Source organism: Protopterus annectens, chromosome 8.part0 (assembly GCF_019279795.1).
Source record: "Protopterus annectens isolate FY-2018-M chromosome 8.part0, PAN1.0, whole genome shotgun sequence".
Classification (NCBI taxonomy): domain Eukaryota; kingdom Metazoa; phylum Chordata; order Ceratodontiformes; family Protopteridae; genus Protopterus; species Protopterus annectens.
In genome coordinates this window covers 1,158,286,393-1,158,574,750 of record NC_056741.1, presented here as the reverse complement: position 1 = coordinate 1,158,574,750, position 288,358 = coordinate 1,158,286,393, and the positions used below count along the sequence as shown (strand labels likewise).

At 41.0% G+C, this 288,358-nt stretch overlaps 1 long non-coding RNA gene across 1 annotated transcript; it reads left to right on the top strand.

Annotated features, from left to right (window-relative positions):
• Positions 1-88,673: 88,673 nt before the first annotated feature.
• Positions 88,674-227,258, top strand: LOC122809283. Its single transcript, XR_006365887.1, has 3 exons — positions 88,674-88,842; positions 144,593-144,658; positions 227,154-227,258. It is a non-coding gene; the product is annotated as an uncharacterized LOC122809283 (long non-coding RNA).
• The last annotated feature ends 61,100 nt before the right edge of the window (positions 227,259-288,358 follow it).

Sequence of the window (288,358 nt, the reverse complement as noted above, 5' to 3'; positions counted from 1 at the left end):
ACCAAGACCAGACTAGTTGCTCAAGAGGAGAAGGTCAACACCTGGAACTCACTACATAGAACACACAGCCCTCCAAAACACCAGCCATCGCAAACCACACATAGAAACACAAACCATATACCCACCTTCACGGAGACTGTCAATAAAAATTTACCCAAACAACCGAGACCCCCAAGACAGAAACACAGTTGACCACCACAACACAACACCAACCCCAGAACACATAGCTCACCACCACAACCTCAACCTCAACCTAAGCCCTTAAGGCAAAACACTTTGCCCAGTGTACTAATCATAGGAGACTCAATTGTGAGGCACACTGATGCCCCACTCACTAGGTTGAACAAGGAGAAGGTGACAGTCAGTTGTCTATCAGGTGCCAGGATCCGCCACATAACACATGCACTCAGATCACTCCACAAGAAGTACAAATATGACTCAGTCATTGTCCATGTGGATGTGAATGACCTGAGATGTACCTCTCTGGACTACATGGTAAGAGATGTGCTGGAACTCTTGGATTATGTGGCCCAGGCAGGTATGACCCTAGCCCTGAGCAGTGTTCTACTGTAACCCAGAATTATACCACAGTATGATCAGAAAATGATTCACTTCAACAATTGTCTAAGTTTCTGATATCATTCTAAGGGGATCCAGTATCTGTCTGCCTGGGACGACATGATAGACAGACCTCGATGCTTTGCCAGAGATGACTTGCATTTGTCACCCCTGGGATTCTGGGTACTGGCTAAGGCTCTTGCCACCCCTAGAGTGCTTTTTTAGGCAGTGTTTCAAAGACCAAAATTCCACCGTAACAGCTATAAATAAATCCAATCTAAGGGTCATGCTGCTCAATGTTAAAAGTCTAAATCTCAAGATGCACTCGCTCGAAGCTCTCCTCAAAGTGGAGAATGTCGACGTTTGTGCTGTAATGGAGAGCTGGTTTAAAGAGGCAGAAAGAACCCCTGTGCTCCCAGGCTACAACTCATTCCATACCTTTTGGCACCAGAATACGGCTAGGAGCTCCAAAGGCGGTGGTGTCTCCATATTCTTAAAGGATACGCACACCTCTAGACTGGTAGCTCAGCATAATGCATCCAAGATACTTCAGGTACAACTAACACTGGGTAAGACGGGGATACAAGTCATAGCTTGCTACAGAACCACAAACATGTCCCTAGACTCTCACTCCAGGTTCCTAAGCACCCTGGAATCTATCAAGGTCCAACCCAATACTCTCATACTGGGTGACATCAACTACCCTACCATCAACTGGGAAAACTATTCAAGTACCAATATACAGGCCCAACGCTTTCTGGAATTTATCAATTCCAGTGCTCATTCTGACCCCACTAGAGGAAGCAACATCCTCAGCCTGGTTATTACCAACATGGGAGACCATTGCTTCACACCTCTAGTCAATTCCTCCCTGGTTAAATCTGACCACAAACTGATCACCATGGAAATCTCCATCTCACCAACACCCCCCGCTAAGGTGACCACCCTGAAAATCTTCTCTAAAGCCAACTTTGGGCTCCTAAAACAGAGTTGGCTGATGGGTATGTGTGTGTGTGTGTGTGTGTGTGTGTGTGTGTGTGTGTGTGTGTGTGTGTGTGTGTGTGTGTGTAGATATATATATATATATATATATATATATATATATATATATATATATATATATATATATGGGTCTAGGACTATTCACTGAAAGCACATTTCACTGAAACACATTTGACTGTGCACAAATCCTGAAAGCTCAATTCACTGAAAACACAACTCACTGAAACACATTTCACTGAAAGTTATATATGGCCTTTTCCCCACTGTAGTGCGACCCTGGGGTTAGTATATATAGTAAGGGGGGTGTGGAGGGCACCGCTCCACACATTGGGGGGTGTGGGGGGTATAGCCCCCCACATAGTTTGGATATATATTATGTTCAGAAAAGAGTAACTTATTGGAATTGTAAGTATCCATTTATATAGTTCAAAATATTTAAAATAGGTGGGGGGGGGGCTATGCCCCCCACACCACCCAATGTGGGGGGTGGTGCCCCCCACACACACCATTACTATATATACTAACTCCAGGGTCGCACTACAGTGGGGAAAAGGCCATTTTTTACTTTCAGTGAAACGTGTTTCAGTGAATTGTGTTTTCAGTGAATTCAGCTTTCAACGAATTGTGCACAGTCAAATGTGTTTCAGTGAAGTGTGCTCTCAGTGAATAGTCCTAGACCCAGATATATATATATATATATATATATATATATATATATATATATATAGGGATCGGTACTGATCCCTGAAGGAACTTTTCACCGAAGCACAAACAGGCGGGCATGCTTCCACGGAAGTGCCTTTTACCGGAAAAGCACTTTCGCGGAATAATGCCTGCAGCTAGAGGGAGTTGCGGGGGAATGACTGTTGCGGAGATTGTACTACTGTGCGGATAAGAGAATATTCCCTTTTTCTCACTGTAGTGTAATCTCGGAGTGAGAATATTAAAGTAGGGGATATGGGGGGCACAACCCCCACATGGGGAGTGCAGGGGGGCTTGCCCCCTGCATAAAAGCAGATTTGTTTTTTTTTTTTTGTAATGCACTTTAACAAAAGCGCTTTTTTGGTGAAAGTGCTTTCATTAAAGTGTGTTCGGTGATTGTGGATTCGGACTATTGAACTTTCGTTCAATAAGCCTAGATCCATATAAAGATATATATAGATATAGATATATAGACACACACACACATTTTATGGTTACAATTAGGAAGAGTGAATGCTCACTTGAGAGAATGCTTTTTCGTGCTGTAAAAAAAAATTGAATGCTTATATGAGCAAAATGTTCCTTCTAATGGAGTTTCTGCCAACAGTCTTTTGAATGGGATCGCAGTAATAACTGTTCACTCTAAATGATTGATGTTTAGAGGTTCGCTCATATGCTCGCTGTTTCATGAGTAATTCGTGTGTGTGTGTGTGTGTATATATATTATGCATGTACGTAGATGTGGTTGTGTGTGTTTAAGAAATGCAGCACAGAGACCCAAGGAAATGTAGCAATCCCATTTTAATAATAAATATTTTGCATGCTTACGTCCATACACCTCCAGCAGGACTTCATCAGACAACTACATTGTCATTTATACAGTGTAATTTTCAAATTATTATTCAACTAATCAATAACTAAAAACAAAGACATTCAATTATAGTAAAAACACATGTATTGCACAGCATTACTAAAAACTCATGAAATTGACATACAATAAATCATAACCATAGTTGCAAACCTTTACTTTAAGAGTCTTGATTTCAAAACAGGTTTAATAGTAACCATTTAATTTAACCCTGGAAACTTATTGGTAGTCAAATTCAGTTGCCAATAAACTGTATACACAATACACAAACACAATAGTCCGAATCCACAATCACCGAACACACTTTAACGAACATTCCCACAAGAGGAGAAAATATACTAGACCTGATCATCACAAACATGGGGACAAAATGCTCCACACTGGAAGTATATCCCTCATTGGTGAGATCAGACCATAAATTAATCTCACTGGAGATCCACACCCCGCCCCCAACCCCAGCAAAAAAGACCACAGTGAAGAACTTCTCAAAAGCAAACTTCACACTTCTTAAGACTGGAGTGGTATCCTTCAAGGCCCCCGAGCCAGTGGAAACCACAACCCACGCTGCTGAAACCCTTACAAATGCCTTCTATGAGCACCTCCAGGAATGTATGGATCAAGCAATCCCTAATAAAATCAAGACCCTTTCCACCAAAGGCAGGCGCCCGGTCTGGTGGACCCCAGCCATAAACAAACTCTACAACAAGAGGAGAAAGCTACTACATGACAGAGCAAAATCCCTAAAAGGGAAGGGATCTCTGATCACTACTAGCAAAAAACTACGATCACTCATAAAATCATCCAAGGCCAACTTTGAGAGAAAAATCGCTAATGACACAAAAGACAATCATAAGGCCTTCTTTAGCTATGTTAGAAACCTGGGTGGAAACTCCCAGATATGCTCAGAATTAGTCCAAAATGATACAAAAATCACTGAACCCACAGACATTGCCAACATACTGGCAGACAGGTTCAGTGCAAATTTCTCCCCTCCCCCCCCAAAGGAGAAATATCTATCCCAGCAGAGTGTAGCCTTCCAAACATCTCAGATGCCCAGGTGAGAGCTGCTCTCTCTAAAGCAAAAACACAGCATCAATGGGACGGACGGTGTCCCCGGCTGTGTGCTACACGAACTCAGTGAGGAACTAAACCCACACATAAGGCTGCTGTTTAATCTTAGCCTTACTACAGGATACGTACCCAAAGAATGGCGTACGGCAACTATGGTCCCACTCCACAAAGGCGGTGCTTCTACGGACCCTGGAAATTACCGCCCCATAAGCTTGACGAGCCTTGTCTGCAAAGCTATGGAGAGGATCATAATGGAACTCATAAATAAAGACATTGGGGACCTACAGACACTGGATCCTACCCAATTTGGCTTTGTCAAGGGCAGATCCTGCCTCTTGAACTTGGTCGACTTTTCAAAACAGTCACTAAGGCCATTGATGAGGGTAAGGCAGTTCACACAGCCTACCTTGACCTAGCAAAAGCGTTCGACACAATACCCCACTCGGGCATCACAGAAAAGCTCACCAACTTAGATGTAAACCCATATGTCACAAGATGGGTTGCAAACTGGCTCAAGGACAGAACCCACAGGGTTAGAGTTGCTGGTGCCATGTCAGACTCTAAGCGGTCACTGGCGGTGTCCCACAGGGCTCAGTCCTGGGCCTCCTCTTGTTCGGCATTTATTTTTCTGAAGTGCAGGCAAACATAGGGGGATTGTGGCTGACAAAATTTGCAGATGACTGCAAAATGGGCACCATAATTGACACTCCATCAGACACAGACATCCGCCAGAGAGGTCTCATAGAAATGGATAACTGGTGCCAGAGCCATGGCCTTAAGCTAAATGCCAAAAAATGTATAGTCATACCCTTTGGGAAAAACAAGGTAACCCCTAATTACCACATAGGTGGTAATCCATTAAACACGGAAGACGTTATCAGGGACCTGGGGACCCAAGTTGACAGTAACCTCTCTTTTGACACTCACATTGCCAAAGTGGTTAGGAAGACCTTCTACATTGCCCACCTGATCATGAAGGGATTCACATCCAGATCAGGAGAGGTCATTGTACCCCTGTACTCTTCACTTATCAGACCAATGATTGCATAACGCCCCATTCGGAATGTACCTTACCCGACACCTGCAGCAGTTGGAAAGACCCCAAAAGTTCCTCACCAAAAGGATAAAGGGGCTCAAACATATGTCATACGCTGCCTGATTGAAGAAACTCTAGCTCTATTCAGTCGCATACCGTCTGCTCAGAGGTGATCTGTGCCTGACATACAAGGCCATGTCCAACCCGGAATTAATGGACATGCTCCACCTCAAAAAATCCAAATCCACCAGAGCCACGAGAGCAAGAGACTTAAACCTCAACACGGATATAAATAGGACGTGCTGGAGGGACAGATTCATCACCCAGAGACTCCCTACACTATGGAACAGAATCCCAGTCCATGTGAGGCAGAGCCCCTCACTGACTCTGTTCAAGAGAAATCTTGACGAGTGGATGGGAGATCGTAGGTTTACCCCGGGAATCATCTCTGTGTCACTGCTGGACAGAGGCACAGCAAATTAATGGGTATAGTATTCTCATCCTAAGGGGTGGTGAAAGCCACACACACTCTGGCTAGGCTTATAAATGCCATAGGGCAGATAGCCTAGTATGAACCTATGAACCTATGATTTCTTATTCTACAGTAATTCTAAGTTCCCTCCTCTTTCACTTGAAACTGAAGTTTATTTTGTTCTTGTAAATAAACCTTAATTCTGAAACTGTGGGGCTGGTGTAAAAAATGTTATTTTTGAAAATACTAGAAAGATGAAAGATGTCACATTTGGCCAAGGCATTGGGGAACTTCCCTTACTCTTTTCAGAAGATGTAGTCAGAGGGCTCTTCACTGGAAGAGAGTGTTATAGAGGTGGTTTAAAAGACAAGATTTTTATTTGTATTATTAATAAGGAGGAACTATCAGATTATTTTGCTGTTGCCTAATCAATGTTAGCGAACAAGAAGGAAGTGAAGGAATGGAGTTACATGTTTCGAGCAACATGCTGCAGGACTTGGTCATTAATGCTGATGAGCATCGAGCGTTGGTGTATTCCAAAGAAAAAAGTTATATGCTGCAGTAGTGGCTTGAAAGCCAAGTTGATGTTAAAAAACTGGATTTGACTGTTAAATGAAAAATGTTAAAATTGAATCAAAGGAGGGTCAGTTGGACAGATATTATGTTTGGGACAATGTGAGACTACCACTTGATTTAAAGTCAGGAGATATAAGAGCCTTTATATGTATTGGTTCAGAGTCATGTTATGAGTTGAGAATTTTTGAGAAATCATTTTATGCTCAACTCCTGAGAGACTTGCTTGGCTACAAACATCTGCATTACAAGTTGAAGCTAAGTGAAACTTGCAGTAGTGAATTTTAGTCTTCTGTTAAGTACAAATTTGCAGTTTTAAAAGTACTGTATTTTCATTTTTTCTGTTTCCTAATTGTGTTTCTGAACAGTGTGCTGTGTGTCTCTTTGCAGTTATTTTGCTATAAGAGTGGGTGGTATTATCACTTCTTTGTTATCTGATATTTAATAGCCTAGAGGGATTCCTCTGTAGTTTAAGTGCTAGCCACAAGGTTTGAGAAATCATTTTATGCTCAACTCCTGAGAGACTTGCTTGGCTACAAACATCTGCATTACAAGCTGAAGATAAGTGAAACTTGCAGTAGTGAATTTTAGTCCTCTGTTAAGTACAAACTTTCAGTTTTAAAAGTACTGTATTTAAATTTTTTCTGTTTCCTAATTGTGTGTTTCTGAACAGTGTGCTGTGTGTCTCTCTGCAGGTTGGTGGCTCTGGAATTGCCCGCCTTTCCTCTGAGTCTGTATTAGAACACTCCTCCTGGGTCCATCTCATTTGCTCACTTAACCAAGTACAGTTAGATCTTATTCTGAGTCTAGTGTTCACTCTACTTATTACAGAGAGAAGATTTGAAAAGGCCAGCCCACTTAAGTTCTTCCTTCCTCTCTTCTTGCACTTAAAAAAAATGTTTGCACTTTATTCATTTGCTTTTATTGTATTTGTGTTTCCTCCTACTTTATTTTGCTTTTCTTAAAAGTACTCAATTTTATTTATTCTGCTGTATTTATTACTGCTTGGTCATAGCCTGATTAAATTGTAAGTGTTATTCTAAGTCTTTTGGTTTAAGCACTTGGGCTTCATACAGACTGTTTTACATTAAGAAGGTTTGTGGTCTGCACTCTTGTGGGAGGAGAGGCTGGATTCTGCCCTTCTGATTGGGGATTTTCTGGTTACAGGCTTATTGTAACTGCTTATTTGAACTGTTTCTTTCTGAAATGTGTGCGCCTTGTTGCTGTAGCATAGACCAGATGCAGGCCTGCTGAATCTAGCTTTGTTTGTATAACTTGAGCACTGATCCAGGCCATCGTTTTCTGGAGAAGGTTCCCCGGCACCCTAGTAAGCAGTGGTGTGCAGTTAGAACTTGTCTGATTGAAGACTGCTGGGACAGGGCTCAGTTTTAAGTTTTTTTTTCTGGTTAATTGGCTAACTTGTTTAAGTCAGTTTGTTTTCTATTGTTTTATATATATATATATATATATATGAATACATATATATATATATATATATATATATATATATATGTATATATATATATATATATATATATATATATATATATATATTGCACTTTATGCATCTGCTTTTACTGTTTTTATGTTTCTTCCTACTTTATTACTGGGGGCATTGACTACAACTCTGATCTGCGATATATAACAATAAGTATCCTTTTCTGTGCTTTTAAACTGTTTTTTTGAGTGTATCTGCTTTATTTTCTGAACGGAAAAAAAAAAAAAAAAAAATATATATATATATATATATATATATATATATATATATATATATAGATATATATATATAGATATATATATATATACTTGCTTCCCGCCTTTCTAAGCTAGTATAGTCCACTTTTCAGGTTAGTGCTGAATTCAGGGCTGTGTTACAAATCTCTGTGTTTGCCCATACCTTACTTGGATAGAAGGAAGTTTCTCTTTCACCTGTAAGAGAAGGGAGCTTTGAGCAGCCTATCTGTCCCTGGAGGAGTGGTTTTAGCCCAGAAATTAGTAGTTTATTGGCCATTTTGGGATAATTTCTATCTCTTTCTTTTCCCTGCTATAAATACCGTATTTGCTCGGTTTTGCTCGCCGGTCAGCGTCGGTTAGCTAGGGTAAAACTATACCCGGCTCCACAAAGTCTCCTCTTCAATTTTTCCCTTGGAACTAGACAAACTTTCAACTTAAGCACTCAAGCCATTCATTTCTCAGCCCAGCACTTGCTCAAAACTTATAGCATGCACTTATAAACCCTAGCACTAGACCCTACTGTACTGTACAGAAAGACAAGGCTCTCTATTCAACCTTACCAGCCATCCAGTAAAACAGTTCACTGTACCTATCCAGGCATGTCCAAAGGGCAGTTTCAGGTGTACTCTCCAGTCCAACTGGTGAATCTGGGCATTTTGAGGCAATGTTACAACTGCCTCATGTACACAGACAACCCCCTCCTCCTACTACCAAACACTAATACATGAGATGCAGTTATACAGCCAAACTAGAGGCTAAGCTCTCTCAACCCAAGACTGGATCAGACAGTCAAGAGGAGAAGGGAAATACTTGCATCACACCACCAGTCTCACATAGACTTATTAAATCAGCACCGGCAAAAAACACACATAAATACATGAAAACATACTTGGAAGCTCTAAATAAAAATCTGCAAAACCAACAGAGACATCCAAAGCAAACATCCAAGCAACTACCACCCCCAACACAAACCATGAAACACATACTTCACAAAACCAGTGTGCCATGCGGTCACAGCCCTTAAGGCAAAATAACATACCCAACATACTAGTAATAGGTGACTCTGTAGTCAGGCACACTGACGTCCCACTCACTAGGCTGAATAAGGAGACAGTTACTGTTAGCTGCCTGAACATAAGCACTCAGGTCACTCCAGAACAAGTACAAATATGACTCTGTCATTGTCCATGTTGGTGTGAATGACCTGAGCCATACCTCCCTGGACTACATGAAGAGAGACATGAAAGAGCTCTCTGATCACGTAGCCCAGGTCAGTATGACCCTGACCCTGAGTAGCATCCTGCCTCACCAAGAATGATACCATGGTATAAAGAAAAATTCTCGATTTCAACAATTGGCTAAGTTTCTGGTGTCATTCAAAGGGGATCCAGTGTCTCTCCACATGGGATGACATGCTTGACAAGCCACGCTGTTTTGCTAAAGATGGCTTGCACCTGTCACCTTTAGGCTTTTGAATACTGGCCAAGGCTCTTGCCACCCCCATAGTGCCTTTTTTAGGCAAATCTCAAAAGACAAACCCACCACCATAAATAGCACAAGTAACAAAAAACTGAGGGTAATGCTACTCGATGCCAGAAGTCTAAACCTCAAAATGCATGCACTCGAGGCACTCCTCAGTATGGAGAAAATCAATATATGTCCAGTAACAGAAACCTGGTTTCAGGCTCCAGAGAGCAGCCCAGCATTACCAGGCTACAACTCATACCATACATTTCGGCCACAGAACTCAAACCGAAATACAAAAGGCGGGGGCGTATCCATATTCATCAAGGATACCCACACCTCCAGGTTAGTGGCACAGCACGATGCTTCAGAGATCATCCATGTGCAACTAACAATGGGCAAAACTGTAATTCAAATTGTAGCTTGCTACAGATCACCCACCATGTCCCAGGACTCCCATTCCGTGTTTCTGGAAACATTGGGAAACATAAAGGTCCTACCAAACACCCTAATATTGGGTGATTTCAATTACCCAAACATTAACTGGGAGAACTACTCAAGTAGTAACTCCCTTGCTCAACTTTTCCTAGAATTTATAAACTCAAATGCCCTGGTTCAACTGGTCAACACTCCCCACCAACATGGGCGACCGGTGTTCCACACTAGAGGTCAACCCCTTGCTAGTTAGATCTGACCATAAACAAATCACTTTGGATATCCATATTCCGCCCCCACCCTCAGACAAGAAAACCACAGTGAAAAACTTTTCAAAAGCAAACTTCACATTAATTAAGACCGAGGTGGAAAGTTTCAAAGCCCCCATGCTGAAGGATAACACTGTCCAAGCTGCAAAATCCTTTACTAATGCATTCTACAGGCAGCTACAAGAATGCATGGATCATGCCATCCCAAGCAAAACCAAGACTCACTTCTCCAAGAAAAAGAAACCAGTCTGGTGGACTCCTGCCATAAACAAGCTATACAATAGAAGGAGGAAACTAGTACAGAAAAGAGTAAAATCCCAAGAAGGGAACACATCCCTGATCAGTATCAGCAAAAAACTGTGATCCCTCATAAAATCATCCAAGGTGAGCTTTGAAAGAAAAATTGCCAATGACTCCAAAGATAACCACAAGACATTCTTTAGCTATGTCAAGAATCTAAGTGGCAATGCTCAGATCTACTCGGAGTTAGTGCAGAATGGCACAAAATACACTGAACCGACCAATATCGCCAACATCCTGGCAGACAGGTTCAGCGCAAACTTCACCCCCCCTCTCACCCCCAAAAGGACCCATAACCATACTAGAAGAATGTAGAGTCCCTGAAATCACAGACACTCAGGTTAAAACAGCCCTCTCCAAAGCCAAAAACACAGCATCAATGGGACCGGACGGTGTCCCAGGTTGGGTCCTACACAAGCTCAAAGACGAACTAACCCTTCACCTAAACACACTGTTCAGACTCAGCCTCTCCACAGGCTACAGACCCATAGAGTGGCGCACAGCAATGGTTATTCTGCGCCACAAAGGTGGAGCCACAACAGACCCCAGGAACTATCGCCCTATAAGCCTGACTAGCTTGGCCTGCAAGGCTATGGAGCGCATCATCATGGAACTCATTAACAGAGACATTGGGTACCTCCAAAACATTGGACCCTACCCAGTTTGGCTTTGTTAAGGGCAGATCATGCCTCTTAAACCTGGTGGACTTCTTTGAGACAGTTACCAAGGCTATAGATTAGGGAAAGGTGGTATGCACAGCCTACCTAGACCTTGCTAAGGCCTTTGACACCATTCCCCATTCTGGTATTATAGACAAGCTCACCAACCTGAACAAACCCCCCTATGTCACAAGATGGGTTGCCAACTGGCTCATGGACAGAACCCACAAGGTGAGAGTTGCGGGAGCCAGGTCCGACTCTAAAACGGTTACAAGTGGCATTCCCCAGGGCTCAGTCCTAGGACCCCTCCTGTTCAGCATATACTTCTCAGAGGTACAGGCAAGCACAGGAGGACTATGGCTGACCAATGTTGCAGATGACTGCAAACTAGGGGCTATAATTGACTCTCCAGCTGACACAGACATCCTCCAACAGGGTCTCACTGAGATGGATACCTGGTGTCAAAATCATGGCCTCGAGCTAAATGCCAAAAAGTGCATAGTCACCCCCTTTGGAAACAACAAAGTACCTACAAACTACCACATAGGTGGTAGTCCCCTAAATACGGAAGACGTAATAAGGGATCTGGGGACCCAAGAAGATATTAATCTCACCTTTGATAATCACATTGCCACAGTGGTTAGAAAATCCTTCTACGTGGCCCACCTAATCACAAATGGGTTCGCATCCAGATCAAAAGAGGTCATTGTGGCCCTCTACTCATCGCTCATCAGACCCATCATAGAGTACAACGCCCCATTTTGGATGTACCTTACAAGACACTGCAACAGCTGGAAAGACCACAGAAGTACCTAACCAAGAAGATCACTGGTCTCAAACAGATGCCCTATGCAGCTCAACTGAAGAAACTCCAGTTGTACTTTGTTGTATACTGCCTACTCAGAGGTGATCTCTGCCTGACATACAAGGCCACGTCCAACCCAGAATTGATGGACATGCTCCACCTGAAGAAAACCTTATCCCCTCGAGCCACATGCTCTAGGGATCTAAACCTCACCACAACAATAAATAGGACGTGCTGGAGGGATAGATTCCTGTCCCAGAGACTTCCCATGCTTTGGAACAAGATCCCAATCTACATTAGGCAGAGCTCCTCACTAACACTCTTCAAAAGAAACCTTGACGAGTGGATGGGAAACAGAAAGTTTACCTTGGGGATCACTTCAGTGGTTCTGCTGGACAGAGGCACAGGGAACTAATCTAAGGGGGCAGCGAAAGCCAACACATTCTGGCTAGGCTTATAAATGCCTTCAGGCAGATAGCCTAGTACCAACCTATGAGGTAACTTTTAAAAGCTTTGCTTTGGCAGAAGGTTTTATGACAATGTTTACCATGGAATAACTTTGTTATGGCAGGATAATAAATGTTAAGGAGGAGAATTAAAGTGCAGTTCCGTACTGCAGATGTAAATGAAACTGATTTAGGGAATTTTGTGAGGAAGTACTGGGGATAACCTGAAAGTTGTTTTCACTGTGGGTCTGATGAGCACTTAACTGATTTGTGCCCAGAAAAGATATGTGACCAATTTAGGGAAATTGTAAAGAAATGTGTAAAACTGAATAGAAATTATGTGTGGGGAAAGATTGTTTATGGTTTGAGTATAAAAACAAGGATTCTGACTTTTTGCTATGTAGAATGAAGCTTGTAGAGTTGATATAGAAAATAAGGCAGTTAATTTAGCAGATATGCATACTAAAAGTTATGAATGGTTATTAAGTAACAAAAACAAGGAGAATAGTTCTTAGAATATGGAAGTGCATAACAGGTTTTGTGGTTTGTTGAAAAAGGAAGAAGAAGAGGATGTAAGGGGCAAAAATAATTTAATTCTACTGGTAATAGGGTGAGGAACTGTAAAAGAAAATTGTTGAGAAAGGAAAATGTTGATAACGTTATATCAATTAATGTAATAATATTAAAGAAAAAAAGGCTGAGTTGTGTTAGTGTAAAAAACACAAAACAGCCACAGTTGAAAGGTTTAAAAATATTTAATAATAAATAATAAAAACACAAGACAAATCTCTTCAATTCAACACAGTGCTAGTCAAGAGTTCAGACATCACAGGAAAATCCTTAAAATAATACTGTAGAATAGTTTGACATAAAGAGTTTAAAATTGTATTTTTATATTTATATGATTCTTATTTTAGTCATTTGATAATGTCATGTGGTATGAAGTTAATAGTATAAATAATTTAGTCCATGTAATTTTACTAGTCTAATGAAATCTTCTGTGTAAAGATGAAAGCCCTCATGTTATTAACAGTGTGATTAAATTAAGGATAACCTTTGCAACATTTTATTTATTTATTTTCCTCTACAAGCATTGAGTTTATATTTTTTCAAGTTTGTTGTTCTTGATAAAAGAGGTCTGGGCATTTTTTGAAGTTAAACTACTCAAGAAGAACTGGCCCAGGAATTGGAAGAATTAGAAAATAGAACAAGGAGGGATAATCTTCACTTTCTAGCTGTTCCTGAAAGGTTAGAAGGCAAAACTATATTAAATTTATGCAGCAAACTCTGCATTTAGAATTGAATGCCACACAATGAGATTGTAATTGATCAAGCTCATAGAATAGATGATGAGAATGTTTCCAGCAGACAGGTCACTTAACATGTTATAGTAAAATTCCAAAATTACCACTAAAAGATAGCCTCCTGACTAAACTGTGACAAAAAAGTGAAGAAAAAATGGTGACTGAGTAGAGTAAGGCATTAGTGCAAAATGACTATTCTACTCAGACCACCCAAGAAAGGAATATATTTAGGCCCATATTCAGTGTATGTAGAGAAGCAGGACTAAAGCATTGGCTATTATATCTACCAGTTTGCAAAATCATTTATCTGAATGGTACTAAAACATTTGAGGATCTAGAGTTGGTTATTCAAGATGTTACCAGCTCTCTACAGAAGAAGAATGAAATACAAGGGCTCTGAAAATGCACTTTATCAGACTAGTCTGAGACGTGGTTGATACCAGTCACACCAGTGAACATCCAGAAATGGAAAGCAGACTTAGAGAAAAGCAAAATAAAGATAAAAGGAATTGGAAACTTCATAGAGTATAAAGGAAAAGAATAGTGAGATATCAGAAGAAGAAGAAGAGATAGAAGACAAATCTCATTTTAATAAACAATTCAGGAGCTTAATAAACTCAACCAAAGCCATGTTTGAGACTAAAACAGCTACCCAAGCCAAAAGACAATCACAAGCATTTTTAGTTATGTTTGTAATCTCAAAAACACAACATGGCAATGCACTGAGCTGATTGTGAACAATGTTACCTACATTGAGGCTAAAGAAATAGCTAACCTACTGGCTGATAAATTTAGCTCTAACCCCCCCCCCCCCCGTTTGGTTCTCTAGGTATACATGAAATGCTTGACTCCAGCTATCACACAAGATCAAGTCATAAAAGTGCTATCAAAAGCTAACAATACTGCATTAATGGGTCCTAACAATATCCCTGTCTGCATCTTAAATAACATGAAGCAAAAATTAGCCAAACCTCTAACAATGCTGTTCATTCTCAGCCTCCATATAGGTTTTGTACCAATAGAGAACAACTACAGTAATTCCCCTGCATAAGGGAGGACCTTCCACAGACCCAAGCAATTATAGACCCATAAGTCTGACCAACCTCACAAGCAAAACTATGGAAAGACTAGTCATGGAACTAATCAGTCAGGACATACGGAACCTTCAAACACTGGAACTATCTCAGTTTGGATTCATCAAGGGGAAGTCATGCTTATTCAACCTGGTTGATTTTTTTAAATTGTCACCAAAGCAATGGATGGAGGCAAAATCGTACATGCTGCATGCCTTGACCCGGTCAAAGCATTTGACACAATTCTCCGCTCAGGCATAGTAGAAAAGCTAAATAAATTGGGAATAAATCCCTATGTAACCCACTGGATTGCCAATTGGCTCATATATAGGATGCAGGAAATTAAAACAGGGAACGTTACCTCCACAAAGATTCCAGTCACTAGTGGAGTCCCAAAGGTTTCTGTGATAGGACCTCTACTTTTCTTTTTTTTACTCAAAATTTTTTTTTATTTTTTCAAATACATTTGAATGAATTCCATAGTTTTTATACATAACATCTTAAATAACTATGTACACTATTTACATTAGCCTGACACTATAACAGATCTTAATGTATGCAGTTACAGAGTGTCTGATCAATTATTGTACAGTGTCAATCAATGATAAGACTTTTCCCCAAGGGTGGTTGATAAATGGCTTTGGATAAATTCTTAGTTCTTTAATTTTAATTTCCAGTAATGCAGTGGTCTTCATTAGGCTGTAGAAGTATTCCAAAGTTAGTATTGTTTGCATTCCATCTTCTTGTTATACACTTCCTTGAAATTGCAAGTATAGTCCATACTAGATACATGTTTGACCTATTCAAATGAGGACCTTCGTTCACATGTAATAATACAAGAGTTTTAGTTAAATAAAATTATTAATTTAATAAAGCTTGTAGAAAGTTATTAATACCATTCCAAAATGGCTTAATTTTAACACAATCAAATAAAATGTGGTTCTAATCTGCACTGTTGCTCACATCTCCAACATGTTCCTTTTATGGAAAAACTAATTTTACTGATTCTGTCTGGGGTTAAGAATGCTCTGTGCAAGCATTTCCAATTAAAAATTTTCCAGTATCATGTAAAGGATGTATATTTTATCGATAATAAGATATTTGTTTTAATATTTTTAGTTAACTGTATTATTTATTTATTATTTATTTATTTCCAGTTTGATGACCGTGGAGGTCCACTGGGCTCAGGGAGCCTGTTTTCAGTGAGGCCCAGGGTGAAAAGCTCCCCATTACATAGTTTAGTTATATATACAATCATAGTAAAGAAGACACAATTACAATTTCATTTCATGCTAGAGAACAGGAATAAATTCTTTGGTTATATAGTATCTAAATATTTAGGATGGCAGTGGTAACTTAATTGAGAGGGAGAATAAAGACTTAGAAGGAAAAGAGAGAAAAAAAGGAGGGATGGGTTATTTGTAATACGTACAATTATGTTATTTACAATATGTATATTTATATTAGGTTAGCACTGAGTGTCCTTTTGTTATATATTTCCAATATGAGGTTTTGGGTGTTGTTTTATAGTTTATCAATATTTTGTAAAATTTTGAAATACTTTTTCTCATGTCAAAGTCATTATATAGGATTTCAGATATGTATTTCATAAATTTATGTATTTCTTTAAATGAAGAATTGTTAATTATTCTACTTAAATCTTGCAAATATGACAGAATACTCTGTAAAGTTAGCCAGTCCTGTTGTGGAATTTTGTATGTTGTTTTTATTTCTTGCATATCTAAAACTTTTAGTTCTTTGATGCATTGGAGTCAACAAACACATCCTTTCTGTTCCCAGGAATTAATAATTTTTCTATATATTTTATGTGGAAAGTTCTTTGTGACTATAAATGGTGTTAAAAAAATCAAACCAGATTTTTAAATCTATATTTGCATTAATAATTTTCCTAAATGAGTCAATGTAATAAGTAATCATATGAGTTTTAGTAGGTTTAGTTATGTTATATTGTATACTAAGGCATATGTGCCATGGCAAATAGTTTTCATCTGTTTTTTGATTTTTTTTTTTGTAAGTCAAATTCATTTATTGATATTACAATTAGTAATTCTTTCCAATTTGCAGAGTAATTTGGACTTTTACAGTTTGAGACTGTTTTAGATATTGATGCTTTTATATATGTTTCTATATCAGGAAACTTTAATCCTCCCTGTTTCCACGGTCTGATATGATGTATTAAAGCTATTCTGTTTCTTCCATAAACATTTTATTAGGCATGGATTTATTTCTTTAAGTATATTCCTTTCTGGTAACAGTTGTATTGCCAAGGCTATATATAGGATCTTGGCCAGTAAAACCATTTTTATTAACTGTGATCTGTTTTCAGATGTTAATATTATTTTCTTCCATTTTTCCACAGAGATTTTAATTGCATTGATACTACTGCAGTTTTTTGAGACTAATTCATTATTATCCTTGCACAACTCAATTCCTAGATATTTTAAGGTAGATTCTTGTTTCCCTGTGATGTGATCCCCTTTAGTCTGCAGTTCTTTTTTTTATTTAAAAATAAAAATTTTGATTTTGATTTATTAAAATAGAGTCCTGACCTCATGTGAAATTTGTCAATTAATATATCTAATTCTTCTAATGTCTCTTTTGTATTAGATAATGTTAGTAATATGTCATCAGCAAATAGCATTACTTTAGAATAGTATTGTTCATAAACATCTATTCCTTTGATTTTTATATTGTTATGAATTGAATCTGCCAATATTTCAATAGCCAGATCAAATAGAACTGGTGACATGGGACATCCTTGTTTAGTGCCTTTTGTTATATGTATAGATTCAGAGGTAAAAAGACCTAACTTGACATATGCTAAATTATTTGTATATACGTGTATATATATATATATATATATATATATATATATATATATATATATATATATATATATTCTTTAGGAGATGAAGAAAGGATGCAGGAAATTCAAATAGCATTAGGATTTTGAATAAATAGTCCTAATTTAGGGAATTAAAGGCTTTCTCTATATCTAAGCCAATTATGAGTGTTTCTTTATTTTCTTTATCAACATAATTTATAAGAGAAATTATCCTTTTAATATTGTCATGTGTGTGTCTATGATATATAAATCCAGTTTGATCATTATTTATTGTTTTGGATAGTGGTATTTTCATTCTGTTAGTTAATATTGCCATAAATATCTTATAGTCATTATTTAATAATGATATAGGTCTATATAAGGTACAGAGGTTTGGGGATTTGTTTTCCTTTAGGATTGGTATGATTAAGGAATATCTCCAAGAGGGTGGTATTAAAGCTTGTGACTGAATTTCTAATAGAGTTTTATGGACGTGGGTTAGTATATTTGAAGGAAAAAGTTTATATATTTCCATAATTATGCCATCTATACCTGGAGCTTTATTATTTTTACCCTCTTTTATTGTATCTGTAATTTTTTTGTAGGATATGGGTGCGTGCAGATCTAGTTTTAATTTTTCTGGTATTTTTATATTAGAACATTTTTCATCTAGATTTAATTGCTCAATATGTATATTTTCTTTTTAGAAATGTTCCATATAGTGATTTCTATAGGCATCAAGAATGTCACCTATGTCCAAGACATTTTCCCCTTTCTTTTCAAGGAAGATACTTTTAATATTATTAGCTTTTGATTGTATTTTGATTCTTGTGGATAAATTACGTAGATATTTGGGAGAAGTGGCCAAGGAATTTTTAGTTTTTCTGAAGCTAAACTAGTTTTATGTGTTAGAATTTCATTGTATTTATTGTTTAATACTTCTACTTTCTTTTTCCTCTCCAAATTATTTTGATTTTTTCAGCTTTTACTGACAAAAGTTTGGTTTGTAGATCTAATAATTCAGAATTCCATCCTCTGATTTTTTTTTATACCAAGTTAGTGTTTTACCATATATGTAAGCTTTTAATGAGTTCCATATCATTATTTTATTTATCTAATAAGAACTGTAATTCAGATAATAACCATGGTTTGAACTCTTTAATTTTAGTTATGTATGCGGGCATTCTAGAGTTAAAGATTAATGGTTTGTACCTATGTTGAAGTTTTAGTATCAATGAATTGTGGTCTGAAAAGGGGCAGGGAATGATTGAGAAATTAATGATTTTACAGTGTAAGTCATGGGCAGCAAATATTTTATCTATTCTAGTTTGGGTACCAAATCTGTGATCTTGATGAGAAAACAACAAAGATTTATCTTCTTTAAATTTGAAAGTATCTACAAGATGAAATGATTCTACCCACTTGTTTAAAGCTTTTGATACAGCAGATGTATGCAGCAGTCTTTTATTTGTAGTTTCAGAAATATCAAATATACAGTTAAAATCTCCTCCTAATATTAAGTTGCCTTTATAATTATTGGAAATGAAATCCAAGTGTTTTTAACACTTCCTGTTCCAGTGCCTGGGAGCCAGTACAGATTGGCTAGGGTCCATATAAGGCCTTCTTTATCTTCGTAATTATAAATGACTTCTGGGTTAATCACATTTGTTTTCCATAAAATTTTACTACTTTTGTCTTTGTCTTATAAGTGGATTGTGCCAATATCATATATTCCTTAGGATTCCATTTGTAATTGTCATTTGTTTTGAAATGAGTTTCTTGAAGGAAGACAATTTGTGCTTTGTTCAGTTTTAGATATTTCAGTAGATTTGATCTCTTGCTAGGATTGCTCAAGCCATTGGTATTTAAAGATAATAAAGTTAAATCCATCTTAGGTTATTTAGACTGTGTATTTTTTGTTTTATTGTGACTATTAAACATTTTCCTCAGATAATTATAAAGTATATAGCTTTTAAAGGAAATTATCAGTTTTATACTTTGAGTGTTTACCAATAAAGTAATGTTTTGGTGTAATTATCTCTTGGCTAGTGGGGGCTGGTTCTTTTGTGTTCTTGTAAAAAAAAAAAAAAAAGTTTCTGTCTTTTGCACACAGTGCAGACTAGAGAAGTTGTGACTGCAGCTGAGCTACAAAATATAAGTATCATCTTGATTTTTTTGATTATTTTTACAGATTACTGTTTTTACAATTTAATATATATAAAGCACTTTGTCTATTCAGTATCTTCACAAATCCTTATCTGTTTAAAAACTTTCATTTGTCTCTAGTGCTTGCTGTCTGGTAGGCTATTGTGTAAACTGAAACATCTCCTCTGTGTAATTATCTCTTGGCTAGTGGGGGCTGGTTCTTTTGTGTTCTTGTAAAAAAAAAAAAAAAAGTTTCTGTCTTTTGCACACAGTGCAGACTAGAGAAGTTGTGACTGCAGCTGAGCTACAAAATATAAGTATCATCTTGATTTTTTTTGATTATTTTTACAGATTACTGTTTTTACAATTTAATATATATAAAGCACTTTGTCTATTCAGTATCTTCACAAATCCTTATCTGTTTAAAAACTTTCATTTGTCTCTGTAGTGCTTGCTGTCTTGTAGCCTATTTTGTCCCACCCTCCCTCCCTGTTGGTGTCTTGCTGTTATACTTGGTGGCTTTGCAGTTGCCCGCCCCTACTGTGACACACCTCCCAGTCTAGTGTCATTAGCTCATTCTGCTTAATACAGAGAGAACATTTGATAAGGCCTTCTGTTCCTCCTTTTTCCCTTTCAAAAAGTAAAACAAAACTTTTTTTTCCTCTTTCGCCTGAACCTTCTTGTGTTCTGACTGTCCTTCTCAAACATTTTGGAAATATACAGTATATTTCAGAGCATTTGTTATAACTGTATTTGCTATAACTGATTTAAGTATTTTTTCTGGTTTTGATTATTTACTGCTTAGCGACTGCATTTTAGCCTGTTTATACAGCTCTGCATTCTATTTAAACTGTTTTTGTGTTGATTAACTGTTTTGCACTTTTAAAAGTTAGTTGTTGCTTAATTTTACCTGTAGGCTAACACACTCAAGTGTGCTAGCCGCTTAAAAGCATTTATAGCATTTACTGTCTGTTTTTCCTCTGTTTTCTGCAAAAAGAAAAAAAAAAAAATCTTGTTTTCCCGCCTTACTGAACTAGAATAGTCCAGTCTTCAGAGTTTGCTGATCTCTGGGCTTTGTCTTGGTTCCTGTGCTATTCCATATCCTTATTTGGATAAAAGGAAGCGTCTTTGTTCACCAGTGGGAGTGGGGAGCACTGAGCGGCCTATTTGTCCCTAGAGGAGTGGTTTCCAGCCAGAAACTTGTAGTCTATTGGTCATTTTGGGTCAATTCCTAGCTCTTTTCAGCCCCCTGTAATAAAGCCCACTTTAGCGCGCTTTTTCGCTTGTATTCAACTCAGCACAGCTCCTCGTGGTGTACTGCAGAGTTCTACAAGCAGCAGAGAGCAAAAGAGTGACTTTTCGATTTAAGTATTTTTCTGGCTTTTGATTATTTACTGCTTAGCGACTGCTTTTTCGCCTGTTTATACAGCTCTGCATTCTATTTAAACTGTTTTTGTGTTGATTAACTGTTTTGCACTTTTAAAAAAGTTATTTGTTGCTTAATTTTACTTGTAGGCTAACACACTCAAGTGCTAGCCGTTTAAAAGCATTTATAGCATTTACTGTCTGTTTTTCTTCTGTTTTCTGCAAAAAAGAAACAAACAAAAAAAAAATCTTGTTTTCCCGCCTTACTGAACTAGAATAGTCCAGTCTTCAGAGTTTGCTGACCTCTGGGCTTTGTCTTGGTTCCTGTGCTATTCCATATTCTTATTTGGATAAAAGGAAGCGTCTTTGTTCACCAGTGGGAGTGGGGATCACTGAGCGGCCTGTTTGTCCCTAGAGGAGTGGTTCCAGCCAGAAACTTGTAGTCTATTGGCCATTTTGGGTCAATTCCTAGCTCTTTTCAGCCCCCTGTAATAAAGCCCGCTTTAGCGCGCTTTTCCGCTTGTATTCAACTCAGCACAGCTCCTCGTGGTGTCCTACAGAGTTCTACAAGCAGCAGAGAGCAAAAGAGTGACTTTTTCCTGATTTAAGTATTTTTTCTGGCTTTTTGATTATTTACTGCTTAGCGACTGCATTTTCGCCTGTTTATACAGCTCTGCATTCTATTTAAACTGTTTTTGTGTTGATTAACTGTTTTGCACTTTTAAAAAGTTATTTGTTGCTTAATTTTACCTGTAGGCTAACACACTCAAGTGCGCTAGCAGTTTAAAAGCATTTATAGCATTTACTGTCTGTTTTTCCTCTGTTTTCTGCAAAAAAATATCTTGTTTTCCCACCTTACTGAACTAGAATAGTCCAGTCTTCAGAGTTTGCTGATCTCTGGGCTTTGGCTTGGTTCCTGTGCTATTCCATATCCTTATTTGGATAAAGGGAAGCTTCTTTGTTCACCAGTGGGAGTGGGGAGCACTGAGCAGCCTATTTGTCCCTAGAGCAGTGGTTCCAGCCAGAAACTTGTAGTCTATTGGCCATTTTGGGTCAATTCCTAGGTCTTTTCAACCCCTGCTATAAAGCCCGCTTTAGCGCGCTTTGGCGTGATTTAGCGCGGAGTTGCCCATAGAGCACCATCGGGCAGCGCCGGTTAAACAAGGTTAAACTATTTCTGGTTCCGTAAAGTCTGCTCTTCAATTTTTCCCTTAGAACTTCTCTACTTGCAATCTAAACAGTCTATTCTCTATCTCAATAGCTCAGCACTTGCTCCTAAAGCATTTTTATATAGGTAAAGTACTTGTATACTAAACAAAGTACTACATTAGCCTAGAATCCCCTTGAGTACCTATTTCCCTATAGGTCCCTTCTGACTCAGTTACACAGCAAACTTTTTCACTTTCTCTAGCATGTCGAAGGGTCAGTTGCTAGCGTCCTCTCCTGTTCAGCTGGTGAATCTGGGCATCTTGAGGCAATGTTACAATTGCCTCATGTACATAGACAACCCACTCCTTCTCCCACAAAACACAAATACATGTGAGAGATGCAACTATATAGCCAAACTGGAGGCTGAGCTCTCTCAACTCAGGACTGGCAAGGACAGACAGGAGGAGAAGGAAACCACGCACACCACAAACCCAGTTTCACATAGAACTATCACAACTGCAAAACAAACACATAAACACACAAAGACATACTCGGAGGCACTGATCAAAAATCTACCAAAACTATAGAGGCCTCCAAAGCAGACACCCAAGCAACTGCCACCTCAAGACATAAGACATGCAACACATAGTTCTCAAAGTCAGTGTGCTAAACAGTCACAGCCCTTAAGGCCAAACACAATGCCAGACACAATTGTTATAGGTGACTCCATAGTCAGACACACTGACGTCCCACTCACCAGACTGAACAAGGAAAAGATCACAGTTAGCTGCCTGTCAGGCGCTAGAATCCGCCACATAACACAAGCACTCAGGTAACTCCACAGCAAGTACAAGTATGACTCAGTCATTGTCCATGCCGGTGTGAACGACCTGAGACGTACCTCCCTGGACTACATGAAAAGAGACATAGAGGAGCTCTCAGATTATGTAGCCCAGGCCGGTATGACCCTGACCCTGAGCAGTATCCTACCCTCACCAAGAATGATGCCACAATACAGAGACAAAATGATCAGCTTTAATAATTGGCTTAATTACTGGTGTCATTCTAAGGGGATCCAATGTCTGTCTGCCTGGGATGACATGCTTGACAAGCCACGCTGCTTCCAAGGGACGGCTTGCACCTGTCACCCTGGGCTTCCGGATATTGGCAAAGGCTCTTGCCACCCCATAGTGCCTTTTAGGCAAGGCTCAAATGATAAACCTACCGCCCTAGAAAACAAAAATGGAGAAAAACTAAGGGTAATACTGCTCAATGCCAGAAGTCTAAACCTCAAGATGCATGCCCTTGAAGCCCTCCTCAGTATGGAGAACATCGATGTTTGTGCTGTGACTGAAACCTGGTTCAAGGCTCCTGAGAGCACCCCAGCACTATCAGGTTATACCTCATATCATGCATTCCGGCCCCAAAATCCGGACCGAACTACAAAAGGAGGGGGAGTATCCATATTCATAAAGGATACCCACACCTCCAGGTTAGTGGCAATGCACGAAGCATCGGAGACCATCCAGGTGCAATTAACCATAGGTAAAACTGCCCTACAGTTTGTAACATGCTACAGACCACCTTCTCAAACTCAGGAAACCCACACAGCCTTCCTGAAGACACTGGAGAGTATAAATGTCTCTCCAAACACCATCATATTGGGTGACTTCAACTACCCAAACATAGACTGGGAACATTACTCAAGCCCCAACACCCTAGCCCAAAGGTTCCTTGAGTTCATAAACTCAAATGCTATGGAACAACTAGTCACCATTCCCACAAGAGGAGAAAATATACTAGACCTGATCATCACAAACATGGGGACAAAATGCTCCACACCGAAGTATATCCCTCATTGGTGAGATCAGACCATAAATTAATCTCACTGGAGATCCACATCCCCCCACCCCAGCAAAAGACCACAGTGAAGAACTTCTCAAAAGCAAACTTCACACTTCTTAAGACTGGAGTGGTATCCTTCAAGGCCCCTGAGCCAGTGGAAACCACAACCCACGCTGCTGAAACCCTTACAAATGCCTTCTACGAGCACCTCCAGGAATGTATGGATCAAGCAATCCCTAATAAAATCAAGACCTTTTCCACCAAAGGCAGGCGCCCGGTCTGGTGGACTCCAGCCATAAACAAACTCTACAACAAGAGGAGAAAGCTACTACATGACAGAGCAAAATCCCTAAATGGGAAGGCATCTCTGATCAATACTAGCAAAAACTACGATCACTCATAAAATCATCCAAGGCCAACTTTGAGAGAAAAATCGCTAATGACACAAAAGACAATCATAAAGCCTTCTTTAGCTATGTTAGAAACCTGGGTGGAAACTCCCAGATATGCTCAGAATTAGTCCAAAATGATAAAAATCACTGAACCCACAGACATTGCCAACATACTGGCAGACAGGTTCAGTGCAAATTTCTCCCTCCCTCCCCCAAAGGAGAAATATCTATCCCACCAGAGTCTAGCCTCCCAAACATCTCAGATGCCCAGGTGAGAGCTGCTCTCTCTAAAGCAAAAAACAGCATCAATGGGACCGGACGGTGTCCCCGGCTGTGTGCTACATGAACTCAATGAGGAACTAAACCCACACATAAGGCTGCTGTTTAATCTTAGCCTTACTACAGGATACGTCCAAAGAATGGCGTGACGGCAACTGTGGTCCCACTCCACAAAGGCGGTGCTTCTACGGACCCTGGAAATTACCGCCCCATAAGCTTGACGAGCCTTGTCTGCAAAGCTATGGAGAGGATCATAATGGAACTCATAAATAAAGACATTGGGGACCTACAGACACTGGATCCTACCCAATTTGGCTTTGTCAAGGGCAGATCCTGCCTCTTGAACTTGGTCGACTTTTTCAAACAGTCACTAAGGCCATTGATGAGGGTAAGGCAGTTCACACAGCCTACCTTGACCTAGCAAAAGCATTCGACACAATACCCCACTCGGGCATCATAGAAAAGCTCACCAGATTAGATGTAAACCCATATGTCACAAGATGGGTTGCAAACTGGCTCAAGGACAGAACACACAGGGTTAGAGTTGCTGGTGCCATGTCAGACTCTAAGCCGGTCACGGCGGTGTCCCACAGGGCTCAGTCCTGGGCCCCTCTTGTTCGACATTTATTTTTCTGAAGTGCAGGCAAACATAGGGGATTGTGGCTGACAAAATTTGCAGATGACTGCAAACTGGGCACCATAATTGACACTCCATCAGACACAGACATCCTCCAGAAAGGTCTCATAGAAATGGATAACTGGTGCCAGAGCCATGGCCTTAAGCTAAATGCCAAAAATGTATAGTCATACCCTTTGGGAAAAACAAGGTAACCCCTAATTACCACATAGGTGGTAATCCATTAAACACGGAAGAAGTTATCAGGGACCTGGGGACCCAAGTTGACAGTAACCTCTCTTTTGACACTCACATTGCCAAAGTGGTTAGGAAGACCTTCTACATTGCCCACCTGATCATGAAGGGATTCACATCCAGATCAGGAGAGGTCATTGTACCCCTGTACTCTTCACTTATCAGACCAATGATTGAGTACAACGCCCCATTCGGAATGTACCTTACCCGACACCTGCAGCAGTTGGATAGACCCCAAAAGTTCCTCACCAAAAGGATAAAGGGGCTCAAACATATGTCATACGATGCCCGACTGAAGAAACTCCAGCTCTATTCAGTCGCATACCATCTGCTCAGAGGTGATCTGTGCCTGACATACAAGGCCATGTCCAACCCGGAATTAATGGACATGCTCCACCTCAAAAAATCCAAATCCACCAGAGCCACGAGAGCAAGAGACTTAAACCTCAACACGGATATAAATAGGACATGCTGGAGGGACAGATTCATCACCCAGAGACTCCCTACACTATGGAACAGAATCCCAGTCCATGTGAGGCAGAGCCCCTCACTGACTCTGTTCAAGAGAAATCTTGACGAGTGGATGGGAGATCGTAGGTTTACCCCGGGAATCATCTCTGTATCACTGCTGGACAGAGGCACAGCAAACTAATGGGTATAGTATTCTCATCCTAAGGGGTGGTGAAAGCCACACACACTCTGGCTAGGCTTATAAATGCCCTAGGGCAGATAGCCTAGTATGAACCTATGAACCTATAAAAATGCTTTTGTGAAATAACAAATTTAAATTAATAAATGTTAACAAAACTAAGATCTGCACTAGCCATGGAATGAAAATCATTCCTAATCTGATGGATAAACCTAAGTTCATCAGATTATCATTCATACCTTGACAATCCAGAACATCTGAGCTCCATAAATTGAATTATCATATGGAGAATATTTGTAATAGGAATAAGCAATATTTATATTATTTTGAACAGATATAATACTATTGTAGATTAGACAGAATTCTAATACAATATAAATGTCTGACCTCTACTTTTCTGAAGTAAAAGAAATACCAAAAGTCTTTGACTAAGTCTACAGATGACTGCAAGATAGGAACAGTCACTGAATCTCAATAATTTGTCATTTTGCATGAAGGTTTGTCTCACCTAAATAATGGGTGTCAGAATCGTGGACTGAAACCAAATGCCAAAAAATGCATTATTGTATCCTTTGGGAAGTCCTCTTTCCCATAGAACTACCACATTACCAATATGCCCCTGAGAGTTGACCCAATTATTTTGGATTTGGGAACTTATGTGGACACTCACCTAACTTTTGACCAACATGTGTCCATTGTTGCAAGAAAGTAGCTCTGTATTGCACACCTAATGAAAAAGGGATTGTGTCAAGAACTAGGGATGTCATTGCCCCCTTTAATCAGCCCTCACTAGGCCAGTCATTGAACATAAAGGCATGTATTTGTCCAGACACATTCAACAACTGGAATGCCCAGAGATATGCCTTACTAAAAGGATACAAAACCTAAACATGTCCTACATGGATGGACTCAAAGTCCTGTCACTATACTTGATAACCGACAGACTGCTAAGAGATGACCTGTGTCTAGCATATAAGGCATCCTCTGACCCAATACTGATGGAGTTACTGCATGTCAACAAGTCAAATGGGATCATAAATACTCACTCTAGGGATATAACCCTCTTTGAATGGTTTGGAGGGACAGGACCAGTATATCTTGCAGAGGATACCACTGCTCTGGAACAGACTCCCCTTCCACATAAAGCAAAATTCATTTCTGTCCATATTGAAGTGTAACTTGGACCTATGGATGGGAAACAGAAAATTTAGCCCAGGACTGCACCCTGTACTACTAATGGACAGAGACAACTCCTAAATGCTTTAGCCCATGCATGTGTCCCCCTCAAATTATCTATTGCATGATCCCAGTTATTCTCAATAGGAGTAATATTATCGACTATGGGATGGGTAAGGCCAATCTTTAACCAAATGGGATAGGTTAATTTGAGCACAAAAAGGGGAACTGGCTAGGTTTAAATGGTCCTCAAGAGCAATTAGCCAAGTACTTAACTATGAACCTATGAGACACACACTAGCCCCAGCTGTGAATCCATGCTTCTAGGACAGGGTAGAAGTATGAGGAAAATTAACTAAATATTGCTAAGGAGTGAAATAACCCCCATTAGAGCTGAAAAATAACAGTCCTGGGACTTTAGTTGTATACTGTGCTCACTTATAACATATCCGAGCATTCAAAGCTTACTACAGGGATAATAAAATAAAGGCACAGATATGCCCCTTTTATCTTATAAGAAAGTAAAATATTAATTTCCTCAATATACAGTAGCCTGGCAATTAAAATGTAAAAGCAACAGTATGGTAATATTGCAAAATATACAGGTGAGGGAATTAGAAAGAACTATGTCACATTTTTAATGCAGTAATTTAAAAATCCCTCAAATAATTCTAAAGATTCAAGGGGAGATTGTTCTCTGAGGTTTCATTAAAAATATGACTTACCTGCTTAGGCTAATGTTGTTAAAGTAATGATAAAAATGTTTTAAAAGCACCCGGCATGGATGAGAGAGAGTTTGAGCCGTTTTAATGACAGAGAACTAAAAAAGGGGTAGTTTTCAGTAAAGAGGTTAGGTTTAGTAATATTGCCATGATTAAATTGGCAGAGTTTGACTTTGAATGACAGGCTTATGGTATTGAGTGAAAAGCTTTCAAGTAATGTTGTCTAGACAATAAACTGAACTGTTTCATAATGAATAGAAGTGAAGAAGACTCAAATTTCTTAAAATGGAAATGTTTCTGGATATTTAATGGGTAAGGTTAGGTAGAATTAAAGAGGGAAAAAAAGATTATCAGTGTAAATAAGCAATGTTAAACAGCTATTGTTCTATGAACTGTTTTAGCAAAAAAGGTGTAGTAGCTGAGGGAAACTGGGAGAAAATGAAAAAAAAAATTAATAATGATAAATAGTCCTTGTGTAGGGGTGAGAGAGGGAGTAGAAGTGTTTTTGTAATTTGGTGTAGAAATACTTTTTATAAATGGGCAGAAACATGACAGTATTAGTGCCAGATTTTCTATGGGTAATGTTTAAACTAGTATTTTACAATATGTTTTATGAAAAATGAATACAGGGTTTTTATACTTATAGTTTTGTTTAAGAAAAGTTATATATGTTGTTAAAAGCTTACATTTAATATAAAATATAAAGAATATTTATGGCAAGCTAAATTTAATGCTTGTCACCCAACAGGATTAAACAACAGTTACCTACCTGAAACACAAAGGGTTAAAGCACTAAACTATTTTAATCACATGACTAGGTATTATATAAATGCTTGGCAATGCTAAATGTATTCAGTCTGAAGAAGTCTTGAGGTTAGAGACGAAAGTGCTAACTGGATACTTGTTATTTTAGTGTATTTATTTTGTGACTATCAAATAAGTTCTGAGTTTTCCTATTCAGCTGTTTTTGGTTTTTCATGTTTTGGGTATAAGAGCTTCACCTTTGATTGAATTACATTTAATATAATGATAGATACATGTGCTGTTGCATGTATTGTTGAAAGGTGTTTAAAAAGACAGTTTTGGAGCATTACTTCTTTTAGATTTACATATAAGCAAAACAAAAAATTCACCTTACACAAGTACCTATTCATGACAGATCTCAGCGGGCTTTAATTACCAACAGTGGGTACAGTTGGCTTGAGTAACGCAAAAGAGAGTATATTCCTTTTACCTGTGGTCAGTGGTAATAACTGTCACTTGTTTGAGCTTATATCCAAGTAGAGCAGAGTGAGGTCATATAAACAAAACAAGATTACATACCATGTTCAATAATGGAGTTGTTAAAAAGAGGAGAATGAGACCTGGGATTTCACAGAGATTCAAAGGCCACTGAGTATCATGACCATTCATTCCTTCCCAGTATCGTCCCTCTGGCTGTACCTCCTTTCTCTCAACGGACTGTATCAGTCAGCCCTGACATAAATTTGTGGATACCCATTCATTCATCTAATTTATGTTTAAAGGAAGATACTGAGTCGCACCGTTTAATATGCAGGGGAAGTTTATTCCAAAGTTATGGGAGGTGCTGGGTCATAAACCTTTCCCTCCAGATTGTTTTATTTATATGTTGACAAAGATTTAGATCTGTTGTTCTAGTACTGCTGGAGATATTGGATTTGCAGAGAAACAGGAGGTCCAGGACAATGAAGTCTCTACTGATGTGGTATGTGAGACAGAGATTGCTACTCAAGTCTATAAGACACTGAATAAAGGGATAGAGCTTCCAGACTCTCTTTTTTGTTTTAAACAAGAAGCAGCTTTATTAAATTATCACATATGACATAGACAATCATACTTTTATACAAAAGAAAACAAACCATATTGAGATCATTTTAGTTGCAAACATACATCACAAACCATACTGACATAACTGTAGTTGCAAACATTATACATCACGCTGAGAGAAGAAAGGAGCCACTTTTGAGACTTTAAGTATTTTTCCTCTGTTTATTTGCTAAGTTTTTCTGCATAGCCGCCTATTTTGAGCATTTTCTGGCTTGTTAAATTTGATTTCTGCATTAGTAACTGTATTTAGAGCACAACCTAGAGCTATTTACTGAATTTCCTGTTTGCACTTATTTTTTAAATCGTTTTTTTCTCAAAACTTGCATTTTATCTGTCTTTGGCCTAGCACTCTTGTGTGGGGTCATTTACTGCACTGTTATAACTTGTTGATACTTGTTAACCTCTGCTATCTCTGAAAAAAAACAAAAAACAAAAAAACTCTTGCTTTTTTCCCACTTTTCTGAGATTTAAAAAAGTTCAGTTACAGGCTTGCTGTCCTTGAACTGTTTGTAAGTTTCTGTGAGGCCATTTTTTGCTTGGGATAAAGGAATGTCTCTCTGCTGATCAGTGGCAGTGAAAAACATTGAGCAGCCTGCCTGCCCCTGTGGGAGTGGTTACTGACTTGAAACTGTAGTTTTATTGGCCATTTTGGGTCAATTCCAAAACTCCTTCATCTTTCTCTCTTAAAACCTGGTTGCCTCGTGGTTTTGGCATCTTTTCAGGTTTGTTGGCTGTTGGTGAAGCACCCACCAAGAGGAGAAAATGCTGAGAGAAGAAAGGAGCCACTTTTGAGACTTTAAGTATTTTTCCTCTGTTTATTTGCAAAGTTTTTCTGCATAGCCGCCTATTTTGAGCATTTTCTGGCTTGTTAAAATTGATTTCTGCATTAGTAACTGTATTTAGAGCACAACCTAGAGCTGTTTACTGAATTTCCTGTTTGCACTTATTTTTTAAATCATTTTTTTCTCAAAACTTGCATTTTATCTGTCTTTGGCCTAGCACTCTTGTGTGGGGTCATTTACTGCACTGTTATAACTTGTTGATACTTGTTAACCTCTGCTATCTCTGAAAAAACAAAAACAAAAAAAAATCTTGCTTTTTTCCCACTTTTCTGACATTTAAAAAAGTTCAGTTACAGGCTTGCTGTTCTTGAACTGTTTGTAAGTTTCTGTGAGGCCATTTTTTGCTTGGGCTAAAGGAAAGTCTCTCTGTTGATCAGTGGCAGTGAAAAACATTGAGCAGCCTGCCTGCCCCTGTGGGAGTGGTTACTTGACTTGAAACTGTAGTTTTATTGGCCATTTTGGGTCAATTCCAAAACTCCTTCATCTTCCTCTCTTAAAACCTGGTTGCCTCGTGGTTTTGTCATCTTTTCAGGCTTGTTGGATGTTGGTGAAGCACCCACCAAGAGGAGAAAATGCTGAGAGAAGAAAGGAGCCACTTTTGAGACTTTAAGTATTTTTCCTCTGTTTATTTGCTAAGTTTTTCTGCATAGCCGTCTATTTTGAAAATTTTCTGGCTTGTTAAATTTGATTTCTGCATTAGTAACTGTATTTAGAGCACAACCTAGGGCTGTTTACTGAATTTCCTGTTTGCACTTATTTTTTAAATCGTTTTTTTTCTCAAAACTTGCATTTTATCTGTCTTTGGCCTAGCACTCTTGTGTGGGGTCATTTACTGCACTGTTATAACTTGTTGATACTTGGTAACCTCTGCTATCTCTGATAAAAACAAAAAAACAAAAAAAATCTTGCTTTTTTCCCACTTTTCTGAGATTTAAAAAAGTTCAGTTACAGGCTTGCTGTTCTTGAACTGTTTGTAAGTTTCTGTGAGGCCATTTTTTGCTTGGGATAAAGGAAAGTCTCTCTGTTGATCAGTGGCAGTGAAAAACATTGAGCAGCCTGGCTGCCCCTGTGGGAGTGGTTACTGACTTGAAACTGTAGTTTTATTGGACATTTTGGGTCAATTCCAAAACTCCTTCATCTTCCTCTCTTAAAACCTGGTTGCCTCATGGTTTTGGCATCTTTTCAGGCTTATTAGCTGTTGGTGAAGCACCCACCAAGAGGAGAAAACGCTGAGAGAAGAAAGGAGCCACTTTTGAGACTTTAAGTATTTTTCCTGTGTTTATTTGCCAAGTTTTTCTGCATAGCCACCTATTTTGAGCATTTTCTGGCTTGTTGAATTTGATTTCTGCATTAGTAACTGTATTTAGAGCACAACCTAGAGCTGTTTACTGAATTTCCTGTTTGCACTTATTTTTTAAATCGTTTTTTTCTCAAAACTTGCATTTTATCTGTCTTTGGCCTAGCACTCTTGTGTGGGGTCATTTACTGCACTGTTATAACTTATTGATACTTGTTAACCTCTGCTATCTCTGAAAAAACTAAAAAATCTTGATTTTTTTCCCACTTTTCTGAGATTTAAAAAAGTTCAGTTACAGGCTTGCTGTTCTTGAACTGTTTGTAAGTTTCTGTGAGGCCATTTTTTGCTTGGGCTAAAGGAAAGTCTCTCTGTTGATCAGCGGCAGTGAAAAATATTGAGCAGCCTGCCTGCCCCTGTGGGAGTGGTTACTGACTTGAAACTGTAGTTTTATTGGCCATTTGGGTCAATTCCAAAACTCCTTCATCTTCCTCTCTTAAAACCTGGTTGCCTCGTGGTTTTGGCATCTTTTCAGGCTTGTTGGCTGTTGGTGAAGCACCCACCAAGAGGAGAAAACGCTGAGAGAAGAAAGGAGCCACTTTTGAGACTTTAAGTATTTTCCCTCTGTTTATTTGCTAAGTTTTTCTGCATAGCCGTGTATTTTGAGCATTTTCTGGCTTGTTAAATTTGATTTCTGCATTAGTAACTGTATTTAGAGCACAACCTAGAGCTGTTTACTGAATTTCCTGTTTGCACTTATTTTTTAAATCTTTTTTTCTCAAAACTTGCATTTTATCTGTCTTTGGCCTAGCACTCTTGTATGGGGTCATTTACTGCACTGTTATAACTTGTTGATACTTGTTAACCTCTGCTATCTCTGAAAAAAAAAAAAATCTTGCTTTTTTCCCACTTTTCTGAGATTTAAAAAAGTTCAGTTACAGGCTTGCTGTTCTTGAACTGTTTGTAAGTTTCTGTGAGGCCATTTTTTGCTTGGGCTCTCTGTTGTCAGTGGCAGTGAAAAACATTGAGCAGCCTGCCTGCCCCTGTGGGAGTGGTTACTGACTTGAAACTGTAGTTTTATTGGCCATTTTGGGTCAATTCCAAAACTCCTTCATCTTCCTCTCTTAAAACCCTCTTTTGCGCGTTTTTGCGCATTTTTGTGCATAGTGCAACAGCGGGCAGCACCGCCTAATTGGGTTTAAACTATTCCTGGCTCCACAAAGTCTGATCTTCACTTTTTCCCTTAGAACTGCTCTATCTCTCAATTTAAACACCATATTCTCATTCTAAGGCCCTTCACTGGTCCAATTAAGTAATCCTACAAGTTAGCATTATTAAACCATAAGCACTACTTACTCTTATACTCTCTACGATTACCCTGTCCTCTATTGGTCCGTCTTAAATTCAGTTTCCCTATATTACTCTAGCATGTCCAAAGGTCAGTCAATGGTTTCCTCTCCAGTCCAGCTGGTGAATCTGGGAATTTTGAGGCAATGTTACAACTGTCTCATGTACACGGACAACCCTCTCCTCCTCCAAACAGGTTCAAATATATGTGAGAGATGCAACTATTTAGCCAAACTGGAGGCTGAGCTCTCTCATCTCAAAACTGGTGTAACCAGTCAGGAGGAGAAGGTAACCTCACACAACACAATTCCAGTATCACATAGTCCCACCACATCAGCGAACCAAACACATATATAAACAAAAACATACTCGGAGGCTCTAAATAAAAATCTACCTAAGCAACAGAAACCTCCAAAGCAGACATCGAAGCAAACGCTACCTCAAAACAAAACACGCACAACACATAACCGACAAAAGTCAGTGTGCCAAGCAGCCACAGCCCTTAAGGCTGAATAACACACCTGATACTCTTGTTATAGGTGACTCTATTGTCAGACACACTGACGTCCCGCTCACCAGGCTGAATAAAGAGAAGGTCACGGTGAGCTGCCTGTCGGGTGCTAGGATCCGACACATAACGCAAGCACTCAGGTCATTCCAAAGCAAACACAAATATGACTCAGTCATTGTACATGCTGGTGTGAATGACCTGAGACGTACCTCCCTGGACTACATGAAAAGAGACATAGAGGAGCTCTCTGATCATGTAGCCCAGGCTGGTATGACCCTGACCTTGAGCAGCATCTTACCCTCACCTAGAATGATGCCACAGTACAAAGACAAAATGATCGATTTTAACAATTGGCTAAAATTTTGGTGTCATTCAAAGGGGATCCAGTGTCTGTCAGCCTAGGATGACATGCTCGACAAGCCACGTTGCTTCGCTAGGGACGGCTTGCACCTGTCCCCACTGGGCTTTCGGATATTGGCAAAGGCTCTTGCCACCCCCATAGTGCCTTTTTTAGGCAAGGCTCAAAAGTCAAACCCACCCCCGTAGACAGCACAAGGAACAAGAAACTAAGGGTAATGCTGCTAAACGCCAGAAGTCTTAACCTCAAGATGCAAGCACTCAAAGCTCTCCTCAGTATGGAGAACATCGATATCTGTGCAGTGACAGAAACCTGGTTCAAGGCTCCAGAGAGCACCCCAGCACTACCAGGCTATACCTCAGATCATGCTTTTCGCCCCAAAACCCGGACCGAACCACAAAAGGAGGGGAGTTTCCATATTTATCAAGGATATCCACACCTCCAGGTTAGTGGCATTGCACGGTATCGGAGACCATCCATGTGCAACTAACAGTGGGCAAGACTGCTTTTCAGTTTATAGCATCCTACAGACCACCCTCTCAAAGTCAGGAATCCCATTCGGCCTTCCTGAAAACATTGGAGAACATGAAGATCTCTCCGAACACCATTATATTGGGCGACTTCAACTACCCAAACATTGACTGGGAGCACTACTCAAGCCCCAGCACCTTAGCCCAAAGATTCCTGGAAATTATAAACTCAAATGCTATGGAACAACTAGTCACCACTCCCACAAGAGGGGACAACATACTAGACCTGATCATTACCAACATGGGGCTCTATGCTCCACAACAGAAGTATATCCCTCATTGGTAAGATCAGACCATAAATTAATTTCACTGGATGTCCACATCCCGACCCCACCCCCAGCCCAGAAAACCACAGTGAAAAACTTCTCAAAAGCGAACTTCTCACTTCTCAAAACCGAAGTGGAATCCTTCAAGGCCCCAGGGCCAGTGGAAACTACAGCCCGAACTGCAGAATCCTATATAAATGCATTCTACAGACATCTCCAGGAATGCATGGATCATGCTATCCCAAACAAAACCAAGACCCAATCATCCAAAGGCAGGTGTCCAGTCTGGTGGACCCCTGCCATAAATAAACTGTACAACAGAAGGAGGAAGCTACTACATGATAGAGCAAAATCCGTAATAGGGAAGGCATCTCTGATCAGTACTAGCAAAAAATTACGATCCCTCATAAAATCCACCAAGGCCAGCTTCGAGAGAAAAATTGCACAAGACACCAAAGACAATCATAAGGCTTTTTTCAGTTATGTTAGAAACCTGGGATGCAACTCCCAGACTTGTTCTGAGTTGATTCTAAATGACAAAAAATACACTGAACCCACAGACATCGCCAATATCCTGGCAGACAGGTTCAGTGCAAACTTCTCCCCCCCCTCCCCCCCAAAAGAGCAAGTATCTATCCCGGCAGAGGGCTGCCTCCCAAACATCTCAGATGCTCAGGTGAAGGCTGCCCTCTCCAAAGCAAAACACTGCTTCCATGGGACCAGATGGTGTCCCAGGTTGCATCCTACATGAATTACAAGAGGAACTAATCCCTCAAATAAAACAGCTATACAATCTCAGCCTCACTACAGGATATGTGCCCACAGAATGGCGTACAGCAACAGTGGTCCCACTCCACAAAGGTGGAGCCTCTACGGACCCTGGAACTATCGCTCCATAAGCCTGACTAGCTTAGTCTGCAAGGCTATGGAGAGGATCATCATGGAGCTCATAAACAAAGACATTGGGGACCTACAGACACTAGATCCTACCCACTTCGGCTTTGTCAAGGGCAGATCCTGCCTTTTGAACCTGGTTGACTTCTTTGAAACAGTCACCAAAGCCATAGATGAAGGGAAGGTAGTCCACACAGCCTATCTGGACCTTGCAAAGGCATTTGACACAATACCCCACTCGGGCATCATAGATAAGCTATCCAGCTTAAATATAAACCCCTATGTCACAAGATGGGTCGCAAACTGGCTCAAAGACAGAATCCACAGAGTGAGAGTTGCTGGAGCCATGTCAGACTCGAAACCGGTCACAAGTGGCGTCCCACAGGGTTCTGTCCTGGGACCACTCTTGTTCAGTATATACTTTTCCGAGGTACAGGCAAACATGGAAGGACTATGGCTCACCAAGTTCACAGACGACTGCAAACTGGGCGCCATAATCAACTCTCCAGCTGACACAAACATCCTTCAAAAAGGTCTCACAGAGACAGATAACTGGTGCCAGCGCCATGGTTTAAAGCTAAATGCCAAAAAATGTATAGTCATACCCTTTGGCAAAAACAATGTGCCCACAAATTACCACATAGGCGGAAACCCATTAAGTACAGAGAAAGTTATTAGGGACCTGGGGACCCAAGTTGATAGCAATCTCTCCTTTGAAAACCACATTGCCAAAGTGGTTAGAAAGACCTTCTACATAGCCTACCTCATCACGAAGGGTTTCACATCTAGATCAAGAGAGGTAATCGTGCCCCTTTATTCATCCCTCATCAGGCCCATCATAGAATACAATGCCCCTTTTGGGATGTACCTTACCCGACACCTGCAGCAATTAGAAAGACTCCAAAAGTATCTCACCAAGAGGATCAAGGGTCTCAAAAAGATGCCATATGCTGCTTGGTTAAAAAAACTCCAGCTCTACTCAGTTGCATACCGCCTACTTCGAGGCGATCTATGCCTGACATACAAAGCTATGTCAAATCCAGAATTAATGGACATGCTCCACCTCAGTAAATCTAAATCCCTTAGAGCCACACGCTCGAGGGACTTGAACCTCAGCACAGAAATAAATAGAACTTGCTGGAGGGACAGGTTCATAAGCCAGAGGCTCCCTTCGCTCTGGAATAGAAGTCCAGTTCATGTGAGGCAGAGCACCTCACTGAATCTCTTCAAGAAGAATCTCAATAAGTGGATGGGGGATCGTAGGTTTGTCCCAGGGATTACTCCCGTGTCACTATTAGACAGAGGCACAGTAAACTAAACCTTAAAAAGGGCACAGTATACTCAAATCAAGGGGTGGCGTAAGCCATACAGAATCGGGCTAGGCTTATAATTGCCCCAGGGCAGATAGCCTAGTATGAACCTATGAACCTATAATCTATCCAGTCATTGTCAGACATTACACAGCTCATTTAAATCATGCCTTTTTTTTAATCTGTGTTCCTCCTTTGCATGTACTGTTCCCACAATTCAGATTTTTTTCCTATGTAATTTGCTCCTACCCTTTCTAAAGATCCCAATTCCTGTTGTTTTATCTCTGTTACCATATTGACTACTTATAAAAAAGTTTGTTTAGACTTTGATTTCCATTTTCTAGTAATTGCTTTTTTTGGCAGCCACCATAATTAGACTCAGCAAGGCCTTACTATAGTGAGGCAATTCCGATTCTGTATCATAGCTCAAAAACCTTTCTTGAAAAATCGGAGATTGGTTCATTGATTAACTCAGACTTGCCATTGGGGTCCTTTTATTAAATAAATGTTTTTATTGGTTGATTAATTAATTGATTATTGAATAGAATTAATATTTAAGGATATTAGAGCCTTACTGTGTCGAGGCAGTTCCAATTAAGTATCATAGCTCAAAAATAATTTCCTTAGTTACACCAATTTGCTCACCCAGTATCTCTGACAAAGCAGTCTGCAGGGAATCTTTTAAGTCTGCCAACTCATTACACTCCCATAAAGTATGTTCCACTTACCTCTTTCTTCCCCATTACACCTCCAACATTTGCTGTCTACCTGAGGAAAATTCTTTGGAGTCTACTTGGGTTATAAAAATACCTATGTAAACACTTCCAAGCAAAGATTCTACATTTTCCAGACTTTGTTGAATATTTGGGAGACGTACATATATCTCCCCACTGTTTCTTTGTGAATTGCTTATTCAATCTCTCTTCCCAATCCTTTCTAACTTCCTCTGATTTTTATAGTTATCATGCAATATGTTGTAAAGCTCTACTAGTTATTATTTTTTTAATAGCAGCTTCTGTTCTAGATTCTACTAAAAACTCTACCGGTGCTGGTCATTCACTTAGGATCCCCCTATGTCTTTCTTTTTGCCTATACTCTGATATCAATCCTTGATAGTGAAGGCAATCACTATCCTGCAGTCCAAATAAATTCTTGGCCTCTTCCCTTTCCATTACCTTTCCCCTCTCTAATTATTTGCTCCCAATACCTTGGTTCTTTTATCAGTTTTCTCCAATAAATTCCAGTCCCCTCTTGCCTATTGTCTGTATCCTTAATTGTAGTCATCCCTATCAGCAGAATCTCCTTTCTCCACTCCCGTGTTGGCTTAGTTGTTAGAATACTTTCTGCTACTTTATGAATAAAATATTATGCATGGTTGTTGTTATTCTCCTTAAGGATCTACATCCAAAATCCCAGTCTCTCCTTGTTTCTTGAACTTCCCCCTCTATTTCAACATCATCCCTTTCCACTTTGAATTTTATGTTTCTGCTTGTGCTGTGTCTAGGAGCCTTAACTGTGTAGCTCTGAAATTCCCCTTCAAATCGGGTAATCCCAAACTGCCTTGTTCAATTGGAAGAATCAGCTTATCTCACTTGATACTTGCCATCTTCTCCTCCCAGATAAAATCCTTCATCTCTTTATTAATTGCTATCCACAACTTCTCCACTGGTTGATAAAAATATACCTCACCTGCGTATAAAACTAAAGGGACTAAAACATTTTAACTGCTTGTATGTTGCTATTCGTATCCATAAAACAAAGCTTCCAGTTTCTCAGTTTTTGTATTATCTTTTGTTTAGTCTCTTCCCACATATCCTTAACTGCTATACCAGAATCATTTTAATCTATACTCCTAAGGACTTAATTTTATCATGTCCCCATAAATATGTATATTGGTGAACCAATGTGTGTGTGGGTACATAATTTACAGCTACTGCCTTTGTTTTAACTTCATTAATTTTGTATCCCAAAAAGATCTAAAACTGTGTCAAAATGTTCCACAACACTGAAATGCCCTTTTCTGGTTTTATCACGTATAAACTAATGTCATCTGCAAGTAGAGCCAGCCTTTCTTGACTACTATACCAATTACATCCTTGAATTTCTGAGTCCCTTGTTTTCCTGTCTTGTTCCTCTGCTCAAACAGAAATTATCAGAGAGGAACCCACACTCTTTAATTTTTGCCTCCGATCCCCCATATATTCTCCTAATCAACATTATAATTTTATCAGGGAATGCAAATGCTTTCATTGCCCTGCTCATAAACTTCCAGCTTACTCTGTCAAATACTTTCTTTTTATCAAGACCCACCCACCAACAGTGGTATTTTCTTTCATTCAACTTCCCTTTGGATCATCAGTGTTCTGTTAATGTAAAATGTTTGCCTCCCCTCCACATAACCACGTTGATCCATGTCTGTCAATTTGGCATCACCTTTGCCATTCTTTTAGCCATTATGGACATAAACACTTTAAAATCATGGTTTAGGATTGAAATGGGCCTCTGTGAAGCTCAATCTGATGAGTCTTTACCCTCTTTAGGTATTACAGCCACCACTGCTTTCTTTCAGGAAGTCGGTGCTTCTCCTCCTCTTAAAATACTGTTAAACAAATCCTTCCAGATCTTTATCAGCTTTTCCCTCCTAGCTTCCAAACTTCCACAGGAATAATATTTATTCTTGGGGACTTTCCTGTTGATCGGGTATACATCACCATTTTTATCTCATGTCCTCCTATCCTATTAGTAATTGAGCCTCATCTCCCTCTAACCTTGGCATTTTTAATTCTCCATAAGCATTTCCATGTGTACCTTTTTTGATCTCCATATTTCTCTGCTGTATACAGACTTTCATAAATTTTCTGAAATATTTCTACTAGCTTTATGGACCACCAGTTATCTTCCTTGTTATAGGCTGTCTAAGCTTAGCGGCAACCCTTTCTACTTTCTGTTGCCTGAGTCATTGTGCTAATAGTTTTTGTGCTCTGGCATTATTATCAAAACAGTTGCTTAACAGCAATCTTCTAAACTCATGCATATATTTCTAGGTAAGCCTTTATTTTCTGCTTAGCACTCTGCAGTTGCTCTTCTTCTTGTTCTGTGAGATTCCCCAAAGCTTCCAGCCTCTCTTGTCAGCTTTGGGATTTTTGGTCTATTGACCTTTTTGGTTCAAAACCTTTGGGGTCTTTCTAATTGTTTGATATGTTTAGTGAGATATATGCACGCACACTTGTCCATAATGTATAAAGAATTTTTAATGTAATGTAAATTCATCATTGACAAGTGTGGTATTTTAGTTTTTTTTTTGGTTTTTGAATTATACCACAGATTATCCAGAGCACTTTTTTTTCTTTGTGGTTTAGTGAGATATATCCAAAGAGGGCAATTTACTGCATAATTTATATGATCATTGCTGAGTATAAGGGAGCAATCTCTTTAAGCCTTGATGATATTCCTTTGGTAATTAGCAGGTCTAAATAAAAGTATTTCCTGACAACCATTGTCACATTATGGTAAAAAAAAAATAGAAGCTATCAGCGCAAGTACCTAAGTCGCTGACTACATTTTGATTTTGTATGGTGCTCTGTCTATACAGTATAATGAGGAAAGGGGTTAGCCACAAAAAGTAATAATAGTACACATTTTAGGATATGTACGAGGGTAGTATGACAGCGGTGAGGTCTGCGATTGGAGTGATGGATGCATTTAATGTGGAGGTGGGATTACATCAAGGATCAGCTCTGAGCCCTTTCTTATTTGCAATGGTGATGGACAGGTTGACAGACGAGATCAGACAGGAGTCCCCGTGGACTATGATGTTTGCAGATGACATTGTGATCTGTAGTGAGAGTAGGGAACAGGTGGAGGAGATCCTGGAGAGATGGAGATATGCGCTAGAGAGAAGAGGAATGAAGGTTAGGAGGACTAAGACAGAATATATATGTGTGAATGAGAGGGAGGATAGAAGAATGGTGAGGATGCAAGGAGTAGAGGTGGCGAAGGTGGATGAGTTTATATACTTGGGATCGATAGTTCAGGGTAATGGTTGAGTGTGGAAGAGAGGTGAAGAAGAGAGTACAAGCAGGATGGAGTGGGTGGATAAAACTGTCAGGAGTGATTTGTGACAGACGAGTACCAGTAAGAGTGAAAGGGAAGGTCTACAAAAGGGTAGTGAGACCAGCTATGTTATATGGGTTGGAGACAGTGGCATTGACAAAAAGGCAGGAGTTACAGCTGGACGCGGCAGAGTTAAAGGTGTTAAGATTTGCGCTGGGTGTGATGAGGGTGGACAGGATTAGGAATAAGATTATTAGAGAGTCAGCCCAGGTTGGAAGGTTTGGAGACAAAACCAGAGAGGCAAGATTATGTTGGTTTGGACATGTGCTGAGGAGGGATGCTGAGTATATTGGGAAAAAGATGCTAAGGATGAAGCTACCAGGTAACAGGAAAAGAGGAAGGCCTAAGATAAAGTTTATGGATGTGATGAGAGAGGACATGCAAGTGGTTGGTGTGTCCGAGCAAGAAGCAGAGGACAGGAAGAAATGGAAACAGATGATCTGCTGTGGCGACCCCTAACGGGAACAGCCGAAAGAAGATGATGATGATGTGTACACATTTTAGTATTTAGTTTGAAACCATATGTACACCAAGGAGTTCATTCTGGAGGGCTTGGGTGTCGTAGGGTGACTTAACAACAACCCCCGTCTTGTAGTCATCTGCAGATTTTGTTAGCCAGAGGTCTTGGTTCTCTATATGGTGTTCTGAGAAGTTAATACCAAAAAGAACAGGCCACAGCACTTAGCCCTGAGGGACATTGGTGGTCACTTTAATACTTTCTGATAAGGCACATCCAAATTACTCTGTGATTCTGTTTTTCAGCCACTTTGCTATCCATCTACCCAAATATGGATTGATTTTTATAGCATTTAGCGTTTCTATGATGCCAGCATGAAAAATGACATTGAAAGCCTTGGCTAGGTCAGGATACTGCATGACTACAATGCTTTAGCCTATGTAACCTTTATAAAGAAGTTTACTTGATTAAACAGACAGGATCTATCCTACACAAAGCCAGACTGTTGGTGGTCAAGTCTAACAAGATTCTTGATATCACATTTTATGAGGTCAGTTGTAATAGGTCACATGACTTTGCAGATGAGGCTCGTAACGCTGATAGGTCTGTAATTACCTAGGTCAGTTCTAAGGGCACCCTTACTGAGGTGTCTCACCATTGCAGTGCACCATTCATCAGGGACAAAACCAGCAGCTAAACTTTGGTTAAACAGTTTAGGAGTGTGCCTGCAAGGGCATGTTGAACACTGTTAATTAAGCAACCAGATATTTTGTCAGACTGCATGGAGGAAATATTTTTTTTTTATCTTGGTAAATGATCGTTACAGACAACTGGGGGAGTGAAGGATTCAGATATTTTGGGACTTTAAATAGAAGTTTTGAAGGTGAATCCGGTACTAAATTTGTTTGCAAGACTTTTGGCAATGTCTAATATGTCATAACAGGAGGTATGATTATAAATAAGTTTTGACCACTGTAGTTTTTTTTTTCTTTTTCTAACAATGCTAAAGAAGGATTTATATTTATTTTTGACTTCAGAGGACAGCATGCATTCATGGACTTCTTTAGGAGACCTGATAGCATTCTTCGGTTTCTGTATAATGCTTTTAATATTATCCTTGAGGAAAAGGATTTGGGAGCTATTAAATAATTTAAGGGGTTTCTGTCTTCAGTTGTAGAGTTTAAATATGATAGTGGATCACCAGTGTAGATTGTTTTTGAATTTTCTGTGATACCATCATGCATTTTTCTAAACAGGTGTATAATTCCTTAGTGAAGCTTGCTGCTGTATTAAGGTCAGGGACAGTGCAGTCATAAATGAATGTTAATATTTTGTCACAATGTAGGTTGAAATTGGTTTGTGTGTAGTCCTTAAATTCATTGGAGTTTGCTGTAGAAGCTTTTGGGACTTTAAATCAGAAAGTCACAAACCTATGGTTCACTGAGGAAGGTGATACCAGAGGAGTACTGCAAGAGGTGGTGTAAGAATCAGGTCAAGAATGCCATGTCTTATAGTAGGTTTATTTACTAACTGCTCAAGGGAATTTTTGTTCATTAAGTCTAGGAATTTTTGGGCATATCCTATATTGGAAATATAGATATCCCATTTTATTGAAGTGCTGTTAGTCACCCAAAGCAAGGGAAATTTTGTTAATATGGAAATAATTTAGAACACTGAGTAATCTCACATGGCCATCACGGGACAAAGAAGGTGTTTTAAAGGGTATCCAGTATCTGTCAGCTTGTGATGACATAGTCGACAGACCTCGATGTTTTGCCAGAGATGGTCTTCATCTGTCACCCCTGGGTTTTCAGTTACTGGCTAAGGCTCTTGCCACCCTCATAGTGCCTATTTTAGGCAGTGTCACAAGAACAAAATTCCAGACATAAACATACCCTCTAAAAACAACCTCAAGGTTATGCTGCTAAATGCTAGGAGTATAAACCAGAAACTGCATTCACTGGAAGCAATCCTCACCTAGGAAGATGCTGACATTTATGCAGACACTGAGACCTGGTTTAAGGCTGCAGAGAGCACACAAAACATTTAACCAAGACCCATCCACACAATATGTTATTCCAAAGTTAACTGTCTTCTTTTTAAAATAGGTTTAATGCTTACTGCTGTATTTAAACCTGGAAAACAATCATCTTTTAATGATCCATGAGTATTCACATGTTTCTAACTCATTATTAAGATCCCCCATTTTCTTCTTCTGTCTGATGCCAATCACTCTTACAGCAGTAAGCATTAAACCTATTTTAAAAAGAAGACAGTTAACGTTGAAATAACATCTTGTGTGGATGGGTCTTGGTTAAATGTTTTACTTATTTTATGGCTACACTGACTTTCACTAACATTTTCCCTTATTTGTGTCTTTAAACTGATGTACATAATACAACTGTGTCATTTGATTAGTTTTATGGTTTGAATTTGGTATTAAAATGAAGGCATTTGATCTCTTTTTTTACACACTGATGAAGGGTTGATCCCAAAAGCTTTGTGATTTTTTTTCCTGTTTGGAATAAACACTGCATTTTATCTCAACTTTTCCAGGCTTTGGATTTTTTTACTACTGTTTTGCATTTTGTATCCTGCCTGGTTTATCTACGTGCTGTTCTTGTTTCTTTAGTACATTGAACTTGAACCAGAGTCTGGTGTTGAGAGATGGAGATGAACAGGAAGAAGACCAGCAACACTAAAATTAATAAATAAATATGAGATTATGAAGTATCACTCACATTTTAAAAGATGGCTTTGCAAGAAAAAGTGGCTGAGAAAGACTGGACTTTTGTTGACTTTGTTAAGCTTGTGCATAGACTGTAAAACATATATTCCACTTTATGTCATTAATGTTTAGAAAGACACTAAAATGGAAAAAAGTAACTGTAGGTAAAACATTTTTGTTCTTAATAGTTTTTATATAAAGCATTTCATGATAGCAACTGCATGTTATATAGTAAACCAGACTTCTGTAGTATATAATCAGGGGTGTTTTAAGTATGGGGGTGAGTTTCTTCAGTGATTGCTGAATGTGATAATGATATCAAGTACTTTTTTTCAGTATATAGGCATTACAATGTAAAAAAAAGAAAAAAGTTGGACAAAAGCAAGTTTAAGTTAATATGCTGTAATTGTGAGCTGTTGGGCTAGGGGGTGGGCGTAAAAGTGCACTGATTGTATTATATGTAGGGCTGAGATGTTTTCTCTTATTTTTGCAGAGGTGAATGTATTAATGCTCTTAGCTTAATCTAAAAACAACTGTTTTCTATAAGCAAGTAGGCTTGAAAAATAAGACAAAATGATGAATGCCATGATAAGTGCTAAGCTTTTTGCATATACAATGATATTAGCATGTGTTTTCCTTTAGCAAATCTCCATTGGGTTAAGAAGTCTGTAGCTAAAGGCAATTGTACATTCTGTTCCTGTGTTTCCATGGACATGGGCTGCCTGCAGATGTGAGCAATTAATCTTGACAGTTCTGAGCATTGTTTTTGCAAACTTAAATGGTATAAGGGCAAGCAGTTCAGTAAAAGATAAAGTTTGAAATTACTGGAAGTGAAAATTCACCCCGGGGATCATTTCTGTGGCACTGCTTGACATGGGCACAGGAAAATAATTTTCTTGGGTGGCGAAAGTCAGGGAACCTTTTTGGCTAGGCTTGTATAGACCCCAGAACCGATAGCCTAGTACCTACCTATGAACCTATAAATAAGAGATATCAGCTTCTTTAGCAGCCTTAATACGTACATCAATGCATTTAATAGAAAAGTTTATAACTTATGTTTTATTTAAAGGTAGCCAATGCACATTTTCTTAAGACTAAAAGTTGATGTTTTCTGAAAGCATACATGCTATTTTTCACATCTGAGTGGAGAATAGAGATAAGAAAAGGACAGACAGCAATCAATGTATGTGGGAGCGCAGGCTATAACATGCACTTTAGCATGGACAACCTTAATTTTTAAGTTAGATAATTCCTGTGTGTGCAGCTGTCAATTTGGGACAATTGTTCCTATCAGGAGGGTTAAACTTCATTGTTTGGTTTGAAGATGTATATAGTTTTGTGTGCTTGTTCTAAATTAGTGGATTATGGGGGTGTTCTGAAAATGTATCTACTTTTTGTTTGAGGGTTTTAATCAAAACAAAAAGTCTTGAAAAATGTGACATAGGTTCAAATGAGATGGAAAGAAACAACTGTATAAAAGATCAATCTACCAAACATTAGTGTGTGCAAGTATCACAATTGTTGGAAATACACATTCAAAAAAGCTGTCATGTATAATAAGTGGGGTCAATAATTTCTTATCAAAATGGCTATACAGTCCATATTACTTTGAACATAAATGGCCTTACAGGTATAGTCAAAAACGCAAGAGTAGTGAATTATACTAAGAAATACAGAATGCAAATAGCAATGCTGCAGGAGACACATTTGGAAAGACATGAGCATGTGAATTTGACAAAGAAAGGATTTCAGGATGGATATTCAGTACAGCATAAGTGACAAAGGAAAAGGGGAGTAATTATACTAAATGCTAGAGGAGGAGCTCCAATAGTGACAGAAGAAGAAAAATAGATATAATGGAAGATTTTTGGTGATAAGGAGCAATGGAGAAATATTATGCTGGCATCTCTTTATGTTCCGCCAAAAACTGCCATTATGGAGTTTAAGAAAATCTTGGGAGAAATAATCAGCTTTCAGCAGGGAATATTACTTATAGATGGGGACTAATATTTGATCTGGAACAGTGAAGATGTATCTGAGGGACCTAGAAGCAAAAATATAACAAAAGAGAGTAGATTTCTGAAGAAATTTATGAAAATATTTGGTGTGCAAGATGTGAATTCAGTAGTAAGAGCTCAGAGAGAATGTATATAACCCAATTCAAGTGCAACTTGGACAATTGGATTGGAAACCGGAAATTCAGCTATGTCTCTAATGGACACAGATAACCTGTAAATGGTTCATCTCCCAGGCCCATGCTTACACTTATCAAGGGTATCAGAACTTGTCAGAGATTTGGGATGCATGGCTAGGCTTAAAAATGCCCTTGTGGTCATTAGCCTAGTAAACACCTATGAACCTATTACTCCCCAGGGCACAATAACTGGGCTTGTCTAGAAAGAAATTATATTTCACAGGAACATGTACATTTAATTAAAAGCTTCAACACATATCCAGTAACTATTTAAGATCATGTACCAATAAAAACTAGGATAAAAATAGAGGGCAATGAAGTAAAACGGAGACACTGGCGCTTTCCTACCTAACTGCTAAAAAGAGAGGAATTTAAAGAATGGGTAATGGAAATTATCTGAGAGTTATTAGGAAAGACTGAAATTTCTTCAAAAGTTATAGCTAGTGAGTAGGATACAATGAAAGTGGAGTTTAAGAATAGGATAGAAATAAAAGAAAAAAAAGAAATGTTTTGGAAGAATAGGAATTACTTAGAGGGGCTGACAAAGGCTAAATGTATTGCAGAATAAGGGGAATCTCTGAGAACAACAGGAAGTGCAACTGTAGAGTGCCAAAGAGAAAATAAGGGAGTATCTGGATAATATGCATGAGTTTAGAAAGATTGCTCATAAGCAACTGTTTTTTGATGATAACTCCAGAGCACAAAAACTTTTGGCACAATGACTTAGGCATCAGAAAGTAGAAAGGGTTGTCGCCATACAATAGGGAGCCAATAACAAGAAAAATAACCAGAGATCCTGAAGAGGTATTACAGATATTTCAGAAATTTTATGAAAATTTGTATACAGCAGGGAAATATGGAAAAACTGATTTTGATTTGTTACAACCTGGGGGGCTCAACAATGAGCTTCTTATGAAATATTTGATCGATAGGATTTTATGTAATTTTATATATTATAATTATTATAGTTGAATATTAATGCAATAGGGTGTATTTAATTTAAATTAAATTAATTTATGATAAGTATGTGTTTTTGAAGTGGGAATAATAGCAATAATACATATATATAGATCTTGTAATGTTTGTACATATAGTATATTTAGTAGCAATGGTCTTGTTTCTTTAAGAATTTTGGAAATTGAATACTTGCTTAATTGGTTTTGACATATATTTGCATGTCTGAGTGCTTTACAAACTTTTGTACCTAGAAGGTGGAGTTCAGTGTTTTGTGGTTCGTTGTTCTTTTATATAATAAAATCTGCTTCTGGGTGCCTAATGTGAGTAGAATTTAAATATGGAAGTCAAGAAAGAGCACAAATGGAAACATTTATGGAAAACTTAAGTATGCCAAGGCTAGAGGTAGATGAGGCTCAACAATTAACAGTTAAGATAGGAGGAGTTGAGATAAAAATGGTGATGTATAATCAATCTGCAAGAAAGTCTCTAGAAGTAGATCATATCCCTGTGGATGTTTGGAAGTTATAAAGAAAGAAAGTGTTAAAGATCTGGTAGATTTTCTTTAACAGTATTGTAAAAGGAGGGGAAGCACCAACATTTTGGAAGAAAACTTTGGTGGCTTTCAACTTTAAACCATGATTACAACATGATTATATCTATACTAACTAAAAGAATGGCAAGGGTGTGGCCAAAATTGACAGATTAGGATCTATGTGGTTTTGTGGAAGGGTGGCAAACATTTTACAACATTAATAGAATAACGGTGATCTAGAGGGAAGCAGACTGTAGGAAAATACCACTGCTGTTGGTGGGTCTTGATATAGAGCAAAAATTCAACAGAGTAAGTTGGGATTTTATGAGTAGGACAACGGAAGCATTTGCATTTCCTGTAAGATAAATTACGAGGATATATGAGGGCTAGGAGGCAAGAATTTAGGATGGTTCCTCTCTGCTAAGTTGTGTCTGAACAGAGGAACCTCTTTCCCCTTTATTATTTTTTTATATTTAGAGCCATTGGCAAAGAAAATAACAGACTCAGAATTCAGGGATATCGTTGGTATGGTAATCAAGAAACGTTTGCTTTATTTGCAGACAATATTATTTTGTACCTGTTAAATTCAGAAAAGGACATTTCAGTGTTGTGAAACATTTTGAGACAGTTTCAAGTCTTTTCAGGATATAAAATTAAATGAAGATAAAACAAAAGCTATAGCTGTACATTATGTACCCACGCATGAATTTGTTCAGCAATACCCACATTTATGGGGACACAATAATATGAAGTATTTAGGAGTATGGATTAAAAAGGCTTCTGTTATGGCAGCTAAGGGTGTGTGGGAAGAGACTAAACAAGAGATAATACAAAACACTGAGAAACTGGAAGCTCTTGTTTATAGATATGGATAGTAAGATACAAGCAGTGGAAATGTTTTAAATCCCTTTAGTTTTATATACAGGTTAGGCATATTTTTACCAAACAAAGGAGAAGTTATGGACAATAATTAATAAAGGATTGAAAGACTTTATCTGACAGGGCAAGAAGCCAGGGGTTAAGTAAGATAAGTTGATCCTTCCAATAGAGCAACATGGTTTGGGATTATCTAATTGGAAGGAATATTTTAGAGCTACACAATTAAGGCTCATATACACAATAGAATCAGAGAGTTATAATTTAAAGTGGAAAGGGATGATGATGAAGTGGGGGTGATTCAAGAAATAAGGAGAGAGTGGGATTTTAGATGCAGATCCTTAAGGAGAATATCAGCCATACATAATATTGTATTCATAAAGTAGCAGAAAGTATTTTAAGAACTAATCCAACATGAGAACGGAGAAAGATTTTGCCAATAAGGATGACTGCAAGTAGGTGTACACAGAATAGGCAAAAGGAATTACTGAAGAAAACTGGCAAAGGAACCAAGGTACCGGGAGCAAATACCTATAGAGGGAAAGGTAAAAGAGTTGGATGAGGACATGAAGACATTTGGCCAACAGGCTAGAGGCTGCCTTCCCTACCATGGATTGAGATCACAGTATAGGCAAAGAGAAAGGGATAGGGGAATCCTAAGTGAAAGACTTGCTCTAGTATAGATTTTACTTGGATCTAGAATAGAAGCTGCTTTAAAAAAAGATAATAGAGAATATAAAATATTGCATAATAACTATAAGAATTAATCAGAGGAGGTTAGAAAAGACCGGAAAGATAGACTTGAAAAACAATTTGCAAGAGAACAATGGGCGGACATATGTATGGCTTCCAAAAATGCAACAAAGTCCAGAGGATTTAGGATCTTTGTTTGGAATTGTTTGCATAGGGATTTTTAGACCCCAAGCAGATTTCAAATAATTTTTCCTGAGACAGACAGAAATGTTGCAGGTGTGATGGGGAAGAAAGAGGTAACTGGGAACATATGTTTTGGAACTCTAATGAGTTGATAGATTTTAAAATTCCCTACACAGCACTCTGCCAGAACTATTTGGTGAGCAAATGACTGCAACTAACGAAATGATTCTTCTGAGCTGGGACACAGATCTAAATTGCCTAAACAAAGTAAGGTCTTATTTTTTTCTGTTGCCTGCCAAAAATGCCATTACTAGAAAATTGTATTATTTATTTATTTATTTTACATTTGTTACCCGGGTTAGTCTGGCTGAACTTTTGGCTCATTTTCAGCAGAGACCCGGGGGTCTCTGCTTAAAATAGAAATTAAAGTCTAAACCAACTGTATTTGAAGTATTAAATATTATAAAAGAGATAAAAGAACTGAAAGAGGAATCTATAGAAAAGGGAAGGAGCAATTAACATAGAAATAAATGGAAATTCTGGAAACAATTCATGCAGAATAATGCTTATGAGGAGGAAGAAGAGAAGTGAGGTTTAAGAGAAGGCAGGAATTTAGCAATGTATTTAATGTTGGACTGATAGTTTCAAGGAAAAAAGATATGTGATGTATAATGCATGGAAATGTTAGTATAGTTTGTTTTCTTTCCTGTTAATGTGTGTTTGCCAATGTCTCAAGTGATAATTTAATAAAGGTGTTAAAAAGACCTGTGGAGTTCAAAAGCAAGACATGTAGAGTTCAGCCTGGGCATCCTATGCTTGACTTGAGTTCACAGGACTCCTACTCATGCCTCTCCCATGAACAGAAAACCACCTACTGCAAGGTGACTGCATCAGTAATAAAGCATGTGCCCTTTGTCAGTACAAGACTGTGACAAGGTCCTACAGAACAGGACAGCATGTACACTTTCCATAATTCTGGGAGTAACCTTTTTCTACTTCAAAAGACCTGCTTTCTCATATTTCCTGGTAGCTGCCCCATCAAGATAGATTATCTGTGCCCTCTTGCTTTCAGAGGAATGAGCCTACTATCTCAGAACAACCTCATGGAGCTCACCTCAATCTGAGAGAGACAATGGTATTTCATCTGGATTTCCCTAGGCAAGAACTTCATACAGGACAATTAGAGCAAGGATAAGAAAGGATAAGGGCAGGGGGAGGTACCTGAAACCCATGCAAAAACCAACACTGGACACGCAAGACTTTTTTATAAGATACTTTGTCTTTGCACACTCTACAAAACACCTGTCTTCCATTATATTATGGAGACTGCCTCAATGTGTCAGATTACATTGTAGAATGCTCTTAAGATCTTCAGAGACACTAAGCTAGTACCTTAGGTCATCAACATAAAACTTATCTTGGCCACATTATAGCATTTCTTTTTTAGTATTCTCTATGCATGGACTTTACAAAAAGACACTTGAGAAAGAGAAAGGATAAAACTGAAAAGAAGAAACTGAAGCATCATGCAAAAGTCAGCAATTTTGCATGGTAACCTGAGACTGTGTACAGTTCATGAAACTAACCTTGGCTCCATGCCACTGTTCAATAGAGGAGTGCATGCTGCCAATCCCTAATGCCAGCCCCATGATTCAAGATGGTATAACATTGTTGTTGCCAAGAGTGCAGAGTCTAATGCCCAAATATGAGCCATATTTCTCCATCAACAGCCCTAGGAGAACTGCATAGTCTTCTACCAGGTGCTGACTCCTGGTCCAATAGGGTCTAATAACACTATCAGAATGAGGCTGTATGACCTGAAAGGTTGCACAGTCAGCTTAATTTTTCAACATACCTACTAGGAGGAACATATATATTACCATTCCACCTGCACACACCCCTGAGTTCAAAACAGTCGAACACTAAGGGACTTCCAAGATGGCTGCACATTGAGTAACAGCTAAATTCTGGCTATCCCAGTGTGAAAACAGAAACTTAGCAGAGAAAGCCAGTGGACTTAGATTTCTGGGTAAATTTCAGTAACTTGCTAGTAAGTGCACTGCTTGGATGCCAGGAAAAAAAATACAGAGGACCTGAAGGAAAATCAACTACAAAAGGTGACAAAACACACTGACAGGGAAAAGTACTGTAGCTCTTCAGCAAAAAGCAGTGCAAGCTCCAGATGTGGCTTCCAGTAATACAGGGGAACTGTCTAAAATAAATGAAACACTGATGGATTGTATCAACACAAACAGTAAAAGGCCAGAAAAAATGGTGAAAGCTTTAAACAGATATTCAGATAAGGTGAGAAAACTGCAAAACTCAGAGGTTGAAAAGAAGAAAAGACTGGCTGAATATGAGACTGCACAAGAAATGTTTAAAAAAATAATAGAAGAAAGAGTATGTAGGGAAAACCTGTCATTTTCTGCTGTACCTGATAAGCTGGAAGGAATGGACTGTATTCATTTTATGAAAGCACAAATAAGCAACTGGACTGGCATTCCACAAAAGGAATTGTTAATTGAAAAGTTACATTGTGTGTATGCTCCAAACGTGGCTATGAGAAAATAACCTAGACCTTTAGTAGTAAAGATGCAATCTTACCAGCAGAATTGATTTATTTTATTTTACATTTGTTTACCGGAAGAGTCCGTCTGGGCAAGTTGCCCATTTTCAGCTTAGACCCAGGGAGGAAATCTCCACACAATACAAGATTAACAATACAGAGACAGACACATGCAAATGTATTTAAAAATGTACAATGCAAAATATGCATAGGAAATTATCCATAGAGAAAAGCATCAAACAGTGCAAGATTAGCAATACAGTAACTTGCACATACAAATATACTTAAAATATACATGCAAAATATACATAAGAAATTATCCATTGAAATTTGAGGAGAAAGTAGTTAGAAGGAAATAAACCCTTATCTCTCTTAAAGAATAATTGTAAGATCAAATGAAACACTTGACAAATAGACAAAACCAGTATCTGTGTGTATATATACATAATATGTGCAACTGCCTTTGTGAGGTATCTGGGGTACAGTGAGATATTTGATCTAGTGGGAGGTTATCCTGAGTCTGAACAGGTACACTTCCATGAACTGGTTAAGTAGGACCTGAGAAGGTTTTTAAACTTATGTTTATTATCTAGGATCCAGATTTCTGGAGGAAGGGTATTCCATATTTTTGCAATGGCACTAGAGTACAGGGAGTCACCTGAACAATTCCTGCTTTTGGATATTTCAACTAGTGCTTTGTTGGTGGATCTTAGAAGATGATTGTTAGTGTAGTGATTTAGTAGGCCTTGTAGAATTGGATTTTTTTCAGGGTGGTATAGGATCTGATGAGCAATTGCAAGCTGGTTATAAGTCAGTAAACTTGGTAGTTCTAGCCCGCATAGTTTGATTGTTAGACAATGGTGGGTCCTAAAAGTTGAGTCTTTAGCAAACTTTGCAATTTTGTTATAACAGCTGGTTAATTTATTTAAGCCTCCTTTGTTTAGAGAGTAGGTGGGTTTTTGTGATGGTGGCTCTATTATTATTGGTGAGGCAGTTTTTGCACCTGTGCAGGGCGCCGATTTGTTTGGACTTTTGTTATTGTCTGTGCGATATGTTTGTTGAATTTCATGTTGTTATTGAGTTGATTCTGACAAAACTGTGGCAGAAGGACAAATTACTAAAAGTGGAAAACAGCAGGGTTTTTGTGGAGAATGACTACTCATTGTACACCAGGCAGAAGAGGAGTAACTTTATCCCATTCTTCAGGGAATGTCAAGAAGCTGGCATTAAATTCAAACTGCTGTATCCAGATATCTTCAAATTAGTTTTTCCTGGAGGAACAAAACTATTTTTTTGATGAAGTACATGCTAGGGAAGAAATACAAAAGTTTGCCCAACAAAAAGTGAGCTGTGAAAGAAAAGGAGATTCTGCTGCTTTTTCTGGCAATAAAGACCACAGAGACATTGTGCCAGTGAAACATTTTCCAGTGTTTCAATGGAAAATGCTTGAAAAAGGGAAAAAAGCTCAAGAGCTGACTAGAAAAATTGAGAGTATGTTGGAAATGAAGCAGAGACAGGGTTTGGTAAAATGAGATGATCAGGAATAGAACAAGAATATCTGGAAAAACTGGACTTTCTTGGATTTTGTTAAACTTGCAGGGGACTCTAAAGCATATACCAAACTTCATGTCATTAATGTTTGGAGAATAAAATCAGTAACTTGGAAACTGTCAAATGTTGGATTACAAATCAATACTTATATTTGTAAAACATGACAGAACAAGAAAATGTGGAAATATTGGACTTTGTTAAACTTATAGGGGACTCAAAAGTATATGCCCTACTTCATGTCATTAATGCTTGGAAAAATATTTAGGAGAGGGAAAGAGGAGGGAGAAAGTTAACTGTAAGTGATACAGTTTTTTTTCTTAATAGTACTATTCAAATAGTACATGATTTTCTTTGCACATTATAAAGTTTTTTTCTGTTATTTTTAAGTGTAATGGGGGATACTAATGTAAATAGGTGCTCCTTTTTTCTTCTTGTTTCTTTTTCCCTTCTTCTCTTGTTCTTCTTGTTCGGTTTTAAGAAATGTAGGCACTGTAATGTAAAAAAAAAATCTGGTTAAAAGAGCATGACAAAAGAAAAATTAGTGTACTTTTTCTCATTCTTGCATAGGGGAATGACTGGGTTAAGGCCATTAGCTTAATATAGTAACAAGTTTTAAGAGAAAGCAAATAAATGAAGAAGAATATTGAATATTATAAGTTTTTTTCTAGTAAACAGTTTTGCATCTGGTTTTCATGTCTCTAGAAGACAATCTGACAAAAGAGAAATGGCTTGGAGAAAATGTTTTCTGAAAGCATTCAAGTGTTTCCCAGCTGAGAGAGTTATAAAGATAAGACAAAACCAGACAGCACTTAATAGAACTACAGACTATACCATGTGTCTTAGCATAGATAACCATTATTTTAGCTCGAATCTATGTGTGTGGCCATCAGTTTGGAACATTTGTTTCAATTAGGAGGATAAAACATCAATATTGGAAGATGTAAATAGTTTTGTGTGTTATTATTAAATTAATAAGTCTTAGGGGGGTATTGGGTGTGTGTGTGTATTTTTGTTTGAGGTTTTTCAATAAAACAAAAAGTTCTGTAAGATGTGGCATAGGCTCAAATGGAGATGACAAGAAACAACTGTATAAATGATTAACCTGCCAAACAGTACACACATGTAGCACAAAAGATGAAACTAGACATTTAACAAAAAACTGTTATACATAAAATGTGGGAATAATAATCTCTCAAGAATATGATTTTTTCTATATGTCTTTAAACATTAATGGCCTCACAGCTAAATGCAAAAAAGAAAGAGTAGTGAGCTATATTAAAAATGTAGAATGCAAATAGTTATGCTACAGGAGACACACTTGGAAAGAACTGAACATGTGAATTTGATAAAGAAAGGTTTTCAGGATGGTTATTCAGTGGAATACCTGGGGCAAAGGAAGAGAGGAGTACTTACATTAATAGCAAGAGGAGCTCCAATAGTAGCAGAAGAGGATAAAAAGTCAATAAAGGTAGATTTGTAGTAGTAGGGGGCTACTGGCAAAGGAGGAGGATTAAACTGGCATGTATTTGTATTCCACTGAAAACTGCTATAATGGAGTTTAAGAAAATTCTGGGAGAAATAATCATCTTTCAGAAAGGAATATTACTTATAGGTGGGGACTGGAATTTGACTTGCAATAGTGAAGATGTGTCTGGGGACCCAGAAGGGAAAATATAACAAAGAAGGGTAGATATTTAAAGAAATTTATGAAAATATTTGGCATGGAAGATATGAATTTAGTACTAGGAGTTCAGAGTGAATTTATATATTATTCCCCAAGATACAAAAACTGAGCTAGGCTTAACAGAATTTATATTTCATATGAACATGTGCATTTAATTGAAGTCTTGATACATATCCAATAACTATTTCACATCATGCACCAATAATAATTAAACTAGAAACACAGGATAATGAAATAAAAATGAGACACAAGTGTTTTCCCACTTATCTGTTGAAAAGAGAGGAATTTAATGAATGGCTAGTAGAAATTATTCAGGAACTATTAGAGAAGATAGAAATGTCATCTGAAAATGTACCTAGGGAGTGAGATAAAATTAAAGTGGAGTTTAAAAATAGGGTGGAAATAGAAGAAAGGGATATATAGTTAAGAAGTAACAAGGATTATTTAGGGGGACTAAACAAATCTTAAAGTATTACAAAATAGGGGGAATCTCACAGAACAAGAAGAGGAGCAACTGCAGAATGCTAAACAGAAAATAAGGGATTACTTTGATAATATGCAGGAGTTTAGAAAGATTGTTGTTAAGCAACTTTTTTTTGATAGCATCCCTAGAGCACAAAAACTTTTAGCATAACTACTCGGGCAACAGAAAGAAGAAAGGGCTGTCACCAAGCTTAGGGAGCCTATAACAAGGAAGATAACAAGGAATCTTGTAGAAGTATTAGAAATATTTCAGAAATTATATGAAAGTCTGTATAAAGCAGAGAAATATGGAAATGAAGAAAAGGTACAAATGAAAATGTTTATGGAATAATTAAATATGTCAAGGTTAGAGGTAAAGGGGATTCAATTACTACCAGTTAGGTTAGGAAGAGGGAAGCTAAAAATGGCAATGTATAACCAATCTACAGGAAAGTCCTCAGGAATAGATGGTATTCCTGTGAAAGTTTGGAAGCTATGATGGAAATAAATTGATAAAGAACTGGAAGGTTTTGTTTAACAGTATTTTAAGCGGAGGAGAAGTACGAACATCCTGGAAGAAAGTGGTGGTAGCAGTAATACCTAAAGAGGGTAAAAATTCATCACATCCAGCTTCATACAGGCTCATTTCAATACTAAACCATGATTATAAAGTATTTATGTGTATAGTGGCTAAAATAATTGCAAAAGTGATGCCAAAATTGATAGATATGGATTAATGTGGCTTTGTGGAGGAGAGGCAAACATTTGATATCATTAACAGAACACTGATGGTCCAGAGGGAAGTAGTATGTAAGAAAATACCACTGTTGGTGGGTCTTGATGCAGAGAAAGCATTTGATAGAGTAAGCTGGGACTTTATGAGCAGAGCAATGGAAGCATTTGCTTTCCCTGATAAAATTATGAGGTTGATTAGGAGGCTGTATGAGAGATAGTAGGCAAAAATTAAAGTGGGTGGGGTCCTCTCTGATAATCTCTGCTTGAGCAGAGGAACCAGGCAGGGGTGTTCTCTCTTTAAATAGAACTGGAAAATTCCAAGAATTTATTTGGACTGCAAGTTAGAGATTGCATTCCCTATCAGGGATTGAGAAAGTCTAAGCAAAGAGAAAGAAACTGGGGGGGGGGTCTTAACAAAAGACCAGCACTGGTAGAGTTTTTAGAAGAATCTAGAACATAAGTTGCCATTAAGAAAGGAATAATTAGTACAGCATTAAAATATTGCATGATAAATATATGAATCAATCACAGGAGTTTAGAAAGGATTGGTAAGAGAGATTGGATAAGCAATTCACAAAGAAACAATGGGGAGGATATATGTATGTCTCCCAAATATGCAACAAAGTCCAGAAAATTTAGGATCTTTGCTTGGAAGTGTTTATATAGGTATTTTTATATCTCAAGTAGACTTCAAAGAATTTTTCTTTGAGTAGACAGCAAATGTTGGGGGTGTGATGGGGAAGAAAAGATAACTGGGAACATAATTTCTGGGAGTGCAATGAGTTGGCAGACTTTAAAGATTCCCTGCAAACTGCTCTGTCGGAGATGCTGGGTGAGGAAACTGGTGTAACTAAGGAAATTATTTTTTGAACTATGATACTGAATCAGAATTGCCTAGACATAGTAAGCCCTTGCTGAGTCTAATTATGATGACTACCAAAAAAAGCACTTGCTAGAAAATGGAAATCAAAGTCTAAACCAACTTTACTAGAAGTAGAGAAGATAGTAACAGAGATAAAACAACTGGAACTGGGATCTTTAGAAAAAATTAGGAGAAAATTACATGGGAAAATGGGAATTGTGGGATCAATACATGCAGCTGAGGAACAAGGTTTAAAAGAAGGTAGGAAATGAATGAGCTATGTAATGGCTGACTGACAATGGCTGGATATAAGTGATGTACAATATTTGCAACTACTATTGTGTCGGCATTGTTTGTAATTTATGTTTGTAACTGAGAGTGTGTCGGTATGGTTTATATTCATTAATATACATGTAAGATTGTCTATGTCATACATGATAATTTAATAAAGATGTTTCTTGTTTAAAAAAAAACAGTCAAACACTACTTTCATCAAAACTATAAGATAAGAGAGGACCAGAGTCACATCTTGGCTTTGTACCACAACCTCAAAGAAGAATATCTACAGTGATGCAACTCCAGCACTTATTCTTGGATTCAAGAAAATATGACACTGAGAAAAAGATAAGGTCTTGAAGGTTCTGATTTACACACTGGTCCTATGCTAAACTCCATGGGACAGTCATGAATATAAACAGACAGTTTCCTCTACATCTCCTGGTTTCAAATGGCCAGAATCCACTGTATCCAAGGCCAAATGGCCTGTGGGACACTCACCTTGGATCACTTTCACCACTACTAGGATGATATGCTACGCATTGACTCCCACATCTAGTTTCAGGTCTAAGACACCTACTGCTGCCCAGAAGGGGAATAAAGGTGGAGGTTTTCAGTTTACATCCAGAGGAGTCTCACATCAAGGCTGGTAAAGCAGCAGGATGCACTTGAGCTTATTCATGTCCGAATAACCATCAGAAAGGTTCTGTACCATATATTAGCTAGCTATAGAACTCACTCTATGCACAGGAAAGACACAGTGCCTGTCTACAAGAAATAAAATCACCCAGTATTAAACTTAATACCATTTTCTCAGGTGATCTAAACTATCCATCTACAAACTAGGAAACCTACACCACCACTTGTGGACAAGCACAGAGATTCCTCGACTTTGTCAATACAGATGCCCAGGAACAATTAGAGTACCCACTAGGAGGAATAACATCTTGGATCTTGTACTTACTAATATGGGAGCATCTTGCACCATCTCTTGCATATCTTCATCCCTTAGTAGATTTGAACATACCTTCCCCCAAGATACCTTTAGAAATGTCTATAAAACAAGCTACCTATACATGCAAAATAATGTTTTGGAGGAAGAATGAAGTTTAAGGGATGGCAGGAACTGAATGAGCTATGTAAAGTTTGACCTACAATGACTTGATAGATTATAACTGATGTATAATGTTGGCAATTGAAAATACGTTGATAATTTAATAAAGATTTTCTTGAAAAAGAAAATACCTAGTCCTAAGTGATAAGTCCTAATCCCCACCAAACAAAGTTAACTCGAAAAAACCACAGGAAACAGCAAACTCTTGAAAAACACAAAAACAGCCACTGAGTAGTCTCTGAAACACCAAAACGAACTTTAATATAGTACAGTATATTAAAGTTTGTTTTGGTGTTTCAGAGACTACTCAGTGTCTGTTTTTGTGTTTTTCAAAACTGAGTTAACTCCACTGAATACACAAAAATGTAGACTATCACACTATATGTTCATGTAAACCGCTGCATAGGAGCAGCTATACCCTGTAGGAACAAGTGCAGGGCAAAACCCAGAAACAAACCCACATGGTAGAACCATAATATCAACAAGCTTTATAATAAAAGGAAAATCATTTTGACCAAAAAATAAGAAGAGTAGTTCTCAGAATATTAGAACCCTTGTCACTGAAATAAATAAACAAACAGCTCAGGAGCTTAATAAAATACACCAAAGCCAAGTTTGAGCTACCCAAGCCAAAGACAATCACAAGGCATTTTTAGTTATATTCATAATCTCAAAAGCACATTGCAGCAATGCACTGAGCTGATTGTGAATGATATTACCCACACTGAGGCTGAAGATATAGTGAACCTACTGGCCAATAAATTTAGCTCTTACTTTACTCACTAACACTGTTCAATCTCAGTCTCCGTACAGGTGTTGTACCAAGTGAACGGAGAATAGCTGCAGTCATTCCCCTGCATAAGGGAGGACCTTCCACAGACCCAGGTGCTTACAGGCCTTAAGTCTGACCAGCAGGGATGGAAAGACTTATGGAACTAATTAATCAGATGACAGGCAACCTTCAAACACTGGACACATCTCAGTTTGGATTTTTCTAGAGCAGTCTGGTGGATGTTTTTGAAAAGGTCACCACAGCAATGGATGAAGACAAAGCAGTATACACTGCATACCTTGACCTGGCTAAAGCTTTTGACACAATTCCTCACTAAGGCATAGTAGAAAAATCTAAATAAACTGGAAATAAACCTCTGTGTCACCCACTGGATTGCCACCTGGCTCACAGATAGGATACAGGAAATCAAAAATAGGTGAAGTTACCTCCATAAAGAGACAGTCACCAGTGGAGTCTCCCAGGGTTCTGTGCTGAGACCTCTCCTGCTTGGCATCTACTTTTCTCTAGTGAAATTGAATACTAAAAGGATCTGTAAATAGATTTGTGTTATAACTTTTTTTTCTTGTGCATCAGAAATGTAACATTTGTAGAGATTTTCTCCCCGGGCCTCCACTAAAAATGAGCTTTCTGCAGAATCTGACTTTCCTGATCAACAAAGACAAATTTAATAAACAAAATAATTCAGCTACCTTGTGATAAAATTCAAAGCCCCCCCCCCCCAAAGCTGTGGCCGTATTACACTGCTTGGTGCTCTATGTATTTCTAAGGACACCTGGACAATTATTCAGGTATGTGTGGCTTGGTGCATGAAGGTCACAGGTGGCAAGGGTGGTGTAGTGTTGGCTAAGATGTGAGATGAAAGAACTGAGGGAGGTTTCAGTGACATGGATGTCCCTAAGCAGAATAGTACCTGTCTGTGACCAGGGCTGATGTGCTGCAAATGGGCAGGGAGTGCAGTGTGTTGGGGGCTAATTCTTGGAGCTGCTACCTGAGGAAAATTTCAAAGTTCTTCCCAGTAGTTGGGTGTAATATGGAAGTTGGATGTTTAAATATTTATTTATTTTCTGACCAGAGCCTCCAGGCAGTTATGTTTGTGTTTTGGCTGGTACCAGGAGTGTCCAGTGATATGATCAGTAACACAAGTGTGCCCAGGGATAGGATCTTAGGGGTCGCTAGAGTTATGGAAGCCCCAAGAGGAAAGGGCAAATATGAGTGGAGAATTGCTGTGGCCTGTTATGGAGAACAAATTGCTTCTTGGAAGTTCAATGCCGGAAGTTTGAAAGGGTGGAAGCAGCAACCAGCGACTACAGTTGAAAAGGTGCAGCTAGGCAGGAAGAGTAGATGGTGTGAAACTGGTGCCTTGAAAGTGAAGCTGCTTCAGCAGAAATGTAAAGTTTATGCTGGTGATTGGTGTGTGGTATGACCAAAGGTCTTAGTATTACTGTCAGGGTCACTAGGTCAGTTATGCAGGTATGTGTATGGATGCTGAGGGGTGAACAGCTGTGGTCCCTTGACTCCAAGGTGGTGCAGTTCTGGCCTAGGTTGGAAGCCCTTGGGAGACCCACAGTCATGGAAGATCCAAGGGGAAGAGCTCTTGTTTTGTTGCCAGGAAAAGAGTGCCACATTTGAGCATGGAGAGTATGGCACTGATGGTGGAGGTCAGGAATCTAGATGCTCCCTGGGGTGGGAGTGGAATCCATTTCATTGTTTAAAAGATTGCAGTGCTTAATGCTACACTAAAAGAAAACTGCAGCAGTGATTGGAAAATGGTGTTTGAGTAAAATCAAATGGTTCAGGGTGTCGGTGTCATGACATGTGGTGACTTCATCTTAGGAAGATACTGAAATAGGCAGTAAGCTAGGTAGGGGTCCAGAGGATATTTTGCTACATCTGATGGAAAATTATATAGGTTTCATGCTGATTAGAGGTTTATTAGGAAGGATTACACAGAAAATTTTAAATTAATCATGGAAAACTGGCCAAGTACTAACATATGCTAGTCAGAAGTAGTACAGAGACTGAGCTGGTAGGAGGCTGCAAGATAATAATACAGTGGACAAGCTGCTGATGAGTAAGGGAAGCCTTCATATTACCCTTCCTTGCATTTAAGACTAAGTGGCCAGATGTGTAGGGGTTTAACTGTCATTGTAAGGGATGCTCGCCCTTACTTAGACCTGGAGACAGTATTATGTACGTTAGCAAATACACACTGCACAATGCTGAAACCCAAGAGCCAACAAAGATCCTATAGGATATTGACCATCTTATTGTAACATAAACCACCAATGACCACGTATTAAAAAACAAAAATAATTTAATGGAAATACAAAAACTTTCCTGGAATCCTAGGATAGTCTATTTTCAAAAAAAGAGTACTCTATTTCAGAAACATGTCCTTCCATCAATAAGTCATATAACGCCATGTCAACCTTTGAGTAAGCTATATTTAATTGGTTTCTTGATATTTCTTCATATTTTTCTGAAAAAAATATACTCTCCATCCTGTTGTTATAATCAATTATGTCCATTACCACCAACCCCCCCACCCTCCATGTCAGCAGCAAACCTTTGATGTGGAGGAAGGAATACCAGAGGACCAGCTCACCCATCTACTTGTAGGAGAAGGAATACTATCACCAATGCAGTAGTAGAGGTGCAGAAGGGAAGCTGGGCCACTAGTGAGGCAAAGGCATTCCGTATGGTGGAGGGGCAGCCATGTGATGAACAAATGTCAGCCTCACTATATACATAGGACATGATGTACCTCATCAGAGCCAAAACCTTGAGGAGCCACAATCCTTCATGTAAATAAGAAGATGAAGGCCCTAGGACACCCTAAAATTACTTATATCAATATACAGGTAGATGTGCAAGAGGAATGCTGAGACACGTGTAAAGAAGAGGCATCTTGTATCATGGAGAAGCAGCCATCTAGTGAAATAAGTCTTGCTGCACATTTGGGACATCCTGCACCTCATATCACCAAAGCATAGGCAGCCACAGTCTTCCATGTAAGTAGAGAGATGAAGATCCCAAGACACCTTGTCAAATGAATGCAAAGAGACCCCCCACTAATGCAAGGTAGATGTGTAGGAAGGGTGCTGGGTTCACAGTGAAGCAGAAGCATACCATACAATGGATAGGCAGGCATGTGGTAAATGAATGACAGCCTCAACTCATGTACAGGACATCCCATACCTCACCAGCTACAAATCCTGTGGCAATCATGCATACCTCTCAGCCTCTTAGAATAAGAAATCTGGACAAAGCCATAAATAAAAGTGGGACAAAGGCCCAGAAATAGGGACAATTTTTAGATATTGCTTTTACAAACTTGTAAAATTAATAGAACAGGTTTTGCATTACCATTAATTTTCTGATGGATATGAAATCTGAAAATCAAAGGTCTTGTCATTAATTTCTAACTTCAGTCTTTAATGATTTGCCACTAATTTGCCAGAAGACCACAGTTTTATGAAAAATGGACAAAAATATCAGGCCAAAATTTGGACATTCTGAAAAAATCTGTACAGCTGAGAAGTATGCAATCACAACTCCCTGCAAGTAAGTAGAGGCATAAATATCCTAGAGTGTCCTGCCAAACTCAGAGAGAGTCTCACCATGTACAAGAGACAGATGTTTCACCATGTCTCACCTTGAGGAAGACAGGGCAGCTCACACTAGGCTCCCACAGCACCCTAGCTGTGCATTCATGGGAGGCATCCCTCGGCAATGGGAAGGCATAATCAGGTGTAAGCCCCAGATTAACACAGGACCACAGTTAGTCATGTTCATTAACCCATGAACTTAGTGATTCACTACTCAGAGTTATGTTTTTTCTATCATCTTGTCCACATACAGAGATAGGAAGTAGGTAATGAGAACACCACCAACTGAAGTTAAGATGAGAAGTAGGTGAGGCTTCACAAATGCTGTCACAGGCACACAGCTTGAGATTACTGGCCTCAATACCATAGGATGGCATGCTCTCCTGCAGTAACCAGTGAGTCATCCTTTTGTGCAAAGACAGCAGTACACCAAAAATTGTGCATTTAAATTAAAACCTTATAGGATCCGACATGTTTTTGGATGCACCAGAAGACAGGACTTATGGGAACTGTTTGCAGTATCAGATAGGTGGCCTCACATACACAGCAAAGGAGCCTGAGCTATATTCCCTACCATTAAAGGCTCCCTCACAGTACTGCATTCTACAGATGACACCATGTTAATGCAACCTATCCATAGCTGGCCCCTCAAGCAAGTCTGTGGTAAGATGTCCTACAGCTGTGTCTCACACATACCCCACCATTAATTAAGATGAACACTCCTGCATGTCAGGGACAAGAGGGCAAGACCCTGTCAACCACTGTACATTAGGAAGCCAGAACAATGACAGTGGTTGCATGGTCCATTACAGAAGCTGTTCACACAGAGTAAGAGATACACCACCCATGGGACCACCAGAATAAGATCACAGTAATAATCCTTCCTTGAGTTCACCTTTGGAATCATTGTTATAAGTTTTTCTTCCTACAGGTAGTAAAGTTTGATCATCTTAGCACACTGCCAGTGATGTGGCCATTGTGAGGACCTCACTGAATCATTCAATCCACAGCAGTAATGGGTAGTGCATACAAAAGGACAAGACTTATTCAAAACAACAAACTGTCAACTGACACTTATCAAGAACTCATCATTTATTGGAAATAAATGTAACTCCCAGTTTCCATCAAAAACAGAATTCAGTTGTTTACAGAGATCTGTCAGAAAAAGTAGACACACATTCATCCATTCATTGTAGCATGCATGCTACCCTCAACATCTAAGCTAATTTTACATCCTATTAGTTAGAGACTACTGCAGGAGGCCACATAGTTAGCATGCAGGAGTTTTATTATTGAAGCAAACCATATAAAATCATTTCAATGGCAAATGGCCATGTAGCACCATCCACAGAAACAAGAAAGAGCTATCAACCTGTTCAGTTTTTCCATGTCTGGACCTAGTAAGGTTTCACATACTGAGTCAATTAACTCAGAAATCTCCACTCCTGGTAGTGCCCTTACATCATTTACTTTATGTTTCAGCATACAATCATCCTAAAGGCTTTGGTTTCCTATATGCTCCACGTTGGTTTCAGGGGAAAAATACCACATCATTTAGGGTCCTAATTACATCAATTCCTTATCATCTTTGATCATCAGTTGTTTGTATTTGACTAATTAAAATATTCTTAGTAAATGCATTGTTTGTTTGCCTTATGCCCATCCAAGTATTTCAAATCTATCAGCACAGTATTAATGCTGTCAGCTGCACCACTTAATCATGGTCCTAGTTTCAAAATCAACAATGGGCTCTCTGTCTTTGCAAGACTAAAAAAAAAACTATTCCCCTATCTCTTAAATGCTACCTAATCATATTGGAGCATGCATGCCCTCAAACTCTTCAGTGAAACAAACCCGCTACCTCAGGCTGAGTTCATGGATCTTCACTTGGCCTCAGTAGCACAAATCCTGTCTCATCCTGGCATCTATAGATATGGACTTCCAGCAGGAAAGCAGTGATAGACAGAACAGCAGGCTCAAGTGAAGCAGCTTAATCCAGTAAAGACAAGTATGACACCCATCAACGGTGGGCACTGTCTATACAAGACTCTCAAAAAGCACCCAGCTTCACATGTCGCCTGCATACTGCCTAGTAGTGTCAGATCATGTGTACTCATAAGCCTTTCAGGGCAACAAACTTACCACTTCAGACCAAGCTCATGAATCCCCCCTCCACAGGACAGCAAATCCTCTCTCATGTAGCTTTCCAATGATACTGACTTCCATCAAGAAAGCAGTGATGGGTGGAAGGGGCCAAGCCAAAAGGGTCGCCTCAGTGCTGTCCGCAGACCAGCATGATGCTTATCAACAAGTACACTCTGTGTCTGTAAACTTTCAAAATCACCAGTCTTTCCATCTCTCCTACAGGCTGCCTAATTATGTTAGATCATATATGCTTAAGCCCTTTAGGAGGATGAGCTACCCACTTCTGTTCAATCTCCAGAAACTGACCTCTTCTACAGGCAGATCTCCTCTGATCTAGGTTTCCAAATCTCCATTTTACACCTGTAGTTCATTATACAGGACTTCACTACATTTCAGATCAGACAGGCAAAGGCCCACCTCTTACACAACATAAAAAACAATCCATCCATTCCTGTGGGCAAGGTTCAGATGGGATATCTCCAACCTTCCATTCTCCCGGAAGCTGCCTAATCACGTTGGATCACATCAACCCTGGGAACCCTTGAGGAGCTGGACCAAACCTACCACTTCAACTGACCTCATGGAACTAGCCTCAGGTAGGCTGCTCCACTCTATTGATCTACTTTCTAATTTATAATCCTTGTACATATATGTATGCATCCTACATATGGTTTTGTACCTGTTCAAAAACTACATTTTGCAACTGTATATTGTGTAACTTTTGTAAATTTTCTTTTAACGTTATACAACATTTCAGACTGAACAGGCAGAGGTATACACTGCTGACCAAAGGGCCATGATATTACCTTCTGCACTTGTCCCCTGACCCTCCATTATCCTACAGGCTTCCTAATCACATCATACTGTGCCTACCAATGGTTTCTACAGCAGGATGAACCCTTTCCTTGCAGTGATCATATAGAACTCCCATTGTCCATAGGTGGGCAGCCAATCTCACACAGACCTCTGCACAGAGTAAATAGTCTTTGAGGGAAGGGCAGGGATTTCAAGGTGTGAGGCAGTGACAGTGTTATCCTCTTACAAAGGGCCACAACATGAACATCCATACCCTCAGCCAGACTGATCCACATGTTCCACAGCTGAATTATCTGATTTCATATATGAGCTCATAAACCAATCACCCATAGTTGAAGTATCTTTCAACATCACATTTTCCATGCCTACAAGCATGGATCCAACTCTGTGCACAGCAGAAGTTGCATGGGGAAAACTGTCCCATTCTGTTGGTTTTGTAAATGTTTCAGTTCATGTACAAGTGCAGGCAGACAGCATGGTCCCATTTTTCCTTAGAGCCAACCTAAGCTACAGGGACCCTCCACTTCAGTTACCCCTCAGAGGCTGCGATCATGCCTGCCCTTGACCCCTTCAAGGGATCAAACCCCACCACCTTATGGAACACCCCCTCAGACATAGGCAACCAGATCTGCTCTCAGATGGGGTTCCAAAGTACTAATCTTTCCATTCCAGTGCACCTAATCTTTCCAGTTCAATGCACATATCAAAGCTCTTGTCCTAAAACAGATGACACAGGCTGAGAGCAACAAAGCTCTTCAGACTTTGCAATAACAAAGTAATCAACTTTCCCAGGCACTTGAGGGATGTACACTGTATGTAACAAGAAACTACATGAAATTTATTAAAACATCAGTGTCTTGCAGACAGCCAGCCACTGAAGAAATATTAGGCATGCCAGGGGTGAGAATGCACTACAATAATTAAAGAGTTGAGCCAACACTTTCATAAAGTGCATAATGTACACTCTCTAGCCTCAGGCAGAATATTGTAGAATAATGAGGGATATGCTGATATAGCTATGTAAATACCAGATTCATTACAGCAGTGACAGTGGCAAAACAGATAGCACACGTGCCTTTGGTGCTGGAAGACCAGAAGGGTGTGAGTTTTATTTCCACTCCAGGTCATTGCATTGCTGACACTGCAGCACTGTGGGGGTGTTGCACTCCTGAATGTGTTATCCTTCAGATGAGATGTTAAACCAAGGTCCCAACTGATTGAGTTGATGGTAACTCAAGAGGATGAACAAGATCTCATGGTACTTATCGAAAATAGTAGGGGAAGTTTCAGATGCATTGGCTAAATTTCCTCTAGTAGTTTAAATACCACATTGGCTGTCCCCTGAAAATACACTAGTAGCCTAATATGACTAATACAATCAAATGATAAATAAATTAAAAAAGACATAAAATTACACAATGGTGCTGAATTTGTGTGTGTGGAGACTGGTTACAAGTCACACAAAATGGAAAAAAGACAAATGCACTGTAGCCAGTCACAAAAAAGGGTGAATTTTCTTTGGAAGTCACTCTCCATAGACTAATCACTCAAAGCCCTTCTGGGTTCATGCACTTTAAGATAGATGGATATCACAAGCAGAATCTGCTGGTCATAATGCAGGCACTATGAAATGCCACATGAAGTCCTTGATGAAATGTCAGCAGGCTAATGATCTTGGTGAGCTTCCCCCTTAAAGTCAAGGCATCCCTCACACTCTCCTCAAAGGTATGCCACTCTGAAAATCATCCTTGAACACATCAGTAACAAGATGGGGGCAGGAGACATAGTTCAGGGACTCTTTGAGGCACATATCTCCTTAAGCACCATCACGTTACAAAGTCACATTAATTACCATGAAACAAGAAAGGATAATCCGCGGATGCTGCTTACAGGGGCAGGGTCAATAGAGCCACACTATGGAAAGAAACCATCTCATACTACTCCTAGCAGTCTAAAATGAACAGAGATGGTGCCATATGCAACATATCCCTATCAGATCTACACAGCACCAAATAGATACTCATAGATGAGGATACCCAAAGCATTAATACAGCAAAGCACAAAACTGCATCAACATATGGTCCAGCAAATCTGGAATTGTTCACCAGAGTTTACAAGGTGGTCAGAGACTATGCCCAGTATGCCAGGTGGCTACTGCCAGGAATTAAACAATGTCACACTTTTAGCCCTCCACCTGTACTCATCATAGTGGGTAGAGCCAAGAATCTTCTCCTCTCCCATGGTTAGAGTAATGAATAGGCGAGCAGACAATGCTGGTGTAAGGAAATTCTTATTAACCCTGTTGAAAAATAATATCCACAGTAAGAAATGTGAGTACCACTTATACCGTTACATGTTTTTTTTTCTTTGCAACAGTATTCTTCGACAATTTTTTGAGATGCCTTATCTTGTTTTAGGTCTTTCCTCACTGCAATTCTGAGCAATTCCCAGAAACAACACTATAACTCACTTGCCACACAAGCCACAAAAGCACAGCTACCAAAGACTACAACTATCTAAAGCCAAGCAAGAAGGAAAGCTTCAGATTCAGCACATAGATGCAACACATGACCAGGACATCGTCAAAATGAAAGATGCACATCCACCATCACTGCAAGGTCCTGCTAAAAGCAAAATAACACAATATTGTCTGGAGGCAAAACAGTCATGCTACACCCTGAACACCTTATTCACTTGAGGCAGAACTTCACAGAGTACTAGCTCAGGGATGGTTTCTAGAGTGGCAAAACTTTGAGGAGGGTATAAGGGATCCTTGACTTTCAGGGGAAAACTCACAAAGATCATTAAACTGGTTCTACTCTAACCAAACAGCATCTGCAGAACACCTCACCAGAGGATGAACTAGAACAGAAGTGATAAAGACCATGCTACGTAATAATGGCATTGTCCGAAAAGTCTTCCCTTTGCACAGCCATACCACAAAAAAATCTTCCTATAACGTCATGACTGCATTAAGATTTGCAAAGATAAATACTATTTAAATCAATATCAATAAGGCAAGAGAAAGATAGTTCTCCCATGTTTTACATTAGATTAATAAAGCCAAGTGCAGTAAGATCTGTTGTGTATAATGGCACTAAAGGTAAAGTACACATTTATTTTCTGTCGCTTCTTCAAGGTTACACATGAATAGGGTTCAAGACTTGTTACAACCATGTCTGCTACACCCTGAATACCTTATTCACTTCTCATCCTCCCTCATCTCTCAGCATGCACTACTGTTCTCCTCCTGTCACACACCCTGAACATCTTAGTCACTTACTCTCCCTCATACTGCATTGCACTATTCTCCTGCCTCACATCCTGAGCACCTTACCTCACTTCTCACCATCTCTCATGCCACAGCCTGCATAGTTCTCTTCCTCCTGCCTCACACCCTGAAAATCTTACTTCTCACCCTCCTTAATTTCCCAGCCTGCACTATTCCTCTCCTCCTGTCTCATACCCTGAACACCTTACAAGTGTGTAGCCAGGCATACTCTTTGTACTCTAATGAGTACATTTTTTTGAGCATGGCTTTTTTTAGTCATATTATGTCTACAACTGTCTAAATGAATGCCCCCAAAACCAGGTGCAACATTGGTAATCTAAAAGCAATATTTTAATGGTTTTAGAGGGAAGAGTGGAAAATGTTACTTACATTTATTACGTGCTGGGGGCAGCATTTGGAGAGATGTATCCATTTTGTGAAAACAAAATTAAATTTGCTTGCTACACATCTGGCGCATTCCTCACCTCTCATGCTCCCTCATCTCCCAACATACATTGTTCTCTTCCAATATCTTACTCACCTTTCAACCTCCTGCTTCACAAATCAAATACCTTAACTGCCTCTCATCTTCCACCTTTCAACATCCTGTTTCACAAATCAGATAATTGCCTGCCATCCGCCTTCATTTCACTGAATTCACTGCTCCATTCCTTCCACTTCAGTGTTTACCTTCTTCAACCCCCTCAACCTACTCCTGTTATCCTTACTTACAACTTTGGTCTGTTTGTACTATATCCACTGCCTTTGTGCTTTCCTGTGTCTAGCAACACTTATTTCTGTTGTATTTTCACCCTCTTTTCAATGCTTAATGATTTCTAATTTTTCACAAGCTGATCATCTTCATTACAGCCCTAATAAAGTCTACTATTTTTCCCCTAACTGTTCATATCAAAACATATACTTCTATATCTGCTCAGGAAGTTTTAAGCTCCTTTGATTAAATATAAGGACACAGTATGTGATATGCAGTACTGGCTAAAGCTCAGACTCTGACTGTCAACAACCAACACCCCCCCCCCGATGACTCTGTCAAGCAGTTCATAAATATTCCTGTAGTGTTCCACCAGCCAGTGTTGTACAGTCCCAGTCAGTGTGTTCCTACCTATCAATGATGCACTACTTGCATCTCCCCAGCCCATTCACACCTAGTCAATCTGGACTACTACAGTCTCAACACTAACTGTCAATACTGTCAATCATCATCTTCCCACATTCCTCTCACAGTCACCCTTTCACTTCTTTCCTCACTTCTGTCAGCACTGCCATCAGTTTCTTTCCAGCTACAATAAACATATCTCATGTCATGAAACCAATGTGCATTGGTGCCTCCACCTGTATCAGCATTCACTATTGTCAGTGATCCCACCCCAGCTCCAATCAATATCATTCTCCAGATGCCCCTAAAGTCATCATGCCTGTCAATGTCACCATCTACACAACTCATAAAGTTAACTCTTTGTGTCACTCCAGAATCTGCAGTTTCACTCAAAATGTATTTACAGCCTGTAAATGTTGAATTTATCTACCTCTGCAACTAGTTTTCTCCTGTTAACCACAGAGTGTTGCCAGCCCCTTTCAGTGCCCTTACATACATGCCAGTGTCATCCCATGCTTCTCTTAGTATCCCCAGCTACTGCCATTGCCCATCAGTTTCTCTACAGTATAAAGTAAATGCTTTAGTAAAAGATCCCACATCATTACCACTGTTCCCTAAGCATTATCAGTATCTCCATAGCCCCTGTAGACAATGTTTGCCAGTGTCTCTATAACCAAATGTATCTATACAGCTCCTAGAAGTTTTTGCTATCTGGGTCACCTCGTAACCTGTCAGTGTTACTCTCTTCATATCTCTTCAGTTCCTGTCACTCTCACCTGTGAGTACCTCCCAATTTTGTGCCTTAGGCACCTATCCAAGGTGTTATACTCACCCTCTTATTACTATCTATACTTCTGGTGTCTGTCCTGTTAGCATTGCAGCTGCTGGTGTTGTTCCACAATTCCCATCAGTGTACTTCTCCATTACCAACTTCTCCGCCCATAGTTATTTTTGTAATTCAGCCTTTTAAAAATGGAATAAAATCACTTAAATGTTGTTACTAAGATTGTTAACCCAGTGAGGGGACTGGTTGCAATACCTGTTTAATCTCCAATTATAGAACAAGACAAGAGCTACAGCTGTGATTAGTACTATGCAACAATTACTTCTGATAATAAAAGTATCTTGAGAATTACCATAGTTTTAGCAGTAATTATAACATAAAAAATTAAGACAACATGGACATTCTGAAGATTCACAACAGTATATGCATCTCTCATTAATTTTCTGATATATGCGTTATCATATTAAAGGTCACATGGAAGTCAAACCCTGTATTAGCACTAAATGGATGTAATTAAGAAAACTCCTGAAAGTCCACAGACACATAGCTCTTTTTGGCAATTTAAATGCTCATCAGTTTACATATTGGCATGGTTCTAGTATGTGAAAGGAAGAAAGAGACCCTAGCAAAACCCATGCAATTTTTGGGGCACTTTTTGCAGCCTTGCTTAATCCTTAATGGCGGTTACCCCAGTGGCCTTATTCATCACTGAATCTATCAGCCTGTCCTTGCCCCCTCTTGACTTCTCAGATTTAGGGTTGGGGCCGATCTGGAACCAAAGGAGATCTTATCATACATCTTCTTCCAGGTGCTTATTTTCTTATAACCACCTATTACTCCCTTCCCTTGTGGTGTGTGTGGTACATCCAAGGAGTAGATGTGCAGTGGGGACATGCAGAGTACTACCTCGCCTCCGCAGTAGCTCAGTCAACTTCACCACCCTTTTTACTCTTTGGACTAGCCCCTACAACAATATTCCCAACCTCCACCATGTATTTTAGCAAGGAAAGCCAACCTGACCACCTTCCCTTCCCAGGATGGGAACATGCCCATCCCTCCATGCCAGTGCCTTAGACATCTGAGCTGCTAATCAAACACAGGTTGCCTGGGTCACAGTCAAGACTTTATCCCTATATTTCATGACATTGGCTGTCAATGTTAGTGGCATAACAGGTAGCTCACTCACCTTGGATGGAAAAGGCTATGGGTTCTACTCCCACACCAGGTAGATAGATTGCTGACCCTGCAGTGTAATATAAGAGGATAATGCACTCCTGAGTGTGTCATCTATCTGATGAGATGTTAAACGGAGGCCTCATCTGCTTAAGTTGGTGGTAGCTCATGGAGATGTAAAAGATCCCATGACACCAATCAAAAACAGTAGGAGTTGTTTATTTAACAAAAACCTTTTTAACAGTATGTACACAAATGCATAGTACTTACATTATTATTCACAAGCATAATAACATTAAATTTTACATACATTTAACTCATTCTTCACTTTATATATATTTTTTATCTGACTCCACTCTAATTTCCATAATCAAAACCTTATTTTTTTAACATTTCAGATAAGCCCCATTTGGCATTATACATTATTTCTTAGCCCTTTGATTTTAGATTACCCACATCACATTAAATATTTTCCTGTCTACTTATTCAACATGTTCTTTGTTTTTCCCAAATAAAAAACATATTTAATCATATAAATATTTATATTTTCTGCTCCCTTAATGTCATCAAAATATTATGACTCCCATAATTTTTCCATAATTTCTCAATTCTTTTATATTTCAGAAACACTGTTCTGCCATTTTGTCTTGACAACAGTAATTACATACTTTTTCACTTCTTTTTTTAAAGGGCATATTCGCCTTCACTTGCAATTTTCTTATAACAATTCTCCATAAAAATCATGACATTCAACCATCTGTTTACATCTTTCATTTTTCTCTCTTACAACTTTCATTTTCACTTGTCTAATTCTTTCCATGGATATACACAGAAACATTTTCCCATCAAATTTTATACCACACTTTCCTATTATCTTCCAAATATTCTGCATTTAATCTTCACATCATTTTTTTTCTTGGAAAGCTTTAATCTCATCATTCATATGGTCTTTTACTCTTTCATAACATTTTATCATACTCCATACTTTATTATATTTACTTTTTAATATTTTGCTTATTAGAGTCTCATGTTTAACTCCTAGCCATTTAAGCAATTTATACAAATTAATGGAAGCTGCATATATAATTGGGTTTATTAAAAACAATCCACCATTTTCTTTTTCTGCATATAATACATCTCTCTTTACAGGACTGAGATGGAATCTCCATATAAACAGAAACATAATACTAATAAACTCCTTCTCATAAATCATTGGCATATTAAACGCACTGGCTAATGCAATACAGTTCAAATGATACACTTTTTTCCTGACTGTTTTCCAAAACTTATACGCGTTTTATTTTTTTCAGATACATTTTTCCATTGCATAGCTACAGCATCTTGGTTCCCAAGTCTAATTCTTAAAACTTCTATTTCTTTCCTACTGAAAATTATGCCTTTTATTTTTCAATCATATCCCAATCCTTTACTTTCCTCTTTATTCAAACTCATTCCAACTATTTGCAAACATTTATTTAACTGACATACTACTGCTTCCATCCCACTTCCTTGTTTTGTAACAAGTATAATATCATCAGCATAAGATAACATTATGTATAAACAAGTTCCTTCTTTTGTTTTGTAATTTTTGTTGCTAGCCAGCTGATTCAGAAAACTTGTTACTATATTTATAATTAGGGTACATATTATGCTACCTCATAGGACACCCTTGTCTTATCTCTTTCTGAACATTATTTTATTTATTTACTTAACCAACCTTTAATACTTTTACTTAATTTTGTTCATAAGCAGATACAAGTACATTCTGAATTTTCTTGCTCATGAACAAGATATGTTCCACAGCATTCCATGTTGAATGGTGTCAAAAGCCTTACTTAAATCCTGTATAATTTGCAGTTCTTCCTGTCTATTTAATATCTACTAATTCTCTAACAACCATTAACAATTCTTGACTTCCTCTCCCACTAAATATTGTGTCGTGTATAATACTCAAAAAAATTTTAATTCCATTCTCTACTGTATAATTTTCATAAAGATTTTATAATCTGTGTTATTCAAAACAACTGACCTCCAATTCTTTATATCCTTTCTTTCACCTTTTTCCACACAAATTCTAATATCCCACTAGATAGTTCTTTACACTTAAAAGTCACATTAAACCACTCATTTAATACTTCTATAAATAATTTCTTCTGTTGTACAGTTATATTTTTATACATTTGGTACTTTATTCCATCAGGTCCAGCTGCTGAATCCACATTTACTTGTCCTAATATCTGATCTAATTCCTCCACCACTGGTCTCTTTTCAAATCCATATTAACTATGTCAGCAATTTTTTTTTCACTTTACCATACTTTCTTTCTTATCCTTTTCTTTAAACATTTCTTGAACATAATCTACCACTATTCTCATTATATTCTTTCAGTCTCTCTGCAGTATTCTTTTTTTTTTGTTCATCAGCTCCCTCATTTTACTATCCTCTTTTATGACTTTGTTTAAATATGGTGCAATGTCTTCTTTTTTCCTTAAAGAAAATATCTTTGTTTAAACAAAACGTTATTCATTTTATATCTTTATTTACTCCATATAGTTCCTTTTCATTGATAAAATATTTGCTATTTTTTTTTGTAAATTATCAAACGCTTCTTCACTTAAAGTATTGTACTTTTTTACTAATTTCCTCTTATTTTCCTGCCAGATGAAATTACATTGTTTATATTTTCTTTTAAATGACATCCACCATTCAGACCAATGTCTCATGTTAATATGATCTTCCCATAATTCTAACTTTCTTAATTCACCTTCTCCTTCCCATTTTTCCTTATTTAACCATTTTATATTTTAACAATGTCTGTTTTATCACTTATCTCTATGAAAATAGCTCTATGATCTGAAAAAAATATTTCTAATGTCCCCTCTTTCTTTATCTGCAAAAAGTTCCTGCTGGTATCTACATTCAGAGTCTTGAGAAGGACTGACTGCCCTCAATTTACTCTCCATTTCAAACTACTTAATATTAAAACTGTTAGCATGCTGTGAAGGTTCAACTACCTTCCGTGCAACTCTCTACACTCCTTCTCCTCAATACTTTGCTATGGACTCTCAACTGACTTTACATCTAACCTTTTCACAATTTGCTTCTCTCCGATCAACTCATTTTCCTTTCCATAGTCACTTCTCACAATATTCTCATTAGCACTACCAACTATATTTGCAGTTGCCACCATACATGCCCGGAATGGAAGAAAGAAGTGTAAAGATCAAACAGACCAACATGTCAACTCGAAAAGAGTAGGGGTCTGTTATTAAATATGTTATCTACAATATTTACATAATTTACATACCATACACTATTTACAATCTTTTACATCTGTTTCACACACACACACACACACACACACACACACACACACATATAATTTCTTTTCATAAGTATTCATTTTATGACCCCCACCCTTTTCTATAGCCAAAATCGTATCTTTTGCAGTATTTCTGTCAATATCCATTTTCCATTAAACTTTATCTCATCCAGTGTTTCATTCCATATTGTCCATGTAGTATAAAATATCTTTCTATCAATTTTCTTTGCATATTGCCTTATTTTACCTTTATAATATCCACATTCCAACATGTCAATATTTATAATTCCTTCCAAGTAATTGTCCTCACATAACTTTTCCCGTAATTGCTTTCCCTTTTAATTTAAAAAAAAAAAAGTTCTCCTGTTTCAGCTTGTCTACAATACTTGCATATTCTTTCTTCTGTTTTGTATACTGCATGTTTGCTTTCATTGAAAGATTTTTATTGATAATCTCCATAAAAAAAATCTCTACAGTCTGCATATTATTACACCATTTTGTTTTCACTTTTATTGCTTTAACTTTTTCTTCCTCAAGTTTTTCCTATGAATAAACACAATATTTGTTCATTATGTTCAAATACCATAATATCCTATTTTCTTCTATATCCCTTATCTTTACTTTCTATAATATTTTTCTTGATATTTGTTCATTTCCTTGTTCATACATTCTTTCTCTCTTTTAAATTTACTCATCATACACCAAATGTTTTGAACATTTTTCTTTCATTGTTACACTTATTACTGGTCCATTTTACTCTTATCCGTTTCAACACTTTACATAGATTTAATGATGCTGCATATACCATTGGATTTATTGCTCAACCCTTCTTCCTTAACATATAATGTTCCTCTTTTTACTGGGCTCATGAAAATACAACTGTCATTGTTTCTTTTTTACATTTTATAGGGATCTTTTGTATGACAGTTTTTAAGTTTTCCAAAATAGACATATATTTCTTAATTTCTTTATTTTTCCCATTGATGTTTTTTTCACTATTTCTTTCTCAAATGTTATACCTAATAATTTTATTTCCTTCATGTTAAACTGAATATTCACTATTTTACATTCTTCTCCTACTCATTTGCTCGTATCTCTGTTTATGCTCATGTCTACAGCCCCCAAATATTCATTTAATTACTTGATGGCTTCATTCATCCCTTCTTTGCTATTTGTCAGTAATACTATATCATCTGCTTATGAAAACATAATCGGTACTCTAATTCTTTCTATAGATTTATAGTCTGCTACCTTTAATACTGTATTTATGTTACTAGCCACTACATTCATGACTAATGCAAGCACAATGCTACTCTGAGGACATCCCTGTCTTATACAGTTCTTTATGTCTATTTCTTGACTTAATCAGCCATTCACTAACACTTTTACTTTATTCTTTTCATACACTGTGAAAAATATCTTTTGCATCCTCTCACTTATATTCTTTCATTATATCCCATAAAATTTAATAGTGTATCATGTCAAATGCTTTATTCAAGTCACCTGCCATGGCTTTGATGTTTTCCCTATTCATAATGTCATCCACAGTTTCTCTTAGTATCATTAGTAATTCTTGACTTCCTTTTCCCTTTCTACCAAATATTATATCTTTTGATATTTTGTTTAATTTATTTTCCAATCATTTTGCATTATTTACATGAAAATCTTATAATCAGTATTATTAAGTATTAAGTACTACTGGTCCCCAATTTCTTGTATCTTCTTTTTCTCCTTTTTTTCCATATGAACTTCATAACTACAGCACATATTTCTTTCTGCCCCAAACCTTTATCTAACCATTAATTTAGCACTTCCATAAAGTAATTCTTCTGCCAATCTTACATAACTCTGTACTTATGATATTCTATCCCATCTGGTCCTGTTGCTGATTCTACATTCACTAACCTTAATGTATTATTTATTTTTTCCATTGTAATTTCTATTTCTTTATTATCCTGTTAGTTTTTTTTAACTTTTCAGTTTTGTTTTCTTTTTATCTTACTTTCTTTAAATGTATTTTCTATATACTATTTTACTACATTTATTTCATGTTGACTTTTGACAGTTTCTCCTTTCTCATTTTTTATTTCTCTTTTTATCCTTTATTTTCTTTTACTTTACTGCTCAAGTAATGTATCACTTCTTCCTTTCTCCCTTGTAGAAAATGCCTTTGTTTAAACAAATGCTTTTCATTTTTTATTTATATCATACATTTCTTTCTAACAAAAATGATGTCTTGTTTCTTACTAAATCTGCAAATGCCGTACTTACTTCTTTATATTTTTTCTTTCTGTTCATTCTTTTTATGCCTTGCCATTCCAGACATTTTTATATATATCTTTGAAACGAATCCACCATAACGTCCAATTCTTGTAGAATTCTCTCATTCCCACATGATCTTTCCACAATTGTCTGATAATTTCTACACCTTCTTTATCTAACTCTTTTTCATTCACTCTCTTAATTCCTTTACCTATTTTATATATCCATTGCTTTCTTTTATCTCTAGGCATATCTGAAAATCATGTACATTTAGTCCCTTCTTTTATCTTCAAACTTTCAGAAATAATAAAATAATCTATCTCTGTTGTTAAGTACTTATTTTGTGCGTCCACTGTTTATTTTCCCAACTATATAACTTTCCACTTTTAATCATATGTAATATTATCTTAACATCACCAGCCCCTTTTTTCCTTTTTCTTAAATCAAAGTCACCCAGTAATATGGCATCCATATTTACACTAACATAATCTAAAATGTTCTTCAACATACCCTCTCTTTCTTCGTCACATGTTTAAACTGCTATAATTCAATAAACATGACCTTTCCATCTTACATATACTAGTTACTCTACTCATTATTATCAAAGTAACATCCAAAATTTTTACTAATTTCTTACATAATAGTCTTATAGCTAAACCCGTTTCTTTCCCTATATTCCAAATGATCTCACCTCCATAAGTTTTCTGTTTGTAATCTCTCTTCTTCTGTTAATATTCATGTCCTCTAATACAATCATATCCATATCAAGTGTTGCACACCATCCTAATACCCGTTTTTCCTTTTACATTTTTATACTACTCACATTTATTGCTAGAATCCTGTTTTTCATTTATTTTTCTTGTATCCATATTATATTCTCCTTCTTATTATCATTTGCCTTTCTTATCTTTTTTCATGCCTAAACAAATGAATTTTCTTTTTTTTTTTATTTTACCCTTTTCTCAGTGGATTTTTTCATTTCACTATACTCCAATTCATCTCTTTTTATTCACTTATTTCTTATATTTCCTCATTTCCTTTTTTCTTTTACTATTTATCCCTCTTCTATTTCAACATTATATATTTTTAACTGTTTATCTTGCTCTTGTTCTGTTTCTTATTCTTGTTATATCTCTTGCTCTCTAATTACTTTCTCCTTACATTCTTTTATATTTTCCTTACAATCCATCCATAAATTACCTGTTTTTTTCACACTTACAGCATTTCAATTCACATCCTTTTGCATTATGACCCACTTTCCACAAATATAACATTTCCCTTTCTCACCATTATTAATCAAATAATCATTCTTTCCTCATAAAAAAAGGTTTTTTTGTCCCTGGTATTTCACTGTACCTTTGTTCCATCTACATTTATTTTACTTGGAATGTACCATTTTTTTCTTTTTCCATTTTAATACAACACTACATTCCCAACCCACAGTCCATAAACACTATTTTTATAAATTTTAGTAATGTCCATTAAGTCTTCATACACAGGCTTTAAGTATTTTAGTTTCGCTTTTTCCATTTCAGTTCGAAATTGTAGATATATTTTATTTTTTGTTTCTCTTTTAAATACTGAAAATGCATATAAATTCTATGGGCACATTTTTTGTCTCATATTATCTCAAGAACTTTTCCATACATTGTACCAATTCAAATATAATATCACAAAATGTGCCTTTATTAATATGAATAAATGCTCTTGTGGAGAAATGTCAAAGGGTGTATACTGTCCCAGATATCATGCCTGTCTAGCCATTTTTCTTCTTTGCTGTTTATTCTTATTAAATAATTTTCTTTCTTGAATCTATCTTATTTTCTTCTGTTCTCTCTCATTTACCATATCTGCATATGACTTTTTCTCCTTCCTGTATTCTGTCCATTATATCTGCCCATGAGAACACTGTTTTACTTTCCAGATCACTCTGCACCATCAGATCCTGTAATAAAACATCCTGCAACCATCCCAACTGGAGGGTTGTAATAATATATCCATTCTGACTCTCACTTACACCCCTCAAACAACTGCTGATGAAAAACAATCTCAGAGTGATGTGAAGGTTTGACTACCTTCAACTTTTGACAGTATCCTTGTCACCTTTCTTGTTATATGTAGGCTCCTTCCCCGAAAGTTCACTTGCCTTCCTATTTTTCATACTGCCAACCAACTCCTCCTGTGAAGGCTCAGCTGCTTTCATGCAATGCACAACATCCAACTGCTCCATCTCACTCTTTCCTTCCGGGTCTTCCTTCCACCTTAGTTACTTGTCCAGTTGATACAACTCCTCATTGCTGCCCCCAACTCCTTATGCAACTGACATTATTCTGCCTGCTTTTCCGAGCCACCACTGGATCCAGAATGGAAGTAAGAAGTGCACTCGCAAAATGTGTCCCCAAGTTGTCAAAAGAGTAGGGGTCCTTTATTTAAATAAAAAATAACATTTCTTTACAAAATATTTATAAATATTCACATACATACAAATAAACAACTATACAAATCTGTTTATACATATTCAGAATTTCTTTTACAATCATGCTAAATTTTAATTCCTATTATACCCCCACTCCTTTTTCCATAACTACCATCTTCCATTTGCCATTAAATATAATTTCATTCCATATAACATAAAATAACTGTTTATCTATTCTTTTAACATATTCTTTACTTATATTCTTACATCTATATTTAATCATGTCCATACTTACCTTAACCAAATTAGATCCGAACCAGACCAAGAACAAAATGATGTATCCAAAGGCTCAACAGGAACAAAAAAATTCAAAATGACTTAAATAAAACTCTGTTTTAATGAAAAGATAAAAAATTCCACATCAAGCGCTTTCGCCTGGAGACATACCAGGCTTTTTCAAGATGAACCATGATTAAAAACTCAAGGCTTAAATACTTTCTAGCCCAAATCATGTGACTAGAATAGCAACTAATAAAATATGCAAATCAGATGTTAAAGTGCCAACAGCAATTCATTCATTCAATGAAATTATACAATGTCTAATAACCCACAAAATTGTACTAAATAATGTAAAAACAAACATGTATGACTGTTTTGTAAAGCTACAAACAAGCTTAAAAAACTTAAAAACAGTCTTAATATTACATATGATTAAAAGTGGAAAGTTATATAGTACAATTTTGTGGGTTATTAGACATTGTATAATTTCATTGAATGAATAAATTGCTGTTGGCACTTTAACATCTGATTTGCATATTTTATTAGTTGCTATTCTAGTCACATGATTTGGGCTAGAAAATATTTAAGCCTTGAGTTTTTAATCATGGTTCATCTTGAAAAAGCCTGGTATGCCTCCAGGCGAAAGCGCTTGATGTTGAATTTTTTATCTTTTCATTAAAACAGAGTTTTATTTAAGTCATTTTTAATTTTTTTGTTCCTGTTGAGCCTTTGGATACATCATTCCATACTTACCTTATCCATTTCTTTTATAGCTTCAAAAAAAATCTTATTTACATAGTTTTCCCCGTAACGTTTTAACTCTTTTACATTTCAGAAACACATACCATAGTTTCTTCTTCTTGACAATGTAAACATATTCTATCCCTTTTCTTATTTCATGGCATAATTGCTTTTACTAGTAATGTATCTATTACCAGTCTCTACAGAAATTTGATGCTCTACATTCTGATTACACCATTTGCTCCTTATTTTTATAGCTGTGATTTTTTATCTGTTACGATTTTAGCATGGTTTACATAATAATGTTTTATCATTACATTCTTATATCATACTTTTCTAACATCTTCTATACCATCAATTTTTATTTTTCACAGAAATATTTTTCTTGGTAACATTTTTTTCTTCATTTATACACTGTTTTTAACCATACCCCAAAACGTATCATACTTATATTTATACAGTTTTACTACTAATCTCTCATCTTTTTCATGTATTCACTTTAACACTTTGTACAAATTTCATGAAGCAGCCCATACCACTGGGTTAATTAACACTAAATATCCTTTTTTATTTACATACAAAACTCCTCTTCTTACTGGGTTTAATGTAGAACACTATATAAATGAAAAAAAAAAAATATCTGCAATAATTTATTTTCAAATACTGTTGGCAACATAAACACACTTGGTAAATATGCCATTTTCCTATCAGTACTGAATTTATCAAGTAAGCCTTTTTTCTGAATGATAATTTATATGTTCTCCAAAAAAGACATGCCTGCTTTATTTCTTCTACTGTTTTTCCCACTTAATTCTACTTACATCTTTATTCCGAAATTTTATACCTAACACAGAAATTTCATTCATTGTAAAATACATACACCTAATCTTTACTACATCACCTAAACCTTTACTTTACTCTTTATTTAAAGTCATCCCTATCATCTCTAGACACTCATTTGTGCAACGTATTACTTCTTTTATCCAAATTTTGTTTTTATCCAATTATATCATATGCATATGTTAACAGAATTGGAATTCTTAACCCTTCAGGTTTTATATATCCCACCTCCTTCATTTTGTAATTTACTTCACAATCACATTCACAACTAATGCAAAGAGTATCCAACTTATTGGACATCCCTGTCTTACACCACTCTTCATATGAATATCTTGGCTTAACCAGCAAGTTACAAGTATTTTTACTTTATTATTACTATATGCCGAGATAATTTCCTAGCTTTCAAACTTATATTATATTCTTTCATTATTACCCATACAATTTCATGTCCAGTTGTGTCAAATGCCTTATTAAGGTCTCCTATCATGATTTCACTTCTTCTTTTCTGTTCATAATATCATCCACAATTTCTTTAACTATTATTAATAATTCTTGACAATTCTTCCACTTTATACCATATATGCTATATTCCATATTTTCCATTTCAGTTTCAAATCTATTTTGTATTACTTTCATAAAGATCTTATAATCATTATTATTCAATACTATTGGTCTCCATTTTTTTTTAATTCTCTATCTTCCTTCTGCCATATGAATTTAAGAACTCCACTATATAATTCTTTATATATAAAACCTTTGTTTAACCACCCATTCAAAATATTTAAAAATATATATATGTTTTGCCAGTCACTTACATTTTTATACATTTCATGCCCTATTCTATCTGGGCCTACAGTCAAATTTATATTAACTTGTCCTAATACTTTATTTAGCTCATTTAAAGATATCTTCTTTTCCAACTCTTTAATCTCTTTTTCTGTTAACTTTTTTACTTTACATGTTTTTTCACTATCTTCTTTTTTCTTTAAACATTTCTTATACATAGTGTACTTCATAATCTTTTCCTGAGTTCTTTCTATTCCTCCTTTGACATTTTTATTTCTCTCATTACACTACCATCTTCATTTACTAATCTACTCAAGTAACTCAATACTTCTTTTTCCTTGTAAAAAAATATTGCTACTTATATAACAGCTCTTGTATTTTTCTTGATTTCTCTAATTCTTTTTCTTTGCCAAAGTACTTTTTATCATTATGTTCTAAATCTTGCAATACATTGTTACATGTTCTTTTATATTATTTTCTCTACTTTTCTCACATAATATTGCCATTATAATTTTTTATATATTTTTCCTTAAATATCCACAATTCAGACCAAGTTTTATGAAACATTCTCAAAGTAATATGATCTTTCCATAACTGTATTACTAATCACTTTCCTTCTTCATTTCATGCTTTCTCATTTATCATTCCTTTGCCCATTTTATAGTTTCTTTTATCTCTAGCCATATTGCAAGATGATCAAAAATCCTATTTCAACTATCTCCCCTTCTCCTATAACTAAACCTTCTGATACTATAAAATAACCTATTTCAGTTTTATACATACCCCTTTTGTAAGTCCATGATTTTTTGTCCCAAAGTTTTAACTTACCACATCTTATAACTTCTAACATTTTTCTTACATTATTACCTTTCTTTTTATATTTACCTCTTAAATCACAATTAAAGTATCTTGTTATTATAATAGTTGTATTTATCACTACATAGTCTAAAATCTGATAAAATAACCTTTCCTTTCGGTTAGTATAAGCCTATAATGTTATAAATGTATATACTTGTTTTCTTTCCATTTTAAATCTACAATGGTTAATCCTCCCATCTTTGCTAAAGTTACATCAAATACCTTCACTGTATTACTACAGAATATGGATACTCCAGAACATCTCTCATCTCCCAAATATCAGATTATCTTTCCTCCTCATAGTTTCTCTGTTTATAATCTTTCATTTGTTAAATATATTTTAATAATTATATCTACATCACATACATTACACCACTCCAAAATCCGTGTTCTTCGTACTATATTTTTAATAATGTTCATATTTATAGAAAGCACTAAAATTTTCATTTTCCTTAGATTCATGCTTTCATAAGTTTGTAGCTAATTACAAGGCTAACTTTCTTAATATACCATTTTAAACCTAACCAATTTCCTTCCCAAAAGTGAGAATCAAACACTGTACTTTTTGTCCCTGAGGGAAACACCGTAATTGTTATATCAAGCCTCAGTCTTTAGTTGTACATGTTCTTTTTCATCTTTTGTACTTATCCCTTTAAGTTTTCTTTTTCTGTCTTTTATCCTTTTACCAATAGAATTCTCTTTCCCCCTTTTACTACCTCCCAGTTATTCTTCTTAATCACTTATTTCAGAACCTTTTTCTATGTCCTCTTTATTTTTTCTCATCTAAATTTTCTTCTGTTTTTACTACTTCTAAAATGTTTTCCCTTTTCTCATTTTCCTCTTTTTCTTAGCTATTTTCATTTTTGCAATCCATCCATATATGTCCAATTCTGTTATTTATAACATTTCAACTCATATTTTTGCATCATGTTTCATTTCCCCACAAACATATAATTTTCTTTTGTCACAGTTACTTATCAAGTGTCCTCCCCCCCACACACACACACAAAAACATGTTTGGGTTGTCCCCATTATTTTACAACACTTATATTCCCCTCCACATTTATCATGCTTGGTATATGTATATTTTTCTCTGTTTTTAACCCGGTATTACAATCCTAGCCACCAGTAAATAAACTCCCTTTGTCAGAAATTTTGCAATGTCCAGTACTTCTTTATATAACACTTCCAAATGTCATTTCAAAGTCTTTCTACCTCTGTTCGAAATTGTACAGGAGTCTTCTTTTTTGTTTCCCTGTTAAATGGTTTTATCGTATAAAGATTACATGGGTTACAGTCTTTCTTTTTTTCATATTTCTCCAAGAAAATTTTACATGGAAAAATAGTCTCAAATATAGTATCACAAAATGTCTTTTTGGTAATAAGAATAAATGATCTGACCTTATGTGCTTTTACACCTAAAGGGGTTATTGAATTGTCCCACACTTCATACCTGTCCATTTCTTTGTCTTCTTTACTTTGAATCCTTACCACGTTCTTCTGTTTTTCATTTCCGTCTGCCTTCTTTTCTGCTATTCCACGTTTGCCTTCTTTTACTTTTTCTGCACATTTTATTTTCCATCTCACTGGTGTTCTTCAGAATTGTCTCTGAATCCTTCTTTTGTATTCTCTCCATAGTGTCCCCCTCCAGGAAACATCTCCTTCATTTTCTGGCTCACACTGCACCACCATTTCTTTGAGTAAATCATCCTACAACCCTCCCAACTGGAGGGTTGTAATTACACACCCATCATTTGCTGACTCGTCTCCATCAAATAGGTTTCTTTGAAACATTTCCTCAGAATCCTTCACACATTCTCCAGTCTCAATATTTGATTTTGCCTTCTTTTTTTCCCACTTCTCCATCATCTCCCTCTCTCCTCATCTGCCTCCCTGTTTCTCCAGGCTGCTCCTCCAAAATGGTTCCCACTCACAACAATGACGAACGGGAATTTCCCATATGCCCTGGCCAAATTTCCTGTAGTAATATAAAATACCTCCTCAGGTCCCCCTTGAAAAGATGCTACTAGCCTCGTGGGACTAACCTAGTCAAAGAGTAAGTAAAACAAAAAATAAAACCCATGCAATTTCAATGAATTGCAACTACTTGAGTAGCTATCAGAGTATCACCTCTAAATGGATTTTTAGCACTTCAAACATACAGTCATCAGTTTGCCTGGTCAAAAACATGGCATGTGATTTTGAAAAAAAAAAATGCCATTCTGCACTGTTCCAGAGTTTTATGCATTTATGCAGAAGGCTGTACCAACAGCATCCCTTTAATAAATACAATCAGCCCCAGACTGGGGAAAGCACAAAACAATAGAAACCTAAGAAGTCATTTTTTTAGCACAAATGCCATTTCAATCTTTTAATATCACATAATGACTCCACACACTGTGCAGTTGCTTAATAAACAGGCGTCAGCTTTGTAGTACAGAGGGATGAAGCCCTGACTGCAACCCAAAGATGTGGATTCAACTAGTAGCCAGGGCCAATCACATGGACATAGTATAAGGTTGATGCATATTACCTGTTCATGGCTCTCCAGGAGTGGGGAGGAAGTACTACAGCATACTGGTGTGCATATCTCTCAAGTGTACCTCATTACGAGGAATGTACCTCATTTGGGGTCTTAAAAAGTTCATGTTCCTCAAAGTTCCACATTGAAAGAGTCTGTGACACATTCAGTGTTAGGAATTTATTTAAGTGAAATCCATGGTAAATAGAAATTAATCATATTAATTCCTTAAAAGATCTTCTTTATAAGCAAAACCAGCATATTTTAACCGTCCTATGACCTTCCTAGTTGAAGTTGTTAGTAAGCCATTAGTATGTGTTCCACATGTTGCCCATTTGTTACACATTATGAAGGCGAGTGCTCCTCATTTTGGAGATGGACGGTTGAGACCTATGGGTGTGTGCCTAGTGTCATGGATCTTGGTTGGAGACTGTGTTGCAGTTAGGCAGCACCGGTCACACACACACACACACACACACACACACACACACACACACACAAAAACAGATAGCGAGATAACATTAAAGCGTTTCAGCATGGAGCTTAGCAAACCTCTTTATATAGCTCCCTCCACAACTCAAACTCATGACATCTTTCAGCATACTAAAGGAGGCATGATTTACAGCAGGAAAAATTCAGGCAGACTCACATGATGACAGACCTTGCTCTGGTCTTACTCCATGAAGCAGCATGATTAATACGTACTCGTTTAGCCACCAGGTCTCCCCCCACAAGAAAACCATGCATAGGCAGATTACAATGAGGCAGGTGTCATAACCATGAGAACCAGTCAATAGCCGGAAACTGCGAGGAAGTTGTTTATTTTAATAATTTATGGCAGATATGAGTTCCTTAATCTCAGTTCAGCTTTAAAATCGCACGGGAAAACTACATTTCTTTTAATGCACTCACTTTTCCACAAATTGAAAAAAAAAATTATATATATATATATATATATATATACACATACACACACACACACACACACACACACACACACGTCTTTTACAATAATTAGAGACGTTTTCTGAACACACAGTTACACACGGTAGCTTTACTACACTTTCAAGTGCAAATAATTTATTACTTAAAGAAATAGTGTATAGCAAGCCACCACTAATTAACAAAAAAAAAAAAAAAAAAAAAAAAAAACACACACACTTGTCACTCAGCTACATAAGCATCTGAATTTATACAATACAAAATCAGGTACAACTAAGTAATCCATATGTATAATTAAGCAAACATTCTTACATAATTATAATCAGCAACCAATAACTACACTTAAAAACTACATATTTTCCACACTAGAGAAGACGCAAAAAATATCCATTCTCCTACACAATAATGCAATAGCCAGGCGCGAATTAAATAGCTTCCATATTTGTTTAAATGATGTTATAGTTTACATTTATTTACAACAAAACAGTCGATAACTCATAAATAGAAAGACCTGAACTTTTTTACTAACCTACAAAACACAACCGAAAGCACAGGCATTACTAAAGATTAAATCAGGAGAGCCCACCCATTTTCTCGCACCATACTGACAGTGGTGACGTCGGTGGGGTCCTTTCAGACTTTGTAATCTAGCTATATCCGTTTGGATATGTAAGGTTAGTGTTGTCGTACATGTGTGGAGACTTATACATGTGTGCTATTGAGTGGCCATGGCAACCTGTGCAGGAGAAATAGTGTACCAGAAGGGAAGGCCTCAGGTAAGTGCGTGCAAATTAGCATGTTTTGAGCAGAAGTTTTGCATTCATCGCAGGGATCAACCAATCTTGTCAATTACTTCTAGTTGGTATTTTAGTTTCCTAGAGTAGCGATTCTTGCGAAGTGGTTGGTTGATCCGGTAGAGGAGGGTTGGAGTTCTTGAAGTGATGGTAGTTTTTGTCATGTTTGTTAACTGTGTAATTATGGCTCAGCTTTTTACTCTGTTTAGTTTCTTAAAAGTGGCAGTTTTGGGAGACTTATTAGTTACAATTTATACTGGTTTTATACTTGTAGTTCAGAAAATGCATGCCAATACACGTTTCGTTTTTTGTCAACATTTTAATAGTACAAATATTTTAAAACAGTTCTTGATTTGCCCTATTTTGGATGTAAGAGTTTGAGGGATACGAGTCCATACTTCTCAACTGTACAGATTTTCGCAGAACGTTCAGATCTTTGCCCCATATTTTTGATCCTTTTCTTAAAGTGTTTTTTTTTTTTTCTGGCAAATTATTGACGGTTGAAGTCAGAAAATAATGACAGACATTTGAGTTTCAGATTTAAGACCCTTTGGAAAATTCATGCTAACGCAAAACCTGTTATTTTATCAATGTTCTTAGTTTGTAAGAGCAATATTTAAAAAGTGTCCCTAGTTTTGGGCCTTTGACCCGCAATTATTGATGACTCCATCCAGATTTCTTGCTCTAGTAGTTTGAGAGGTATGATTGTAGCCAGGCATACCCAATGTACTTAACTAAGAACTTTTTCGTATTTATTTGAGATTGGGGTATGCCTCCTGTAAGCATATGGTGTTTTTATGGTTCTAGGCAAGTAGCTGAAAATGAGTTGTACATTTTAAATGTGTTGCTGACATTGTAGAGTGACATGTTTTTATGTTGGGGAGAGTAGAGGCAAAATTAGGAGGTTTTAAATATCAAGTGTTGGAATTTTTTTGACAGTACTGTTGATATGGGTGAACATTGATGTATACTTGCCAACCTCGGATGATTAACTAACATTTAAAAAATCATAGTAGGGGGTGCAAAAAGAGAAATATTTTTTCTTTTTCAAAACAGAATGTTTTAAATATTAGATTACATGTATGCAGTGGTAAGAAAACTTTGTATATGTGTAGTTTAGCTGTTTAATAACATTTTGTATTTTTAAACAAATCTGAAGTTAAGTAATTCGGGAAATGTAGGAGAGATGGTATTAAATCTGATGTTGGAGATTAGAGCGGTTTGCTTAAATCGTAGCAGTTGAGAAATATACATCATTGTAACTAAAACCTTAAATGTTGGAAACTTGTCATGTTAAGTATTACTGTGAAGGTAGACACTGTATTAGGACCCATTTAACAGTAGTAATTTGAAGTGCAGGAAGAACACTTAGAATGTAGGAAACCTGATTATGCTGAATACAGATTAAAGATTAAGTAGAGGAAATACTTATTTGTTATCGGCTGGGCTGAGGTGGAGTGGTGCTGCTGAATGTAGGTGATCATAATGCTTGCCTTCGTAACATATCCAGTATTTTATTTTTATTTTTTTCTCCCTGGTGGTGGTATAGGTCAAGAGGCAATGGTTTCTTGTGAAGGCAGCATAATTACTAATTATTCTACTTGAAGCATTAAGGTTAGGACTCTCCTAACTTGGCTGTCTTTCCCAGCAAATGGTGAGACCCTGGAAAATGGTTACATGAGTTAGGTGTGGTGTGGGGGTGTAGCCCCTCTCCCCAGACAGGCTTGATAGAACTTTTTGGGAAAAAGGAAAGCCTTTCAGAAAGATGAATTATGCACATATGTTAAGCTTGTTTTTCTCCAAATAACCAATGCCAGTCAAGAAGTCAGGCAGAGGTGTTAAAATGTCCTTGAAAAGCAAGGGAGTAATAGATGGCATTTTATAGTGCAGCGATGTTCAAACTACAAAATGAAAAAATAGATTAGTTGTTTTTGAGCAGTAATAGATAATCCTTGGGAAGGACTGACTAGAATGCTAGCTTCCAGACAACGAGATATTGTAAGCAGTTAGTTAGAGCTGGCTGAAAGTCTATGGATGATTCTGCACTCTTGATATGCATGATACTAGTTGGTTGGGAGATGTGCAAGTCTAATAGTTTGTAGACAGATATCATAGAATGACCATCTGCGTGAGTAGTTCTCCCATTAAAGGGATACTTCTGGTTAAAGTGTGGCTTCCCCCTATTACAGTGTTATGGTAACTATCTTTAGAGACTAGCGGGAAGTCATAGGTTTAGAGGTTTATACAAGGCTAATGACCACTAGTACCCTTATAAGCATAGCCATGCAACACGAATGTGACCCACAAATTTGATTTATACAGGGGATGATTTACTGATTGCCTCTGTCCATCAGAGACCAAGGTGCCAAACCAGAGGTGAATTTCAGATTACCCATCCATTGATCCAAGTTGCTTTTAAGTACAGTTGGGGAGGAATTCTGCTTCACATGGGTGTGGATTCTTCAGAAACATATCTGTCTCTCCATGTCCTATTTATGTTGCAAGAAATTTAGGTCTTTTGATCTAGTAGTTCTGTTGCTGTTGGTTTTTGTGGAAATGCAAAAGGTTCATCAAAACAGGGTCCAGGGATGCCTTGTACGCCATGAAAAGATTACCTGTCAGTAGTCTGTATGGTATAGAGATATGGCTTTGAGGTGATCAACTTGGGACATTTTGTTTACTCCTGTATTCTTTTTGCAAGGAACCGTTGTGGACGTTCCAGTTGCTGCATGTGTCTGGGCAGGTACATATCAAGGGGGTCATTATACTCTATGATGTGTCTGATAAGGGCTGAGTACAGTGGTACGATGATTTCTGTGGACCTAGATGCCATGTTCTTACTTATAAGATGAGCAACATAGAAGGATTTTCTTACTATCTGGAGCACATGTTGTTTGAAGGCTAGGTTATTATCTGCATGAGTTGCCAGTGAATCAACTTTTAGAGGTATTTTATTAATGACATACTTAACCAGGATATCTGACTTTACAAAAGGTACAGTAATGCATTTCTTGGCATTGGGCTTCAAGACATTGCGTTGGCACTAAGCGCATGTCTGTGTTAGATCTTCTTGAAGGGTGTTGTCATCTTGGAGTGGGGATTCAACGACTACTCCCAGTTTGCAATCATCCTTGTACTTGATCATCCAGAGGCCTTTGACATTGGCTTTGACCTCCAAGAAGTAGATGATAAAGAGGAATGGGCCCAACACAGAACCCTGAATGACTCCAGTAGAGACTGGCCTCTTTGGGGAGGTAGCCTCAATGATCCTAACCACTTGAGTCCTAGCCATGAGTCTGGTGTTTATTTAGTGTGTTATAAAGCGGGCAGCAGTACAGGTATACATACCGGATCAGTCGAGGCCCGGGTTAACAACAACCGCCACCAGTGCTATTGGCCAACAGGGTGCTGGTGAAAATTGGGCTACTGTTGGCAAAGGAGGAGAAGAAGGGGAAGCCATGCCTGAAGGCAGATAAAGGCTAGGACTGTTGTAGTGAAGGTCGGAACTTTGAATGTTGGCAGTATGACTGGTATAGGGAGAGAGCTAGCTGATATGATGGACAGAAGGAAGGTTGGTATGTTGTGTGTGCAAGAGACCAGATGGAACGGGAGCAAGGCTAGGTGTATCGGAGGCAGGTTCAAATTGTTTTGTCATGGTGTGGATGGGAGGAGAAATGGCGCAGGGGTTATCCTGAAGGAACAGTATGCTAAGAGTGTTTAGGAGGTGAAAAGAGTGTCGGATAGAGTGATGTTTATGAAGCTAGAAATTGATGGTGTAATGATGAATGTTGTTAGTGCATATGCTCCACAAGTTGGGTGTGCGATGGATGAGAAAGAAAAATTTTGGAGTGAGTTGGATGAAGTGATGATGACTGTACCCAAGGGTGAGAGAGTGGTGATTGGAGCAGATTTCAATGGGCATGTTGGTGAAGGGAACGGAGGGGATGAGGAAGTGATGGGTAGGTATGGTGTTAAGTAAAGGAATGCAGAAGGTCAGATGGTAGTGGATTTTGCAAAACGGATGGACATGGCTGTGGTGAATACATATTTTAACAAGAGGGGGGAGCATAGGGTGACATACAAGAGTGGAAGAAGATGCACACAGGTGGATTATATCTTGTGTAGAAGGGCCAGTCTGAAGGAGATTGGAGACTGTAAAGTGGTGGCAGGGGAAAGTGTAGTTAGGCAGCATAGGATGGTGGTTTGTAGGATGATATTGGTGATCAAGAAGAGGAGGAGGAGGAGTGTGAGGACAGCACCAAGGATCAAATGGTGGAAACTGAAAAAGGTTAATTGTGAGGTGGAGTTCAGGGAAGAGTTAAGACAGGCACTGAGTGGCAGTGCAGAATTACCGAATAGCTGGGTAACTACAGCAGAGCTAGTAAGGGAGATGGCTAGAAAGGTGCTTGGTGTGACATCTGGAAAGAGGAAGGAGGACAAGGAGACTTGATGGTGGAATGAGGAAGTACAGGAGATTATACAGGGAAAGAGGTTGGCGAAGAAGTGGGATTGTCAGAGAGAGGAAGAAAGTTGACAGGCGTATAAGGAGATGAGGTGCATGGCAAAGAGAGAGGTGGCGAAGGCTAAGGTGTATGAAGAGTTATATGAAAGGTAGGACCCCAAGGAGGGAGAAAAGGACATGTACAGATTTGGCTAGACAGAGGGACCGAGCTAGTAAAGATGTGCTGCAGGTAATGGTGATAAAGGATAATGAAGGAAACGTACTCACAAGCGAGGATAGTGTGTTGAGCAGATGGAAAGAGTACTTTGAGAGGCTGATGAATGAAGAGAATGAGAGGGAGAGAAGTTTGGATGATGTGCAGATAGTGAATCATGAAGTACAGTGGATTAGCAAGGAGGAAGTAAGGATAGCTATGAAGAGGATGAAGAATGGCAAGGCTGTTGGTCCAGATGACATACCTGTGGAAGCATGGAGGTGTTTAGGTGAAATGGCAGTGGAGTTTTTAACTAGATTGTTTAATGAAATCTTGGAAAGTGAGAGGATGCCTGAGGAATGGAAAAAGTAACTAGATTGTTTAATGAAATCTTGGAAAGTGAGAGGATGCCTGAGGAATGGAAAAAGTGTTTTGGTACCTATTTTTAAGAATAAGGGTGATGTGCAGAGCTGTAGTAACTACAGGGGGATTGAACTGATCAGTCACAGCATGAAGTTATGGGAAAGAGTAGTGGAAGCTAGGTTAAGAAGGGAGGTGATGATTAGTGATCAGCAGTATGGTTTCATGCCAGGAAAGAGCAGTACAGGTACGATGTTTGCTCTGAGAGTGTTGATGGAGAAGGTCAGAAAGAGATGAATTGTGTCTTTGTGGACTTATAGAAAGCATATGACAGGAGAGGAGTTTTGGTATTCTATGAGGAAGTTGGGAGTGTCAGAAAGGTATGTAGGAGTGGTACAGGATATGTACGAGGGTAGTGTTGACAGTGGTGAGGTCTGCGATGGGAGTGACAAATGCGTTTAAGGTGGAGGTGGGATTACATCAAGGATCGTCTCTGAGCCCTTTCTTATTTGCGATGGTGATGGACAGGTTGATAGACTGGATCAGACAGGAGTCCCCGTGGACTATGATATTTGCAGATGACATTGTGATCTGTAGTGAGAGTAGGGAACAGGTGGAGGAGACCCTGGAGAAGTGGAGATATGCTCTAGAGAGAAGAGGAATGAAGGTCAACAGGACTAAGACAGTATGTGTGTGAATGAGAGTGAGGCTAGAGGAATGGTGAGGATGCAAGGAGTAGAGGTGGCGAAGGTGGATGAGTTTAAATACTTGGGATCAACAGTTCAGAGTAATGGTGAGTGTGGAAGAGAGGTGAAGAAGAGAGTACAGGCAGGATGGAGTGGGTGGAGAAGTGTCGGGAGTGATTTGTGACAGAAGAGTACCAGTAAGAGTGAAAGGGAAGGTCTTCAAGAGGGGTAGTGAGACCAGCTATGTTATATGGGTTGGAGACAGTAGCATTGACAAAAAGGCAGGAGTCCGAGGTGGACGTGGCAGAGTTAAAGAGGTTAAGATTTACACTTGGTGTGACGAGGGTGGACAGGATTAGGAATAAGTATATTAGAGGGTAAGCCCAGGTTGGAAGGTTTGGAGACAAAGCCAGAGAGGCAAGATTACGTTGGTTTGGACATGTGCTGAGGAGGGATGCAGAGTATATTGGGGAAAAAGATGCTAAGGATGAAGCTGCCAGGTAACAGGAAAAGAGGAAGGCCTAAGATAAGGTTTATGGATGTGGTGAGAGAGGACATTCAGGTGATTGGTGTGACAGAGCAAGATGCAGGGGACAGGAAGAAATGGAAACAGATAATCCGCTGTGGCAACCCCTAACGGGAGCAGCCGAAAGAAGAAGATGATAAAGGGGTTTATGCCTCTTTCCATTAGTGTGTTGATCATGGCCAAGTGGGATAGTGCATCAAATACTTTATGCAGGTCTAGGTTCATACTAGGCTAATGACCACCAAGATCTTTACAAGTCTAGCCGTGCAGTCCAGCCCAGTTTTGTCCCAGAGTTCCTTGGATGTCTGTATGGTGGGGTATGTTGGTAAAGAGGAAGCTAAGGGTTAAGTGTGGGGAGGTATGTTAGTTGTGTATTAATTTACTTACCCCATGTCTCTGATGGACAGAGTTTAATGGTATAGGCCAGGGGTGAATTTGCAAATCACCATCCAATGATCAAGGTTTTTTTTGAACAGGGTCAGGGATGAACTCTGCTTCACGTAGATAGGGAACGTATTCCATAGCACGGGGATCCTTTGAGACACATATTGGTCCCTTCAGCAGGTAGTATTTATGTTGCAGACAAAGTTCAGGTCCTTGGATCTAGTGTTTCTGGTGCTGCTTGCCTTGTTGATGTGCAAGAGATCCATCAGGGTAGGATCCAATGACGCCCTCTGCTAGGCATATATTACCTGTCACTAACCTGTAGGAGATTGAATACAGAGATACCTTAAGGTGGTCTTGTCAAAAACAATTGGAAAATTTTGCTAGGACATGAGGACCTGGCAAAAGTAGTGAGAGATGGACCCCAGTTTGTAGAAAAGAAAAATGGAAACATTAAGCAACTGTTAGAATTTTCAGGGAGGAAAATTATAACACCTTGTACTAATAAGGTCTTTGGTACTTATAAATGTTTGAATTGTAGGATGTGTAGGTTTATTTCTGAGGGTCCCTTCATAGACTTATCACATTGTAACAAAACTATAAAAGTGCCAGGTAGATTTGATTGTTCCTCTACTGGGGTTATGTTGCTTTATGTACGTCATGCACAGCATTTTCTGTTGGCATGACCACCAGGAGTCTGGGTAGTAGAATTAGGGAATATGTATATGCTGTTATGAGTAATGATGAGAATAATGCACTGTAAAAACATTCTGTAAAATGTTCCAATTTAAAGAAATTAATTTTTTCTGTTTTGGATGTGGTACATATGGACTTAAGGGAAGGAGATTTTAAGAACAAAGTTGAAAAGAAAGAAATTGAGTAGCAGATTCGCCTGCCTGCTCACCTTCCTCCTAGTTTAAATGACGCTGTAAACTTCAAATGTTTGTATAGAAAATCTGTCATTAATTGTTTGATACATCAAGGGGTTAACATCAGTGTTTTCCTATTGGTTAACTGTTTAACAAATTTGGTTTAAATATGGCTGCATTATTATGTGGTTGGTTGCTTCTGATGAAGTCTTCCGATTGAATAGTGGATTAATAAATTTGGTTTACGCTAAAAGAAATGTGTCGAGCACTTGTTTCCACCAGTGTACTTTACTACAGAGTATTCATACCCTTGATTCTTCTGGTTTGGAATCTTTGAGGGTGTTTCAGCTGTTGCAGATGCCTGGTTAGGTACGTGCAAAAGGGGTCGTTGCACTTGGTGATGGGTCTGATAAGGGCTGAGTAGAATGGTACAATTACTTCCTTGGACCTGAATGCCATAGCCTTGCTTATGAGTTTGGTGACATAGAATGATTTTCTTACTATCTTGGCTACGTGTTGGTCGAGTGCCAGATTACTGTCTGCATATGTTCTCAGATCCCTAACTTTCGGGTGAGCTCTTAGGGGTGTTTTTTTATCAATTAATTAATTAGCTTGAGTGGATGTATTCCCAGAAGGCACTATAATGCATTTCTTTGCATTGAGTTTTAATAAGTAGTTTCACACTAGTCATTTGTTTATATTAGACTTTCTTATAGAATTTTGGTGTTGTGAGAGGAATCTGATAGCTCCCAATTTACAGTCATTTGCAAACTTGGTGAGCCAGAGGACTTTGACATTAGCCTTGACTTCTGAGAAGTAGATGCCAAACCGGAGCAGACCCAACAGAGAGCTCTAGGGTACTTCCCTGGTGACTGGGTCTCTTGGTGGAGGTGACCTCCCCAATCCTGACTCCTTTGGGCTTGTCTCTGAGCCATCGGGCAATCCAGTGAGTTATGTAGGGATTTATGTCTTGTTCTGAGAGTTTGTCAACAATATCGGAGTGGGGTATTGTATTGAATGCAATACCTCACTATGGTATTGTTGACAAACTCTCAGAACAGGCTAGGTCAAGATAGGGATATGCACTGTTTACCTCTCATCCATAGCCATGATGACTCTCTTGAAAATGTTTACCAGATTAATTAGGTAAGACCATTTCTTAACAAAGCCAAACTGAGATGGGTCCAGTGTCTGCAAGTTGCCATTGCCCTTGTTGATCATTTCCATAATAATTTGTTCCATTGCTTTACATATTAGACTTGTCAGACTGATGAGTCTGTAGTTCCCGGGGTCAATTGATGGTCCACCCTTATGAAAAAGGGTGACTGTTGTGGCCAGCCATTCACCTGGCATGTGCCCACTTCTGAGGCTGTAGTTGAAGATTGCCTCAAGTGGTCCTACTAGGTCATGTTTTAGGTTATTTTGGAGGTGACCGGGGATATCATCAATACCCACTGAAGCAGTGTTTTTTGGTCTTGGCAAGCACCTGCAGTACTTGTTCCCTTTTGATAGTTGGGAGAGGGATATGCTAGACGGGATTTCATAAGAGGTAGTGGTGGGAGTGGGAGGGTTAAGTTGGAGCTACATTTATTGACCATTAGATTTGTTGTCACCCTGGTCAGTGAAGTTTGTGCCATTTACCACTAGTTCTGCACACATTGAGTATTACCTTTAAGATCCCTGACATAGCTGAAGAAAACCTTTTGATTGTCCTTAGCCTGGGAGGCTATTCTGACCTTGTAATTGGCCTTGCTGGACTTTATTAGACCTCTTTGTTTCTTGTTTAGTTGAATCAGAGAGCTGTTGTCTGTTTGAGAGTTGCTGGTTTTGATTTTGGCCAAGACTTTTTTTTTCCTATTCCAGGTGCCAGAAAGTCTGCTCTTCAAATTTTCCCTTAGAACTAGCTGGTTTCTCAGTAGTAGTACTAAAATCTGAGCCCCTGTGACTAGCACTTGCTCTAGAACCTGCTGGAAAGCACTAGGAAGCCTGAAACTGATACAAGCACTCAACTCTCCTTGTCTATAATAAGGAGAAATTAATCATAGGCACTAAACAGCTTATAATTGCAAAGTACCTTGCAAAGGTAAGAGAAAACAGCTCTTAAACTTTACAAAAAGCATCTAAACAGGCATGTCCAAGGTTCAGCTTCCGGTGATTTCTCATGTCCACCTGGTGAATCTGGGCATACTGGGGCAATGCGGCAACTGCCTCATGTACACAGACAATCCTCTCCTCCTCTTCTCCTACCACCCAACACTACAACCGGCGAGAGATGCACTTACATAGCCAAACTGGAAGCAAAGCTCTCTCCGGCCAAGATTGTGCCAGACAGTCAAGAGGAGAAGGTTAACACCTGCACTACACCTCAAGCAATTCATAGCCCTTCAAAACCCACACCATCAACACCCACACATAGCAACACTAAACCCACATATGCGGAGTCCCTTAACATTAACCTGCCCAAGCAACACGACCTCCGAAGCTGAAATGCAGACAAACACCAATCATAACCAAAGTGACACATAGCTCAAAACACCAGTGTGCCACCCAACAACAGTCCCTAAGGCAAGACAATGTACCCAACACCTTAGTCATAGGTGACTCTATAGTCAGGCACACTGATGTCCCACTCACCAGGCTGAACAAGGAGAAAATTACAGTCCGCTGCCTGTCTGGTGCCAGGATCTGCCACATAACGCATGCACTCAAGTCACTCCACAACAAGTACAAATGCAACTCTGTCATTGTCCATGCTGGAGTGAATGACTTGAGACGTACCTCCCTGGACTACATGAAAAGAGACATGGAAGAGCTCTTGGATCATGTGGCCCAGGCAGGTATGACCCTAGCCCTGAGTAGCATCCTGCCTTCGCCCAGAATGATACCACAGTATAAAGACAAAATGATTGACTTCAACAATTGGTTAAGCTTCTGGTGTCATTCAAAGGGGATCCAGTATCTGTCTGCCTGGGAAGACATGATCGACAAACCACGATGCTTTGCCAGAGATGGTCTGCACCTGTCACCCCTGGGATTCAGGTTACTGGCTAAAGCTCTTGCCACCCCTATAGTGCCTTTTTTAGGCAAGGTTCAAAGGATAAAACCACCACCGTAACCGATACAAGCATGCAAAATCTGAAGGTAATGCTACTCAATGCTAGAAGTCTAAACCTCAAAATGCACTCTCTCGAGGCACTCCTAAAAATGGAGAACATCAATATCTGTACAGTAACTAAGACCTGGTTCAAGGCTCCAGAGAGCACCCCTGCAATACCAAGCTGCAACTCTTACCACACTGTTTGGCCACAAAACCAAGACCGAAACACTAAAGGTGGAGGAGTGTCCATATTCACACCTCCAGGCTAGTTGCCCAACACAATGTATCTGAAATTCTCCAGGTGCAACTAACACTAGGTAAGACTGCAATCCGAATTGTAGCTTGCTACAGATCCCCCACCATACCCCAAGATTCTCACTACACCTTTCTAAACATACTGGAAAATATTAAGATACAAGCAAACACCCTAATACTGGGTGATTTCAACTACCCTGCCATTAACTGGGAAAACTACTCGGGTACCAACTCCTTTTCCCAACGGTTCTTGGAATTCATAAATTCCAACTCCCTGGATCAACTAATCCATTGTCCCACCAGGGGCTCCAGTATCCTAGACCTGGTCATTGCCAACATGGGAGATAGATGCTACACACCAGTGGTCACCCCCTCATCGGTCAGGTCTGACCATAAGCAAATCACCCTTGACATCCACATCCCTCCCCCACCCCCCAGTAAGGAAACCTCCTTAAAAAAACTTCTCCAAAGCCAACTTCATGCTACTGAAGTCAGAAGTGACAAACTTCACGACACCCGTGCAGATGGGATCTGAAAGTTCGACTGCAGAATCCTACCCTAAGGCACTGTACGAGCACATCCACTCATGCATGAATTGTGCCATCCCAAATAGAGCCAAGATGCTCTTCTCCAAAAAAGGAAGCCAATCTGGTGGTCCCCTGCTATAAACAAACTATACAACAGAAGGAAGAAACTGTTGCAGAAAAGAGGAAAATCCAAGGATGCAAAAAAACTCCCTCACCAGTCTCAGTAAGAAGTTGAGATCCCTCATAAAATCCTCAAAAGCTAGTTACGAAAATAAAATTGCCAGATTCCAAAGACAACCACAAGGCATTCTATAGTTATGTCAATAATCTAAATGGCAATGCTCAGGTCTGCTCTGAGATACAACAGAATGGCATTAAATATACTGATCCCAAGGATATTGCCAATATCCTGGCAGATCGATTTAGTGCCAACTTCACCCCTTCTCACCCCCTAAAGGGCCCATCTCAATACCAAAAGATTGCCAAATTCTGGTAATCACTGCCACACAGGTAGAAACCACACTCTCCAAAGCTAAAAATACAGCATCCATGGGACCAGATGACATCCCAGGCTGTGTACTTCATGAACTACAAAATGAACTGGCACCTCACCTAAGTGTCATGTTTAATCATAGCCTCACCTCAGGCTTCGTGCCCACTGAGTGGCGCACAGTTACAGTTATCCCACTCCACAAGGGGCGATCCGCCTTGGATCCTGGGAACTACCGTCCCATCAGTCTGACAAGCCTGATCTGCAAGGGCATGGAAAGCATTATCATGGAACTTATAAACAAAGACATTGGCAACCTTCAAACACTGGACCCCACCCAGTTTGGGTTTGTGAAGGGCCCATCTTGTCTCCTGAATCTGATTGACTTCTTTGAATCAGTCTTCAGAGCTGTGGACGAGGGTAAGGCGGTCCACACAGCCTATCTGGACCTCACCAAGGCTTTCAACACCACCCCCCACTCTGGAATCATAGATAAACTTACTGAGCTGGGCATAAATCCCTACGTCACTCGATGGGTTGCCAACTGGCTTACTGACGGAACCCAGACTGTAAAAGTAGCTGACTCCAAATCCAGCTCCAGACAAGTGACAAGTGGAGTACTTCAGGGTTCAGTCCTGGGACCACTCTTGTTTGGCATCTACTTCTCTGAAGTACAGGCCAACACTAAGGGACTCTGGCTAACAAAGTTCACAGATGACTGCAAACTGGGAGCCATTATTGAATCCCCAAATGATGTGGATATTCTACAAAAGGGCCTTACAAAAACAGATGCCTGGTGCCAGAGCCATGGGCTCAAGCTTAATGCCAAGAAATGTATAGTTATCCCCTTTGGAAAAAAACATGTACCCATGAATTACCACATAGGTGGCAGGACACTAAACATCAAAAGTGTGATGAGAGACTTGGGGACGCAGGTGGACAGTGGTCTCACTTTCGATAACCACATCGCCACAACGGTCAGGAAATCCTTCTATGTGGCACACCACATCACTAAGGGCTTTTCATCCAGGAAAAAGGAGGTCATTGTCCCACTGTACTCATCCCTCATTAGACCCATTATAGAGTACAATGCCCCATTTGGTATGTACCTCACAAGATATCTGCAACTGCTGGAAAGGCCACAGAAATACCTCAATAAAAGAATCACAGGCCTAAAGCAGATGCCATATGCTGACTGTCTAAAAAAAACTTCAGCTATACTCTGTGACATATCGTCTACTCAGAGGTGATCTCTGCTTAACATAGGCCATGTCAAACCCTGAGCTGTTGGACATGCTCCACTTAAAGAAATCCCAATCCCTTAAAGCCATAAGCTCCAGAGATCTAAACCTTGTCATCACAATGAACAAAACATGCTGGAGGGATAGGTTCCTGACCCAGAGACTCCCCATACTCTGGAATAGACTGCCCGTACATGTCAAGCAGAGCGCCTCATTGGCCCTCTTTAAAAGGAACCTTGATGATTGGATGGGAGATAGGAAATTCACCCTGGGGATCATGTCAGTCGTCCTGCTAGACAGGGGTCCAGAGAAGTAAATATTATGGGAAGAAATATCCAGGAATTGTTATGGCTAGGCTTGTATAGGCCCTAGGGCCGATAGCCTAGGACCAACCTATAAACCTTTAGTTATGTAGCCTTGTTAAGGTAAGGATTCTACCAGTGTGGTGTGTTTTTGGTGTTAGATCTGTGCTTCTGGTAGGTATGGCAGCCTCAATGCAGCCATTTACATGTTTGTACAGGGTTTCTGTAAATAATTCTGCATAGATAGCTCTTTTCCCAGGGTGTGGGAGAGCTGTGAATTATGACAGATCTTTGCTTAATAGGATGTAGTTTGCTTTAGTGTAGTTCCTGTCATAAGTTTAGTTGGGTTTTCTGGGTTGAATTTTATTTTGAGATAGACAATTTTGTGGTCGACATCATCAATGAGGACATTGAGAACATGACACCTCCCATGCTGTTAGGTATTGGATTCCCCTGCACTGACACCACAAGCTAAGCCATTTATTAAAATCGATTGCTTTCTGTTCTCACTCTGGCATCGTCCTTGGTGAAGGTAGAATGCAGTTAATTGCAAGTCGTGTACCTGTCTGTGACACACATCCAGAGAGATCCATAATGTGTCTTTTCCTATAGCCCAGCGAGATATACCTCGGGCCATTTACACCCACATAAACTATGATAGAATCATATTGGTACCGTGGTGCAGTGACCTGAGTGCATGTGTAATACTGAGGATCATAGTTCCAGGTCAGCAACTAACAGTTATCTTCTCTTTGTTCATCCTGGTGAGAGGAGTATCTGTGTGTCATCCATTAAATTGTATTTTTGTCATAGTGAATTCTAAAGTGTTTTCTTGACTTATGGTCTTTGTTCTTGGGACAGTATGCACCACTTTCCCATCATCCCTTGCCTTTTCAGAGAAGTCCAGCAGGTTCAGTAAGTATGACTTTCCTTTGACAAAGCCAACCATGTCCTTGTTAATTTCCTTGATAATTCTTTTCATGGCTTGGCAAGTAAGACTAGTTAGTTTCTAGAATCTGCTGGAGGTCCTCCCTTATGAAGGGAGATGACTGTTGCAGTCCTGCATTCTCAAAGTCTGTATTAAGACCATAACTAAATAGGGACTCCAGGCATCCTGAAAAGTTCATATAGTAGACAGTTCAAGAGGCATCCTAGGATGTTGTCAGGGCCCATTGAGACTGTGTTCTTGGTTTAAGTGAGCACAACCAGTACATGCTCCCTAGTCATGTTTCAGGGGGTTATGTTTGAAGGTATTTCTTTTGGGGGAATAGTTGGGAGTGATGAAGGTAAAGTTGAAACTGAATTTGCCCACTAACAGGTTTGCTATATCGCCAGGCTCAGTGAATGTGGCAGCATTACCCACTAGTTCAGCACACTGCTGTGTACTGCCCTTGAGCGTTCGACAGCTGAAAAAGACCTTATGGTTGGTGATCTTTTATCTGGGAGGTTACCTTATCCTTAAAGTTAGCTTTGTTTGATCTAATTAGTCATCTTAGTTGCCTATTTAGTTTGACGAGTGACTTATCTTTATGGGGAATACCCTTCCTGATTTTTGCCGTAATTTTTTTTTTCCTTTTGTTGTATATCCTGTTTAATTTGGGATGCCACCAAGGCGGTTTGTTTCTGGGGCTAGTTTTGGTAAGTGTAGCAGCCTGTATGCAGCCATTGACATCGATGTACAGAGTTTCTGAGAGCAATTCACTGTAGGTTGCTGTGCTCTCAGGGTTTGGAGGGGCATTGAATTTTGACAAACCATCAGTTAATGAAAGGTAGTTTGCTTTGGAATAGTTCCTAACCGTTACTGATTTTACTGGGGTTACAGAGTTGATTTTGATTTTGAAGAAGACTGCTTTATAGTCTGACATCTCCAGGGAGGACAAGACATGGGGGGGTGCAGTATTCCCCCATATTTGTGAGTTTGGGGTCTGGTATGTTGGAGCCTGTAGTGGGCATTTTCACTGTTTGGTCAAGGGTGTTTGTATTTACGAAGTCCAGGATTCCTTGTGCCTGCAGATTTGAGACTATGTTGGATTCCCAGTCTCTAGAGAGGTAATTAAAGTCTCTCATGGATAGGATGTTAGTGCCTCCAGTAGGTCAAAGTGTGCATTGTGAGCTTCTTAGGACATGGAGATGACCTATAGCTGGTTAGAATATAGTACAGAATTTTGTTTATGGTGATCTGCACGTGGAGGAACTCCAGTGCGTCATCCTCTTTGACCAACATAAAAGCTTGCTTGTTATTGATGTATATTGACACCGCTCCACCTTTAGTCCTTGTCTGTGGAGCTGCTGGTCTGAAAGTGTGGAAAGCCCTGCAACCTTGTACTTCTGGGTTACTGTCTTTCGCTCTAAACTAGGGCTCAGTAACTGCACAGATGTTTATATTCTTGAGTGTGAAGAGGGCTTGGAGGGAGTGTACTTTTTTAGGTTCCTGGCATTGAGCAGTAACACATTGAGAATCAGCGAGTTGATTTTCCTCTGTCAGTAGGCTTGTCTTTTTGGCATTGCCTAAAAAGGCACTATGGGGGGGGGGGGGGTGGTGGATAAAGTTTTAGCCACTGTTTGAAATCTTGAAGGGGACAGGTGCAGACCATCTTTGGCAAAGCAATGTGGTCTGTTAACTATGGTCTCTGAAGCTGACAGATATTGGATCCCCTTAGAATGACACCAGAAAGATGGTCATTTGTTAAAATCGATTATCTTTTGCTCATATTGTGGCATCATTCTCTGTGATGGTATTATACCGCTTAGTGCTAGGCTTACTCCGGTCTGAGGTACATAGTGTGAGAGCTCCATAATGTCTCTCTTCATATAGTCCAGGGAGGTATGTTTCAGGTCATTTATACCTACATGGACTATGATGGAATCATACTAGTACCAATGGTGTAATGACTTGAGTGCTTGTGTGATTTGGCAGATCCTGGATCTAGATGAACAACTAGCTGTTACCTTCTCCTGGTTCAGCTTGGTTAGAGGGGCATCAGTATCTCTTAAAATGGCGCCTCCTATTACAAGAGTCCTGGGAAGTGTATTTGGCTTGCCTTAGGGGATTAGTATTTGGGGCTCCATTGAGTGCAACTCTATGTGTAGTATTGGATTTTTTGAGTGTCTTTGGGCATGCTGATGCACAGCTTTGACGATGGATGATCTAGACAATGTTTGTTGTTTAGGAAGATGATTTTAATCTCCTTAGCATCTTCTATGCGTGTGCTGTGTGCTATGTGATGTGGGTGCTGTGTGCAAGGTTTCAGCGACCTCGTGTGTGCTTGTATGTGAGAGAGAGTAGCGTCTGGTGTCATTGTCTAAGTACAACTTTCTCATACGGTATCTGTTTCTTTAAGGATTAAATGGTTGTCTGTAAATATGAGACAATTGCTGCATTGTGTCAAAATGCCTATGTCCACCAATCTGGCTACAGAGAAGTTAGGAAATTGCATATCCATGCTGTCCATTCCTTTGATTTATGAGCTACAGAGGGATGGTGTATTTGAGTTAGAAGTCTATTACAGGTATTTTGTTAGTGTATACTAATAAGGGTGCTTTATTTGGGATAGATTGTGCTAAACAGTACTAGATTCTACTGACTTTAATGTTTACACAATACTAAGGGTGCTTTATTAGGGCAGATTATGCTAAACAGCACTAAATTCTACTAACTTTAATGTTTACACAGTATTGAATTCTACTTAATCTATAGGTATTGCCTCTCGACACTCAAGTATCTGCTCTAAGCTTGTTGGCATGCAGGGTATTTGCTCTGTATTTACTGCTTTACAGTGTATGGTTTTCTGCACCTTTCTATGGGGAAAATTTGCTTTCTAGGATGAATTTATGGAAAACATTCTGTGTGAAGAGTACTTTTAGATAGTTTATAGAACAGACTGTAGCAATGAAAGAGGGGAGGGAGGGAATTCAGATTACCATATGGGGGACGGCCTTATAAAACCACCACAGGAACCACAACAGAGAAAGGGTGACGGGGTTGAGGAAAAGTTCAAGGAAGAAGCAGGGTATGTAGAGAAGTATCCAGTCAAATAAAAGTAACATTGGAACTCTTTCAGAAACGTTAGCATAATGTCTCAGTTGGGGTGGGGAAGATTCAAAGAAGAGGGGAACAGAAAGACGCTGAATGCAACTGTAATCAGAATATAAAATTGTAGGCTCAAAACTGGAATATCAACAACTGTAAAAGCACTGAAGCACAAATCCTGGATCAGAAAAAAAAACATATTGTCACTGTTGAATTTTGCTACATTTTTGGCACCAGACAGTGCAGAAATTTACCAGTAGCACTGCTTGTGGAAAAAGTGTAGTAATATGTTAATAAATAAGGTTAAAATCTGGCAGTAATTCACAGTTCTGCCACAACTGTGAATGAAACAACAAGTCCAAACAGTGGTTAAAATACAAATAGTTGGCTTGTCTTAAAATAGGCGTACTACAGGGACAGGGTTCTGTTTGGAATTTATTTCTCAGAAGTCCAGGCAAACTTGAATGGCCTGTGGCTAATCCAAGTTGGCTGCCGATTGCAAATTGGGAGCAATCATTGAGTCCCCAATTATTTAATATACTGCAAACAGGGATAACACAGACAAATGATTGGTGCCAAAGTCACGAATTAAAGTTAATGCAAAAAAAAAAAAAAAAAAAAAACATTATTATTTCCTTTGGGGAAAGCTAACATCCATGCTAGTTACATTGTAGACAGCACCCCCCCCCCCCATGTGTAAACCCAGTGGTACTTGATCTGGATACTCAGGTTGATAGTCTGAACTTTGACCACCACTTAGCCACAGTAGTAGGTTCATAGGTAGATACTAGGCTATTGGCCCTTGGGCCTATATAAGCCTAGCCAAAAGGTACCCTAGCTTTCGCCACCCAAGAAAATTTATTTTCCTGTGCCACTGTCGAGCAGAGCCACAGAAGTGATCCCCGGGGTGAATTTCCTGTCTCCCATCCAATCATCAAGATTTTTCTTGAGTGCTAATGAGGAGCTTTGTTTGATATAGATAGGTAGTTTGTTCCAGAGTATGGGAATTCTCTAGGACAAGAATCTATCCCTCCAGCATGTCCTGTTTATTGTTGTGACAAGGTTTAGGTCCCTAGAGCGTGTAGCTCGTAGGGATTGGGATTTCTTTAAGTGGAGTATGTCTAAAAGCTCTGGGTTTGACATAGCTTTTGTGTTAGGCAGAGATCGCCTTGGAGTAGGCGATATGCGATGGAGTAAAGCTGCAGTTTTTTGAGATGGTCTGCGTAGAGCATCTGTTTGAGGCCGGTAATCCTCTTTGTGAGGTATTTCTGCGGCCTTTCCAGTTGTTGTAGATGTCTTGTGAGGTACATACCAAAAGGGGCATTGTACTCTATAATGGGTCTAATGAGTGACGAGTAGAGGGGAACAATGACCTCTTTTTTCCTGGATGAGAAATCTTTTGTGATGAGATATGCCACGTAGAAGGATTTCCTGACTACTGTGACAATGTGATTATCAAAGGAGAGACTACTGTCCACCTGTGTCCCAAGGTCTCTTATCACACTTTCGGTGTTAAGTAGACTACCGCCTATGTGGTAGTTCATGGGTACAGAGTTTTCACCAAAAGGGATGACAATGCACTTTTTGGCATTGAGCTTGAGGCCATGTCTTTGACACCAGGCATCTGTCTCAGCGGGGCCCTTTTGTAGGATGTCCACATCATTTGGAGTTTTGATTATGGCTCCTAGTTTGCAGTCATCTGCGAACTTCGTTAGCCAAAGACCTTCTGTGTTGACCTTTACTTCAGAGAAGTAGATACTAAGCAGGAGGGGACCCAGGACTGAACCCTGTGGTACTCCACTTGTCACTCGTCTGAAGTTGGATTTGGAGTCTGCTACTTTCACAGTGTGTGGATTCTGGCAGTGAGCCAGTTGGCAAACCATCTTGTGACATAGGGATTTATACCTAGTTTAGTGAGTTTATCTATAATTCCAGAGTGGGGGGTGGTGTTGAAAGCCTTGGCGAGATCTAGATAGGCTGTGTGAACCACCTTACCCTGATCTACGGCTTTGGTGACTGCTTCAAAGAAGTCTATCAGGTTTAGGAGACATGATCTTCCTTTTACAAACCCGAACTGGGTGGGGTCCTGAGTTTGGAGATTACCAATGTCATTGTTTATAAGTTCCATGATGATACGTTCCATAGCCATGCAGACCAGGCTCGTTAGGCTAATGGGATGGTAGTTTCCGGGGTCTGTGGTGGCTCCCCTTTTGTGGAGTGGGATAACCGTCACTGTGCGCCATTCAGTGGGCACATAGCCTGAGGTGAGGCTATGATTGAACATCGTACTTAGGTGGGGTGCCAGTTTGTTCTGTAGTTCATGTAGAACACAGCCTGGGATGTTGTCAGGTCCCATGGATGCTGTGTTCTTGGCTTTGGATGGTGCGTTTTGCAGCCGTGATTACAGGAACTTTGCATTCTTCTGGTATAGAGATGGGCCCTTTAGGGGATGACAGGGAGGTAAAGTTAGCACTGATCCTATCTGCCAGGATGTTGGCAAATATCAGTTGGTTCTGTATATTTCGTGCTATTGTGCTGTAACTCGAGCAGATCTGAGTGTTGCCATTGAGATTCTTGCCATAGCTATAGAATGCTTTGTGGTTGTCTTTAGAGTCAGTGGCGATTTTGTTTTCGTAACTAGCTTTGGATGATTTTATGAGGGATCTAAGCTTTTTACTGAGGCTGACCAGGGAGTTTCTCCAATCATGGGATTTTACGGTTTTTTTTTTTTTTTTTTTTTTTTTGCAACAATTTCTTTCTTTTGTTGTAGAGTTTGTTTATGGCAGGGGACCACCAGATTGGCTTCCATTTTTTGGAGGGTAGCGTCTTAGTTCCGTTAGGGATTGCACAATCCATGCACTCGTGCAAGTGCTTAAAAAGTGCTTTTGTGTAGGTTTCAGCAGTAATACCTCTATTGTCTGTCAACATGGGTGTCGTGAAGTTTGCCACTTCTGTCTTAAGAAGCGTGAAGTTGGCTTTGGAGAAATTTTTTACTGTGGTTTCCCTAATCGGGGGTGGGGGAGGGATGTGGATGTCTAGGGTGATTAGCTTGTGGTCGGATCTGACCAACGAGGAATTGACCTCTGGTATGTGGAGCGCCGGTTGCCCATGTTGGTAATAACCAGGTCTAGGATATTGCTGCTCCTGATGGGGGTGTGGATAAGTTGATCCAAGGCATTGGAATTTATGAATTCCAGAAAACGTTGAGCACAAGAGTTGGTACATGAGTAGTTTTCCCAGTTAATGGTGGGATAGTTGAAATCGCCCATTATTAGGGTGTTAGGTTGTACCCAAACCTATCAAGAAATGAGGAGTGGGAATCTGTGGCAAGCTACAATTTAGATTGCGGTCTTGCCCAGAGTTAGTTCCACTTGGATAATCTCGGATGCATTATGCTGAACAACTAGCCTGGAGTTGTGGATATCCTTAATGAATATCGACACGCCTCCACCTTTAGTGGAGGTGGCCGAAAGGTGTGGGATGAATTATAGCCTGGTAATGCAGGGTTGCTGTCTGGAGCCTTGAACCAGGTCTCTGTCACTGCACAGATGTCAATGTTCTCCATTTTAAGGAGTGCTTCGAGTGAGTGCATTTTGAGGTTTAGACTTCTAGCATTGAGTAGCAATACCCTCAGATTCTTCTTGCTTGTACCTGTTACGGTGGTGAATTTGTCATTTGAACCTTGCCTAAAAAAGGCACTATAGAGGTGGCTAGAGCCTTAGCCAGTATCCGGAAACCCAGGGGAGACAGGTGCAGGCCATCTCTGGCAAAGCATTGTGGTTTGTCGATCATGTCATCCCAGGCAGACAGATGCTGGATCCCCTTAGAATGACACCAGAAGCTTAGCCAGTTGTTGAAGTCAATCATTTTGTCCTTGTACTGTGGTATCATTCTGTGTGATGGCAGGATGCTGCTCAGGGGTAGGGTCATACCTGCTTGGGCTATAAGATCGGACAGCTCCTCCATGTCCCTTTTCATGTAGTCCAGGGAGGTACTTCTCAGGTCATTCACACCAACATGGACAATGGCAGTTATATTTGTACTTGTTGTGGAGTGACCCGAGTGCATGTGTTATGTGGCGGATCCTGGCACCTGACAGGCAGCTGACAGTGACTTTCTCCTTGTTTAGCCTGGTGAGTGGAACATCAGTGTGCCTGACCTATAGAGTCACTTTTGACTAGAGTGTTGGGTACGTTGTTATGCCTTATGGGCTGTGGTTGAGTGGCACGCTGAGTTTGTGGGCTATGTGTCATTTAGAGGGTGGAGGTTGCTTGTGTTTCTGCTTTGGAGGTCCCTGTTGCTTGGGCAGGTTTTTACTGAGAGCCTCCGCGAATGTAGGTGTGTGTTTTGTGTTTCTGTGTTGGTGTTGTAGGTTTTAAGGGACTATGTGCTGAGTGTGGTGTGGTGCAAGTGTTTACCTTCTCCTCTTGACTGTCTAGTACAGTCTTGGGTGAAGAGAGCTTTGCTTCCAGTTTGGCTATATAAGTGCATCTCTCACAGGTTGTAGTGTTGGCTGGTAGGAGGAGAGGGTTGTCTGTGTACATGAGGCAATTGCTGCATTGCCCCAAGATGCCCAGATTCATCAGGTAGACAGGAGAAAGTAAGGAGATCCTTCAATGTGGCACGTCTTATAAGTAAAGGCATTGCATCTAGAGCTAAGGATGTTATCATTTCATTATATTCGGCCCTCATCAGATCAATAATTGAGTACAATGCTCCCTTTTGCATGTACCTTACCAGACACCTGCAACAGTTGGAGAGACCTCAGAGGTTTCTTACCAAGAAATTACAGGGTACACAAAACAAGTCTTGTGCGAAAAGACTGAAAACCCTGTCACTGTATTTTGTTGTTACTAAAGGGTGACCTGTGCCTGACTTACAGGGCAGTCTCTGACCTGACCCTAATGGAAATGCTACACATTCGTAAATCGAATTGCAGGAGCGTCTCTCGCTGTAGATATCTTAACCTAGCCTCTGAATGAATAGGTCATACTGGAGACATAGGTACCTCTCTCAGGGACTGCCGTTTCTCTGGAACAAGCTTCCAGGTCACGTGAGACAGAGCTCCTCTTACACTCTCTTTAAAAGCAACCTAGATCAATGGATGGGTGTCCACAAATTCATTCTTGGATAGAGGAAGTTAGTATTAACTACCATAGACCCTTACCTTTGTGAACTTCACTCACCTAACCACCGCCAATTGTGACAACTCTGGATAAATATGGCTATACTTGTAAGGGATCCAGGGCCATTAGCCTAGTAATCTCATATGAACTTGTAATTCTACTTGTGTAGATAAAAGTGCAGAGTAATGTAGAAACAGTCTTCCCACAATTGCAGATTAAGCTACAAGACTGATGTCCTAGAACAGACTAAAAATGCAAACAAGCCTGGAAAAAGTATCACCACACGTCACTATAAATGTAACTTAAATATTTAAGCAGAATTGAGATAAAAGCTTTCTTTTCTGTTTCCTGTTGAAAAGCTTGTTACTTATAGTTCAGGGTTTTCCACACTTCTCCAAGTATTTCATAAAAGATCCTGGGTGGAGGTAGCTCTGTGCTGGATATAGCAGGCTAACTTGAGAGAGATCCAGTCAAATAAAGCCAATATGGGAGCTCCTTCATAAACTTTACCTTAATGCCTCGGGGCTACAAAGAACAGGGAAGAGAAAGGCACTAGAATGCAACTTTAAACAGGTAAATGATGAGCAGAATATAAAACTGTAGGAACAAAACTGGAATATCAACAAATGTAGAAACATTGAAGCACAATTCTTGGAGCCGAAAAATAATACTTGCTGCTGAATTCGAGTGCTGTTTAAAGTACTTCACTATGCAGAAATTTACCACTAGCATTATTTATGCTCCCTTTCTGGCTAGCCTGCTATATTCAGCACAGAGCTCTCTCAACCCAGGACCTTTTGTGAAAGACTTGGAGAGGTGCGAGTCTCTCTTGCAGAGTATACTGCCCAAATGAGTCTTAGTTTGAGTGGCCTAATTAGTAATGGTCTCTTTTTAACTATGATACAGAGTACAACAGAGATAAAATGCATACTGTTGTCTCCTTAAAATAAACCTGTTTATACAGTGAAAATCTCACTCTGTAACGTGCATACATTTTCAAGTGTAGCAACAGACTGAGCTGTAAAATGTTTTATACAGGAGAAGATCAGCAGGCAGAAGCATTGGGCTTTACTAGCTAAGAGAGGGGTTAAAATGTTCAAAAATTAATTAGCTGTTATACTATGGAGATCTGTTGAGGTCCTCTGCTTCATTGTTTGGATAGTAGAGTGGAGACAGCTGACTACCCAAAAACAATCTATACCTCCTAACCAAGAAAGTAACTTTCTGTTGTATTTGAGAGCAATCCCACTGTATAACCAATTTAGAACTACAGTATAGCGACATTTGTAGCACTAGCCTTCTGACTCTGACATTGTCTAAACTGTTCCTGTAGTGTCAGTCAGGCTAGTTTTAATTTTCTTTGGTCATCCTTGTGCTCTTTTCTAATGTCATGTCCGTAGCTTATCGTCTGATTTCACTCCTCCCTCCTGCCACTACTGGTTGTATTGTTTGAAGTGCTCTCTCCAGTCTGGGTTTCCTTTTTATGGATCTTGCGCTGATGGTCTTTTTGTAGCCCAGTGCCATTCCTTTCATTGCATCGGTGTATATATTTCTGTATAGTGTAGGAGTGCACAAAAAAGTTAACTGCAAGATCTTTTTACTTTTAAAATTTGAACACTTTCTACTTGCTGTCATGTCTAGTGTGAGAAACGATTGGGTCAATAGAAGTACATTTTCATAAATATTTCATAAATGTAAGAATTTTCTTTATGTTCTAGAGTGACAAATATGAACATAACTGTAGATGTGAAATTGATCGATCTCGCCGTTTGTTCTTACACACGGGTTCGGAGCTGATCCTCTGCTCCGAGCCGGCCACATCACCAGCTCAGCATCTTTGAGAAAGCTCGAGGCACAGTTCTATCCCATGATCCTCCCGTGCTACCCCTCAGATCTAGTTTGCCGCTAGCAGCAGATCGCATCGTGAGAGGCTTGGGCCAGTATTTTTTCATTCTTTTTTGAAGTTGTAGTTGTTAAAAGTAGCTTAAAGTAGTTAAAAAGTAGTTTATTAGTGTGATAGTTTATTAGAGAGTGTGTTTTTTCAATAGTTAAAGTAGTTTAAAGTAGTTTAGTAATTTTTTTCCTTAGTTAAGGCCTTGTTGTAATTCTGTCAGGACTGACAGTAGGGTTTAAATTGTTAATTTCTGCCTTAAATTTTTCTTCTCTTTTTTTATATATATTAGAGATCAGAATTATTCTTACTTTTACAAGTGTTTATAGTGTGTTATTATATTTATATATATATATATATATATATATATATATATATATATATATATATATATATATATAAAGTGTGTTAGAAATTTGTATTATTAGGTTAGATAGTATTTCTGAAAAAGCCAAGTCAGGCTTTAAAAGGTGTCCGTGTGGACAAAAGATGTCCATTGCTGATAACCATTCTTCCTGCGTCTACTGCCTTGGCCCTCTCCACTTGCAGGAAGACTGTTCCATCTGTCATTCCTTCAGTGGGATGGTCATGCTAGAAAGGCACAGGAAGTTGGTGGACAGAGGGTTATTAAAACCCGAATTTCAGGAGGCCCTGGACAAGGCTGAACAAGTGTCCAAGTATTCGAAGGGGTCCAAGTCTTCAAGAGTGTCGGAGCTTAAGTCCTCAGCTCCGAGCACCTCTTTTCAGATTCGGACACTGGCTCCAAAGACCTCGGGGTCGGGCGTCGAATGCTTATCTCTGATTGAGACTCCGGTATTGGAGCCGGTATCGGAGGTACCACCGCCTTCAATCCTTCGCTTGGTGATGGCTACGGCCCCTTCGACCCGTTTTTCGAGGCTGCTTTCCGACTCCGACGTGGACCGAGTGGTACAGAAGCTAATGGAGAACTCGGCTCTGTCCAAATTAATCAAAGTTTCGTCCCAATTGGTTTCGACACTCGAGGCTCTTCCCTCCCCCGAGACAAATCCTCCTCCGAGACCTGTCGAGTCGTCGGAGCCAGAGATCGAAGAGCCGATGATTGTAGAGCCCTCGGTGCCGAAGCCTCCAGCAGCGCTCTTGGCACCGTTGACCTCGACACCTTTGGAACCAGCCGGGGGGTCTCGGAGCCGACTATCTTTCCTAGGTTCCGGGGCAGACAGTCGAACCGAACTTTCAGTTCTGACTCTCCCCCTCGGGGCCTCGGCTCAGATCAGCTCAGATCCGTCCTCAGGGTCGGAGCCCGTGGTCCCGGTTCCGGGGAAACTACCGGTTTCTTCGGGACCGATGGGATCCTCGAGCCGGGGCACCGGTGCCTTCGACATCATGAGGAAGGTCTTGTCTGAACAGACACATATGTCATCGGCATCTTCTTCTCCTCCCCCAAAAGGTCCGCGTTCTGCTTCTGTACCTTCGGCTCCTACCAAGCGTCGAGACCCAATGCCTCAGCCAGCCCCAGAGGGCACCCCTGGTTCCTCGGATGCCTCCCCAGAAGCCCCCTCTGAGGATGTACCGAGGAAAAGATTGTGCAAGAGGAGGCACATTGATTCCCCACAGGAATCTCTGACATCTGATACCGATTTGGATGAAGCAGAAGGGTCCCCACAGACCCCTCTGAAGATGTCTCCTTTGCTGACATCTTGGAAATCTTGAAACAGAGGGGAGACTGGCAGACCCTTACCCCTTCTGTAGACTAATCGGTATTGCTGAAGGCATTTGGGGCTCAACCTTCTACCTCCAGGGTGACCCCTCCCTTTGACGAACTCATGGACCTGATAGCGCAAAGGGTGTGGGAGACACCTGCTACAGTGGAACCGGTCCCCCGCAGACCTAACAAGTGTATCACGGCCACTCAAGATAAAAGCTTTCTAACTAAAGGAGTGCCACTGGATACTATGGTGGTGGCGGCAGCCACTAAAAAGGAAATGTCTGAATCATCTTCCTCTGTTCATCCTCCTAATAAGGATTCTAGGATGATGGACAGATATGGGAAGCGCATCTTTAGTTCTGCGACTTTTTTTCCATGCGATCGCTGAACTACTTTACGCACTTCACGCGTCTACAGCGAGATCTCCTCAAGGAACTGGGAGATACTCTCCAGGGCAATACAGATGCTGCTGTCTCCGAGAAAGTGACAGCACACCTTAACACCCTCAACTCCATAGTTAACTCGTCCATGAGGCTCATTTCATATGCAGCCGAAGGTTCGAGTAGGGCGGCAGCCTCAGCAATTGCTCTGAGGAGACCATCCTGGCTGTGCCTATGCTCCTTTGCGGAAGCCTTCAAGTCTTCCTTTGCTAACGCCCCTTTTGATGGTGCCTCACTGCTTGGTCCCAAAGTAAAGGACACTCTCACTAGGTGCGAGTAAGAAGGGAAGACCCTGTCTGCCGTAGGGGTCCGTTTTTCCGCCCCATCTAGACCATACCCCAAAGGGGCAAAGAGGCAGAAAAATGTGGTTCCGAAAGACTCAGGGATCCTTTCAGCCCACACAGAGTGATGCCCCCTCCAGAGGCAGAGGAGGGGTAAGAAATGGAAGGTGCCGTCCAGCTGGCAGAGGGTGTCCGCAGAATCAGGGCGACAGAGATACGTTCTCTGGGAGGCCCTTTCAGCACTCCTGAGTGCATGCCCGGCTGTCCTACTCTGGAGGCAGTCAGGGGTCATTTGGCTTTATACCTAGTGGCCTGGCTAAATCTTACATCGGATTCCTGGGTAAAAAGCGTAGTTACCAGAGGCTACACTATTCCATTTATAAAAATTCCACCTGCCCCCAAAAAGCTCCCATATGTTCCACCCAGTCTGTGAGACCAGGCAGCCGTAGAAATAAAAAGGCTGCTCGAAAACAGAGTCATCCAACCAGTCCCGGCGGACCAGAAAGGATCCGGAACTTACTCAAGATTCTTTTTAGTTCCAAAGAAAACAGGGGACTGGAGGCCAATTTTGGACCTCAGCAGACTCAACACTTTCGTGAAAAAGGAAAAGTTCCGGATGGTCACGCTACAGTCGATCCTTCCTTTCCTACAGGACTGCGACTGGATGTGCTCTATAGATCTCAAAGACGCGTACTACCATATCAAAATGGCCAGAGCATCCAGAGATCACCTGCGTTTCCGGCTGGGAGCCAGTCACTTCCAGTTTCGTGCTCTGCCCTTTGGCCTCACCTCAGCACCCAGGGTGTTCCCCAAATGCATGGCAGTAGTAGCGTCTCACCTGAGACAAATGGGATTCCGAGTGTTTCCTTACCTAGATGACTGGCTCCTGTCTGCCACCACCGAGTATCGTCTTGTGCAAGCCAGGGATTACACCATCAACCTTTGCTCCTTTCTGGGCATAAGTCAATTTTGGAAAATCTGTCTTATCGCCCTCACAGCGTATCTCATTTATAGGGGCAGAGTTGGACACTTCCCTGGCTGGAATCAATCTCCCCCCACTAACAGTATCAGCCCTCCGAAATCAAATTTCTATCCTTCTTCAGAGCAAGAGAGCCCCTGCTCAACAAGTCTTGAGACTACTAGGAATGATGGCAGCTGCTCTTATCGTAGTTCCCCTAGGCAGGATGCACATGAGGATCCTTCAATGGATGCTATTTGCTCAGTGGTCGTACCTACAGCTTCCACTATCTCACGAGATCTTAATCACGAACTCCTGCAGACGAGATCTCCTATGGTGGATGCACAGTCAGGACCTAACAGTAGGCCGACCGTTTGTGTTGCCCAGTCCTATAGCTACTGTAACCACGAACGCTTCCCTGATAGGGTGGGGGGGACTTTTTCAGGGCAGAACAGTCCAAGGTCAATGGTCCAACTTGGAGTGCAACCTGCACATCAATGTCCTAGAGCTGAGGGCAGTGTTTCTTGCATTGCAACACTTTCACAAGTTCTTGCCTCTGGGAACAGTGACAGTTCAGACGGACAACATGTCACTAGTCTGGTACGTAAACAAACAAGGAGGAACCAGGTCTTATCCATTGTGCAGAGAGGCCCTCAGGATTTGGCAATGGGCTGTGTCTACCGGACGCTTTCTGATAGCAACGCACATCCCGGGGACATCCAACGTCATTGCGGACAGGTTGAGCAGAGCCATCCTGTTGCTCCACGAGTGGTCCCCTCAAATCTCAAGTCGCAGAAAAGATTTTCCGCAGATGGGGCCAGTCTTGCTGCGACCTATTTGCATCCTCATTGAATGCCAAATGCAGAAGCTACTTTGCCCTACTACCCCCCCTGGGGGTGCCCCCAGGGACGCACTTGTGCACGATTGGCCCCCGGGTCTCCTTTATGCTTTCCCCCCTGTTCCACTAATTCCCAAATTCCTGCAGAAAGCCAAACGTCTGGAAAGGACCATAATTCTGATAGCCCCATTCTGGCCTCGACAAATCTGGTTCCCCTTCCTTCAAACTCATCAGGTGGAGGAACCGTGGATTCTGGACCCAGTGCCAGATCTGTTGACACACTCGGGAGTTCCTCACACATCTCTCAAGTCCCTCAAACTGACAGCTTGGCTGCTCCGCTTCCCATCTTAGCCAGGTCAGATTTATTGTCCCCTGCAGTACAGCACATAATTGTATCTTCCCACAAGCCGTCCACAAGGAAGCTATACAACAGCAAATGGAAACGTTTTGCGTACTGGGCCTCGCAGCAGGGTATAGACCCGTCAGGGGCTCCAGTACACAAGATATTAGAGTTTCTTTCGACACTTTTTTTCACGAAGGAGCATCGACTTCCACGATAAGGGTACAACTTGCGGCTATATCTAATTTTCATGTTGGCCAGGGAGATAGTTCCCTCATGTCTCACAGACTTTGCAAAGCCTTTATGAAAGGTACCTTTCACCTCTGTCCCCCCTTTCATAGTCCAGTGGCCCCATGGAATCTTAACCTGATGTTATCGCAGCTCATGTTGCCCCCATTCGAACCAGCCGCCACAACCCTTCTAAAATTTTTATCGTGGAAGACACTTTTTCTGGTTGCCATCACTTCCGCCCGGAGGGTTTCAGAGTTGCAAGCGTTATCTGTCCGGCCCCCATATATGATATTTCATCCAGATAGGGTAACATTGCGCACCAATCCGTCCTTCCTTCCAAAGATTTGTTCAGTCCAAAATATTAATCAATCGATTGAACTACCCACCTTCTTCAAAAATCACTCCAGTAAGTTGGAATACATGCTGCACAAATTAGACGTCCACAGGCAGCTGAGATTTTACTTAGGACGAAGGAATACAGAAAGTCAGACCAACTGTTTGTATCATATGCTGACCAAAGGAAGGGAAAGGCGGTAACAAAAGTTACTTTATCCAAATGGCTCTGACTGTATAAATTTCGTATATTCAGAATCAAAGCAACAGCTCCCCTTTAAACCCAAGGCTCATTTTACGAGGGCGATTGCTACTTCCTTAGCCCATGCCGCCCGCTTGCCATTAGATACAATTTGTGCGGCGGCAACTTGGGCGAAACCACATACTTTAATCGCTCACTACAGATTAGACAAAAACTCCAGAGACAGGGCGACGTTTGGTTCCACTGTTCTCAGGAATGTTCTCCCATGAGCCACCCAGGATAAAGGAGCTAGGGACGCTACCCGTGTGTAAGAACAAACGGCGAGATCGAACAATTTCACATAAAGAAGTTATGTTTTTACCATAACGTTCCATGTGAATTGTTCATCTCGCCTGTCTGAGACCCTAGCAGGAGCAGCAGCTGAGGGGGTCCAAAAAAAGTGGTTTCCCCAGTTAGCTACCCTGGAGTCTATTTCAAATTTGTCCATGAGGCTAATTGCATGTGCAGCCAAAGGGGCGACCAGGTCAGCAGTTTCAGGTGTTGCAGTTAGAGAACATACTTGGATGTGCCTGTGTGAGTTTGTGGAGCCATTCAAGTCTCCCTTCGTCAATGCTCCCTTTGACAGATCCTCTTTGTTTGGCCCCAAAGTTAAGGATACTCTATATGCAGGTGTGAGAAAGATGGAAAGACCCTGTCTGCAGTGGGCATATGTTTTTCTGCTCCCCAACAAGCTTATTCCAGGAATTAGAGGAGTAGGAAGATGTGGTTCAAGAATTCCCAGGGGCCTTTCTAGGACACACGAGGTACGGGCTCCCCTTGAGGCAGAGGGGAAAGTTTCAGTGGAAGATGCCATCTTAGATGCAGAGGTGGCTCGCAGAAGTAGGGTTCAGGGAGTCCTTCTCTGGCCAGTCCTATCAGCGTTCCTGAAAGGAGGCCCGATTGCTTGTCTCTGGAGGCAGTCGGGGGAAGATTTTCTTTGCACTCAACCGCCTGGTGACCAGTAACCACAAATACCTGGATGTTAAGAATTATTTCTAGAGGTTACTTTATCCATTTCATTCTTTACCCAAGAACTTGAATAAGACTCCCCAATATTCTACCCAGTCAGAGGGACCAGGCAGCCTCGGAAATACAAAAGCTGCTTGAATAAGAGAGTCATCCAAAAAGTCCCACTGGACCAGATAGGATCTGGATTTTACTCCAGGTTCTTTTTAGTGGCAAAAAAATGGGGAACTGGAGACTGATTCTGGATCTCAGCATTCTAAATAGTTTTGTTCAACAGTCTAAATTCCAGATGGTCATGGTTCAGTCACTACTTCCCTTTTTAGAGGAAAATGATTGGATGTACTCTATAGACCTTCAAGACGTGTATTGCCACATAAAAATGGACAAATGCTCAAAGGTTCCTCTGCTTCCAGCTAGGAGCCAGTCATTATCAGTTCAGTGTGCTGCCCTTTGGTCTTACCACAGCCCCCGAGTGTTCACCAAATGTATGGCAACAGTAGCAGCTCACTCAAGACTGCATGGATTCCGGGTGTTTCCATATCTAGACGACTGGCTCATCATTGCTTCCACCAGTCATCTACTGCTTCAGGGGACAGATCTCACCCTTCAAATGTTCCAGCAGCCAGGAATCACAGTCAACTTTACAAAGTCTCAGCTAACCTCCTCTCAGTTTGTGGAATTTATCGGAGCTCGTCTCAACACACTCTCGTGTGGCTTCTCTGCCTGTCCACAGACTACAGAAAATAAGATCTCAAGTTCATTCCCTCTTGGGCTCAAACAAAGTACCAGCCCGGCTAGTGTTTCAAGCATTAGGGTCCATGGCAGCGGCAATCACTCTGGTCATGCCAGCGAGATTTCAGATACTGCAATGGCTTCTTGTAAATTAGTGGTCTGTTCTAACCCATCCAGTGAACCACCCCATGCTTACAAGCTGCTGCAAAAAGAACCTGTCCTGGTGGATGGAATCCAATCAAATCCTTTTGGGCTGCCCCTCCTGTCCCTTCGCAACCCAAGGCCATAGTAACCACAGATGTCTCCCAGATGGGGTAGGGGGCATTATCTGGGAAAGACAGTCCAAGGCACTTGGTCCCCGATAGAGGCCAGTCTGCATATCAACGTTCTGGAGCTGAGGGCGTTGTTACTGGGGTTGCAAGCTTTTCACTCTGCCCTACCTCAGGGAATGATTGCAATTCAATCAGACAATAGTTTGGTACATCAGCAAGCAAAGGGGAACTAAATCCTATCCCGTGTGTCGAGAAGCCCTTTGAGTGTGGCAATGGACCATTGCCTCTGACCACTTTCTAATAGCAATGCACATCCCAGGGAGTTCAAACGTGGTAGCGGACAAACTAAGCAGATGTATTCTACTGCCGTCTCACCCTCCTTTCCCCCTTCTATGGATTCCTGGCGGAGCCACCTGTTGTCCTGGGTCTTCTGTTAGGTTTTTCCTTGGACATGGCTTCCTCATTTGGAATTAGTTTTCTACCTTTGTTCTTGTAATTTTTGCAAACTCTATATATAACAGCCGGATCAGTTCAGAGGGTTGGAACCATAACCCATCAGTCAAGAATAGATGAAGAATGACAACACAGATGGAGCAGTATGGTAAAACAACATTTTTTTTTTTTTTTTTTTTTTTGTTTTTTGTTTTTATTTGCTATGGAGTTAAAGCACTTGAGCTTGACTCAAAGCCTGTCCCTGTGCTCCACCCTTGTTCAGGTGAAAGGTAACGTTGGAGCTGAACACAACTAACTTCTTATAATGTGGATAAAGATGTAGGTGGTGTGAGTACCTTATTCAGTTGCATTACTGTAGACAAAAGCATATCCCTTTATGAGTGCTGGCCTTGTTTTAGTCCCAGGCACATGTTCTGGAAAGTTCTATATGTTGTCATTGTCAAAATATGTTTATTCATAGCACCCACCTCCCATGCTTCTTTCGGTGTCCCACAATTTGTGTGGGTTGAGCTGTGGAGTTGCAAACATAAAACCGATGTGGATTAACCTGCTGCTGACTATCCCCAGCCCATTCACTTGCATTTAGGAATGATGCGCAATTTATACAAGTCATTTTCTTGTGTGTTGTAATAGTGCCTAGTTGTAGGTTCATAGGTGTGTACTAGGCAACTAACTGCTGGGACTCTTTTAAGCTTAATCATGCATTCCAAAACTCTGACATGTTCTGGTACCCTTGATAAGTGAAAGCAGGGACCTGGGAGATGATCATTTATAGGCTGCCTCTGTCCATTAGAGGCATAGGTGCAAAATCAGGGATGAATTTCCTGTTCCCCCATCCAGTTGACTAAGTTGCACTTGAATTGGGTTAGGGAGGAGCTTTACTCCACATGGATGGGGAGCATATTCCAGTGAAGGGGGTAATCTCTATAATACATACCTGTCTCTCCAGCAGGTCCTATTTAATTCACGGGCAAGGTTTGAGTTTTTATAATGGTTAATTCTGGTGCTGTTTGTTTTGTGGATATGCAGGAGGTCCATCTGGGTTGTGTCCAACAATGCCTTGTATGCCAGGTTTAGATATCCCCTCAACAGCCTGTAGGAGACAGAATACAGTGAAAGGGCTTTGAGGTGGCCTTAATAGGATGTATTACTTACGTCCTGTATTCTTTTCGTGAGGAACCTCTGTGGATGTTCCAGTTGTTGGGTGTGCCTAGTTAGGTACATAACATAGGGGGTATTGTAATAAAGTCTGATGAATGCCATATACAGTGGAACAGTGACCTCCTTGGATCTAAATGGCATACCTTTGTTTTATAAGTTGCATAACATAAAATTATTTCCTCACTACTGTAGACAAATGATAGACAGTAATCTAGCCTTTGACTATGTGTGTCCCCAAGTCCCTGGCTACTGGGCAGACTTTTTGGTGGGGTGTTTTCAATATGATAGTATCCTTCATGAAATTATCCAGTCGTGGTAACTATTATGCATTTCTTAGCATTTAGTTTTAGTCCATGACAATGATACAACTTTTGTCTGTGTCAGCCCTTCTTGGAGAACATTAGTGTTAGTGGGAGAGTCTGTGACTGCTCCTAATTTGCAGTTGTTTGCAAATTTGGTCAGCCAGTGGCCCTTGACATTGGCCTTGACATTGGCCTTGACATTGGCCTTGACATCGGTCTTGACATCGGTCAAGTAGATGGCAAAAAGGAGCTGTCCTAGGACCAATCCTTGAGGGATGCCAGTTGTGACTGGCCTCTTTGTAGAGGTGGCTACCCAATTCTAACTTCCCTGTCCCTGTTTGTGAGCCAGATGGCTATCCACTAGGTGACGTAAGGGTTTATCCCTAACCTCTTGAGTTTGTCAACAATGACTGAGTGGGTTTTATGTTAAATGCCCTGGCCACGTCAAGGTAGGCAGTGTGAACCATTTTGCCCTTGCCCATTGGTTTGGAGACCTTCTTAAAGAAGTCCACCAGGCTGAGTAGGCATAACCTGCCCTTGATGAAACTAGTCTGGGTTGGGTCTAGTGTCTGGAGGTGTCCTGTGTCATCCGCACTTGCCGTATGAGCGGAAGCTTTGTTGCAGGCTGCTTGATTATTAATAATTTCCACGATAATTCTTTCGATGGCTTTGCATATGAGACTAGTGAGGCTTATGGGTTTGTAGATGGTCCACCTTTGTGCAGAGGAATGACTATTGCTGTTCTCCATTCGTGAGGCATGATTCCTCTTTGGAGGCTGTGTTTAAAATAATGATTCTAGAGGGCCTGATAGATCATGTTGCATGTTATTTAAAAGAGCAGTGTGGAAGAAAGATACACAGACAGTTCCAGTAGTAGTAAGAGCAACAGGCCTTATAAAAATAAGAATCTACAGTCGTATTTGGATACGTTACCGATACATGTAACTGCGTACGAATTGCAGGAGTCATTACTGAGCATATTGTAGGTTCTGTGAAGAGCACTTTTGACTAACATCAAAGATTGAAACAATACTAATTTCATGAACTTTAATCATACTTTGACTTAGGAATGGGGTATACCATCATGGTATTACAAACCGAAAAAACTTGGAGAAATAAAAAAAAATGACAGATATAGGGCATCCACAGCATATTTTGCAGGATTCCTTATTCTTGTGCACTGGCTTCACCCCCTGGTTGGTGAAACACTTGTCTATTCTTTTTCTGTTTTTTTTAATTGTTTACAGGATCTTAAAAAGCCACAGAATTCTAAAAGCTGGAAAAAAAGATGTGTACCATCTTCCTGTGAATAAATAAGTGTCTCTCTTATTTTTCTCATAAGGTTGGTTGTAGTGTCAGATATCACTTGTTTCAAGAAGTTGATATCAACAGAAAGCAATACACCAGCATATTTTGCAGGATTCCTTATTCCTGTGCACTGGCTTCACCTCCTGGTTGGTGAAACACTCGTCTGTTTTTTAATTGTTTACAGGATCTTAAAAAGCCACAGAATTCTAAAAGCTGGAAAAAAGGTGTGTACCATCTTCCTGTGAATAAATAAGTGCCTCTCTTCATATTTTTTCCCATAAGGTTGGTTTTAGTGTCAGATGTCACTTGTTTCAAGAAGTTGATATCAACAGAACGCAGTGCACCTTTTAATCAAGGGTCAGTTTCTTTGTTTGGGGGAGTGGGACTTTACTTAGAAATTTATTTGTGTGTTTATTTATTTTAAATGAGGTAAGTGAGAGTTTGCTGGTTGATGTTTGGATTACTGTTTATACAGGCCATCAGTGGCAGAGTTTAAATAATGGCTATTTTCCATTTAAAGAAATCCAGAGTTAAGATGTGCTAAAGCAGTAAAATGAGAAAATAAGCTTTTTTTGAAGGGGTGATAAACAAAATTTATCAGTTATGTTTGGAGTATAGTCAGAGAAGTTCTTTAATTCTGATGGGGTTGATGTTCACACATGTTTGTACTTGCCTTAGATGTGGTCCTGCAATCAGCATTGTCTATAAGTAGTGTGGAGTTACTGCTATGCTACATACAGTTGAGAGAGCTGCATATACAATATTAACATATTAGGGTAGGGAGGTGAGGTTTGTAAATTCAGGTCTTTCCAAGTCTTTAGGTACTTGGAGTGCCTGAAGTGTGAGTCTTGGAGTTCCATTCTTCCAGATGAAGGATTTAAAGTTTATTCAAGGCCCATATATTCTTGTGTGCTTACAGGCATTTTTAAATGAGGTCACACATGTAGTATACTTTTCTAGAGCATTTTTTCAGAATTCAGTAATGTGATGATTTTTGGGGTTTCTTATGCCTAACATACTTGTTCATTCCTTATAGCAGGTTTTAGGATCTCTTCTGCAGTGAGAACATAATGTTTCTAACTCTGTTTTATTAGTGTTGTTATTTTCTGAATTTGTCATTTTTGTTATGACATTGTGTGTCTGTTGTACAGGTATGTTTACACTAATCCTTACTGTACTGTTTGCCTGTGGTCTGGATTATAGCTGAGAAGTGTTTGTGCAGTTCACTAACCTGCAGGCTTCTATCGGACTGCGGGCCTTGTCAGCAGACACAAAAGTACAGTTTTCAATTTGTATGGTAATCTTTAAGAAGACTGTTAACTTTGCTGTTTCAAAGAACGTTTCAGGTTAATTAGTTATGTGACTTTGGACTGTGGCACATTTTTTAATTGCCATTAAAAGAAATAATACCCTGAATGTCACAGTTTGGAAATACAGATAAATAACTTGGAACATTTTGGACATGAGTAGTTCTGCTTTTTGCAGCCTCTGTCCTGTGTGTGTGTGGTATGTTGGCTATGCTTAGTCTGTTGACCATCTCCCCAGTGGCTTTTGGGGAGATGTCTGTAAAGAGGAGGGCTCCGTGACAATGACCACCACATGACTGTTTTTTAAAACCTAATTGAAAGTACTATTCCATCCCTACTACTGTCATGCATTTTATTATGAACCAACTTTTTTGTCCTGATGGCTAAACAGTATCCAGGAATGTACATATCCAGATTTGATGCTATAGATGTTTGTTGCTTTTCTCCATATCTGTTTTATAATGGGCCTGAGCTGTAGGCAATGTTGTGTGGTAGTTAGTGTAAGCTACTGTGTTCATGTCAAACAGTGGAAACAATCATTTCAAAACTCTTCCTTTAACTGTAGTTGCATGTGCACTTCCAGAAGTTATCGTGTTTCAGGTAACTAAAACTGTCCAATGGTTAATATTTTTGAAGCTGTGGAGGGTTTGCAAAGCTAGCACCCCACCACTGGGCTTTTATTTTATTACATTGGTACCCATAATGCATTGATTGATTCTTCCCTAGAAACTACTCTTTCCGGTGTGACACTGGATAGTCAGAAGATTGAAGGGATCATGTTAGTGTTGACATGATGACCTTGGATAACAATATGGAAAGCTTTGGTTATACATACAGCCATTGAGCAGGATGTGATCTTTTACCATTTTGTAGCAATTTCTGCTGTATAATTTGCAGATTGGGTAGCAATCAAAACTTTAGGCTGAGTGTTTATATCTGTAGGCCTCCGAATAATATCAGCTTCTAGGTGAAGCTTTATTAGGGTCCGTTTGTTCAACGGTATTACCTTAAGTGTGTCAGACAGGTATCTTAAAAAAAAAAAAAAAAAAAAAAAATGGTTTGTCATATGATCTCTTTCTGCCCTGAGACCTGTACTACCACAAGTTGTTTCTGAGACAAGCAGATAGATGTATGTTTTAATGCCAGGGTGTTGTCCACGGCACCAGAACTATGATCTTCCTTATCCCTTGTGACTGTCCTTTTAATGATTTAAGTATCTGAACCAGATCTAAAGTAACTTGAGAAAACAAGTGCAGAGATAACCATAGCAAGATTGGTACTAAGCGTAGACTGCTGCCCATAAATTTCTAAAAGATCATGGCACAAGTATTGCAGATCTTACAGAAAGTATACATCACAGAAGACTAGGGTTGTCACCTTTTCAAATGGCCAAAGTGGGACATTTTCAGTACAAACATCAGATTTTACAGGCCGACACATACCCACGGTCAGTACAAAGGATAGAACTTAAACTTTTTTGCCTAAATAAAAGCTTAGTCTTGTAGCATTTTAGTTGCTTATTCTAGTTCTTATAACATTTAGGTATTTTAGATACAGAATAACTGTTTTATGCAACTATTACATAAAATATAGGAAATAATTTTGTCCTACAATCTCAGGACATTTGCCATTTTTAAAATATTTTGTCAGGACACAACTGCCCAAAGAGGGACTGTCCCTCGCAAAGTGGGACAGGTGGTAACCCTACAGAAGAAGTGTCCTGATATTTTCCATTGCAGTTTTGTGTGGCACCATACTAGAGCATGTGCATTTATAGATACCGCTGCAGAGTACTAATGGATTTCCTCCAAGTAAGCTTTGAATGAGGGAACAGATGCACCATTTCCTTCAGTGTTGCTGCATGTCGCCCCCTAGTGCTGGAGCATTTCTGCTGCACTGTACTGTTTGTGACATGGATAGAGGCTGCTTTTAGCTGGTTCCCCTTGTGAAGCTCTAACTAACCACAGCATTGATAGTGGAATCCCAAATCACAAATGCCTGAAATTAAAAATGCTTCATACCTCAAAATACCTGCAGTAGCTGTGAATATACAATTGATTAATTAAAGCAGAAGTTATACAGCGGAACTAAACTCTGAAACCACACAATTTCTAAAGTGACAGTGCAGTGTATATGTATGTATTTGTAGCTGTTCTGCTGTTTTGAATCTTTTTAAGTTGGGTACTTGCGATGTTAGCTTTCTAGTGTCAGCCATCCAAATTTTTAACTTTTGGTCCTTAACTGGCAATACATTTGTTGCTGGATCTGTCCCATCGAGTTTATTCATGTTGCCTTTTTTTCCTCCTCCAGTTGTAGTTGTCTAGTCCCATAATTCTTCTCATGAGTCTGATGAGTACTCCGTTTGCATTTTTCCAGTTTTCTAAGTTGTAGAGCACTTCCCTCATTCTAGTTGATGTGCTTCCTGACTCTTTGCTTAAAGTTCTGTCCCCCCTTTTTATTTGCTGGCAGCTTCTTATGGTTCTTCTTGCATCACTGTTTTTATCATTTCTTCTTTTCCTGAGTCCACTTTCTTTACATAGGTATCTTTGCCCTGGTCCCCAAAAATGACCTGTGGTTATCTCTTTGCCAATCTCATTTCTCTCCTGCATAGTCCTAGGTTCCTTATTTATCTTTACGTTTACTTTACTTCCTACTTCTTGAATTTTCTTCTATTGCTTCCTTGTCAGTAGGCTTTTCGTATGCTCTTGGATTGTGCTCATGCTTTTTCATTGTATTTTATTTGTATGGCTTCTTCTGATCATTCATTTTAACTGTGTAGAATACTGTTTTGTGTGGTGTATATGTTACAAAGTCTGTATTACGTATGAGGAATTTGATGAAAACGACACACTCCAAGATGCATTGGAAATCAGATTCTATTCATTCAGTCCATCTGACCTGACATGTGGATCCTCAAGCGGCTTGTCACATCCGATTTGGCAGCATTAGTGCTCTAGCCTCGAGCCCCTTTAAGATTTTTCCCTCCTGTAACGTACCACTTCCTTTAGCTTATTTCAGATCTTCTCACCTTAGTGAATGGAAGTAATTTCACTTCACAGCCAAGTGCTTCACCATTATTTTTAAACCAATATTTTTCCATATTTAATTGTTATAACACCCTATGGAGTTCTTTTTGAATTGCAGCTTCTCGAGTTGGCTTTCTTTACTAATATTTATAGTATCTCTTTAGTACTAACCCCTTTCTGTTGATAGTGTTTTCTTTTGATAGTATTAGTGTATTCGGTGTAGTAGTTTAAGAATTACTTAGTTTTTAGTACACTATAGTTAGTTTTTAGTTTGATTAGTGTAGCTGTTAGTTTGTGTGTTTTTCTTCTTACATTGCTATTAGATATTGATAATTGCCTATCCAAAGTAAAAAGGTGGAAAATTAAGCTTAAAAAATACTCCCATTTGCAGGCACAAAATACCACCACAAGGCCTATACAATCTGTATGTGATATGTTTGGGTGTATACCATCTGTCAGTTAACTGTGAAATATGTATGTGGAGCTTACAGGAGAAATAAGCTTATTATAAAAGGCCTCTTGCTACTGGATCCAGAAGTGGCTAAATTGAAGAAGGCCGCTGATAAGCCTCTCAAGCACAAAGATGCAAATTCGAACAAGATGCATGCAGAATCAACTGCTTCAACCTCTGCCCCGAAGGTTCAGGGGTTCAAAGAGCACAGTGCCCACACCTGAAGTATACCCATACCAAAGACATTGGGACTGTTAGGTTCAGCTCTGTGGATGGTGTTGAAGTTGTCGCTTTTGAGAACTCTTAGTTTGATCTTCCTCATCAGGGGCTTCATCTTTATTGCTTCGGAGGTTCCCATAGTAGCTGCGACCACTTGTCCGGGGCTGTAGTGGCTGGGGCAGCCTCCTTGGATCTGGTGAAGGCTGCATATCTCATGTTGATTAAGAATGTGCAATAGTGGGCTGAACCTGTCTGCAGAGGAAAAAAGTCTGATTTAGGCTTAATGTAAAGGCAGCTGATGCTAGGTATTTACTATGCATGGACTGAAGTGAATGTGTCAGTTTTTTTTTTTTTTTGGTGTTTTAATAAAGAGTTTAAAAACAGTAGGTGACACCTACTCAGTTCCTAAGAAGAGGATATGCAAGAGGGCGCACTGGAACTCCCTGTCTTGAGTTCCCCACCTCAGATACTGTCTCTTGAGTGTCAAGAGGGTTTCTCACAGCCCCCCTTCAGAGGGCGCCTGTCTTGGTGAGACATTAGAGCTGATGTGCCAGAGGGAGTGTGGCCTGTTGACTCCCCCAAGAGATGAGGGGGTGTTGTTTGAGTCTTATGGTCAGCACCCTCCAGTGGTCCCTCCAGTCCATAAGTTGGTTGATTTAGCAGTTAGGTTACTGCCAAGATCTCCTAGCACTTGCAGAGCAGTCCCACTCAAACCTGATACGGTTCTATGCCCATTTAAGGCAAGCAGCAATGGGCAAAATCTGCAGTTTACTCCATTATTGTGGGAGCAGCGGCAGCACCAGTAGCTACCAAAATAGAGCTATCTGACAACTCTACCTCTGTCCATCCCAACAATGAGTCCAAGGTGATGGATAGATTTAAGAAGCAGATGTATGTTTGTGGCACTTTTTGCTTGGAGACCACAAAACTACGCCACTAACACAAAGAGATTTCAGAGGTGTTTGACAGAGCAGACCCTATTCACTCTGAAAGTTCCACGTATGACAAGAGTTGAATAAGAAGCTAGAAGTGTCTAATATGTAATGTGGCAGATGGAATGACTAGGCCAACCAGAACTGGCTTAGCCATGAGGCGCCTTGCATGATTGAGTCTGTGTGATTTAGTGGACAACTTCAAGGCTTCATTCACAAGTACCTCATTTGATGGGTCTTCCCTGTTTGGCCTGTCAGTTTAAAGAAAAAATATGGAAATGTGAGCAAGATGTTAAGACTCTTTTTGCAGTCAGAGTTAGGTCCCTTATAGATCATACAGGAGGAACCCAAAACTATTTAGTTCAGTCTGGTTTAAGAAGTCTAAATGTTAACAGTTTGTCTCGCTTCTAACAGGGGCGACTGTGGCAGAAGTGGTTTCTTCAGTGGATTATGGCCCAGAGGCTGAGGTGGTCCACAGAACCAGAGAAGTCTTGGGTCCTTTTAATTTAGGAGACCACAGAATCCCTGAAAGTCTGCTCGAATGCTCCACTCTGGAGACATTTGAGGATTGTCTCCCCCTCTGTCTAGCAGAGTGGCAGTCCATCTCACAAGACAGTTGGGTAAGAGGGATAATATTTAGAGGCTCTTCCATTTCACTTTTCATAACTCCTCCCCAGCCTAGCACACCTCAGCCAGACATCCCACCCAGTCAGGCAAAAGCCATGGAAAAATAGAGAGAGCTTCTCTTCTTGCCAAAAAAACATTCAGGAGGTCTTACCAGATTAGAGAAGGTCAGGATTTTATTCAAGTTCTGTTTGGTTCCAAAGAAAACTCAGGACCATACTGAGCCTTAGCCTACTAAAGTATGTACAGAAGACCTGATTCAGAATGGTCAAGATGCAGTTGATTCCGTCTTGTCTCAGTGGGAACAAATGGATATGGTCCTTGGATTTCCAAAATGCTTACCTTCACATCAAGATTGCAAAAGAGTCAAGGAGATTCGTATGCTTTTACATAGGAGCCAGTCAGTACCAGTTCAGTCTTACCATATGGCCTCACCTCAAGTGTGTGTTACCAAATTTACGGCAGTTGTAGCAGCTCGCCTATGACTCTCTAGGTACAGGAAAATCTTTATCCCAAGATGACTGACTCCTGCCTGCAAAAAACGTAAACTGCCAAAGCAGACGAGAAGATATGAATAATAAAACAACGGAGCCACGGTCCAGAGATATCTGATGTTCCTGGTACCTCGGCTACTTGCCTTATAGGGAACAATTACATCCATCAGATAGCCTTGTTGTATATTAACCACAATTATCCAATTGAACAATTATGTGCAATTTACCAAAACACATACAATTCAAAACACCCCACCAACCAATACACTGAATTCCCCATTTTTAATACATTCAATAAAATGTAAGTATATAGTAAATTATATATTAAATGCAACTACTGACAATAAAATAGCAGGACAACCTGAGCATCCCCACACCACAATTCAACATTTGAAAAAAAACATTATATACAATCACAATGTTAATGCGCATGAAAAAAATATTTTTTTCAATATTTTTTAATTATTTCAATATACTTAAATATGCTGAAATACCTAGGGATGTGTTCACCCAAAGGCGAAAATATTTATACATTCAAATCTGACTCAATTTAACCCATTGAGCCAAAGAGTCTTATAATTAATGATATAGCTGGTCTCCATTTTCAATAAAAGATGCACAAAATCCACCACTGTGTAGAATGTGGTTTGGCCAAAACACTAAAGAAAAAGCTCTGAGTTTGATCAGCATGTGCAGAATGAAAATATTGTGCGACTGGGCTATCTTTTTTGTCTGCCCAGTGTACTATATGGTAGGCATGCAACCACAACCTATAATATATATCACTTCACAGGTATTACAGTTAAAGAAATCCATGGCCATATACTTCTTACCATTGATCACAGTGCCCGTAAGATATTTGACCCGATCACAAACCCTACGTCTCCCACAGGGTTAGGTTCCCACTTCTCTAATGTCTTTTTGTGACATCCCCTCAAATTCAATAATTCTCTTAAATTGAGAAACCTACTGTGAGAAAAAAAAAATATTTTCTCTGGGAAAATCTTGCCCACACTCTCATCTTGTTTAATAATTGGCCAAAATCTAAAAAAAAAAAACTCCTTCAAAAAATTTTGAAAAAGGAGCAAACTTATTAACAAAGAACAATTTTCCCTCTTCTCCCTCACCAACATTCCTGTTTCTCTTAAGATTTTCACTAAGTTCCTGTCTCCTACGGTGAACACCTTCCCCTCTGTGGATGCCCCTTACTTTCATCTTCTGCTTTTCTTAATAGCCTAGTACCTAACTATGAACCTATCGGCCCAAGGGCCTACATAAGCCTAGCCAGCAAGGTACCATAGCTTATGCCACCCAAGAAAGTTATTTTCTTGTGCCACTGTCCAGCAGCGACACAGAAGTGATCGCCGGGGTGTATTTCCCATTTCCCATCCACCCATCAAGATTTTTCTTGGAGTGCTAATGAAGAACTTTGCTTGACATAGATGGGTAGCTTGTTCCAGAGTATAGGAAGTCTCTGGGACAGGAATCTATCCCTCCAGCATGTCCTGTTTATTGTGGTGACAAGGTTTAGGTCCCCAGAGCATGTAGCTAGGAGGGATTGGGATTTCTTTAGGTGTAGCATGTCCAACAGCTCTGGGTTTGACATAGCTTTATATGATAGGCAGAGATCACCTCGGAGTAGGCGATATGCTACGGAGTAAAGCTGGAGTTTTTTCAGGCGGTCAGTGTAGGGCATTTGTTTGAGGCCAGTTATCCTCTTTGTGAGGTACTTCTGTGGCCTTTCCAACTGCTGCAGATGTCTTGTGAGGTACATTCCAAAAGGGGCGTTGTACTCTATAATGGGTCTGAGTGACGAGTAGAAGGGAACAATGACCTCTTTTTTTTCCTGGATGAGAACCCTTTTATGATGAGGTGTGCCACGTAGAAGGACTTCCTAACTACTGTGGCGATGTGACTATCAAAGACGAGACTACTGTCCACCTGGGTCCCAAGGTCTGTTACCACGCATTGGGTGTTAAGTAGATTGCTGCCTATGTGGTAGTTCATGGGTACAGAGTTTTTACCAAAGAATATCCCCTGCTTGCTAACCTGTATGTCACTTTATCAAACTTACCTTCTAACTGCATTTTTGTCAGATGTATTATTAAAAATATGCTTGTACTCACTATACAGTAAAGAATCTATATGATATGGAGGGTGCATACTATCTGCACAAAGAAAGTTATTCACTGCCATTTCTGTGAAATAAGGCCTAAAAGAAACCTTATCATCTCCCACAAAATATTCAATATCAAGGAACTGCATTGTGAGTTTTATGTGTAAATTCTAATACACATACATTATGATGCAACTCCTCCACAAACCTGTCAAATTCACTTTTATACCACCTTTGCAGATGAAAATCAAATAATCTATGTAATGTTTGAAAATGACCACATGCTTAGAATAGAAACTACTTTTTGTAAATGTACAAATTCTCAAAAAAAAAAAAAAACACAAAAATAATTGCATAGGAGGGGGCAAAAGATGCCCCCATAGCTGTACCTTCGTTCTGCAAAAAATAAGATTTTTTTTCAAATAAAAAATAGTTATGAGTTGGAGCAAATTCCAGCACTTGTAATAAAAAAATGGTTGTTGGTCCTTCACCCATAATTCTTCTCATGGCTCCCAAACCCCACCTCTTGTTGATACTAGTGTATAACGATTTCACATCTACACTACTTACATAATATTTTCTCAAACATATTTATAGCTGTGGAAATCCTAGGGGGATTAAATGAGCTAACATGTGGAACATATGGCACATCATTTCCCACAACCAGTGACAAAACTTGCACCACTCTCACAATTCACAGCATGTTCCTCAATAATATCACAACGAATGCCACCTAACTCATTTAGAGATTCATCATCTGATGGTACAATGCAGTTAATATCCTGTGAGTTTCTATGGAAAAACACTTTAAAATGCAACTTCCTACAAAAGCGTCCTACCTCTTAAAAACAGGTCTGCCAAGCTACGAACGTGAGTGGGGACAATTTTCATTCCCTTCATTAACAAACTGTGCATATCCTCATTGATACTCAAATTGGAAAGATTAACCATGTTTAACTCTTGTGAAATGCAAACATTTTCAATCTGTGAGATGCCCCCCACATACCTGCAGTCATCATACTGTCTGATTTGTACATGTCCCAAAAACAAATGTCCCAAAGAAAAACGTGTGTTCAAATTGACAATGCTTGTTTTATTCTCTCTTGGCCTTTCCTTACCATCTCCGACCTCACCCCTTTGACTGCTGAGAACTGGAATGCTGCTTTATGCGTTCTCCATCATTTTTTGTTAAGTCCTCAAACGATACGCTCTTTCTTCCGTTGGATGCAACTTCTGCTGAAGACAGTGAAGAGTCGCGTATTGCTTTCTCAAACTTTGACAGTATTTGGGCATTTCAGTAAATCTGCAAAAGTCTAACCTTCAACCAACTCAGAGAATAAGATTTATAGGGTGCCATATGGACACCACCAGCAGACAGTATCTAGAACTTTCAATCAGCGATCCTTTCTCTGTTTCATAACCCTTTTCTTTAGCAACTTTGGTTCTGAAGGTATTAGACCTGATCATCATCAAGCCCTTTTTTCCCATTTTCCACATGGGGTCGGGGTGTCATGTTAACTGTCACCATCTCCTTTGATTCATAGGTTGATACTAGGCTATCTGCCCTAGGGCATTTATAAGCCTAGCCAGAGTGTGTTTGGCTTTCGCCACCCTTCTTAGATTAGTTGACTGTGCCTCTGTATAGTAGGTCACAGAAGATAGCCCATTTAAGGTTAGTTTACCATGTAGCAGTGACACAGAAGAGATCCCAGGGGTAAATGTACGATCTCCCATCCAAACGTCAAGATTCTTCTTGAAGAGGATCATTGAGGAGCTCTGTCTGACATGGATTGGGATTTTGTTCCAGAGTGAGGGGAGCCTCTGGGGTATGAATCTGTCCCTCCAGCATGTTCTATTTATTTCTGTGCTGAGGTTTAAGTCACAGGAGCGTGTAGTTCTGATGGATTTGGATTTCTTGAGGTGGAGCATGTCCATTAATTCTGGGTTGGACATGGCTTTATATGTCAGGCACAGATCGCCTCTGAGTAGGCGGTAAGCACCTGAGTAGAGCTGGAGTTTCTTTAGCCTAACTGCGTAGGGCATCTGAGTCCCTTGATCCTCTTGGTGAGGTACTTTTGGGGTCTTTCTAGTTGTAGCAGGTGTCGGGTAAGGTACATCCCAAATGGGGCATTGTATTCAATTATGGGCCTGATGAGTGATGAGTAGAGGGGCACAATGACCTCTCTTGATCTAGATGTGAACCCCTTCGTGATAAGGTGGGCTATATAGAATGTCTTTCTAACCACTTTGACAATGTGATTGTCAAAGGAGAGATTGCAATCTACTTGGGTCCCCAAATCCCTAATTACTTCTTCCGTACTTAATGGATTACCACCTATGTGGTAATTTGTGGGCACTTTGTTTTTCCCAAAGGGGATGACTATGCACTTTTTGGCATTTAGCTTTAGGCCATGGCTCTGGCACCAGTTATCCATCTCTATGAGACCTTTTTGGAGGATGCTTGTGTCAGCCGGCGAGTCGATTATGGCCCCCAGTTTGCAGTCATCTGCAAACTTTGTCAGCCATAGTCCTCATGTGTTAGCCTGTACCTCAGAGAAATATATACCGAACAAGAGAGGTCCCAGGACTGAGCCTTGTGGGATGCCGCTTGTAACTGGTTTAGAGTCTGACATGGCACCTGCAATTCTGACCATGTGGGTTCTATCCCTAAGCCAGTTTGCAACCCATCTTGTAACATAGGGGTTGATATTTAAGCTGGTGAGCTTATTTATGATGCCTGAGTGGGGTATTGTGTCGAAGGCTTTTGCAATGTCAAGGTAGGCTGTGTGGACTACCTTCCCTTCGTCTATGGCCTTGGTGACTGTTTCAAAGAAATTGACCAGGTTCAAGGGGCAAGATCTGCCCTTAACAAAGCCGAATTGGGTAGAATCCAGTGTTTGGAGGTTCCCAATGTCTTTGTTTGAATTCCATGATGATACGCTCCATAGCTTTGCAGACCAGGCTAGTTAGGCTTATAGGGCGATAGTTTCCGGGGTCTGTTGTGGCACCACCTTTATGGAGTGGGACCACTGTTGCTGTACGCCATTCTTTGAGTACATATCCTGTTGTAAGGCTGAGACTGAACTGTGATTTTAAGTGAGGGTTCAATTCTTCTTGGAGCTCATGTAAAACGCAGCCCGGGACACCGTCCGGTCCCATTGATGCTGTGTTTTTTGCTTTGGAGAGGGCAGCTCTCACCTGTGCATCTGTGATGTCAGGGAGGCTACACTCTGTTGGGATAGTCATTTGCTCATTTGGGGGGGAGGGGGGGGAGTTTGCACTGAACCTGTCTGCCAGGATGTTGGCAATGTCTGTGGGTTCAGTGTATTTTTTGTCATTTTGCACTAACTCAGAGCAGATCTGGGAGTTTCCACCCAGGTTTCTGACATAACTAAAGAGCCACACTCCTGCCTTCTTCGATACCTGTGTCTGTCTCAGATATTCGCTCACACAGTATTTCCTCTTCTTTGCTGGATGGTCTTGTTTCCTCATACCTTCTTCCTTTCTCTCCCAAATCATCTTCACCAGATTGTCTTCTGCTTGTCTGCACATGTGCTTGAATTACAGTAATCTGTTCTCTCTGATCTTTTCTGCAATTGGAGCTACTTTGGCTTCTGCACTTAATTTCTTCATCTGTTCCACAGTGTGCTTCCTATGATGCTTCTCAAGCACTTCCATTTCCATCACCTCTATCTTTCTTATCTGCTCCGCCTTTACTACCCAGTTTTCTGTACCATATAGTAATAATGGTCGCACCACTGTTTAGCACCCCTTACTTTTCAGCTTCTTTGACATTCTTCTGTTATACACTACACTTGACACTCTGCTAGTTGGTTGCAGCCCCTCTAATTCTAGTGTTGACCTATTCATTCATACTTCCCTTCTCCTCAACCACCACTCTCAGATACTTGAAGCTATTAACCTGTTCCACTCTTTTTTTTTCTTCTATCTCAATTCTCAGCTTCTTCTGATTTTTTTTCCCCAATATGCTGCCATTACAACTGTCTTGTCTGGACTTGGTTTCGTTCCATGTGCCTTCAGTTTTGCATTCCATTCCCCTGTCCTTTGCTGAAGTTCTTGCTTAGTCTGCCTGTAATGCCACATTGTCTGCATACAACAACTTTGTTGATCTGTCCCATTCAACCCGTTTGTAATGTAGTCCATCACCAGTATGCGCAGCAGTGGGCTCAGGGCTGAACCCTGGTGCACACCCACTCCCACTGGGAACCTCTGTGTGAGACCAAGCACTGTTTGTACTCAAGTCATTGGGTCCTTGTACATAGCTCGCACTAATTCTACCAATGTTTCTGGGACTTCGAACTGTTGCAGTACTGCCCAAATTGACTTTCTTGGGACCTTGTTGTATGCTTTCTTGAAGTCTAGGAATGCCCAGTTGGACTCTTTCCTCATCTCTAGCGTCTTCTCAACTGTCTGTCTCACTGCAAACATTGGGCCATTTGTGCAGCATCCTGAATCTGAACTGCTCATCTCCCATCTTACTTTCTTCTACTGTTATCCATTTATCAATCACTCCGTCCAGAACTTTCATGGAATGTGACTGGAGTTTGATACCTCTGTTCTGCCCACAGTTGTGGATGTCCAATTTGTTCTTGTACAGTGACACAAGTATGCTTATTCTCCAGTCATCTGAGATATGCCTTTCTCTCCACAATGCGATGAGTGCCCTTGGGAGCCATTTCTCCTCTGTCTCACCCAGCATCTTTATCATATCTGCTGTGACCTCATTGGAGCTTGCTGCTTTCGCTGACTTCATTTTTCTTAGTGCTATTCTTACTACTTCTAGGATGGCCTTCTATTCTGTCATCCTAGGGGTAGTACAGCCAGCTTCTGTGGGGTTTTCGTCATTCAGAGGTTGCTGGAAGTACTCCTTCCATCTGCCTTTGATCTATGGAGTGGTGAGCATATTGTTGCTGGCGTGCCTTCTGAAGGGTATCTGTCTTCTTTATCTTTCTTTCTTTGCCGTGCAACCTGATGTAGTTTTTGAGCCATCTACTGAATCACTTTCCAGAAGCTGGAATGGTCCCTCCGATGCCCAGTTCTTTGCTGTTGCAACTCCTTTCTTAGCTTCTTTATTAACCAACCAGTATTCCTTCCTAGCCTGATCTGTCTTTTCTTTCTCCCAGTTTTTCCTGCACTCCTCCTTTCTTTTGATGACTTCTTGGCTTTTGCATTCCAAAACTAGCTTTCCTTATGTACCTTATTTCCATACCTGGCTTGGCTTCATATCTGTTCTGTGTCCTTACACATGCTGGTTTGAGGCGCTGCCATTCTTATTTAACTCCACCTATTTCTTCCTCTTTTGGGGGTGCTAGACCCCTGAGTAATTCCTTGAACTGTTGTACTTTCTCTCCAGTCTACTTTCAGGTCTTCAGCCTGGTCTCTGTTGACCTTTCTATGACCACTGCTTGCAGTTGATTGTGGCAACCAGTGGTTTATGCTGTGAGCTGGCTGTTTCAGTGTATGACTTTGCAATCACTGATTCTTCTCCAGTGCCCTTTCATTACTAGGAGGACGTCTAACTGAGTTGCATTTTGGTCACTCTTGAAAGTGATCTTGTTACTCTCTGTCTTTCTGAACCATGTGTTGGCTATTATCAAACAATTTGCTAGACTGAAGTCTAGAATGGCTTCTCCTTCATTTTTCATATTGCCCTACCCATGTGGACCCAGACAGTCCTCGTATCCTTTTCTTTCTATCCCAGTATGTGCATCCAAGTCACCAGTTTCTCATCACCAATTCATTTTGTCCTGCTTTATCTAGTAGGTCCTGTAAATGCTGCCTGAATGCACTCTTTTCCTCACTATCACAGGCCTGCTGTGGGGCATACACTGAGATTATGAATATTGCTCAGTCATTACACTGGAGTTTACCATGATTCTGCTATTAATTCTGATGATTTCCGTCACTGCCTTCTGAAGCCACTGTCACCACAATTCCCGAACTATTTCTAGCCTGTCATCCTCCTTAGTAGTAGATTCTGGATCCCAAGTCAAGTGTCTTTGCTGCACTGCCCTTCCATCTTGTCTATTGGATATATAGGATGTACAGCCTCCTCTGTGCCATCATGTCATCCACTTCCAAGCTGCATCCTGCCAGTGAACTGATGCTTCTTGTGTATTTCCACATGAGGATTTTGCAATGGCTTCTTCAAGCGCAGTGGTCACAGCACACTCCTTTCCTCACCAAGACTACCATTATAACAGATTCATGCAGAAAACACCTGAATTGGTAGTTAGTTTCCAGGGGTACACTCTGACAAACTTTTCCTTCCTCTCCCCCAGTAGCCTCCTCCCTGGACATTATGAAGGGGGAATAGTCCAAGGTCTATAGGCAGACAAGGAGGCAAATACTGACATAATTGTCTTGGAGATGAGGGTGGTTCTCCTTCTGTTGCAGGAACTTCAGGACTGCCTTCCCCAGGGTGACATATCTATCCAAATGAACAGTATGATGGTAGTTTGGTACATTAACAAGCAATGGAGAACCAGATATTGTTCTTGTGTTGGAAAACAGTGAGGTTTTGGCAATGGGCAATAACCTTGCATTTTTTTTTGGTATTAGCACACATCCCAGGAGTACTCGCCTTATGGACAGGCTTGGTAAAGATGTGCTTGTGCCTTGCTAGTGGACTCCTAATGAAGAGATAGCCACACAGATATTCAGTCACTGGGGGCACCCTTAGCTGCATTCTGCTTGCATCCCCTTACAACACCAAATGCAACAACTTTATTTACCATGACTTCCCCCTCCATGAATGTCACCAAGGGATGCTCTGTGACAGCTTTCGCCCCCCCCCCCCAGGCTCCTGTTACGTTTACCCAGATTATTACCTAAAGCAATGAAATGCAAGGCAGCTGTCATCTCCATAGTCCTCTTTTGCCCCAGACAGATTTGGTTTCCCCTTCTAAGGCCTTATCTCAAGGAGCCTTCCTCGCTCTCGGATCCAGTCCAGGATCTGATTTCTTACTTTTCTGGGAAGTCTTACCTGAACTTACACAATTTGAGACGAACGGCTTGGTTTCTTCAGTTCCAGTAATGGTCAGTAATGATTCCCTCTCTGTGGAGGTAGTCAGAATGCTAACTGCTTTTTAAATGAATTTTACCTCTAGGGATTTTTTTGCAACAATTGGAAGAAATTTGCCTCTTGGGCTTGCCCCTCAGCACATTGCCCCCATGCGACTCCAGTCTCAGGCATTCTACATTTCCTTGCCTTTCTGTTTGACTCTGGTTCTGTTTTTTCATGTGGCTGCCATTTCTAATTTCTGTATTTGCTTTCAGGAATGCTCACTAGCTTCACACAAGCTCTGCAAAGCCTTAACGGATCCTTCTAATTTTATCCCCCGGACCCTTCTTATTTTATCCTCCCATAGGAAATCTAGTTCCTCTTGGGATTAGAATTTAGTCTTGGAAGCTGTCACTAGGTCTCCACTTGAGCCAGCTTCCACTATTCAGCTAGCATGTCTTTCCTGGAAAACATTCAATTCAGCCAAGAGCATCTTGGAACTCCATGCACTAACATCATCTCCATCTCTACTATGGAGAGATGGAGGGGTATCACTGACAACAAACCCATCCTTCTTTTTTCCCAAGGTGGTTTCTTGAACAAATATTTTGAAACCTGTTTATTTTCCAATTTTCTTCCCAGGTTATACAAGCAAAGGAAAATAATTACTTAATTTGACTGTACATAGCCAATTATGCTTCTACCTTAACAGAACCAAGTCCTTCAGAAAAGATGCACAACTATCTGTTTCCTTTGCTTCAAAAAAAAGTGAGGAATAAAGTTTCTAAAGTTTCACTAAGATGGGTATAGGACTGCATTTCCTTCATTTATATTACACACAAGACTGTTTTCTTGACAAACCAATAGCTCACTCCGTCATAAATGTTGCAACTTTTGTTGCCTTCTTCAGGACCTCTTCAGTAAATTATGTTTGTGAGGCTGCTATGTGGTCTTCATGCATACCTTCATCAAACATTATAAGTTGGACTGCTTTTCCAGGGCATCCTTTGGTGCTTCTATCCTGAAGGTTTGGTCTCCTGTCATGAGATCACTCTGGGTGTACTGTTGCTTGTTATTCTGACTTGCATGTCGCATCTGATGGACTGAATGAATAAGATACAAAAGTTATGTATTTACCTTAACAATGAATCCTTTTGTGCATGTCCATCCAATATGACAATCCTCACTACATCCCCTTTCCCTGTTTTATAAGACCTTCAGGACACTTTGGTTATAGGCAGTTTTGTTACTGTTCAGACAAGGTAATCCATACCTAGGTCTTGGGGTGTCATACTAGTTCTGATCTAACTAGGAGAAGTGATATGAAGGAGAGTTCTTAAAGGGGCACAAAGCTGGAGTACTAAATGCTGTCGAAGCAAGTGGCATGAGGACTTGCATGTCTTATTGGACAGACATGAATGAAAGGATCTGTCATTGTGTTAAGTACATAACTTTCGTATTTAGTACATAAACTTTCTAGGCATGCTTTTTACAGTAGCTGGGTAAAACAGTTACAGAAGACAAAGAATTATTCAATTTTTGTGGGTCTGGGACATGTAGTTTTATGGTGAAAATAACAGCTTATTTTCACAGGAAAATAACCAGAATTTCTGTGGGAACCTGGACAGCCATTCCTGCCCATTTGGGTGGGCAGTCTCCAACATTTTAACTAGCTTTGAGTATGCTTATATTAGGCGTACAAGAGCTAAAGGCCCCTGCATGGGAGTTGACACTCGTATGGGGAAAAATCATAATCACCTCTTCCTTTGAGTGAATGAGTCCTGTTTGTCCAGATTTTAATGAAAAGTGCTATATGGCATAATTCATATTGCTGCTGACCGCACGCCTACCTCTGATTTTGGAGAAGATTTTTGAGGCTGAATAAAGGAATGTTAAGTTCTGCTTGCACACTGTGTGCCATAATCGTGTTTTGTTCACCCCATCTAGCCGTGATGTGGATTGTTAAAGATAAAGTAGTCAAGCTGCATGTGAATCTGATATGTGCAGAAGGGACTGGCAAGCGTCTGAGAATCACATCTTGAGTTTCAAATCTCCTGCTGTCCAGACAGGGTACTGCATTGCTTGAGACTTTGGTATGGCACTGTATCTGTGCCGTCATATGCAGTGTTGGCCAGAGCGGGAATGGTTTTATTTATAATTGAGTATACCCCTTTCTGATGGGGTGGCTTACGTGGTGCATGTGGTCTTTAATTGAGGTAAGGAAGTTAGGGCTCCACCATCTGCTGTTGGAGGAGGAAAATGCAGAGGATGTTACCGCAAGGCTGTACATCTTACAGTACCAAGATTAATGTGGTAGCCCTAAAAAGTGCAGTCAGATTCTCCTGAGACCTGGTGCAACTTTTGAGGCTTTGAGTAAGCCAGGGGATACATAAATGATAGGAAGAGTGGCTCTACAGGTGTTTGAGACAGACTGTCCAGGGGTTATTCTTATCTCTAAACCGGATTACATGATGCAGTGAAAAAGCTGTGGTGAGGTCCAGTAGGTTGTGAGAGGGTTTAGCCACAAACACTGCAGACAGGTTGAATTACCCATTGGTGTAGAACAAGATGCTCACCTAAGCACTGGTGACCAGTGTTTAGCCCTTTGAAATTTTATCTGTTACACAATCAGAATGAAGAATGAAATTAGTGACTACGGCTAACTTGCATTTCATGGAGGGAGCTGGGATGCTCTTCTCAGTTTTTTCTTTTCCCACTGGAAATGTTGTTTGAGAAGTGAAGGCAGACACTCTGCAATGGTTGTAAAGCTTGGATGATGAGCTCTAGCCAGAATTGAACCAGGTTCATTGTGCAATCAACACTCTGGGGGCTGTAGAGGAAGGCTAAGGAAATGCCCTCAAACTTGTAACATAGCAGTGCTGCTCTTACCCAATCTGTGAAAACAAGTGGTGTGTTGTACTTTTGCTGTGGACAGAGTAGTGACTCAAAGAAAAGTTGGTGAGACTGTTCGTTCGATGCATTGCATTAGAGACTGTAATATGAATAGATATGAGGGGGAAGCAAGCAAGTGTTTCTGCCAGGTGCCTTTGGGCATACTAAAGGTAGTTGGGCATCTGCCTTCAGCATAGTTGAACAATTATGTTGAAAGTATGGTCTTTCAGTGTGAATAAAAACAGTTAACCCAATATTGCACCAGTTTCTCAGGGCATCTTGAGGCTGTCCTTGTCACATGACTGACTGTTGGGTTTTCTAAAACATTTCTTCTCTTAAGGAGTGGGTCCTTTATTGAAAAGGTTTGTATGTTACTAACATTAGAAGCAGATAGGGATGCATTTTGAAATTGGTGGGAGGGAAGAATAGAATTATGGTAGGAGCCTGAATAGAGGTGTTTCATCTAACTGTTTGGGAGGTAGGTAAGTGCAGGTGGGACCTAATTGGTGTAGCTCTCTGACACAGCAACTTTAGTTACTAGAAATTTGTTAATTTTCTTCTTCTGTTACCTTCATATGTTCTGTAGAAACATACTACCCAGGTATGTACAAGGGATAACTGGGATCTTTTATAGGTATAGCATAAAACACAATAACCAGACTATGCACTAGACTGTACAGCAGACTATGGATGGCTGTTGTAACTAAATAAAAAGATCAAGGCCTAACAATAGTGGTTTTTAACAACCTGTAGTAGTTCAAGAAGTTTCACAAGTTCCTTTTGTATGTTTGTATGCATATTTTATGCAGATGGTAGTATATTATAAAGATGAGTGTAGACGACCCTGTCAGCTTTTCTCTCACTTTTCCAAAGACCCTGTCAATTTTTCTCAAATTTTATCAAATTATAAAATATATTTAAATATAAATATGTAAAATGTGATTTTACTATATGCCATAGTTAATATTATTTGGTAGTGAGAATCCCCAACATGGTGTTATGATAGTTGTTGTCAGCAGACTGTGTTTCTTGGATTTGAGACTTTCGCTGCTATAATGCAGCACCATGTAAAGGCACTTGAAGTCTGTTCAGAGATTGAGGGTTGGTCACTTCTTAAAAGGAGGTTTTCTGCTTGTAGATATGCTGGCTTCCCCCTCCAGTGGCTTGTTGCAGCATTACCATTACCACTGCTCTTAACTGGCACACAGTTTGAGAACAGCTTAAGGAATTAGGGCAGCATTTAAGAATAATGATGGTAAGAAAAGGAGGAATTTTAAAATGAGCAAAATCATAGACTGTAGAGTTTTAGTCCTTGGGACCCTGATCCTTGACTCTGAAGTGTGTTCATTAATGTCATGCCCTTTTAAATAGCGTGACATTAAGTATGTGAGCACTGACATTATATACATATCAAAACTCATACCATACCCTCTGCCTCTTGAAAGGAAGTGCAGTTTGCTTGACAAAAGACAGGTGGCACCATGAAGGAAAGGTGTGTTTGTTAGGAAGACCTAACCATTTGATACATTGTTGGGGTTGGCAACAGGAATGTGTTTATAACATGTTTTGTTTGTGGAAAGTTGTATTACCTTAGGCTACAGCTTGAAACAAACCTCAGTATTGCATGCTGCATAGTCTTTTACATGTTCCTTTTTTGTATTATGCAAGGACTCGGATGTATGGGATGATGCGGTGCTAATAAAGGCTTATGACCGAGCAGTGCGCTTGTTCCAGGTAATGCCCTATATTTTTTCTCCACTATATGAGAGTGCACTTCCAGAAATCAATTCTGTGCTGCAGTTACCTTTTCAGTAAATCTGTGATAGCTATAACCAAAATGGTTGGTGACGTGATCAGAGTTTAAAATATTCTTGTACCAAAGCAAAAGGTGAAAAAAATGTAATAATGGAATTCATGATATGAGTATCTTTATTCATTTCAAAAGATGTGGTCAGGTGTCATCTGTGCCACAGAAGTGCACTTTTCCAGTAAAAGATTCACTGTGTTGAAGGTGCATATTCAGGCAGTAAGGTGGTAGTGATTTAGTCTGTTCATTCTCAGAACGTTTAGCATAGCTTTATCAACATGTTTCTTACATATGGCATGTGTTTGCACTTGCTTGTTTTTGTGCACATTTATGTGGAACATTCATTAGCCTGTCTGGTATTCTGTATTATTGCTGAATTTTCCTAATGGTATAGTGGAGCAGCTTAACAGTTGTAAATAAGGCAAAGGTCAACACATTCTCACAGCTCAGTCTCCCAGTGTTGTTAGCTTGTTTCCCATTAGTAAAACTTTAACTAGCCATGTGCATTTAGAATAGAAAGTAAGAGTTAAATAATTGCTGAACATGAGCTTGTTCTTCAGGAGACATTACAGCCTAACCAGTGGAAAATTATGTCAGGCTTAGTTTACTTTTATAGTCTGCTGTGCCACATGGTAGTAGTGAATCGGTCTTATTTTGCATTTTATTACAGTTACTTGAATCCGTACGTTTTGCATTGTATCACAGTTACTTGAATCTAGAAAATAAATACCATTCTTTTAAACAATTGTTTTTTTAAGAGCAGCTAATATTATTGTGACAACTTAGTAAAATTTATTTTTGGAAGTGTATCTTCATACAGAGGAAATTATTGAGGCTGATCAACTCAAAATTACTGTAGGTAATGCACCATATTTGTGCAGAGTGTACCTAGATTGCATGCTGAAGTACATTTCTGTTTGAAATCATCATTTGATCACTGCTGCAGTACATTTAGATATATAATTATATCCTGCACAGAATACAAAAGCCAGACAGCTTCCAAAGCTTAAAGGAACCTTTCATGCACCCAAGCAGTTGACAGCTCAAGCAGAGCTGAAGAAAATCAGTGGATTGAGCACCAAGCCCTTCAAAGCTTTCCTGCTGCCGAAGAGTGCTCTTCTTACAGGCTTTTGAGGAAATGTTGGCTAGCATTTCTCCATTGCTGCTGTGTCGTGACTTTTAGTCACCTTTTAACTGTGAAGTGTTACTTTGAACAACTTTTTAGTTTTGTGTTGTTGTCTTTCGGCTTTTCTCTGTTAGGGGTCGCCACAGAGGAACTCCGGTCCGCTAATGATTGGCAGTAGATTTTCACGAATGCCGAGGTGCCAGCTCGACATTCAACCTTCAATGGAGGCATGCCCATTTACGCATGTCTTTTGAATGCCCACCCAACTGCGGGGAGGACATGCAGACTCCACACAGAAGGCACTGCCGCACTCCAGCTGAGAATCGAATGGGAGAACTGTCATTTCTGTGTTTTTCTTCTGAAAACTTCTGTAGCAGTTTTTCCAACTCCTAAAAGTAATTTATGTTGTGCTTTGTCCAGAGTATTCAATGTTACTTGCCAAAATATAAGAAACTTTTCTTCCAATTCAGGTTCCTTTTTTCAGGAAATAGAGTAAGCCACATTCATCATAAATTACTGCGGCAGTAATTTTCTGCTATAAGGTTATATCCTGTCTAGGATATAACAGCTGGTCAGTCTTTCAAAGCCTTTGGGTTACTCCACACATGCACCCAGGCTGCTGTCAGTTCGAGCTCCTGTATGGAGAAAGCAGAAGCTTGGGCACCAAAAAGCTTTAGTACCTTCTTGCCACCCTTGAGAGCACTCCTTCAAGCTATACAGGATCAGCAGTTTGCTTTTTCTTCCATTGCTGGCTTATACATATTTTCTCATTTCCCTCCCTGCCAGTCCTGAATGTTTGTCATTTCCTCCTTTGGCATCAGATTATTTTAGGCTATGGGTTCTAAGAATTGTTCAGGAGGCTTACAAATGGCAGTGGAAAAGCCTAGCTCCTTTTCAGGAAAACCCATCCCATGCTCCATATTGTTTCGCTGTTTTTTCTCTTTAATGCTTTCTTTGGGAGGGGGTCATAGAACCAGTGCTCCCAGGTCATTGGGAGAAATGTTTTTAATCTAGAATTTTCTGGTACAGAGAAAGTTTCTTCCTTGGAGACTAGTACTAGTCCTCTTCTTTCTTTCTTTGTTCTGAAGGTTCAAAATGTTGGCTGTTACCTCTAATCCTTTCTGGGAGTTGGCTGGTAAAATTGTTTTGGAATAATGCTTAATTAATTTCCATTTTCTCAGATTTCTGAGTTTTCTGTAAGGTTTTCTGTGTCTGTGTTACAATATAAGTTGTCTACATTACCATTACCATTAGGATTATTTACTTCTTATAGGGTGTTCACTAAGTGTCCTGTTGTAGTCCAGTACAGTCCGCATGGCATTCATACTTTTTCTTATTTAGACAGCTTATTTTCACAGAACCTTTTTCCAAGTTGTCACTTATCCTGTGCTATGATTCAAGATGAACAGGTGGGGTAGTTGTTCTGTATGCTTTATTATACAGAAACCCAACGGCAAATAGCAACATAAAATATAAACGAACTGATTAAATGACAGACCATTGCATAGATGCATGCTTACATCTCAACAACTGTCTACAAAATGGCAGTCTGGCTCACACGTGCTCAGTATTTATACGTATGTGCAAGCCCATGGAAAGCGTTTTAAAGGTATACATAGATACTGATCTACATCCTCCCTGTTTAGTGAATTGCCCACAATAAAATGACATCTGAAAAAGACATGCAATTATACAGACACTGAGAAGTAAACACAGCGTTCAACAGCAATCTGGAAATGTAAAGCTAAGTATATTTTTGGCACTTTAACTGTTCATATTTCTGCACTGTCTTATTTTTGCCTGACTGAATTATTTATATATTTGCTGGCATTGTATTCTGATCTCTGCTAAAACCTTTTTTTGTCTCCTCCTCGCACCCTACTGCTGTTCTATTTTTAAAGTTGGTGGCTCTTGCAGTTGCCCGCCCCTACTGTAAATTTGATCTGGGACACTCCTCCTAGTCCCACCCCATTAGCTCATTCTACCCAATACAAAGATCATTTGGGAAGTCCAAACCCCTTAGTCTCTTACTTAACCTTGAATTTTCTTCTGTTCCTGCTCTATCCCTTTTTACTTTAAAGTTTTTTTTTTTCCAGCTGCTTATATTTTTCTAATTTGTGTTTCTTCTTATTACTCTGTTACTTCGTCTTGCTTTGCTTCTTCCTTATACTTGCTGCCTCTTCTCTAAAGTGTTCTACTGCATCTATTCTGTTGAATTTATTACTGCTTGTTTATAGCCTGTCTAAATTGTGTTATTCTTAAGTATTATTCTAAGCTCTTAGTTTTGGTTTAAGAACTTGGGATTTAGGCCCACCCCTTAGCTCTCCCTGGCCTTTCTCCCTCAGATTCTGAAAAATATGAATGGACAATTTCTTACAGTTTCTTCTACCAGTCTGGTTAATATAGGCATCCTGAGACAGTGTAGCAACTGCCTCATGTACACGGACAGCCATCTACTACTACCACCTAGGATCACAATTTGTGAGAGATGCAGTTACATTAGGAACCTAGAGTCCAAGCTCTCTCCCCCTCAAGCCAGTATATCTGGCACTGAAAAGGTTGTCAACACAATCCCTACAGCTTGAACACCACCCACACCTACACAACACACACCTACATATGCGGAGGTCCTCCACGTAAGCATACCCAAACAAAGGAAACGTTCGAGGCAAAAACACATGTGATCACCATAGCCCTCCACACCACATACAATGCATAGTCCACACACCTCTGCCTCACAACCACTAAGGCTTCACCATAAACCCAACATATTAGTCATAGGAGACGCCATTGTGAGACACACAGATGTGCCTCTCACCAGACTGGATAAGGAGAAGGTCGCAGTTAGTTGTCTGTCAGGCAGTCAAGTCTCTCAACATCAGGTACTGTAATGATTCTGTCATAGTCCATGTTGGCGTGAATGACTAGAGACTTACCTCTCTGGACTGTATGAAGAGAGACATGATTGAGCGCGCTGATTATGTGTCACAAGCAGGTATGTCCCTAGCCTTATGCAGCATTCTGCCATCACCCAGAATAATGCCTCAATACAAACAGAAAATGATTGACTTTAACAATTGCCTTGGTTTCTGGTGTTTTTCCAGGGGGATTCAGTACCTGACAGCCCGGGAAGATATGATCGACAGACCACAATGCTTTGCCAGAGATGGCCTGCATCTGTCTCACCTGGGCTTTAGGCTTTTGCCAAAGGCTCTTTCCTCCCCTATAGTGTATTTTTTTTTAAGGAAAAGTGATGAGGTTAAAACTACCAACAAAAAATGTCAACAAAACACAAATTAAAGGGCATGCTGCTAAACGCTTAGTCTAAACCTGAAACTACACTCATTGCAAGCATTCCTAACCTTGGAAAATGCTGACATCTGTGTAGTCACAGAAACCTGGTTCAAAGCTGCGGACAGCACCCCAGCCTTACTTGGTTACTCATCTTGCCATACATTCAGACCCCAAACTGAGCCAAAGAAGGTGGAGTTTCAGTATACATTAGACATGCACACCTCCAGGCTGGTCAAACAGTATGACGCACAGGAGATACTCCAGGTGCAGTTAACCATTGACAAGACACCTTTTCAAATCATAGCTAGCTACCGGCCTCCAAATCTGACTCAAGATGCCCAATCCGCCAACTTGGCCTGTTTGAATCTATCAAGATTCAACCATTTACCCTAATCTTGGGTGACTTTAACTTCCCAAACATAGACTGGAAGAACTACACATGCCATAGCACAAATGCCCAGAGATTCCTTCATTTTGTCAATGCAAATGCCTTGGAACATCTAGTCGATACCCCCACAAAGGGTTGATAATATCTTGGACTTGGTATTAACCAACATGAGTAACCACTGCAGCATCCCTATAGTATCATCCTCTCTGGTAAGATCCGACCACAAAGCGGTCACTTTCGAAGTCACCATCTCCCCAACCCCTCTCTAGCTAGTATCAGACATAAAAACTTCTCCAAAGCTGATTACAGCCTCCTGAGGGATGGTATAAACAGCTTTACAGCCCCCTCCCCCTCGGTAGGAACTGGCACCAATATCCAAAACTGCACCAAATCACTATACGAGCATTTATATAGATGCATGGAATCAGGCATACCCAACAGGACTAAATCATCCTCTGCAAGGAAGAGTAAGCCTGCCTGGTGGACGTCTGCAATAAATAAACTCCGATAATAAAAGGAAAAAATTCCTGTCAAAGACCAAGAAGGAGCAGGTGCCCAATTGGAAGCAATGTCTCCTTAGCCTGAACAAGCAAATAAGACAACTAGTGAAATCCTTCAAAGCAAAGTTTGAGTCCAAATTGGCCACACCTTCTAAAGACAGTCATAAGGCCTACTTCACATATGTCCTCAACCTCAAAGGAATCACCCAGATCTATTCAGAACTAGTGGTCAAGGACACCACATATACAACTGCCGTAGGTATAGTAAACTTGCTGGCTGACAGATTCAGTGAAAACTTTACTCCTCTGCCCCCCATCAGTAAATCAGGACATCCCCAGTACCTGCCCCCTTCCCCTTATATCTATGGAACAAGTCATCACTGCTCTCTCAAAGGCAAAAAATACCGCCTCCATGGGACCCGATAGCATCCCAGGCTGCATCCTATGTGAACTCATGCAGCATCCTATGTGAACTCATGCAGGAACTTGCAGCACCACTAGGCACCCTATTCAACCAAAGCCTGAATACTGGCTTCATCCCAACTGAGTGGAGGACAGCCACTGTTATCCTTTACACAAAGATGGAGTATCTAGCGATCTGGGAAATTAGAGACCCGTCAACCTAACTAGCCTAATCTGCAAGGCCATGGAATGGATTATCATGGACCTCATCAACAAGGATATTGGCAACCTCCAGACTCTTGATCCCACACAGTTTGGCTTCATCAAGGGGAGGTCATGTCTGCTAAATTTGGTCAACTTCTTTGAGACAGTCACCAAAGCCATGGATGAGGGAAGACTGTGCACACCGCCTACCTTGACCTGCCAAAGCCTTTGACACTATTCCCCACTCTGGCATAATAGCTAAACTCTCTCAACTAGGCATCAGTCCATATGTTACCAGATGGGTAGCAAACTGGTTCACTGATAGAACCCATGTAGTCAAAATAGAGGAAGCCACCTCAAGCAGTAGACCCGTAACAAGCAGCGTACCCCAGGGTTCGGTCTTGGGGCCTTTGTTATTTGGGATATACTTTTCTGAGGTGCAGGTCAAAACCAGTGGGCTATGGTTGACCAAGTTTGCAGATGACTGCAAGCTGGGTGCTGTCATCAATTCCCCTAGTGATGTGGACATCCTCCAAGAGGGTCTCACTCAGGCAAATGACTGGTGTCAGAAACATGGCCTCAAGCTGAATACCAAAAAATGCATCATCATACCCTGTAGGGAGAGTGATGTCCTTACAAATTTTCACATCAACAACAACATCATAAGCACTTAATCAGTTGTGAGGGATTTGGGCACCCAGGTTGATGGCAACCTGACTTTGACCACCATGTTGATTCTGTTGTACGGAAAGCCTTCTACATGGCCCACCTCATAAGTAAGAGTATCTCATCCAGGGACAAGGTCATAACATCCCTGTATTCTTCCCTTATAAGGCCCATTGTAGAGTACAGTGCCCCTTTTGGCATGTACCTTGCAAAGCACATGCAGCAGCTGGAGAGACCACAGAGGTGCCTCACCAGGAGACTCCAGGGCCTTAAACATCTACCATACACAGGCTAAAAGCCCTATCTTTCTACTCTGTTTCATACAGACTCCTCAGAGGTGACCTCTGTCTAGCATACAAGGCATTCACGGACCCCACCTTGATGGGACTGCTGCATATCCACAAGTCAAGTTCCACTCGAGTAACCTGCACGTGTGGCCTCAACCTGGTCTGTGACATCAACAAGTCTTGTTGGCAGGACAGATTTGTGTTCCAGAGACTCTCCCATCTATGGAATAGATTCCCTGTCTACATCAAGCAGAGCACCTCTTTACCCCTTTTTAAGCACAACCTGGATAACTAGATGGGAAACTGAAAATATAACCCTGGGATTTAACCCATGTCTCTGCTGGACAGGGACATTGGGTGCTGATTTGTCTAAACATGGGCTAAACTCTTGGCTAGGCTTATAAGGGCCTCAGGGCCAATAGCCTAGTAACCTCCTATGACCTTACGTCCAAGCTGCCATGTATCTGGAACATTGTCTAGAAATGCAGCCTGCTCTAGTGATATAGCAATTAGGACTAGGTTTGGCAACAAAGACAGTCATTTGTGAGCAACCTGTTTCAGGAGTTTTGGGAATCTTCTCAGGAACAGGGATATTTGCTGGAATGTCCTTTGGAACTGGAGCACCGGATAACTCGCTCACAGGCAAGATACTGCAATACAGGCTCGGTCACTAGTACTAAATAATCTGATGTTGTTAATCTTCATTCATTCCTTACTGATGGTTGTTGGTTCCGTCCTTGGAACAAGCTTGTGCCAGCCAAAAAACTCTTGAGCTAAGCCTTTATCCACTATGCCCTTCTCCCTGTTATCTCAGATCTTGTTTGCCGTAAAGCCGTCTCAAGCCAGCTCTCAGCTAAGTACTTAGCTTGTTGCTTATAAAAGTGTGTTTTTCTTGGATTGTTCACCTTATTTTCAGTCTAAACTCACTTCTTTAATATATCGTTATTTTTTTACCCACTTTTGTGTATTTTTCCTGTTTCCTTTTCCTCAAATACCTTACGGTAATCTCAAGTACCATTGTTGGTACGGCCCTTTACCTTCTGTGGTAATCCTTCAGTACCATTGCTGGTATTCCTTTCCTTCTCTCTCCCCCCACCCTTTTTTTTTTTTTTTTTTTTTTTGGTATTATTGGATTTGTATTGTGATATGATGTTTGAGAAAAACATGGTTTAAACAGTGTGACAAGTGTAGTCTCAAGATGCCCAGCAGTGATTCTTATGTTTCATGTGTATATTGTTTGGGAGTTCCCCATCTTTCTGTACAGCCTCCTTGTACTATTTGTCAGGGGTTCAGTTCCCGAACTCTTAATGAAAGAAAAAAACGAGCTGATTCTGAAGGGCCTCCTTAAGATGCCCTTCTGAGAGGCTATCTCTGCATCGGAGGGTTCACCGCCTCCCAAAAAAGAACATAAAGGGCATAAAAAGAGACCACATTTGGTTTCTTCTTCACCCTCTGGTGATAGAAAGTAGGAACCAAGACCAAAAATGCTAAAAATGACCCTTTCAGCTCCAGAGTTGAAACCAGCTTCTACGGCACCATCTTCGGTACTGTCAACAATCATTTTATTGTCATGACGATTTCTGCACCGACAACATCTACAGCACCAACCCTGCCAAAACTGCAAATGATGACTTCCACCCCGATCACGGCACTGAGCTTGCCTACAACATCGGTTCCAAGTTTGGACACCCCTGCTAGACAGGTCGATATTGGTGCCAATAGACCATACTGCACAGACCCTGTACTCCTCTTCAGTGGATCTTTTTGTTGGGCAGCAATTTAGCCCTTTCTTAGAACGGCCAGAGTCCCTGTCGGGGATTTCCACTAGATCATCCAGGAGCCTCTCGGAATTGGACGTGGTGCGTTTTGTGGACCAGCTGCTGATGGCCAGAGAAACTGCAACACTTTCCAAGATCCCATTCCCTTTTGGACTTGGAGAATCTCTTTCCACAAACTTCAGCTTATTTTCCTCCTTTGACCTCTTTGCAGGCTTCGAAGTACTCTGCACCAATGCCTTTCTCGGTTCCCACATCTTTGGTACCACTAGTGGTTCTCACTGTGGCTCCGGAGCCGACCCTTTGGCCTTTGACTCGCTCAGATCCAGGCCATCCTCAGGTTCAGGATTGGACTGCTGGCTCCTCAGCACCTGGTACGGCAACGGGCTTTCCTACGGTGCCATCTGCCACGGTTCCAGGAGCACTCTCGGTACCGAGTTCCCTTGCGGCTCCGTCCTTGGGAGCAGGGTGTGACCCTGGTTCTGAGGTTGTCCTTCTTGGGTCCGGGCTCCCATCCCTCTTCAGGCAGACTAGCTTTCCAAATGATGGAGGGGGCTCTCCATTGGCATTGGAGCCCCAGATATGTCCTTACTCTGAGCCACAGCTGACACAAGCCACTGCTTCGCCTGTCGCAGGGTGCCCCTTCTTCGGAGTCCTCTTCAGGAACTCCAGAAGAGGTACTGTGCAAGAGGAAGCACGTGGACTCACCAGAGGAGTCTCTCACTGGGGACACAGACTACAATGAAGGGAAAGGGTCGCCACGGTCGCCCCTTGATGTCTCATTCGGAGACATCCTTGAAATACTAAAGCAGAGGGATGACTGGAAGCCCACCAATCCCTCTTCTGAGAGTCCGTGTTTCTGCAGGCTTTTTGTGCTCAACCCTCTACTTCCTGGGTGACCCTGCCTGCAGATGACCTGGTTCAGCTCATCGTGCAGCGCGCCTGGAAGAGTCCTGACACCATTGAACCTATCCCATGGAGGCTGGACAAAATTTTATCGCCTCATGAGCAGCACTCTCACTGATCCAAGGGTCTTCCAGTAGACAAAATGGTGGTGGCAGCTGCCACGAAAAAGGAGCTGGCTGATGTGAGAGCCAGACTGTGCACCCCCGAAACAGGGAGTCTCGGGTGGTGGACAGGCTAGGTAATGAGTTTTTGCATCATTGACCTTTGCTGTTGGGTCTTTGAATTATCTGACACACTTCATCAGGCTTCAGAGATACTTAGTTGCCGAACTTTCCAAAACCTTAGCAGAAACGGTTTCTGACAAGGCCCATGACAAAGTGGCCTCTCAGTTAGCTACCCTGGAATCCATTTTCAACTCCTCCCTGTGTCTGATTTCTCACACAAGAAATTATAGGGTCCTTTCCGTGACACATCTGGCGAGTATACTGCCCGAGGCAGAGGGGGGGTAACTGATCCAGAGGGTGCCCCTACAGGGGTAGAGGGGGTCCACGTAACCAGGGCTCCAGAGATTCTTTCTTTGGACAACCCTATCAGCACTGCTGAGGAGCGGCCGATTGCTTTCCTCTGGAAGCAGTCGGGGAACATTTTTCCTTGCAGCTTTCTGCCTGGCTAACAATAACAATGGATCTATGGGTGCAATGAATCATAACCAGAGGATACCATGTCCCATTCAATCTTTACCCAAAGTTACCAAGTCAAACTTCCAACATTCCACCCAGTCAAAGGGAAACAGCAGCGCTAGAAATTCAAAAGCTGCTTCAAAAAGTGTCATCCAGGCCAGATAGGATCTAGATTTTACTCCAGTTTCTTTTCAGTGCCAAAGAAGACTGGACTGGATGCCAATTCTGGATCTCAGCATCCTAAACAAATTTGTCAAACAAGAAAAATTCCGGATGGTCACGGATCAGTCCATTCTCCCTTTCTTGGAGAAAGATGATTGGATGTGCTCAGTAGATCTTCAGAATGTGCATTACCACATAAAAATGGACAAGTGCTCCAGAAGATTTCTTCAATTCCGGCTAGGGGCCAATCACTTTCAATTCCATGTGCTGCCTTTTGGACTCTCTTTAGCTCCCAGAGTGTTCACCAAGTGCATGGCAGCGGTACCAGCTCACTTGAGACTTCAAGGATTCCAGGTGTTTCTGTATCTAGACGATTGACTCCTCACCGCCCACCAAGCGTCTACTGGAGATAACACTAAACTACACACTTGGACGAGCAGAATCTCTGGGAATCTCAATAAATTGGGGAAAGTGCAACCTGATTCCCTCTCAATCCTTAGAATTTATTGGGGCAGTTTTCAGCACAAATGCTTGCCTAGTTTCTCTCCCGGACCACAGACTGTACAGGATAAGATCCCAAATATGGGTGATACTCTGTCAAAATCTAGTCCCAGCTTGAACAGTTCTTCAACTCCTGGGTTCCATGGCAGCGTCAATTACCATAGTGCCCTTGGCAAGACTACACACGAGAATTCTCCATTGGCTCCTCCTAACTCAGTCGTACCCCTTACAACATCCCTTGTCCTTTCAAATACTGATAACTCAGTGATGCAAGCGGGATTTAATGTGGTGGATGAAACCAGGCGAACAACAATAGTTGCCCCTTTTACCCGCAACAGCCCAGGGCCACAGTGACCACGGATGCTTCGCTAATAGGGTGGGAGGGGAGCTTTACCAGGAGAAGACTGTCCAAGGCACTTGGTCAGACATAGAGGCCTACCTGCATATCCATGTCCTAGAATCGAGTGCGGTGCTTCTAGTGTTGCAAGCATTTCAATCCATCTTTCCGTTGGGGACAATTGCTATTCAGTCAGACAACATGTCAGTAGTCTGGTAGATCAACAAACAAGGGGGGGAACTAAGTCCTACCCGTTGTGTCGAGAAGCCATGCGAATGCGGCAGTGGGCGATTGCTTCCAACCACTTTCTTATTGCAATGCATATTCCTGGGAGTTCCAGCGTGATTGTGGACAAGCTGAGCAGATGCATCCTACTGCCTCACCAGTAGTCCCTCAATCCTATCATTGCGGTGAAGATCTTCAGCCGCTGGGGCCAGCCTTGCTGTGACCTATTCGCTTCTCCAGCAAACTACAAATGCAGCAGCTACTTCACCCTAATTTCCTCGCAGGGGGGTCCCCCGAGGGATGCTGTGATTCACGATTGGCCCACGGGACTTCTGTATGCTTTCCCTCCCTTCCCTCTGATCCCCCAATTTCTAAAGAAAGCCCTTCATCTGAGAAGCAGAGTAATCCTCATTGCTCCTTACTGGCCACGACAAGTTTGGTTTCCCTTCCTTTGGCTTCATCTAGTAGATCAACCATGGATTCTGGATCCAATTCTAGAACTGATCTTGCACCCACAAGGGTTGTCTCACCCAAACGCCTCCAGTCTCAAGCTGACAGCTTGGTTTCTCCACTTCCGGTAATCGCCAGGCAGGATAACCTTACCTCCCCAGTGCGTGATATCCTTCTGGCTTCATATAAACCATCCACCAGGAAAGTCTATCTTTGCAAGTGGAAGAGGTTCCTTATTTAGTCCCGACAAAGACAATTAGACTCTTGTTCAGCTCCTGTCAGTGTGGTTTTGGTTTATTTATCAAGTCTTCTCTGTTCAGGAGCAGCTGCCTCAACCATTCAAGTACACTTAGCTGCTATCTCAAACTTCCATTATGGTTTTCAAGACTCATCATTAATCTCCCATTGTCTCTGCAAAACTTTTCTTAAAAGATGTCTTTCATATTAGACCACCCTTCAGGGAACCCATCGAACCTTGGAATGTAACACTAGTACTACAATCTCTGACACTTCACCCTTTGAACCTGCTTCCACTTGTGACCTTAAGTTCCTGTCCTGGAAATGTTTATTTCTGATAGCTGTCACATCAGCCCGACTCATTTCAGAGCTTCAGGCTTTGTGTATTAAACGCCCTTACATGGTATTTGATAAAGACAGAGTATCACTCCGGACCAGTCCTTCCTTTCTGCCCAGGGTTATTTCAGACTTGAAAATTAACCAAGCGATTGACTTTCCAGTCTTTTCACCCAACTATTCAAAGAAGGGAGAGTACTGTCTTCATTTGCTGGATGTTCATAGACAGTTATGTTTTTACCCGGACAGAACAAAGTCAGTAAGAAAATCAGACCAGCTATTTGTGTCCTATTCATGCCCGAAATTGGGAACCCTGTCTCAAAAGTAACCTTGTCCAAATGTCTGAGAAACTATATATCCTTGATTTACCAACAAAGTAAAATTCCTCTACCAAGCAAAGTCAGAGCACATTCTACCAGGTCAGTAGCAACTTCTGTTGCTTTTCATGCAAAGGCTTCATTGAATGATATTTGTGCAGCTGCAACTTGGGCTACCCCTTATACCTTTATCGCTCATTACAAATTGGGTTTGGCCTCCAGGGGAAGAGCATCTTTTAGTTCAATGGTGCTCAGGAACATCCTTCTGTAAGGCCCTTAATCCATAAGATTAACAACATCAGATAAAGAAGTTATGTTCTTACCATAACGTTCTGTCTGTGTTGTTCATCTTCATTCATTCATTATGTCCCACCCCCCTTTCCCCTTCAGAGGCTCTTGGGGGATCGAATTGAGTCCTATTCCTGCTTTAGGGTTTCTGCTCAGAGACCGCATCTGCTTTACTTATAACGGGCAAAGTCAGTCTTTGGTAACCGGGAGAAGGGCATTGTGGGTAAAGGCTTAGCTCAAGAGTTTTTTGTCTGGCATGAGCTTGTTACAAGGCTGACCTGGTTCCAAGGACAGAACCGACACCCATCAGTAATGAATGAATGAAGATGAACAACACAGATGGAACGTTATGGTAAGAACATAACTTTTTGCCAATTCCGCCTAAATTCTACTCCTTGTGATTCCACAATGTACAGTCTTTGCTTTGGACATACACTTTTCACAACTCCAATCCGATCAAAACCTTTGGACGTCTGTATCCTCACCATCTCCCCTTCTTGTAATGGATTGAGCGGTTTACTGGACTTAACATAATAGGACTTCTGGACAAATGCCTTTTCATAAGTTGGGCTGTCACTCCTTTTGTTTTTAGCACAGGGAGCCAACAGATTGATACTAATTGGTAGTGTGGTTCTGGTTTGTCTCGACAAAAGCCTTTGTGCAGGTGAAATAAGTTGTTTATCACTAGGAATATTTCTGAGGTTCAGGAGATTCAGAAAAATATCGCTATTGTCTAGTTTCAACTTTTCTAATAACTGTTTCGCACTTTGACGTGCACATTCTGCCAGACCATTTGATTGTGGGTACTTGGGCCTCTTCGTAACATGAATAAAGTCCCACTCTTCAGCAAATCTCTTGAACTGCTGTCTTGTAAACTGTGTACCATTGTCAGAAATAACTTTGTGCAGACTACCATGGACTGCAAAATGACACTTCAACTAAGTAATGACAGTACTGGATGCTAAATTAGGAAGTAGGTCAATGTCGAACCAATTTGAATAAGCGTCTACAATACCAAGTAATGTTGATCATTCCATTCAAAAATGTCTGTAGCTACTGTCGACCAAGGTAGTTCATGAATCTGGCTTAGCTGAAGTGGTTCTTTCTGTTGATGTGGCTTAGTACTATTGGATACAGAACAAGATGAAAGTACTCTGTCCATATCCTTTGACATGGAAGGCCAAAATACTAGTCCTCTTTCCCTTCGTTTGGTAGAATCAGTTCCTGAGTGGCCACGATGCAAGATGGTAATATACTCTTGTTGCAAGGATTTTAGAACAATCATTTTTGGACCTTTCATGATGATACCATTGTCAAGCAAAACCTCATCTCTGTAAGGAAAATATGGTTACACTTCTACTGGTAAACAAGATTGCTTTGAAGGCCATCCTCTACTGATAAAGTGGTTGAGCTTCTGAAGTATTGCATCTAAGGCTGTGTGACCTCTAAGCTCATCAAGATGTGTGGAAGAAAAATTTCTCACTTCTATGACTTCAAAATCAAGGTTCTCAGTTTCATGCTGTTCAGTGGTGTTTCTGGGCGATCTGGATAATGTATCAGCAAGATGAAGAAGTTTGCCTTTTGTGTAGACAAGATTGAAATTGTACTTTTGCAATTTCAACATTATGCATTGCAATCCGGCAGGAGCTGTATGCATAGGCTTTCTCAAAGTAGTGACTAGAGGTTGGTGATCTGTTTTGATTTGAATTGGGCGGCTGTAAATATAATCATGGAACTTCGGACATGCAGACACAATTGCCAAGAGTTCTTTATCAGTCTGCACATACTGCATCTCAGTTTGGGTTAAAGTTCTGGACGCATTGGCTACTGAGCTACCGTCATGAAGAATGACTGCTCCAAGACGAAACTTCAAAGCATCACAAGAAAGAATAACTGGTTTGTGAACGTCGTAGTATATGAAAGTTGGTGGACCGGCAATTCTCTGTTTTAGGACATCAAATGCACTTTGGTTTTGTTCTAACCAGGACTAGGATACATCTTTGTGTGTCAGCTCCCTGAGCAGTGCTGAAAGTTGGTTCAAGTCTGAAATTAACTTGCATAGATAGTTAACCATGCCAAGAAAACGTTGTAAGGCTTGAACATTGTCTGGAGCTGGCATCTCAAAAATTACTGTTTGCTTGGCAGGATCTGGTCGTAAGCCTGAACTGGTAAAGAAATGACCAACATAAGCAACTTCTTGTAGCCTGAATTTGCACTAATGAGGATTCAGCTTAAGACTTCACGTGCTCTTTCCATAACTTGGTTTCTGTCATGCTCTGCTTCACCATTACCTCCTACAAGAATATCATCTGCTGTAATAGCACACTGATAACCAGAAAAAAATTGTTCCATGGCATGCTGGAAGACTTCACTGATGGAATTTATCCCAAATGGCATCCTTCAAAATCTGTATCTGCCAAAAAGAGTACTGAAAGTAGTTAGCAGTGAAGATTTTTGGTCAAGCACAATTTGCCAAAATGAACTTTTTGTATCCAGTACAGAAAAAACAGTGGCATTTGGCATAAGAGCAGTGACTTCTTCAACTGTACACATTGGCTGATGAGGTCTTTTCAGTGCTTTGTTCGAATCTCTTGGATCAGTACATATTCTGATATCATCTGAGCTTTTCTTATGAGCTACCACCATGGAAGATACCCATTCAGTAGGTTCTTCTACTGAACAAATCACACCTTGCTGCACCATTTTATCTAGCTTGGCCTTGACTCTGTTCTGCATAGCTACTAGAACTTTCCAGGTTGGTCTGACAACTGGGCTGGCTTCATGGTCTAACTTCATGGAGTACACAACTGGGAGTCTGCCTAGTTTGTCTTTGAAAAGATCAGCATAGGTAGAAAAATAGTCTGGGAAAAATTAGAACAGTGGTCTTTTAAGCTTACATGGTGGACTTCCTTATTAAATGAAAGTAGACCCATTTACAAGGTATCTCTTGTTGTTGTTGTTAGTCTTTCGGCTTTTCCCGGTAAGGGGTCGCCACAGTGGAACTCCGGTCCGCTAATGACTGGCAGTAGATTTTTTTTTTTTTTTTTTTTACGAAACGCCGAGGTGCCAGTTCGACGCCCAACCTTCAATGAAGGCACGCCCATTTACGCACACATGTCTTTCGAACGCTACCCAACCGTGGGGAGGACATGCAGACTCCACACAGAAGGCACTCCCAAGCCGAGAATCGAACGGGAGAACTTCTTGCTGTGAGGTAACAACTCTACCGCCGTACCACCGCTGCTTGATTTACAAAACTGTCTCTGAGGCCTAATACAAACTGTCTGTGAGGCCTAATAATGACTGTATGTGCCTTTTGACTACGTAAAATTGCAAGTCATAGCTGTTCCCAGCAAAGTAGCACGAAAGCACTACTGAAGCTTCATTTTGAATTTCTTCACCACCATCAAAAACGAGCTTCACACACTTTGCCAAATCAAGCTTCTCACCAGCACATACTCTAGCAAATGTTTCTGCTGACATAACATTGCACTTTAAACCTGTGCAAACTTTGAGCTTTGTGGGTTTTCCATTTATCTGAACAGTACAAAATACTTCATTCTTTGCCCATAAATCTATTGCAGTGACTGTTTCATCAAGCACAGACACACCATCAACATAAAAAGTAGGGTCACAGTTTTCTCATTGATCAACTAATCTCTTTGAGTGTTCTTTTTTAATAAAAGAATGAGCCTCTTTTGATTTACAAAAATGTTTGGAAATTATTCCACGTTTTACATCTGTGGCATTGCTGACCAAAAGCCAAGCACTTTTCTCTTTTAGACGCATGGTTGTCACCACAATTATGACATTCGACTATGAGGCTAGGTGAGGGCACATGCTTTGAGTTTGCTGACTCGCCCTTGTGCTTCACTGAGACTGTGGGTGCTCTGGAATTTGCCAGAAAGTTACGGGGTTTACCAGGGACGGTTACAGGGTTCACAGTTGCAGCCATGTGCTTAGTATGCAGCACATGGTTAAAAGAAACAGGCCTATCAACATTAGCACTAGAAGGTACTGGAAGCATGCATTTCTCATTTGTAAGCGTATTTGTGTGTTTTTCTGTAAGCTCATATATTTGACAAATCTCAGTGGCCTTATTTAAAGTTAAACCACTGTCTTAAAACAAAATCTTTCTCATAGCATCATCTTTAATACCACACACAAGTCTGTCTTTTATCATCTCATCCCTTAAATCACCAAGTCTGCATATTTTAGCTTTGTTTCTCAAGTGAGTTGTATGTGCTGCAAAAGTTTCCCCAGGCTTTTGATCCCTTGTGTAAAGTAAGTGCCTTCCCATCACAATATTATTTTGGGGGGTTACACATTTCTCTAAATTGACACTTTAAGCACTTGGGGGGGGGGGGTCTTCCTTGATTTAGCCATTATATGGTGTTTCCCCCTCCCCTGCAAACGTACTCTCTTGCACTGGCTTCTGAACCAGCTAAATTAAGCAGAATAAATGCCTTGTTATGTGCATCTTTGTCAGAAAATGCAGCTTGTATGAAAATATGGTAGTCTTGCTCAACACTTTCCGATTCTGTGCTGTATTGGTATCGCATACAAGTGGGCTAGAATTTCGAAATCCTTCAGCCATGCCTACAAAGTATGCTTAAACACACTGCAAATGTGGCCCTTGTAATTATGTACAAATATGCACAACACACCAGGTACTTGTAATATCATTCACATGCACAATAAACTCTTCGAAGTATTGTACTTTGTTAAATGTGCTTTGAAATCGCTGTATTTTGTGAAGTAAGTGTACTATAATACTGCACAAACTTGCAAACACTTCTTATACTTCAGATATCTTGAAAAGCTTCAATTAATGAGAAAAAGTAGCATATAGCAAAAAAATGCTTTTATGAGATTCAGACATTGTTTCAAACATTTTCATAACTATTTTGAATATTTTTATCAATATGTCACAGTTTTGGACATTTTGTTTAATTAGAAATTCGTTTTGAGGGTTCTGAGTGCTTCTTTTTATATTCTTTTGGTAAGAAATCATTTAAGCAAGTTTTAGTATGTGGAATTTGTTTCTGACCTGTTTTGTGAGTTGTACGTGCAGTAGGGATAATCCATTCCTCTATATTCCTCTAACATTAACTGAGTGCCTCTGGTCTTTATTCTGAATCCCAATTCTGACACCATGTCGGTCGTCCTATGTTATGATTCAAGACTAATAGGAGGAGTAGTTCGTTTATATGCTTTATCATGTAGAAATGCATCAGGATGGATAGCAGCAACATAAAATATAAATAAACTAATTAACGGGCAGACCATTGCTTACATTTCAACAGCTGTCTACAAAACTGTAGTCTGGCTCGCACATGCTCAGTATTTATACGCATGTGCAGGCCCATGGAACGCTTCTTAAAGGTATACATGCATACTGATCTGCACAAGTGTCAGGAGTAAGAAATCTGCTTATTGACCTAGGTTTCCAAATGAACAGAATTGTGTTCCTAGGATACCTTCTAGACATGGACTTGCCATGTAAAAGCCATCTTTAAATCGGTGAAAAATGGACTTGTATCTGGAGATTTTCCTGTTTATTTATTTATTTATTTCTCTTCAGTCAGTCTCAGACTTCTGCCAGAGAGTATCTTGGGATATTAGGGTTTATGGCATGAAAAAAAACTCAGTGGTTTCTAGAAAAATATTTGGATCTGGCATTCAGTCTCTGGATTTTTTTATTCCATTTTATTTTATTTTAGTTATTTTGCATGGAGAGAACTTTGCTGGGGAGTCCACTTTTCTCTGAATCCAGGTCTGTCATTCTCTCTCACATCCTCTTCTCAGTCTATTGTAATAGATGCATTGGATTTTGCATGGGTCTTTGATGCAGGGTCTTTGGTACAAGCAAGACGGGCCAAAGCATATCACTGTGAAACAGATGTTAACCATGATCCATGCTGTAGAATCTCTTCATCACCTGTGGTCTCTAGGACTTTGTAGGGGATTACAGATAACATCATAGGGTTGTGGTACATAATACAAGAGGGCACCAGGTCATACCCACTGTGCAGGCTGGCTGTGGTTGCTTGGGAGATGGCTTTAGCTTTACAGCACTGTTTAACTAACTAAGCTTTCTGCTTTTTCTGTCAGAGCAAAATGTAGTGGCTGACAACCTGAGCAGGACCAGGATAGACCCTCATGAATGGAAATTAACTGGGAGATGGGGGTGTTTTCCAGGATTTGATCTTGTTGTGGTGAACACCTGTAGTAGATCTGTTTGCTTCCTTTCAAAATGGACAACTCAATACATTCTGTTCCAGGATTCCTTGCAGGCAGGCCTGGACATTTCTTTTTTGATTCCCATGGATAGGAATGTTCCTTGATGCATTTCTACCCTTTCCAGATATCCAGAGTGATTCTGAAGAATCTGATGGAAACTCCAGAGATCATTGTGGTGATTCCCATCTGGCCCAGGCAGTAGTGGTTATCTCTCCTTATGCAGTTGGCCAGAGGAAATTACTGCAAGCTTCCTCACATATTGGATCTACTTGCACAAGACTGGAGAAGTTTGATATACCCCAGTATGAAACATTTACAAATTACTACCTAGATGATTCAATTTTGATAACTTCTTGGCACCTTGGTTTTAAGGTCATGCAGCAGGTGATAAAAGAGGCAAGATACCCTGCTACTAGGGAAATCGTATGCTTCTAATTGGAAGGGATTTACTAGTTGGTGCCACAGTAATGACTCAGGAATTCGGTACCATGAGTTGTTCTGCATTTTTGTGAGTTGCTGTCCTCTGGCCTGCCTTACTCCTTTAGCAAGGTACATCTCTCGGCCTTTTCGGAAGTCCTGCTCATGTATTCTCCTGTTTCTTCTTGGACTTTATTCACACTATTCTTGAAAGAGGTTTTGCATTTAAGACCACCTCGGAAACAGGTGGCACCTTGTTGGGATCTTAACTTTGTTCTAGCAAAAGTTAACTCTGCTTTTGAACCAGCTGTTCAGGATGTTGTATGGCTCATGACTGGGAAGACTGTTTTGCTTATTGCACAGATATGTGCAAGAGAGCATCTGAGTTTCTAGTTCTCGTGGTGGATAAAACTATTTGATATTCTGTAGAGTGAAGGTTACTTTAAGAGCAAGTCCCTCATTCACGCCAATAGTTGACTTGATTTAAAGTACTCTCAGAATCCTCTATCTAGCTGTATTCTTTCCTCAACTAAAAACCTGGGAGATGGGATTCTCCATAGTCTGCACTTGCCTAGGCAGCTGTGGTATTAGCTTGACAGAATTAAATTATTTAGGAAAGCTGAACAACTGCATATTTCCTATGATGGGACAAAGAAAGGGCAACTGGTGTCAAAGAAGACCAGTTTCCTTTTGATTGTCCTTTTATTTGTTATTCCCACCAAGTTAAAATAATTAATGTCAGGTTCAAGGCAGATGCGACTAGAGCCTTGTCTTCTTTGATGGCATATTGGAAAGGGGTGGAATGTAGAAGTTTTCTAGAGGCATCTGTGGGGTCCTCTCTACATACTGTTACAAAGCATTTCATACTGGATTCTTTTCCAGGTCCAGAACAGGCTTTTCTGAGAAAAAAAATATTCTGTAAATTTTCTTATTGCTTCTGTGTCTCAAGTCACCAAACTCTCTGAAGTGTGCTTGTGATTAAGTTGATGCTCTTTCAGAGCAGCTACTACTGGAGCTGTTATGAGAAGGTTTGCATGGTTGCATGTTCAAAATGTACCTGAGGAAATTAAAGTTGATTTTTTTTTTTAATATTTTCCTTCAGATAGAGAGGTTGTTTTTTGATCATTTGTTGCTTGCTGACATCTTGAAAGTATGACGACAAAAGGAAACTAATTTAGGAGGTTATTAAGATTTTCAGTCATATTTCTTGATGTCTGTTAAAGGTTTTACACCTTCCCCAGCACCATTTTATGAAGAGTAGCGTAGGCAGACAATGCAGTCTTCTGGCAAGCAGCCATTTAAGAACAATGGCAAGGGGGCTTCAAGAAGAGAGGAGCTCCCCAGAAAAAGGACAGTCCAACAAACCAAGACTGTCTCTAAATGGTAGCCCCTCCTTTCCAACCCTGGCAAGATTTTAAGTCCCACACCCCCCCCCTCCAAATTTGGCTCTTCATTTTTGTCTTTGGCAACATATATTCTCAGGCAAATGGGTTTTGACTGTGACACAAGAGGGATGCTGATAACAGTTGGGAGTGAGTCCTAATATCCATATTTATGGGGACATGATAAAATAAAGTACTTTGAGTATGGAATAAAAAGGATTTTGGTGTGGCAGCTAAGGATATGTGGGAAGAGACTAAACAAAATATAATACAAAAACTGAGAAATTGGAAGCTCTGTTATATGGAGAGTAAGATACAAGCAGTTAAAATGTTTAGTCCCTTTACTCTTATACACAGGTCAGGCATATTTTTATCATTCAGAGGGGAAGTAGTGGATAGCAATTAATAAAGAGCTGAAGAGCTTTATCTGGGAGGGGAAGACGGCAAGAGTCAAGTGGGATAACCTGATTCTTCCAATTGAACAAGGTGGTTTGGAATCACCCGATTTTGAAGGGGCATTTCAGAGCTACACAGTTAAGGATCCAGAAATCTGTAATTCAATGTGGAAAGGGATGATGAAATGGGGGGGTTCAAGAAACAAGGAGAGACTGGGATTTTGGATGCAGATCCTTAAGGAAAATAACAATAACTATGCAGAATATTATATTCACAAAGTAGCAGAAAGTATTCTAAGAATTAAGCCAACACTGGAATGGAGAAAGGAGATTATGCTGATTTATGGATGACAGCAATTAGGGATTTAGACAGTAGGCAAGAGAGGGGCAGAAATTTATTGGAGAAAACTGGTAAAAGAACCAAAGTATTGGGAGCAAATAATTAGAGAGGGAAAGGTAATAGCATGGGAATATGCCAAGAATTTATTTGGACTGCAGGATAGAGATTGCCTTCCCTATCAAGTATTGATATCAGAGTATAGGCAAAGAGAAAGAAATAGGGGGGTCCAGAGCAAAAGACCAGCACTGGTAGAGTTTCTAGTAGAATCTAGAACAGAATCTGCTGTTTAAAAAAGGAATAATTAGCAGACCATACAAAATATAGTATGATAACTATAAGAATCAATCGGAGAAGGTTATAAGGGATTAGGAAGAGAGGCTGGATAAGCAATTCACAAAGAGACATTGGGGGGATGTATGTATGTCTCCAGATATTCAACAAAGTCTAGAAAATTTAGGATCTTTGCTTGGAGGTGTTTACAAAGGTATTTTTACACCCCAAGTAGACTCCAAAGAATTTTTCCTTGGACAGCAAATGTTGCATTTGTGATGGGGAAGAAAGAGGTAACTGGGAACATATTTTCTGGGAGTGCAGTGAGTTGGCCAGGCTTTAAAGATTCCTTGCAGACTGATCTGTCAGAGATGTTGGGTGAGCAAATTGGTGCAACTAAGGAAGCAATTTTTTTAAACTATGATACAGAATAAGAATGGCCTAGGCATAGTAATACCTTGCTGAATCTAATTATGGTGGCTGCAAAAAAAAAAAAGCTATTAGAAAATGGAAATGAAAGTCTAAACCAACTTTACTAGAAGTAATGAATATAATAACAGAGATAAAACAACTGGAATTGGGATCTTTAGAAAAGGGTAAGAGCAAATCCTATATGAAAAAATGTGAATTGTGGTAACAATACATACAGAGGAAGAATGAGGTTTAAAAGAAGGCAGGATTTGAATGAGTTTTTGTAATGTTTGACAATGACTGGATAGATTATAAACAATATATAATGTTTGCAACTACAGTTATGTCAGTATAATTTGTGATGTATACTGTTGTCAACTAAAATGATGTTAATATGGTTTATATTTATATAAATGTACGATTGCTTATGTCTGTATGTCATATGTGATATTTTAATTTAATAAAGGTGTTTCTTGTTTAAAAAATGCTGAATACACAGAGTGAGCATTAAAAAAAAAAAAAAACGTTGGGAGTGAGTTCTTTCTTAAGGGGATTCTGTCTTATCCACCAGATCAAACAGATTAAGCTTTTTTATCCCATCTGTCATTGAGAATCTGACACCCCGGGGGGGGGGGGGAGTAATAGAAGCTGTCCCTTTTGTCTGTTAGGAAAAGGTTTTTATTCAAGAATGTTTCTGATATCAAAGAAACAAGCCTCTTGGGAGGCCAGTTTTAGAATTTTCTTTTCTAAATCAGTTTGTGAAAATTTGAGTTGAAATGTTATCTGTTCACTAACTGCAACCACTGATTTCCCCCTTTCATTTTCGTAGTAACTCTAGATTTAAAGGATGCTTATCACATTCTTTCAAATGTTTCTTAAGGTTTTCCGTATCTGGATTACTGTTTCTGTTCTTTGCATTACTGTTTGGGTTATCCAGTGCTCCAAGAGTGTTCACAAAGTGTCAGGCTCCAGTGCTAGCTTATTGCAGGCTACAGGGTATTTACATTTTTTTCCTTTAAGATGATTTGCTTATCTTTGGATAATCTTTTCCTAAGTGTCAGAAATTTCTTGCTTGGAGAATGTTCAAAAAGTCTTATTTGACTCTTTCTCAAAGATTGCTTTCCCAGGGTGTGTCTTCTAGATAGCGCAGTTGTAAGCGCTTGTCTTCCACTGGAAAAAGTAGATCTAGATCTGTTCCTGAATTTTTACACTTATCCCAAGATGTCTTCAAGGGAATTTCTTATGGTATCAGGAGAAATGGCATCAGTGATTCTCTTGATTCCTTTAGCTAGATGAGAGAGTCAGTGGTACCTAAAATCTGTGTTTCCAACATCAGCATTCCCCGACATTCCAGATTCCAGTTTTAGGATTTGAAAAAAAGGGAACTGCTTTGCTGGAGAGGCCAGTTTTATCTGAATTTAGGTCTCCCATTTTCTCTTCTGGCTCCAGCACAGTTTGTAAGTAGGGATACTGCTGACTTTGCTTGAGGAGCTGTTTTTTGTGGGGGTAAGATTGCAGAGTCTGGAACAAAAGGACAGACCAAAACACACACACATAAAAGAGATGTTAGCAGTCATGAAATGCTCTCAATTCTGTCAAATCGTGTATTGTCCCCGAGCTGTTGCAAGTGATTTTAGACAACAACACAATAATGCGGTACATAAACAACCAGGGGGATCCAGATCTTACTCTTTGTGCAGACCAGTCGGATCCAGATCTTACTCTTTGTGCAGATCAGCCATGTTAGTCTGGGAGACAGCGATTCAGTGCAACCTCACTGTATGTCTGTAGAGCAAAATATTGAGACAGAAAAGCTGAGCATGACCAGAACAGACGCTCGTGTATGGAAATTGAATCGGGGTTCTTCCAGGACTTGATCCAGCTGTCAGGAACACTTCAGGTATGTTTTTTTCACCTTCATTCACAACAAACAATAGACAAAATTCTGCTCTGGGATTCCTTGCAAACGTGTCTGCAAAACAGATGTATTTTCACGTCCTCAGGCAGGAATATTCCTGCGTGCCTTTCCACTGATATCTAGGGTTATTATAAAGATTTAGATGCACTCTCCAAAGGTTACTGTGCTGACTCCCTTCTCACCCAGGCAACAGTGGATGTTCTTTGTGTTTCACTCATGCAGTCCTGACTTGTGGGATTTCCTGCTGTGGAAGCCCTTGGCCTGCCCGACTACCAGAGTAGAAATCTCCCTCCTCCTAAGGCTGGTGGTTGCCCTTCCCTGATGTCAGTACACTTGGGTGTAAAGGGAGCCAGCCAAAGCGAAGTACCCCATTGGGGAACCCTCTTTCTTGCTTTAACTCATGTCAGATAACGTTAACAATTGTTTCCACTGTGGTAAGCAAATTCCACACAGAGACTTTCATACTTTGTATGTCACCTGTCTAGGTCTGGAATACGACATCCCTAGTTATTGTTTTTGTGCAGATTTCAATTCTAGGACTATCAGGCATAAGGCTGAAATTTTAGCTAGGCTTCTTACTTTGCAATCTTCCACGCAGTGTTTGGCGTCTGCTGGTTGTCCCAAGGATGACCTCCCTAAGCATAAGAAAGAGAAAAGAAACCATGCTTACAGCCTTGGACGACAACCAGTCACAGTCGGCCAGTCCTCCAAAGTCCGTTATTGCTGAGGAAGGCGAGGTGTTTTTGCAGCCCCCTTCTGCGACCATGGTGGTGGCGAAGGCCTCTGTCAAGACCCTTACAGAGTCCGGCATTTTCTGCTCCCTCAGCTTCTACACAGACCTTGGCTTTCAGTTAGTCGGTTGGGTCTGGAGTCGCTCAGCAGACCTCCGCTTCTGACGAGCGATCTTGTACTGGCGATGTTTCTTCAAGGCATCAGCCTGCATTGGTTTTGTCTTACAAAGAGACTAGCGTCAGGATGGTGGATGTACCTAGGCCCAAGGCTAAAATTATTTCTAAGTAGGGTTCTACCTCGGATCCTATGCCTAGGCCTACCGACTCCAACTCAGTAGGTTATCAGCAAGACCTGGTCAGGTTAGCTGAGGACCTCCTCTCCTTAGTCAGAGCTAGGCAACCCCCTTTGGAGTCTTCCCTAAGGAAAAGGAAGAGGGATCCATTCCCTGAAGTTTTCTCTGAATCAGATGAGGATTTTGACCAGGAGAGGTCTGTCTTCGAGGAGGGTACCTACCTTACTTGGTAGATTCTCCTCCAGCCTCACCTCCCAAAGATATTACTTGTGGGGGAAGTACTTCTTGCCATGAGGGAACATTTCCAGTGGGAGGTACAGGGATCCCTACAATCTAAAAAGAGAGTTGGGGAGTTCTTTGACCTCAAAGAACACAAACGTTTGGCTATTCCTGCTGGATTGGGCATGGTAGAGGATGTTTTTATGGACTCTCTACACCTAGCCCCCTCAAAAACCAGACTGGTTTTACAGGGTGCTGGCCTTTCATAAATACCTCTTCATAAACCTTTCTGCTAACCCAGAAGTTGTCAGTTCAGGTCCCAAGGGAGCAAGTGTCAGTTCTTCTAAGAATCCTGTACCTACTGACAAGGAAAACAGGGTCCTTGATAGCTTTGGGTAAAAAAAAAAAAAGTCTACACCTCTGTTACCCTAGCCATGAGAGCCCTTAACTGCCAGTTTCATATGATAAAATACCAACAAAGTGTTTTAGATGAAATAAAATGAAAGGTTTTCTCCCAGAAGCATTTCTAAAGAATTGTTGAACCTTTGCCATTCCAGCTCCCAGGTGGCTAGACACTGTTTACACTGTGGCTGTGATGCTATGGAGGCCTCTAGCAGAGCTGCTGTGTCTTGCGCTGTCATTAGAAGAAATGCTTGGCTTTGGGAGCAGACCTTGCCAGACCATATCAAATTGAAATTTCTAGATGCACCCATGGATAAGGACTTCCTTTTTGGGGCAAAGGCTGAGGCTGTGCTAAAAAAAAAAGATGGAAGGTAAAGTGAAATCTATGCAAACTGTCAAGGGTTAGTAGGAATTTTCACACTAAACACTGGCCCGTTCCCTCTCAATCAAAAGGTGGCCAGAGGAAGCCTCGGAGTGGAAGGCCTCAAAGGCAGCAGCAATCCCAAATGCCTAGGCAGTGGTCCTTGGAAATCCCCAAGCAAGGGAGTTCTAGGCCACAGGCCCCTGTCAAGAGAGCAGCAGTGACTCTTTCTTTCTTTCCCCTACCCCCCACCACATTCACCAGAACAGATAGGAGGAAGGCTGTCCTTGTTCAAAGAAAACTGGTCCCTCGTTACTTCAGACAATTGGGTTCTGGAGGTCATCTCGGACGGTTACAAGCTCACTTTCAAAGAGCCATTAAGATGCTCAGGTTATCCAAATGTTCCACAAAATCAAAGAGCATAAGCCCTTTCTCAATTTCACAACCTATGCTGACAGGGTTCAGTGGAACCAGTACCAAATCATCAAATAGGGAAAGAGTTCTACTCCAGGCTATTCCTGGTTCCCAGAAAGGAAGGCTCTTGGTGCCCTGTCCTAGACCTTTCAACCCTCAATCAGTCCCTGCTGGTACCAAAATTCAGAATGTTGACTCTTCAGAAACTTCTCCCCATAATAGCCCCTTGGGCCTAAAAGATGCTTACTTGCACATACCCATAGAGGAGTCTTGCAGAAGTTTTCTTCACTTCAGGGCATGTAGCAGTCACTTTCAATTTTCTGCACTACCCTTTGGCTTATGTACTGCTCCCAGAGGGTCTTCACAAAATGTTTAGCTCCTGTGATTACATTCTGCAGAACAAGAGGGACCCAAATTTACCCCCATGTGGACGACTGCCTCATTCAAGCCATGAATCATTCAAAGCTCCTCAAGGATCTGGCCTTCACTCAGACTCTCCTCCCCTTTTTGGGGTTCACTGTAAATCTTCGCAATTCCAACATAGACCCATCCACTAGGATAGTTTTCCTGGTGGCTTTTCTGGATTCCTCCCTTCAAAAGGCCTCCCTCCCTCCAGAAAAGGTCTCCTCCTTGACTCAATATTTCCAAAACATTATGCAGAGACAATACCTGTCAGCCAGTGAATTTGTCAGAGCATTAGGCTACATGACATCTTGTATCCTCATGATCCCTCTGGCCAGGCTACACACGACAAAGCTCCAGTGGTAATTAAAGAATCTGTGGTGCCAGCACTCACAGTCCCTATAGACAGAAATTCCACTGATCCCTTGCCTCAAGGAGATATTTGCATGGTGGACACTGACATGTGCCTGGAACCAGGGGCTCCCCTTCAGTTTCAACCCTGAAGACCAGGTTTAAACACAGATGCTTCAAAGGCAGCCTGGGGGGCTCCTATCCACTACCTCCAGTCCCAGGGCAGGTGGGGAGATCAGTTCAGACACAAGCACTTAAATTGGAAAGAACTCATGGCAGTGCAAAAGGGCCTAGTGGCTTTCAAAAATTAATGGAAACCAGGGGTCCTGCTTGTCAAAACAGACCACACACACAGTCATGTGGTACATAAACAAGGGGACACCCAGTCTTACCCTCTTTGTTGACTAGAGATGCAGATCTGGGAGACTGCTCACTCTCTGGAGTTGTACAATTCCTCCCAGGGACTCAAAATCAAAACACTCTAGGAGATCATCTCTGCAGGAACGTGAGGGATTCCCACAAGTGGCATCTGCATCTGGAAATATTTCTCAGCATAGTCCAGAACTGGGGATCCCCACAGATAGACCTCTTTGCCACCAAAGAAAATACTCAACTGAAAAGATTCTGTTCCAGGAGCAAACTACCCACATCCTGGAGGACAGATGCATTCTCCTTTCTTTGGAGCTACCTGTTCCTTTTTGCTTTCCCTCTCCTGCCTCTTTCTCCAAGGGTCCTCCGAAAAATCATGGAAGAAGACCCAAGGGTTATCCTGATAGCCCCAGACTGGCCCAGGCAGCACTGGTATCCTCTGCTGCTGAGTTTAACCAACGAAAAACCATGGCAGTTACCTCAGAAAGTGGACCTTCTGATTCAGGACAAGGGGAGGTTTGTGCATCCCCTCTTACAGGCTCTCAAACTCTCAGCCTGAATAATTCCACAAAATACTACTCTGAGCTCACCCTAAGCAGACAAGTTCAAGACTTTCTCAAAGAGGCTAGAAGACCTAGTACTCTGAAATCCTACTCAGCCAAGTGGAATATATTCTTCATTTGGTGTAAGAAGCAAGGCCGCAGTCCTAAGTCTGCCAGTATTTCTGTCATTTTAGATTACCTGGCTACCCTGGTGGACAGAGGCATATCCTTTTCTTCCATCAAGGTTAACATCAGCCCACATTCCTACTCTTCCTCCTATCTTAACCCACCTTCTGATAAAACAGTTCCTTAGGGGAGTGGTCAACCTCAGACCTCCCAGGAGATGACCCACACCTCCATGGGACTTCAGTTATGTTATAGAAAACATGACGCGACCCCACCCCTATTTGAACTGGCAGCTTCTGCTGATTTAAAATTTCTAACTGGGAAGACTGCCCTTTTACTGATTATCACCTCAGCTAGAAGGGTCTCTGAGCTACAAGCTGTCATGGCGGTGGAACCATTTCTCATATTCCACCCAGACAGAGTATCACTCAGGAATAATCCATCTTTTATGGCCAGGTTGGTCACAGACACATCCTTGAATCAAGCCATACACTTGCCCTTCTTCCCGAAGTCTCAGAACAGGGAGGAAAGAATCCTTCAGTCCTTAGATGTGCACAGACAGCTTCACTACTATCTTGACAGACATAAATCTTTCAGGAAGTCATACCACTTCTTTGTGTCCTTTGCCACTGGCTCTGAAGGGAAACCAGTCAGCTCCAAACAGATCTCCAAGTGGATCTCCCACTGTATTTCCTTTTGTTACAACCACAATGGCAAGAATCCTCCTGAAACTGTAAGGACTCACTTTCTACTAGGGCCACTTCTACCTCTGCTGCCTTCCTGAAAGGAGTGCCTACCAAAGACATTTTGGAAGCTGCTACCTGGTCATCTCTGCATACCTTTACCAAACACTACCACTTATCAGCCTTCTCTAAGTCTAGAGCAGGATTTGCCACTGTCATCCTGCAGGGCATTCTCTCTTCTCCATAATCTATCTTCCACCCTCATCTCAGCTTTGGGAATCATCCCACAAGTCAGGAGTGTAACAATGAAACACAAAGAACATAGTACAGTTGTGTACACTTACCATAAACATAACTGCTTCAGTGTATTCACTGGTTCCATCTTCTTTCCCTCCATCCTTCCTCCCTTTTTACCTACAGTAGTAGTCTGCTTCTATTTTCTGCACTATTCAGAGGATCCCTGGGTGTTTACCCTGCAAGCCCCTTTTTCTACCTTTGACCCTTGCCTTTGCTTCATCCTGGGGGCTCCTACTTTTTAAGGGGCAAGAAAAGACTGATGTAATGGCGTCGGCTGGGTCCCTTTATTTCCAATTATACTGATATCAGGGAAGGGTGTCCTCCAGCCTTAGGAGGAGGGAGATTTTTACTTTGGTAGTCGGGCTGGCCAAGGGCTTCTACAGCAGGAAATCCCACAAGTCAGAACTGCAACAGTGAATACACTTGAACATCTACATTCGTGGTAAGTGTACACAACTGTACTTTCTACCTTCTTTTGGAAATGGCCAAGGGCAATTGCCACAAGCTTCCTCACAGACTGGACCTACTCAGACAGTACAGGAACTGTTCATCTTAAAGCGTAGATAGTTTTAATGCATTTTAGGCACCTATTTTCTGAGGATGTGCAGCAGGTATTAATGGAGGACGAAAACCCTGCTACTAAGAACTAAGAAATAATATGTTACTAAATGGAAACAATTTTCTTGTTAGTACCAAGACAAAAACCAGGACCCTTTTAGGGTTAGTTTTCTCTGGTTCTACAATATTTGTTTGAGTTGTTATTTTTTGGCTTTTCTTACTCGTCTGTCATGGTTCATTTGTCTGCCTATGGATCCCTTTTGTTGCATTCCCATGTTAAAATGTGTTTGAAAGGGGTGCTGCATACCCAGCTACCTAGAAGAAAGGTGGCTTCCCCTTGAGCTCTTAACTTTATGTTGGAAAAATGAACTCTTGCAGTATTTGAACCAGCTCTTCAGGCTGACTTGAGGCTCATAACATGTAAAATGGTTGTGTTAATTGCTCTGACATCTGCAGAAAAATTGTTGGAGTTCCAAGAGCGTACTGTGGGGCAGCTTCATCTCATTTTCCAAAAAGATAGGATTTCTTTGAACTTACCCTTCTTTTGTGCCTAAAGTGGTATCCAAGTTTCCTTTGAGCCAAGCTGTCCATCTCCCTGTCTTCTTTCCAGAATCTAAAAATGAAGAAGGGATTCTTCTGTCTCTGGATATGCAGCTCAGATATTATCTTGATACAACTAAAACTTTCAGAAACTCTGATCAGTTATTTATTTCTTATGAATGTAACAAACAATTTTTGTCTTACTTTTTTGTGAAGGTAAAAAAAGGACAACTTTTGTTAAAGCAGACCGTCTCCAATTGGTAGTCCCATGATATTTCCTTTTGTTATAGCCACAACAAGTCAATTCCAGGCAGAGTCAAGGCACATTCTACCAGGGCCTTGGCTTCATCAGTGGCATTTTGAAAAGGAATGGATTCTAGAAATCTTCTGGAAGAAACAACTTGGTCATCTGTACCGTTACAAAGCACTGCAAATTTTCTAGGTCTAGAGTTGGCTGTGCTAGGACCATTCTCCAGGGGCCCGAGGACCCTCAGCCTTCCTCCTTCCAGTCATTATACAGTATGGCATTCTAGCCATATAACTAAGGCTGCTACAGCAGTGTTCAAATGGTGAACATAGTGCAGCTGTGTAAGTAAACTTACTGTAATGTTTGAATGAGTACTGCTGCAGTAGCCACTCCCTCCACCCCCTTTACTTTGTATAATCTTTGATGCCAGAGTGAGGACTTTGATTTTTATGTACCTAGAAATTACCTGTTTCAGGACTGTAGTCTCCCTTTTTGTTAGTAAGAAAACTGTGAAGGTCATGGCACTCAAACTACTGATTTTCTTTAGCTCTGTTTGAATTTTCAACAGTTTGGACTTGTGGAAGGTGACCTTAAGCTCTGGAAGCTGTCTGGCTGTAATATCTTCTGCATGATATAACCCATATAGCTAAGGCTACTGCATCAGTGATTATTGATTGTCTGCTGTTATGGTAAGTTTACTTAAACATCTGCCTGTGAAATAGTCAGAGGGCCAAATTCAATAGTGTCTACACTGTGTACATGATATGTATTCAATAAAATTCTTATCACATTTTTTGTGCTTTTTAGTCACTCAGATTACAGTAAGTGGACATGTAGTCTACACTTTGTAGTAACCTTTATGATTCCTTGTCAGTATTGAAAGCTGCAAGAATATCAGTAGGAAAGCTAAAATTAGGAAGAAGAAGGTGTGAGTTATGTCTGTGTTGTCTTTTCATTCGGAACAGTGTACACTTAATGTAGGCTTTATTGAATCTGGACCAGAAGCTTTTCATTTCTTCTATGAAAGGTTTTGTACTGATTTTTTTGTCCTGGTTTAAAGAAGGAAAACTAATAAAATACAGACTTCATTAACTTGCTATAGAAGAAGTATGGCTCACTTAGTCTGCTTATGTTTCCCAAAGGTTGCACTGATTGCCTTATTTTTATTACTTCTATTATTGAATTATTGAATTTCCTCACTGTTTTTATCTGAATAGTCTCCCCAAAAATGCAGTTTATTTCCATTAGCTAGTGTGTGAAAATGTATACTTCCTTCATCATTCTTAAGGGTATGTCCCATTGTTTCTTTATATCTTTTCTATACCTTTATGGACTTTTGACTTCCTGAATGTACTTTGAAGTTTCTGATGTTGCTGTTTACTAAAGAGTACACACATCAAGGTAGTGCATGTAAGCCAGGTTTTGTGGAGTAGGAGGAAAGAACCCTGAGTGCGACACAGACTATTAGGATTCCATTAGAGAGTAGAAAGAGAAGGGGACGTGGCCCAGTTGCATTTCCCAGGGTATGGATGTGGTTTGCAAGCAATTGAACACACTGGGAGGTGCCATTTTCTTGGTTAAAACTTCACTTGTTTCATACAGTGGGTCAGGGTTGCTTGTAAGTAATGCCCTTTGTGGAAGTACCTTCATGGACAGCCCGTTGCATATCTCCCCGATTCCTTACCACATGTGCACTGTTAGTGCTGGAAGAAAACAAAAAATCCTTCAACTACCTGTGATGTCAGTTTGAATGATAACCCGTCCCACTCAGCCCTCTTTTCATTGACATGGGACAAGTAGGCCTGTTGTTTGAGGAAGGGGCTGATGATCAACAGGAATTAATAAAGGAATTTAAATGCTGTAATCTACCACTGTGTTAATGGATCTGTGTAGCCTCTTCAGTAACTCTTTCCGTTTTTCTGTATGCATTATTTCAGTTAGAGCTTCACTTTTTGTTCTGTACAGTTGGAAGTGTGACCTCTAGGTTCCTGAAGACTTTTCCTAATAGGATTCAGTCCATCTGTTTATTTTTTATTTAATATTTATTTATTTTTGCATCTTTTTTACTTGCTTCGGTTGTCACTATCCCCAGGTTCTTTTCCAGTTTTCCACTTATACTTAATCTGCCTTCAGGTTTTTGTAGCCCACTTGGAACACCCTTGACGATTTGGTATTAACTGGCAATTTGTATTGTTGAGCCTTACTTGGTACAGTCTCTGAGCAGGTTGTCCCAATTCTCCATGTGTCTTGATATGCCTGATAGAGGCTAAAGTGCCTGGACCCCTGCACTGAACATCAGTGGCTGTGGTTTGCCTCTGAGTTAGGGTACCTCTAGCCACTGCTTTTTAAGTCCATTCTTTGAGTTATGCTTTTTACCTAACAACTTGTACCCATTCCTATCTTTTTCATCTTGCTCATCCATCTCTTGTGGGGGTGGGGATGGGGCTGGAGCTGAACACTTTGCAGAATTGAACATTTTATGACATCCGTTGGAGTTTCCCTTTCTATCTCTGTCATCACTCTCTGTTATTAACCTGGAATAGGTTTGTCTGGCATAATCGTTCTGACCTGTTTTCTCCAAGAATGTTAACAGTCTGTCTGTGTGTAGTTTTTCCACATAATCTTCCTGCTACCAAAATAAAGGATCAGCTATCTAAAATTCCCATGGGTAGCTCTGTCCCACATTATGGGCACAGTTGTTGTCTTTTTCAGTCCACTGGCACATGCCAACTTTCTGTTTGAAACATGTTTCCGGCTATATAGTTGTCAGAACCTTGGCCTGGTTTGTAAGAATTCCTCCCTACTCCTTCAACTGGAATACAGTCTAACTTTTGTTGCAGCAGCTTCTCCAAAAACAAAATCAGGCTTACAGTCTACCTTTAATAGCATTTGCAGATTCATATCCCTTTGCATACCGGATAATATAAAGTCCATCGTTCCATCAAGACCTTCTGTAAAGACTTGCAACAGTGCCACTTCAAGCAAGTACATTATAAATACTTCCACACTAGAGCAGTTACTTATCTCCCCCTCCCAATATGAGTAAGCTCAAACAGTGTATCGATGTAGCAGTAGGAAGCTCCTATAAACTTGTAATGCCAACCATCTGCATTGAGCAAACTGCTTCCTGCCCTGTACTGCAATGTCCTACAATAAGTAGTACTACTTCTCGTCTCATTCTCCTGATACCTACTCGGCACTGCTTCCACACTTCTGAAGCTAATGCTACCTTCTTGATACTAAGCTTCTGTCTGTACCTTTTTTAACCCATTAACCCCATACATTCTGTACTTACATCAAGGCTAATACATGTTGTAAATAATACAGAACATGACTTTTCATATTCATTACCATTCCCATTGCTCTAGTATTTTTTATTAATGTTCCCTTTATTTCAGTCACTTAATTTGTTCCTGTCCAGTCTCTTCTTTGCCCTTAGATTTCCATGATCCCATCCATCATTAGTACAAGACTTGTTTAGAGGATTATATAAAAAATATGTTACTCCTGATGGGTTCCTGTAGTTAGCTGAGTGGAAATGTATAAGATACAATACAGTTAACGTTTAAATGGAAGATAGCAGCAACCAATTTTCCGCTCGAGCAGGACTCCAAAACAGTAAATAATCACTTCTTGCTGATAAAACACAGGTTTATTTTCACAGATAAATCCACACATATAGTAAAACGATCTCCTGGTTAAGCGCTTTCATCTGAAGGACTCAGATTTCATCAGAACCAATAGGAACTCAATCAACACCATTTTATATGTACAAATTGGCGCCAAAAATAATATATGCATTCTTAAAGGTACAGATCAAAGCCTTTAACCTAAAAGAAACAGTATACAAAAAGAATATATACCTAGACAAGTACTTAAAGTCATATGTTGTGCTGAAGTTTGTCATTTATAACTACCTATACGTAGACAATTAAAGTGCAAAAAGTTAAAGTGCAAAAATTTTTTAAAGTGCAAAAATACAAGAGGTAAACAAGTAAAATATTACTTCATTACGGACTTATATAAATAATAGATTTTAAATATTTAATAAATATTTTGTAAATAATAAATAAATAAATAAATACTGTCCTTTCAATTAATTCTTTTTATATTAAAAATATGATGATGAATATCTAAATAATTAAAATACTTGGGAAATACTTGGGAAAATATTAATATATATAAAGAAAGTGAACAGGAATAAAAATAATGAAGAGGCTGCCTAAAATTATACCTTGTCCAGACTTAAAAAAGGCTTTATACTAATAAAGTCATTCAAACCGGGTGGGGTAGTGGCATCACAATATATTTGCCACTCGCTTTCTTTATATGCTAACCATGTTTTCCAGTTACCACCATAAGATGTTTGTTCAACCTGGTCTATGATCATAAATCTAAAAGTGTGGTCTTCGCCCTTCTCCAAAACATGTTTACTGAGGGCATTTTTTGTATCTTTTTTCTTTATTTTGTAAAGATGCTCATATATTCTTGTCTTAAATTTTCTCTCCGTCTTCCCTATGTAGTAAGCAGTACAGGAAGAACAAGAGGCAAGATATACCACCCTCTGACTATGACAATTCCCAGCGATACTCCTACATTTAGTTTTCATCAAATTATCTAATGTTACCAAACTCTCTTCATTAATATTTTGGCACTGCTTACAAGAACCACACTTTTTTGTTGGCTGTCTTTTCTTTTTTGTCCTAACATGTGCACTAACTTCCAAAAGTTTTTTCAAATTAAGTGCAGTTTTGTAGACACAAACAGGGTTCTTTTCCATGTTAGCCAAATTATTGTCAGGGATATTCAGTAATTCCCAGTGTCGTTTGACTATTTCTTTTACCAGATTGGTATATGGGCTGAACATGATAATACAAACTGTCCTGCTGATTTGGGTATTTTCCTTTGTCTTTTCTCCTAATACCTGTCCCAACAGGGGTTTGTATTTCATACCCCAATTTTCTTTAACGTATTTAGCCACATTTTGAACCATTCTTTTTGGGTATTTTCTGTCCAAGAACATTCGGGAAATAGTATCTATTTCTTTTTCCATGGTCTCTCTAGAAGAACTCATCCTCACGGCACGAATAAATTGACCTTTTAACACATTTCTAAATATGTGTTGAGGGTGGCAACTACCAAATTCAATGTAATCATTTGAGAAGGTAGACTTTCTGTAGATTTGTGAAGCAAATCCATCTGGAGTTGTACTTATAAAAGTATCTAAGTAGGCAATTCCAAATTTATCTGCCTTAAAGGTAAACTTTAAAAAATTAGTACTTTAATTGATGAAATCAATAAAGGTCCTAGTATCTTCTGAAGGACCCTTCCAGATGATAAATAAATTATCCAAGTACCGAGAATAAAGGGAAATATATTTGATATTATATGATGGGGCTTATTCTTGACCACAATTACATTCAGTACGAAGGAGAATACTTCAGGCAGACCAGGGGTGTGGCCATGGGGGCTTCTTGTGCCCCCATCTTTGTGAACCTGGTCATGCTCGAATGGGAAAATAGGTTCTTATTCCCTTGTCAATTTTTCAAATATATTTCCCTTTATTCTCGGTACTTGGATGATTTATTTATCATCTGGAAGGGTCCTTCAGAAGATATTAGGACCTTTATTGATTTCATCAATTCAAGTACTAATTTTTTAAAGTTTACCTTTAAGGCAGATAAATTTGGAATTGCCTACTTAGACACTTTTATAAGTACAACTCCAGACGGATTTGCTTCACAAATCTACAGAAAGTCTACCTTCTCAAATGATTACATTAAATTTGGTAGTTGCCACCCTCAACACGTATTTAGAAATGTGTTAAAAGGTCAATTTATTCGTGCCGTGAGGATGAGTTCTTCTAGAGAGACCATGGAAAAAGAAATAGATACTATTTCCCGAATGTTCTTGGACAGAAAATACCCAAAAAGAATGGTTCAAAATGTGGCTAAATACGTTAAAGAAAATTGGGGTATGAAATACAAACCCCTGTTGGGACAGGTATTAGGAGAAAAGACAAAGGAAAATACCCAAATCAGCAGGACAGTTTGTATTATCATGTTCAGCCCATATACCAATCTGGTAAAAGAAATAGTCAAACGACACTGGGAATTATTGAATATCCCTGACAATAATTTGGCTAACATGGAAAAGAACCCTGTTTGTGTCTACAAAACTGCACTTAATTTGAAAAAACTTTTGGAAGTTAGTGCACATGTTAGGACAAAAAAGAAAAGACAGGCAACAAAAAAGTGTGGTTCTTGTAAGCAGTGCCAAAATATTAATGAAGAGAGTTTGGTAACATTAGATAATTTGATGAAAACTAAATGTAGGAGTATCGCTGGGAATTGTCATAGTCAGAGGGTGGTATATCTTGCCTCTTGTTCTTCCTGTACTGCTTACTACATAGGGAAGACGGAGAGAAAATTTAAGACAAGAATATATGAGCATCTTTACAAAATAAAGAAAAAAGATGCAAAAAATGCCCTCAGTAAACATGTTTTGGAGAAGGGCGAAGACCACACTTTTAGATTTATGATCATAGACCAGGTTGAACAAACATCTTATGGTGGTAACTGGAAAACATGGTTAGCATATAAAGAAAGCGAGTGGCAAATATATTGTGATGCCACTACCCCACCCGGTTTGAATGACTTTATTAGTATAAAGCCTTTTTTAAGTCTGGACAAGGTATAATTTTAGGCAGCCTCTTCATTATTTTTATTCCTGTTCACTTTCTTTATATATATTAATATTTTCCCAAGTATTTCCCAAGTATTTTAATTATTTAGATATTCATCATCATATTTTTAATATAAAAAGAATTAATTGAAAGGACAGTATTTATTTATTTATTATTTACAAAATATTTATTAAATATTTAAAATCTATTATTTATATAAGTCCGTAATGAAGTAATATTTTACTTGTTTACCTCTTGTATTTTTGCACTTTAAAAAATTTTTGCACTTTAACTTTTTGCACTTTAATTGTCTACGTATAGGTAGTTATAAATGACAAACTTCAGCACAACATATGACTTTAAGTACTTGTCTAGGTATATATTCTTTTTGTATACTGTTTCTTTTAGGTTAAAGGCTTTGATCTGTACCTTTAAGAATGCATATATTATTTTTGGCGCCAATTTGTACATATAAAATGGTGTTGATTGAGTTCCTATTGGTTCTGATGAAATCTGAGTCCTTCAGATGAAAGCGCTTAACCAGGAGATCGTTTTACTATATGTGTGGATTTATCTGTGAAAATAAACCTGTGTTTTATCAGCAAGAAGTGATTATTTACTGTTTTGGAGTCCTGCTCGAGCGGAGAATTGGTTGCTGCTATCTTAACTTTTAAATGGAAATTAGCAAGCAGTTTGAAAGTGAATGAAGTTTGAAACTGTGCTAAGTGAATAATTTGTATGAATAGTTGCCTCCACAGCAGCCTTAGTACTTTAATACACTAACGAATAGACTAATGAACACCAGGGCCTTCACAGGCTTAGCCGTGCAGTCCAACTCGTGTGTCCCTGTGTATCATGGCCGTTTATTAGGAGGGGGTATGCTAGTTAGGAAGTTTCTAGAGGTTATATGGGTTGGGTTGAGAGCATGTTTGGACATTACCATCTCCGTCTATACATTAGAGACATGGGGGCCAGACCCAGAGTGAATTTCTGATTTCCCAGCCATTGGTCAAAGTTACACTTAAATAGAGTTAGGGTGGACTTTGCTTCACATGGATGGGGCTCATCTGAGACGCATGTTTGTGTCACCAACATGCCTTATTTGTTTCACAAGCAAAATTTAAATCCTTGGATCTCATGGTTCTGATGTTTATTTTGCAGATGTGCAAAAGTTCCATCAGAACTGGATCCGAGGATGTCTTGTATGCCAGGCATAGACTGCCTGTAAGTAACCTATAGGGGAGAGTGCAGAGATAGGGCTTTAAGGTGATCCCTATAGGATACTGTGTTTATACCTTGGATTCTCTGGATAAGGAACCTTTTGTGATTGTTCTATCTGTTGCATGTATCTGGTCAGGTACATGCTGGAGGGGACATTATACTTAATGATGGGTCTGATAAGGGCCAAATAAAGTGACACTATTACTTCCTTGCACCTGGATGCCATAGCCTTACTGATAAGATGGGTGATATAGAATGATTTCTTAACTGCCTTGGCAAAATGTTGGTCAAAAGCCAGATATTGCCTACATATGTTCCCAGATCCTTGACTATTGGGATAACTTATAGGGGTGTCTTATCGTTGGAATAATTAGCCTGGTTGGCAGTTTTCCCAAAAGGCACTATAATGCATTTATTGGTATTGAGTTTCAGTCCGTGACTTTGACACCAGTCAGTTGCTCCTCTTGTAAGATGTTTGTATTATGGGGGGAGATCTATACAGGTGGTACCTCGCAATTCAGCCACCTCACAACTCAACTGTTTTGCAATTCAACCACACTTTTGGCCACCCGGGCATCCTGCAATTCAACCACTGTTTCGCAATTCAACCCAGAAAGGAGGTTGAAAAGTTGTTCATTGGTTCCTGTTGTTGTTGCTGTTTTGTTGTTTATGTAGTGCAGTTGTTTCTCTTAGTGTTGCGAAGAAGTGAAGAAATGGGGCAAAAAGAGTGATACTGGTAGGAAAAATAAGTGGCTGAGCATTAAAAAGTAGAAAGAATTCATAGGTAAAATAAGATGAATAGCAGAACAGTATGGCATGCCAAGGTCTACCATCTCAACATTTTGGAAAAGTAGAGACAGCATCATGAGTGCTAAGGTATCAAAAGGAGCAACAAAATTTTTGGACAATGCAGAAAAACAATTCATGAAGATGTGGAGAAGATTCTTCTTTGGATCCAGGAGAGGCAGACGAAGGGAGATACAATAACTCAGACCATGATCTGTGAGAAAGCTAAGCTCATCTTTGAAGACCTACAAAAAATAAAAATAAAAAACTCCAGGAAGTATCTCACAGCAAACAGAGGAATTTAAAGCAAGTAGGGGATGGTTCCACAGATTTAAAAAAAGAAGTGGCATTCACAGTGTTCTGAGACAAGGAGAGACAGCTTGTCCATTAGAGACATAGGTGCCAAACGAGGGATGAATTTCCAGTTCCCCACCCAGTTGTCCAAGTTACACTTGAATTGGGTTAGGGAGGAACTCTGCTTCACATGGCTGGGAAGCCTGTTCCAGAGACTGGGTAATCTCTGGGGTACATACCTGTCTGTCCAGCAGGCCTTATTTATATTGCAGGCAAGATTTAAGTCTTTAAAACAGGTAATTCTGGTGCTGTTTGTTTTGCGGATATGTAGGAGGTCCATCAGAGTGGGGTGTGACAATGCCCTGTATGTCAGACATAGATCTCCCTTCAAAAGCCTGTAGGAGACAGAATACAGGGCTAGAGCTTTGAGGCAGTCTGCATAGGGCACTTACTTAGACCCTGTGTTCTTTTAGTGAAGAACCTCTGTGGACGTTCCAGTTGTTGGATATGCTTGTTAGGTATATACCAAAGGATGCATTGTATTCAGTGATAGGTCTGATGAATGCTGAATACAATGGAGCAGTGACTTCCTTGGACTTGGATGCCATACCTTTGTTTATAAGTTGCACAACATAGAATGAATTCCTCATTACTGCAGATAGGTGATGGTCAAAGGCTAGGTTACTATCTATGCGTGTCCCTAACTCCCTGACTACTGGGTCAACTCTAAGAGGTGTGTTTTCAATATGATAGTTACCAGGGGTGGATGATTTCCCGAAGGATACTGTTATGCATTTCTTGGCATTTAGTTTTAGTCCATGGCTCTGACACTGGTTGTTTTTCTGTGTCAACTCCTCATGGAGAACATTTGTGTCAGTGTGGGATTCAGTGACAGCTCCTAATTTTACAATCGTCTGCAAATTTAGTCAGCCGGAGACGGCTCTTTTTTTGGCATTTACCTCTCTGAAATCAAGTCCAAAGACTGATCCCTGGGGGACTCCACTTGTGACTGGCCTCTTTGTAGAGGTGGACTCCCCAGTTCTAACTTTATGGGTCTTGTATGTGAACCAGTTGGCTAGCCACTGGGTGACTTACGAGTTTGTACCTAACCTCCTGAGTTTGTCAACAATGCCCAAGTGGGGTATTGTGTCAATTGCCTTGGCCAGGTCAAGGTAGGCAATGTGAACCATTTTGCCTTCATCCATTGCTTTGGTGACCTTCTCAAAGAAGTCCACCAGCTTGAGTAGTTATGATCTTCCTTGACGAAACCAAACTGGGTTGGGTCCAGTGTCTGGAGATTTACTACATCACTATTGATAATTTCCACGATAATTCTTTCCATGGCTTTGCATGCAAGACTAGTGAAACTTATGGGTCTGTAGTTTCAAAATTCTGTAGATGGCCCACCTTTGTGCAGAGGGATGACTGTTGCTGTTCTCCATCAATGAGGCATGAAGCCTGTTTGGAAGCTATAATTAAATAGCAATTCCAGAGGCACTGGTAGGTCATGTTTCATGCTATTTTGAAGACATCCTGGAATATTGTCTGGGCCTATTGATGCAGTGTTCTTGGCCTTGGAGAGAGCATTAACGACCTATTCCCTAGTGATAGCAGGACAAGTTATATTTCATGATATTTCTTGAGGGAAGGAAGGTTGAGGGGGAGAAGGGTAAAGTTGGAGCTAAATTTATCAGCCAGTAGGTTTGCTATATGCTCTGGCTCAGTATAGGTGGCTCCATTTACAACGAGCTCTGCACACAATTGTGTATTGGCTTTGAGGCTGCAGGCAGAATCTAAAGAAAGCTAAAAAATGTCTTGTGGTTGTCCTTGGCCTGGGAGGCTACATTCACCTCAAATTTGGCTTTGGTAGACTTTTTGTTCTCTGAGATGTTTGTTTTGTTTGAGTGCTTTTATCCTGCTGGGTGCTGCACTTCCTAATTTTTGCAATGGTTTTCTTCCTTCTGTTATACAGCCTATTGATTTTGATTCCACCAGTGTGGCTTGTTTTTTGAGTTGGTTCTGTGCTTCTTCCTGGTGGGTACAACTGCCTGTATGCAGTTATTAACATGCTTATACAGGGTTTCTGTGAACAGTTCTGCATTAGGCAGCAGTCTTGTCAAGGTTTATGGGGGCTTGAAATTTTGCCAGGTTATCACTTAATGGCAGGACGTTAGCCTTAGAGTAGTTCCTGAATATTCCAGGTTTAGCTGCGGGTCCAGGTTTTAATTTTACTTTAAAGGAGACTAACTGAAAAAGAAGCTAGGATTCCAGGTCACAAGCCCATGAAAGATAGGCTAACACTTCTCCTGGCAGCAAATGCCAGTGGAGACTTCAAGCTGAAGCTTCTGTGGTTTATTACTCAGGAAAACCCAAGATGCTTTGGAAAAATTATAAAATCAAAACTACCTGTAATGTGGAAATCAAACACCAAAGCTTGGGTAGACCAGTCAGTTTCCAAGGTTTGGATTTTCAAGGAGTTTGCTCGAAGTGTGAAGAAGTACCTGACAGTGAACAGTTTATCAATGAAAGCTTTTCTGCTTCTGGACAACGCCTCTGCCCGCCCAAAAATAGTTAGAGGAAATTATTCAGATAGACTATGATTTCATCAAGGTTCAGTTCCTGCCTCCCAACACAACTTCTTTCATTCAACCTGTGGATCAACAAGTCAATGCCCATTTCAAGAAGCTGTACACAAAAGCACTCTTCTCAAGGCTTTTCAATGTGACCCATTCTTCAGATAAAACACTGAAGGAATTCTGGAAGAGTGAGTTCAACATTTTTCATGCCATATCATTCATCAAAAGTGCTTGGGATGGAGTGTCACAGAAAGCCCGTAGTGCAGCCTGGAGAACTGGTTCCTTCCTTTTCCCAGGGCGAAATTGTGGATGAAGCAGCTGAAGTGCTGCAAGACATAATTTCCACAGTAGAGAACTTGGACATAGGGGAGGTGGATGAGGCAGATGTGGAGGAACTGCTACAAGATCATGACGATGAGCTCACAGTGGAGGAATTTACAGCACTTTGTAGTGAGCAGTTCAAAGGAAACGAAAGCAACATTTCTTCTGAAGATGAGAATGCAAGGGGAAAAGGACCTATGCCAACAACTTATATTAAAGAACTTTTATCCAACTGGGAGAAGGTGCAGGCTACAGTCTTGGAGTGGCACTCCCAACACAGTTGACGTCAACAGGATGACGGACTTGTTTAACAACACAGTCATGCACCATTTCAAGACCATCCTGAAAAGAGGGAGAGACGAGTCACCCTGGACAATTTTTTTTTCTCCTACACTTGCCAAAAAACAGAGGGAACAGATAGGACAGAGTGAAGAAGATTCCCCTTCAAAAACTAAAGCCTAAGTGGACTCTGTAAATAGTGTAAATACGGTGACTCATGTTCATTTTTTGGCATGGACAATGGTGGGGCTGGGCAGAGAGATTGGGCATAAGTGTATGATGCTGACTCGCCTGAATGAATGAGCCAAGTAGGGGAGCCGCTGAGCAAAGGCCTGGAGAGGGATTAAAAACAGACACACCAGTATACACTGTATTGTGTGCTTTTATTTCTTTTGGGGTTGTGGGTAGGAAAATGTTGTAAGATGTTTTAAGTTATAATTTGTATCACATTAAAGTGAACTAAATAAAATGTTAATCAGAGACCACAGATATTCATTTCATAACTGCTATTATGATGTAATGAGCATGCATTTAGCTGGACAGGAAACATGTTGGCCCACATTCTTTATGGATTTAACATCAAATAAATTTGTATGCCATATGGGAGCCATAGGACAGAGCAGTGGTTTAGTGGTTAGTGCTGTCCGCTCCCAGAAAGAGGTTCTCAGGTTCAATTCTTGGCTGGGGTGCCTTCTGTGTGGAGTCTCCATGTCCTACCTGCATTCATGTGGGTTTCCTCCGGATGCTCTGGTTTCCTCCCACATTCCAAAGACATGCAATAGGTGGATTGGACATTCTAAATTGGCCCTAAGTATGAGTGTGTGTGTGCTGTGTGCTGTGTGCTGTGTGTGTGTGTGCTGTGTGTGTGTGTGTGTGTGTGTGTGTGTGTGTGTGTGTGTGTGTGTGGTGCACCCTCTGCAGAGGGTTAGGCATTAGGCTAGCAGCCCAGTCCCGTAAAAGTTGTACCTGCTACGGTAACCACATAGTCCACCATTCCTCCTCCATCTCTCCTCCACACTCTCTCCTCCATTTAAGAGATGTTCTACACTTCAAATCATCATGAGCTACATTTTCAAAAATTTTTAGTGTATTTTTTAATTTTGTTTGGGCCGGGAACGAATTAACCCATTTAGCATACATTTGTATGGGAAGTGGCGTCTCGCAATTTAACCATTTCACAATTCAACTGCCATTCCAGAATGGATTACATTTGAATTGTGATATACCACCTGTAATAGCTCCCAACTTGCAGTTATCTGTGAATTTGGTCAGTGAAAGGCCCTTGACATAGCCTTTGTTTCTGAGAAGTAAATGCCAAATAGGATCAGTCTCCTCATGGAGCCTTGAGGTACCCTGCTGGTGACTGGTCTCTTAGTGGAAGTGGTATCACCAGTCCTAACTTCCTGGGTCCTGTCTGTGAGCCAGCCAGCAGTCCCATGAGTTATATAGGGGTTTATGCCTAGTTTAAGTTTGTCAATGAATGCCTTAGTCAGGTCCAGGTAGGCAGTATGCACTGTTTCCCCTCATCCATTACCTTGTGACCTTCTCAAAGAAGTCCACCAGGGTTAGTAGGCATGATCTTACCCTGACCAAGTCAGACTGGATTGTGTGCAGTATCTGAAGGTTTTCTGTGTCTTTGTTGATCATTTCCATGATAATTTGTTTCATGGCTTTGCATATTAGACTAGTCAGACTAATAGGTCTGTAGTTTCTGGGGTTCCTTTGATGGTCCATTCATGTTGCAGTCCTCCATTCTCATGTTACAAAGCCTGTTTTTGAGGGTGTAGTTGAAAAGTGACTTAAGTGATCCTAATGGGTCATGTTTCCAGCTAGTTAGGAGTTATGCTGGAATATTGTCAGGGCCCATTGAGGTTGTATTTTTGGCTTTAGCTGTTAACAGTGGGGGAATATTATGCTAGTATGTATGTCATGGAGGGAGGCGGGGAGAGTGGGTAGTGAAGTTTGAGCTGAATTTTTCAGCCAGCAGATTCTCTGTCTCTTTGATCAGTGAAGGTGGCACCATTGACCACCAGTTTGGCACACTAATGTGTGCTGTCTTTGAGGTTTCAGATATGATTATAGAAGTTCTTGTGGTTGTCTTTAACCTGTGGGGCTATGCTGATCTAATAATTGGCTTTTTGGACATAATTAGTCCTCTTAGATTCCTATTTAGTTTTGTTAGAGGGCTCCCATCATTATGGGAGTTGCTCTTCCCGATTTTAGCCATGACATTTTTCCTGTTGTTATATACCCTATTAAGGTTAAGATTCCACCAGTGTGGTTGTTTTTAGTTTATTTTGGGTTTCTAGTAGGCACAGCAGTCTCTATACAGCCATTTACATGGTTGTACAGGGTCTCTATGAACATTTATGCATATGTTGTTGTGAACTCTGGGTTGGGAGGGGCGTTGAATTTTGATAAACTATCAATCATAGGATTTAGATTGCTTTGGAATAGTTCCTAACTGTTTACAGGGTTAATTTTTATTTTGAAGGAGATAGCTTTGTGGTCTGACCTCACCAATGAGTATGTGACACGGGGGTGTTAGCATTTTCCCATATCTGCGAGTACCAGTTCCAGTATGTTTGAACCTTGGGGGGGGGGGGGGGTGCCAACTATTTGGTCAAGGGTATTTGTGTAAAAAAAAAATAAATAAATAAATCCCGGAAGCATGCCTGTGAGTATGAGGCAGTGTGTTTCCCAGTGTATTGAGGGGTAGTTAGTGGGGTGGCAGCATTTTCCCATATCTGCGAGTACCAGTTCCAGTATGTTTGAACCTTGGGGGGGAGGGTGCCAACTGTTTGGTCAAGGGTATTTGTGGTAAAAATAAATAAATAAATAAATAAATAAATAAATCCTGGAAGCATTCCTGTGAGTATGAGGCAGTGTGTTTCCCAGTCTATTGAGGGGTAGTTAGTCTCCCATGAATAGGGTATTTGGTTTTATGGTGAGTTTCTCCAGTAGATCTGGGTATGAGCTGTGAGATTCTAGGGACATAGAGAGTGACCTGTAGCATGCCAGGATATGGTATGGAAATTATCTATAGTGATTTGCACTTTGGTAAATTGCATGGCATAACCCTGTTTAACCAATTTAGAGTTATGCTTATTGCTAATACAGATTGAGGCTCCTCTACATTTTGTCCCTGTCTGTGCAGCTGATGGTCTAAATGTGTGACACTGAAGTCTTGCACTGCCGGAGAACCTTCTGTGGAATTAAATCACGTGTCAGTAATAACGCAGATATATACATATTCTGTAGAGTGAGGAGAGCTTGTAGGGTGTGAAGTTTCTTGTTTAGGCTCCTAACATTGAGCAGTAACATCTTTGGGCTTCTTTCGGTTTTATGTGCTATGTCAATAGGTTTGTCTAATTGGTTGGATAAAATTTCAACCAATACTCAGCCTAAGGGAGACTGGTGCAGACTGTCCTTTGCAAAGCAACTTGATCTGTTAACCATGTCCTCCTGTGCTGAAAAATACTGAATCCCCACTCAGAAAGACACCAGAAAGTAAAACACAAAATAAAGAGCGTGGGTGCACTGGAACCTGCTTTGCAGTAGTGAAGATGTATTGGGGGGCTTAGAATGAAAATGTACCAAAAGAGGGCATATTTCTTAAGAACTATACGAGAAAACATAGTATCGATTGTGTTTTTATTAGCAGAACTGAGATGGAATTAACATATTTTCCAGGGTACAAAAACTGAGTTAGATTGGTTAAGTTGCATTTAATTGACAATTTTGAGTCTTATTCAGTAAATTATATCTGATTATACAAAGATAAAAAACAAAATAACGATGTAAAAAATGAAACACTAGTGCTTTTGTACTTAACTGTTAAAAAGAGAGGAATTTAAAGAATCGGTAGTGGATATGGTTTGAGTTATTAATGAAGATAGAAGTTACTTCAGAAGGGATAGCAAGTGAGAGAAAACTAAAATGGATTTTAAAAGCATGATGAAAATTATTTAGAGGGCATGGACCAAATGTGACAAAGGTTAAGGTACTGCAGAAGGGGTATCTCTCGGAACAAGATTAGTAAATATACTGTGTGCTAAAGGGAAAAAGGGGAGTATTTGCATAATATGCATGAATTTAGAAATGTTGCTGTAAAGCAACTGTTTTTTTGTTTTTCTCTAACTCTAGAGTGAAAAATATTTAGCACAATGACTTAGGCAAAAGAAAGTAGAAAGAGTTTTGCCCCAACTTAGGCAGTCTTTGACAAGAAACATAACCAGAGATCCTGTAGAGATATGTTGAAGATTTTCTGAAAATGTAGATAAGCAAAGGAATGGGGAAACAAAGAAAAGGCACACGTGGAAGTATTTATGGAAGAGAGAACATACCAAGGTTAGTGGAAGGTGAGGCTCAACTGTTAATACCTAAGATTGGAAGGTATGAGATGAGATAAAAACAGTGATATATAATCAGTCAGCAGGGAGGACTTCAGGAATAGATATATTCCTGTAGAAATGTGGAAGTTGGGAGGGAAGCAAGTGATGCATTTCTGGAATGTGTATACTCTGCCTTGTTGACTAGTTTTCTTGATGCATTTATTTTTGATTCATGATGTTAAGTTGTCTATCTTGCCTTCATTCTTGCTGGTTGGGTTCGGAGCCGATCCTTGGCTCCGACTCGGCCATCTTCAAAAGCTCGAGAGCTGCTTACTGGCTGGAGGCCCCCCTATATCCCATGATGCCTGGCACTAGATACCCAGATCTCATTTGCCACTTCTTCTACAAGGTTGCGTTTACTGGCTCTGGTCGTATTTTTTCACTTTATTGATATATAGAACTTTTTGTATATTATTATAGTTAGAATACTTAGTGTTCATACATAGTTGTAGTATTTCTTGGTGTTTAACTTCCCCCTTGAAAACTCGTTTTCTTCTTAGAGGGTTTTCCCCTCCCCCACCCCCGTTTTCCTTTTTAAGGTAGCCGTTTTTAGTTAGAGGCTTATCATTGTTTCCTTTTTTAAGGTAGTAACATTTTTTAATTAGAAATTGTGGTAGTTGGTAGGTCCGTTTACCTTTTCTTTTATTATAGAGTGTGTGTGTGCTGTTAGGGTGTGGTAACTTGTGCGGACTGTGTGTGGCTTTTTCTAGTTGACTTAAAATACGAGGCACAGTGCAACAGTAACCAATAAACAATAAAACACTGTGGAGAGGACAAACCGCACCAGACATTTGAGATATTGTAAACAGATTTATTCCGAAGTTAAACGTTAGACAGATCACCAAGTTTTTTGTCAAAGTAACTGTAAGACTTCATCAAACAAAAACGTGATCTAATTAACACATATATATATATATATATATATATATATATATATATATATATATATATATACTGACAAATTTTGAATTAATCAATAAAAACTGTTTAAACTATCCTCATAAATATAAATGTAAATAAGAAACAATTTCAAAAACTCATTCAACAATTTAAATACTTTAAATACATCCCTATTGTTATGTATATAATATGTAATGCATTAAAAACCGTTTGTTTATACATAATATATTTATAATGTTAAAACAACATTCAGCCAAGAAACAAGGGTGACTTATCAGTGGGACAATGCTCCCATCTAGTGGTCAAAATAGTGTATATACCTATGTTTCATCTTTTATACTGAAATCAAAGAGAAACTAAAGGTGAATAGAAATGTGTAAAAATGTAGATAAAAACATGTATATATGAAATCATACATACATATATATATATATATATATATATATATATATATATATATATATATATATATATATAAAAAGGTAAAATAAATGGATAAGTAAACATTATTTTAATATTAATATTATACATATGAATATAAATGGCACCTAAAATACCTCAATAGAAAATATGATCTATTTGTATATAATAAATATAAAACCCAAACTTTCTAAATATATAAATAAGTGTATATAATGATAATTATAAATATAAACGTGTACCATTAATTCAAAACACCTCTAAAATAATGAAATATTGTATCCCCAAATGATGGATATGTGGAGTTATTGATAAATTATTAATAAAAAATTATTAATAAAAAATAAATTAAAAATTATATTTAAAAGTATGTATATGCATATAATCATATGTAAAAATATGAATGTATATACATATGACACCTATAATGATGTAGTTACAGTTTTGCTGCCCTTAATTTCAAAACTGGGGCGAGTGAGATGTAATCATTTAAACCCTGGAATTTATTAGCCTCCAGAACAATTTGCCAATATAATTCCCGGTATTCGATGTGAGTCTCCCACAAACCACCTCTCTCGTCCTTCTGAATTTCTTCTAAGGTGAAGAATTTATACTTAGCTAGGGGGCAGGTGTTCGTGTGTTTGTATAATGCATTGCATTCTTTCTTGTTTCTAATGTCATTCAAATGTTCGTATATTTTCCTTCTTATCTTCCTCTCCGTCTTCCCTATGTATAGGTGCAAACCTGTTTTTCCTCCCTTGAATAATGTCTTCTTTAATATGATTGCAAAAGTCAAGTGGATAATCCCTATCCAAAAACATATCTACTAAAAATTCAAATTCTGTGGTAAAATCTTGGTCATTCGATGTCATCCTAGAAATCCTAACCATTTGACCCTTTACAATACTTCTTTTTTGATGTAAAGGGTGTCCACTTTTAAAATGCAGATATGAATTGGAAAAAGTTTTTTTCCTAAAAACCTTTGACTCTTAAATTTTTCTCCATCCTTTTCTATTGTCACATCGAGATAATTAATAATCCGTGCATCCATTTCATGAGTGAATTTTAAAAAAGTGGTGGTACAATTGATGTATTTGATAAACTCATTTGACCTTTCTATACTATCTTTCCAAAATATAATGATGTCATCCAAAAACCGTTTGTATAAACTCCAACATTCTTTGTATACACTATTGTAAATGAATTTATCCTCCCATGTATTTAAAACCATGTTGGCATATATGGGAGCACATCTTGCTCCCATGGCTACCCCACTTAGTTGATGGTAATACTCTCCCTGAAAAAATAATTAATTGTATTTCAAAACCATTTCCATCAAACTAACACAAGTATAAATTTCATCATCTTTTAGTTCTTGAAAAAACCTTATAGCTTCTTCAAACCATTCTATTCCTATGTCGTGTGGTATTGAGCCAAACAAATCTCCTATATCTATGGTAACAAAAATAATGTCTTGGTTAGTGGTAATACCATTCACTTTTTTTAAAAAGTCCCAAGAATCTTTCAAGTAAGATGTCCCTTTAAACATTAGGTTTTTCAATTTAATGTCAATATATCTTGCCAGAGGAGAAATCACTGAACCTTCCGCTGCTACAATGGGACGTAAGGGAGGGTCTTCCAAATTCTTGTGCACTTTGGGAATGCCGAAAATTGATGGTATTTTTGGTTTATTGTTATGCAAAAATTCAAACATACTATATTCAATAAATCCCTCCAAAAACAAATCATATAATGTTGTATAAATTCTCTTATAACCAATATTAATTTCATTTATAGAAACATTGCTATATTTTGACTCTTCTAATAGTATATTAAACATTTTACCTTCATATGTGATGGAATTCATAAATACCACCCCACCACCTTTATCTGGTTTCATTATTCTCAAATTCGAATTCTCCCTTAAACTATTAAGCAGTTTTTGTTCTTCTGATGTAAGATTAGGAGTAAATCTATTTTTTCTAATAGCTTGTCTTAGTTCGTTCTCCACAATATTCTCAAAATTTTTTATTTTGTATGTATAGGGGGGTTCCAAGTACTTTTTTTCTTTAACTCTTTAGAGTGGTCAACTTCTAATGTAACCTCACCACAAATTAATCCTAAATTTATTTTCCTCAAAAACATCTTAACATCGATTATTAATCTACTCGTATCACATTTAGTCCTAGGGGCGAAATTAAGGCCCTTAGAAAACAATTCAAAATAGGTGTCATTAATATCCAGCTCTGTGTAACTGAATATGTTAAAATTCTTAAAATTAGCACATGTACAAATAACAGTTTTGTCATGTGCATTTCCCAAATCTCTATTGATATTATCATTGTCAGTATTAAAATTGTTGCTATCCATATTGAGAAATTCTGGGTGTTCAGGATATATTATCTCCTGCCCCTCCCCCTCCCCATGTCCCTCCATCCATTCATTTGAAAATTTCCTTCTTTCTGATTTTTTATCCTTTCTGACCTCCGAAGGGGGGGTGGAGTCTAAAGGGTCAAAAGGATCCTGTTGTAAATCACCCTGTCTTTCATCATGATAGTTAATGTTTTCATGTCTATATTTATTGTTGTGTAAATATCTTTCATTCTTATAGTTAAAAATAGTTCTAGGTTTGGGATACTGAATCCCCTGTTCATATTCAAATGCATCTCTCATTATCTTTCTTTTTTTCTTTTCTACAATTTTACTACATTTCTTATCTATGTCTCTTCTTAGATCTAAATATTTCTGTTTCTCTTGTTCCACAGTAAATAAAAGGTCACTAGTTATCTTCCCATTAACAATGTCAATTTGTTTCATTAAACACATTTCATCTTCATTATTCTTAATAATGGCTCTCAGGAGCTCAAAGCCCCATCCATCAAACATGTTTAGTAACTTATCATGAAACTTTGTGCCTTCATTCACATTGTTAGGAAATTTATGAATGCGCAAGCTCTTTAGTACAATTTCTATTCACCTTTAGTTTCTCTTTGATTTCAGTATAAAAGATGAAACATAGGTATATACACTATTTTGACCACTAGATGGGAGCTTTGTCCCACTGATGAAGTCACCCGTGTTTCTTGGCTGAATGTTGTTTTAACATTATAAATATATTATGTATAAACAAACAAATGATTTTAAAAGGTTTTTAATGCATTACATATTATATACATAACAATAGGGATGTATTTAAAGTATTTAAATTGATGAATGAGTTTTTGAAATGGTTTGTTTCTTATTTACATTTATATTTATGAGGATAGTTTAAACAGTTTTTATTGATTAATTCAAAATTTGTCAGCATATATATATATGTGTGTTAATTAGATCACGTTTTTGTCTGATGAAGTCTTACAGTTACTTTGACGAAAAACGTGGTGATCTGTCTAACGTTTAACTTCGGAATAAATCTGTTTACAATATCTCGGCTGTCCGGTGCGGTTTGTCCTCTCCACAGTGTTTTATTGTTTATTTTTTTCTAGTTGCCTACTTCCCTTTGTACTCTTTCTTTGTATTTTGATATTTCCTTTACAGGAATGTCTAAAGACACAAAAGTGTGTGGATTCAAGAAGTGTGACTCATGCTGTCAGAAAATGTCACTGACAGATGGCCACACTTCTTGTGTCTATTGCTTGGGCGCCCTACACCTGCAGGACTCTTGTTCGGTGTGTCACGCCTTTAGTCCAAGAGTCCTGCAGGAGCGTAGAAATAAGCTTATCCTTGGGGGTTTGCTTAAACCTGAAAGATCACCGGCCAAGGCTCAGTCAGTGAAACCTTCCAAGCCATCGAAGCCGCCAGCTCCCAATTCGGAGCCGTCATCGGGTGTGGCTTCTGCTTCAACTTCGGTTCCGGCTGGAACTGAAGTACCTATCTCCCAGCCAACTTCGGCTCTGACTGGAGCCGAAGGACCTATCTCTCAGTTGGCCCTGACTCTGCTGTCGGAACCGTCAGGGAGTCGAAAATGCTCCAGGTCACCATCCTTAGAGTCGATACACTCGGCTCCGGGGTCGCCCTTGTTGCAGTCGGAGCGAAGTCACTGATCCCACTCTTCTCGGTCATCTAGACTATCTGACCATGATTTGGAGAGAGTGGTGAGCAGGCTTTTAAAATCGCAGGCCCTGGCTAAAATGTTATCCAGCCCCCCTCAACAGGGTTCGGCTCTACCTGTCTCTGCAGTAGTTCCTCCTTCGACTCATCCCTTGAGCTCGGAGCCGGAGCATGCTGGGGCTGGGATCGTGGGACCGTCAGCACCGATACCTAACCTTTCGGTTCCGTCGTCTGCTCCGATCTCTTTCATGGTGCCGTCCTTGGAGGGATCTGGGCGCCGGACCCACTCGTCGACTCCGAGGGGGCGAGTGGCATCGGACCCTTGTCTGACCCCGTTCTCCCTCTCTGAGCTTCAGCGCAGGTGAGTTCGGCTCCTACATCGGCTTTGGAGCCGTCTCTCTCGGTGCCGGGAAGGATTCCGATCTCTTCGGAGCCGGATCCTTCTCCGATATCGAGAAGAGGCGCCTTTGAGGTCATGAGGAGTGCGCTGGCATCTGAGTCAGCCTCACTGTCAGTCTCATCGGCTCCTCCCCCCATGGTGCCTGATCCTGCCTCTGCCCCTCCTCCAGACCCCAAGCGTGGGGAACAAGTGCTCCAGGGCACCCCATTGGGTGTATTTTCCTTTTCCAAGGCCTCCCCCGTTCATTCAGAGGAGCCCCCTCGAAAGAGGAAATGCAAGAGGAAGCATGTTGACTCCCCTGAGTCTGTCACTTCAGATACCAACTTGGAGGATTCTGAAGGGTCCCCGAGATCCCCCTCTGAGGACGTCTCCTTCTCAGACATCCGTGAGATTCTTAGGCAGAGGGGGAACTGGACTACCCTTAACCCTTCCGAGGATGAGTCGGTATTCCTGGACGCGTTTGGTTACTGACCCTCCACCTCCTGGGTGTCTCCGCCTTTCAATCCACTGATGTCTGTGGTGGCTCGAAATGCATGGTCAGCTCCAGACACAATGGAACCAACTCCCCGCGGGCCCACAAAATTTATTACTGCCCCACAAGACAAGCAATTTCTGACCAAGGGTGTTCCCGTTGATGCCATGGTGGTAGCAGCGGCCACAAAAAAGGGTTGGCTGAAACTTCTTCGTCTGTCCATCCCCCTAATAAACAATCTAGGACGATGGACAGATATGGGAAGCAGATGTTTTCCTCAGCGACCTTCTCCATGAGGTCGCTGAATTACTTGTGCCACTTTACCCATCTTCAAAGGGATCTCCTTATAGAGCTAGGAGATGCCCTTCAAAGGGATCTCCTTATAGAGCTAGGAGATGCCCTTCAAGATCCATCAGCTGCGGGGGCCCAGGCTAAGGTTGCCTCCCAGCTGGCGACTCTTAATTCGGTAGTAAACTCCTCCATGCGGCTCATCTCTTATGCAGCCGATGGTGTGAGTAGAGCCGCAGGCACAGGCGTGTCCTTGAGGAGGTATGCTTGGATGCAGTTATGTAACTTTGTGGAACCCTTCTGGGCATCTTTCACCAACACCCCCTTTGATGGTTCTGCTCTTTTTGGACCACAGGTGAAGGATACCCTTACCAGATGTGAGCAAGAAGGCAAGACTCTCTCTGCTGTGGGAGTCCGTTTTTTCACTCCTTCAAGACCATATCCCAAGGGTCAGAAGAGTGGGAAGATGTGGTTCCGGAAACCCTAGGGAGCTGTGCCTGACACATGTGGAGAGTTCCCCTCCAGGGGCAGAGGAGGGAACAACAATAGACGCCGCCCTCGGGGCAGAGGGGGCCCGCAAAATCAGGGCCAAAGAGAATCTTTCTCTGACAAGCCCTTCCAGCATCCCTGAGGTGCTGCCTGACTGTCCACCTTCGGTGGCAGTCGGGGGAAGATTATCGCTGCACCCAAAAGCCTGGCAAAGTATAACACAAGACAAATGGGTACTGTCTATCATATCAGAAGGCTACAAAATTCGCACTCCCTACATTGCCAACAAATCCCTTCCAGATGTTCCACCCAATCTAAGGGATCAAGCAGTTCAAGAAATTTCAAAACTGCTAAGAAAAAGAGCCATCCAGTCAGTCCCAGCAGACCAGCAAGGATCCGGAATTTACTCAAGGTTCTTTTTGTACCAAAAAAGACAGGGGACTGGAGACCCATTCTGGATCTCCGCAGACTAAACATCTGTTCAAAGAACGAAGTTCCGGATGGTCATACTAAAGTCCATTTTACCCTTTCTGGGTCAGGACAATTGGATGTGCTCCATAGATCTTCAGGACGCGTACTACCAGATCTGAATGGACAGATGCTCTAGAAGATTCCTCCGCTTCCGGCTGGGAGCTAGTCATTATCAGTTCAGAGCTCTGCCCTTTGGTCTCACCACAGCCCCCAGGGTGTTCATCAAATGTTTGGCAGTAGTTACCGCTCACCTGAGACGGCAAGGATTCCAGGTGTTTCCATATTTAGATGACTGGCTCCTTACTGCAACCACCAGGCATCACCTGCTGCGAGCCAGAGACTACACCATCCAAACTTGCTCCAAACTAGGCATCACAATAAATTTCGAAAAGTCTGCATTGTCGCCTTGTCAATCTATTACCTTTATAGGCTCAAACTTAAATACAAAGGACATGTCAGCGAGACTTCCAGTAGACAGAGTGTTAGACATTCGACGACATGTGCAGGTCTTATTAGGATGCAACAAAAATTCAGGCCAGATTCATCCTAAGAACATTGGGTCTCATGGCAACGGCTTTCATACTAGTCCCCCTTGCTCGTTTTCACATGAGGATTCTTCAGTGGATGCTGTTCACACAATGGTCCTTCCAGCAGCTTCCAGTGTCTCACATGATAATGATCACACAGTCATGCAAAAACCAGCTTGCTTGGTGGATGATTTTCCCATCATCACACCAGGGCAGACCATTTGTTCTTCCTCCTCCAGTGGCTACGGTGACCACGGATGCTTCCCTGATTGGGTGGGGGGGGGGCATTTTCAGGGCAGAACAGTCCAAGGCACCTGGCAGCCTCACGAGTACCATCTGCATATCAACATCTTGGAGATGAGGGCCATGCTTTTAGCGTTGCAAGCTCTTCAGAACTCTCTTCCCACTGGGACCATTGCAATTCAAACAGACAATATGTCTGTAGTATGGTACATCAACAAGCAGGGTGGAACCAGGTCCTACCCCTTATGTCGAGAAGTACTCAGACTTTGGCAGTGAGCGACCTCTTCCCAACGGTTTCTGATAGTATCGCACATCCCTGGGAAGTCCAACATTATAGCAGACAGGCTGAGCAGAGCAATTCCCATGCCTCACGAGTGGACTCTCAATCAGACAGTGGCGGACAAAATCTTCCGCAAATGGGGTCAGCCTTGCTGCGACCTTTTTGCCACCCCCTTCAACAGCAAGTGCGACAATTTCTTCTCTCTCCTCCCTCTTCCCGGACACTTCCCCAGAGACGCTCTAGTTCGCGATTGGCCTCAGGGGCTTCTTTATGCATTCCCTCTGTTTCCCCTGATTCCCAAACTAATTCAGAAAGCTACCACATTGGTATGCAGGATGATCCTCATTGCCCCTTACTGGCCTTGACAAATTTGGTTCCCGTTCCTGCATCATCACCTTCTGGAGCAGCCCTGGACCCTGAACCCACTTCCAGACCTCCTGATCCATCAATCGGGCGGGCTGCACCAATCTCTTCAGTCTCTCCAGCTCACTGCTTGGTTGCTCCACTTCCGACCTTAGCCAGGCTTCCGAACATCTCCCACTCGGTGCGTGAAATCATCTTATCTTCGCATAAGTCTACCACTAGAAAGACTTATGCTAGTGAGTGGAAACGTTTTTCCTTATGGGCAGAGACCAGGAATATAGATCCCTTTTCAGCCCCTGTGCACCATATTTTAGATTTCCTAGCGGAACTTTTTCGAGCTGGATCCTCTTCTGCCACGATTGGAGTTCAGCTAGCCGCAATTTCAAACTTTCATATGGGTCTATCTGATACAAGCATCATGTGTCCCATAAGCTTTGTAAAGCTTTTCTTAAAGGGACCACTCTACTCAGGCCCCCAGTAAGAGATCCCCCGCCTCCGTGAGATCTAAATTTGATTTTAGCTTCCCTGATACTGCCCCCTTTGAACTGCAGCTTCTTGTTCGTTGAAGTTTCTTTCTTGGAAAACTCTCTTCTTCTGGTTGCAATTACGTCGGCTAGAAGAGTTTCTGAACTTCAGGCTCTTTGTGTTCGTCCTCCTTACCTAGTTTTTCACAATGATAGAGTTTCTCTTAGGACTAACCCTTCCTTTCTTCCAAAGGTTGCTTCTGATAATAATTTGAGTCAGTCTATTGACCTGCCTGTGTTTTTTCCAAATTATTCCAACAAAGCGGAATACAAATTACATCAGTTGGACGTTCATAGACAATTACTCTTTTACTTGCATAGAACCAAGTAAATCAGAAAATCAGACCAGTTGTTCCTGTCCTATGCTGAGGGTAAACAAGGTATACCGGTGTCGAAAGTAACCTTATCTAGGTGGTTGACATCTATTATTACATTTATATATCAGTTAAGGAATAAAGAGCTTCCTGCTAAACCAAAAGGTCACTCCACTAGAGCTCTAGCTACGTCAGTGGCTTTTCAGGCAAGATTGCCAATGGAAACTATTTGTGCGGCAGCTACATGGGCCAATCCTCATACCTTCATTTCACATTATAAGCTGGACGTGGCCTCCAGGAGCAGTGCTGATTTTGGTTCCACTGTTCTGAAGAGTCTGTTCCAATGAGCCACCCAGGATTGAGGTGCTAGGGACGCTGTCCCAACCAGCAAGAATGAAGGCGAGATAGACAACTTAACATTAAGAAGTTATGTACCTACCATAACGTTCCATGTTAGTTGTCGTCTTCTCGCCTTCTTTCTTGCATCCCACCCTCCACCCCCCTATCCTAGTAGACTGAGAAGAGTTCCTTATGTTTTTATCACTGGCTGAGTCTTCTCTGGCTATTACTTCTGGCTAGCAGTCTCTCCAGTAGGATTCATGCACCCTACTACATGTTTACTGTATTATTATTATTATAATTGTTATTATTATGTCTGTAGTTAGGTTTACCAAACGAGATCTGGGTATCTAGCGCCAGGCATCATGGGATATAGGGGGGCCTCGAGCCAGTAAGCAGCTCTCGAGCTTTTGAAGATGGCCGAGTCGGAGCCGAGGATCGGCTCCGAATCCAACCAGCAAGAAAGAAGGCGAGAAGAAGACAACTAACATGGAACGTTATGGTAGGTACATAACCTCTTATTATACACCAGTCTTGTCCATTGCATCTGGTTATTCTTCCTTTTTTGATAAAAAAAAAAAAAAAAAAAAATGCCTGTAAATAATTCCTGAAGATGTTCATGGCAACTGCCTATGTTTTCTTCGACTTCACATCTTTTCCCTTTTTTGTTATGGTGTATGTTATTTTGCTTATGCTATCTTTACTTGTTAATTTATGTTTTTCTTTAACTTTGCTAGTGTGTATATGGTTATATTTTATTCAACTGTTCTAGATTGTAACATTGTTCTTGGAGCTTTTTTCCCTCTGCCTCCACTGAAAATGAGCTCTCTTGGCCCAGTGGACTTTCCCGGTAAACAAATGCCACTAAATAAAAGTTTTGTTAACAATATCTTAAATGGGGGGAGATACCAGCTTCTTGGAAGACACTGTAGTTTGCTGTATTTACCAAAGACTGTGAAGACCCTTCAGATCCAGCTTCATTAGAACTGTTTGCATTTTAAACCATGAGTATATATACTAGTTAAGAAAAGGGCAAAGAGTTTCCAAAGTTGATAGATATATGGACCATTGTGGTTCTGTGGAGGGGAGGCGGACATTTGACAACATTAATAGAACAATAATGATCTAGAGAGAAGCAGGGAATAAAAAACAATGCTGTTATTGGTGAGTCTTGATGTAGAGAAAGCACTTTATAGAATTATCTGGGATTTTTGAGTAGGACAGTGGCAACATTTGCACATTTGCATTTTCTTGATTAAAAAAAGAGGTTTAATTAGAATATATGAAGGTTTAGGCAAGATTTATGGTGAGAGGGTTCCTGTTTGACAAGCTGTGCTAGAAGAGAGGGACGAGGCAGAGACGACCTTGACTTCAATGTTATCTGTTCTATATAGATACATTGGCGAAGAAAATGAAGGGTTCACAAATTTGAGAATATAACTGGGATGTACTCGGTTTAGCTTTACTCACAGATGATATTAAATCTAGAATAGGACAGTTTACTGTCATGGAACATTTTGAGACCGTTTCATTTTGGTATATAACATAAATGAAGATAAAACAAAGGCTATAGTGGCAAACTGTGTACCTACTTATTGGTTCGGCAGTACCCAGATGTATGAGAGCATAACACAAAGTGTTTAGGTATATCAAAAAGGATTCTGTGTCCACTAAGTATCAGTGGGAAGAAACTAAACAAAAGTAAATCGAGAAACTGAATGCTCTTGATTTCAGATAAGACACATGCACTAACGTAGAAAAATCGAAAACAGAAGCGACTGCTAACCCAAAAGTCAAAAAGATATCCAAGACCAGGAAACCAACTCCGGAGATTTCTTTACACTCAATTTAATGCGAAATTAGAACAGTCACAAGCAATACCTCACAAACACATTAACGCACTTTCCAATATAAATGCGTTTTCGTCCATTGTTTGATGAAGTCCTGGATCACAAGGGACGAAAACGCAGTTATATTGGAAAGTGCGTTAATGTGTTTGTGAGGTATTGCTTGTGACTGTTCTAATTTCGCATTAAATTGAGTGTAAAGAAATCTCCGGAGTTGGTTTCCTGGTCTTGGATATCTTTTTGACTTTTGGGTTAGCAGACACATGCACTGAAAATGTTTTTAGTCTTTAGGCTTGTATGTAGGTCAGGCTTTTTTTTTTAATTCAAAAAAGGAAGGTCAGCCAGAACACAAATCAAAAATTAAATGTATCAAGAAAACCAGTCAACAAGGTAGAGTATAAAACAAAATTTAATAAAAAAGAAAAAAAAGGATAAAAGATAAGCTCTACCATGCCCACAACTAGGTACTTCTTCAAATCTAACTGTAACAATTCAAACATCACTTAAATACAAAGTATCAAACTATTGGGTTAGGGCATGTGATCTAAGAAAGGGTTTTTAAGGGATAGACTCCTAAAGTCCATTACCTGTGTCAGCTTGCAACTTCAGTATCCATCTAACATCTAAACATTCAGTCTTCGTTTTAACGTCACTCTCCCAATCCTACATTTAAACAACTCTGAAACCATAAAGTTAAAATGGTCATTGCTAGTAGTTAGAATATGCTTAGACAGGGTACTTTTGGTATCCTGCTTCCCCTCCAGTACAACTGTTTTGAGTGTGTACCTTTAACTTCTAGTGGGTGTGGCCTGAGCCTTTAAAAATGATCACCTTACAATTCAAACAAATACTCTTCGACAGAGGTCAGATATCAATACAGTTGTGTTTGCCATCATGTCTGCTTCAAGATAAAATATTCTGATACCTTGTATGTAGCATGATTTTTGGAATTATTAATGCAATATAAACAAGTAATATTTGACCATTAGAGGAGCAGTAGAAGGTAACTGCAGATACAACTGGAGGTGTCACTCGGATATAATGAGTTAATGCCATGCACACACTCCAGTATGCAATCTCTTAATGCTGCACTAGTTTGTCCACCATAATAGAAACCACATAGTGCACATGTAGCTAAGCATGCCACATTAGAAATTGTACAGTCAGCATAAAAATCAAATTTATAGACACTTTTAGTAACAGAGTGAGTATAGCTAGTACAGCTATTGGTAAACTTATGCATATTACAGGATCTGCAGGGATGTGTACCTAGCCTATAAGAAGCATTCTTACCCTAATGCAATGGTTTATAGCAAAGCATATTCTTAAGGGAACAATTATTTTTAAGTAATTACTTACTCTAATGATGTTCAATTAGTATGTCACATTATCAAGAGAAATTGGCACATTTTAACTTTTGATGATAGGTACAAGGGACTTTTAAGAGATGTTCCTGATTTTGCTTTAAAATTAATGATGTAATATTATAGTGAAATATCTTACAGAATTTGTACGTTTTCAGTTAAGCATTTCCTGAAGTGGTTTCATAATTATTTAGCCTCTTGGGTCAGACTAAATGGTCTTTAGTTTTCTCCTTTTCTCTTGCTCTGTTTCTGCTACAAGGGATAACATTTGTCTTTTTCCTGTATTATCCTGCCCTTTTGTGCTTTGCTGCTTCCCTCCTGCCTTCTTGGATTTACACGTTATTAAACAAGGGAGGATTTGCATGGAGACTGGGTTTTATATGTTGTTTCTTTTATTTTCCACAACTTCTGTATGATGTGTATTTCAACAAAAAACTGGAATATTATTGTCTAATAGGAAGGGTATTATGAATTTATTAACCCGCCCAAAAAAAAAAAAAAAGTGGCAAGTCTGCTTTTAAAAACAAGTCAAAAACATAAGTGCGCAGCCAGTCACTAGTCCAGCTTTCTTTACTGCACAAGTGTTAGGTTACCTTATTAATAAATTATATTTGATCGCACTTGAGTAGACAAGCTGTCCTATAGAGATTTTTCCACCAGGAACTTTGTAGGAAAGTTCCTTAGGGCTGATACTATTAGAAAGATTAGGACAGCAGAAGGAACAGAAGGGCCTAATAATACGTAATGGTCCCCACACCACCCCCTACCTTTGCCTTACCTTGGGGAATGGGATTCTAGAAAAGGCAGTGGTAGTTCAGGAAAAACTGCTTGGGTGGGAGTTAATGACTTTGAATCAGGGACAAGTTGTAAGTGCGGTTTTTCAAGCAGCAACAGTCTTCCTTGGAGACTGCTAAAGAGCCCTACATTTCATTAAGCCAGATAAACTCTTAGAACATTATGTAGCTTGAATACTAGCTTATAACAACTTGGTTAAGAGTAGAAATTGACTAGAGGAAGTTCAAGAATGATCCAAGGGTGTGATCGTAGAGCACTGGATCTTTATGACAGACGTAAGCTATATTTATTTAGCAGTAACACATGAGTAGGTGTGGGTATTGCAGGCTTTTACCCATGGTTGATGCGGTTTGATCTTGAGGGCGAAGCCCAAGTGATTAAATAAAGCAAGCTGTGGGTAAATCATACGATGCTGACATCCAGGAGTATGTTATTGCTATATTACAATGACATTATTAAAGAAAGAACTTGCTAAACTTTTTCAAATAATGCCTTTATATAGTAGCAATTAAGTGTTTTTCCAACGGCTTCATGATTACTGATGTACTGCACATGCATATGGTACGTGCGTCTGCAGGCTTGCACAGTACATCAGTACACTGCTAGAAAGCTGTCATACAGGAGAGTATACCGATGTTGGTTTGCCTTTGCCTTTTTTCATTTAATTAATGTAGTTATTGTTTTATCTGTTACTAAAGCGAAGCAGCATTACCTGAACAATGAGGGACAAGGTAAACATATGGGGAAAGTGAGGAACATTCTCTTAAAATCTAGACAGTTGAAAGGTAAGGTGAAAAGCGTTGCTATCTTTGGTATTTAACTGTCCAGATTTTTGCAATGCGTCCTGATTTATTTATTTATTTATTTTTAGTCATATTTTGCCCGGTCTCTCTCAAAATATTTGAAGATCGTCTTTTTAACATATCTTAATAGAAAGTCTAACCGCTCAACAATAGTTAAGCGACCAGGCTTTTTCTATTGGGATATGCTTTGTTTACAATGGGCATGCTAACTGGGGTGTGTAATCGGTGGTCATATTTGGAATACTAATGACCATTTGTTGTATAATTTCCGTTTGTAAACCAGGATACTCCAACTAAGCAGAGCCTTGAGAAAATCTCTAGTTTTTAGTTGCACAGAGATGTCTTACAATTTTGGATTTGTAATTTTATAACTTAATAACACATAGATTGTTTGAACAAGCATAATCATATAAAAGGGTTAATGTTTTGACTCAGTGTGATGGAACTTTAAAACAGTTTAGTCTGAATACAAGCATGTTTGTGAAGTAACTGAATAATTGACCTGAGCAGAAGTATGCAGCAGTAGGGTTGGATAGGATAATAACGGCAAGGAGAGCAAGGTTGTGCATAATGGTAACATAGGTATGGATGGGATGGAGAGTGCTAGTATCCTGCAACTACTGTATTTTCCAGGGAATTATAGGAAGTAGGGGAGGATGAAGTGGATGGCAATATATTATTTTTTCTGTTGGTTTGAATATGTTTTGTGAATCTGGGTATTTATTGTGGTCATATATTGATTTATCCTAGTTTTGATAAAAAAAGGAAACAAAACATTTGGTCATCCTTATGTATGTCCTTGTTTTGTCAGTGTAAAACTTGACTTTTCTGTTGATGTCCATATAGTAAAGGAGTTACCATGCTTGGTTAGTGTGAGTAAGGAAGAAAACAGGAATTTTAATATCTTTTTTAAGACCGGCCTCCATGGACTCTTTAAACATGAAACATAGATCACCTGTAAGTGAAAGTTTCTTTTTATGAGAGCAAAAAACCCAAATAAGGTTGCTTTAGGAAAAAGAGCAAGAAACCTTCCTGACGAAAAAAGAACATTTCCAGGAACAGGGACAGGCATTTCAAATCCGTAGAAGAGGCATGTTCAGATGGTGGTAAGCTAAGATTTTGCAATATGAATTGTTAGAATAAAAGTCTGTAGGTTGAACTGGATCAAGATTGGGTGCATTTTGGAAGAAAGTTATATTTTAGGAAGGTCTTTCATATTTTGGTGGAGACTAGAGAAGAAGACTGTAGCACTAAATGAAAGTTAGCAGTAGCTGAAAGATGGACTTTGATGTAAGAATAACTAAGGCCAGAGTCCGTTTTTTCAGAAAGGTTGTCCAGAACAGATACGGTCTAGATCCACATTCAGGTCCTAGCCTTTCTTTGAGCTCCTCTAGAGAAACAGTTCCATGTGTCTTTAAGCCTTCCCTGTAGAAGGCTTTTGGGAGAGAGAAAATATGTACCACTCGGCTAGAAAAAGAACACAATACCTATTGTTATTATTGTTGTTTCTCCTGTTACAACCTATTGCTACACTTTTTGTATATATAGCTATGTACTATTCCATTGATTACATTATGTTCTTCTTATCCATTGCATCCATAAGATTGATTTGCTCTTTAATATTGTTAATTTGTCTCTGTTTGTATGTATTTGTATGTCTGTTTGGGGCTTTTCCCCTCTGGTCTCCACCCAGCTGGACCAACCCGGTTAACAAATGCAAAATAAATAAATATTGCAGCTGGAGGAGGTAAGGTGCATGGGAATGAATGACTGGGTGAGGTTTGCAGTGAGATGGTGTAGAACGTTTTGGTTGTAGTTGGACATAAGGGTTTCTTCAGAAGTTATGGTCAGTGCAGGAGGAACCAAGTCTGCCAAGGCCAGAAAAAGACTGAATGGAGGGCTTTTTGGCTTTATGGAACCTGCCATTTTGAATGAATGTCGTCATCGGAAGAAATGGGAGAAATCATGTAGGTGTACAGGGGGAGCATTTTTAGATGAAAGCATCCCTGGGCTGAGCCTTGTGGCAGAGGAAGAATGAGAGCAGTAGCTCTTGCTCTTGGCATTTGTTGGAAATGCAAGAATTTCACTTTGTGGTTTCCCTAACAGATGTGAAATCTTTCAAACAACTGAACGTCTAAAGGGTAAGATCTGGTCCTTCCTAATGGTTTATGTACTGTCTCATCACCACCACCACCACCTCATTGTTGGAGTGTGTGTCAGTTAATCCCTGAAGGAATCTTGAAAGGCAGAAAGGATGAGAACTACTTTTGTTACAGAAGCACAGACACTGTTGAACATCTTTCTCTTGTAGTGCCCTCTACCCTTTATGATGAGACATGTATCAAGGCTATAGCACCATTATACCTGAACTACCCATGTGCAGGACTTTTCTGTACAATTTTTCATAAGGCACCATTACTGTGGCCACAGCTAACATGTATAGGGTTTGATGCCTGCTTCCACTGAAACTGAAATGGATGCAGTAATCTGAGAACTCATTAGAGATCTGGGCATTGTTGTGGGCAATAAAATGCCCCTCTATTACTGTACTTAAGAAAGTCTTCTACCTAGTGCAGCTAATTACTTAAGGAAAATCCAAGGGAGTTAAGTTCTCTCTATATTGCATCCATAATTATTGTAATAATTGCAGTGCCCCTTGGCGTATGTATTTGTCCAAGCACATGGTCCATTTGCAGAAAGAAATGCAGCATTTCCTAACTAAAAAGAATTTTGGCATGAAATCCCTAAACTACAGAGGGCAAAAAACTCTTATTACTATACTTCTCACCATAGAGAATTCAGTAACAGACCTCTCCCTGGCCTATAATGCTGCAGATGATGCTTGGCTACTTTACCTTCACATGTCTGTTAAACTGCAGACTGCTTTTCTAGGGACCCATATCTACACCAAAACATAAATAGTGTAATTTGGTAGGGCAGATACCACTCCCAAAAGTGCTTATTACCGGTTTAATAAATTTTCACCCCACATAAACCAAAGCTCCCTAGTTCTCTGAATCTAAACTAGATGATTGTGATTGAATGGGCAACGTAAGTTCACCTTGGATTATGTTGACAAGGGTAGTAAGTAAACTGTAGTGGCTAGGCTCTTTGTAAACACTTAATTAGTTGCCAAATATATATTAGTTTTTCCCAGTGGACTGCAAATGCATGGAAAATCCTTCCTGAGAAAATAGTGCAATTCAAGAATACATTACTGAGACATACAGGGATTCCAGCAGCATGAAGTACAGAGGAGGAATTTAGTTAACAAGAACTGCACCTTATCCATTAGCCAGAATAATAGGAATACTAGGTGGTGCCCATGAGCACCTTGCCTGACAAGGGTTTCAATTTTTTCTTCTATTAGTTTTTTTTTTTTTTTTTTGTAAAGTTCAGTACATATCAGGAAGATAAAATACAGACCTTCACATTCTCAAATGGAATTGTAGAAGAAATGATGGGAAATATTCAGAGTATTAGTTTGAAGTCAAATGGGCATGAAACTGATGTACTGATGCAGGAATGAAATTAAAACATTTCTAAACAGACAGTTTGATGCCACTGCAGTGCTGGGAGTTAAAAACACATGGTTCCAAGCAGGGTCACGTCTGAATTCACAATATGACATGATTCAAATCATCAGGCTCTGATGGGATTCAGAAAGACAAGTGGGTGCAAAAATTAGAGCTGTATCACCATTTTACTGTCATCACTACAATCTTAAGTATGTCTGTAGATGCTCATGACAGTCAACATCTGCGATGCAGTCTGAACAAGGATGACAAATTAGCCTTGTGCTTAACAAAATACTTAAAGAACACTCGTTTTTGAGAGGGTCATCAAAGGTTTATCCAGTTTGCAAAGAACAAAACCATAGCTACACTACGTAGGTATGGTACATTTGCATCCCTAAAAAGAAAATGCAGTAAGCAAAACTAGAAGAAAATAACACAATTTTTTTTTTTTTGTGTGTGTGTGTAGAACACAGTGCTCTGCGTTATTGCAGTGAGGTAGTCTCCTTTAAGATTTTAACTATTAGTCAACCCCACACACCATCTATAATACCCTAAGAAGCACTACAGGTGTTGAATTGTGTGGTAACAGAAGAGTAACAAGCACTGTACAAATAGAACTGGGTATGCACACCTATATCACAACATTAACCAGCAGAGTAGTGATCTATCGTGTTTGAACCACAAGCACATGTTATCAGAAGAAACCTTTGTCACATTAACAAAAGCATTAGCAAATTAAAAATGAAATACACTAGACCTACATGAGCAACTACAAAATGCTACAAATTTTTTTTTTAACATTTTTTATTTACCTAATAAAATGCAGATGCTGAAATTGTATCTGATGAGATTACATCCATCCCCCATCAAAGCAAAGGCATTAGGACTGCTTTGCAGGTAAGACTTTCCCAAGCTATTTAGAACCCTTCCCACCTCCGATCATGCAAATATGGTACCTCATGTCTCCAAATGATCTTTGCTATGCTTTCATTCAGACAAGGAATATGGCTCCAGGCCACAATTTTCTGGTTTTCTAAAGAAAACATTTTCAGAGAGTTTTTTTCCTATATTCTTTTTTTTCTCTAGTTGCAAGATCTTCCAAGTTTGACAGTGTTTTTCTGTGAAACATTGCCACTGGCCCTAGGCCCATTACCCAGTTCTTTTTCTTCCAGGTCTGTCCTCTAGCTTCTATAATTTGCTAAGTAAATGATAAAACACACAGCTGTCTGACACATACATTACCAGCTGTGGCTGAACCAAGAACTTTGAGGTCTTTGCTCACAGCAGGGGATTCACTAGACCAGCTTTACCTAAGGTTTTTTTTCCTTTCCTGTCCTTCTTGTCACCTATTTTAACAGGCTTATACAGGACACTGACCAAGCTCAAGGCAGACCATGTGTTACTCCTTCATGTGCTCCATCCATTTTTTGGTGAAACGATTCATTTAAAATGCCCATTTTTCCACAACCCATCTCATCAATGCCAACTTTGCTACTGCCATTGCTACAATTTTCCACGTTGTCATCATCATTCCCCATAGATTCGACCTCAGCAATGGTCCCTATTTTGGCACTATGTTTTCTGGCATCTATCTTGGTAACACCACCCAGGTAATATCCTATAGCCCTAGTTTACAGACACCAGTGACGCTAGCATCAGTGCTAGGTGCTGTGTTTCCAGCATGGATATCAGGGTTGTCTGGTTTGAGGGTTTTCAGTATCAGTCCTCCTGGTGCTTGCTTCATGGCTTTTGACATCCGTGCCCATTGCCGGGGCTAGCAAGTACCACAGAATGATATCTTTACAGTCAACCAGCTACATGGTGTAAAGGGATTGAGCCCAACTGTGACCCAGTTGAGTTTGACTAACAGCTCTGGCATTGCAGGAACTGGACTGGAGAGGATGATATGACTGAGCAGCTTGTATCAGCTCTCCATCCTTGCAGGTACTAGGGTAGTGGTGCCTGTCTGGATACAGCTCCAAAGTTGAACCACTGGTGGGGATCAAGGTCCTGCAGGTGTGCTGCTTGTAAGGGGGAAGTACCTAGACTGAATCGCACACTGACACATAGGCATGTTGCAGTGTAAATCCACCCCACTCCTTCTGGATGTTGTTGGCATAAAGGTAGCAAGGAAATGTCAAGTATGGCATACAAAGAAGAGGCTTGATTGATGCCTGTATGACATATATGAGGTCAATTTTCACTCTGCAGGAGCAAATTAGACATAAAGATCACAGTAGAATGATAACTGGCAAACTCCAAAACAGCATCTTCCTCTTTTGTGTTTCCCCTATCTAACATAAAGTAAGGCACCCCAAGTCTCAGAGGAGTTGTCTGTGGAAGACTTAGATGAGGAGGAGGAACATTTCACAGCTTTCCCCCAACCTGGATGACTCCAAACTGAGGAAGTATCTTGAGCTTATGAGTCAGTGCAATGTAGGCAGAAAAGGCTTGCAGGTCCATCCAGCAGTCTTCCTGAAGCCCCCCCCCCCCCAACCAGTGTATGTCATAAAAGATGCAACCAGGATTTTTGTGAGGAAACCAAGACATTTTGGCTGCAGTCCCAAAGACAACCAACTCTATTTTCCAACCTTCCAGTGAATTGTCTTTGGGATGAACCTCTTATGCCCATTAAAAATTTTATGAGCAGTGGCCAAAAAAGAGACTCCCACAGAACTGTATCCCATCTCTAGATAACAAATGGAGCATGCTGAGCAAATTCAGAAGTATGCATTTATGTGTTTTTGTTGCACTACTCTTTCAGGAGATAAATTACACAGTAAATATGGTACCTTTTTGGTGGGAATGTTTGTTACCTTTTCAGTGGGAATGTGCCAAAGAACTGCACCATATGCTGAAGGGATTGCCAGATGGGCCATTAAAAGATATACAAACTACTGTCCATTACTTTCTCCAGTGTGAGTAACCTGTTTGTTATTAAGCAGCTGATGGAGCTTAGAGTGACAGCTTTTACTGAGGACATCAAAGCAACATTCATGGATTTTGCTTTCTGAAGCTCACATATATTTGGAAAGGAGGTACATCAGCACTAAACAAACATACCTCTCAACTTCTTAAGAAATCTGGACAAAGCCAAAATAATGGGGGGACAAAAACCCAAAAATAGGGACAGATTTTAAATATTGCTCTTATAAACTTAGAAAGATAATAGAGTAAAAGGTTTTGTGATAGTATGCATTTTCTGAAGGATGTGAAGTCTGAAACTAAAATTGTCATTATTTATTGACTTCCATCCTCAGTGATTTGCCAGAAAACTGCAAATTCTATAAGGAACAAAGCTGAAATTTCAGGCAAAAAATCTGGACATTTTGCAAAAATCTAGACAATTGACAGGTATACTTAAATACAAAGGCAAATTCCTTGTGTGTGACACTGTACACATCCACTTTTTCCTTTAACTCTCAACATACATTATCTTTGTTATTCCATAGACTTCATTTAGTATACTAATTTTCTCTTCTACCTTTACTCTGTGCTGTCTTTTGCTACTGTCTCATGACTTCCTACACTGTAATTTACAGTTTTTCCTTTTCTTTAGTCGAATAGCCTTTTCCTCTCTCTCTCTCTCTCTCTCTCTCTCTCTCTCTCTCTCTCTCTCTCTCTCTCTACTCCCACTTATCTGTTTAACTTTCATTTCTCGCTTTTTCTTTCTTCCCCTGCTATTTTGAAATCCATTTAATTCTTTCCCTTCCATGTACCTTTTCTGACTATTACTTTGTCCTCATCTTCTAGGTATTTCTGCATGCTTATAAACTTGTTAAATATATGTTGTATATAGTTAGTTATTTCTACTGATTATGTAATGTTTTAACAATAACCCACACCCAGGTGTGGGTAATGCTGGATTTACCCACGGTTGGCATGGTTTGGTCACCAGGGTGAAACCCGAGTGGCCAAACAAAGACAACTGTGGGTAAATCCAGCATTACCCACACCCAGAAGTGGGTTATTGCTATTATACAATGACATTATTTAAGGAAAAAAAAAATACTTAGTTTTCTTAAGTAATGGCATTGTGTAATGCCTCCTTGCTGCCCTTCCACAGCTGTCCGGTATTCTGCGGCAGTTCTGATGTACTGCTCATGCATATGCTTGTGCAGTACATCAGAGCTGTTGGTGGAAGCAACGGAGAAAGCAAGATCTCCGTTGCTTTTTAGATAGTGTCTCGCTATGTTAAAGGAGTTTAACATAGCGACAGCTTTAAAAAAAGCAACGGAGATCTTTCTTTCTCCGCTGATTTTTTTTAAAGCTGTCTTGCTGTGTTAAACTCCTTTAAGATAGCGAGACACTTTCTAAAAAGTAACAGAGATCTTGCTTTCTCCGTTGCTGTAAGAAAAAAAGACTTGTACTAATGGAAAAAGTCCGGACGACCGGACCTTTTTCCATTATTATAAGTCTGATTTACAACGTGCACGCTGACCAATCAGTGTGCACGTTTTGGAATATTAATTGGGGGGGGGGTCGTTGTATAATTTCTGTTTTATACTTTGTTTACTAGTATTTTGGTTTTATATTTTATAAAAATTATTAATAACTGTGGAGCCTTTCTCCCAGGGCTTCTACTGAAAATGGGCTTTACTCAGTCAGACTATCCCAGTCAACAATGTAAAATAAATAAATAAGTAAAATAAAGCGTTGATAGCTATTGCTGTGTGACATCCTCCTTAACATAGTGTATCTTCTGTATGATGCAGAGGAGCCAGTGTCGCATGTGATTTCACCGTGGCACAGCCAAAGCTTTAACAATATGATGTTGGGATGAAACCAAACATGCTGGGTAACATTCACCAAGATAGTGAGCCCAGACACTGGAGTTCATAGGTTTATACAGCTGTCCTTCATAACCCTTCCAAAAATCTAACCCCCATAAAGTACAAGTCCTCATCTAGTCAGGATCTTGTATGCCAAGCAATCCTACATCCCTTGTCAGTACTATCCGATGGGCAGTTTCCAGTAGCACCATTCTAATATGTTATTGAATATGGATATTTTAGTAAGGGGATTATGAGTGCAGGAGAGCTTGAGCCACCCACCCCTGCAAAAAAAAAAAAGTAAAAAGTGTTAGGACTGCAGAGAGAGAGAGACACACACACCTACCCCTGCCAAAAGAAAAACAAATAATTTTTGTGTGTGGTGTTTTTGATCATTCAGGATCAATTAATTTGTATTTAGAGGTTTGGATTCCTGTTGTTTATAGCAGTGGTCCTATAACTATTTCTGCCTTCCATTCTGTTCCTCTTAACTAGTATGCGATTCCTCTGTCACTCCATTGTGTTGTGTTTAAAATCCAGTGTGTACGTTTGTGCTTTATTTTCCTTGATTTACATCTGGATGTTAGCTTTCGGACATCCATAAGCGTGTGCTGTATCTTCCTCCGTTTGGGCCTTAGCTTTCCAGATAGTCTTGCCTGTTTTCTTGTACTTCATTTAATAACTACTTTTGTTCATTTCTTCTGTCCTGAAAACTGTAATTTTCTTAATTTTCATTGTCACATCTTTTGAGATCTGTAGTGGATTAGTATAGTGGATAATTAGATAGTGGATTAGTGTAGTGGATGATGTGTAGTATAGAGTGTTTCAGCACCTCAAATCAGTCTTTATTATACTGATCCTTTAGGCCTTGATACATTTCTTATCCATCAGTTTGACATTTCTGTATACTTTGTGGTTAGAATTTCAGAACTACACCTGTACTGGTGAGCTCAGCAACTCTTCCCTAACTTATTACAGGGGAATGCTTAAAGTTAGTTACCCTAGAAGTGCTCAAAGGTGTAGTCAAGTTAGTTAGAAGTTGCCAAACTACCCTCCATTTAGACCTATTATTTCTGGAAGTCGTAGTAAAACCTTCCCTTTTGGCAAGGTAGTTGATCAGTGGTTAAAACATATTTATCCGAAGATATCACATTTAATCAAAGATTCTTGGGAATTTTTTGAGAAGTTCAAACACGAATTATGGAATATGGATTTACTTTTTGTTACAATTGATATAAAAGATTTATTTTCATGTATACCTAGGATGGAAGGTATGAATAGGTTTATTAACAGTCTGAACAAGCATAGTGGACTAGATTGGGATAAGATAGACCTCCTATCTGAATTTATGAACCTGGTTCTTGACAACAACTATATTTTTTTTGAAGGAGAGTACTACAAACAAACATCAGGGGTCGCTATGGGGGCAGCATGTGCCCCCATTTATGCAAATATGGTTCTCTTAGATTGGGAGGAGGAATACATCCTATATACACCATGGATGGAGCAAATGGCTTGTTATGTCAGGTATTTGGATGATTTATTTATTTTATGGACAGGAAAGGAGAAGAATCTGATACGATTTATAGAATATATTAATGGAACTACTTCCTATTTACAATTTACACATAATACTAGTAAGATAGGTATCAATTACTTAGATACATACATTTTTAGTGATGGAACTACTTTCCAGTCTAAGATATACAGGAAAGACACTTTCTGTAATGCCTATCTAGAATATTCAAATAATCATCCACATAAGCAGAAAAAAAGCATACTGAAAGGGCAATGTATTAGGGCAGCTAGAATGACTTCCAGAAAGGATGACCTGATTGAAGAAATGAAATTTATTGGCCAATTGTTTAGTCAAAGGGGCTATCCATCATCAATGGTTAAGGATGTCACTGAATATGTGACTAATGAATGGGGAAATAAATATCCACCCTTATTGGGGAGGGAATTTACACCACACAATCAGGTTAACAAAAAACAAATAGGAGATAATTATCATAAGGCCTATATATTACAGTATGGACAACATGTGGGAGAAATCAGAAATATTCTGGAGACTAACTGGAATATACTAACTTGTGACGAAGGGATTAGTGATAAAATAGGAGATAAACCTACCTTTGTCTACAAAACAGGGATGAATTTAAAGAGAATGATTGAGGTTAAAACTAATAATCGTTATAATGATGGGAATAAAAGTGTGACAGGGACCAAGCCATGTGGACACTGTAATCAATGCTCATTTATTTTACAGATTGACAGTTTGCATCTGGACAACAACATTAAAAGCAAAATATTTTTCAAAAAAGGAAACTGTCAGACCCAACATATAGTATATCTGGGAAAATGTATGTCTTGTCCTAGTTTTTATGTTGGGAAAACTGACAGACTGTTACGCAATAGAATATATGACCATACATACTGCATTAAGAAGAAGGACAAGAATAATGCATTATATAGGCACCTGGTAGAGAGTGAGGGCTGTAACTCATTCAAATTTGCCATTTTAGAAGTAGTTAGGAACAACCCTAGGGGGTGTGATATTAAATCTATCCTAGGGGAGAAAGAGATTCAATGGCAGATTAGACTGAATGCAGCCAGTCCACCAGGCATCAATGAGTATATTCCCACCAAACCTTTATTAAGAAATTAAATTATGGTATATGAATGAATTTATGTTGTTCGTTAGTCCTTTATGTATACATTTTATCAATCTAATATATAGGAATATATTATATTTATTAGTAAGGATTTTTATCACATTCAAATTTATGAAGGTTTTAGTATTATATTAATGAATTTTATTTAATTATATAATTATTCATCAGTTTACATGATAAAAATGAGATTGTTGTTTTGTGCTTTTAAATTTTAATGAATGCTTGATTGGTTAGGTAATTAGATAATTTGTTTTTTTGGCGGGCTTTTAGAAAGTATTTAAAGTGTAGTATTGAGTATGTAAGTTGTTCTGAAGAAATCTACGTTGAGTAGATGAAAGCGCTTAACCTATTGCTTATGTACTTCGTTCAATAAAGGATTTGGATACTGTGGATCGTGGTGTTTCATCCAGGGGAGCTGCTTTTTTGATCGTTGGTTGTTTTATTGCTGGATTCCCTGGATACATTTTTATAATATAGTACAATGTAATACAGCCTGCAATACAAACTAGAACTTTTCTCCGAGTCCAAGAAGGATGACCTTAACAACAAACTTCAGTTAACAGACTGGTCCATACTGTACCTAGAAACAGACTGTGGCAGAGCCCTACACACATATTAACTCAAAAATCTTAACAGTTCTCAGCAAGGTACACCCAACAATAAACAATAGAATTAAAGGGACTAGCTGTCCCCAAATAACTCCTCCAGTATGACCGATATTTAAACAGAGAGAGAGACCTCTTGGAAACCGTGGAAGCCGTTATACCTGCAAACTGATTATTGTAATTATAGACCAAAAGCAGTTATGTAAATTCATGATCAAAGAAACCAAAAGTAACTGTATGAGAAACAAACTGGTAGTTATATCAACCACCCCAAAGCTGTTTTGGAAACTCCTACGAAAGACGTACCCTGTGTTGACACTCCCAGAAATAGGAGCACAGGAGATTAAAATGGATAACTTCATTCACCTCTAAAAGAACTTCATCTTCAATACTAACCCTACTACCCCTGGCATAGTAATCCTCACCCAAATCTAAGCTCTGGTTTCGGACCCTTATTTTGCCTTTACTTTTAAGTTTGTCTGAAATAAAGATGTAAAGAAACCACTGAAAAAAATGTTTAAAAAAAAATCAACCCTAACTGTGGCTTCTTGCAGCCTACATTCCCTAGTCGCAACACCTGTAGAATAGCAAAGCAGTTGGCACATTTTCAGTCTCTCTGAAAGACTCCCAGAACAATATAAACATGCCCTTACCAAAAACATTTCCATTCTATCATCTCATGTCCCCTTAGTAGAATCTTTGAGAAACCGCTTCCTGAGGAAGTAATGAAACACTGTAGTAAATAAAGGCTACTTATGGACTTATGACATGCATAGATTCAGAGATTGCTGTAATGTCCTTACTAGAATTTACTCAGCAACTAGCTAAATTTATTCTAATATTAAGACATGTCAGATTGCAGGGGGAATAGTTATTTGACCTCAAAGATCTTTTGAGGGCTTAGGTCATTGTCTGTTTCTAAACAAGCTATGCAAACTAGGATTTAGATAGGATGCATTAAAAATTTGATGAAAACCCACACAATTAATAGCACTTTTGGAATGCTAAACAGAGACCAGATCTCTCCCATAGATGTTTAATCTGAAGTCATCCAAGGATCTGTACTTGGACACATTATTTTTTTCTGTGTATTGATGACATAGTTTTGATAGCAACAATAGCAATAATTTTTTGCACAGGTAGCATTGTCATGCACCTCTTGGATATGTGTCCCAGTAGTTGAGGAACAACTTCAAAAAGAAATGCATTCAGTATGCAACAATTTCATATAAAACGAACTTCAGGTAAATCATTAGTATTGATTTTCGGAACATGGCTAAGAAAAAAAACAAAAATGTTAATGTAGTGGACACAGAACCGCTGCAGTTTGTCTGTTTACCCATCCTACCAGAAACAAATTTGATGTCATAGCCACTGCAGCCCATCTTGCTTTGCACCCTTTCTCGTCAGAATTTCATTTTGTGTGATTTTTTTTTTCTGGTAGTTAACTGTCTTATCCAAGTGGTTCTGTAAATCAGTCATATTCATGCACTAGTTTTGAAACACAACAGCTGGACTTTGTGTGACAATGGAGTAGGAATTACAGATGTCACTTTTTTTGCTCCCTTTTCTCCTACGTCCTTGTCCACATACTTAGATTTGCATTTCATTTAATGCTATTTCCCAGACATATTACAGAAATAAAAGACAGTAGGGGTATTTTTTAAAATTATGTTGCTGTATCTATACTGTCTTCAAGGTCTGTGTCTCTAACTCCATGTTTTTCCAATTGTACATTATCTGATTTTGTGATTTTTTTCCCCTCTTTTTAGGCCTTTTTCTCTTATCTGTTCAGTAATCTTGGCTGGAAGCTGTAAATTTCTTTCTATCATCCTTGTGAATAATTGAAAATTTCAAAACTGTTCCCTTACAGCTTGTATAGCTTGTCTGTCCTATTTGCTTTTTAGTTTTCTGCTTACATTTATAAAGTGCACATCAGTCCTGTATTAAAATCATTAATTATCAGTAGTGCAATTTAAAAGGCACTTTTTATAAACTGGAGATGTAGAGACCTGCTTGGAATGCAGTCATTACTGCTAGTTGTAAATTAGTCCTGAACTTTAGACATTATGTTACTGCTAGTGAGCATTTTAGAATGGTGTCCCACATGGAGATGTAGATCAGTTTACGGTCACCAGATGCATTATCACTATTTATTTGTTGCTTCCTGTTATGACGCCATCTTACACTTAAACTGTTTCATGTGATAGTGTTCAATCTCGCCGTTTGTTCTTACACATGGGTTCGGAGCCGATCCTCGGCTCCGTGCCGGCCTCTTGCAAGCTCTGCATCGAGAAGAAGCTCGAGACAATCTAATACCCACAATCCCCCTCTGCCTTTACCTCAGATCTAGTTTGCCGCTGCTGCATACGCATCGTTGGGAGCTAGCTCGAGAGTTTCTAAGCTAAGATATAACTTTTTTTTGTTATATTTTATTAGGATTCTAGTCTATTGATATTTTTCAGTGTTAACTGTGTGATTGTGTTGTGGTTCCGTTAATTTATTGGTACCGTTAACTTTAATTATCGGTTAAATAATTTGTCGGGGCCTACACCCTTCATATTTTACCTAGTTAAGGAAAATTTTACCGGATTTGACAATTTCATCGGTTTTGACTAACTTTATCGGACTTGACTGTTTTTACTGGATTTGTCTTTCTTCCCTATAATGTCTGAGAAGGTAAAGTCTGGTTTCAAGCGTTGTCAGTGTGGCCAGAAAATGTCGGTCACTGACAACCATAGTTCCTGCGTCTACTGCCTTGGCCCTCTCCACTTACAAGAGGATTGCTCCATCTGTCACTCTTTTAGTGGGAGGGTCATGACAGATAGGCGCAGGAAACTAATGGACAGAGGTCTATTGAAACCTGCTTTCCAAGAGGCTCTGGATGCTTCTGACCAGGCATCGAAGTCCTCTCAGGAGTCGAAGACGTCGGAGCCTAAGTCATCGGCTCCGAGCTCTTCTTCAAAGGTTAGATCACCGGTTCCACAGACTTCGGGGCCGAGTGTTCAACTGGTATCGGTTCCTGAGCCTCGAGTCTTGGAACCGGTGATGGAGCTCCCTCCTTCGACCATATTGAGGTCGGCTCCGTCTTCGGTTCCTTCGACCCGTTCTTCCTCCAAACTTTCAGATGTCGATGTGGATCGCGTGGTGCAGAAGTTATTGGAGCATTCGGCCCTCTCCAAACTTATTTCGGTTTCCACCCAGTTGGTGTCGAAACTTGAAGGCCTCCCTGTATCTCCATCCATTCCTCCTCCGAGACCGATTCAGTCTTTGGAGCCGGAAGAGGCTGATCTACTGATTGTGGAGCCCTCTGGTCCAGAACCATCCTTTTCTCGGTCTGTTCCCCTCACCTCGACTCCGTCGGACCCGGTACCGGAGTCTCGGAGCCGACGGTCTGTTCTTGGTTCCGGGGCCGAGAGTCGAACTGACGCGTCTGTTCCGACTCTCCCCCTCGGGGCCTCGGCGCGGATCAATTCGGCTCCGTCCTCGGGGTCAATGCCTTCGGTGCCTGTGTCGGGGATTCTTCCCATTTCTTCGGAACCGGGGGATTCTTCGATGCGGGACCCGGGAGCGTTCGACCTGATGAGGAAGGTGTTGTCTACCCAGACAACCACATCAGTGGAAGCAGTTTCTCCTCCCCATAAAGGGCCTTTGTCTTCATCTGCACCCACGGCCACATCCAAGCGTCGGGCACCAGTGTCTCAGCCACCCCTGGAGGGTGCCCCCTCTTCCTCAGAGGCTTCTTCGGATGCTCCCCACGAGGAAGTCCCTAGGAAGAGATTGTGTAAGAGGAGACACTTGGATTCTCCACAGGAATCCTTGACATCTGATACTGACTTAGATGAGTCAGAGGGGTCCCCTAAGTCACCTTCAGAAGATGTCTCTTTTTCGGACATATTGGAGATCCTGAAGCAGAGAGGTGACTGGCAGTCCCTTCCCCCTTCTGAGGATGAGTCAGTTCTGCTGAAGGCATTTGGTGCTCGCCCTTCCTCCTCCTGGGTCACTCCGCCCTTCGACGAATTAATGGAACTAATTGCTCGAAGGGCGTGGGAGGCTCCTGACACAGTGGAACCTGTTCCAAGGAAACCTAACAAATACATCACAGCACCTCAGGACAAGTCCTACCTTACAAAAGGAGTTCCAGTAGACGCTATGGTGGTGGCAGCAGCCACGAAAAGGAGATGTCGGAGTCTTCGCCTGTCCATCCTCCTAATAAAGACTCTAGGACGATGGATAGATACGGGAAGCGCATTTTTAGTTCAGCGGCTTTTTCCATGCGGTCCCTGAACTATTTGACCCATTTTACACGTCTACAGAGGGATCTAGTCAAAGAGTTGGGAGATACCCTCCAGGGTGCTACAGATGCAGCTGTCTCAGAGAAAGTGACAGCGCAACTTAATACCCTAACATCGATTGTTAACTTGTCCATGAGGCTGATTTCCTACGCAGCCGAAGGTTCGAGTAGGGCAGCAGCTTCAGCGATTGCTCTTCGTAGACAATCCTGGATGCGCCTATGCTCCTTTGCGGAAGCCTTCAAGTCTTCCTTTACAAACGCCCCATTTGACGGTGCCACTCTCTTTGGCCCCAAGGTAAAGGAGACCCTTACCCGGTGTGAACAAGAGGGAAAGACTCTGTCTGCTGTCGGAGTCCGTTTTTCCACCCCAACCAGACCGTACCCCAAAGGGCAACGCGGTGGAAAAATGTGGTTTCGAAAACCCCAAGGGTCTTTTTCAGGCACACAGGGTGATGCCCCCTCTAGAGGCAGAGGAGGGGCACAGGTGGAACACGCCGCCCTGGCGGCAGAGGGTCCGCAACATCAAGGTGACAGGGAAACACTCCCTGGTAAACCTTTCCAGCACTCCTGAGAGGAGGCCCGACTGTCCTGCTCTGGAGGCAGTCGGGGGTCGCTTAGCTTTATACCCTCAGGCCTGGCAAAATATAACTACAGACAAGTGGGTAAAAAGCGTGGTTACCAGAGGTTACAACATACCCTTCCTATCCCATCCCATCCCAAAGAAAAGACTCCCAGATGTACCGCCCCATCTGCGAGAGCCAGCGGCTTTAGAAATTGCAAAGCTGCTAGAAAAAAAGAGTCATCCAGCCAGTCCCAGCGGACCAGCAAGGATTCGGGACTTACTCAAGGTTCTTTTTAGTTCCAAAGAAAACAGGGGACTGGAGGCCCATTCTAGACCTAAGCTACCTCAATACTTTCGTCAAGAAAGAAAAGTTCCGAATGGTCACGCTTCAATCGATCCTTCCATTCTTACAGAAGGACGAGTGGATGTGCTCAATAGATCTAGAGGATGCATACTACCACATCAAAATGGCCAGGGCATCCAGAGATCATTTGCGCTTCGGCTGGGAGCCAGTCACTTTCAATTTCGAGCCCTGCCCTTTGGTCTGACCTCAGCCCCAGGGTCTTCACCAAATGCATGGCAGTGGTAGCGTCTCACTTGAGACGCCAGGGATTCCAGGTGTTTCCGTATCTGGACGACTGGCTCCTTTCGGCCACCATCCGGCGTCAACTACTGCAGGCCAGAGACTTTGTTCTTCAACTGTGTGTTCACCTAGGGATCTCCGTAAACTTCGGAAAATCCTTACTTCAGCCATCACAAAATATCTTGTTCATAGGAGCAGAGTTAAACACACGTCAGTTGATTCTGAGGCTTCCCCCAGAAAGGATATTATCACTTCAGACTCACATACGTCTTCTACTCTTGTCAAGGAAATCTCCTGCAAAACTAGTACTAAAGGTGTTGGGCCTCATGTCAGCCTCCCTTATTGCAATTCCCCTGGGAAGGCTGCACATGAGAGTCCTACAATGGCTACTGTTTGCACAATGGTCGTTTCAACAACTACCTCTAACACACGAGATTCTTATAACAAAGACTTGCAAAACAGATCTAAACTGGTGGCTTCAAACGTGCAACCTTTCCAAGGGGAGGCCGTTTGTGCTACCCACGCCCACAGTTACGGTGACCATGGACGCTTCCCTGATAGGGTGGGGGGGCATCTTTCAGGGACAGACAGTCCAAGGCGAATGGACCAATTTGGAGTACAATCTGCACATCAATGTTCTAGAGTTGAGGGCAGTGTTTCTAGCGTTGCAACACTTTGCTCCCCTTCTTCCTCTAGGGACTATTGCAGTTCAGACGGACAACATGTCTGTAGTCTGGTACATAAACAAGCAAGGGGAACCAAGTCCTATCAACTATGCAGAGAGGCCATGAGAATTTGGCAGTGGGCGGAGTCCACGAGTCGCTTTCTAATAGCAACGCACATCCCGGGGTCATCCAACGTCATAGCCGACAGGCTGAGCAGAGCAATTCTGTTACCGCACGAGTGGTCTCTAAAACAGTCAGTGGCGAAAAGGATTTTTCGCACGTGGGGCCAGCCTTCCTGCGACCTGTTTGCGTCTCCAATGAATGCCAAATGCAGGAGCTACTTTGCCCTATTACCCCCTCCAGGGGAAGTCCCCAGGGACGCACTGGTTTACGATTGGCCCCCGGGACTCCTGTACGCATTTCCTCCATTTCCTCTAATATCAAAGTTTCTCCAGAAAGCCAGGAACCTACACAGGACGATAATCCTCATTGCTCCATTCTGGCCTCGTCAAATTTGGTTTCCCTTCCTGAAGATACACTGCATTCGGGGACCCTGGATTCTGGACCCAGAGCCAGATCTATTGACTCACTCATCAGGGGTTCCCCATCCCGCGCTCCGGTCACTCCATCTAGCAGCTTGGCTGCTCCAATTCCCAACTTAGCCAGGTCTGATCTTTTGTCACCAGCAGTCCAGGATATATTGGTGGCTTCATAAAGCTTCCACTACTAAAACATATACTAGCAAATGGAAGCGATTTGTATTCTGGGCAAATACACACCATGTGGATCCCTTTATAGCTCCTTTGAATAAGATATTAGAGTTCTTAACGGACTTATTTCATCAGGGTGCTTCTCCTGCTACTCTAAGAGTTCAATTGGCTGCCATTTCGAATTTCCATGTTGAAGAATGTGGAGCTCCTGTTATGGCTCACAGACTTTGTAAAGCCTTTTTAAAAGGAGTTTTTCATATTAAACCACCGGTCAGATCTCCGACGTCACCTTGGAGTCTGAATTTATTGTTATCTAAATTAATGTTGTCCCCTTTTGAACCCGCCTCTTCTTGTCCATTAAAATTTTTGTCCTGGAAAACTCTCTTTCTGGTAGCCATTACTTCCGCTAGACGAGTATCTGAACTTCAGGCTCTCTCCATCAAGCACCCTTATTTGATCTTTCACTCTGACAGAGTTTCTCTTGAACCAATTCATCCTTCCTCCCTAAAGTGTGTTCTATTAACAATATTAATCAGTCCATTGAATTACCCACTTTCTTCAAAACCACTCCAACAAACTGGAGTATATGTTACACAAATTGGATGTTCACAGACAGCTAAGATTTTATTTGGATAGAACAAAAGATCACAGAAAAACAGATCAACTCTTTGTGGCTTTTGCTGATAGCAGGAAAGGACTTGCAGTTACCAAAGAACTCTTTCTAAATGGTTAACGGATTGTATAATCTATGTCTCGATTCTTCTAATCAACCCTTTACATAAACCCAAAGGACATTCCACAAGGTCAGTGTCTACGTCTTTGGCTCATGCAGCTCGCCTACCACTGGACGCTATTTGTGCGGCTGCTACTTGGTCTAAGCCACATACATTTATTTCTCATTATAAAGTAGACAAGGTTTCTAGGGACAGGGCAACCTTTGGTTCCACTGTGCTCAAGAACGCCCTCCGTGAGTTCCTCAGGATCAAGGAGCTAGGACGCTACCCATGTGTAAGAACAAACGGCGAGATTGAACACTATCACATATAGAAGTTATGTCCTTACCATAACGTTCCATGTGGAGTGTTCATCTCGCCTTTGTTCTTACAGTCCCACCCTCCCACCCTTAGGAAGAACGTTCTTTGATGCCTGGCCAGGAGCATTCTGCTACTGTTACGACATTGTGTACATAGTTGGCATATATATATATATATATATATATATATATATGTGTCTGTTTAGATATATATATATAGTTTTCTGTAAATTCTTTCTATACATATGTGTATAAGCATGAATGTGCTATTCTGTAGATTGGTTTGCTTGCAAACTAGATCTGAGGTAAAGGCAGAGGGGGATTGTGGGTATTAGATTGTCTCGAGCTTCTTCTCGATGCAGAGCTTGCAAGAGGCCGGCACGGAGCCGAGGATCGGCTCCGAACCCATGTGTAAGAACAAAGGCGAGATGAACACTCCACATGGAACGTTATGGTAAGGACATAACTTCTATTTCTCCCCCACTGTACGTGAAAGTAAAGAATGTATTCTGGCTTATTTGTGCCCGAATGCTGTATTGCTGATCTACTTTTCCTCACTGAATTTCAGGATGCCATGCAGAAAAAGAGTGGTGAAAGTGATGAGCATTCTGCCACTTCAGAGTCCGAGTGTGAGAGCAGCAGTAGTGTGGAACCTAAGAAAGAGAGCCGAATGGTAAGTGTTTTAGATGATGCTGATTTCAAAATGTAGGTTGGGGTAACAAAGTAAATGTTACTAAATAATATCATCTGTGACAGATTATGTGTCAGCAGATGTTCTTCGTGTTTCACTGTTGCAGTCATTACATTTGGGTTACCTGCTTGCAGGTAGCCCTCAGTCAGCCTGATTAACAAAGTCTTGGGTCCTGCGTCAGTTGCTGTCCCTTATTCCATGACATCAGGTCATCAGGGGTATAAAGCATGCAGCTGATGCCATTACATCAGTCTTTCTTGCCGTGCGGTGCCCGAAGCAGAAGAAGTTCGCAAGTGCTGGTCGGCCAACTCCTGAATTTTTTGTTTTTGAGTTTCAGAACCGAAGTCCTCAACTAAAGCTAAGTACCCCGTTGGGGAAACTTTTTCTTGCTTCTTACCGATGTCAGTAAAAGTTAATAATTGCATTACTTGTGGAAAGCAAATACCTCATAAAGATTTTCATTCGTACTGTATTCCTTGCCTAGGTCCTGACCACGACGTATCTTGCTGTTGGTTTTGTGCATTATTTAATCCGCGCACTATCCTTCTTCGGTATATTTTCGCCTCTAAATATTTCGGTTCTTGGTTTAATTATCCAGAAATGTTGTTGGTTAGCCATCTGACTGCCGGGATTCCGAAAAAACGCAAAGATAAAGACAAGAGACAGGCCGCTGAGGTCCAAAACTACTGACGACACCTCTCCTAAGCCAGTCGCCAGTTCGCCGGTACTCATTGAGGAGCTTTCGCAGCCCCTGATACCCGCTACTTCTGATTCGCAGGCCTCTACTGAGACCCATTCGGAGTCCGGTATGCCTCGAGATGCTTCAACTGTGGAACCCGCGGATGTCTCTACCTTGGATGGGTCCGGAGCCGCTGTGGAGGCACCGGCTTCTGAGGTTGTATTCAGGCCTACGGACTTGCATATTAAACTGACGCCTCCTTCTTTACTTAGGCCTAAATCTCAATCCATGCCTAAAAAACAACGCCCAGGCCACATGCTCAGGCCTCTATGCCTAAAAAACAAATAATAAGAATGGCTGAAGATCTAATAACTCTAATCAGGGGTAGCCAACCCCCCCCCCCCTTCTAAGAGGCCTAGGACTGAAGTTGATTATGAATCTTCTAATCAGGATTCTGTTGTTTCTGATTCTTCTGATGATCTGGATTTGCCCTTATCTACTTATGAAGATTCTGATGCAGTGGACTCCATTCCCTCTGCTTCTTCTCCTGAGGATTTTTCTTTTGGGGAAAACTTACATACACTAAGGGCGCATTTCCACTGAGAAAGCCAGGATTTTTCTGATTCAGAAAAGAGGCTTAGGGATTTCCTTCTCCTACCTCAGCATAGGCCTTTAGCTATTCCTCCTGTACTAGACATTGTTGATGATGCTTTTTCGGAATTTAGTTTGGCCCCTGATTCCCTGCCTCCTGCTCCCAGAAAACCTGACAGATACTACTGGGTCCCCGAGTCCCACAAGTCCCTTTTTAAAAACCCTATTGCAGATCAGAGACTATTTCACAGGGGCCCAAGGACATTAAGGCTTCTACTGCTAAAAATCGTACCCCCTCTGATAGGGACTCCAGGGTGCTGAATAGATGGGGTAAGAAGGTTTACACTTCTGCAACCTTGGCCATTAGGGCTTTAAACTGCCAGTTGGCCATTAGGGCTTTAAACTGCCAGTTTCATATATTAAAGTATCAGCAACATGTTATTGGACTGCTTAAACAGAAAATGATGTTGATTCCTGACTGTGTGGAAAAATAAAGAATTACAGGATTTAATGCATTCTGCTGAACAAGTTGGAAAACATACTTTGCAGTGTGGTTTTGATTCATTAGAGGCCTCTTGAAGGGCTGCTGTTACTGGGTCTGTGCTCAGAAGACATGCTTGGCTTAAGGAGCAATCTTTGCTTGATAGTGTTAAAGCTAAATTGTTGGATGCTCCTTTAAATCAGGACCGCCTGTTTGGCAACAAGGCTGAGGAAGTTCTTAAAAAGATGGAAGATATAGCTAAATATATGCAAACTGTTAAAGATTGTTTACAAGTTCAGCCTCCTAGATTTAGTAGGCACTGGCCCTCTAAGAATTGGTTCTTTCCAGCCCCTTCTTAAGCCAAACCCAGACACAGCAAAAACCCCAGGTTTCAGTCCCAGGGGACACACAGAACTAAGCAGTGGGGGGCCTCCTCTTCCAAATCTGAGAATAATAAGACTCCCCCCTATCTGTCTCAATGACTTCCTTTTAAAATTTCCAAGCACTTATCAACTGACCGCCCCTTTGGCGGGAAAGATTGCTCTTCATGCAAAGAATTGGGAACTCATTACCCAGGACAAATGAGTTTTAAATATAGTGTCCCAGGGATACAGCTTTCACTTCTACACGTTGCCAACACCAAGCGGGTGGCTGGACCTACCCCCAAATCAGTGGGCAGAGGTCCAAAAACAAGTACTTTCTCTCTTAAGCATGGGGCTATTCAACTGGTACCAGAAGAGGAAAAGGGACAAAGTTTCTACTCGAGACTTTTCCTGGTACCCAAAAAAGACGATTCATGGCATCCTATCCTGGGCCTGTCTACTCTAAACACGTTTTTGGAGATTCCAAAATTCAAGATGCTGACTCTTCACCAATTACTTCCTATGCTAGGCAAAGATGCCTGGTTGGCAACAATATGTTTAAAAGAAGCATACCTGCACATCCCAATCAGGGAATCTTGCAGAAGATACCTACGCTTCAAAGTAGGCTACACGCACTATCAGTTCTCTGCACTGCCCTTTGGCTTATCTACTGCGCCCAGGGTATCCACAAAGTGCCTAGCTCCAGTTATTGCATTTTGCAGGCAAAGAAATATTCAAATATACCCATACCTGGAGAATTGTCTAATTCAGGCAGAAAGCCAGGACATACTTTTGAATCATCTGGTCTTTGTACAAAGGGTTCTAACTTGTCTGGGGTACACCATAAACGAAATGAAATCATACCTGGTACCCTGTCAACAAATTATATTCCTGGGAGCAAGTTTGAATACAACTTCCCAGATGGCTTACCTCACGCCACAGAAACAAATTCACTTGACAACCTACTTCAAACAAGTGGCCACAAAAACCCTTCTGTCTGCAAGACAAATATTGCAAGCTTTGGGGTTCATGGCCTCCTGCATTCTTTTAATTTCATATGCAAGACTGCATATGAGGAAACTACAGTGGTATCTAAAAAGCCTAAGGTGTCAGCATTCTCAAGACCTAGAAACAATGATTCCTATCATACCCTGCCTACGCCTAGAGTTCCTTTGGTGGGCAGAGGCACCTGCATATCAATCAGAAAGAAATGTTAGCTGTACAGAATGCTCTGACAGCCTTCAAGGACCACATTCTTCCAGGACAACTAATGGTAAAGACGGACAACACCACTGTTATGTGGTGCATAAACAAGCAGGAGGGTACACATTCTTACCCCCTCTGCAGACTAGCCATGGCATTGTGGAACACAGCCATGAGCTACCAAGTGCACCTACAAGCTCAATTCCTGCCAGGAAAATTAAATACACTGGCAGACGGACTAAGCAGAAATCTCATGGACCCACACGAGTGGAAACTGGAACCAAGGATTTTCAACATGTTGTCAAGCAAATGGGGGAGCCCAGATATAGACCTGTTTGCCTCTCCCCAGAACTACCAATTGGACAAATTTTGAACAAGGACTCCCCACAAACAAGCCTGGAAAGTGGATGCTCTTTCTTTCAGCTGGAAAAACCTTTCTGTCTATGCCTTCCCCCCTCTGCTTCTGCTCTCCAAAGTACTACTAAAAATCACACAGGACAAACTAAGGATGATTTTGATTGCTCCAGACTGGCCGTGCCAACACTGGTACCCCCCTCCTGCGCAGTGTGACACTGTTATCTCCATGGCACCTGCCTCAGACTCTTTCCCTGCCGTCTCAGCAGGAGAACCAGATTCTGCACCCTCAGCTTCTAACACTGAATGTTGCAATCCTGGCTAATTACTTAATCTCTCCTTTACCATCCCTCAGCAAACCTGTGATGGATAACATTTTAGAGGCAAGGAGGCCTAGTACTAGAAAATCTTTTGCTGCAAAATGGAAAAGATTCTGTGCCTGGAACCATTCTCAAGGGATGAGCACAGCAGCGCCCAATTTGCCTCAGATTTTACAATACTTAACTGAGATGCTTCACAAGGGCCTGTCTTTTTCCTCCATTAAAATCCACGCCTCAGCCATTTCAGCTCATTATAACACAGAACCTCCCCTTTTCTCTCATTCACTGCTCAAGCAGTTCCTCAGAGGGGCCAAAAGTTTAAGACCACCCAGGAGAGCTCCAACCCCAGCCTGGGACCTTAACTTTGTCTTGGAGAAACTCACTCTACCTCCTTTCGAGCCAGCTGCTACTGCAGACTTAAAAATTTCTTTCTTGGAAAACAGCTTTCCTTTTAGCAATCACTTCAGCTAGAAGGGTATCTGAATTACAGTCCCTTATGGCAATGGAGCCTTTCATCATCTTTCATGCAGACAGGGTGTCCCTCAGAACCAATCCATCCTTCATGCCCAAGGTGGTATCCAGTGTGGCTCTTAATCAGTCCATTCATTTCCCAACCTTCTTTCCCAATCCACAGAATAAAGGGGAATGGATACTGCATTCCTTAGATGTGCATAGAAAACTTAGATTCTACTTGGACAGGACTAAACCTCAAAGGAAATCTGAACAACAGCTGGTGGCATTTGCTGCAGGGGCTGAGGGGAAGACTATTTCAAAGCAAACCATTTCTAAATGGATAAGCCATTGCATTAATTTCTGCTATAAGCACCATGGAAAACCTATCCCCCAGGGGATCAGACCTCACTCCACCAGGGCTACATCTACCTCTACAGCCTTTCTCAGAGGCGTCCCTACCAGGGACATCCTAGGAGCTGCTACCTGGAGTTCTGAATATACTTTCACCAAGCATTATCACTTGCCAATTTTCTCTAAATCTAGAGCTGGCTTTGCCACTGCAGTCTTGCAGGGCCTTATAGCTGGCCCTAATGCCATCTAAATTCCTCCTCCCATCCTTAGCTTTGGGAATCTACCCAAATGTAATGACTGCAACAGTGAAACATGAAGAACATTGTACAGTTGTGTACACTTACCATAAATGTAGATGTTTGAGTGTATTCACTGTTGCAGTCCTGGTTACCCTCCGTCCAGCCCCCTAACATCTTTTGACTATACTTCTACTTTCCTTTACTATGCTTAAAAGCCTTTTTGGTGTATTTGCTTTTTTGTTGGAAGTATATCTTTGTACTTTTATATTTAATTGCTTCCGGTTAGGGGGGCACATGACATCTGGGGCAAGAAAAACTGATGTAATGGCATCGGCTGCATGTTTTATACCCCTGACGTCATGGAAGAAGGGACAGCAACCGATGCAGAACCCGAGACTTTGTTAATCAGGCCGACTGAGGGCTACCTGCAAGCAGATAATCCAAATGTAATGACTGCAACACGAATACACTTGAACATCTACATTTATGGTAAGTGTACACAACTGTACTTTATCATTCTACTGAATAATCAGTACTTTTCCGTTAAACCCCTACCATGTCTTCGCGCTGCTGATGCTGGTGTGGTTTGCCGATATTTTGCCGGAATCTACTCATTCATTCAGGACTGACAAATTAATATCCAATTCCCGAAGGTTATAACTCTGAAACTCAAATGGATGCCATTATGTAGTGACTTTAATCCACAGTCGTGTGTTCAAAAAGTACAGATTTTAAGACGAACAGACCAAAAACTGGAAGCACATAAACACCAACAAAATAAATTAAACCACTTAAAAACCCACCACCTACCAACATACAACTACTTTTTCTTGCATGATATAGAAGAAAAATTAAGCTTATAAATGAGAAAGACCTTTCTAAAATTGTGGGCAGTAAACATGAACTCTTTTTGACGTAAGACAGGACCATAATCACCAAGGATGGAGAAAACTGATTGTTATTAAACATAAGGATTTTGTTTTTATAGTTTTAAACATCGATTTGCATAATGCATCATGGTATTCAAATAAAAAACGTCTACTGCCCATAAGTTACTTTGCCATTAGCGGCTTAAGAAGACTGGTAAAGCAGAAAGAAATGAGAAGTCCCCCACCATGTTTCCACGTTTTTATTAATCAGAAGCATTATGTACAAATAATACATCAAGTACAACCCGCATGCTTGGAGCAATGCTGACTTTTCTCCAGTTCATAGCGAATGTTTGTAATTTATCTGCCTGGCCATGAATATCTAGCATATTCCGGTGGGCATATACTTTAGCGCCAGCAGCGCAAAGACTTGGTAGGGATTTAACGGAAAAGTACCGAATAATCTAAGGAGTGGTGCTGTGCAGTGGAATGACCAGGATTAGTTACTGCCCCATCAACAGGATGTTTAGGATACTTTTCTCAACAGGGATATGTATGTCAGTGTTCTGTTTTTTTTTTTTTTTTTCTTTCTTTTTTTTTAATATTATTACATTTGGAATGTTTGGTTTTATGGTTACATCATATGGGCTTAGGTTTCTAAGTTTTACTTATTTTTTTCAGTTTAAAGACGTGTAGGGTTTCCTGAATATGAGTTCTAAAAAAATATTGGATGGGGACAGAAACACTAATGCTAGTCCACTAAATAATGGGAAGTTACCACAGCTTTAAGAAAAACACACCTAACTTTATTTGGATATGATAAAGTAAAATATGACTTTAGTCATAACAGAAATGCTGGTGGTTAGTTTGCATATTTAACCACCATTGATTTTATTAATTTCATAAGGCTTATTATAATGGCTGTGTACTGTGAGGTTTATTTTTCTGTAGTCAGTGACTATACCTTCTACTCACAGATGCTTAGGATAAATTTTTGAGATGCATGGTTTGCTCCAGTCATAGTGCTAAGTGAATATCAAACAGAGTTTTAGAAAAACTCAGAAAACTGGTGCAGAATCTGCCAATCATTCCATAGGTCTAAACTGTAGAAACTGCATCCGTATGTGGCAAAATGTATTCTACAGTAGTACTATAGAGAGCTCGGACTTTACTTCAAAGCCCTGTTTTAACAGATTTAAAACTATTTTGTTTTCAGAGTTGGTATTGTTGGTGCACTATCCCTGAATTGTAACTGTAGTTTGATGTTCTGCATGCTGCATAGTTAAAAAAATACTGTTAAATATAAAATATTTTTTTGTGGTTTTGCATATTTGTGGACAGGTCTGTATGAATATGCATGTATATGGGTATGATTACATAAACTAATTTGCACAGTACAGTTTTGAAGTAATTGTTAGGAATATTTTTGATAGAAACAGGAGGCCTGGGCAAAGGAGGGGTCTGTGACATTTTGTTAGTGTTATTATGACTTACAAGATGCCCCAAGGAATTGTTTTATGGGGAATTTGATTTCTTTTGTCCTCTATAGCCCTTCTCAGTGGACTGCTGATGTACCTAAAATGTTGCCTATTATGCATTCTCAGAGTATAATCTCATAAATGAATTAGGTTGATTAAAAGAAGGAATATGGAGAGCTTCTCATTCCAGTTGCATACAAGGAAAACTCAGTAAAGAGTGTCCTTAAAATAGCAGCTCTTCAAAATGTAGTATCTGCTTCCAAAAAAAAGAAGCTTATTGCACCTCCATTCCCAGAAAAAAAATGCCAGATATCTTTATAGGTTCATAGGTAGGTACTAGGCTATCAGCCCTAGGGCCTATACAAGCCCAGCCAAAAAGGTACCCTGGCTTTTGCCACCCAAGAAAATTATTTTCCTGTGCCACTGTCAAGCAGAGTCACAGAAGTGATCCCTGGGGTGAATTTCCTATTTCCCGTCCAATCATCAAGATTTTTCTTGAAGGGTGCTAATGAGGAGCTTTGTTTGATATAGATAGGTAATTTATTCCAGAGTATGGGAAGTCTCTGGGACAGGAATCTATCCCTCCTGCATGTTCTGTTTATTGTTGTAACACGGTTTAGGTCCCCGGAGGGATTGGGAGTTCTTTAAGTGGAGCATGTCCAACAGCTCTGGGTTTGACATAGCTTTGTATGTTAGGCAGAGATCACCTCTGATTAGGCATTATGCGACGGAGTAAAGTTGGAGTTTTTTGAGATGGTCTGCGTAGGGCATCTGTTTGAGGCCGGTAGTCCTCTTTGTGAGGTATTTCTGCAGCCTTTCCAGTTGTTGTAGATGTCTTGTGAGGTACATACCAAAAGGGGCGTTGTACTCTATAATGGGTCTAATGAGTGATGAGTAGAGGGGAACAATGACCTCTTTTTTTCTGGATGAGAAACCTTTTTTGATGAGGTGTGCCACATAGAAGGATTTCCTGACTACTGTGGCGATGTGATTATCAAAGTAGAGACTACTGTCCACCTGTGTTCCAAGGTTTCTTATCACACTTGTAGTGTTAAGTATACTACCGCCTATGTTGTAGTTCATGGGTACAGAGTTTTTACCAAAGAGGATGCACTTTTTGGAATTGAGCTTGAGGCCATGGCTTTGACACCAGGCATCTGTCTCAGTGAGGCCCTTTTGTAGGATGTCCACATCGTTAAGAGTTTCGATTATGGCTCCTAGTTTGCAGTCATCTGTGAACTTCGTTAGCCAAAGACCTTCTGTGTTTCAGAGAAGTAGATACCAAACAGGAGAGGACCCAGGACTGAACCCTGTAGTTCTCCACTTGTCACTGATCTGAAATTGGATTTGGAGTCTGCTACTTTCACAGTGTGGGTTCTGTCAGTGAGCCAGTTGGCAACCCATCTTGTGACATAGGGATTTATACCTAGTTTAGTGAGTTTATCTATAATTCCAGAGTGGGGGATGGTGTCGAAAGCCTTGGCAAGATCTAGATAGGCTGTGTGAACCACCTTACCCTCATCTACGGCTTTGGTGACTGCTTCAAAGAAGTCTTATCAGGTTTAGGAGACATGATCTGCCTTTTACAAACCCAAACTGGGTGGGGTCCAGAGTTTGGAGATTACCAATGCTTTTGTTTATAAGTTCCACGATGACACGTTCCATGGCCTTGCAAACCAGGCTCGTCAGGCTAATGGGGCGGTAGTTCCCGGGGTCCGTGGTGGCTCCCACCTTGTGGAGTGGGATAACCGTTGCTGTGCGCCATTCAGCAGACACAAAGCCTGAGGTGAGGCTGTGATTGAACATGGTACTTAGGTGGCGTGTCAGTTCGTTCTGTAGTTCGTGTAGAACGCAGCCTGGGATGTTGTCTGGTCCCATGGATGCTGTGTTCTTGGCTTGGGAGAGTGTGGTTTTTACCTGTTCAGCTGTGATTGCAGGAACTTTGCATTCTTCCGGTATAGAGATGGACCTTTTAGGGAGTGAGAGGGGGGTAAAGTTAGCACTGAACCTATATGCCAGGATGTTATATCAGTTGGGTCTGTATATTTAGTGCCATTGTGCTGTAACTCAGTGTAGATCTGAGTGTTGCCATTGAGATTCTTGACATAGCTATAGAATGCTTTGTGGTTGTCTTTAGAATCAGTGGTGATTTTTTTTTTGTAACTAGCTTTGGAGGATTTTATCGGGGATTGCAGCTTCTTACTGCCAGCTTTATTCTGCAAAACAGACGCCAAACGATGTCAGAAGCTATAATTCCTCCATTGTTAAAGTGTCAAAGTAAATCCTTATATTTGTGCCCCGCTCAGTAAACACCATCATCAAAATGGAATTCTTCGTCGAACAAATAAAATATGAGAGTCATTAGTGGGCAACATTGCTACCACTACAAAAAAAAATAGTAAAGGAGCTCAGCAGTTAGAGCAAACAACCCAGACTTAAACTTCCTGTTCAGGAAAAGTGAAACTGGTAAAATTATCAAACTGCGCAACTGTAAAGTATAATTTGGCTATTCAAGAGGAAAACCAAGATATGAACTTCCAAATATGTGGACTTAGAAACTAGGTCATGTAGTTATAATTTGTGTATAGTAAGAATTCTTGGAAAATCCAGACACAACTTCTGTCAACTTCAGTAAATTTTTTTCATAGTTAAATTAAAATAAGGTATCTGCTGATGTTTACAACTTACAGTACAAGTCTCTGAAATTAATTTTTACAGCTCTGTTATTCGTGGAATTTGCAAAACTCCAAGACTGTAATAAAGTTTGGAATTCTTAACCAGGAATTCATTAAAGTTTATGAGCCATATGGCTAGTGTTAGAAAGGCGCTTCCATCACAATGTACCCATATGCATTTCAGAAACATGGTAGCCACAACGAAGTAAGGCCTCATTATCCACTAATTTGCATGTTTTTCTGAATTACAAATGTCCTTCTATTCATGTGTTGCAGTGTTCTTTACATGAGGGAGTTGCCTGCCCAGGTGACTCAATGTTGGCCAATATACCAGTGTTTTACTACCATGTGGTGCGTGGTATTTCTGATGTAGGCTGCTATCGGACGTAGGCCATGAAAGTGATGTATGCGTGCACCAATGTTAGAACCTCTTTGCCGCCAGTTGGATCTCCAGTCCTGGATGTCGCTCTGCTGCCAGAATCGCTTTTCTTCATTAAAGATAAGTGCCCCATTGAGAACCTTTTTTGTCTTTTGCTACTGTTTTTTCTTGATTGATGTCATCCAAGAAGGGGAAGTGTGATTGTGGAAGGCAGACTGCATACAAGGATAGCCACTCCCAGTGCCTTTTTTGTCTTGAGCCCCACCACGACCATAAAAAAACATTCAATTTGTCAGTCGTTCGTGATTAAGATCATCTCTTGCAATTTACTTAGAGAACCAGCGCTTGAGATTTTTAGCTAAAAGCTCGATGGAGAGTTCCTCAGACCTTACAGCTGAGCCTACCATGAGGAAGGCCAAAAGACCTAGGCCGGACGTTGAAGCTGCGCCTGTCCCTGCGGATGTCTGTCCCATGATATATGATAGCCCAGAGACATTGTCTGTCTTGGATCCGGATCCTCAGGCCAAGCCAGTTTTACAGGTCGCCTTAGAACCGGATGCTAGCATGTCCAGAGAGGCCTCACAGATATTGGGTCCCGATGTCCAAGGGGAACCAATGCTCAGTGTTGGAAGGCCCTAGAGGAATCACACAGATTGTAGTGAGGGAAGATGTTGATTCGGATTTGTTAGAGTGTAGGCCTATGTCCGGTCCTCCCACTTTACATTGGTTGGTCACGCCTGCTAAGAAAAAGCAGAAAGCCAAACATTCCTCATCACCTCCAGATCCTCAGAAAGAGTGGGAAAATTTTGACCAGGGCCTGTGCAAGGCCTTCTTGGCCTTGAGGGCTACCTCCATGTACCCTTCCCTTCCTCTCTCTCTCTGCCTCCCCCCAAAAAAGGGTCATACCACATACTACTTCAGAGGAAGATTCTTCCTCTGATGAGGACAGTGATTCTTTAGCTTACTCCTCACAAATTCCTTACCCTTTGTACTATGCTTCACTAGAGGAAGACACAGAGGGGACGGGACTCCCCTTTGGCAGAGATTTCATTTGGCAAAACCCTTTCAAAAAATGAGAGACCACTTTAAATGTGACAGCTATCAAATGTCGGAGGTACAAAAGAGATAATACAACCTCCTCCAGGTGGCGACCCCTAGTCCTTCAGCTATCCCTCCAGTTATCCCTGCCTTTCTGGCTGCCTTTGCCTCCATGTTCCTACACCCTGACTCACAGCTTCCAGGCCCTAAGAAGCCAGGTAGATATAAAGTGCCTCAGGACTGTAATTTCCTTTTTAAAGTCCCTGTGGCAGATCCCTCTGTCATCTCTGTAGCCTCTGATAAGGCCTCGAGATCCCTTCCTTTCTGTTCTTTTCTCCTCTCGGGACAAGGACATTTGGTGACTCGAGAGGTTAGGGAAGGAACTTTACACCTCGGCAACTTTAAGCCTTTCGGGCTTTGAATTACCAATCCCACATGACTAAGTATTCCATGGAACTCATGGCTCAATTGTCCAAAGTAGTATCTGACATGCCAGATTCAGAGAATAAAGCCTTGGCATCTTCCCTTATTGCTGCATCCTTTCAGGTGGCCTGACACTGTATCAGATGGAGCTATGATGTAGTTGAGGCTGCCTCAAGAGCTGCAGCTTCTTCCTCAGCATTAAGAAGGTTTGCCTGGTTGAGGCTTCAACCCCTTCCTGAGGACATCAAGGTGAAGCTCGTGGATGCTCCCTGTGACAACTTGGCCTTATTTGGTAAGGCATCTGCTGAACTTTTCAAGTCCCTTCAGGAAAAGAGCAAGGAGTGAAAAGATATCAAACATATTCTGGTATCTCCATTTCCTAAATTTTACAGGAACTATCTTGGGAAAAAGGTCTTCGTCCGCAGGCAATCCCAGACCCCCCCCCCCAACCCAAGCCCTCCAAGGGGGCAAGAAACCACATCACTTATCAGCATCTTCAGCTGTTTCTCATGTGGCTAACACAGCCGTTTCCTGATACAACAGGCTCTTCCTCCTGACTCCTCAGGACTACCCTGCAATACTCCCCTCTCCCTGCGCCTGTCCCTTCCAGCCTGGGAATTCATAACTCAAGGCGCCTGGGTCCTGAGTATCATCAAACACAGGTACTTTGTGGTTTGGCACACTGTGCCTCCCTTCAGGGGTGTCCCTCAACCTCCAGCAGATCAGATGTCTCTTTTCCTCCAGGTACTGGAAAACCTGTTAAAACAGGATACAATACAACCCTTGTCCCATCTCAATGTCTTATCTTTCTGGGGTGTAGATTCCAAACAGACAAAATGTTAGTGTCTGTCCCACTCCACAAGGCTCGGGAGCTCTGTCAAATCTTCTTGGAGATCCTTCCCCTAAACCAGTTGTCAGCAAGACAATTTCTCAGAATCCTAGGACTGATGGCCTCCGCTATCCCTATCGACATGAGGAAATTGCAATTGTTTCTGAAGTCCTGTGGACACAACATGCCCACCCATGGGAAATTCCTATCCCCTACCACCTTGCCTCAAGAAGGAGCTTTGGTGGTGGATACAGCAAATGTCTATAAACCCAGGACTCCCCATTCACCCATTGCCATTGCCTCCATCTCAGGACCTGTACACAGACTCTCCGGATACAGGTTGGGAAGCAGCTCTGGGCTCACACTGTTTATGGTCACTGGACCCCCTCTCAGGGAAAGGACCACATAAATAAATATAAAAGAGATAGAGCCATTGATCCTAGCTATTCAGTCCTTCAGGCCCTTCTCGGGCAATGACCGCTGCGGATCTGCACAGACAATATGACCGTTCTGTGGTATGTAAGCAAGCGTTGGGGGGGGAGGGGCAAGATCCTACCTCCTGTGCAGATTAGCCTTACAGGTTTGAGAACCAGCACGCCAAATTCAAATTTCTCTACAGGCGGTCTTCATCCTTTCCAATCAGAACTCTGTGGCAGACGCACTGAACAAATCCACAACACAGGCCCACAAATGGATGCTTCACAGGGATGTGCTCCTGGACATAGTCCGTCAGTGGAGTATTCCAGAAATAGACTGATTTGCATCCCTTCTGAACAAACAGCTTCCAAAATTTTGTGCCAGAGAACCACATCATCAGGCATGGAAAGTGGACACCCTGCCAACTTCATGGAAGGGGAAGTTTCGTTATGCATTCCCTCCTCTACCATTCATTGCAAAAGTCCTGCTGAAGATTCAGCAGGACAGACCTAAAATCTTGCTGGTGACCCCCCTATTGGCCAAGACAGCCATGGTTCCTTTTTCTGCACATAGCCAAGGGCAGTCATTGCAAGTTACCTCACAGAGTGGACTTGTTGACTTGGATCATGGGCTCCCTCATCCACTCACACTTGGAAACTCTTCAACTGATCCTGTGGGTAATAGACCCCTGATACCCTTTAGACACCTTTTCTCTGAGGATATGCTTCAAGTCCTGCAGGAGGCCAGGAAACCCATTGTGAGGAAATCTTACCTTTCCAAATTGAAGAGATTTTCTATTTTGTGTCTTGCTAGAAACCTGGATCCGCTAACAGTGGATCACCCTTTGGTTCTTTCATATTTGTGAGTTACTCAATGTTTAGCAATAAAAGCACATTTGTTAGCTATCTCTGCATGTCTTCCCATTTCACCTGCTTTAGCTTCCAGATTTGAGGCCATATAGTTTCTTAAAGGCATCCTCCACATTAGAGTTCCCAGAAGACCTGTGCCCCCCCCCCCCCGGGATCTTAAATTTGTGCTACAGAAACAGACCCTAGCACCTTTCGAGCCAGCCTCCTCTACCTGCCTCAAACACAGCACCTAGAAAACTGTTGTCCTGGTGGCTATAACTTCTGCCAGACCGGACTCTGCGATACAGGCCCTGATGGCTTCTCCCCCCTTCTTGGCCTTCCTCACAGACCGAGTTTCCCTTCTCACCCAACCCTTCCTTCATGTCCATAGTAGTTAATGAGTTGTCCTTAAACCAGGATGTTTACTTGCCAACCTTTTTCCCCTCTCCCCAAAACAACAGTGAGAGGATCCTACACCCACTTGATATGCATAGACAACTCAGATTTTACCTTTACAAAACTAAACCTTTTAGAAAATTGGACCAACTATTTGTGTCTTTCCACTCCAGGGCTTTCAGATTGCCTGTATCCAAATGGACCATCTCCAACTGGATCTCCAAGTCCATCTGTTTCTGCTATTCCTACCATGGAAAATCCCTTCCCTGCTCAATCAAGGCTCACTGTACAAGAGCAGATGTTCATCGTGTTACCCTGCTGCAGTCATCACACTTGGGTTATCCTGTCGTCAGGCGGTCCCGCAGTCGGCCTGAACTCCAAAGTCTTGGTCTGGCGTCGGTTGCTGTTGCTTCTTCCCTGACGTCAGTGCGCCAGGGGTATATAAGAGGCATCCGACGCCATTTTCTTCAGTCTTTCTTGCCACGCGGTACCCGAAGCAGAAGCAGTTCACAAGTGCCGGTTGGCCGACACCTGAGATTTTCGAATCGAGTTTCAGTCCGAAGTCTTCAAAGCTAAGTACCCCATTGGGGAACCTGTTCTTGCCTCAGTCCGATGTCAGAAAAAGTTAACAATTGCATTTCTTGTGGGAAGCAAATACCTCCTAAGGACTTTCATTCTTATTGCATACCTTGCCTAGGCCCAGACCACGACGCCACTGGTTGTCTGTTTTGTGCTAGGTTCAATAAGCGAACTATAAAGCGACGCTTTGATTTCGCACGACACTACTTCGGTAGGAAATTTAATTACACTATGCCGTCGGAGCAACCGACTACCGGCGTGCATAAAAAACGCAAAGATAAAGACAGGCAGCCTAGACCCAAGCCAGACTCCGAGGCCTCGGCTGGGCCGGTCGCCGGTTCTCCGGTTTTCAGTGAGGTGCCTACGCAGCCCCTGGCTACCGCAGAATTGGAACCCCAGACCGCTTCGGATTCTCTAGCAGAGAGTTCTAGGCCGACGCAGCCATTTTCTTTAGGCCCTACCGACGACATTGCAGAAGGAGAAGCCGGTGCTGTAGAAACACCTTCGGTTTCAGAAGGTGTCTTCAGACCGACTACTCTCACCATAAAATCTTATGCTAAGCTTAAGACTCCTCTAAAACCAAAAAAGACTGCACTTCAGTCTCCAGTTCAAGGCCCCATGCCTAAGAAACAGATGCTTAAAATGGCTGAAGATTTGATTTCTTTAATCAGGGGTTCCCACCCCCGACAAAAGGCCTAGACAAGAGGAGGATTATGCCTCCTCTGATCAAGTGTCTATTTCCTCAGGCTCCTCTGGGGAGCAGGATTACTCCTTTCCCCTTATGAAGATTCTGATGCTGAAGATTCCATTCCCTCAGCTTCTCCCCCTGAAGACTATTCCTTTGGGGAAACCTTACATACCATGAGGGAATATTTCCACTGGGAAGGTCAGGACTACTCCGACTCAAAGAAAAGGCTCTGAGAGTTTATTTTACTCCCCCAGCACAGACCACTTGCTATCCCCCCAGTTTTAGACATTGTGGATGATGTTTACTTAGAATCTAGTCTAAATCCAGATTCTCTGCCTCCTGCTCCAGCCAAACCAGATAGATACTACAGAGTGCCCGACTCACACAAATTCCTTTACAAAAGCCCTGTTGCTGATCCAGAGACAATCTCCCAGGGTCCCAAAGGGGCTAAGGCTTCTATGGCTAAAAATCCTGTACCCTCTGAAAGGGACTCCAGAGCACTAGATAGGTGGGGGAAGAAGGTTTATACCTCAGCTACTCTAGCTATGAGAGCACTAAATTGTCAATTTCACATGCTTAAATACCAGCAATTCCTAATGTCTCAAATAAAACAAAAGATGAGCACGCACCCTCAACAGTCTGAATTCAAGGAAATGCAGGATCTGTTGTATGCAGCTGAACAGGTGGGCAAACATACTTTACAATGTGGATTTGATTCCTTGGAAGCTTCCTGTAGAGCAGCTGTTACTGGGTCTGTTATACGTAGGCATGCTTGGTTAAAGGAACAAACTCTGCGTGATCATGTTAAAGCAAAGTTACTAGATGCACCCTTACAGCAGGATGTCTTATTTAGGGTTAAAGCAGAAGAGGTTTTAAAGAAAATGGAGGATAAGGCAAAATCTATGCAGACGGTCAAAGATTTCTTACAGGTACTGCCCCCACGCTTCAGCAGAAATTGGCCAACAAAAAATTGGTCCTTTCCAGCCTCTGACAGACCACAGAGGGGTAAATACAGGCGCCCAAGGGGCAGAGGACAAGCACAAATCCCTTACAAACCTCGACAATGGGGCACTGCAACACAGAAGGGAGGAGAAGACAGGTCCCAAACTACTAGAAGGCAAACACAATGACTTAAACCTCAAACTGCCAAGCAAAACTCTCTTGGCAGCTCCCTTGGGAGGAAAATTAGCACTTTTTGCAGACAACTGGCGCATCGTCACAAAGGACAAATGGGTCCTAGACATTATCTCACAAGGATACAGATTCCATTTCCACACCTTGCCAAGGATAAAAGGAATGCCAAACCTACCACAAAGTCAATGGGCAGAGGCACAAAAACAAATTACAGCTCTCATGGACATGAGAGCCATTCAATTCTAAACACCTTCTTGCAAGTACCCAAATTCAAGATGCTAACATTACAGCAGCTTCTTCCCATGTTGGGCAAGAAAGCTTGGCTAGTAATGTTGGACCTCAAGGAGGCATACCTGCATGTCCCTATCAGACAAAATTGCAGAAGATACCTCCGTTTCATTGCAGGTTCAACCCATTACCAATTCTCTGCACTGCCCTTTGGCTTATCTACTGCGCCCAGGGTCTTCACAAAATGCCTGGCACCAGTAATTGCATACTGCAGACGAAGAGGAATTCAAATATACCCATACCTGGACGACTGCGTCATCCAAGCAGAAAGCAAGGACGTTCTCTTACAACATCTGGCTTTTGTAAAACACCTTCTAAGTTGCCTAGTGTACACAGTAAACGAAAAGAAATCAAAACTAGTGCCCTCACAAAATATGACATTCCTGGGTGCCAGCTTGAATACAACGGCCCAGATGGTTATCTGACTCCAGACAAACAACTATAACTAACTCAGTACTTCAAAACAATGGCAACAAAGACCCAACTCCCTGCAAGAAAAATTCTGCAGGCCTTGGGCTTCATGGCATCTTGCATACTACTAATACCATTTGCAAAACTGCATATGAGGAAATTACAATGGTACCTAAAAAGCGTGTGGACTCAACACAGCCACAGCTTGGAAACAATGATACCTCTCATTCCCTGCCTTCAACAGGAGTTTCTATGGTGGTCACTGGCATGTCACCTCAACAAGAGTCAGCCTTTCACCTTACCCCCAGCCAGGCAAGCTATGACAACAGATGCATTGGACTACGCCTGGGGGGCACACATGGCAGGACGGTGCGTTCAAGGCATATGGACTGCAGATCAAAGGAATCTGCACATCAATCAAAAAGAAATGCTAGCTCTACAGAATGTTCTGACAGCCTTCAAGGACCTCTTACATCCAGGACAGCTTACAATAAGGACAGACAACACCACAGTAATCTGGTACATAAACAAACAAGGGGGTACACTCCTACCCTCTATGCAGGCAAGCAATGACCTTGTGGAACACAGCACTGGCTTACCAAGTTCAATTACAAGCTCAATTCCTGCCAGGAAAAAAGAACACATTGGCAGACGACCTAAGCAGAAACATCATGGATCCCCACAAGTGGAAACTGGATCCACAAGTATTTGCAATGATAACTCAAAATTGGAGGCATCCAGACATAGACCTGTTTGCCAGCCCCCAAAACTATCAGCTAACAAAATTTTGTACAAGGACATTTCACCATCAAGCTTGGAAAGTGGACGCACTCTCATTCAGTTGGAAAATGCTGACAGTATATGCCTTCCCTCCATTGCCCCTTCTCACAAAGGTGCTGCTGAAAGTCAGGATGGAGAGACTCCAAATGATACTCATTGCCCCAGACTGGCCACGCCAGCACTGGTACCCACTATTAAGGAATATGGCCCAGGGCCCACCATGGATTTTACCACAAATTACTCATCTGCTCACACAGCAAGACAGTCAAGATTCTACACAGCCAGCTCAAAACCTTAAATTTGGCTGCATGGTTGATCGCCTAAGCAACCAGCCAGCTCCTCTTTCACAAGCTATTATGGATGTTATTCTGGAAGCCAGGAGGCCCAGCACCAGGAAAGCCTACTCAGACAAATGGAAAAGGTTTTGTGCCTGGAACCAAGCTAAAGGCCAAAATACCCTTCAGCCGGACATACCTCAGATTCTACAATATTTAACTGAGATGTTGCACAAAAGGCTTTCTTTTTCATCTATTAAAATCCACGCCTCAGCTATTTCAGCTCACTATAATACGGATCCTCCCTTATTTTCACATCCACTTCTAAGGCAGTTTCTCAGAGGGGCCAAAAACATTAGGCCTCCCAGGAGAGCACCATCACCAACTTGGGACCTCAATTTTGTTCTGGAAAAACTTACGATACCTCCTTTTGAACCAGCTTTCTCAGCTGACAAAGTTTATATCATGGAAGACTGCCCTGCTGCTAGCAATTACTTCAGCCAGAAGAGTCTCAGAGCTTCAGGCACTAATGGCAGTAGAGCCGTTCCTCATTTTTCATCAAGACAGAGTTTCTCTACGAACTAACCCCTCCTTTATGCCTAAGGTGGTATCCAGTGTGGCTAAATCAAACCATCCATTTACCCACCTTCTTTCCAAATCCACAGAACAAAGGAGAAAGACTCCTGCATTCCTTGGACATTCACAGGCAGCTACATTACTGCTTGGATAAAACTAAGGTTTTCAGAAAATCTGACCAGCTTTTTGTGTCCTATGCTACAGCATCACAAGGAAAGGCTATCTCAAAACAGACCATTTCCAAATGGATAGGACATTGCATACGTTTTTGCTACACCCACCATGGAAAACCAGTTCCTGCTAGCATAAGGCCCCACTCTACCAGGGCAGCAGCTACATCTACAGCCTTCCTCAGGGGGGGTGCCAACCAAGGATATTCTGGAAGCTGCAACTTGGAGTTCAGTACACACCTTCACCAAACACTATCACTTACCTCTTTACTCTAAGACTAGAGCTGGCTTCGCCACTGCAGTTTTGCAGGGCCTTCTAGCCTCCTCTAACCCTGTTTGACTCCACCTCCCATCCTTAGCTTTGGGATTCTACCCAAGTGTGATGACTGCAGCAGGGTAACACGATGAACATAGTACAGTTTTGTACCTACCATAAATGTAGATGTTCGAGTGTATACCCTGCTGCAGTCCAGGTTACCCTCCCTCCATCCTCTCTGACCTAACTAAAACCTTTCAATACCTTAAAATCTGATGCAACCTTTGTGGTGTATTTGCTTATAGCTGGAGGGATGTTTTGTTTGTGCTAAACTTTTATTATTGGTACTATCTACTGACCACCTTTTGGGGGGGCACCTGACATCTGGGGCAAGAAAAACTGAAGAAAATGGCATCAGATGCCTCTTGTATACCCCTGGCGCACTGAGGTCAGGGAAGAAGCAACAGCAACCGACGCCGGACCAAGTCTTTGGAATTCAGGCCGACTGCGGGACCACCTGATGACAGGATAACCCAAGTGTGATGACTGCAGCAGGATATACACTCGAACATCTACATTTATGGTAGGTACAAAACTGTACTTCTCCTCCTCCTCATGGGCTTTCCTCATGGGACTAGACACGAACTCTTTTCTAGAAACAGCAACTTGGACCTCTTTCCATACTTTTACCTAACACTACAATCTGGATTCCATTTCTAGATCCAGGGCTGGGTTTGCCAGGGCCATTCTTTATAGTTTCCTGGAAAATTCCTCTGCTAACTCCACCTCCCTTTCTGCATGATCTTTGGTATTCTCTCTCATGTAAAAGAATTCTGCAACAGGTAAATAGAAGGACATAGGAAAGTTGTGTAATAAATTGCCATAACGATAGATGTGCTTCTCTTCTCTGTTGTAGTATTCCATCCCACCCGCCTTCCCCACTTCTTCTGTTCTTGGATGTACTGACTCTGTCCCTTCGGACTGTCCCTCTGCCTGGGGCTTCAGTTCTGAGGATGGTGTACACATACATCACCTTTATGGCCTATGTCTGATAGCAGCCTACGTCAGACGTACCACGCACCACACGGTAGTAAAAGACTTTTGTATACTGGCCAATGTCTGGTTGCCTGGGCAGGCAACTCCGTCATGTAAAGAATACTGCAAAATGAAGCGAAGGACATCTATTGTAATGGTAATGTCTTACACAACTAGTCTTTATTATCATGACATGCAGATCAGCCAGTCACCTTATGGTCATGTAGGCAGTGGAATCCCATCTTCAGTCAGCCTCTCAAACACATGTATACAAACACAAAGACACACACCATAATCCTGGTACCCATCCATACCTTCCCATAGTTTCCCCACCCCTGTAATACTTTATTACCATTACAGCATGTATGTATTAGACTCTGGTGGTCTAGTTTATCACCCCACACTTCGATCTCCATTAAAATGTCTGTGCTGGTATGGCACTAGCAACCTGGAGTCCAGTGATTCCTCCCATCCCCTGTCCTCATAGAAAAGTCAGCGCCATACAGCACTTCAGACATTAATCCCTGGAGTCTGGTGATTCCCTCCACCTCTCGATCCCCGTTTTGATGTTGATGTTGTTCTGGAAATTTTAAAGTAAAGCCTATTGTCTTAGTGGTTCCCCGCCTACCATGTTCATGTTCGGTGGTAGAACACAACCTTTTGGGTGTGTTTGCTACTTTGATATGATGGAGATGGCAGTGTAAATGTCATCCTGGAGGCGGTTCCAGAGAGAGAACACATGACTAATTAATTTATGCCTCTTCCCTGGAATGTCTCATTAGCATTCAACATGACTGTGGGGTCAGTCCTTCATGGTAATACACATCTTCAAATTGTGGACATCTGTATCAGAATGCTCGCTGAATAACAAAAAGATGTGTACATAGCGGTATCTTTATGAATACAGCCCTTATAACAACACTAATTGAAAAGTCAGTGCCTGTTAATACAAACCTTCAGAGATCTTTCTGTTGAAGTAATGAAACGCAAAGGGCTTAGTTTTCTGATTGCCAGAATGGAGAATCCTTGAAATAAGCAAGTAATATCTCCTTCATTCTTCCCAGACAAGTTAGTAACAATTTATTAAAAAATAGGCTAATTTCTGCAAAGAAAAATGAAGTTGGAACTGAACTTAATTATAGAAAAAAAGTAAACCTTTCTGCTTTTCTATGTCCACTGAATTACATGTATTTTTATTACTGAAAATATGATATAGCATAAAACAAAAGGAAGGAAAAATGTGACTTGTAGGAATTTGCATACCAACCACAGATACCAAAAGAATTGGAATAGGATTGTGGACAATCTTCTGCCATCCTATAACACTGCTCTGTCACTGAATTCCAGCTCTGTCCATCCCCAGTATGACTTCCACTGAAGGTTAAAATACTCATAAACTACCTGACTCTATTGCCATTCCTGAAATATTGTGCTGTACATGCTATGAGGTAGCAGGTAATGATGTTCTCTAATATGTTTCTAAGTAAATTTAAATGAATCCTAGTAAGATTCTTTCACAGTGTGTTTAAATTAATGTTGTTACCTGTTACCTTTATAGTTTGAAGGTGAATTCAGTTATATTACCATGAAGTGCACCAGAAGTGGGGTGACTTTACAGCTCTACCTGTATGTTATGACTAGTACTGAAGGCATTTAGAGCATCTGCAGTGTCAGTCCTGACATAGAGATGGAGTTTGCAGTCTCCAGTGCTGGTACCACACTTTCACTGTTATGTTTGCTTGTAACACTGCATGCATGACAGGGAGATCTTTGTCATGCATGCATTGTTATGGACCAAGTTACAGTGGTGGCAAACTACGGGGCTGTGCTGTTGGAAAATGCTTTAAAGTAAGAAGGTTGGAGCAGTTCCTTGTGTGTGAATGGTTGGTTAGTACATCGGACTACCATGCATGCCTGCATGCTGTTCTCAGCTGGCACACCACTCTTTTGTTGCATAAGAATAGGTCTAGCTGCGTTTTGGAAGTGGTACTGCAGGCATATGAGCTTCCAAGCTAATTCATAGGTACGTCTGTGAGGATGTTAAGAAGCCTTGCCTTATATTCCCTTGGTAATTTTTAGTCCTTATGTTATGAGTATGAATGACTTAGAGGAGGGCAGATCAAGGATATGTTGGGACATTACCTTGTTGCCCCTATCCATGAGGTACATGGATGCTAAACCGGGAGTGAGTTTGCAAATCTGTTGATGTCTTTTCTGCCCATCCCAACCTGTGGGTTACTAGATCCAAGGCCGCCATCTCAGAGTCTTAAGTGTTGAAACTCCTCTTCCTCTACCATTAATATTCTGCCTCTCTGAATCTTTTTAGATCTTGTTTGCCAGTATAAGGATCCAGGCATGGTCTTGAACTCCAGAGCGATAAGTAGTGGTTTACTATATATTTTGTTAATTTTTTTTTTGCTACTTTTTCTCATGTCTTTTATACCTGGCTTTGTGTTGTCAGTGTTTATGGAGTTTCTTATTCTTCTGTCCTCTTTCATCCAGTTTGGTGATTTCTGTTTATGGCTTTGCCACCCTTTTTCTTCTCTCTTGTTTCCAAAAAAAGTGTTAGATGTGTATCATCTGTGTAGATATAATTGTGATAATTTTAGTGTTTAGTAGTTTTGGTCATTTTTAATGTGTATTTATTTGTATTTCTTTGTATATATGTGCGTGTGTGTATATATACACACACACATATATATATATATATATATATATATATATATATATATATATACGGGTCTACTGCTTTACATCGAAAATACACTTCTTCGAAATAGAGCAGTAGACCCTACACTTCAGCGAAAGTGCACTTTCGCTGGTCTAGTTCCACGGGCTACCCAAAAACCCCACTAAAACATGTTTTTGCAGGGGGGGGGTAAGTCCCCACACCCCCCTACTTAAATATACCAACTCCGAGATCACACTACAGTGGGGAAAAGGGAATATTTCCATTCCACGCTGTGGTGTGACTGCCAAAGTCAATGTTCGAAGTTTCACTACTTCGAACAAGTGGACTCTCTGAAGTGGGGTTTGAAGTAGTGAAACTTCGAACATATGCACGGATCCCATATATACATACATACATATATATGTATATACATATATGTTGCATATAAATACATATGTATATGTCTGTGTGTGTGTGTGTATATATGGATCCACTATGTAATCCCGAAATACTGAAATCCCAAATTTCAGTATTTTGAAAATACATAGCTAAAAACACAAAATTCCAAAGCACGCAGAAGTGCGAAATTCAAAATCCCAAAGCTCGGAGATGTTGAATTAGCGCTTCTGCTGGTGCGGTGTGTAAATGGATGGGTGGAAGTTTAGGTAAATATGTATGTGTAAGTGTTGGTTAGGGGCTTCAGTGTGTGCAAGTGTGTGTTGTGATTGTGATGTGTGTGTGTGAGGGACTGTAAAATGTGTGGGTGTGAGTTTCCTTTGTGTCTCTGTTTCTGCGACCTCGGAGTTAGAATATTTAAGTAGGGAGGGCACAGCCCCCCACATGGGGGGTGCAGGGGGGGCTTGCCCCCTGCTTATCTGTAGTGTAGTATATATTTCATTGGGGGGGAAGTTGTGTGCATGTGTGTGCTGTATGTGTAGAGTAAATTCGGGATTTAAAATTTCGCGGTTATGGAGTTTCGGGATTTTGTGTTGTAGTTGTGTTTTTGGCTGTGTAATTTTGAAATACTGAAATATGGGATTTCAGTATTTCGGGATTACATAGTGGACTCTGTGTGTGTGTGTGTGTGTGTGTGTGTATATGTATATATATATATATATATATATGTGTGTATGTGTGTATATATATATATATATATATATATATATATATATATATATATATATATATATATATATATATATATATATATATAAAATGTATGTATATTTATAGTATATGTATGATGTGTATATATATTTATATGAATATACACACATTGCACGTGTATATATGTGTGTATGTATGTGTGGATATATATATATATATATATATATATATATATATATATATATATATTTATATGTGTATGTATATAAAAAAATAGATAAGATATACGTGGGTGACAGTTGTTGATAGTGCTTTCCAGTAATGTTCTTTGGCTTTTTTGTGTTTTTTCCCCTCTGCTTTTTCATGGAAAAGCAACCATCGGGATTCAAGAATTGTCCTGGTGTGTATAAGGTGTCTCCCTCAAGATACTTAAAATAAGTGTGTGTATTATTTAGCACTGGCTGACCTCACTGTGGTGTGCTGGGCATGTTTGGACTTTGGTCCTAAAGCCCTTGCCAACTGGAAGGCCAAGTTATTTGTGAATTATTTACTCCCTCATAGTAACCCCTTTTTTGCTGCCCCTTCTTACTATTCCCTGCAAAAAAATGTGGCTAAAAAAGTCTTCTAGAGAGAAAGGGCGAGAGTTTTGAAAGGCAATAGCAAAGTTAGAGAGAGGGGCAGAAGTACTCCTGTACCTCCATGAAAGGGCGGTAGGATCTGAAAATCCACCTGTCTTCTGCTTCTCCAGCTCCAAACATGGCCCTGGTGCCCCTTCAGTGCCAGCTGCTCGTTTCTTTCACTCCAGGATCAGAGCTGTTGAATTCTTCAACATTCTGTATTCCTAGCCCCTTCCTTACTGCAGGTCTTTTCTCTTCCTCCTCAGTGAGACTTCATACTCCATTCTTGCTGATTGCACTTGCGTAATTCCCATCTGAGCCATCTCCATCCCAGACATGAGCCTCTCCTTTTCAGATCTGAGGCCTGAATCCATCTTCAGTTAAGTCCTCAAAGCTGGCTTCTACTGCTTCCTCAGAGTCAGCCAGATCAGTCGAAAGTCTTAAGGCTTTGAAATTGGAGCAGTTGATGTGCACATTTTCCCAGGCCCAAATGGACATTGGAATCATTCCTTCTGCCTCTGGTCTGAGACCAGGGGGTCTTTTTCTCTCTGGCCCATCCTTGTTTGTTCCTTTCTTGGTCCATCCTTTGGTGCAAGAGTCTTTGGGTCTAACTGCTCTTATGCTTTCCCCCATGTTGGTAAAATCGGCTTAGCTGCCTCAAACACCAGCTCCGTCTTTGAACTCAACTGTGGGCCCAATCAGAACAGATCATGTGTCGGAGCTGAAGCATCAAGCCCAGTGCTCCTGGGTCAGGAGTGATGCTCAGGTTTTTGGAAACATTCCTTCCCTAGGGTTCTTTAGCCTTAGTTTGACACTGATCTTGACATCAGACCTGACAGTCTGCACCAGTCACTGGTTGCCAAATCCAAAGAAGACTGTGTCCAGTCCGTCATAGTGTCAGCATTCAGTGTTGCAGAGAGGATTCTCTCTATTGGATACTAGGGCTTAATTTGAAAAGTTGGACCTTCCCGGTGCTGTCACCCATCTTGTTCCTTGGGCTCGCATCAGCTGAATTTGCGACAGTTTGCACAGTTGCTCCTCGTGCTTTCCTATGTATGGGATCCCCCACTTCCAACCATGGAGTTACCCACTGAGGAAACCGACCTTGATGAAGGGGAGGGGGCCACAAAATTCCCCTGTCAAGACACCTGTTTTGGTGACTTATTAGATTTGATGAGACAGCTTGAGCTATGAACCCCCACCCTGTTAGCAAAGGGAAACAATAGTAAAGATAAGAAAGCTGTTTTATCATTAAGTCATCTAGGAGATTCCACTAGACTAAAGTGGATCCAGGGACTACTCAAGATTCTTCTTAGTTCCAAAGAAAAACAAGGACCTCAGATCCATTCTGGACCTCGGTGCATTGAATTATTTTGTAAAACAGACAAAATTCCATATGGGCATGGTGCAGTCCATTCTCCTTCTGCTGAGGAAGGATGGCTGGATATTCTTGGAATGCCTCAAGGATGACTACTATCACATACAGATAGGGTCCTGCAGTACCAGTTGGGAGTCGGCCATTATCATTTTCGGGCACTGCCCTTTGGGCTCACCAAACCCCTCCTTGGTGTTCATAAAGTGCATGGCAGTGGTTGCAACCTGGTTTAAGCTGCAGGAGTTCCAAATCTTTTCCTAGCTGGAAGACTGGCTCTGGACAGCAATCACAAGGGCATCTCTAAATCAGGCCGCTGACTATTTGTTTCAGCTATGTCTATCCTTGGGTGTCACCATGAACTTTGAAAAATCCAACTTGCCACCAGTACAAACCCTGGAGTTCATCAGATGCCATCTGGATACCACCATTCAGATTGCCCCCCCCTTCCAGACTTGGGTCTCTACAAATGTAGGCATCCCAGGTTCTAAACTCTGAGGCATATAGCTTCTATGATTCTCCAGCTCCTAGGCTTGATGGCCATGTCACTTTGTGTTGTACCTCTGGCAAGGTTACCTATGTGAGCTCTTCAGTGGACCCTGGCCATTCAGTAGTCAATCTTATCCCATCCGATCGACTTTCTCATCCATCTCACCAGCATATGCCATCACCATATTGCTTGGTAGCTAGAGTCCTACCTCCTTCTAAAGGGTTGTCTGTTTTTTCCCAACCCCAGGCCCTAATTACCATGGATGAGGGGAAGATGGTCCAAGTATCCTGGTCAAGTTCTTAGCCTTGGATAGTGCCTTGAGGGGAACCCTCCCATTTTGATTTTTGCTTCCAGTCCCTTGTATATCCTCCTAATTGACCTTATTGTATCAAGGAATGCAAATGCTTCCATTGCCCTGCTCATAAAATTTCAGCTTACTCTGTCAAAGAGTTTCTTTGTTTTAAGTCCCACCAACAACAGTGGCATTTTCTTACATTCTACTTCCCTCTGGAACTTTTAATGTTCTCAGATGTTTGCCTCCCCTCTAAAAAAAACACTGTGATCCATATCTATCAGTTCTGGCAACACCTTTGCCATTCCTTTAACCATTATAGACATATACACTTTATAGTCGTAATCAATAATTGAAATGGGCCAATATGAAGCTGGATTTGATGGTTCTTTACCGTCTTTAGGTATTACAGCCACCACAGCTTTTTTTTTTCCAGGATGTTGGTGCTTCACCTCCTTTTAAAATACTTTTAAAACCCTTCCAGATCTTTGTCATTTTCTTCCCTCCTTGTTTCCAAAATTTTCACTAGAATACCAGTTATTCTCGGAGACTTTCCTGCAGCTCGGTCTCTTATCACCCAACTCCAAACTCTGGTTCAGTTCCAAGGTACTCCTTATGCTTTCTCTGTCTTACAAGCATTTTCTTTGGAACACTGAATAAGGTTTCACTGGCAAAGTCTGTCCAGGAGCTTTATTATCAGAAAAAATGAGTAGCAGAGTTGCCTTCTACTTGGTGGCGCACTTTTTGTTGAACAAACTTTTGCATTTCTTCCTTAGCCTGTTCTGCATTACAAAAAAAATACTTTGATCCTCCAGGAAAAATATTCTGAAGACTGCTGGATACAGCATGTTTAATCTCACACCTGCCTGTCTACATTCTCTGATTTCACTTTTTCCCCAGATTTCTTATTCAGAGTCAGAGGAAAGCTCAGGTTCTGATTCCCCCTTGAGGGTGCCTCTTTCTCTGAGAGTATTGCTAGGATGTGCCAGTGTTTTCAGTTAGTGAACATTGAGTTTTCTTAGTTGCACAGAAAATGTTATTATAGAAGGATTTTTCAGAACCTACATCCGTTCCTCCTCTTCTGTGTGCCTTAGAGGATGTGTGTTATTGCCTGCAATTTTCCTGATACTCAGCCAGCTGCCCTGAAAAAGGCAGATAGAATGTTTAACATTCCTCATTCTTTTATAATTTTATGCACTATTCCCAACCTGACCCAACTGGTATTACTTTAGTTGATTCCACTGCTGCTAAGCACTTGGGTAAGTCCAATCTCAGTCTTTCTGTTAAGGATGGGAAAATTATTGGTTAGGTATGGGAAAAATGTATACTTCTGCACTTCGATTAGGCTTGTGTGTTAAAGTTTTTTTCTGACAAATTGCGAAAGTATGAGGAATGCTTTATTTGCAGATCTGATGTCCCTTTTCATTCTTCCTCACAGATGTGGTTTGGATCAGACTGTCATATCTGAGTCTGCCGCATACAAAAGACTTTGGATCCAATTCTTGAGCTCCTCCCTCTGTTCATAATGCTCTGATGATGTCCTTCAAGGATGCATCTGCAGTCCTAACAAATGGGTTGTCCTGTCGTCAGGCAGCCCTTCGGTCGGCCGGATTCCAAAGTCTGGGTCTGGCCTCGGCTGGTGTCGCACTTCACCCGACGTCATCTCTGCTGGTCTTCGGGTATAAAGGCATCAGCCGACGCCATTTTCCTCAGTCTTTCTTGCCGTGGCGCTCAAGCAGAAGCTGTTCGCAAGTGCCGGTCGGTCAGATCCAGAGATTACTACTACCGAATACTACTTGAAGACTTCTAAAAGCTAAGTACCCGTTGGGGACTCTTTCTTGCCTCAGCCGATGTCAGAAAAAGTGAATAACTGTTTAACTTGTGGGAAACAAATACCTCATAAAGATTTCCACTCTTACTGCTTACCTTGTTTAGGCCCAGACCACGGCGTAGCAGCCTGTTTAGCCTGTGCTTCTTTCAACCGACGAACGCTTAGGCGCCGGTCGGAGTTTGCTGAACAGTTTTTCGGCTCAGATTTTGCATACATTATGCCGCCGGATCCTCCGACTTCTCAAATGATTAAGAAACGAAAAAAGACCGACACTCGCGGTCCGCGGTTTCGCCGAAACCACGGTTAAGCAAACGCGAGTGTCCCGGTTTCCGCCGAAACCGAGCAAACGGGTCAATCTTCAGCCGAATCCATGACTACTACCGAGGCTCCTGCTACCCTAGTTGAATCGGCCTCTGAAGTTTTGCCTACTAATGTGGTTCCTCTAGAATTATCGGACACCATCCCTTTGGATGTCTCTACCCCAGCACGTGGTGCTGCTAGGCCTCCTGCAGCCATGTCTATTAAGGCCTTTGCCAGGGCTAAAGCAGCCAAAACTGCTAAGTCTGTGCCTGTTAAGCCCCCCTCTCACAGGCCCAGTTCCAGTTCCCAAATGCTTACTCTGGCAGAGGATCTCATCTCTTTAATTAGGGGATCCCAATCTCACCCAGACAGGGCATCTCAACCTCCAGAAAAGAGACCTAGAGCAGAGCCCCCTGAGCCAGTGTCCTCAGATGACTCTTCTGATGATTCAGACAATACAGACCATCCAGAGGCTCCTTTTTCTACTTATGAAGATTCCGATGCTGAAGAATCTATACCTTCTGCCTCTCCACCAGAGGAATTTTCCTTTGGGGAAACCTTACATGCCATGAGAGAGCAATTCCAATGGCAGGGACAAGATTTCTCAGATTCAAGAAAAAGGCTTAGGACCTTTCTACACTTACCGCAACATAGGCCCTTAGCTATACCTCCAGTTCTTCCTGTTGTGGATGATGCATTTAATGATGTTTGCACTGCTCCTGATACTTTACCTCCAGCCCCTGCCAAGCCCGATAGGTTTTACAGGGTACCGGACACTCATCACCACTTATACAAGGCTCCCCTTGCAGATCCTGAGACTATCTCCCAGGGGCCTAAGGCAGTAGCTCTGACCTCAGCGAAAACCCCTCTCCTTCTGAAAGGGAATCCAGGTCCTTAGAGAGATGGGGTAAAAAAGTATACACCTCTGCTACTCTCTCAGCTAGAGCTTTGAACTGTCAGTTTCATATGATCCAATACCAAGAGTTTATGCTTGATCAGTTAACTAAGAAAGTGTCCTCTGATGATTCCTTAGATAAGAAATATGTTTTAGAAATGGTGAATAACATTCAGCAGGTTAGTAACCATTCTTTAAAATGTGGCTATGATGCACTGGAGGCTTCATTTAGATCAGCCATGACTGGCACAGTTATAAGAAGGCATGCATGGTTGAAAGAACAGGTCTTGCCGGATCATGTTAAAGCAAAGCTATTAGATGCTCCTATGGATAAGGTCAGTCTATTTGGTTCTCCTGCCCAACAAGTAATGAAGAAAATGGAAGAGAAGGCAAAATCTGTACAAACAGTTAAAGATTTCTTACAGGTTCAGCCCCCAAGGTTTAGCAGGAACTGGCCTTCCAAAAATTGGTCCTTTCCAGACTCCTCTAAATCTCAGAGAGGCAGGAATAGACGCTCCAGAGGCAGAAATCAATCCAGAGGAGGTGCCTACAGAGGACGCCAGTGGCAAGGCAATAACCAACGAGGCACAGACACAACCACTGCCACTGCAACAGGACAATCACAGTGACTTGGCTCTGACACCGCCTACCAGGGAACAAATAGCAGCACCCTTAGGCGGAAAGTTAGCCTTATTTTCAAAAAATTGGCACTATATCACAAGAGACAAGTGGATTTTGCAAACTATAGACCAAGGCTACAGGTTTCATTTCCACACCTTACCAGTAAAAAGAGGAATGCCAAACCTACCACCAAATCAAAAAAACAGAAGCTCTAAAACAGATAGCTCAGTTAATAAAGATGAGAGCTGTGGAAAGGGTACCACCTACAGAACAGGGCAAAGGATTTTACTCCAGACTCCTCCTAGTACCAAGAAAAGAGAAAAGTTGGAGACCTATTCTCGACCTGTCCGCTTTAAACACATTCATCATTGTTCCAAAATTCAAAATGCTGACCCTACAGCAACTTCTTCCCATGCTGGGCAAGGAGTGTTGGCTGGTAACTCTAGATCTCAAGGAGGCATACCTGCACGTCCCCATACGACCAAATTGCAGAAGATACCTCAGATTTCTTGCAGGATCAGAGCATTATCAATTCTCAGCATTGCCCTTTGGCTTATCTACTGCGCCCAGAGTATTCACGAAATGCCTGGCATCAGTAATCGCTCATTGCAGGCTACAGGGAATCCAAATTTATCCATACCTGGACGACTGCCTGATACAAGTGGACAACAAAAGCAAGCTGACACAAGACTTACAAAGAGTCATTTGCTTACTACAAGCCCTGGGATACACAGTCAATTTAAAAAAAGTCAAGACTGATACCATCCCAAACAAGAACATTCTTGGGTGCAGAATTGGACACAGTAAAACAGATGGCATTCCTAACTGCAGAAAAACAAGGACAACTCCCTCTTTACTTCTTGGCATTAACAAAGCAGAACAAACTAACAGCAAGGAAAGTACTGCAGGCCTTGGGCTTCATGGCATCATGCATAATCCTGGTCCCCCATGCCAGACTGCATATGAGAAAGCTACAGTGGTACCTAAAGAATTTATGGTCTCAACACAGGCACAGCTTAGAAACCGAAGTACCACTAATCCCATGCTTGAAACAAGAGTTCCTATGGTGGGCTCAAGCATGCCAGTCAAACCCAGGTTTGGCCTTCCACAACATTCAAGCAAGCCAAACCATCACAACGGACGCCTCAGACCTAGGTTGAGGGGCCCACATGCTGGACAAATGCATTCAAGGATTATGGACTCCAGATCAGCTGCACCTGCACATAAATCAAAAAGAAATGCTGGCAGTAAAACTAGCAATCCAGAATTTCAGACCATTCCTCAAAGAAGGCCAATTAATGATAAGGACAGACAACACCACAGTCATGTGGTACATCAACAAACAGGGAGGCACTCATTCATACCCCCTATGCCGAATGGCTCTGGACCTATGGAATATGGCTCTGAGATACAACATTCAGTTACAGGCAATATTTGTACCGGGAAAAGAAAACATCCTAGCAGACATGTTAAGCAGAACTACCTCGGATGCTCACGAATGGATGCTACACCCGGACATCTTCAAGGCCATCACAAAGAAATGGGGAATGCCACAAATGGACCTATTCGCATCCCCACTCAATCACCAGCTCAAGAAATTCTGCACAAGGACATACCACCCACTTGCTTGGAAGGTGGACTCTCTATCCTTCAGTTGGAAAGGCCTGACAGCATATGCATTTCCACCTCTTCCTTTGATGCACAAGGTACTACTGAAAATCAAAGAGGAACGTCCAAGGATAATTCTGATAGCTCCAAATTGGCCAATACAACATTGGTATCCATTGCTGAGGAGCATGTCTCGGGAAACGTGGACACTACCCTGATTCCTTTGATGTTAACTCAGAGCGACTACAACATCATGCATCCAAACCTGAAAACTCTGCAACTGACTGCCTGGAACATTACATAAGAGCAACTAACCCAGATTTATCCCAAAGGGTTAAAGACATTATCCTTGAGGCCCGCAGACCTTCAACAAGAAGGAACTATGCAGGAAAATGGAAAAGGTTTGTCATTTGGAGTACTGAAAGAGGAAAAGATGTGTCAAAGATAGATATTGCCAACATCCTGGAGTATTTGACAGAGCTTCTCCATACAGGCCTGTCCTATTCCTCCATCAAGATACATGCATCAGCTATTTCTGCAGAATACAGCTTGATCCCCTGTCTTCTCACATCCTCTACTCAGGCAGTTCCTCAGAGGAATCAAGAATGTAAAACCTCCTAGGAAACCACCATTACCAGCATGGGACTTGAACTTTGTGCTAGAAAATTGACACTCCCTCCATTCGAACCAGCAGCAACAGCAGATCTTCAACACCTATCCTGGAAAACTGCTTTCCTACTGGCAATTACTTCAGCAAGAAGGGTTTCGAACTACAGGCTTTAATGGCAGTACAACCCTTCCTAATCTTCCATCAAGATAGAGTGTCCATGAGAACTAATCCTACATTTATGCCTAAGGTGGTATCCAGAGTGTCTCTAAACCAGGCAATCCACCTACCTACCTTCTTTCCCAATCCACAGAACAGGGGAAAGACTGCTGCATACCTTGGATGTACATAGACAGTTAGCTACTACCTGGACAGAACCAAGGGCAATAGAAAAACTGACCAGCTTCTAGTAGCTTATGCAACAGGAAGGGAAGGAAAAGCAATTTCCAAACAGACAATCTCCAAGTGGATAGGAAATTGCATAAGATTCTGTTACTCCTACCATGGAAAGCAAATTCCACAGAACATAAGGCCTCATTCTACAAGGGCTACAGCCACTACCACAGCTTTCTTACGAGGAGTGGCTACCAAGGACATTATTGAGGCGGCTACTTGGACCTCTGTGCATACATTTGCCAAGCATTATAACTTACCTCTATACTCTAGATCCTGAACAGGGTTTGCCACTGCTGTTTTGCAAGGGATCCTAACTACACCATAATTCTTCTTCCTCCTCCCCTAGTTTGGCTATGGTATTCTACCCATTTGTTAGGACTGCAGATGCATCCTTGAAGGACATAGTACAATTTTGTACCTACCATAAATGTAGATGTCCGAACAGGATAGCATCTGCAGTCAGGATTACCCACCCTCCTTCCCCTCTGTGGTACTCCTAGGGTATTTACCCTCCTAATAGCTAGCTGGGGGGGGATCTCTTATGGTGTATTTGTTTGTATACATGTACATACATGCTTATTTTTTGTGTTTGCCTTCTACCTTTTTTGGAAACATTGGCATTTACCCAAAATTTAGCTTTCCAAGAGGGCAACTGGCATCTGGGGCAAGAAACACTGAGGAAAATGGCTTCGGCTGATGCCTTTATACCCGAAGACCAGCAGAGATGACGTCGGGTGAAGTGCGACACCAGCCGAGGCCAGACCCAGACTTTGGAATCCGGCCGACCGAAGGGCTGCCTGACGACAGGACAACCCATTTGTTAGGACTGCAGATGCTATCCTGTTCGGACATCTACATTTATGGTAGGTACAAAACTGTACTTTCTTCATGTTTCACTGTTGCAGTCATCACCTGTGGGTTATCCCTGCTGTAGTAGCCCTTGGCTGGCCCGAATAACATAGTCAGTGTTTTTTTGCGTCGGGTGCCGTTGCCTGTAGTCTGACGTCAGGTCGTCAGTGCTATAAAGCAAGGTAGCTGACGTCTTTACATCATTCTTTCTTGCCGTGAAGCCCGTAGCAGAAGCAATTCGCACGAGTGCCGGTCGGTCGCTACCAGAAGTTGAATTTCAGCTGAAAGCGTCTAAATTTAAGTACCCCGTTGGGATCCTTTTTTCTTGCACTAACCGATGTCCGAAAAAATTAACAATTGGCTCGCCTGTGGAAAACTGACCCCACACCAAGACTTCCATTCTTACTGCATCACTTGTTTAGGCTCAGACAATGACGTCCCCCGTTGCCGGTTATGTTCCCTGTTTAATGCGAGAACCATTCGCCGTAGAGCTCTTATTGTCAACAGTTATTTTCGTGTTCCGTCTTTGCATTCCGATATGGTGTCAGTCAACCAACAATCTGTGGACATTCCGAACAAATGTAGAGATAAAGATAGGGACAGACCACACGAGGCTAATCCGTCTGACGATGCTACCGCTAAGCAGGCCATCAGTTCTCTGGAATTCAGTGAGGCACTATCGCAGCCCCTGATGCCCGATTCGATATCTATGCAAGCCTCTACCGAGACTCTTTCGGAGTCTGGTATACCGCAGAAATCTTCCTCATCTTCTGAGCCTTTGGCTGTCTCTGCCTCGGTTGGGTCAGTTGCCGCAACACAGGCACTGGCTTCTGAGGAGGCCTTTCGTACTACTGAATCTAGACCAAAAAATGATGTCTTCACATCCGATTACCATTTCTCTCAGACTGTATTCTCTCAGGCCTAGAAGCCAGGCCACTCTTAGGAAATCTCCTTCTAGCCACCATCTTGCTACTGCTCCACCACCCCAAGCACAAATGCTTAAAATGATGGAGGATCTCCTCTCCCTTATCTGAGGTAGTCAGGCCACAACTTCTAAAAGGAAAAGTCACCCTTCTCCAGAAATTATGACAGAACAGGATTCTGAAGAATCTGACTATTCAGTTTTTAAAGAGGAACAGCATCCCTTAACTGCTTATGAAGATTCAGATGCAGAGGAATCCATCCCTTCTGCCTCCCCTCCAGAGGACCTTTCCTTTGGGGAAATCCTTCACTCCCTCAGGGAACATTTACAATGGGAATCTCAGGAATTCACACAGTCTAAGAAAAGACTTGGAGAGTTTCTTGACCTGCCTCAGCACAGACCCCTGGCCATCCCCCCTATTTTAGAAGTGGTGGATGATGTTTTCTACAAATCTATCTTGGCCCCCTGACACCCTCCCTCTTGCTCCCAGTAAACCTGACGGGTACTACAAAGTACTGGATTCTCACAAGTACCTGTACAGAAATCCTGCTGCAGACCCAGAGGTCATTACACAGGGAACTAAAGGAGCTAAGACTAGTTCTGCCAAGGACTCCAGAGCTTTGGACAGATGGGGTAGAAAAGTATACACCTCTGCAACCTTAGCTATCAGACTGCTCAATTGTTCATTCCATATGTTAAAATGTCAACAACACACTTTGGAACTATTAAAACAGAAGATTGCTACCTTTCCTGACTGTGCCAATTTAAAAGAGTTAGCAGATTTACTGCACTCTGCTTGTCAAATAGTCAGACACTCATTACAATGTGGCTGTGACACCCTAGAAGCCTCTAGCAGGGCAGCAGTCACAGGATCTGTCATTAGGAGACATGCATAGCTGAAGGAACAACCTCTCCCTGATCATGTCAAGTCTAAACTTATTGATGCACCCCTAGATAAGGAGCGGTTGTTTGGGGAAAAGGCAGAAGAAGTGCTTAAAAAGATACAAGACAAAGCAAAATCTGTGCAAACAGTAAAAGATTTCTTTCAGGTTCAACCTCCCAGATTCAGCAGGAACTTTCCCTCTAAGCACCGGGCCATCCCTGCACTTAGCAGACAGGGCCAAGGTAAGCCCTGCAGGGACAGACCATCCAGGCCCCTATCCCAGGCCAGCAGAGAAGTAAAGAATGGACCACTTCCATCTCTAAGGCAGGGAGTTCTAAGCCATCCTTCTATGGCAAACACTCACAAGAACTCCCTTTCCCCCTCTGCCCTCCCGTCACTCATCAAAACCTAGGAGGAAGGCTGTCCCCCTTCAAAGACAATTGGCTTTCTGTTGCAATGGACCAGTGGCTCTTAAAGATCATTTTTCAGGGATAAAAATTCTTTCAGCGAACTCCCAATTCCAAGAGGGTACCCAGACTTGCCTCCAAATCAGTGGGCAGAGGCATTGAAACAGGTCCAAACTCGTATATCCCAGGGGGCAGTAGAACCTGTCCTCTCAGATCAAACACACAAAAGCTTTTATTCCAGACTATTCCTTGTTCCCAGAAAAGAGGGCACTTGGCGCCCCATCCTGGATCTATCCATTCTGAACACCTCCGTGGTGGTCCCCAGATTCAAAATGCTAACTTTGCAGCAGCTACTGCCTATGCTAACAAAAAATGCCTGGGTAGTGCTCCTAGACCTAAAAGATGCCTACCTCCACATCCCATCAGGGAATCCTGCAGGAAATTCCTGTGCTTCAGAGCAGGCTCACAACACTTTCAGTTCTCTGCACCGCCCTTTGGCTTATCTACTGCCCAGAGTATTCACCAAATGCTTGGCCCCAGCCGTAGCATTCTGCAGACAGAGAAGTATACAGATTTACCCTTACCTGGATGACTGCCTCATTCAGGCAGAATGCAAAGAAAAGCTACTCCAGGACATTCTCTTTGTCAAATCACTCCTAACTTCCTCTAGGGTTCACCATCAATGAGAAGAAATCAAAGCAAAACCCCATCAGGAAGATCATTTTCTTGGGAGCTGTGCTAGACACAGCATCTCAAATGGCCTTCCTATCCCCAGAAAAACAGAGCTTCCTGCCTCTCTACTTTGCCCAGCTGGCTTCCAGAAGTCACCTCACTGCGAGGAAGTTCCTGCAATACATGACATCTTGCATCCTTCTCATTCCTCTGACCAGGCTTCACATGAGAACAATTCAGTGGTATTTAAAGAACCTTTCATGCTAGCACTCTCAGTCCCTAGAGACCTCGCTCCCTCTCATCCCGTCTATAAGGGCCGAGTTTCTCTGGTGGCCAGAGGCCTGTGCCAGGAACAAGGGTCTTCCCTTCATCCTCCGCCCTTCCGGCCAGACCATCGCCACTGACACCTCAGACATTGCTTGGGGCACTCACCTAGGAGGCAGGTGCACCCAAGGTCTTGGGGATGCCCAGCAACTTCACTTGCACATCGATCAGAAAGAAATGATGGCAGTACAAAAGGCTCTGACGTCTTTCAAACCCCATCTCAGGCCAGGGGTTCTCCTTATAAAAACAGACAACACCACAGTAATATCAACAAATGGGGGGGGCCTAATCTTTCCCCCTGTGCAGGTTAACCATGAGCCTTTGGCTTACAGCCACCTCCGTAGGTCTACACCTAATTGCCCAATACCTACCAGGGGTCAACAACACCTGACAGACCACCTAAGCAGAAAGTTACTGCCCCCCCCCCCCCACAAATGGCAGCTCCACAGGGAAATCTTTCTACAAGTCATTCAGGAGTGGGGGACTCCAGAAGTGGATCTATTTGCCTCGCACCTCAACCACCAGCTGCAAAAGTTCTGTACCAGGGAGTATCACCTCCTAGTGTGGAAGGTGGATGCCTTGACCTTCCCCTTGAACTCCCTCTTTGTGTACGTGTTCCCTCCTCTGCTCCTTATTCCCAAGGTACTGATCAAAATAAGGGCGGAGAGACCAAAGGCCATCCTCATTGCTTCAGATTGGCCCAGATAGCATTGGTACCCTTTACTGCACAGCCTTACCTTGCACCCCCCCCCCCCCGAGGAGCTTCCCCTGATCTCAGACCTCTTAACCCAGGTGAGGGGAAGATACTGCACCCAGACTTACAGACTCTCAATCTTTCAGCATGGCTTATACCCTTAAAAGCTAACAAGGAGTCTCTGTTAAGCAAACAGATCCTAGACATCATCACAGAGGCCAGAAGGCCCAGCACCGGAAAATCATACACAGGGAAATGGAAAAGATTCTGCTCCTGGAACCAGTCCAAAGGGGCTAGTACCTCCCATCCTTCCATCCGTCGTATCTTGGATTACCTAGCAGAGTTGCTCAATAGTGACCTCTCTTTCTCCTCTTTTAAAATCCAAGCCTCAACCATTTCTGCCCATTACGATTCAGACCCACCCCTCTTCTCCCATCCTTTAATTAAGCAATTCCTCAGAGGGGCTTCTAATATCAGACCTCCCAGAAGGCTTCCCATGCCACCCTGGGACCTGAATTATGTTCTAGAAAAACTAACCTTACCTCCTTTCAATCCTGCTGCTTCTACAAAACTGAAATACCTCTCCTGGAAGACTGCCTTCCTACTAGTTATCACCTCAGCCAGAAGGGTATCAGAACTTCAGGCTCTTATGCCTGTTGAGCCCTTTAACATTTTCCATGCAGACAGGGTCTCCCTGAGGATTAACCCCTCCTTTATGCCCAAGGTGGTATCTGATGTGACCCTCAACCATGCCGTACACCTATCCACCTTCTTTCCCAACTCTCAAAACATGGGGGAAAGAATTTTACACTCACTAGACATGTACAGACAACTCGGATACTATCTGCACTGTACTAAACCATTCAGAAAAACAGACCAACTACTTGTCAGCTCTGCCCCTGGGGCAGAGGGGAAGCCCATTTCCAAACAAACCATTTCCAAATGGATATCACACTGTATCCATTTCTGCTACAGACTATATGAGAACCCCCCCCCCCCCAAGTCTATCCATACCCATTCCACTAGGGCAGCCTCCACTTCCACAGCCATCCTCAGAGGAGTCCCCACCAGGGACATCTTGGAAGCTGCCACCTGGACCTCTGTCCCATACCTTTACAAAGCATTACCACCTACCTCTTTTTTCTAAGTCTAGGACAGGGTTTGCCTCTGCAGTTCTGCAGGGCTTGCTGACCCATGCCTAGGACTCTAACCTATCCTTCCACCCCTCTGCTCAGCTTTGGGAATCCTCCCACTGGTGATGACTGCAACAGTGAAACAAGAAGAACATAGTGCAGTTATGTACACTTACCATAAATGTAGATGTTAGAGTGTACTCACTGGTTTCCCTCTCTCCATCCTTTTTAAAGCATCTTCCCCTGGGGGGACATAAGCTCACCACGGTGGCTTTTAGCCACCAGGGCCACATTTCCTTATTTCCTTGAGCTTCTGACTGGTCAGGGCAAGAAAAACTGATGTATTGACGTCAGCTGCCTTGCTTTATAGCACTGACGACCTGACGTCAGACTACAGGCTTCAGCAACTGACGCAAAAAAAAATTGACTCTAGTATTTGGGCCGGCTGAGGGTTACCACAGCAGGGATAACCCACAGGTGTTGACTGCAACAGTGAATACACTCGGACATCTACATTTATGGTAAGTGTACACAACTGTACTTTCTCTCCCTGACTCCTCAGATCTAATTTGCTGCCATCGTGGTAAAATGGAGTTTCATTATCGAGCTTGTAAGCAGTTTCCTTTTCTATAGTTTCTATCAAATTTTTGGCTAAACTTTTTCCTCTTTTTCCTGTTAGTTAGTAACTGCTTCTTTCCTCCCTCTAGCTGTCACTGACATCAGGGATCTGATGCTATCCCTGTCATCTTTCATCACAATATGGTCTAGGATCTGACCTCGGATCCAAGCCGGCAACATCACACAGACTGATCCAAGGCTCTAGCTCCTCCCTCTCCCATAATGCCCTGCTGCCATGTATTCCCAGATCTCGTTTGTTGTGCATTCAGTGTAGATGCGTTCCCTTGGCCCTAGCAAATAAGTGTTTTCTTTTTGAGTTTGTTATAGTGTTGGTCAATGTAGTGTTGTTACTTTAGTAGCAGTTTGTGTAGTATGGGTGTTGAGTAGTTGTAGCTGTATACGTACCTGTCTGGCTTAGTTTAGTGTTAGTTTTGAGTGTGTGTTTTTTGGTGCCTTTTTCTCTCTCTTAACTGTTATGGCTGGGTTTTCTTTTTGGTAATTGTGTGTGTGAGATTAGGTATGTCAGATAAGATTACTGACTTTAAGAAATGCTACTCATGCAGTCAGAAGACGCCTAATTTTGACTTGCACGAGGAGTGTTTGTATTGTTTGAGCACACCGCACCTGGAGGTTGAGTGAGACATTTATGCCGCATTCAACCCCAGGGCCTTGGTGGACCATAGCAACAAACTCTTGCTTAAAGGGTTAGCTCATGGGGGCCCCTTTGTGTCCCCTGGGAAGGCTTCTTCCTATCCAAAGAGGAAGTCTCCTTCCATTCAGCCTGTTCCCACCAAGAAACCTCATCTGTCAGATCTCAGGATCCTGGATCCAATTCCAGCCCTATCTGCCTCAGATCCGAGGCCTTCAGAGCCAAGAGCCGCAGAGCCGTCCCTCAGATCCAGGGCCTGTTCGGATCAGAGACCTCCGGATCCGACAAAGGCCAGACCAGCCTGTGATCCGACGGGTTTGTCGGATCCGGCTGCTGAGTCGGCCAGGCCTTCGGGTCAGACAGGATCTTTGGATCTGATGATTGTTATTGAGGAGGTAGTCACTCCTTCTACCTGCATACAAGTTTCACAATCGGCTTAAAGACATTGGAGCCACACCCCGGAGCGTCATGTTAGGTTGGGATGATCTCCCACCTCATCCACCCACCCTTCAGCCTATGGGCAGAATGATGAGGAGCTTCCTCAAGGCCCAAATATGGTTAGGGCTCTTGACTTCTGGGGCCCATCCGGCTAGGGGGAGCCACGCCCCTCCCTACCACTCACTCTCCTCTTCTGACCCCGTTGGCTGTGGAACCTAGGGACTGGGACACCTGTGGCAGTGTTCCAGTGAGGACAAGCATCCCCTCCTTCTCAACCTTGTTGGGGTCCCTGGTTTACTCTGTGTCCCATCCCTCAGAGCGGGTTGAGCCCCATTTCGGTGCAGTTGATGCCAGCTCTGCTAGAGGGGGTGATTTGGTACCATCTTTTCTGGGCTCCTTCCTCCTCTCTGGGGGACCTCTCCGTTGGAGGTGGGGGACGGACCCATTTCCAGCCCCTTGGCTTTCAAGGTGGTAGAGAAAACCTTCTTCAGGTCTGGAGTTTCCTCAGCTGCCTCTCTTGGTTCCTCCCTGCCTCTCTACGATGGCTGTTAAGGCATCTCATTCTGTCCAGGGTCAGCCCTCCCATTTGAGCCTTCATGAGGTTAGCTTCCCTCTTGGAGTCCCTGTCTCTTTGGAGTCCTCCCCGGAACCCCCCCCCCCCCACGAGGAGGTACATCGTAAGAGAAAGTGCAAGAGGAGGCACTTGGACTCCCCCTTGGAGTCCTTCACTGAGGACATGGAACTCGAGGAAGGAGATGGGTCCCCCAGATCTCCTCCCGAAGATTTCTCCTTTGGGGACATCCTTGAAATTTTAAAGCAAAAGGGCAGATGGTCTCCTCAACCACTGTCTTTGGAGGAGTCCATGTTTCAGAAGGCCTTCAGGATGGGCCCGTCTGCCTCCTGGGTGCCTCTCCCTGCTAACAAGTTGGTGGAGTTAATTGCCAGCACGGCGTAGAAAAAAACCTGACACGGTGGAGTCGTCCCCAGGCATGCAGACAAATTTCATAGTTCCCCCACAGACCATGTTTTCTGGGCATGGGTGTCCCAGTCGATACCATTGTGTTAGCTACCACCACTAAGAAGGAGTTGACCGAGAAGTGCTCCACCGTCCATCCTCCGAACAGGGAGTCTCTGGCACTAAACCACTTTGGGAAGTGTGTGTACATCTCAGCAACTTTCGATCTGAGGGAAGTTAACTATTTGGCACATTTTACCTGCTTCCAAAGGGATTTGGTCCAAGAAATTACGATTTCCCGTACAGAGTTATTGCCGGTGGAGGCCTTTAAAATGGTGTCTCCAAGCTATCCACTCTGACTTCCCTGGGGAGCTCCTCGATGAGGTTAATTTCCAAGACTGAGGAAGCTACCTGTCAGGCAACATGTACTGGCATCGCTGTGAGGCATCATGCCTTGTTACCATTATGCTGGTTTGCAAAGCCCATCAAGGCGTCCTTTAGTAATGCCCCCCTTTGATGGTTCTACCTTGTTTCGACCTTCGGTAAAAGGACACTTTTACCCGCAGTGAGCAGGAAGGGAAGACTTTGTGGTTGGAGTCCAGCTTTCTGCCCCCCCAGAAGTCTTTCTCTAAGACCCAACAGGGATCCAGGAAGATGTGGTTCCGCAAGATGCAGTCCTCCTTTCAGGATGCTCCTTATAATTCCTCTTCCAGAGGTAGGGAAAGAGAGTTCAGTGGTTGACGCCGCCCCCGAAGCAAGGCTGGTCTGAAAAATCAGGGCTCCAGGGAGCCTTTCTCTGAGCAGCCCCCACAGTGCTCCTGAAGCGTAGCTTGACTGCTCTGCCCTGGAGGCAGTCGGGGGTCATCTTTCTCTGCATCCACTAGCCTGGACAGGTATAGCCTCCGATCTGTGGGTTTTAAACATCGTATCAAGGTTTTATTTCATTCCCCTTTTGAGCCCCTTTCCATAAGAAGTTTCCTCCCCGACTTTCCACCCAGTCAGAGAGAGCTGACCTTCAAAGAATTTCATCAACTTCTTCTAAAAAAGAGACATCCAAGAGGCCCCAGCAGGGCAAAGAGGATCCGGTACTTATTCTCACTTCTTTTTACTGCCAAAGAAGACTGTGGACCTGCGTCCAATTTTGGACCTCAGCAAGCTCAATCTGTCAGTAAAGAAGTTAAAGTTTTGGATGGTTATTGATCAGTCTATTTTACCGCTCCTACGGAAAGGTGACTGGATGTGCTCGGTAGAGCTACAGGACGCCTACTACCATATCAAGATAGACAGGTGGTCCAGGAGAAATCTGCGCTTCTGGCTAGAGCCTATCATTACCTGTTCAGAGCCCTACCCTTCGGTCTCTCCACAGACCCCCCCCCCGGGTGTTTACCATATGCATGGCAGTGGTAGCTGCTCACCTGCTCTTGCAGGGTTTTCAAGTCTTTCTGTACCTAGACTATTGGCTTCTCACAGCCCCCTGGAGACATCGACTGCTACAAGCTGTAGATTATATTCTTCCCATGTTCCATCGACTAGGGATCACAGTCAGTCATTCAAAATCCAATCTGGTGCCCTGTCAACAGTTGGAATTCATAGGGGTCAGGGGTCCTGTTGGATTTGACTTGAGAGATTTCAGTCTTGCCCAGGCACAGGATTAAATTGAGCTGGGATCAGGTCACTCAAGTATTGAATTTATCCCGTCCTCCAGTACACTTGATTCTTCGGGCCCTCGGGTCCATGGCCTCTGCCATTCATTTTGTTCCTCTGGCAAGGTACCACATGTGGGTGTTGCAGTGGACCTTGGCAGTTCAGTGGTCAGCACTCCTTTATCCCATGTCTTTGACCATAAAGCTGACGCTGGTATGCAGACAACATCTTCTTTGGTGGCTTCACTCCCAAGATATTGCCCTCGGCAGGCCCTTCTCTGTACTCTTGCCAAAGGCCACAGTGACCATGGACACTTCTCTGTTGGGGTGGGGGTGGAGTATTTTTAGGGAAAGACGGTCCAAGGTGCATGGTCCCCTGCAGAGACCAGGTTGCACATAAACGTCCTAGAGATGAGAGCAGTGTTGCTATTGTTCCAAGCCTTTTAAGACTGCCTCCCTCTAGGAATGATTGCACTTTAGATGGACAACATGGCTGTGGTCTGGTATATCAACAAACAAGGGGGAACATGATCTTACCAGTTGTGCAGGGAGGCCATGAGAGTGTTGGAATGGGCAATGTCCTCCATTCGCTTTCTTCTTGCAAACCATATTCCCAGGAGTACCAACATGTTGGCCAACAGGCTCAGCAGACTGATCTTGAGCCCTCACGAGTGGTGTCTCAATCCGTCTGTGGCAAAACACATTTTCGACTGTTGTGGTCAACCTTGCTGCAATCTCTCTTGCTTCCCCAGTCAACCGCAAATGCAGCAAGTACTTCACCCTGATCCCCCCCCAGGGGAGTAACCGAGGGATGTTCATCGTGTTTCACTGTTGCAGTCATTACATTTGGGTAATCTGCTGGCAGGTTGCCCTCAGTCAGCCTGATACGAAGTCTTGGGTCCTGCGTCGGTTGCTGTCCCTTCTTCCATGACGTCAGGTTGTCAGGGGTATAAAACATGCATCTGATGCCATTACATCAGTCGTTCTTGCCGTGTGGTGCCCGAAGCAGAAGCAGTTCGCAAGTGCTGGTCGGCCGACTCCTGAAATTTTCATTTTCGAGTTTCAGAACTGAAGTCTTCAACTTAAAGCTAAGTACCCCTTTGGGGAAACCTTTTCTTGCTCCTTACCAATGTCAGTAAAAGTTAATAATTGTATTACTTGTGGGAAGCAAATACCTCATAAGGATTTTCATTTGTACTGTATTCCTTGCCTAGGCCCTGACCACAAAGTACCTTGCTATCAGTTTTGTGTTTTATTTAATCAACGCACTATCCGTCATCGGTACATTTTTGCTTCAAAATATTTTGGTTCTCGGTTTAATTATTCAGAAATGTCATCGGTTAGCCATCCGACTACCGGTATACTGAAAAAATGCAAAGAAAAAGACAGAGACAGGCCGTTGAGGTCCAAAACTGCTGACAACGCTTCTCCTAAGCCAGTCGCCAGTTCACCGGTACTTGGGCGCTTTCGCAGCCCCTGATACCCGCTACTTCTGACTCGCAGGCCTCTACTGAGACCCATTCGGAGTCCGGTATGCTGAGGGATGCTTCACATATGGAACCCGCGGATGTTTCTACCTTGGATGGGTCCGGAGCCGCTGAGCAGGCTTCTGAGGGTGTATTCAGGCCTACAGACTTGCATATTAAACCGACTCCAACTTCAGTGCTAAGGCCTAAATATCGATCTATGTCTAAAAAACCGACGCCCAGGCCCCTATGCTTAAAAACAAATGATCAAAATGGCTGAAGATTTAATTACGCTAATCAGGGGTAGTCACCCCCCCAGAGGCCTAGGATTGAATTTGACTATGAATCTTCTGAACAGGACTCTGTTTCTTCTGACTCTTCTAATGATCTGGATTTGTTCATTCCTACTTCTGAGGACTCTGATGCACAGGATTCCATTCCCTCTGCTTCTCCATCTGAGGATTTCTCTTTTGGGGAAACTTTACATTCCTTAAGGGAGCATTTCCAGTGGGAAAGTCAGGATTTCTCTGAATCCAAAAAGAGGGATTTCCTTCTTCCTCAGCATAGGCCTTTGGCTATACCTCCTGTGCTAGATATTGTTGATGATGTGTTTTCGGAATCCATTATGGCCCCTGATTCCTTGCCTCCAGCCCCTAGCAAACCAGGCAGGTACTACAGGGTTCCCGAGTCCCACAAATTCCTTTTCAAAAATCCTGTTGCAGACCCTGAAATCATTTCTCAGGGGCCCAAGGGCATTAAGGCTTCTACTGCTAAAATTCCTACTGCTAAAAATCCTACCCCTTCTGATAGAGATTCCAGGGTGCTGGATAGAGGGGGTAAAAAAGTTTACACTTATGCAACCTTAGCAATCAGGGCTTTAAACTGTCAATTCCATATGCTAAAATATCAACATGTCATGGGACTGCTTAAACCGAAAGTGATGTTGATTTCTGACTGTGTGGAGAATAAAGATTTGCAGGATTTATTGCATTCAGCTGAACAAGTTGGCAAACATACTTTGCAGTGTGGTTTTGATTCCTTAGAGGCCTCTTGTAGGGCTGCTGTTACTGGGTCTGTGCTTAGAAGGCATGCTTGGCTTAAGGAGCAATCTCTGCCTGATCATGTTAAAGCAAAACGTTTGGATGATCCTTTACAACAGGACTGCTTATTTGGCAATAAGGCCGAAGAAGTTCTAAATAAGATGGAAGATAAAGCTAAATGTATGCAAACTGTGAAAGATTTCTTACAAGTGCAACCTCCTAGATTTAGTAGGCATTGGCCTACTAAGAACTGGTCCTTTCCATCTCCTTCCAGAGCCACTATGGCCAAACCCAGACATTCCAAAACCACTAGGTTTCAGTCCCAAGGGACTTTCAGAACTAAGCAATAGGGTGCTTCCACTTCCAAATCTGGAAACCACAAGGCACCACGATGTGGTAAACAGTCTCAATGACTTCCCTTTGAAATTACCAAGCACTTGCCTCTTAGCCGCCCCTTTGGTGGGAAAACTGGCTCTTCATTCAAGAAACTGGCAACTTTTTTAACCCAGGACAAATTGGTTTTAAATATAGTATCCCAGGGATACAGATTATATTTCCACATGCTGCCAACTCCAAACAGGTGGCCAGACCTGCCCCCAAATTAGTGGGCAGAGGCTCAGAAACAAGTACTTTCCCTCTTAAACATGGGGGCTATTCAACTAGTACCAGAAGAGGAAAAGGGACAAGGTTTCTATTCCAGACTTTTCCTATGTACCCAGAAAAGACGTATCATGGCGTCCAATTCTGGACCTGTCTACTCTAAACACCTTTCTGGACATTCCAAAATTCAAGATGCTGACTCTTCACCAGTAAATTCCTATGCTAGGCAAGGATGCCTGATTGGCAACTCTCGACTTAAAAGAGGCTTACCTGCATATCCCAATCAGGGAATCCTGCAGAAGATTCCTATGCTTCAAAGCAGGCTGCATGCATTATCAGTTCTCTGCACTGCCCTTTGGCTTGTCTACTGCACCCAGGGTATTCAGAAAGTGCCTGGCTCCAGTAATTGCATTTTGCATGCAAAGAAATATTCATATATATCCATACCTGGACGATTGTCTAATTTAGGCAGAAAACCAGGCCATTCTTCTAAAACATATGACTTCTAACCTGTCTAGGGTACACTGTAAATGAAAAGAAATCTCATCTGGTGCCCTCTCAAAAAATCACATTTCTGGGTGCAAGCTTGAATACAACTGCCCAGATGGCTTTCCTTATGCCAGAAAAGCAAATTCATTTGGTGACTTACTTCAAACAGACGGCCACAAAAACCCTGCTATCTGCAAGGCAAATACTGCAAGCCTTGGGGTTCATGGCCTCATGCATTCTTCTAATTCCATATGTAAGACTGCATATGAGGAAACTTCAGTGGTACTTAAAAAGTTTATGGAGTCAACATTGTCACAGACTGGAAACAATGATTCCTATCATACCTTGCCTGCGCCTAGAGTTCCTATGGTGGGCAGAGGCCTGCCACCAAAACAAGGGACTGCCATTCACACCACCCACTGCCGCCCAAACCCTAACTACAGACGCATCAGACTGTGCATGGGGGGCTCATCTGGCAGGGAAGTGCATTCAGGGCAAATGGAGCCCAAATCAAATGCACCTTCATATCAATCAAAAAGAAATGCTAGCTGTACAGAATGCACTGACAGCTTTCAAGGACTACCTTCATCCAGGACAATTACTGATAAAGACGGGCAACACCACGGTTATGTGGTACATAAACCAGCAGGGGGGTACACATTCCTACCCCCTGTGCAGACTAGCCATGGCATTGTGGAACACGGCCTTGAGCTACCAAGTACAATTACAAGCTCAATTCCTGCCACGAAAGCAGAAAGTTCTGGCAGACGAACTAAGCAGAAATCTCATGGACCCTCACGAATGGAAACTGGAACCACGGATTTTTAACATGTTGACACGCAGATGGAGGAGCCCAGACATAGATCTTTTTGCCTCACCCCAGAACTACCAGTTGGACAAATTTTGCACCAGAACTCATCACAAAAAAGCCTGGAAAGTGGATGCTCTGTCCTTCAGATGGAAAAACCTATCAGTTTATGCCTTCCCCCCTCTGCCTCTGCTCTCCAAAGTTCTACTAAAAGTCAAACAGGACAAACCAAAAATGATTTTGATTGCTCCAGACTGGCCTCGCCAACACTGGTAACCACTCCTGTGCAGCGTGTCACACATTTCTCTGTGGCACCTGCCTCAGACATCTTCCTTACTGTCTCAGCAGAACCAAATTCTGCACCCTCAGCTCCAAACATTGATTCTTGCAGCTTGGCTAATCACTTAAATTCACCCTTAGCATCCCTCAGCAAACCTGTGATCGACGGGTATATGCCCATGCACATGTGTGCTGTGACACTATACATAAATGTCCTATCCCCTGCTGTGGCACTTCAGTGTTGGATATCCACTGCCAACATCGGCGTGGGTGGTGGCATTGTTCTGTGTTTGCAACCCCTATGGCAGACCTGGGGTAGGGTTACCACCTGTGCCTCTTTGCAAGGGACAGTCCCTCCTTGGGCAGTTGTGTCCTGACAAATGTATCACAAATGGCAAATGTCCTGAGATTGTGGGACATCACTATATCCCATTCTTATGTAGGAGTTGCATAACATACTTGTTTATGTATGTACATTCCTAACTGTTACAAGACACACAATAAGCAACTGACCTGCTACAAGACTACACATTTCATTATGCAAAGAGTAGAGTTCTAACCTTTGTACTGACCATGGGTATGTGTCCACCTGTAACATCTGAAGTGTGTCGCGACGATTTCCCACTTTGGCCTTTTGAAAGGGTGGCAAGCCGCCCTGGGGTTATCGCGGGTGTTTACATGTTGTCCCACTGCTGTGCACACGTTGTCCACAGTTGTTGGTATGCTGCGCGTTTTAGCATTACATATCCAACCTTCGCCTCTCTGCCTGATGGACAGGTATCTTTACCTACACACACCGTTCACATACTGTTCAGATTCGTCATCGTATCGTGCGTTACACACCAGTACATGTCGTGGGTTCGACATACCTTTCCGGCCTTTTGTTCGGAGTTCGTCTCTATTCCCTTGTTTCTCTTGTTTCTCTTTCTCTGTTTGGATTAGTTCGGTATGAACATACGGTTTGAATATCCAGGAGGTCTTCCTTATATTCGTTGTCGCCTGATGCATGTGGGTTAATCAGGCCAATAGCTGTTCCTCGGTGTGTACTTATGCGCATATCAGCGGTGATCCCCCTTCCTTTCGTTACGCGACGGCACTAGGCCATGGTTCTTTCCTCGTGTGGCCGTTGGTTATTTGCAATACCTTCGTGAGGATGGTATGTATTGTATCATGTTTGTGTGACTGCATCCGCTATGTGTGTTGTCGGGTACATTTCGCTGTGGTGTTAGCCGTGGATTGTGTGTGTTGGGTATGGTATTGTGTTTGACATGTGGGTCCCCGTGTCCTGGCGGCGTCTGTCGATGGCGTTGTGCATTCAAATGTGTTACCTGGCTGTTATTTTCCTGTACATAGCGAATGCATGGATGCATGAGCCGCTGCTAGTGTTTCCCAGGAGCTTGTTGTGGGTATGCCGCTGTCATTCACTGCCTGTATGTGTTTGCTACTGTTTTAGCTGTTATCCCTTTGATATGTGCAATGGGGTATATCTGCGGATGTGGTTGACGGGGACGGTGTGAGTCTTGCATTTATACATACCAGATATGCTTGTGTGTGTGCTCCATCCGTGCTTAGGCAGCTGCGGGTTACCTGTGTGTTGTTCCGGGAATATTTGTTTTGTTGATGTCGTCTGCTGTCGGTGTCGCCTGCATGTGTGCTTCCTGCACGTATTCCTCCTTCACATCGGTTATATATCTGCGGATGTTCGTGCCTACCATCCATTGGCATTTTGTCGCTGATAGTTACGGTGATTGTGGTCCTATACTTGGGGCGGACTGTATGCTACCAGTAGCCTCCTATTCGTGTGCCGCTTGCTTACGTCACGGTCGTGGAACACACCGCGGTATTTACCGGACCGTGACTGTTCACGATCGGTGCCGGGATGGCACATTCGTATTTTGCCCGTACATGCCTGATGCTGTGTAACGTTGCCGACGGACCGTGTGGAGTGTACGTTATGGCCGCCTTACCACGGTCGTGGTTTGTACATGCGTCCTTTGCATCTCCTGTTTGCTATGGCCCTGTGGTACACTTTGGGACATTTGCGCTTTGCATCATTTTACGCCGCGTGCATAGCCACTGAGGAGATGTCGGTACTACTTTGTGGGTACTGCTGTACATACGCCTATGGTTCCTGTACTGTATGCCTACGCCTATTATTACACTCCGGCTGTGACATGTCACCTTCATACACAGTTTACAGTGGCACACACATTACACACACACAGCGGAACACACAACCTCACCTCACACATACACATATTGCCGCCATGGCTGTCAACCTTCTATTGCCGGAGTGGGGAACACACACAGTAGTAATGTGAAAAACATGGGCATAATGTGGAACACATAGTAATGGCATAGTGACAACTTCAGCTAAGTAGGTCATAGGTTGATTATGATATGATGATTTACTTACAGTGAAGAACCTTTAATGACTTACTATGAGTACATTGTATTTACCAGGATGTCATTTATATACATTCCTAACAATGGTTGTTTGAGAGACATTTTCAATGTGGAACTTGGAGGAACTGCGAGGAACATGCACTGTTTTACACCCCAGATGAGGTACGTTCCTCATAATGTCGTACACTTCACTGGTATGCTTTCCGCTTTCGCCCCGACGGTTGGACACAATACCTACGTTGGCGGCATCGCGGCTCCGCACTCATGTCCTGTGGATATGACACGCATATGTAGGGTTGCCACCTTTTCAAATGGCCAAGGTGGGACATTTTAATCGTCACGTCAGGTTTTGCATGCCAACACATACCCACGGCCAGTACAGAGGACAGCGATTCACTTTTTGACGGAATACAAAGCTGTAGCATTACAGTTGCTTATTCTGTTTATTATCATATTTAGATGTTTCTTCTACAAAATAACTGTTTTCTGCAACTAATAGAGTAATTATGGGAAATGGTTTTGTCCTACAATCTCAGGACATTTGCCATTTTGTCATTGTTGTAGCAGGACACAACTGCCCAAAGGTGGACTGTCCCTCACAACGTGGGACAGGTGGTGACCCTACACATATCCCGTTACTGTACCGTGGACCGGTGACCATCCCGACACGCGGATATGTATTGCTGCAGGTTAACATTTCCATGGCTGGCGTTACCTGCCCTGCCCACCCTCCAGGATGATCGGGTTGTCGGTCACTATGTTTAATATGTGGTGATTTCGCGTCTTACTTATCTGTGACCTTGCATCCCTGGGTTCCATATTACCCTGTTGTCCTTTCTATCTGTGTATGCGTACATATATTTCTACATGTGTACTGATATGTATTTCGGTACCTGTGTATGCAAATGCTTACATGTGTGGACGACTTTCGCCGATAGTGGCAGCATATGGCTACGCCGTGTGCTGTTGAACCGGCGTGCGTTGAGGTGTTGGCGTTCCATGCTCTGCTGACTATTGGGTGTGCAGTGTTTGGCGGTGCCTTTGTTGGAGTCACACATACGTCCGCACATACGGTACACATTACGGGCGGACATGTTTGTGTGGCGTCCATTTTACTGTGTGTGCAGGTCAGGAGGTGTCAGTCCATGGGGCCTACACTGTCAAAGTATGTGCTATCGTTCCCTCTTTGCCAGGGCGTAGGCATATTGGAGTGCGCCTCTGTCTACCTACTGGGGCTGGCTCAGTGTGTCTGTGGCGCCGCGCCCTGTGCCTGTGCTTGCCCTGGCAGTTGTGGCGGGCTTGGTGGCCCTCCGGCATTATGTCCCTGCAGCAGCTGTTTCCGCAGAATCATATTGTGTAGCATACAACATACTATGAATATGTGGGCACTTGTGCCTGGAGAGTACTGCAAGGCTCCACGGATGTATCCAAGGAACGGAACCGTGATTTCAACATCCCGAACACACGCTCTATGATTATTCTCGTTTGTGCGTGTGCCTCATTATGGCGTTCTTGCATGTGTGTGTGTGCATTTCTGATGGGTGTCATCAACCACGGCTCCAGTGCGTAGCCAGCATCCCCCACAAGGTGACCTTGTGTGATGTCCCCACTGGCGAATACCTGATACAGCTGTGAGGCATGCCAGATATGGGAGTCGTGGTAGCTTCCAGGGCTGCCAGCACACACATCCATGATAATGCCCTGCGCATTGCACCACGACCTGGCAATTGATGGAGGGGTATCCCTTGCGGTTTATGTAGCGTCTACCCTGCTCCCCAGGTGGTGACTTGATTTCTATGTGCGTACAGTCTATCGCACCCAGGACCTCCGGTATTGTGCCACACGGTGGAAGCGGCGCATATTGCTAGCCAACTCCTCCTGAGATGTGGGGAACTTTATGTGCTCATGGGCATGTGGTAACATGGCATCCAGGAACTGGTGTAGTACCCTGGATGCTGATGCCTGTGAGATGCCCATTATGCCCCGGTGGGCCTTTGGAAGGTACCTGTAGCCAGTATTCGCAAGCTCACACATACCTTTGTGTCCACTGGGATGGGCTCCCCTCTGTTGTCTCTTGTTCTCAGGCGCAGCCGGCACAGCTCCACTATTTGCTGTAACGTGTCCCTGTCCACCCTGTAGCGCTCTACTATCTCCAGGTCTCGCAGCCCTGGTAGGTCACCCTTGGTCTGAACACTCTCCTTCTCCTGTGAGGCCTACGGTAGTTGTCGGCACCACCCTCCACAACTCCGTCTGTCTCTGCCACATACCTATGCATCACGCTAACGCTGTCACCCAGCATATACATGTTAAAGGTTCCCGTCTGTTTACACCCTACGGTGCGGCGTTTGGGAAATCGCGCTGTGTGTTGCGCATTCACATTTATTACTGTTGTGCTGTATACCCGGTGATGTCATTGGGTGTGTCTGTGCGGCCCTATCCATGGATTATTTCCGTGGTTTTACGCTTGCAGCTGCAACGGTACTGCCTGTAGTGTAACATTACAGTTGCCTGCATTGCCTTCGCCTGGCATCTTACATTACTGCATCCTGCACGCACATGGCATTTGATGCATTTTATCTGCGGCCGCAGTTATGCTACATCTGTACTTGGCTGTGCTATTTCGGTTCTTTGCTCTTTGCATTTCTACTACATCCCCTATTATCTTTGCTCTCATATGCCTCCTTTTCCCGTTCTGCAGGAGTCTGCATGCAGACTTATCAGCTGCCGGCGTTTGCCCTTCCTGCATTGATTGGTGTTAATTGCTCGTTACGGATACATTTACACTGCTTCCGCATTTCCTCGTATTCTCAGCATTACCTTCCTATATCCCTGGTTGTTGCCGGTGAGGCCGTCACATGACTGGTTTCGGGAACGTAGTCGTCCTCGTGCACATGCATTTGTGCGCGCATTCTGTACTGTCAGCGCAACTATTTCCTAACACGCCAGTCGTGATGTTGTGATGTGCATTGTACAGCCCAGATTTGCTGTCCTCAATATCCTTCCTCCTACGGTGGCACACCCCCCTGTGGTTGACATGTATCTGGTGTAGGCCACTCCTCGGTGTAGTACCGCTACGCCGTTTGCTCCATCCTTACGCTGGCACCGTTTTTGCGATTCACTATTATCTGCCTCATTTGCATGGAATTGACTACTAATACCTGGTTACGGCGCCGGACACCGCCTCCACTCCTTGACAACCATTGCGCTGGGGTTGCAGCTTTACATACATACTATGGTGTGTGGTGGCTGTGCAGCTGATTTGTGTTCTAATGCTCTTTTCGGACATTATCATATTATTTCATTGCTTTACAACTTCTGTGCACACATCCGGGGTCTGCTGTTCTTTACGTCGTGCCATTTATGTCATTTTTACATTTTGTGCATATTTTCTTTGGACATTCTCGGTGCCTTTCCACATTGGCATATTGCACCTATATGATACCTGACTTTGACAGCCTTCCGTTACTCCTCCGGTATGTTTGGGTAAATGTAAACCGCGTTTTTGGTTTACATTTCCGCCCTCACGCTTCACGCCTATGCCGTGGATCGCTATTGCCCTCATTTGCATGGTGCAATACCGCACACAGTGTGTTTTGCATACCTACGCCGGGGGGCGGAGACGGTCCGGCGCACGCCGGTAGTGCACGTGGAATTCATTCATACCTGAATCGCTCAGCAGCCATATTTGGCGTTATAACGCCAACGCTATGCGGGCGCCTGGCGCAAGGTTCATGAATCCCGGGGAAGGAGTCGATACCGGGCACATTGCAGGTCTTGTAAAGAACACTTTTGGCTAACATGAAAGACTGAAACAATACTAATTTCATAAACTTTAATCATACTTTGACTCAGGAATGGGGGTCTATTCCCATCATGGTACTAGAAACCCAAAAGACTTGGAGAAATTAAACCAAGACAGCCCATACAAAAAACACTAGCATGAGTATTGTACATGTAGCCAGGGTGAATCATGCCCACTGCTCATTAACTGAATCTCTACTGCTACTCATTCATGTTGGAGTTCATGGTTCATCTTTATAGACAGAGAATACATGTTAGGATTTCCATGAGAACAAGGTATTAGCTGTGACCATTTTTAATTTCAGTAATGAAACAATTCCACAACCTTTCTACAAATGATCCCTGTCAACATTAATTAACGATCAAATGTTAAATATTTACTTGCACAATTAGGCTTCTTTTTCTCTACCCACAGTCATGATATTACTGGCATAATAGAATCTTAAAAAACAAAATGATACCTATAAAGCACTGGATACCTTTGCTGAAACACGAGAAGGTATGAATCAAACAAAACAGCAGCAAAGGTCTGGATCCAAAATATCCAAAAGACATAAAGGTTCAAAGAAAATCCAACAGTGTTGAGCAGCTCTATTTTATTCAGCACAAGCACTTTCACATTAGCTTAATCAGGTGAATAGAACCTGATGAAGCTAATGTGAAAGTGCTTGTGCTGAATAAAATATGTCTTTTGGATATTTTGGAGCCAGACCTTTGCTACTGTTTTGTTTGATAATAGAATCTTAGGTAAAAAATGATACCCCAAATATACACCACCTCTTCCCTGGCTACAAATATCTTCAATGATCACACAGAAAAAGGATGTGAAGGAGGTACTCCTTTTCTAATTAAAGATAAAAAAACAACCATTTCAAGTAGAAAGACCCCCAGCTGACAAGTAATTAAACTTAACTTAACCAAATGCTACACTATACTTCTGTCCCTAGCCTAATACCCCCCCCATAAAAAAAGCAAGCCTAACAAATTCAGACTCCAACTCAATCAAATTTTACTTACAAAATAATCTTCTGACAGCATAGTTATATAGGTGGCTTTAATGTAAACCAAATGTACTAGACTATTTAACTAACCTAGGCCTCACAAAAGTAGTAGTAATAGTAGGCCTACAGCCCTGGTTTATCACCCTTTGTAAAGCTCATCTATTACAACTTCTCTAGATCCTTTACAACACTACCTTTCTCAAAACTTTATGCCTAGCATTTGGAAAATAGCGATTATCAAACCATCCCCAAAATACCACAACTAGCCTCCACAAATGACTTCCAATCAATCCCTATTTTTCCTACCCTATGTAAAATATTTGAAAAGGCTTTTACTCTCAACTCTGTAAATACTTGCAAATTCATAGACTACTATCCCACACCCAACATAGCTTAAACCCTGACACATGGCAGAATAAACAACCACTCAGACTAAGGAGAACATCATGCAGCTAGATAAGAAGTTAAAAAAGAGATATAAGATAAATGAAAGCTTCCCACAAACTCTTTCTTCAAACTTAGGAATCCTTCTGGCATTTAAAAACAGGACCCTTACTGTTCTATTAAAGAGCATTGCATACTTTTTCACAGTCAAATAAAATACTAAAAACTTTTTAGGATATGAGCAATACCACTACACTTTCACATTATACTGATTATTGTGCAGAAACAAATATTTGCTTGCCTTCTTTTGTTATTAAGAATGACCCCCCACCCCCAGTGTTTCTATAGTTGCAACTTGTCCCATCTGACATCACAGGGCAGAAGCATGGAAAAAGATCACATACTGGTGATACCCATACACCTCAACATCTGTAACAATATGCAGCCTAATATATGTCTGTGCTGACCGCAGTTACAGGAAACACAAGCATCCTGTAATGACATACTGACAGATGTTCAAATGAGCTTCCTTAGTTTGATATGATTAAATGAGATGTAGTATTTGAACCACAGCATAAATTAATGTCTTCACATCTGGATATATAACTTGTTTTGTTTAACCAGAATGTTTTACTTATGCATTCAAAATCCTGACTGATATTTCATATGCCATCATTACAAGGTTGTGGGCACAGTGACAATATGGACAGATGAGAAAAAGTAATACATGGAAAAGCAAATATCAAAACATATGACTGCTCTTTTCGGAATAAATTGTAGCTTCATCCCTACAATTGTATGTAGCTGCTAATGAAATGTAAAAATGTAATATAAAAAAAGAAAGAAAAACAGTTCACAATAAAGCCAAAATGGAAACAGAAACAGGAGCACAGGAACATAGGAATAATATTTGGCAAGTGATCACAGTGGACATAAGATGCCTAGCCATACAAGATTAAGTAGATAAACTCAAAAATTTTTGCTGCCCTTGTCATGCACTTAATACCGAATAAACACACACACAGACACACACACACACACACACACACACACACACACACACACACACACACACACACACACACACACAATATACACACTTTTTTAAAATTAATACAAAAGAAGGCTTTCTGTGTTTGATTTTTCATATCACAAATTGATGTTAGTTCATCCTTTGATTTAGTTTCCTTTCTGTTTTATATTTATTTTCATTTTGTGTGTGTTTATCCCAGTGCTCTTTGTTTCAGGAAGCACTAGCTGCTTTAATTTTATTTTTTTTATTTCTTTTACTTTGCTTAATTCTTACTTATGCCCTGAAATAGCAGCCTAAGGGGGTGCAATTGCATTTAAGCACTGGATGGTAATGAGAGTTTATCTTTGCTTAAATTTAAAATAAAAAAGAATTCCTACTGTCTAATCATGAATTACCTTGCACAGACCTAGGTTTGGTCATTAAAAGGTTAAAAGGTGCAGTATTTCGGTGCTGTCAAGTGCAGCATGTGTGACTTACATGGGGATTTGTTTTCAAATCTTGAAGTCTCTATTTTAACAAATGTACTTTTCTGGAGGACTTGAAAGCACAGTTTGCAGAGCTTATAAAGGCAAGTTGCAATAAGAATGGGAGACTCTGCTGGCAAGGTTATGGAGCTTTTTGATAATAATATAGATACTCAGGGTGATCTTTAGTTTCCACCAATTGACAAGGTAGAATATTGTTGTACATCATGTACTCAAAACAGGTAAACATGTCATATGTCAACACAGATAGAGTCATACACGGCATCAATACAAAAACATTATATGGACAGTTCCATCCAGTGTCATATAGGTGAAATACATCACAAGTCTTTTCCTGTTCAAAACACAGTACCACATTTCCCAGGTTCAATGCCTTCAAATGCCAAAGTAACTAGTAATGCAAAAAGAACAAGCCATGGGAGTCTTCTGATAATAGCCCAGAAATTATTGCAAAAGAACAAAAACTGAGGCATAGAGTAATTGGAGGTTATTTTGTACTACCTAGTGTTGATCTTGACACAAATGAAGTCACAATTTCAGAAAATGGAGGAAGAGTTTTTTTTTTGATTGGAGATTCCATGGTTAAAAATAATCAGATGTGCTGTAATAGGAAAACGTTAATGTGTTCAGTCTTAGTGGGGAAAACTAAGTGATATTTATGATTTAAAAGGGACAATAAAGCACAGGTGGTATTTTGGAACTATTGTGCTTTATGCTGGGATAAATGCTTTGCATGTCCCTCCTTTGTATTATATGTATCAACAACTTGCATTTTACCTAAAAAGTGGATATCTGTTTTAGTGAAATTCTTCCCTAGTTTAGATATAATTTGTAGTCATCGCAACCAAGGAAAGAATGTTGAGCAACAAACTCGTTATTTACAATTCGTGTTTGACAAATGGAATTTTAAAATCTTGATAATCCTAGGCAACTATAATTTTTCTTGTATTGTGTGGAATATACAGCTCACCAATTAAACATGAATTTTATGACTTAATGACATTGATAAATATGGTCCAGATGATTGATTTTCTACTCAAAATAACAGATTGGCTCTATTGCTTACAAACATTTGTAATAAAAATTCATAATATTAAATCTCTTCCCTCATTAGGGGGGCCTCAGATCATTTGGATTTAGAATTTACTGTAGATTCATATAATAGTTGTATAATGATTATAACAAGTTATGACTGCTCAGGGATTAATGATCAGTTCTGAAGACACTAATAATCTAGACTGAAACACTGAACCTTCATCTGTACTGTCACCATTTTGGCAGTTGTTTGAAGGCATATGCCTACAGTTATTACATAAGTGCAAAAAAAGTTAGATTATCTTTCCAAAAATGGATTTCACCACCATGGTGAAATGGTAAACTAAATAAATTAATAAGAAAAAAGAAGGAGCTACAAATTATTTTAAAAATTTGATTGAAGCTTCTTAAAGACAAAAATGAACACATTTCGGAGATTATTGAATAATCAAGTTAATCTAAAACTGCGTATGTAAAGCCACTGACTAAGAATGCTGATCTTAACAAGTTTTATAGTTACGTCAGTAGTATCAAAAAGACTAACAGTAGATATGGTCCTCTTTTGAATTCAGATACAGTTTTTTGTAATTTTTCTGAAATAGCTGAAGTGTTAAATGGTTATCTCTCCACTTTAGTGTTATCCAATGCTGTAGTTATTGGTGAAATTGCAATTTCAGATAAACATACTTCATGTCCATTAATTCCAGAGGATATGGAGAAATCCATTTTAAATGTAACTTAAACCACCAGTGGTACTGGCCCTGACTCAGGATAATAATCCTGCACTTAAAAATCTTATCACCTCCTATCACAATCCGCTACTGCTTAGATCCTCTAATGGACTACTAATTCAGACAAGCAAAATTAACAATGCAGCTGGTGACTCTGTCTCTCTTTGCAAACTCTGTAGGCAGATCCTGGAACTCACTTCCAGCTTACATTATTTTACTCTCCTCCCTAGGTCAATTTAAAACTAGATTCAAACAACATCTGGCACTAAACATGTCATTGTATCAAGCCTGGCTAACTCTCTTCTAGCTTATGTAAAATCTGTTAATCAGCTACTGTTTAATTTACCCCTGGCTTTTATCAGGGTTCAACTTTAACCTGTGGAACATGTTTAGTATTGTTTGCTTATGTACTCTTTGTCAAAACTATAATTGTAGCATGTTTTTAATGTTTCTGTTTACCTTGGAGCTTTTCTCTCCGGGCCTCAGCTGAAAATGGACATTCATCCAGTCGGACTATTCCTTTCAACAAATGTAAAATAAAAATAAAATAAATAAATACTTTCAGATGAGACCTTAGAAATTCTAATAGATGTTTTTGAAGAATTCAGAAAGAATTATTGCATTTTACCTTCCTGGAAATATGCTATGATTTCACCCATTTTGAAACATGACAAAGACCCTAATTTTACCCTAATTTTATAACATCTTATCACCCTATTTCCCTTCTGAATGTGGACTACAAGATTTTTACATCTATTCTAGCAGACAGATTAAATCAATTTTTACCAAAAATAATAAAAGATGATCAAACAGGGTTTATTTCACACAGGAAGGTCCAAGACAATTTAATCAGACTATTAATATTAATGGATTATGCAAACAAAAAAAAAAGAGAGAATTAACAATTATTAACCTGGACTTGGACAAAGCATTTGATTCTTTGACTTGGCCCTATTTATTTAAAGTTCTAGAAATGTATAACTTTTCCTTAGATTTTTAAAATTGCTAAAGAAATTATACACTACTTCTATATCATACATTAAAATTGGAGCTTTCTTGTCAGGGCCACTTAAAATAAAGAAAGGCTCCAAGCAAGGGTGCCCTCTATCACCCTTATTATTTGCTTTACCAGTGGAGCCATTAGCTAATTACATAAGAACTAATGATAAAATAAGCAGCTTCTATGTCAGTGCAAAGTACAATTCCAAAATCCAGCTTTTCGCTGATGATATCTTATTAACAATTGGGAACATAGATACAACTGAACATCTTATAGAATCTCTTCAAAACTTTGAAATGCGATCAGGCCTAAGTTTTAATCAAAATAAAACTGAAACTATTTTGTTAAAAAAAAAAATTCTGGAGAGATATGGAGACTTTAACTGGGCTAACGCTATGATTAAATATCTAGGTATAACCATTAAAGCAAACTGGAAAGACACTAGGCAAACACATTTCATAATGTCAATAGACGCAGTTAAAGATTACTTAAACAAATGGAATAAAATGTTATTCACCATGGAGGAAAGGCTATCATTACTTAAAATGACCATACTACCCAAAATTATGTATGTTTTCTAAGCCATCCTAGCAGTCCCTTCCAAAAAACTAATGAAACAACTTAACTCTCTATTAATAAAGTTTTTATGGTTTCCAAAAAAACAAGGATTAGTCATTCATGGCATTACAGAAGTTGGGAAGAGGGTCGAATCTCATTTCCACATCTAGAACTATATACTGAATCAATTATTTTTAACACTATAAATCACTGGCTAAACAGCAAATATACTTCTAACTGGAAAAATCTACATAAAGCAATTACTAGACAATTGTGAGGAAACAATAAACAATGATACAAGTAACAAAAAAAATGTCTCTCCATTTATTAATCACATAGTAAACAATTTCAAACAGCTAATGTTCAAAGATTATAAGATGAGAAATCTTTTATTT